The sequence below is a fragment of the Lissotriton helveticus genome, chromosome 6 (genome assembly GCF_964261635.1).
Source record: "Lissotriton helveticus chromosome 6, aLisHel1.1, whole genome shotgun sequence".
In the NCBI taxonomy this organism is placed as follows: Eukaryota; Metazoa; Chordata; class Amphibia; order Caudata; family Salamandridae; genus Lissotriton; species Lissotriton helveticus.
Genome location: NC_136067.1, coordinates 104952151 through 105240508, shown reverse-complemented (window position 1 = coordinate 105240508; position 288358 = coordinate 104952151). Strand labels below are relative to the sequence as shown.

The 288358-nt window shown below is 48.7% G+C and overlaps 1 protein-coding gene and 1 pseudogene across 3 annotated transcripts; one reads left to right on the top strand and one right to left on the bottom strand.

The window, feature by feature from the left end:
• The first annotated feature begins 63215 nt into the window (after positions 1 to 63215).
• Positions 63216 to 280600, top strand: DLK2 (delta like non-canonical Notch ligand 2). 3 transcript variants are annotated; one of them, XM_078647437.1, is made up of 6 exons: positions 63216 to 65325; positions 245960 to 246061; positions 258407 to 258470; positions 259631 to 259761; positions 262585 to 262729; positions 275071 to 280600. In XM_078647437.1, the coding sequence occupies exons 2-6, from the start codon at positions 245989 to 245991 to the stop codon at positions 275858 to 275860; spliced, it is 1203 nt and encodes a 400-aa protein (XP_078503563.1). In that variant the 5' UTR covers positions 63216 to 65325; positions 245960 to 245988; the 3' UTR covers positions 275861 to 280600. The 3 variants fall into 3 exon arrangements, with proteins under 3 accessions (XP_078503563.1, XP_078503561.1, XP_078503562.1); XM_078647435.1 differs by lacking the exon at positions 63216 to 65325 and adding an exon at positions 72215 to 72340; XM_078647436.1 differs by lacking the exon at positions 63216 to 65325 and adding an exon at positions 170078 to 170379.
• Positions 145234 to 145953, bottom strand: LOC144761240 (uncharacterized; annotated as a pseudogene).
• Positions 280601 to 288358: the final 7758 nt, after the last annotated feature.

Below are 288358 nucleotides of genomic sequence, written 5' to 3'. Positions count from 1 at the left end.
TCTAAAATGAAGTAAGTGTAGGAGGTCATCTACAAAATGGTGGCCTGCCAACTGTCAAGTTTTACCTCATAGCTTAGTGCCAAAGGGTGACATGAGGGGTTCCAGAACCTTCTGGTCCTCTCTGGGCCCAGGCTATATAAGGCGGAATGTTGGGTGGCCATTTTGTGGGGTAGTGTGTCCAGTCAGGAGTATAGGCTGTGGAGTGAGGAGGTCGGTGCACAGAAGGGGTTTGATTGCCTCCAGGGGATGCCCCCGCCCTTCCTGTTGATGCCACCCCCCGTCCGTTGACCTGACCCTGTGGGAGCTCCTCGTCTGTGACCAGTGTGAGGAGGGATAACTGAACTCTTCCGCCCTGGCTGTCCATCGTGATCGCCAGGCTATTGAAGGTCCCCATTTCACCTGGAGGAAAAGGTGGCGAGTGGAACCCCAAGGGCACTTGAACAGCTGCGTGCTCGTCCCTAGAGTTAGAGGATCCTGGGGGTTGGCGCAGACAAAGTACCCTCCCTTTCTTTCATTTTGGAGGAATTTCGTGACTTGAAACCGTGACCGGATCGTCACCATTGTGAAGGGGAAGTGCTGACTGATAAAGGAGTCTTTCATCGTAGGCTTAGGACCCCCCCCCAACCCCCCTCCCCTGGGCGCTGTGAGGGCTTGATCCCAACTGTCTAATTTCCAATAAAGGAAAGGAGGAAAGACTTACTCCAGTGCCCCTCAGAATCGCTACAGCGTTGCCTCAGCCCTGGTGACATTCCGTTGGTGCTTCTGCCCAGAGTCGCTTCCGCTGTGGGCCGGCAGAGAGTGTGTGCCGGTCCGCTTCCCTGAGATCTTGCACTGGAGATGGGGGCAGGCCCTGAGGCCGCGGGGTGCCGCCCGGTGGATTTCTGGGAGCACTGGTGCCTGAGGGGGCCGGCTCGCCTGACAGGAGTGACGCGGATGGGCGTTGCCGGCTGCCCCAGTCGACGATTGTGAAGAGGCGCAGTCTTGGCCTGGGAGGGAGCGGGGAGAGCCTGGTGCTGTTGCCGCTGTCCGCTCTTTCTCTCTTCCTGATGATAGCTCATGACAGCAGGCCGGGGAGAGCACGGTGAAGGCCTGAGAGATCGGGAGAGGGAGAAGGGTATCAGCGAGGTCCTGAAGCGTTCCTGTTGTCTGCTCACCTTGCTTCCAGCTCAGAATCAGGAGGCTGGGGGCATGGATTAGAAAGCTCTGCTGGCCTTTGGAAGTGCACGTGGGCCGGCAAGAGCACCGGAGAGAGTTGGTAAGGCCCCCGAGTGGCAAAAGTGTATTATTTATGTTAAAAATTTCCCTGCCTGGATTTCTACATCGAATAGTTGGTGGGGCCAACGTGGAGCAGCGTAAATAGAAGGGAGGCAGGAGAGAGCTGGGAATTATATAGGAGTGGTGGGCATGCATTCTGGCAGGAAAGGAAGGCCACTGACTAGGCTAAGCGTCAGATATAATTTACGTTTGCCTACCTGACTTCAAGTTAGAAGACAACCATAGGAAGGAGTGTAATTACCTGCCTGCTTTATTTACGAAGAGTCACATGGTTCCCCCACCGGTTATTGAACTGCTGCAATTGCCAATTGATTTAACTTTTAAAGAACCTGCTGCTTGACCTAATTCTGAACTGCAAGTTACCTGAGAGGTTAGGTGGTGTGAAATTGTTAATCTCTTGGTCTGCTGTGAACTGTTCTATAATCAAATGAAATGTCATGTTTTTATTGAAACGATTAATTATATGTGGAAGTGCTAAAGATGTAAAGTTATTTACTGCTAGAAACTAAAAAGGTTCTAAAGCATAAGATAAAGCATTTTCTATTTTTCTAAAAGATGGTGTGGTGTCATTTTTGAGTGGAAGTGCGCTGGGTTGCTGTGGTGAGTGTGACACAAGTACAACACAAATGCCTTGGAGTTTGGCCTTCCCACTTTGTGTCAAGCCACCCTAGTCGGACCGGTGACCCTGGGTCCAACACCCAGGGCCTATGTTCTTTCCCTAAAACGGTACTATTGCATACCCAAAAGGCAACTCTCTGGCCACATGCAAGTCTCTTGTAAAAAGTACTATGGGTCCAAGGGCAGTGTGATCATGGAAGTCCTCTAAGGGCTGCAGCACATATTGTGCCACTGCCATTGCATGCTGAGTGTTTTGGTGCAGAGAAAAGTGAAGAGTAGACATGGCACACATCCCTGTGTGCCATGCCTGCAATCCACTGCCATGGCATAGGTAATACGTGTAGGAGTAACAGGAGGGGACCCATAGACCAGGTTGGGATGGGTATATAATGTAAAAAGAAACAATTCCCAACAGGTATTATTTAAGAGACAGTTCTCAAAATGTATGCAATAAGCATTACTAGTAATAACCAACAAGGAGTCACTTGAGTTCTTTGAAAACGGTATTATTCACCAATAATAAACAAGTAAGAAACACGGAAATATTTTCCGGGGTCATACAGTTCAACAGCACTGTACAGAAAGAATCATGTGACAACCCAGTGGCACTTGGTACGTGGTGATATATACAATAGGTAACTGTGAAGGTGCAAGTGCTAAAGTGAGCAGCGTGATCGGCGCATAGTGACAAATAATAAAACAGTGGTGGCTCCAAAGTAGAATCAAGTTGTAATCACTTAAAACATGATTTGAAACAATTTAACAGGAGCACCAAGCTTGATATGCGTCTTAAGATTATGCTGTAAGGTCGACGGCGTTTCGATCCCTCTGAATTGGGATCATCATCAGGACGGGGTTGTCGATGTGGGCAGTGAGCGTCAGCCGGTGGGGAACTCGTGGGCTTGGCGGCTGTTTGGCGGAGGCTCAGTAATGGTTTTCTGGAAGTCCAAATAGTCGGATCAGGGCAGCGGGGGTAGGGTGGGGCGCCTGTATGAGTCAAGGTGGCACCTGGCGATGAGGGCTCTGTTCTGTCACTTCGGTCGGGCAATGAATGCCGGGCAATGATAGCTCCGGCATTCATTGCCCGACCGAAGTGACAGAACAGAGCCCTCATCGCCAGGTGCCACCTTGACTCATACAGGCGCCCCACCCTACCCCCGCTGCCCTGATCCGACTATTTGGACTTCCAGAAAACCATTACTGAGCCTCCGCCAAACAGCCGCCAAGCCCACGAGTTCCCCACCGGGCTGACGCTCACTGCCCACATCGACAACCCCGTCCTGATGATGATCCCAATTCAGAGGGATCGAAACGCCGTCGACCTTACAGCATAATCTTAAGACGCATATCAAGCTTGGTGCTCCTGTTAAATTGTTTCAAATCATGTTTTAAGTGATTACAACTTGATTCTACTTTGGAGCCACCACTGTTTTATTATTTGTCACTATGCGCCGATCACGCTGCTCACTTTAGCACTTGCACCTTCACAGTTACCTATTGTATATATCACCACGTACCAAGTGCCACTGGGTTGTCACATGATTCTTTCTGTACAGTGCTGTTGAACTGTATGACCCCGGAAAATATTTCAGTGTTTCTTACTTGTTTATTATTGGTGAATAATACCGTTTTCAAAGAACTCAAGTGACTCCTTGTTGGTTATTACTAGTAATGCTTATTGCATTCATTTTGAGAACTGTCTCTTAAATAATACATGTTGGGAATTGTTTCTTTTTACATGGCATAGGTAAGCCACCCCTCTAGCTGGGTGCACTATACAACTGGTGAGGTTACAGGTGCATGAGCCCTGTACCGCTACAGTGCCTAGGTCCATTCGTAGACATTCCAAGTGCAATAAAGCCATAAAAGCGTATATGGTCTTGGAGTTTGTCATTATGAACTTCACATCACCATAATGGCTCTACTGACATCTGGGAAGTTTGATATAAACTTCTCAGCACATTAAACACACACTGATGCCAGTGTGGGATTTAATTCCAAATGCACTCAAAGAGCATATTAGAGATGCCCCCTGAAAAACGACCAAATGCTAGTTCCTGGCTGACTGGCTGCTCGGCAGCTGCCACCCTCAGACATGTTTTGGACCCCTGGGTCGAGAGCCTCCCGCTCTCTGAGTCCTGAAACAAAGCACATCCTGGAAAGAGGTGCCAAGCCTCCTCCCCCAGGATGGGCAGGGTCCATGAAGGGGAAGCTTCAAATGCTTCCTACCGTTGTGAGCTGACCCGGCCATTTGCTGCTCCCAGCAACTGGCCCCCACCGGTTCTGACCCCCACTTTGGGCAGGAGAATACCTCAAAACTTGCCTCCTGAGACAAGCAAGAAGAAAAGGACAGAAGAGCCATGCTGAAAGAAGAAGAGGAGGAGGACACCAACTGACTTGGCCCCAGCCCTACCGGCCTGTCCCGGCCTTGACCTGCTTCAACAAAACCCCTGGCGAGTCCAGCAGTCCCCCAGAACCTTCCCTATCAAGCCTCTGTCTCCCATGAGCAACGAATTAGCTCACCATCAGACTTTGGCCAAATCCGCAAGTCTGCACCATTCTGCACCCGACACCCAGTGCAGTGCCCGAGTGGCCCAACAACCAGAGGAGTTCTCCCCGACCTGGTATTTCAAAAGTCAAAAAGTTTTTATTGATTTGGTACTCAACTGAGGACCACAATTTATAAAACAAAAATTTTCAATACAATTCAATATAATGATAAGAAGGGTTTTAAAAATGTATAAAAATTGTAACAGACAAATTCATTAGGAGGGTGTTTGCATGCGGTTACAAAATCTTTTGCAGTAACTATTTTACAATTACGATATATGGGGTCAAGATATCTTGACCTTGCAGTTACTACATTTGCAGAGGGGCATATGAATAAAAGATGCTCTATGGTCTGGTTTCCCCCGTGGCATAGGGGACATACCGGGGATCTACCCGGAAGCCATCTGCAGGTGAAACTTAACACTGGCAAGATACCCAGGCGCATCATTGCAATTGTTCTCCTGGCGCCATGTGTGAGGGAATACCCTAAATATGGATGTTCTTGCTTGTATTCCAATAATTCAGTGAAAGGTTTGTACAGTGGTAATTTACTGCAGTGGGAAAAATCCAGGTCAAAACTCAGTTTGGGGGTAAAACATTTTAAGAAAAGCTTAAGTTGTGATGGTGTCCAAGACAACAGAAGATCAGAGGTAATATTGGCTAAATGGAATGCCGCTGTCATGTTACTTCGGAATATAGAATACGAAGCATTTTCATCAAAAGACTCAATCTTTAGTAAGAATCGTAGTGTACCTTCTTTGGCATGGAGGATGTTATAGGCCCACCTAATTATATTAGCTACCGCTGTTGCATATGCGCTAGTGATCGAAAATTCAAGTCTTAGCGCTTGCACCGGTGTTGCTGTTGAGACTTTCAAAATTTTCTTTAATATTTTTCCTTCTTTTAGATCCATATAGGACCACTGTTTGATGGCAATATGTTCAGTGGCGTACGATAAAACCGGAGGTATCTTTACTCTGTACACCTTTAGTAATGTGGAAAAATGTCTATTCCCTGTAGTGGAATACAGTCTCGATAGAGCCCCGGCGTGTAGGTCAGATTTGATTTTTAGATGATTGATTTGTTTGAGGTTTTTCAGCTTCTTTGAAAAGATCCTACCTAAGTATGTATATTCTTCGACCTCTTCTATGTATTCTTCACCCAATTTCCAACGGTACTTTACTTTCTTTTTCTTAGCGGTAAATGCAACTACTTTTGTTTTATTTAGATTGGGAATTAAAAAGTTGTCTTTCGAGTATTTGTGTAAGCTGTCAAGAAGGCTTTGTAATCCAAAGGGTGTTAAATCCAACATGACTATGTCATCGGCGTATAGTAAAGCATGTATGCTTTGTGTAGCGATCTTTGGGGGCAAGCTGGAGCCTTGTTGCAAATAAGATGGAAGGTCACTAAGATACAGGGAAAATAAAATCGGTGCTAAAAGGCATCCTTGTTTAAGGCCATTGAACGTACTGATTGTGTTGGTCAAACCTTTTTCTCTCCCCATCTGGACTTGGCACCATGTTTTGTTGTGGAGATTAACAACAACCCTTAGCAGTTGTTCGGGGATACCCAGCCGCCTCAATTTGTTCCACAGAGTTGGTCTGTCCACCCGGTCAAAAGCTGTTGAGTAATCGATGAAGGCTGCGTATATTGGTTGTGATCTACCTACTGTATATTTGTCTAATATAGACTGAAGAGTTGCTATGTTGTCAATACCAGAGTGGTTGGGTCTAAATCCTGCTTGGAACATTGGTATGAGACCCTGCGAGAATGCCCAAGATTTTAGACGATCTAGTACTTCTGCGGCAAAAATTTTCCCAGACGCATCCATCAGAGCTATTTGCCGATAATTACTGGCTGTATTTTTGTTCCCTTTTTTATGTATTGGGATAATTATACTACCCAGCCAGGATTTCGGTATTTCTCCGGTTTCGAAAAATATAATTAAAAAGGGGAGAAAACAGCAGGCTCCATTCCTTGGGGTCAATTTGGATGGCTTTGATTGGAATTTGGTCGGGTCCAGAAGCAGCCGTGCTTCTCGCTTTTCTGATGTGAGTTGCTATTGAGTTTGACGTGGTCTTAATGATTTTAGTATTGTTCCATTCAGAAATACAATCAGAATCCTGCCCTGAAAGGTTAGGTGGGTTGGATTTATATAAATCGTGTAGATATATTTCCCAGTCCTTTGATGAGACTGGAATAGCATCGAGTTTCTTTTTGGATCCAGTCATATTAGCTATTAAAGACCAGTATTTTCGTTGGTTATGATCTCTAGCGGCAATTTGAATATCTACCCAATTACGATCATGCAGTATTTTTTTCTGTTTGTTTTTTCCTCTTTGTATTTGGTTTTTAAGTCTATTGATTTCTGCCTGTGTTATTAGTGAAGGATTCAGGTGTTGTACTCGAATAAGTCTATTGAGTTTTTTTGCGGCCGGAAAGTTCCGATTTTTATTTTTATTAGTCGTTATGCTTTTCCCGTGTTTGGTTTGTTGAGTTTTGTTCAGAAGTGTGTTTTTAAGGTTGTTGATTATATATTCAAAATTTGTGATAGGATCATCTGAGTGTACAGTAGATAATAGTTGAGTATGAGTAACCAGAGTTGTAATATTGTCCAGAGTAGAGGAGTTCCAAAAAATCCGCCTCTGACTAATGTTAATTTCAGTTGTGCTTTTCTGGAATGGTGCCTGTTTAGTGAAGGAGGTATGTGCCATCCATAGAGTGGTTAGATGTAACAGTGCATGGTCACTTTCCTCGGTAAAGTAGATATTCAGATGCGTGACTGAATCCTTTAGATCTAGTCCGCAAATTAGGTAATCGAGAATAGAAGGTGTTCCGTTTCCCCGTCTGGTCTGTGATGCTGGTATATCGCCTTCAGTGTTATCATTAAGTATTATCCCGTTTATACTTGGTAATAAAGATAAGAGCGACCTACCTCTTTTATCAGATTTATTACCTTTAGGGAATTTTGGAAATGGCATTGACAATGATTCTTCTTTAGCTGAACTGGCCCATTTTTTGATTTCGCTATTTGAAATTTTTCCATTCAAGTCGCCCATTATTAGAAATGGCGTTTGGGTACGATCATCAAGGATATAGCCGATTGTGTCCATTATCTCGTCAAAAAGGACATCGTAATTATTCCCTGGTGGAGCATAAATATTAAAAAGCAATATTGCTTTTCGAGGACCTGTGGATAGTGAGCTCAATTACACCTTGATACACTGCAGGTTTTCACACTTTGTGTCAATGTTTTGTTGGTACCATAGGTATTTTTCACTTAGGAGGATTGCCAATCCGCCCCTTGCGTGGCCACGATTCGATTTCTTAGCGGGAATGTCGTAAACATAATAACCTTTCTGACCGAAGGTTGTGGTTGCCCAAGTTTCCTGAAGGGCCAGGATATCAGGATGGTTTTTTGTGGCATCGGTCATTTTGTTGGTAGTTTTCCCCGCCATATTCCATGATGTGATGCTCAAGCCATTACTAAACAGAATATTGCTGTTGGTTAATTATTTTATTACTGTTAAGTGTCTCTGATAACCAATCCCAGGATTTTGGTGATTTTTCGACAGTACTTCCTTCTGAATCTTTACTCCATACTATCCTTTGTCCTTCGTTTACTTGAATTCTTAAAGTGTTATTGCCCAGAGCGTGTGCCGAATCTTCCCAGTTATTAAAGGATTTATACTGTCGTTTACTTAGTGTAGGAGGATTAAAAAGACCATTAAATCCTTTGTTCTGTTTAATATTCCTGGGTTCAGATCTTGCAATTACGTCATAACCGTTTTTGTGTAGTGTTTCTTTCTCACTTAGAATTATCCCTGGGAGTACTGGTGACCAGAATAGTACCAACGCTAATTTGTTATTTTCTTTTTTCGGAAAAGTTACTAAATCAATCTCATGACTTGTGAGCGTATGTAGGGAAGGTATTTGTTGAAGAAGGTTGACTATTCTCCCACGATTCAGTGGCACGTTGTCTGTGGGAAATAGTTCTTCAATTATGAGATATTTAGATGTTATTCCTTCCCCAAGTATAGATTTACTGGCGTCTTTTTCTTTTATTCCTTTAGTTATCACCCCAGTTTTACAGAGTGGTGTGACCGGAAAATATACATCTGCTTTTGGGTTTAAAAATTTCGCATTCAGTGTAGTTTGGATAGAAGAGGTTACCTCGGTTTTTGTAGCATTAGAGTTTATGATACCTTTTTTTTCCTCGGCAGTTATTATCGGAGTTGTTTGTTTTTGAAATCTAAGTTTACGCACCTTTTTTTTGTGAATTCTTCTTAATAACTTTCTTTTCCTTTTATTCCCTTTTGTGCTTATGACTTCATCTATGACTGGTAATTGATCCTTGAGATCATTTTCTAGAACTTTTTGAGTGATTATTGCGTGGGTTTCACCAACCTGCTCGGGTTCGTGCGAGACAGATTTATGCGTGGATTTCAAGAAGATAGGATACTGCATAGTGTTGTTTTTTGGTTCCTCTTTGAAAAGTTTCTTAAGTGAGTAAGTTGTAGATAATGTGTTGTTTCTTTTTGATTCTTTTGTTCTTGTATCCAGTTTTTCTACTTTAAATGTTTGTGTGCTTTTATCAAGTTTGTCAGGGGACTGTATTTTTATAGTACAATCAGCCAATTGACCATCAAGGTTTAACGTTTTGTCGTGCTCTTGTTGTTTTTTTATTGCATTTGATGAGTCGTTTTTCCTTTTTTGCTCAACCAGAAATTTGAGTATTCCAATTTGAACACCAAGGGTGTCGTCTGAGTTTACTAGAATATGACCTAGATGGGTCAGGACTGATTCCAGTATTTCCTGCAAGATGAAAAGGGCTTTTGACGTAGGTGTTACAGGTATTTCTAAATTTTGGTTTGGGGAAAAAAGGATCTAGAAAAGATTCATGTGTTGAGTGTTGATGAATTGATTTTCCTACTGAACTGATATTTAAGATATCTTGAGTTAATGGAATTTCGGAGTTATTATTTAGTGACTTTATGTTATTACACAAAGAAACTTCAAGGCAGGTTTGACTCCCTGAAGATTTTATCAGCTTTAAGGGTGTAGAGTGAGATATCTCATGATCCATTTTATATTTGTCCTCAGTTAGCAACTTTTCTATTTTGTTACCCTCAGAGTCTAAGGCACTTGAATTGTGTGCGCATTGTTGGATCGGAGACGAAGGAAGTTTTTCCTCCTTGTTTTCCATGAGGTCAGTGTTGTTTCCTGCTTCAGAGTTGGTATAGAGTATTTGCTTGCTCGGAGATAGAGCAGAAAAGTATTTTGTGATTGCAGAAGTACTAGATATTTTGTCGTGCTTCAATGCTTTCGCAGAGGATTTCCTGTCAGCTTCTTCCGTTCCCAGCCGTTTCATATATATTGTGCGCGATCGTAGTTTCTTCAAGGCCATTGAAGTTGCATGGATGTTCACTGATAAAAGGGAGGACTACTATAGCTCCGCTAGGACAGGTTCAGAAGAATTCCTAGGAGACTTGCCACAACCCTCACTAGAAGATTGATGATAATCACTTGGCGTTCCCTGGGGTCTGACGCGGATATGGGGTGGCCCGTCCCGTCCTCTGTTGTCCACAGACGGCCCGCCCTTTGCCCGGGCTTCGCCCCGAGCTTCGACCCGCGCGCGTCCCGCGATGCGCGTAACCAGACTTGTTTAAGTAGTGTTGGTGTATCTAATTGTTGGGGTGTGGCACTGGGAGGGGGCGCGGCTCACGCGGGAAGAGGACCAGCTGGGAGGTGTTGTATGCTGGTCCTCGCAGTCCCGGGGCCGGCGCCTCTCTCTCCTCTGCGGCCACAAGGTGTCTTTAGTAAAGTCCAGCGACGAGTTAGCAGGTAAACTGCTTCACAGGCTCCAAGGGAAGAAACGAACAAAGTACAGCAGTTGAAATCAGGCAGACGACAGCGTCAGACTCACGAGCGGCTCCCGCGAAGCGGGGGCCGCGAGAAGTTATCAGGCTGGCTGGGGGTGTGGCACTGGGAGGGGGCGCGGCTCACACGGGAAGAGGACCAGCTGGGAGGTGTTGTATGCTGGTCCTCGCAGTCCCGGGGCCGGCGCCTCTCTCTCCTCTGCGGCCACAAGGTGTCTTTAGTAAAGTCCAGCGACGAGTTAGCAGGTAAACTGCTTCACAGGCTCCAAGGGAAGAAACGAACAAAGTACAGCAGTTCAAATCAGGCAGACGACAGCGTCAGACTCACGAGCGGCTCCCGCGAAGCGGGGGCCGCGAGAAGTTATCAGGCTGGCTGGGGGTGTGGCACTGGGCGCGGCTCACGCGGGAAGAGGACCAGCTGGGAGGTGTTGTATGCTGGTCCTCGCAGTCCCGGGGCCGGCGCCTCTCTCTCCTCTGCGGCCACAAGGTGTCTTTAGTAAAGTCCAGCGACGAGTTAGCAGGTAAACTGCTTCACAGACTCCAAGGGAAGAAACGAACAAAGTACAGCAGTTCAAATCAGGCAGACGACAACGTCAGACTCACGAGCGGCACCCGCAAAGCGGGGCCGCGAGAAGTTATCAGGCTGGCTGGGGGTGTGGCACTGGGAGGGGGCGCGGCTCACGCGGGAAGAGGACCAGCTGGGAGGTGTTGTATGCTGGTCCTCGCAGTCCCGGGGCCGGCGCCTCTCTCTCCTCTGCGGCCACAAGGTGTCTTTAGTAAAGTCCAGCGACGAGTTAGCAGGTAAACTGCTTCACAGGCTCCAAGGGAAGAAACGAACAAAGTACAGCAGTTCAAATCAGGCAGACGACAACGTCAGACTCACGAGCGGCACCCGCAAAGCGGGGGCCGCGAGAAGTTATCAGGCTGGCTGGGGGTGTGGCACTGGGAGGGGGCGCGGCTCACGCGGGAAGAGGACCAGCTGGGAGGTGTTGTATGCTGGTCCTCGCAGTCCCGGGGCCGGCGCCTCTCTCTCCTCTGCGGCCACAAGGTGTCTTTAGTAAAGTCCAGCGACGAGTTAGCAGGTAAACTGCTTCACAGGCTCCAAGGGAAGAAACGAACAAAGTACAGCAGTTCAAATCAGGCAGACGACAGCGTCAGACTCACGAGCGGCCTGGTATTTGGTGATACCTGACGTACCTGAAGCCTCCCGACAACACATGCAGCCTTTACCTGGAGGGTCCCCTGACCACGACCGGAGCCGGTAAGGGAAACATGACACCAAAAGACAGCCCAGTACCCGACGGCCCACGCCTGGGGTGGCCCAACCGACGGTGTCCCCACATCCCTCAACATCCCGACTTACCTCTCCAACCGGTGGTCACCTCCAGAAGATCTTCGTGCCCGAGCCGGAAATGTTTGTTCCGAACAAAGAGCCCAACAGGGCTCCTGACGTCGATCCCGCACACTGCCGCCCCTGTAGGTGCACCTTGTGAGGTAACTTGGATCCCCCTTTGCTCTGAGCTAACCCCTAGGAGCTTTGCTCCCTCAACCTTGTGGCCTACTCGTGAGCAGCCACCAACCGACTGCCCCCTAGTCCCTCATAGGCTAATTTTGTGTCTCAGAACTCTGCACCCGGCCCTCCTAGTGCCGCGTAGCATGCTTTTTTGAGTGCATCCTTGACTCTGGGGCAACCCTTTATCTGACCCCAGAAACTCAACCCTCAAGACCGTTTACTTACCTGCAAAACATTAACCCTATTTTTCCTCCCCATAGGACTGCATTGACTGTTTTCCTCTGAAAAAGTGTTGAGGGTGTTTTGTATGGAAACCTAAGAGACTGTGTTTTGAGAAAAACGGTTTTACTTACATTTTAATCAGAAAATATCCCAGTGTGATATATAGGCATATCACGCTGAGTAGAAAAAGTAATTCTAAAAAGTAATCCAACTATATTTGCACATTTTTAAAAACCTGTAGGAAAAGTTATGATTTATCCATCTTGTTTTCTAACAATCTGTCTTGAAAAGTACAATCATATTTACCTGTACCAAGTCCTGCTTGGTTCTATAAATAAAATACAACAAAGAAATATTTTTGATACACACAATTGGTCTGAGTTCAGTATTTGAGTGTGTGACATCATTTCTTGCCCGAGTGTGCACACTAAATGCTTAACACTACCCTCTGATAAAGCCTTACTGCTCGCCCCCACTACCGCAAATAGAGAGTAAGGTATTATCTACTGTTACCTCTGTAAAACTTTGGGGATCTACTGGACTCTAAGCACACTATGGGAAACAAACATTACAAGGCAGTCACTACAACACACTACCTTTAAAATACAGCTGTTACAATGCAACTGCCTTTACATTGCATGCCATTACAACACATGCCACTACAACGCATTATAAGGTGAGTAATGGGGATTTTTTAGTTTTAGGGTTGGTATGGATGTTAGGGTAGATGGGGATAGTATTCTTACCCCTACACTATCCAACTCTTACCCTACTGTTGCACTCACTGGAGTGGGAATAGTAATTTTTACACCTACACTATCCAACACTTACCTTACTGTTGCACTCACTGAAGTGGGAATAGTAATTTTTACCCCTACACTATCCAACACTTACCCCACTGTTGCCCCAAAAGTATTATGCGTTGTAATGGTAGTTTCTAAGAATGGTGGTAATGGCATGCATTGTAAAATCATGCGTTGTAATGGTAGTGGTGATGTAAAAAACGCTTTGTAAAGGCATGAGTTTTAATTGCTTGCGTTTTAACGTCATATATTCGCACACTACACCTTACTTTGGTATAGTATGTACAGAGCAGGCTTCCTACATTGGTGGATCAGCAGTGGGGTCTACAACTTTGCATTTTTTGGACTGACTTGGTCAACACCGGATCACACAACAGAACTCCTAAACTGTCTTTAGAATTCGGACATTTTTTACATTGACAATTTTTTTCAAATTCCTAAAAGTTTTGTTAGATCCCTGGGTAAGTCCCTGTAGAATTTTGTTTGAAAAATAAAAACTTAGCATAGTTAGGGGTAAGAGGGATTAGATTCTTTTTGAAATGTCTCTTAACTAGAACTCAACTATTAGTGAAAACATGCTAAATGACGACGAATATGCTTATGGAGCTCGGCCTCACCCCATACGTCCATCTAAAATTTAGGGAGTTAAGATCTCAATGCAAACTTAAAAACATTTACATGGGTCCCATCCCTCCAAGCAAAAGCTCCAGGAGCTGTTGGCTGGGTATGCCAAGCCCCTCCCCCCCTCTGAGCAAGGTGAGGACTTCTCAGATGGGGAAGGAGGAAGAGGGTATGAGGATAACTTCCAACACGCCTCACTTCCTAGGGAGAAGAGGGTCCCGGTGCATCGGACTCCAAGAATATTACTCACAATACCTGAATCCCACACAGGTGGGTCAGGTACTTCTGAGACCATTGAGGGCAAATGAGGGAACCAACCTTTTAGTAAGGTTGGTCAAAAAGATTAGACTTAGAGACTAGACTCCTGGCTCTAGAAAAAGAAAGAGCAGAGATGGGCCTAGCTCCAACCAATGGTGGCAGCAACTTACTACATAGGGACAAAGAGCAATCTTATGATCCCAAAATGACCAAACAGATTGGCCCCAAATTTAAGGAAGGTGATGACATCACAAAATGGTTCACAGCTTTTGAGAGGGCTTGTGAAATGAGAAAAGTGAAGAAGTCACACTGGGGGGCTCTCCTTTGGGAACTGTTCACTGGTAACTGCAGGGACAGACGCCCGACCCTTACTGTGGCAGATCCAGGGTCTTATAGCCTCATAAAGAACACTCTGAATGAGGGCTTTGGGCTCAGAAAGCTCAGAGCCAGTCCTGAGTTTATTTCATAGACTACTCAGTTACGACACTAGATGAATGGTTAACTGGAAATAATGTGCATGATTTCAATGGACTTTACAATCTTTTTATGAAAGAACATATTTTAAGTAATTGCACTAATGAAAAGTTTCATCAATATCTGGTGGACCCAGTTCTAATTTCTTCCCAAGAATTTGGAAAGAGGGCAGACCACTGGGTCAAAACTATGGTAACAAAAACAGCCACTGGGGGTGACCAAAAGAAAGGGGTACCATACCTCCCCAGGGGAAAGGGTGTGAGAACACCAAAGACAAAAACCAAGAGTCTTCTAAAGGGCCCCACAAACCTGCTCAGGGGGGTGGGTCCCAAAACTCTTCCCAGTTCAATGGTAGGTACAAAGGGAAAAACTTTGATCCCCAAAAGTCCTAGTGTTTTAACTGTAAGAAGTTGGGACACTTAACTGGAGATGCTACTTGTCCTAACAAGTAGCCCCCCATTCTCCTCTAGTTAGTACTGGTGTAGCCAATGTCCAGATGAGTTCAACAGTGTGCCCAGAGCAAATCAGGGTTCACACTGAAGCACTTTGTTAGTCCCAGAAGATGAAGTTGAGTTTTCCACTTTAGCTGTATGGCCACCCAATTTGAAAAAGTATATACAGTACTACTGGACCAATGGGACTAGAATAGAAGCCCTGAGTGATACAAGTGCCAGTGTCACCGTGGTGAGAGACACTCTGGTTTCCCTAGAGCAATACCTGATTGGAAAGTCATATCCAGTCACCAACGCTGACAGTGTTAATACCAACCATGCCATGACTATGGTAACATTAGACTGGGTGTGGGGGGGTTACTGGCCTGAAACAGGTGGTGGTCTCTCCAAACCTTCCAGCTGCCTGTCTGCTTGGAAATGACCTGGGGAACTCAGCATGGGCTGAGGTAGAATATAAAAACCCATGCAGCTAAGGTGGACATCCCTGAGATTGTGTGTCAAGACTAGAGCACAGAGGCGAGCACATGGTAAAAAAGAAGTGTTGGAGCCTGGAGAAATGGCCCAACCTTGCTAAGAGAAGAGGCAAGAAGACTGGGTAACCAGATTCTGCCCAGCAAAAGATTCAGGACCCCTCTCTTCAGGGAGAGGGCTTGTAAGCCCCAGAGAGAACTGAGCCCGTGGAACTTCACCCATACCAGGTTGAGCTCTTAGGCACAGAGGGACCAACTAGGGAACAACTGCGCCTTGGACAGCAGACCTGTCCAACCCTTGAAAGCCGGAGGCAGCAAGCTGCTGCACAGGAAAAGGGAGATGTTAATGGAACCCACCGAGACTCCTGTATACTGTGGCCAGATACCCCAACCCTGGTGCCACTAGAAGATTGGTAGTGCCTCAGATGTACAGAGTTTTCACTCACATTGGCTTATGACAGCCTGCTAGCTGGGGATCTTGGCCAGGATAAAACTTGGGACCAGCTTGTCAACCATTTCTACTGGCCCCTGATGTACAGAAAGTAAAAGAGTTTGTCAGCTCCTGTGTCACCTGCCAAGCCAGTGGCAAGACAGGTGGATACCCTAACCCCCCCTTAACTCCACTACCAGTGGGTCCACTTGGACCTCCCACAGCCTCAGGAAACAAATGTATACTGGTGGTAGCGGATCATGCCACTAGGTATCTTGAAGCAATTCTCATTGGTGTCTTCACCAGAATAGGGTTTCCTAAGGAGGTGGTGTCAGACAGAGGGTCAATCTCATGTCTGCATACCTCAAGCACATGTGGAATGAGTGTGGAGTGCAGTACACGTTTACTACACCCTACCATCCACAAACCAATGGTCTTGTTGAAAGGTATAACAAGACATTGAAATGTATGATCATGGGACTCCCTGAAAAACTCAAAAGGAGATAGGTTGTCCTTTTGCCATGCTTGCTTTTCGTCTACCGACAGGTGTCTCAACAGTGAGTAGGGTTTTCCCCCGTTTAAACCGCTGTTTGGCCATCCTGTTAGGGGACCACTCTGTCTGTTAATGAGGGTTGGGAGAAGCCTTTCCAATAATCCAAAGAGGATACTGTGGACTACGTACTAGGCTTAAGGTCCAGAATGACAGAGTACATGGAAAAAGCTTTCAAGAATCTTGAGGCCACAGATGAGCTCCAGAAACTGCACTGGTGGAACTCCAACCAGGGCAAAATGTGTGAGTTTTAGAGCCTGTGGCACCAAGGACCCTCCAGGACAAATGGAACGGGCCTTATGGCATCTTAGAAAAGGAAAGTGGTCACCTACTTGGTGGACCTGGGCATGTGGAAAAGTCAGCCCATATCGCACCCGATGCCCAGGCTGCTGGTGCAGGGCGACTCTTAGTTCCCATCTTGAATAATTACCAAATGAAGAGACGGGCGCTGAAGGCAGGAAAACAAGAACAGAGTTTATTTCTCATGAGGAGAGCATGTCATTTCGGACACTCTCATAGTGTCTTCAGGAGGTGCTCTAACACGTTTCTCTGAGGCTTCGTCTTTTATACACAGGTTTGTGGCACACATGCATCCTTTATTACAATCAAGACATTGTGAAGTACGAAGATATTCCAACACGTGGCTACAGTAGGGGCCCTTATCCTCCATACAATAGGAGGGGGCTGTCACGCAGCTGAGTGTTCTGCTGATTCTTTTGGAATGTGTGCTCCTGATCGAATCTCAGGGGGTGGGGAAGTCATGATCAATAGTAGCTCTTTTCAAGAGAGGCGAGTGCATACAGTAGTGGGCAATAAACTGTATCCTCAGGCTAAGGGATGACCAGCGGTCCATGTAGACAATTAGGTTCAGAGGAAGAGGTCATCAAAGGAGGGGTATTCATGGAGGGAAAGGAGGTGTTGGTCAGGCGCGGGGTGCGATTCTCAGAGACAGAGTCATGCGGGAGGGGAGGGCTCATGACTTGTGCATGTGAGAGCGGGGGCGATCAGGGTGCATGGGGGAAGCTTGCAGGGTCAGGGAAGGGAGCTGGTGATCGAAAACAGAGTGACCACGGTACCTAAAATGGCTGTTGTATATATGCGTGTATGGGTCTATGCTGGCGGGATAACACAGTCTGTGATCTGCAATGTCCATTCTGCTTACGACAAGTGGTACAGTGAACACAAATGAACGCCGCTTATGTACATACACATTGCTATTTTCAACAGTCGCCGCTTTTTAACGTAAGCTAGTTCTTTTGTGTTTATACTAACTGACGGGGTGTACGTATAGTCATGCGTGGCAAAATGAAATAACGTTCGTCAAATGCTAGTAAATTGCGTGTAACCATATGCAGTCGATAAAATTGGCGGAATGCGGTACATATGAGTTTACAGTCGTTGCGTTATTCATACAAATCTAGAGATCGGCATAACACTTTGTCGGGGTCAATCAAGGAATCAGGTTCTGACTTTTTCTCCGATGACATCAACATACAGTAAAAAGTGCTATATGAGACTTTTGGACCTGAGTGATCGATGAAACATTTTTAAAAGCAATAAAAATAGTTGAGGGAGGAATTCAGTTTGATGTAAGCAACTAGTCAAGGGGTGGGTAGAAAGTTCAGGAAGGGGGGGTTTAGCGAAAATGTCTTTTCAACGACGAGCCACCACTGGTAGACTCGGGTAGTCCGTTTTCTTTTCGTTGGCGCTTTTGAGCACCGGCGGTGGAGCTATAAGTCCAGCTCTGAATCATCCTTACGCGTTGCAGGGTGCGATCAGTCCTCTGCTGTTAGATCACAGTCCTGTTTCCTAACTGATCTTCTTAGGGGTGCCTTATGCTGGGCACCTGCGTGTCTTTCTTCTTCAGTGGCAAAACCTAATTCTATAGTCAAAGTTTGTGCAAGAAAAGGGTGAGTTTGTTGGATAATCAAGGGAAGAGAGGGCGGAGTGGGGCCAGATCTTTGAACACACCAAGGGACCAAGGGAGCAAAGGATAACGAGCAGGCAGGCCCATCAGTCGGACTCAAAAAGGGGACGGGGACTTCAGGCACGAGTGGGGCAGCAAATCGAGGGCTTCAAGGTAGCCCTTTATTCCTTAATCTGCCGAGTTTGGGAGTGGTGCCTCGTCCCGCTTCTCGTTGCTCGGTGGCTCCACCCTTGGTCGCGGTCACACGTGCTCCATGATCTGTGGCCAGGCTGTGCGTCACGTCCAGCTCCTCTCCTCCGGCGATTGTATCTTTAAATGAGTACAAAAAGCAAGTTTTAGAAAACTGGTAGAAGATATTTATACATTTCAATTCCGTCCCCAATCCTATGTAGGTGGAGAAAAGTTCATCGGTCACAGTCAGAAGTCGTCACTTAAGGAGTCTGTAGGAGGGCATTACCATTGAATTCATAAAACCTGTTTGGCGTTCATTCGTGAGTATGTGGAGACAAATTTGATCTTTATACACAGTGCATTACATCAAAACTCAAAATCGAGTCCTTATGTAGAGACTCGTCCTTCCCTTTAACCCAAGTATCGACAATCTTACATTTCCCTTCGGGGTCGGCTAACTCTTGTAAGCAGGGGCGTTATCGTCATGAAGAAGGGGGAGGGGGCAGATGTAAAACATGCTTTTCTTGGGGAGTGGCCGTTAACCAAGGTAATCAATTTCGCTTTTGAGGGCTGCTGACATGAAGCTGGGGTTAATCGGGGGAAGCGTGGGCGCTTTGGACAGGGAGCTGGGGTCGATCGGGAGAAGTGGGGTATTCTGGGCATCCGCACTTAAGTGCAGAGGGGTGAAGTGGTCGGTGCATTGGGAATTGCATTTCTAGCGAACCAAGAAACAGAAGGCCATTGACGTTATAGTCCCCCCATAAAAGGTCAGATTAGGGGACGTTAGTCGTCTGACCCGTCCTTTCTTTCATGACCAACTCGGGTCCTATTGTTTTGCAGAAAGGAGAGGTAGTAATATGGCAAGTCACAGTCGTTTTAGTTCCTGTCAATTTTTCCAAACACCTTTGTGTTCGAGGAGTCCCAATTAGGTGTTGTGCCGGGGGGGCACAACGTTATCATACGAGGAAAGAGGGAACAGGGGGGGCTTTAGAGAGTGAGAGAGAGAGAGAGAGAGAGAGAGAGATTGCACTCTAAATGGTCCATTCTGTACACGCATGACATGGAGCGAGAGAGAGAGGGAGAGAGAGGGAGAGAGAGAGAGAGAGAGACGTGTACAATAATGGGCCATTCAGCGCACACACAACACAAAACAACAGGGATTAAGTACTACGGAAACACAGGCAGAGGGATGACGTAGATCCATGCATCACGTATACACAAACTTAGACGGGAAAGACAGTACATGTATTATGTACAAAAAATCCAAGACAAAACATAGAACAGTTATTGGCCAAAATTATCTTTTCCTGTATGCTGCGCATTCTCAGTATCCTAAGCTCTCTTTACTTTTTCTTTTCCTTTTATTGTCGGCTGCCTTTACTGGAGGTTGTGGTTGCACACACTTACGTCTCTGCCACTTGGTCATGAACTAACCTGGTCGGGTTAATGCTCACGGTGGTATTTTCGAGTCATTTTAGCGAATGTGTTTCCAGGCTGAGACAACAGTTGGTGTCAGTTGGAGAACAATGGGGCAGCTTGGAGTTACATGTCTATTAGGATGCGAAAAAGGAGGTAGTAGGTGTTTAAATATTGGCAATATTCCTAGTCCTCTCGGCGGAGGATACTTGTGTAAACCTTACCTCGGAATATTCCTTAAACTTTCCCTATTTAGTTAAACGTAGGAATGTATTCATTATTGTACGTCATTTTTGGTTGCATTATTCGGGGTTTGTCGCGGTTAGGTACCATAATCAAACGCCTTTTTCCCGTCTCTTCGTCCGTTAGATCACCATTTCCATACATTAATCGACATTCCGATGTGACCTGCAGAGAGAGGGAAAAAGAAGGGGGCAGGGGCTACATTGGTAGACACATTAACGTGCATAAACCCAGAAAGGTTTTTACTTACTGCATACTCGGCCTATCTCCACGGGATGCAGTCCCTGCCAACTGGGCGTTCAAGCCCAGGTGGACCGTTAGTGTGACTCCTCTTATACAGGTAGCATATAAGTATAGGCTAAATACCAGGATCTTTAGCGGTTGCTTTTGGCTGTACAAAAAGGAAAAATACACAACTAAAACTTGGACTCTCCATATCTGCAATATCTCTATATATTATACCTTTTAACCCTTATCTAATCGAGCTGAGTCATTTCATCTGTATTTTAGTTATATCGGAAATAGTGGTCATTTATTTGAAACTTATTTATGTACGCGTGACAACTACATTAGCTTTTTCCCAAAAAAAATCTTTAATAAGAATGTCGGTGCACAAATACGGGCCTACAACCCCGTGGGCCGGCCACGGAGCAGGCTGGAACTGTAGATGCGGGGATACTTTATTAGTGGAAAACCTAATGGAGTCGGTGGTCGTTAATTTCATAGAAAGTGCGCCAAGTGCAATAAAAATCATATTGAATCTTTTAGTGCGAGCGAGTATCATAAGCATTGAAATTTCGAACTTTCAATAATCATGATGCGCTAAAACTTAACAATTCATTGTCCGAAATGCTCAATCGGTACCCATCTCATGTCAATTCATTGTCTTTCATTTTCCGAACACATAATCAGTACCCATCTCATATCAATTCATTGTCCGAACTGACAGTATACATCCTATATCAATCCATTGTCCGAACATATAATCAGTACACATCCTATATCAATCTATATGTTTTTTTTTTTTTAAACTTCATACATATCCCATGACACCAAGGCTGAGCAATCGGGGTACAATAAGGAGTTGAGAGTTTTATTTGCGTCTGCGCCATTTTGGGTGCAGTCAGGCAGATCCAGGCATAGTCTAAATCTCCACTAACTCGTGGTTGGCCTAGAGCTTCCTTTTGGCAGTCCAAAAAAGTTCCGTTAAAGGACAAAAGAAAGGATCGGTGGTCTGAACCATCAGTCAAAAAGGGGGAGGGAGGCAACACTTTTCCTACCGGGTCATACTGGGGTTTTCGCCTGAACTGTTCCGAACTGCAGTCTGCAGGATCTTAGTCATTCAAACTGAGGCTGGCGACAGCATGGGAGCGCCGACGTCCTGCGGCTACATCTCCATCGTTCCGTGGGCAATCATGGCAGTCATTCCCCATCGGGGGTATCTGCGGGAGTCGGGGACTCCCGCGGCTCCTCTAGAATCCTCAAGGTCGAGGAGAACTTTTATGATGGTGGAATCAGCAAGCAACCGGGCCATTCCTTCATGCTGGGCCCGCTCTTGCAAGTTTGACCGCCATTTTGAGAATTCAGCAGCTACCGGCAATCGCGGGGTCAAATGAGCGGACGGGCTCCAACCTGCCGGGTGAGGCGTTGCAGCATTGCCACAGTGGACGAACCCTTTTGCTGGGTGCGAGGAGCGTTGGGGGTGCAGCTGGGGAACCTCCACCTGGGGAGGTGGGAGAGGCTCGTTCGCGCCGCCTCTCCCTTCCGGTGCACCCCACGGCGTCTCGCTTGACATTTGTTATGGCCGGACCAGGCGATGAGGACGAGGGGGGGGTCGGAGGCATGTGCAAGACATCCCCCCCCCAGTGTTGTCGCAGCCATTATAGAAGAAGTGGCGCCTAGCACGTTTCGGGCCGGGCCTCCGGTTGATGGCGGTCGGACGCTCTTCGCTCTGGCCCCAGGAACGGGTCCCTTGGTTCATCCGGTGGGGCAGACCTTGGCGCGTGGTGCCGCCTTCGGGCTATTTGCCCAGTGGCCTCTCCACCCCCAGGCCTCTTAGGGAAGCTGGTCCAGACTGTCTGAGAGAGGGGGGGTCGGGGGCATGGACATTCCCCCCCCTGCAACTCTCCAGGGTTGTCATAGCCATTATCGCGGCCGGATCCCGTCGGCCCCAGCCTCTCCTCAGGCCCACCTCATGCGATGACCTCCGGCCGACGGCTGGCAGCAGGACCCGCCCTACATGTGTTGCTTCCGCCTGGGCGGAGCCGCAAACCTGTTGCACTTTGGGAGTTTCCAGAATGGGGCGGATGTCTGCTGACTTATATCTTTTCCAGGTTGCCGTTATTTGGGGCGTGGCAGGCGGTGGGACAGATATGTTTGGAGCAGTGAGGGGCGATGAAGCTTCGTTGCCTCGTGGCCGTCGCAATGTCAAGCTTGGCTTCTCTTATCATTTTCAGGTTTCTTATTACGGGCTTATTTCTAACGTTTCTTGTTTCTAGGACAATCATATGTTTCATTGTTAAGTATTGTTATCGTTTCCTTATTCGTTATTTAATAAAAATTCCATCAGTGGCCTACTGATTTCGTTTTCCTATTTCTTTCTTTTCTAGCTTGTTTTGTGTTAAAGTTTCTGTTAACAGGATATAGTGATCACTTCATTATTATTGCATATGTCCTTTTCACTAGGGTGCTCTCTGGTCGGGCCAGATGACCTACCTCTAGTAAATGGTCCGGGTGGAACTGGTTTATCAATCAATGGGGAGTAGATAGGCATGACAGATTACAACGGGGGACAAAGGTCCGCATTACCTACCCTTCACTACTTGCAAAGACTAGACAGAGCATTTTCTCTATGTGATTTGCAAACAGAGAATACCTCCAAAAAGAACCGATTCCGAACAATCAATGTTCGGACAAACAATCAATCAATGAGGAATGAAATAGGCACGACGGATTACAATGGGGGCAAAAACCTGCGTTACCTACCCTTCACTATCTGCAAAGGGAGAGAGAATATTCCTATTCTTCCCCGTTTGTAGGCAGAGAAGATCCTTGAGAGAACCAACTTCGAGCAATTCAATGCTCGATCAAACAATCAATCAATGGGGAGAAAAAAATAGGTATGACGGATTACAATGGGGACAAAAGTCTGCATTACCTATCTTTCACTATCTGCAAAGGGAGACAGAATATTCCTATTTGTCCCCGTTTGTAGACAGGGAATATCTCAAAAAGCAATAATCGATAAAAACCGATTAACAAACAATCAATGGGGAGAAAAGATAGGCATGACGGATTACAATGGGGACAAAAGTCTGCATTACCTATCCTTCACTATCTGCAAAGGGAGACAGACGTTCCTATCTGTCGCTGTTTGCAGACAGAGAATGTCTCCAAGAGAACCAATACTTCAAGTAGCACCCAAAGCTAAATGAACCAATCAATGAACAATACCAGTATCTAAATACCGTTTCCAATATCAACAATCAATCAATCAATCAGACGGATAAAGCCATCCTACCAATCAGACGTAAAGACGTCCTACTTAACCTTACCCGGACCGGACCGTGTGGACAGTTCTTCGCCTTCCTTTTTCCAGCGCCCGATCGTTCTCTTTTCTCCATGTTTTTACCGCAGCAGTCCTGTGGGATTCCAGTCAGGACAATAGGTCACTTGAGAGAGGTCCGTTCAGAATCGGTGAAGTTCATTCAATCGGCAGCCGGACGAGGGCCCTCTCAAGGCAGGTATACTCCAATTATTTAGATGTTCACCCCATCGTCTGGACCTCTCTTACCGGACCTTATGTCGCTGATGGACCCCGCTTTGGGACGCCAATTGTGGAAAAGTCAGCCCATATCGCACCCGATGCCCAGGCTGCTGGTGCAGGGCGACTCTTAGTTCCCATCTTGAATAATTACCAAATGAAGAGACGGGCGCTGAAGGCAGGAAAACAAGAACAGAGTTTATTTCTCATGAGGAGAGCATGTCATTTCGGACACTCTCATAGTGTCTTCAGGAGGTGCTCTAACAAGTTTCTCTGAGGCTTCGTCTTTTATACACAGGTTTGTGGCACACATGCATCCTTTATTACAATCAAGACATTGTGAAATACGAAGATATTCCAACACGTGGCTACAGTAGGGGCCCTTATCCTCCATACAATAGGAGGGGGCTGTCACGCAGATGAGTGTTCTGCTGATTCTTTTGGAATGTGTGCTCCTGATCGAATCTCAGGGGGTGGGGAAGTCATGATCAATAGTAGCTCTTTTCAAGAGAGGCGAGTGCATACAGTAGTGGGCAATAAACTGTATCCTCAGGCTAAGGGATGACCAGCGGTCCATGTAGACAATTAGGTTCAGAGGAAGAGGTCATCAAAGGAGGGGTATTCATGGAGGAAAAGGAGGTGTTGGTCAGGCGCGGGGTGCGATTCTCAGAGACAGAGTCATGCGGGAGGGGAGGGCTCATGACTTGTGCATGTGAGAGCGGGGGCGATCAGGGTGCATGGGGGAAGCTTGCAGGGTCAGGGAAGGGAGCTGGTGATCGAAAACAGAGTGACCACGGTACCTAAAATGGCTGTTGTATATATGCGTGTATGGGTCTATGCTGGCGGGATAACACAGTCTGTGATCTGCAATGTCCACTCTGCTTACGACAAGTGGTACAGTGAACACAAATGAACGCCGCTTATGTACATACACATTGCTATTTTCAACAGTCACAAGCAGGACACCCAAAAGGGTAATCTATGTGAACCGACTAAAGCTTTTTCGAGGAAGGACTGACATAATCATGCTGATTTTTACTGATGAGTATCAGGAGACAAGAGAGTGAATCCCTCCCTGACCTCCTCTCTTGCAGCCCCAAAGAAGGGTCAGTGGATGGAGTGGTCTATTCAGACATCCTCACTGCCGAAAAGCAGGCTGACTGTCGGCAGGTCTTACATTAGTATGCTCTGCTCTTCTCCTTAACTCCTTGGTCAGAAACACTGGTGTACCCATGATGTGGACACTGGGGACAGTGTACCAGTCAAAAACAAAATCTATCAGCAGTCTGATCAAGTTAAGGAGAGCATCAAAGCTGAAGTCAGCAAGATGCTGAATTAGGGGCTATTGAACCCTCTAAGAGCCCCTGTGCCAGCCCAGTGGTCTTAGTCCCCAAACCTCACCCACAGGGTGGAAAGAGAGAAATGAGGTTTGGTGTGGACTACAGGGTACTCAAGTCTGTCACCAAAACAGATGCTCACCCCATACCCAGGGCTGATGAGCTGATAAATTGGGTGCAGCCACATTCCTTACTACATTTGACTTAACTGCAAAATGGCATGGCCCCAGGAACAAAGAGAAACCCGAATTCTCAACACCTGATGGGCATTATCAGTTCACTGTTATGCCCTTTGGTGTAAAGAATGCCCCTGCAAGCTTCCAAAGGTTGGTGAATCAAGTCCTTGCTGAGTTGGAGGTCTTTAGTGAAGCATATCTTGATGATATTGCTGCTTTTAGCTCCACATGGCAGGATCACCTGGTCCACCTACGTAAGGATGGTTTTACAGGCCCTGAAACTGCAGGCCTAAAAATCAAGGCATCCAAATGCCAGATAGGGCAGGTCATAGTTGTATACTTGGGTCACCTGGTTGGTGGAGGCCATGTGCAACCCCTACAATCGAGTGATCCTCCCCCATCCAAACTTTGCAACTAGAAAGTACGAGTATGAGTTTGTGGAGGGCAAGCAAATCTCACCCAAGCCCTCGGGCCCTCACCCATCCAGTGTTCAATGTGTCTATAATACGTGCCAGCCTCAGGAACCCAGCTGCCATAGTCACTTCTTGGCTCATGCGCTCCTGCTTCCCCACTCTCCAACACTTGCTTGTCTAAGCAATGTTCAGATGATGTCACCTGCTGTTCTGGGGGTCACTACCGGGAGCTCTTGGCTGGGGCTCCCCATTGTACTGGAGCTATGGCCCGAGTCCTTGGAGCCTCCCCAGTCAGCGAGGACGTCTCACCAACTGCAGAGGCGCTGAGCAATGCGACCGCCGCCATCGCTTTGTCCCTTTCCTGCTGCGTCTCAACCTGAGAAGGGGCTACCAGGGATGTGCCACTCCTCTCACGTTGACGACCCTTCTTCTTGCGTCGCCCTTGTGGGGTCCGGTCCTGTTTCCAGAGTTCCTGCTGATTGATCCACTCCCACACCTCCTGAGGTGTATTGAAGAATTGTGCCCCTGTTGGGGTCACCACTCTAAGCCTCACGGAGATCAGCATTGCGTACTGTATACCCATTTGACGTAGCTTTCTCTTCGCCATCAGGTAACATGAACGATGCCTCTGGACCTCCCTGGAGGAGCCTGGAAAGATTCTAACCGTGCGGTCGTCAACCGCTAACTGGCCCTTCAGCCGGGCCCGACAAAGCACATGATCCCGATCCTTGTAAAACAACAGCCTTGCCACCACAGGTCGTGGAGGTCCCCTCGGGGAGGGGGTCTTAACGGTCCTCTGTAGGCATGCTCTAGTATGAAGTATGAAGAGAAACCCTCCTTTGCCACCTCCTCCTGGATCTACTTCTTCAGATATTCGACCATGTTGTCACCTTCCACTTTTTCGGGTCGGCCCACAATTCTGATTGTTGCAGCGCTGAGCTCGAGGGTGCGGCCTTGTGCCCAGCCTGTTCACTGGGGAAGTCAGTGGCGGTCCCATATCCGCTAACGCGCTCTCATTAGTGATAACTCACGCTGCCAGGAAGTGGTGGTCTGCCCTTCCTCTCTGAGGGTATCGATTTTAGTTTCTACAGGTGTTTTTGCTGCCCCTATTGCTTGAAGGGTATCCTGCAGCGTCAAGGATCCTGTTGTGCTATGCGGCCGAGCCCCACCGGGACAAGCCCACCAGCGTTCTCCGACATAATCTGTGGGTTCAGCGCAGAGCAGCCTCCTAGAGGGTTCTAGTTGTCCTTGTGATGCACTCTTAGGCCGTTGGTAGGTGCGGGGCACTGCCCTTCTCATATTCGCTGGCCTCCTCGTCCAGGGAGCCGCCGCAGCTGTGCCTTGAGTATTCCCTCTTGCCTCACAGTCCAGGTCTCCCTCGACAGAGGGCCCTCAGCCTGGTCTCTCTCACAGCCTATACAGGCTCCTTCTGTCTCAGCTTTCTAAGAAGTGGAGGGGGGCACCTCTCCGCCCGCATCGAGGATCCAACCCCCCTTCCTGACCCACCAAACTCGTCCTGTCTTCGTTCGCGGCTGTGTTTTCTATGGTCTACGTCTGCCTGGCCAGTCGTGGTACAAGGTCTCGGGGTCTGCCGATCGTGGCCCCTGTTGTGGGGCTCTGCTCTGCCTCTTTGATGCCTGCAGCCTGTGGTGCTCAAGCCGGGCTGGGGGCGAGTGGAGAGACCTGGTGGCGGCTCTCACAGCCAGAGTAGGCCCGTGTTGAGCGCCGTCTGCCTCCAACTCCAAGGGCCTGTCCAGGGAGGCCCACCTCCGTCTTCCGTTGCAGGCCCGCCATCTCTCTGCGACGGGCACCAATTCCTCTCTCGCGGTCCAACGGTCTCTAAGGAGAGCCCTCCAGTGGTCCACGGCCCATCCCTCAGATCATCTAGCTGAAGGCATCACGCAGGCTCAGACTCCCCACCGACACCTTCACCAGTCCCTGGGCGGACAAAGCTGTTGAGAGAGCTCTCGATCCAGTGAGGCCCCCAGGGGACCTTTATTCACCGACCTCCTCAGGACGCGCAGATTGCGGCCTACACGGGCACCATCTTGCCCCAAGCACGGCTCCGCTCCTCACCGCCGCATATCAGGCCCTCCCAGCAGCTTCTCATCCTGCAGAGCAGGGTCACATTCCGTGCCCAGGATCTAATGTGGCGGATTAGGGCCTCCGGCCACTGCAGACATATTCAGGATGGCACTGGATAGAGGCTTGCCGCCCGGAGTGTAGGTCAGAGCTCCCTACTCCATTGGCATCAAGCCACGCCTCCTTGTTTGATGCACTGATAACCACATCAAGGGAAATTCACTCCTATATCTCTCCTTTACCATAGATCACTTTACATTTTTGGCATTTGTGATCTTCTGTACATCCGTGCTCCCATAATCGAGCAGTGGTATCCTACAACTCTGAAGGTTTGAAACCCGAAGGGATCTATGATATTGACCCACTGGAGTATAAATTTGGATTTTTATATGGACAACACTGCATGGAACTGGAGTACACCACAGAGGTTCCCTTGATGCTGGTCATAGTGGACCATATGGGGTTTAGGGCAGAGTCATTTTAAACTGATTAAAAGTTACTGATAATCGTAGTGCCAGTAGACATTATGGGAAACTGTGCCATTTACTTTGGGGAAGAGAAATGTATGCATTAGTCCTCGAGAAGGTGGTATTTATTAGTCTATCCCACCGAAACAAGTCGACAACATTCAAAGATACCATCCAGGGACACTGGATGTTCTTACACATTATTGATTAAAATTCATGGGTACCCAGTGATACAAAAAATAGAGGTGTATCTATTGAAAGACTATTTGTTTTGCCCTATTTTATTTTCTTTGTTTTATGTATTTGTGTTTCAGTTTTTTTATGTGATCTTAAGTATTTTTTAACCATATTGTAGGATTAAAACCATATATATTTTTCTTGTAATATTCTTTTTTGTAGTATTTGGGAGTGTGCAGTTAAGATTAGAATAGAGGAATGATTCAGGTGAATTGATGGAGTAGTGTTCAAAAAGTCAGGGAAACAGTTCTGCAAGATATTACCTATTTAAAGGTAAATGTGTGCTTATTTTGGAAACCACAATACAAGTGCAATATGATAATGGTTTGTATTTATTTTTCTACTTTCAATAAAGGTGATGCGTCTCCACCAAAACTAAAGCTTGTGTCCTCTTTTACAGAAAGTGAAAGTATTATTGTAGTTGTGTCTCTAGTAAGAGGAGCGGAGTTCAAGTACTAGGTACATGAGATACTGCAGAGTGTAACATGACTTCTCCCTTGTGCGCCCATGTCAGCCCTTATCAGCAGTTTCGCCTTAAGTCAGTAATTCAATCCTGCAAATGTAGGCGTGTGCACACATAAGCTGCTGCGGTGCGCAGTCTGTAACATTTTGAAAGTGTTCAGTTTATGGTGCCTACAGACACCTTGTGCCACTAATAATGTGAGCATGCACCTATGTTATTAAGTTAGATGTACACTATTTGTGAGTGAACAGACAGCAGTCTGTAGATTGTGCTCCACCCTGGCGTATGTGATGAGACATTGACTGTAAAAGGCATGTTAATATTGGATTAGTTATATGCATGCTGTCAGTTGTGTGAATGGAGATGTCATAGCTGATGGTAGTAGTAGTGGTGGTCAACGTATCCCCATGGTACACGGGCCCTGGCCAGATCAGCATTTTGCAGTCCTTGGTGGAGGTCACAACCCACTACCGCACACAACCATAGCCCATACTGCACATCAATCTTCTCACGGCACCCCCTGCACGCATACGGGGCCGACGCTCCCCACCATGCATGGGTTCCGGCTCGATTGGCTCTGCTCACTGGAAATGGCCCAACTAGTGCAGCAGCAGTCTCCTCGCACCTAGCACAAGGAGTCCGCTTGACAGGGGTCCCCACTCGACCTTGCTTCCTCCAATGCTTTTTTCTTCCTCACAGGGCACACTGGTCTTGGCAAGCAAGCAGGTGCTCCACGGAAGGTGGTCTTGGATTCCCTGGGTGATGTCCCTGCACCCACTAAGGCGTCTAGCAGGCCTAGGCCCCCACTCCTGGTCATAGGCAGAATTCTCCTCCGAGCTTCCCCTCCTCATACAGCCTATCTGGCTGCTTGGCAGATGAACATTTGTGGGGTCCGAAACTCCCCTTCTTATAATCCATTTCCAGACACCAAATGTGATTTAGTGTCTCAGTCTTTAAAGTTTATGTTGGGGGTCTGCTACTGTTGAAAAATACACTCCTCTGCTTTCTTCTTCCTCTTGAAAGCAGTCAGTCACAGCAGGAGTGAATCCAAAGCGTATAGCGCCACAATACATGTCATGGGAGTGGCTAGAGTGCACAACTAGATGTCAGCAACAGTGATATGTGCATCAAAAGGTACACCAAGGTCCCCAGTCCTGCTCTTATAACTCTCTTATCAGCTCCATCTCCTTCCTGAGATGTGCCCAGGGCCCTTGCTTGTGACCTCTCACTGAATCAAAGAGCCCCCTTTGAAGTGTATTGGGGAGGCCTGGTACTTCCCTTCCCAGAGGGCGCCCCACCCAGCTTGCAGGAATGCATCAATACACAAATCTATCTGGGGGACCTGTCTACCTCATCTCCATGCATCACCATTTCCATCTCAACAAGGGGATTTAAGCATGATTTGTAGACATTAAAGTGAAAATTTTATTTAATATTGTATTGTGATATACATTGTTGCCTTTCATTAAAGGGCTAAATCAACGAATTAAAAAAATGATTTTAATATATCTATCTTTCTCTATGCAATTCCACCCTGGAGCCTATTTGAAAAATTACTTGGAGGCACTAAACAGTTAAAGATACTCTGCAAACTATATTAACCCAACTCACAACAGACCTGGTGGAAAGTATTGCAGAAAGGTAGGTATCAAAGTAGGCAGTGGCAGCTGGTGAATTTGAGATTAGTAGGCTGAGTTTTGCCTTTGGGGGCTTAATTAAACATTTTATTTTTTTACACCAAAACTCTTTTACTTCATTATTCCCTATGAAAGCATTTGCAAACATGTGCATTCAACAAGCTAGCTGCGCCTATTCTCCAACATTAACCTGGGCACTTCCCCCAATGTGCACATCATACTTACTAACTACCACCCATCTTCTGGTGCATCATTTAGAGCTTGTTCTGTACACATTACAACAGGAGATTGGTTCCGGATGTATTAACTAACCATTTGTTGATGAGTAAAAATCTCCCATGTACATATGCAAATAAACTACGGTATTTATATTTTGTTTACAGATATGTCCCTGAGGAAGGGACCCCTGGAGTCCCGAAATGCATAGGGCTTACTTATAAATGTTTGTCATCAATGGGAACAGATTTACATGTTTAACAAAATGATTATGATTTCATGGTTTTGAAAATAGTTTTTTCGAAAATTGTTTGTGACATCAGTTATCCTGGGCTATGCAAGATTCCATCATGAAATAACGAGTTTATATTGTTTGTTCAATAACAAATTAATATTTGCATTTTTGAATGTTGTGTAAGAAATACAGACATTAATGAACATCATTTGTAGCGTTGTGTTTAATTTTGAGGTAAAATTGTTAAAAAACAAGTGTTGCTTTTAGGAACAGTGCTACCCACAAACAGGTATTCCTTCCTGTTTCAACTGCCCCCTGGCTCCTTAACAGCACTGGCTCAGGAGGACTAAAGTGTGCATGTCTTGTTGACTATTCTAAGAAACTTGTCCAACCAGATATGCACACTAAACATAATAGTTGTGATACCGGATTGTAGGGAAGTGCCCCTTTTTGCATGGTAGCCCCCACATTTTCCCTAATGCTGATGTACTTTGACTGAGTGTGCCCTGGGTTCCTGCCAACCAGGTAACCAGGGCCTATGTTCTTTCCCTAAACTGTACTGTTGCAAACACAATTGGCAACTTTCTGGCCACATGTAAATCCCATTTAATAGGTTAGGTTATTGTTAGATTTGGGGGTCTCTAGTTGGCACAGTTAGGTACGTGTGACAAATAGGGACCCTATCCTCTACTCAGGAAAGGGGGATTGCACTCCTAAAATAACCCCTGCTTACCCTCTAGGTAGCGTGGCTGGAGCAGTCAAGGCTTATTTCAGAGGCATTGTAAGTTAAGCAGTTGTGACCACATACAGTAACTCAGTGACAACACTACAAATGGACACCATACAGGTTTTATATAAAAAATAAGTAGACTTATATAGAGTTACCACAAGACCATAAACGACAAGAATACACACTATGATTACTTTAAGATGGTAGATTTAAGCTTAGTTCAGTTCAGTTCTTAGATACGACACTCTGTGTCAATGTACCTTAAGTTGCGTTGCGCTTCAACGACAAGCAACGTTGCAGCGATGGGAAATGCGGCAAAGTTCAGATACAAAGAAATAAAGATGTGAAGATCTTCCAGATGCGGTGCGCTTCTCGGGGATGCGAGAAATCCTCGGTTCGATGCGTGGACTGCAGCCGCGATAACCTTACGATGCGACGGAAACAGCTCCAGCGGCGACGCTCTTCTCCACAATGCGTGAAGCTTCCACTCAATGCGACAACTACAGCAGCGGCATCCAAGATGCGACGGCAGAAGCTCCGACGGCGGCGCGCTTCTCGGGGATGTGAGGTGCTCTTGGTCGATGCGGTGCAATGCGACAGTTACAGAGGCGACACCCTCCTTCGGAGTTGCGACGGCAGGCACAGCGATGGCGACGCGCTCCGACCTCGTTGCGAGGTTCTTTCTCATGATGCGGTGCAGTGCAACAACTACAGCGGCAACACCCTCCTTCGGAGTTGCGACGGCAGCAGCAGCGACGGCGATACGCTTCTCTCCGATGCGGTGCAGTGCGACAATTACAGCGGCGACAGCTTCCTTCGGAGTTGCGACGGCAGGCACAGCGACACGCTTCTTACCGTTGAGTCAGGCTTCCAGCTCCTTGCAAAACGCAGTTCCTCAGAAGGCCCAAAACAGCAGCAGGCACTTCCTCAAGAACTCTGGGGAGCTGGGGGTGAATTCTGTTGTCCCTGAGACTTCAGCAGGAGTGTGATGCGGGTCGGCCCCGGACCCCTCCCGGACCGCCCGTTTTCGGACACACCCCCTTCCCGGACAACGAGCCTGAGGCGTCCGTGGACATCCCCATGACAACCCGCACCCCTCCCCTCTTTTCCTTGCAGGTACCAATCAGGAACAGACGCGGACCGGAACCACACCCCCATGACCCCGGAAGTCCCGCCTACACGACCGAGCCGGAACACGGAAAAGACAGAAGCCGGGACAGAGACGCCGTCGGAGCAGCGAACTCGTGGCAGGAGGCTCGGACCGGAGAAGGCGCAGACCAGACGAAGTCAGAGGAAGGAGATTGGACCGAGGACTGGTGGAATCCAGAGGAGGAGGCTGAAGAGCGGCCGCAACTCACCAGGGAGTTGCGGCGGAGCGTGTGAGTACCAACAATCCACCTCTGTAAGCACACTAGGTGCCTTGTAAATATCGATCTCTCTTTAGTCACACCTGGCCTGGCCATCACTGTTGCATACTTGTATAGCACGTCACCACTTGTACAGCACGTAGAGTCTAGGACACCCCTCACATCCCCACACCGAGCACTCTTTTCTCTATTCCTTTCCTCCCGATTCCAACCCGCCCCCTTCTCTCACCGTCGTTTTCCGTCAAATCCCTCCACAAACCTCCTGGTGCTGGTTAAGGATCAAACCATAGTAAGAGCAGCTGGACTAACCGCTCCTTTGCTTTGTCCCTTTACCTCCGAGGATCTCCCCAGCATCGGACCTCCCCGAGGGATCATCCGACTCCGAAGACACCGGAGAAGACGATCGAGGCGTCCTCTAGAAGACCTTCGCCTTTGTTCTGAGACTTTCCAGCGTTGTACTAACTCTGCTCTGCTGCACAATAAAAGACACGTAATTGCTCACTACATCCGCCCTCCGTGCCTGATATTTCGGCCCGCCATCGTCCCACGATCACAAGGAGGCTAGCTCTTTTCCAAGCCCTTGGAGATCCTTCACAAGTTGAAAGCAAAGTACACAGAGTTCCTTTCTCCTTCCTTTGGCAGTAAGGCAACCACTGCAGGCCAATCCCCCAAGCAGCACTTCAACTTGGGAATAGTCTCTCCTCAGTTTCTTCAGGTTCCTCTCCTCAGTAAAGGTTTCTTCTTGTAGTCCAAAGTGATCTAATTTCATGGGATCAGGGTCCAATATTTAAACCCCAAAATCCTTTGTTCTCTGAGGGGAGAGGGGCCTTTGCCCAGTCCAAACCAGTTCTGAAGCACTCTGTTTACCAGACTTCTCCTTTCCTTTTACAGTGCAGGGCAGGCACATCAGACGCCCCACAGGTGGTGGAGCCAGCATTGTGGAAGGCAAGTACAGTCCTGGAGCACTTTGTTTACAGGACTCCTTCACTTCTTTCAGTGTGCAGGGCAGAGACATCAGCCGCTCCACAGCGGGTGGAGCCAGCATTGTGGAAGGCAGGCACAGCCCTATTCATGGTTCAGGTGCAAATCCTCCCTCCCATCTATATGCAGATCTCTCTATTCACCACTGGGTGACTCAGCCTGTCTCCTGGAATTCCCCAGCCCTGTCACTCTCAAAACCAGACATAGGAATACACAACCTAGCAGAGGCAGGTGCTAAAAGTGGTATTTGCAAACACAGAATATTAAAATAAACTTTACTAAAAGATGTATTTTATTATTCTGAGTTCAGGCATACTAAACTCGAATTTCTACCATGTTCTCTGAGACAGTTAGGATTATAAAATGTAATAACCCTAACAGCCCATTCTGGCCTATGGAGAACAGGTAGCCTTGCAATAGTGCAAAACGAAAATGGCTGTAATTCAATATTAGGACATGCCACACATATCAGGGCTTGTCCTACCTTATACTTACAATGCACCCCGCCCTTGGGCCTACCATAGGGGTGACTGATATAGAGAAAAGGAAAGGTTAAGGGACTGGGAAGTGGGTGCACTTGCCCAGTCAGCATGACAGTACCAGACTGCACGCAGGCTCTGCAATGGCAGACCTTAGACACATTTTACAAGGCTGCTTCTGTGGGTGGCACAACCAGTGCTGCAAGCCCACCAGCAGCATTTGGATTTACACGCCCTGGGCACACTCAGTGCACTAGACTGGGGTCTGACAAGTAAACCAAATAGCCAAACATGGAACCACTGATTAATACATCAATTTACAATAGGGAGCACTTGCACTGTGGCACTGAATAGCAGTGGCACAGTGCCCAAAGCATCTAACACCAGCAGAAATACATGAGGCAACAGCAAAAATGGAAGGGAGACCCACGCCAATGGTGCCAGGTCTAACAGTTATGCACTGAGGAAAACACACTCTTTGCATCTTAAGTGTCCATGCAATATTCTTTTATTATTGTCAGTCCTTGTTCAGACACGAAACAAGTTGTCTTCAACTTTGGTAGAAGTAACATTTGAAGTACATCATGTGCTTGATCACAAAATTCTCCTCCCATAGTAGTGGTACAGAACAGCCAAGCCAAACCGTGTTTCGCAAACTTAATTCTCTTCTTCAGGGCTTCAGAATTTCAGTTCCATCATACTAATAGTCTTCTCAACTCTTGATAAAGGGATCCCAGATTCATCCTGGCAATATGCAGTATTATACAGACTTACAATTTCACGAAAAACGGCTATAGCCTCACATCGATACGAACACTAGTTAGTTACTTTTAATAGGTACCAAGGGCACTGTGATCGGGAAAGGCCTCTAAGGGTTACAGCACTTATTGTGCCACCTTTAGAGGTCCTGTACCAGTACACACACACTACCATTGCAGGCTGTGTGTTTTGGTGCAGAACGAGGTGACATGGCACACGTTCCTGTGTGCCATGCCTACAAACTACTGCACGGGCATAAAGCCACCCCTCTAGCTGGGTGTACTATATCAATGTTGAGGGTACCGGTACATAAGCCCTGTTCCCTACAGTGTCTAAGTCCCTTCTTAGACATTGTAAGTGTAGTAATGCCATAAAGAGTATATGGTATGGGAGTTAGGCATTATGAACTCCACAGCTCCATAATGGCTTTACTGAAAACTGGATAGTTTGGTATCAAACTTCTCATCACATTAAACACACACTGATGCCAGTGTGGGATTTAATTTTTTAAAAAAGTGCACTCAGAGGGCATTTTAGAGTGGCCCCTGAAAAACGACCTAACTCTAGTATCTTGGCTGAGTGGCTGCTCGCCAGCTGCCACCACCAGTCATGTTTCTGGATCCCTGGGTCCTGAAACAAAGCTCATCCTGGGACGAGTTGCCAAACCCCCTCCCCCAGGATAGGTAGGGTCCAGCTTCAAAGCTTGCTGCCTTTTAAGCTACCACAGCCATTAGCTGCTCCCAGCAACTGGCACCCACTGGTTCTGACCCCAACTTTGGGCAGAATAGGCAGGAAAAGCAAGATAGGAGAGGTGTGCCCACCTGTGCCAACCCCACCCCTCAGGTGGGGAAGGCGAGGTAAAGCACAACTCTCAGTCCCCGCCATTTTGCAGATGGGGGTACCCAGCCAACCAAAGTGAGGCTTATGCCCCCCTCTCACTTGGGGGCGGCATAATAGGGGGTGAATCCACCCCAAGGAAGGGACCCATTGGTTTGGACCCACCGGTAACACCCCTGCATTTAGTATTTAGGGGCAACCCTGAACCGTACCTCATCAGACAAGAAGAAACAAGAAGGACCGAAGAGCCGTGCTGAAGAAGGAGGACATCAACTGACTTGGCCCCAGCCCTCCCAGCCTGTCCCGACCTGCTACAGCAAAATCTCTGTGTCCTGCAGCCAGCAGACCCCAAGAACCCAGAGGACGTGCCCTGCCTTCCCAAACCCGACTTGAGTCTCCCATAAACCCTGGATTTGCTCACCATAGATTCTGGCTCCAGCCGAATCCCAACACCCACGGCCCGAGTTTGAGTGGCCCAACACCACAAGGAGGTCTCGCTCACGATCCTGACCTGGGATCTGGTGATCCCTGACCTGCCTCAAGTCTCCAACCGTTGCCTGCAGCCCCTTTCTGGAGGATCCCCCTGACTGCGACCGGAGCTGGTAAGAAAAACCAGATGCTAAAAGACACGCCTGTACCCGCCGCCCCACAGTCTTGGGAGGCCAATCAACGGTGTCCCGGCATCCCAACTTACCTCTCCTACTGGTGGTCGTCTACATACCCGAGCCTGAAGTGTTTGTTGCAACTGGAGAATCCTCATTGATATCAACAGAGCACCCGACGCCAAAACAGCACCCTGCACCCGGCTGACTCTGTGCCGCTGTGAGTGCACCTTGTGTGCTAAACCGAAACCCTTTTGGCCCTGAGCCTAACACCAGGGGCCCGATGTAGGTAGCCAAATACAGGTCGGTAACGGCCGAAATTCGGTAATTTCGGCCCTTACCGACCGGAATAAGAGTTTCGAGATGTATGTGGAAAAAAAGGTTCAGAATCGGTAAAAACCAGTCGGTATTTCACAAATCGGAATATACCGAATTCTTATTTACTGAATCGGAATATACCGAATTCTTATTTACAGAATCGGTAAATCAGAAATGATAAAAATGGCATATCGAGATGTAGGAAACCCAAAAAATACCGAATACCATGAAAATCGGTATTTAAGAGTCGGTATTTACCATGGATTGAAAGCAGGTGGAAACCAGGTGCAGGATATAAAAGAAGGCCCCAAAATGCAACAGTGCAACCACAATGGCGGCTTTCTACATAATGACAAGGCGGCTACGGATACAGGCAGCAGGAGAGAGGGTCTGGCTAAGGGAGGAGCAGGTGTATAGGCAGAGGATCACCCTCTTCCAAATGACTGAAGCTGAGATCCTGCAAAGGTACAGACAACACCCCAGAACCATCCTGGACTTGATCAGGGACCTCCACCCATATCTGGAACACCCAACCCCCAGAGCACCCGCCATCCCACCCCATGTGCAGGTGCTGTGCTGCCTACACCTTCTTGCTTCTGGGAGCTACTAGAATGTGATAGCTGTGGTGGGTGGGGTGTCCCAGAGCTGCCTTTCACGTTTTTTCAGAAAATTCCTGGACGCCATGATGCATAGGATGGGACACTACATTGAGTTCCCTGACACACCTGCTGAACTAGCAAAGACCAAGAACGATTTCTACCCACTCGCACACTTCCCGCACATCATAGGCTGTATCGATGGTACGCACATCCCAGTATGCCCACCAGCAGCAACAGAACACATTTATAGAAACCGGAAGTCTACGCATTCAATCAATGTGCAGGTGATCTGCAACGCTGCCAACATAATTACGGACATTGTAGCCAAATTTCCAGGGAGTACCCACGACTCCTACATCTTCCAGAATAGTGGGATATACAGACGCCTTGTTGCTGGTGATTTTGGGGATGGATACCTGCTAGGTAAATAACTGTGAGACACCCCGATAGTCAATGCAGAAGGAGCAATCATGAGTATGTGACTAATCATTATTTCATTTTCCACCCAGGTGACAGTGCATATGCCCTGCGTTCATTTGTCCTCACCCCCTACCCGAATCCATCCACCAAGAGTGAAAGGCGTTACGTGGCACACAGAAGAACACGTTGCGTGGTGGAACGCAATTTTGGATGGCTTAAAAGCAGATTTAGGTGCCTCCGTAAGAGTGGAGGTGCACAGCAGTACACGCCAATGATCTGTTGCAAGATTATTGCGACCTGCGCCATGCTGCACAATCTTGCTACCAAGGAGGGCACAGAGGTAGAAATCACATATCATGAGGACATAGATGATGGGACAGAACATGCCAATCACAATGCAGCAGGAGCAGCGCCAGCAACAGATGGGAGACTGAGACGCGCATAAATCACCACCAGATATTTTTAATAGAGTGAGGAGACACAGGCATGTTTAGTTCCTGAAGCACTCAGTTTAATATGCACTAATGGACTTCACATATACCAGAAAACATGAACTAAATAAAATCCACTTTTCACACTGGGTGGCCAAAGTTCACATCACTGTGACCTATCCGGTGTTCGGGATTGTTTGTTAATGTTTGCGCTTACGCAATATGTTGTGGGAACTACGGGGCAGGGGGTCAACTTGCGCAGTGGTGCCAGGGTCATCTGCATGGAGCCTGCTGCTCCGACGAACGTCCTGTACAGGCGTGCTGGATCCACTCCTGCTTGTGGACTCCTCTGTGTCCCCGACACACGTGTTACCAGCAGTGGCTGTCTGCTGTGTCAGCAGTACCTCCATAGCAGAGGTCACTCTCCCCATGCCCCTGGACAAGTCACTGCAACAGTGCACAATTTCAGTCTGCATGTTAACTGACCGGCGGCATAGCAGGGTGGTTCCAGTTGCCAAACAGTTGATGAACTTATTCAGCTGCTTGAGTTCGTGCCTATTCCTGCGCCTTTCTGTTTGGTCACGCTCCAGCATGTCACATAGGGAACCCATGCACACACCCATTTCCCTCACCCCCTCTGCCATGGACTTCATTCCTAGGGCCATGGAGCATATCCCCCGATCAATGTTTGACATCCTGCTGTTCAGGATGCGCGCCTGTCTGTGCACAGCCATGATCCCTTTGGCCTGCATGCGCTGGATCTTCACCATAGTGGTTTCCAAACCAGCAAAGACCCCCTGCATATTCTGCCCCTCGTCTCGCTCACGTGCCCTACGACCACGGGCACTTGCACGCACAGATCCTGATGACCCCTGTTGCCCTGCGTTGCCAGCCAGTGGTGGAGTGCTAGGTGTGTCAACCTCCACCTCTCCTTCATCAGAGCTTTCTAGGATCCTGAGTGGTGGAACATCCAGCCTCCTTGGCCTCACATGCACAGGGGACACTGAGGTTGGTGTTTCCGGAGGCTGTGTCCCAAACAGCAGGGGTGACAGTGGCTGTGCTGTCTTCCTCCAATGCTGTGGGTGCCTGCGCTGTGGGAGTGTCCTCAGGGACAGTGCTGGGTCCTGATGTGTCAGAAGGCTTCTCCCTCACAGCCGTTGCTGGTGCACTCGCCACCCCTCCCTGCGCTGCACTGCGCGATGACTCTCCTGTGGGCAGACATGGACAATGGTCACCTGTGTGTCTTCATTACACTCATTCCTATCACACAATTTCCTAAGCCTCAACTGCTTGTGTATGGGGAGTGTGGCATGGCATGCTGAATTCTGTGTTGGCTGCTTTGATGTATGTTCCTATGACTACGACTACCATGATGCATTGCAGGTGAGTACTGACATGTGTTCTGGATTGTGATACAGTCACCCACATTGGGGAAGGGGCCAGGGAATGGGTGGGGATTCATGTCCATGCATCTTACCTTTCTTTCTTGCAGCCCTGGCTGAGCTGTCAGCATCCCAAATCCCGTGTATGTATTTCGGCTCCATGGTGGATTCCACCAGCTGCTCCAGTTCAGTGAGGCTTGGTGCACGGCTCTTCCCTCCACCTGTGACTGAGGATTCTTTCCTCTGGGTTGCAATCTTCTTTTTGATGGTGATCCTCAGATCATACCACCTTTTTTGATGTCTTCAATTTCACGATGTGTGACCCCTAGGGCATTTACTTTGCTCTGGATCGCCAGCCAGGTGTTTCTTTTGACAGACTCTGCTCATTGCAGGGACTGTCGCCCAAAAAGCTGGCTGTAATGCTGCACTACCTCCTCCACCAGCACCTGGAGCTCAGTTGTGCTGAATTTTAGCTTCCTTTTTCTGTCACCTCCATCCTTCTGGGCTTCCTGGGACTCCATGGTGATGCTCTGCTGGGCTCAGTGCAGCCTGATCTTCTGTCTCCCCTCCAGCTCTCTCAACACTTCTGTAGCTCTGCACCTGCATGGGTGTGGTCACCTCCAGGTACTAGGGTGTGGTACTTGCATCTGATTGGTTGATTTCTCAGTTGCTTTGTTGTGGGGTGTGGTGGGTGTCCCCGATTGGTTCACTGGCTCACATGTCTTCTATTCGAATTTTCGAGATCGGATTTTACCAATACCGATTCGGTAAATACAGATTCGGTATCTCCCATTCATTCCTATGGGCCTGGAGGCCCATGGGGTTGAATGGGTGATACCGATTCGGAGATTGCCGATTCGGAGATTACCGATTCGGTATTTACCGAGTGTGGATTCCGATTGTTACCGAATCCGATTTTTTTCCTACATACGGTTTTCCGATTCCGATTCATAAATACCGATTCGGTATGAATCTGCATTTAAGAACCGGTAAAATTAAATTACCTACATCGGGCCCCAGGAGTTTTGCTCCCACAATCTTGCGGTCTGCTCATGAACAGCCACAAACCAGAGGCCCCCTATCCCCCCCATTGGATAACATTGGGCCTTAGCACTCTGCCACCCCTGCGTCGCTCAAGGTGAGAGTGCATCCTCGACCCTGGGGGAACCCTGGTTCTAACCCCAGAATACCAACTCCAAAACCTAAGTACTTACTGATAAACCAATAACACTGTTTTTTCCCCATAGGATTGCATTGACTGCTTTTCTGTGAAAAATCTTCTAAGTGTGGAGTTGGTTTGTATGAAACCTTAAGAAACTGCAAATGTACAAAAACTGAATTACTTACCTTTTCTCTAGGGAATGTCCCAGTGTGATATCTAGGCATATCACACTGAGTAGAAAAGGTATCTTAAAAAGTAATCTGAAAAGTAAAGTACAAAGAAATCTCAAAAGTAACTGTAAAGTAATTTTGACTGTTGACTTACCTGTAAACAAACCAATTTCATCCAACTGCATTTCAATTGTATTGAACTGCATTATACCTGCAAAATATTATTCCACTGACCTGCACTAGGTCTGGCTTGGGTCTAGAAAATAAAATACAACTAAATAATATTTTTATACAAACAAATCGGGCTGAGTTCAGTCTTTGAGTGTTTGACATCATTTCTTGCCTGAGTGTGTATAATAAATGCGTAACACTACCCTCTGATAAAGCCTTACTGCTTGCCCACAATACCACAAATAGAGTGTAAGGTATCATCTAATTTTGCCTCTACCTACTTTTGGGGTTCCAGTGGACTCTGTGCACACTATACCTTACTTTGGAATAGTATATACGGAGCAAACTTCCTACACTGATGCAGGCCAATCAGCAGGTTTGGCCACGCCCTGCGGCCCATCCCAGAAGTTGAACACAAAACATGTTCAACACAAAGGCAGCCACGCTAGGTCACTCGTATGAATTAATTTTTTTTTAATCAATTTTTTTTTAAATTAATGGTAATGCACGAGACGGTGCTGGGGTGACGCTCCCACACCCTAGTGAAGAAACCGCCACTTAATGTAGACTGAATCTGTAAAGTGTGTACCACAAAAATATTATTCTGTAACAAGTAACAATAATATAGACAAATGAATCTAAAACAAATATCTACATTTCAATTGCCAAGGTGAGGCTTGCGTTGCCCGTGGATCGGCACACTCTAGGGGTAGACTTATCAGGAGCAAGAAAGCATGGCAGTTATGGGTCACAACAGTCAAGTATTTAAGTGTTTTTACAGTTTACAATGTGTTGTGGTTCAGTTGGCTGTGATCCTACGTAAAACCTTCCTAGTGTGTAGTTCTTAACAGTAACGCACCATGGATACGATAACTTCAGACAAAAGGTTTAGGGCCCTTATTAGCTTGTATGTGGTTCAACAGAGTAGTGTACTGTCATGGCCTGCTTGAGCTTAACCCAGAAAGAAATCAAGTGGTAGTAACAAAGAGAGTAATAACTGTGGCAATGTTATCATTTCTGGGTTCTTTCTACTTTCTCTTGGAGTTATGCTTTTCGCCTGAATGCATACTAGTTTTAAGAATTAGGTGAAAGCCTACCAACTTTACCTCCAAGACAAAACACATTCTTCCAAGACCTGGGTAGGATAGCTAGTGCATAGTAAACACTCAACAGACTGCATCCAAACATGCTTTCCTCATCAACGATTAATATGTATGAATATAAGAACAATTGTTACTTACCTGTAAACGGTGGTTCTTCAGTATTGGTGTCTTTCATAGATTCACATGCTTGGAATATTCCCCGTCGTCGAAGTGGGAGCCCCACGATAAATAAAATAGCAATAAAACAAATATCATACATGTATATAAAATATAATTACATACATTCTAAAAAGCCTAAATACTCATTAAGTACCATAGGTTAACATTAACACATAGAACTACATTAAAAGAAAAAAAACACTTCAGTAGCATATCCATGTCGTTATGATAGTCCAAACTACAGCCAATCAGGCGCAAGCACCCTCTAGAACCTTCTCCCCAGAGGCTCAGGCCCTCAGATTTTCGTAGCACAAGAGTGACAAAAGAGTCTAGGAGGAGAAGAGAGAGCCTCTGAGGGGAGGTGGGTGGGTCGCATGTAAATCTATGAAAGACACCAATACTGGAGAACCACCGTTTACAGATAAGTAACAATTGTTCTTCTCCAGTATTGGGGTGTCTTTCATAGATTCACATGCTTGAATAGAACAGTGAGCAGTAACAGGTAGCCGCAAGAAAAAAACAGCAGTGCAGTGGCATAAAATGCAATGATATAACATAAGACCGCTAGACAGATAACAACCCATACAGGAGGAGGGAAGGAAAGAGGCTCACCTTATTTAAAAAGATTACGAAGCACCGCATGGCCCACTGCTGTATCAGCTTCGTTGATCTTCTCCAAGCAGTAGTGCTTCGTGAAGGTGTGCCTGCTGGACCACATAGCTGCACAGCATATTTGGTGAATCGGCACACCAGCAAACAGGGCCGTAGAGGGTGAAATCGCTCTGGTGGAATGAGCTCTTACTGTAGATTGATGAGGCTTGCCGGCCTTCTGATGACAAAACGAGATTGCTGAAGAAATCCAACGTGCAATAGTTGGCTTGGTAACAGAACGCCCCTTGTGCATGCGTCCATAAGCAACGAACAGTTGATCAGATCTACGAAAGGGTGCTGTTCTGTCGATGTAGAATTTAAGGCATCTTTTGACATCCAATGAATGTGAGCTTCGCTCTGCCGGAGATTAGCAAAGAAAGTTTTTAAGAACACTGGTTCATTGAGATGAAAATCAGTTGGCACCTTAAGCATGAATGCCGGGTTGGTGCGAAGTACAACACAGTCCGAATTGAATTGAAGGAAAGAAGGCTGAATGGTGAAGGCATGGATATCACTCACGCGGCGTGAGGAGGTCAGGGCGAGAAGGAGGGAAACCTTCCAGGTCAAAAATTTCAAATCCGCTTTGTGGATGGGCTCAAAATGCGCCTTCATCAGTTGCGCCAAAACAATATTGAGATGCCAGGTAGGAGGAGGATGCCGAATGGGCGGAAACATCCTGAACAGCCCCTTGAAAACTTGCCGAATGACTCTGGAATAGTAGAGAAGAAGACCCGTCTAGCCAAAAACGAGATATTGCGTTAGGAAGACCTTCAAAGTGGAGTGGGAAAGTCCAGATTGTGCCAACTGCAGAAAAAACGGCAGAAGCTGATCAGAAGAGCTCACTATCACAGATGCACACCAGTGACAGAACCTTTTCCACTTTAGCTTGTAAATCATTACTGTGGACGGAGCTCTTGCATTGGCAAAAACATCTCTTCATGCCGGCGAAATATTCAAGTGGGCAAATTCAAAGTGCTCAGGTTCCAGGCCGATAATTCGAGAAGAGGGGTCCGGATGGCAGATCTGACCCTTGTCCATTGTGAGGAGATCCGCCCAAGGACGAAGGAGGATGGGCTCGCACTGTGATAGGAGAAGCAGTTCCGAGAACCACGCTTGTCGAGGCCATCTGGGAGGGATCAGGAGAATGTGGCACGGTTGCCTCTGCATTTTCCACAACACTCGAGGAACCAGCGGGATCGGCGGAAAAGCGTAGGCAAATAGATTGCACCAGTACATCAAAAGGGCATTCCCGCACGACCCTGCGGTGGGGAAGCCAGCTTGCATAAGACGGGCATTTCCGGTTCACAGGGCTTGCGAAAAGATCCAGGTTCGGGCGACCCCACAGCCGAAATATGAAGTCTAGAGTCGGCTGATGCAACTCCCACTCATGAGTCGAGGACCTGGTGAGGGAATCCACCAGGATGTTGGAGATGCCTGGTAGGTGAACCGCTGTAAGGGTAATGTGGTGACGGAGTGCCCAATCCCAGATGCTCTGTGCCAGCTGAGAGAGGAGCGGTGACTTGGTGCCGCCCTGTTTGTTTAGATAGTGCATACTGGTGGTATTGTCGGTTTGAATGAGCTCTGATTCTCCCTGAAGGAGAAGGTGGAAGGACTTTAGCGCAAGAAAAATGGACATTAGTTCCAGTCTGTTGATGTGCCAGGAACGTTAAGACTGGGTCCACTTGCCCTTGACGGATAGCCCCTGAAGATGTGCGCCCCAACCTTCCAGAGAGGCATCCGTGGTAAGGACGTGCTCTGGAGCGATGGTCAGGAAAGAAGTACCGGCAGCGATGTTGGAAGGTTGAGCCCACCAGCGGAGAGCTGACTTCATTCGAGCGGTCACCAGGACCAGATCGTTGGAAGAGCCGGCGACCTGACGCCACTGTTTGTCCAGTTCCTCCTGAATTGGACGACTCTTGAGCCTGCAATTTGGGATCAGGGATATGCAGGACGCCATCCCGAGAAAATATTTCAACACACAAACTGAAACAGACTTTTTTGAACGGATGAGAGCCACTAGGCGTAGAATTCGCAGCTGACGTTCGTGAGACACGAATGCCTTTGCTAGTGAGGTATTTAGAGTGGCGCCTAGAAAGGTTCTGCAAGGAGCTGCATCGACCTGAGACTTCTCGGTGTTGATGGACAGACCTAGGGAGTGAAATAGAGTCTGACAGAATTGAGTGTCCAGAGACGCCTGACGACGAGATTGCGACTTGATTAGACAGTCGTCCAGGTAGGGAAAGATTTGAACACCCCGCAAACGTACATATGCCACTACTGGGGCCAGGACTTTCGTGAAAACGCGAGGGGCAGAACGAAGGCCAAAAGGTAGAACCTTGAATTGAAAATCTCTGAGCCCTACACGGAAGAGCAGGTACTTCCGGTGCCTTGGAAGTATCGGCACGTGGAAATAGGCGTCCTGGAGATCGATGGTGGTCAGGAAGTCGCCCTTCGAGAGAAGGCGGAGGATTTCCGTGAGTGTGAGCATGCGGAAGGATTGACATTTCAGGTACTTGTTTAAGGCCCGTAAGTCGAGGATCGGGTCCACTCGCCGGACTTCTTGAGGACCAGGAAAAAACGGGAATAGAATCCTAGCCCCTTCTGAGATTTGGGAACCACTTTGATGGCACCTTTTTGAATCATGAGTCTAATTTGTTGAAATAGCTCTTTGAGGTGAGCTGGAGGCGGACCAGTTGGAGGAGTGTTTGGAGGGAACTTGACAAATTCCAAAGCATGGCCTTTTGACACAATGTCCAGCACCCAACGGTCCGAAGTGATTAAAGACCAATTGGAAAAGAAAAGAGAGATTCGACCTCCAACTTAGAGAGGGGAAGGCAAGTCATTGCTTCTTAGAAGCAGAGCCTCTGTAGGAAGACTTTCCTCTGTAAGACTTTGCGGATTGTTGTTGAAAAGATTGTTGAGGTTGAGATGAATACCTTTGGTTTCCTTGATGATAGGAGCGGTACCGGCTGGAACTGCCGCGAAAAGAGGAGGTGCCGCGTCCGCGAGCACCACGAAAAGGCTGATTGCGAAACTGCAAAGTGCCTTGGGCACGAGCCGTCTCAGTGTCCTTCTTAATTGTTTGAAGTGCGTCGTCCACATGCTGGCCAAAGAGCGATTCGCCGTCAAAGGGCATGTCGAGAATTTTCGCCTGAACCTCCTGGCGAAACGAGGTGGAACGAAGCCAGCCCTGACGATGCAAAACAGCTGCCTCAGCTAGCTGACGAAAACCAGTGCATGCAATGTCCACAGAGCAGTCGATGATCTCCGATGACGCTCTTTCCCCCTCCTGAAGAATCTTAAGAGCATACGCTCTGGAAGGCTCAGGAATGAGATCAATAAAGGAGGACATGTCCGACCACATCTGGCGATCGTAACGACCCAGAATGGCCAGTGAATTTGCAGCTCTCACGGTGGTAGAAGCCATGGTGGAAAATGTAAGCCCAATGGCATCAAGACGACGTCCCTCACGGTCAGGTGGTGCGGAAATAGGGGAAGACGGACTTCTGGAACGGCGCTGCGCAGCCTGTGCAATCACAGAATCTGGTTTAGGTTGCGATACAAGGCAAGCTGGAGAATTTTCGGGCGCCCTGTATTTTTTCTCCAGACGTGGAAGTAGTGCCGGAATGGAATTTGGAGTCTGCATCAGTTTGACGCCTTCCTTCCAGATGAAGTCAATTATGGGCACCGCACGGACTTGTTTAAGAGGCTGACAAGTCATAAAGAAAACAATCTTCATCCCTTAGGAGCATAGGGAGTTTGAAACGTCGTGCCGCCCTCTCCATAAGTTGGTGAAAACTGGCAATATCCACCGGAGGGGAATCCAAAAGAACCGAAGTAGGTGGTGACGGTGTCTGTATTTGGTAACTGTCCCAATCTGCCGCAGTCCCATCATCATCATCCACTTCGCCGTCTTCCCGATCCGGGAGAACGTCATCTTCAGCCTCCTCAGCTGCCTGTAACTGAACTGAAGGTGCAGAAGGCCCCGGCGCTGCAGGAGGCGGAAGAGCAGCTGTAGTGGCAGGCACCATAGGCTGAGGAGAGCCGTGGTGAGATGGAGGAAAACGTCTGTTATAATCCTCCAACATGTACTGGAGATTAGAAATGAGGGCAAGCGGTATTTTTGCCGTGAGAACCTGAGTAGAATGTTCTTCTTCGTGAAAGTGATGATCCTCCTGATCGTCATCATAATCCTGACACTTGATGAAAAGTTCCGAGGGACTTCGAGCTGCCCGGAACCTATCATCTTCCTCCTCATCAGAACCAGAGGTATGGTCCGAACCCGAGGCAAACAGCTGTGATGGAGGCTGAGATTCTTGTGGAAGCGGAAGCTGATCCGAAGAAACAAAGCAACGCTGGAACAGAGGGTCAACGGCAGTTGACAGGGAGCTGGATGTTGAAACTGGCACCAGAGGTAGTGATGCGAAAGAAGTCGTCGACGATTGATCCGCCGTCGACGGGACAACCAACGAAGCCACTGTCGACGTAGCCGCCGCCGAATAGACTACCGCCGTCGACGGAGCTGCTGACGACGAGACCACCGCCGGCGGGGCCGCTGTCGACGAGACCACCGCCGGAGCCGGCGAAGCCGTCGATGGAGCCCCCCCACTTCCAGACGAAGAGGCTCTCTTCATAGAAGACGTCGACGAAGACCTGAAACGTCGACGAGATCCCTTTTTAGGTCGAGCTGATGTTGCACTCATGCGAAGCATGAATGCATCAGCTCGACAACTTATGCTGCCCGTATTTAGGAGAGTGGACAGCTACCAGACGCGCGCTTTGACGAGGTCGGATTTCACCTCGGGAGCGAGCGTCTGATAGCTGCGCATGCGTAGTGCAAGCCCTGGCTCTCACACAGACACAGACAGCCCCCACTTCTCTGCATGCATGCACGCACGCACACACACACACACACACACACACACAGGCGCGCGCATGCACACGCAGGCATACGGCACACATACAGGCACACTATCCCCTACCTCGCATTCTCTCTCAATCACACACAGTCACGCATGCGCATACACTTTCCTTCGCGCACACACTCCCACCTCCCCACCCCCCCAGGCATACACACAGGCACGCACGCACTTCACATCAGCCCTGGGCCCCACTCACCGACTGCGCTCTTCCGGCGGGGCTCCTCACGGCGCGGCGCGTCTCATCCTCTAAATCGGGGCTCCCTCAGGTCAGAGGAGCCCCGCAACAGGCGCCACACTCCTCCTTTTACCCGGCCCCCTCCTGGGGACCCGGGCTACCCCGGACGTCAGGGCGCTCCATGCGCCGGTAGCTCGCGGACCTCGGGAGGCGGGACTTCCGGTCGGCCGCGAGCGGATTGGCCGGCCGGGCAAGAGCTTCCGGGTCGCCGCAAGATCAGCTTTCAGCGGCACCGGCACACGGAGCTCGCTTCTCCAGGCTCGGACTGCCCCTGTGACTTGGATTTTGCCCACCAGGACCGTCCGAGGGAAGGCGGTGAGGACTCGTTTTTAAAGGTAGTTGTATTTGTGATGAAATGCAGGCTGTGAAGACAAAAGTTCCACAATCGGGTGCCTGAATCTGAATGTCTCACTCCACATGTGCAAGTATTAAAGCAACCGGATAGCAAACACAATCACAGTCATATGAAAACGAAGGAAGTACTTCAGAACATGGGTAACAAAAATATTTTTTTTTGGATCCATTTCACGGCGAAGCCTGCAACACATCTTCCTGCCAGCAGGTCTCCCAGCCTGTTCCCAACCCGTAGTTATCTGTCAGCCCTTCTCCCAGCGCACAGCTCTCCGAGCCCATACCGTTTACTGGCCGCACAGTTCCCTTTCCCTGTTTCTGCCCACATGTCTCGGTCTGCACCCCTCCATGCCTGTACCTCTCCCCGGCTGCTCCGCTCCATCAACCTTCGCAGCCCATTGCTCTTCCTGCCCACACATCGCCATATATTTTCCCAGCCGGTTCTGCCCTTTCTTCCCTCCTCCTCCTCCTTTCCCCCCTTCACCTCTACCCTGTGCTGTCCTGACCTACTCCCTTTTGTACCTCAGCCCCAATGCCTGCTACTCCCAGCTCCATTCACCGCGCCTTTTCGCCTCCTTCCTCAGGTAATAATAACTCCTGCGTCACATAGCGCTTCATAAAGCGCCGCTGCCATATCTAAGCCCATGAAATAAGAGAAGGTAAGAGATGGTACTATCAGTGAGTGCTACTCTCCGGTTTACTTTGAAAACATGGTCACACAACTCGGGGGTTTCCTGCAGCTTGTGTTGGGGTCCTCCAGCCTCAGTGACGTGTGGGCGCCCTTCACTGGAGCAGGCTCCCAGGGTCACACACTGACGCAGCGCTTGCACTGCTGCGGGCACCGAGGGTGCTGCACTGACTGTGGTGGTGGGCCTGGGCCAGGCCAAAAAATAGCCAAGCTTGAGTTGTGTACTTCCCTCAGATTCATCCAGTGTTTTTTTAATGACCTTTGAATCCTCCTGGCATGCGGCTTCCTGTGTTTCAGGGGGAGGAAGAGGGAACAATGGTGGCTGCGGTGCTCTTACCTCACTTTTTCTCAGAGATAGAGGCTCAGCTTTATCTCGTGGGCTAGGTGGAAAGTCTTCCCCAGAGAAGGCTCCGGGGACCGGCCTCTCAGACACACACTGGCTGGTGGTGGTGGAGTTACTCTACGCCCAGAGTCTAGCCTCTCAGACAGAGTCAAACACGGCCTCTGTGGTGGGGTTACCCGGCCTCTCGGACACAGCCTTAGTAGTGGGGTTAGCCGTCCTCACGCACAGTGACTGTGGGTTCTCTAGTGAGAGACAGTGCTGCGGCACTGCGAGTCCTCTAGTGAGAGTGCTGCAGCAGTGACTGAGTGCACCAGTGAGAGAGAGGGATGCAGCACTGTGAGTGCTCTAGTGAGTGCTGCAGCAGTGACTGCGTGCTACAGTGAGAGAGAGTGCTGCAGCAGCGACTGCGTGCTACAGTGAGAGAGAGGGATGCAGCAGTGAATGATTGCTCCAGTGAGAGAGAGTGCTGCGGCACTGCGAGTGCTCTTGTGAGAGTGCTGCAGCAGTGACTGTGTGCTCCAGTGAGAGAAGGATGCAGCACTGTGAGTGCTCTAGTGAGTGCTGCAGCAGTAACTGCGTGCTACAGTGAGAGGGAGTGCTACAGCAGTGAATGAGTGCTACAGTGAGAGAGAGTGCTACAGCAGTGAATGAGTGCTAACGTGAGAGAGAGTGCTACAGCAGTGAATGAGTGCTCCAGTGAGAGGGAGTGCTGCGGCACTGCGAGTGCTCTTGTGAGAGTGCTGCAGCAGTGACTGAGTGCTCCAGTGAGAGAGAGTGATGCAGCACTGTGAGTGCTATAGTGAGAGAGAGTGCTACAGCAGTGAATGAGTGCTGCAGTGAATGAGTGCTACAGTGAGAGAGAGTGCTACAGCAGTGAATGATTGCTCCAGTGAGAGGGAGTGCTGCGGCACTGCGAGTGCTCTAGTGAGAGGGAGTGCTGCGGCACTGCGAGTGCTCTAGTGAGAGTGCTGCAGCAATTACTGAGTGCTAGTTTTAGTTAGTCATACACCATATGAATGTTACAGTCTCTTAAAGTGAAACTCCCCCAAAAGGAGTGTTATCTTCACAATATTGAGATTACAGGGGTATCCTAATAAACATAATATTGGCTGGTGATCAGGAGCGATCTGCTTCTACTCTTGCCCTTCCGGAGCAGCTATGCCAGGCTGTCTAGGGTATCTCTTTTCCAGTTTCCTAAAGTGTGTATATCTAAGATGTCTTTTATATTTGAGTTTTATTTATACCATTATTTGCCGCATTATTGACAAATATATATGATTTAGTATCCTGAATTGTTAATAGGGGGGTTTTACCCAGTAGAAGGTACGGGGACCTGGGTAGTTAAATCAGTAAAGAGAAGGGGTCCCAGTAGCCATGGAACATAAAACCACACAAATGAAAAATAATCAAGAACACATAAATTGAAACCACATTGTTTACTTCACAATGGGAATGCTTATCGAATATGCAAGGATAAATACACACAATAATAGAACACTCGTTTCGGTGGTGCCCCAAGGAGGGAGAAGGGATGGGACGGTGTAGTGAAGGTGAGGAATTGGTGAGGAAAGAAGTGGCGATTCAATAGTGACAGTAAAATCAGCAATTGTCAATCATTTGACAGAGTTACACACTATGTACAGAAAAAAATAAGACAAAATGTTCATAAGAAAGTTCGAGAAAGTCATCCTCCAGGTTATCCAATAAATGTAGACAGTGGGGAATGGAGATGACACACGGAAATGAATATCGACGTTTCGACCCTCAGGAATGCAGATATCAATAGTTATCTTGCTGGGGGGTCTTCATCAGGACTGGGGGACACATAACCTAGTAAATGTATAGAAATATATATACATTATGAATACGGGATAGAACTCCCTGTCTATAGTTCAAACAAAGTAGCACATCACACTGGGGTTTGGATGCAGTAAATGAATTAAAAACCCATACATTAGGTTGGGACACAATAATTACTAACAATGATTAGTGTAAATTGAAACTGACACCCCAAAATGACGCGATTGTTAGTAATTATTGTGTCCCAACCTAATGTATGGGTTTTTAATTCATTTACTGCATCCAAACCCCAGTGTGATGTGCTACTTTGTTTGAACTATAGACAGGGAGTTCTATCCCGTATTCATAATGTATATATATTTCTATACATTTACTAGGTTATGTGTCCCCCAGTCCTGATGAAGACCCCCCAGCAAGATAACTATTGATATCTGCATTCCTGAGGGTCGAAACGTCGATATTCATTTCCGTGTGTCATCTCCATTCCCCACTGTCTACATTTATTGGATAACCTGGAGGATGACTTTCTCGAACTTTCTTATGAACATTTTGTGTCTTATTTTTTTCTGTACATAGTGTGTAACTCTGTCAAATGATTGGGAATTGCTGATTTTACTGTCACTATTGAATCGCCACTTCTTTCCTCACCAATTCCTCACCTTCACTACACCGTCCCATCCCTTCTCCCTCCTTGGGGCACCACCGAAACGAGTGTTCTATTATTGTGTGTATTTATCCTTGCATATTCGATAAGCATTCCCATTGTGAAGTAAACAATGTGGTTTCAATTTATGTGTTCTTGATTATTTTTCATTTGTGTGGTTTTATGTTCCATGGCTACTGGGACCCCTTCTCTTTACTTAGTATCCTGAAGGCATGCCTTACTTCTCTTCCCATTTAATAGGCTGTTCAAATACACTGAACATAATCTTCACAAAAGTTATTTACAAAAGTTTAATCTATTGCCATTATAAATTACAATAACTTTTATTTAAGTATTAATAAAAAAAAATTAAAAGCCATTGTTATTTTTAATATCAATACATCTAAGTCACGTAAATACAACACATTGCATTACAAATGCTATAGGTATCACATTTGCGAAAGTTAAAACTATTAGCATTGTTAATGACAAAGCTATTAATTTCGCTATTTTCAAAACCAACACATAAGTAAAACATTTGTCATTTACAAGACCAATAGCTCAAACTTTCCTAATGCGAGACCTATTGCATTGCAAATGCTTGTTTAGATGTTGACGAGGAGATAGGAATCGTAGACGAGACTGATGTGAGCCTCACACATACCATCGTCGACGTTGAAGACGTCAACGCATCCGACGACTTGCTGGAAGAAGTCGTCATCACTGTCGTCGTTGAAGAGCCAGAAACAGCAGATCTCGTCGTCGGACAGATTTTGGTGGAAACATGCAGTGAAGGAGCCTTGGACGCCTGAGAGTCTGATCTCGGGGACGTAGGCGTAGCAGGAAGAGGTGGAGACATTGCAGGAGTCTCCTGGAGCTTCCTCTTTTTAAGGAAAGGAGAGGGCAAATCCTGCACACTGCTACGCTTAGAAGAGGCTCTAGCAAACCCAGACGCAAGGCTATCTGCGTCAGAAAGAGGGCACTACTTATCCTTCAACCTCTGTAACCAGAGAAGGAGACGCCCTTCTCTGTCCTTAAGAGTCTTGGTTGAGAAAGTACTGCATATTTTACAGTTGCCTACCTCATGCTCAGGATAGAGGCAGTAAATACACTTCTTGTGAGGGTCCTCTGAAAAGAGCCGCAACTTCCCACAAGAAGCACATGGTCGAAAAAGAAATTTCTCACTTGAAGACATCCTAAAAAGCTGAGAAAGCCAACAGGAAGAAGAAAAACTGAGCAGAGCTCAGGGGACTCCCTGCACACGACATGCGGTAGAAAATCTGAGGGCCTGAGCCTCTGGGGAGAAGGTTCTAGAGGGTGCTTGCGCCTGATTGGCTGTAGTTTGGACTATCATAATGACATGGATATGCTACTGAAGTGTTTTTTCTTTTAATCTAGTTCTATGTGTTAATGTTTACCTATGGTACTTATGAGTATTGAGGGTTTTTAGAATGTATGTATATTTTATATACATGTTTGATATTTGTTTTATTGGTCTTATTTTTACTGTGGGGCTCCCACTTCGACGACGGGGAATATTACAAGCATGTGAAACTATGAAAGACACCCCAATACTGGAGAAACACTTCTACAGGCAGGTCCCAGTCTGCCGTGAAAAGTTAGGGGTACCCATCAGGTTGTATTGTACAGGTTACACTACAACCATACACTCTACCAACCATGTAAGCGAGCCCAGGCTTGCAACAAAACGAACAGAGCATTGAGAACACCCTAATGACTAACATATTATCCAAAACCCAATATAATACATTGACCGAAAGCAAAACCTAAGCTGAGAAGGGATGGAAAGACAACTAAACTAGTCATGTACTATTACCACTGTACTTTGGGACCTCAAAGGTACTTAATTGCACTGCCCTCTTCTCCTATTTGAATGTTCCAGGGGTGTTTCTGCTTTGCTCAGCTATTTGGCTGAACGGTAGAAGGTGCATAGTCGGGCGTCACTAAGAAGCTGCTGTTTTAATACAGAGATAAAAACTACTGACATGCTCAACAATAGTAAGACAGATGTGAGAACCTGGGAGGGGGAGCGCAGCAAGGGAGGGGCCAATAGGATGACCCCCCTGAGATCGAAACTGAATGTTAGAGACAAAAAAAAGGATATGGAAAAGTGGTGTGTACATAACTGTAAAGCATGTATCATATATCGAAAATGGAAGTGTGTAAATTGTGATGTACCCTGACAATTTTCAAGAAACCGAATAATAATAATAAAAAATAAATAGTAAGACAGCTTCACAAACAAACAAGCACTGAAAAGCCAATACGCCTCACCTTATAATTCGAGAACCAAGTTAGTGGCTTTGCTCATGCTTCTGCGTGAAGCACTTTTACAAAAAAGAAAAGAAATTTCAAAATACTGGTCGAAAAGCAAACACATTTTAAGGTATAGCCAAACTGCCAACTGAATAAAAGATGTTCAGTCTTATTAAACAGTATCGTTTTTGTTTCAAATACTTCACACACACCCCTCTGAATCAAATGTCAGAAGTTTTTTTTTACTCAATTTTATTGGTTTTATGACAACAAAATGAACGGTACAGCATTCCGATGCAACAAGAGAGAGCAGGATACATTATCATAATTTTAGCACACAAGAGAAACAGTATTGCCCTTCAGAGCTTACCCACCACAACCTACGGAATTTCAGCCTAACAAGCCCAGCCACTTACCCAATATGCGTTCGTGTTTGGCCAGGCAGCCTCTGGCCCCATATGCAGTTCTTTCCTGAGTGGCGCACCAATCCACTCCCTTTTGCCACTTCGCAAGAGAAGGAGATGTCGAGCCTTTCTAGGCTGCCGAAATGTCTCTTTTGGCCACTAAACAGGCTGTCCCTAGGAACAATCGGTCAGCACGGGAGCTATCCAACCCCTCCATCACCCCGAGGAGAAGGGCAAGAGGACTAAGTGGGACCCGCCAGCCCAGGGAGTCACTTAGCTCTGCCACAATCGACGCCCAGTAGTCAGAAATAATGACGCAGCACCGAACCATGCGAAAGAAGTCGGCTATCTCCGCATCACATCGCTGACACCTGGGGGTGGGGAGAAAATCCGCTTTGTGCAATTGTACAGTGGTGAGGGATGCAAAGTGGAGGTAGTAAATTTGAATGAAGCGGAGTCTGGCCGATATATTGAGTACTCTAGGGGCCATAAATGCATCTATCCAGTCCTCCTTATCTAGAGGGCCCACCCATTGCTCCCACCGGGCCTTACGGGAGACTACTGTGGATGGAGTACTATTTATTAGAGCTCTGTAGATTTGTGATATTCCCCATTTCCCCTGGCTACCCATAAGGAGTTTAGCCTCCAGCAGGCTGAATTCTGGGATTGCTGTGCGGTCGAGGACGTGGAAGGTAAGGGCATGTCGAAATTGGAGTTACTTGTAGAATTGGTTAGAGTGTAGGGAAATGGGTGCTGTAGTTCTTGGAAAGAAGGCAGGTGCTCACCCCTCCATACATCTCCCATTTTAGTGATTCCTTTTAAGTCCCAGCGCTGAAAACCCACCAGTGTCCCAACCTCCCGCAACCAGGTGCTGTGCCAAAGGGGTGTCTGAAGTGTAATTTTGGCACCTAGTGGGTGTGTCGCAGTGCAGAACGCCACGCGAGGAGTGCTGTGCGAGTGACTGCCGGCAGGGCCTGAGGAACTGGAGCTCCATAAAGCATGGCCTGGATCCGGGAGAACTTGAGGTGCTCCAGCCGGCAGGCCGGATTTGACCAGCCCCAATTATACCAGCCATGGATCACCAGGAGATGGGTGACGAGATAGTACAGGTAGGGATTCGTCATCTCCATGCCCCCATCGTATGGGGCCCGCTAACAACACTGGAGGGCCAGTCGTGGTCTCGAACGAACCCAGAAGAAGGTTGTGATCACACCATCTAGTCCCCGGAACCAACTGCAGGCGAGGTGGAGCGGAAGTTTTTGAAGGACATAAAGGAGACACAGCAGGATAATCATTTTGAAGAGGGCGATCCTGCAGAAGTGGTTGAGGGGGAAGGATTGCCAACAACGGAGGTTGTCTTTTGTGCGTTTGAGCAACAGGGTGGTGTTGAGGGACCAAGTGAGCTCTAAAAGGAGGGCCACCCAGATACCAAAATATTTGAATGAGAGTCGTCTCAGGTGGATTGTTGTTTGGCAATCCACACAGGTGTGGAGGGGGACCAGGGTAGATTTCGCCGGGTTAAGGCGTAGGTCCGCCACTCTCTCGAAGGATTTGAGAATCTGGTGACAGCATGGTCCGGAGTGGGCAGGGTTGGCCAGGAAAAGCAGGACATCCTCCTTATTTTGGACAATCCGATCCCTGTGGGAACCCCACCAGCGCCACCCCTGTATCCGCTCGTCGGTCTGAATAAGACAAGCCAAAGGCTCTATTGCTAGAGCAAATCAGAGAGGGGAGAGCAGGCATCCCTGTCAGGTTCCCCTATTTACAGAGAAGGCCTCCGATAGCGTCCCGTTTATTAGGACCCTAGCAGATGAATGAGAGTAGAGAATTCCCACCAGTTTTCGATACTGGGGGCCGAAGCTTGCCCTTTCCAACACACACCCTAAGTAGTGCCAGTCGACTGTATCAAAAGCCTTCTCGAAGTCGAGGACCAGCGCCAAGTATGGGGGGAGAAGGTGCTGGTGGGCAAAGGCCACATGCAGACACCTCAGACAGTGCCTCGTGGCACGTTGTGGCATGAAGCCAGATTGGTCTGGGTGTATAAAGGTGTGAATCACTCGTCGCAGTCGGGTAGTAAGAATTGTTGCAAAATGTAGCTCTCAGTATTAATCAGAGAGATGGGCGGTAATTGGAACAGGAGGCGGGGGGATCTGTTTTGGTTATGACTACGATTGTAGCGGTATCTGTGTCGGAGGGGAAAATGCCACATTCTAGAACTTCCTCAAACAAGGAGTGGAGTTGTGGGATTAAGATGTCCCGAAACGACGCATAATATTGCGCAAAGAGATCATCTGTGCAGGGGGTCTTACGAGTCGCAAGTGAAGAGATTGCTTCACTAATTTCCTCGACCGTTATGGGTTCGTCCAGGGCCTCGACGTCTCCCGCGGAGAGTTGCAGGAGGGGGACACCCTGTAGGAAGAGGGAGCTGATGGGAGGCGTGTGTGAGGAATCAGCTGAGTAAAGCACAGCATGATTTCAGCAGGGGAGTGGAAGATTTGCCCGTGCAGGTCCGATATTTCTGGAACTATCCCGTTGGCCAGGGGATGGGCAGCGAGCCTAAGAAGCAGCTTGCCATTCTTGTCCCCCTACCCACAGATCCGGGCCACCGAGGATCGCCATATCAATTTAGCAGATTCAAGGGATATGGCCTTGATCTCTTCATGAATTAGTTGGAGCTGCCGGCGCTCTGCCTCTCCACCTGTTACGGCTGTTCCCATCTCGAGGCGAAGAGCCTTTGCCTCAAGCCGGGAGAGATGGCGATACTGGTCTTGCTGCCTGTTTGAGGAACCCCTTGGCATATCCCTGGATCGTGGCTTTCCCGGTCTCCCATAGTGTGCCACTCAGTTGGACAGTGCCCTCGTTAGTTTGGAAGTAGTGTTTCAGTTCTCCCTCAGTCCCCCGCTTGTATTCTTGGTCTTGGAGGAACCAGGCGTTTAGCCTCCATGTATGGCGTAGGGCTCCTGTGGAGCCCCCGAGTAGTAGGAAGAGCAGGGAGTGGTCTAAGACGTCACGTGTGAGGATCTGGACCTCGGCTACGGTCCTACAGTCCGGGGTCGGCAAATAAACGAGGTTGATTCAGGGAGTGGGTATGGTGCGCGGCGGATGTATGTGTATATTGTAGTGTTCTAGGGTGCCAGGTGCGCCAGACATCGCAAAGGCCCAACCTAGAGGCCCAACCCCAAGTTGCTTAGCACCCATTGTTCTATGGGACGATGGTGTGCCTGTGGCGTCTCTGGGACACCATTGAAGTCTCTCCAAATCACCGTCACGCCCTGGGGAAACGTGGATATGGTCCCCACTGAAACCCGGAAAGTGGACCCCAAAATCGCCGGTGGAGAGTATAACACATTAGATTGATAGTGGCGCCTCCAAAAGTACCTGAGGGAGTAGTGACAAAGTGTCCCTGGGGGTCACTGAATGTCTGGGTCGGTGTAAAGGGAAGGGAACACTGCAGAGTAATTGCAGAACCTGGAGTGCCACACCCGGTCAAAGCCCTGCCGTGCTAAGAAGGGGCATCTAGTTCCCAGTAAGTGCGTCTCTTGCAATAGAAGGATATTCGGTGTGACCCTTTATGCATGCTTTAAAATTGCAGTTTGTTTAATTTTATCTAAGAGTCCGTTAACGTTCTATGAGAGGACTCGAAGGGGCTCACTCTCGCTATAGGGCTGTGACATTATGGTTGAGTGGGAGTGTGTGGGACAGGAAGTCTGACAGTTCTAAAGGGCAGGGTTCCAAGAGCAACAGATTGCGGTTGTGCATATTACTTGGGGCATCCCTGGGCGGCATCACAGGTGTTGTACACAATGCTACAAGAAAACAAAGAAACACAAACAAGAGCATAGTCATAATAGTCCCCACTCAACATCCCAACCAACACCCCACCCTATATTTCCCCAAATGAAGCATATGTCGCCCAATGAACAATGGTTTAGAGAGAATAGAAGCTATCTATTGGGATGTGGCTACATACAATAGGAACTGGTTGGTCCCCTTACATTTAAAGGATTGATGTTCATCCAGTTCAGGTTATGGTTAATAGTAGTATTTGAAGTGAGATTTGGGGGCTGCCCGAAAGGTCAGTATCGTCCGAGTTAGGCTTGGGAGAGGCACTGGAACTCCCTTCGGGCGTCGGAACCAGACTGTCTGTGTTCTCCTGGAGTCTTTGCGGCTCCTAGGATGCAGACGACCTGCACCGCCCCTCGGCGAGGCGGATGCTGCTCCGCGATCTTTGCGCCTTTGTCGGACCCAGTGCATCGCCCTAGGGGGGCCCCGAATTCGGGGTTCTTACTGAGGGTTGGACGAGGGCGCCTTTCAGTGGACGGATGGGGCATTCTTCAGTCGCCCAGGTCCATGCCGCCTATGGTGTGTCAAAGAAGTAGGATTTGTGTTTAACAGATCACTCTGAGGCGGGCCAGAAAAAGGAGTCTATAGGTTAGATTGAGGACCCGCAGCTTCTGTTTTACTTGGATATATGATCTTCTTTGGGCTTGCACTTCTTTTGTGTAGTCTGGGAAGATCATCATTTTGGCGCCTTTGTGGAACAACTTTGGTCGGGAATGGGCTTCTTGCAGGATGGTGTCATTGTCTCTGAAGTTTAGGATCCTTGCTATTATTGGTCAGTGTGGGGCTCCTGGGGCGGCCGGGGCACGAGGGTGCGGTGGGCCCGCTCCACAACAAACCACTTCGACTGGGCATTCGGGGGCATCCAGGTCTTGATCCAGTCTTCCAGAAAGATGGTCATTTGTGCCGGTTCAGTCCCCTCAGGCAGGCCCACCAGGCGAAGAGTGTTCTGATGCGAAAAGTTTTTGGCATTCTCGGCCCGTTTGTGGAGGTCAGTCGTGTGGGATAGAAGCTGCTTGACCTGCGTCTTGAGGGTCGAAACGTCGTCTTCCACCTCCTTATGGTGGAAGCATTCCGAAGATGGAGATGAGGGCCACATCCACTCGCACCTCTCCAATCCTGGATTCCATGGATTCTTGACAGGTCTTGATGGCCTGCTGGATAGTGGCTAGGTCACCCACTGGGCTGCCCATCCCGGGAGGTGCCAGCACGCCATGGCTGAAGCCACCAATTGCATACTGTTCCATGCGGGTTAGGGTAGACAATGGTTTCGCCCCTCTGTCTTTTCCATGACTGCTCAGAGTCCCCGAAGGTTCGGTCCAGCCTCGCCGTGAGCATCGCCGTCAAGCCCCCGGGTCGCTGGGCGGTGTGGGGGAGTCGGGTCCCGTGGACTGGTATGGTTGCCCCTGGCAAAGCATTACCGGAGATTTCGGTTAAAAGCGCGCCAACCGGGGGTCTCTCAGAACTCTCCCGGATCCCAGGACCGCTGGACTGACTTTATCAAGCTGGAGGGTCAGCATCCGCCGTGTGGTAGTGTCCTTGAAGGAGTTTCAATTCAGCTGGTCCTAGTTCTGGGCCCACCACCAGAGTCCGGGGCTCTCACAGCTTGGGCCACTCCCGGCCCCAATGTGTCTGCCCCGGGTACAGGGGCCCTCCTCACCGAGGAAGCCAACACTCCCAGGCAGCGGGCCGAACAGTGTTCATCAAACAGGAGCAATGGACTACCGCGCCTTCCAAAGTCCTGCTTGGCTCACTTAGGCAGGCACAGAGCAGCAGTCCGCCAGGGGACAATCCAATACTGGTCACCAGCCCCGTCGGGTACCCCACACACTCCACAGGGCCCACCTCCTCCACCATCAGCCCCACGGAGCGACTACGAAAAATCACAGGGCAGGCAGCATCCAGGCAGTGAGGGGGGAGGCCAGCCGCTGGAAGCAGTATGGCGGATCTCCTGTGCCTCACAGGCCCCCCCCTCCGCCAGGGCGGTACACCAAGGCCTCACCTTTTAACCGGACCACGGCTGCAATAAGGCCATAATTACAGCAGGTCCAAAGTCCCGCCTATCGCAGGCCGCGTAGCAGGGTGGACAGAGGGAGTTGGAAAGTTGTCCCGCCGATATCCGGCCAAACCGCAAGTCCCCAGAGCAGGGCTGCAGGCCTTCCGGGTAGTTCCCTCCCTCAGCACCTTAGTCTCAACTCTATCGGCTGTATTGCAGAGGCCGCCTGCCCATCAGAGGCTGGATGTTCTCACCGGGGCCCAGGGGGAAACGCGCAGGCAGCAAGGGGGGTCAACACCAGCAACGGGGGCACACCATGCAGATCCGCCACAGACCACCGCCAGTAGTGTCAGCCACAGCCCCGACCGCCAGAGGGGCCAGCCGGGTATCGGGATTCCCGAAGCGGCACTTCGTCAGCACCGGTCACGCAGGGTCCACAACCGCCGTCCGTGTCTGCAGGCACCCTCTCCTCACCTCAGGCATTGGCACAGAGACTCCTCCAGTACCTGTGGGGCCGACGCGGATCACTGCAGGAATCTGGCAGAATTTGCAACCGGAGCTCTTGGAGCAGTCCGCAGCAGTCTTACGAGGCCTGCACGTGCGCCCAGTGGCCCAGAAGGTTATGCGGCCACCATCTTGTCGCAGCCGGGGTCTCCGTCCCCGCCAGGCACCCTCACGATCCCAATCGGAGCCTGTTTGGGGAGTCAGGACCGCAGTAAGCACAGGAGCCCCAAAGGGTGAGTGGGCCCCCACTGGCCAGGACACACTGGAAGAGAAGGATGACTTCGGATGGCAGAGGGTTCGGAGCACTCCTAAAGTGCGACCGCCATCTTGGCGCGTCAAGCCACGTCCCTAAATGTCAGAATTTAAAGGAACATGTAGGCCTAAAGTTCTTTCCACAAGCTTCGGAAGCCAAGGGAGCAGATTTATGTGCTCCCAGGAGAAGAGACAGCTCCTTTTTGTACACCTTCAGTCTCAAATGCCACCTAAGTGGGTGCAGCACCCTATCTCTTCCCACAGCACCATAACTGCTACCTTTGTGTGTCAAGGCCTAGGCTTTAATACAAGATGTGGAATGAAGTAGATAAAACAAACCAGCTCAAACTCTGCTCTATGGTCATACCTTTGCAAAAATATACCTATTACTGTGATTTTATGGAAGATTTGGGAGGCATGGGGAGCAACACCAAGAGCGCAAGGGGTGGGAATGTGATGAGAGGAGCAGCACATCGAGGAGAGACAACTCCCATGGAGTACGCATAGAAAAAGAATGGAAGGATACAAGTAATCCACTCAAATGGATGGCTAAAGAAAGCTATGATGCAAGGGAGGGAGAAGAGGACGGTAAGTCATCAAATAAGCAACAAACAAAAGAGAGGGACAAAAAAGACCACCAATGATAAGCAAAGTTCAGGCACCAGGTCCTTAAGAGGTCTTTCAACAAAAGACAGCATAAATCGGTCTGTAGACGAGACCTAAAAGTAGTCCCCTAATGTGAGCAGTGGAAGGATACAAGTCAAGGGTCAGGAGGGATGAGGCACAAAAAAAGGAAGGCCGACCATTGAATAAGAAGCAAGCAAATGAGAGTGTCAATAAAGTCAAGCAATGGTAAGCAAGGGGCGGACTCTAAGCCTAGGTATGTTTAGGGTATTGTCCTTGTGGCAACATACAGAAATATATGCCTATAGTCAAAACCTAAAAACTTTACACCAACATTCACTGATATTAACACAGATGTACACACACTTAAGACAGCAGAGGCACACATTATAGGATACAAGGCGTTCCTACTGTCCAATACACACCACAGACATTTAAAAACACTAAGGCAGAACCACACATGTGCAATGAAACACATCACAATTATCGCACCTCCCCTTCGATGCCAGCTACCTTCTTATTTTGTTAAGAAATTGGTTTTTTTAAATTGGGTAAAAGAAATACTTGTTCACGGTGCTTACAAGCGAGAGAAGGATGGTTTGGGCCGCTACGTATATATATAGATGATTATCATTCAAGTCTTCACATGCCTTTCATTTGTATTCGCAAACCCACTTTTCCTTTTTTTCTCTCGTTAACATTCAATATCTTAGGTCGGTCATTAATTTGCCCCCACTGGTCACGTAACTATTTTGCTATGTATATAAACAAGTACAATACTTTCTTCAAAAGATACCAAGAGGCTTTCGGTGGGAGCCGCGAAAGGTGAATGTCAGGTATTTACTGTCCGTCCTCGGGGGTGGAGGCTTTGGGAGCCAAGGTGCAGGACTACCCTGGCCTCTGTGCCAGCAATGCAGGGCACGTGCGGAATGGCGCTGGGGCACACACACTCACCCACCCACCATGAGTCAAATATAGCCAGCCCTTGGCCGCGGCGAACAATGGCCGGGCTTGGGTTACACGGCAGCAGGCTGCCGCTGTTTGTTGTGAGCGGAGGGGGCGAGGGTGGGGCAGAAACACTTGGCTCTGTGCATTAACACCGGCCCTGCTGGCGCGCGTGTGTACCCAGCGCCATCACCCAGCGCACGCCCAGCCGAGGCGGCCGCCGATGCCAGCTGGAGAAGCGCATCCTTGGGCGGCAGGACTGCACGCGGGAAGGAAGGTGTGCGTGGGGCAGCAAGGTGTAAGGACAGGACGCGGCAAGAAGCAAGGTGTTAGGACAGGACGCGGTAAGGAGCAAGGTTTAAGGACGGGAAGCCCGCAAGAAGCAAGGTGTGAGGACAGGACGCCCGCAAGAAGCAAGGTGTAAGGAAGGGTAGACACTGCAAGAATCAAGGTGTGAGGACAGGACGCCCGCAAGAAGCAAGGTCTAAAGAGAGGAAGCCCTCAAGAAGCAAGGCGTAAGGACAGGTAGAAGCAAGGTGTGAGGAAGGATAGGAATCTCCGCCTGACGAAAGGTGCGTGAATGTAAGAATCTCATCCAGCGGAAGGGTGCGTTTCTTGCGTGGACAGTAGCAATCTCAGGGAGAGGAAAGGTGTGGGCAGGAGGAATCTCCGGAGAGGAAAGGTGTGCGGAGCGAGACTCCACAAGAGTGGTCAGATGGGGCTAGAGAAGAATTTCACGCACGTGGAAAGCGTGCAGACAGCATAATTTGAAGCAAGCAGGGAGGTGTGCAGACATTAACCTTTCTTGCAAGAGAGACGCCAAGACATCAACATTTGCTGCGAGCAGAAAGTTGTGTTGGCGGTAAGACTTTCCAGAAGTGAAAGGTGCCCAGACATCAGCGTTCTCCACAAGTGCAGAAGTGTGCGGAGGGAACGCCTCGATGCCAGCAGGCAGGATGCGGGGGCACTCTGCTCGAAGGGAAAGGTGCACGCGAGTGTGACAGAACACAATTGTACACAGCCAGCTGAGAGATACGCGGACTGCAGGGTTTATGGCATGAAAAACATCTGTGGGATTGAAGCGAAGCTGTAACATCTAAGGACTGTTGGATTTACCACAAATGGTAGGATTTGCTGAAAGTGAGGAGAGTCACGGAGAAGATATATTTCAAGAGTGGGTTTGTGGAGAAAGTAGGACTCACCTCGAGCATAAAGGTGTGCAACAAGTAGGATTCGTCACAAGCGAAAACGTTTGGAACTGTGGAATGCGGAAAGATTAGCAGAAGGTAGGATTAATTGCAAACAAAAATGTGTGTAGGGTTGAAGTTATTGAGGGTGTGTGGGTACTAGGATTCATTGCAAGTGAAATGGTGTCAAATGAGGTCTGTCACAAGCAAAGTAACTGTGGAATTGCAATAAGCCGAAATGTGTGCAGTGGGCAGGACTGACTGGAAGCATGATGTGTTGCTGAACTGGACCAAGCAAAAATATTGGTGACCAGAACGACTGGCCACAAATGAAAAGGTGTGCCGATGCCAGGATTCACCATAGTTGCAAACATTTTTGGACTATAGATTTTGCAAAAATCATTAAGGTGTCTTGGCACCAGAATTAGCAGTCCTCAGAAAGGTGCGTGTATGACAGGATTTGCCTCATTTCAGAAGATCACTGGACAACAGAATTGATCATATCCATAGTGGCTTTTGAACGACTCATTTCACCATAACTGAGCAGGTGCATGGATATCAAATTCACAAGAAAAGGTGAGAGTAAGATCATTTGTCTCCATTGAAAAGGTGATAAAAATACACAATTCAATTTAATCAAATAGTTGGGTGTATAACACAGTTTGTTCACCTCAAAAGAAAAGAGGAGTCAAAGATACATGTTACCATAATTCGAAGAAATTACAGATCTACAGGATCCATCACAACAAAAAGGTCTTAGGAGAGCACAGCAGATCTTTACTTGAAACGTGTACCGACAACAGAAAAGGTGTGTGGACAAACCAAGATGGAAAAGTTGTGCCATCTGTATTAAAATATTGATCGGAACACCAAGTTCGAAACAATAAAGGCATGCGCACCCCTAAAGGTATTTGGGACAATTCCATGGAAAGATTGTTTTGGCGATGACCTGCCCACTGGATATGGTCTTGGTTCGACTTGTGCTACGTACGAGCCACCAGAGGCCGTGAGTAATGAACCTGGGCCTTACACACAGCAAGAACTGGAAGCAGGTGTGGCAGACGGCAATCTGGTGAACCGACCGCAGGAGACGAGGTAGGTACAGGAGCTCTCTTTTTGGGAGAAAGAGTACGGAAGGGAGTGTACATGTTGTCTTTAAGTGATGTTTCACTTTTCACTGCGATCTTATTATGTTAGGTTGGTTATGTGTACTGCACAGTATGGGCACACAAAGATAGGAAGCGTAAACTGGAATGAGAGCAAGGAGTGCTGCGGATGGAGTGGTCTTTTCTGAAATGGTAGTATTTCACCAACAGTCTGTGTGCTACTGGGGTATGACAAAAGAGGTTGAAGTAGGTGTGTGGAAGTGAGGGGTGATAGTGCGAAGAATCATGCTTGGCAGAGAGTTTAGTCACAGAGAGGTACCAGGGTGGATCACAATTATGTATTTTTTGCAATTTATATTAATGTTTACAATTTATTATACATACACTGATGACAGGTGCTGTCAAGCTCTCGTGTGCTGTGCAGGATGAGCTGCTAATCTTCTCACAGGGTTGCAATACTATAAATGACCACGTGTCGAGACCCCACGTACCACACCCAACTCTTCCAACACAAGACCTTCTATAACAAGAAATACAGATCCAGAGTTCTGCCTGCACCCACTGGGGACACTTTGAATGCTACAATGCCACAAGAGGGGTACTGAGAGCTACACAAATGCTATATTGCATAATATCACGTGAACAGCCAGTAGTGGCAATTTGCTACAGCACTGCTCTCCCTTTATTGTCATTTCAGACCAGCACTTCTTAACACCTTCGGTGCGGGGCTGTTCCCCCCCGCTGTGCTGGGGGTCGGGCGCGTACAGCGCCCCGGTGCTCATGACGAGGCCAGCTCGTCATGAGCCACAGCGCTCATGACGAGCTGAGCTCGTCATGGCCACACCCGTTCCCATGGAATGCTCAGCACAGCAGGGGAATCAGCCCAGCGTGCGAGCGTTCCACGGAACGGGCACGGTCACGACGAGCTCAGCTCGTCATGAGTACCGGAGCGCCGTGGCTCATGACGAGCTGACCTCGTTATGAGCACCCAAGAGGTTAATAGGGGTACCATACCTAAAGAGACAGTGTGGGAGATATAAACAGTGTGGTTGTATTGTTGATAAGCCAGAAGAACACCCCTTGTTGGGGTGAAATGTCTCAGGAGACAGTGCAGCACACATTAGCAGTGGTGCTATACCTATAAGGAAAGAAGGCAGCACGTTCTTAGAGGCAATATATGTATTTGCAGTGCTTTTAACCAGGCTGTCTCAATCAGTAAAGCAGGTCTTCACACTCTTCAGTCTCCTCATACGTGGGTGTGATCAATCCACTAGTTCATTCTGTCACTCACTTGCCCTCTGTTCGGCTTCAATAATGGCTAGATGCCCTTCCCTAATCAAAACTCTCTCCACAGTTCATCTCTTCTCTCCACTACATTTTGCCATTCACTCCTCTCCTTCTTATACTTCTGTCTACATTCTCCTTACTTCAGCCCCTTTCTCTAAGTCTCCTTGAAATTTCATCATCTTCTTCGTTCCCCGTCACATTCTCTGTGTGTCTAAGCTTCACCTCTCTTCTCTCCCTAGGCTAGTGACCATGCGTCTTGGATTTGCCGGGACTGTCTTGGTTTTTCACCACCTGTCTCAACATACTTCAGTAAATTTAGCACATGTCCCTGTTTTGAGGGAATGTCTCTGAACACAGATAAGTTTTTAGGTCAAGCCTAGCTGCAGCGCGCTTGCACTGCTCGCTCTGCGAGGCATGCTTAATTGGAGTATGCACTTGAAGCCCCGCCCACTCCCCACCCATATTTGGCACTGGCTTGTGTCATTGTCCTTCCTAATTTCTGGATAGTGATTCGTAAATAGGCTTGTTAGTCCCTCCTTGTCTGCATTTGTTACCTTCCATGAGGACTGAACCTTTTACTTGTGTTGGCACTTGGCAGCTTTTATTACTAGTTGGTGAGGACTATTTACTTAATTAATGGGTTCTTTGCTTAGCTGACGTGCTGTCCGTTTTAAACATTGTTTTTTTCTCCTTAAAACGCGGCACATCGGCAATGGTGCCAGCACGTCTTCTTTTTAAAATACGGGTTATTATAACAATATATATATATATATATATATATTTAGATCGCACCACGTGCTTTTTGTGTTAACATTGTATGTTTTTTTTCTCCCAGCGCAACACATCGGTAATGGTGCCAGCGTGTCTTTTTAAAATACAGGTTAATATAACAAAAAAATATATATATTCAGATTGCACAGCGTGCTTTTTGTGTTAACATTGTATGTTTTATTCTCTCCCAGCGCAGCACATCGTGATTGACGCCAGTGTGTCTTCTTTTTAAAATGCGAGTTAATTCAACAACAACAGAAAAGATATATTTGTTTGCAACGCGGGACGCTTTAAGAATAGTGTTCCGCTCTTTGCTTTTATTTCATGCATACACTACGATCCCTGTCTTTTAAGGGCAGCCAACGCTACCTCACAACCCCCCTCCATGCCGCTGCCACAATAGGGAGTGAGGCACAGGGTGGAGCGCACATGCGTGTGGCTCAGATCAAGCCCTCCTCCGCAAATGCAGACATGTTGTGCAGTGTAACTGGGATTCGTGGCACGCCTAGCTGTCCCCCTATTTATTAACTATGGTTCACGCGGTTACGGGGTGATACTACACAAACTACAAGGTATGGGGTAGCAACAGGAAGATCCCTTTACGGGCCCCAAAAGGGGTGGGAGCAGTGTCAAGATTCTGCAAGGAGTGCTACTAGCTGGAAAATATGTCAATATTCCTACAGGAAAGTATCAGAAATTGTAGTGATGACGCATGATAAACCAGCAGGATGCCTTGGAGATTAGATTGCCCGCCTCTGAAACATACAGTGATCTGCATTTTACACGTTAAGATCCCTGCAAAGTTATTGCAGCCTTCCTTCCTACTGGTGATAGGGGAAATTATACCACTATATTCTGTCATATTGACACTTATTATTTGCAGTGCTTAGTAGCTCTATGTAAGAAACAAGTTGTGGTAACTGGGGAAATTTACAAATGCTCTAGTTAAAGTTAGCAAAGGCATCCACATGCAGTAAAAGTGCAAAACAGTGCTTGTTTACTTTCCATGATGTTTCAAGCTGTATTCTTTTTTTAGCATTTCTTTACGCCCTGTTTTTTTAAATTAAATATTGCAGTTATGCATGTAAAATGGGGAAAAACAAAAATGCTGAAACTAAATAAACAAACTGGTCTATTCTAACGAAGTTCCATTCCTGTGCTAATGGTAACGCATTCCCTGGAGCAAGCAGGCATGCATGAAATCACTTTTTTATACACACAACTCCTTTGACAGCAAAATTTGTGCACCAGCCCACAATCCCGTCACAGGGATGCCAAATGTCAGCAGTTCCACTACCACGCAATCTACGCCCATCACTGTCCGGCACTGTCATTTACAATGCCAATAGCTTAAACTAGCGTAAATGCGAGACCTATTGCATTGCAAATGCTTGTTATGCTTGCCAGTGCAGAAATACAAAGAAGCCTCTAGCAAAAGCAATTTATTTATATATAGGTTATACTACATCTAATAGTTAGTCACTGGCTGCATTTTTTTATGCTGGTGAATGCTATCAACTGGTGAGCGCTGTCAATTAATTAATTCCAAGCCCAATCACCCAAGCAAATTTGTAGTCCTACTCCAATGTGTGCGCAATGTCCTGTTTTTTTATTTTAATAGCTGGTCATCTACCCTAATGATTTTCCCTCACTCCATCCCCTTCCTTGTCTACAACTGTGCTTTATTAGGTAGAGTACCGCCCATTTCCCTCAATGGCGCGAGACTGAAGCCCTTTCCACATAGTCAATAGAGCAGATTTTAGACAGCATAGGCATACGTTGCAACTCATGTGATTTTGGCAGGCAACTCGTGCCTCCGGTGGGCTCTTGCAGTCTAATAATGTATTGTTTTCAATCAGATTTCACAGAAAGTCACCTATGTGATTAGTGATGTGCAAAACGTGCATAATTTACTGTAGCGTAATCATTTAAAATTACTGCAGAATTGCACATAATTACATGAAATGCATCTCACAAAAAAATCCAAACTGTCTGTTCGAGGAAACATTTAACTTCAAAATGTAATTCTGAGTTGATTTCTGGCCGGTCCCACTGAAAAATTACCGTAACGGTCCGCTTTGTAAAAAAAATGTACCTGAAATGCTAATCCAATGATTAGATAGCTGTGGTCTAGCAATCGCACATCCAGAACGTACAATTTTGGGGTCAAGTATCAATGTCGACCTGTAGTAAACATTGGTGTTCACATGGTATCTACATCCTCCTGCCTATGGGAGTATAAAGACCAAAGAACGAAAAAGTTTATATTTCTTAAATTAGAAAGCAATGATACCAAAGCACACAAACACAAAGTCTAGTATATAAGAGTCCTAAAGACATTTAGTGCAGAAGCTCCAGCCAATTACTTGTACACGGACACTCGCTACGAACAAAGTTGGGGGTTATCAAGGCTGTCTTCCTACTTACCAAACTATTTACGTTTTGAGTCTTCTGGTATCGAACTTGGCACACACTACTTCAGATGTTCCCGCTATGACTAAATACTTACGGTGTGGAGATTCTATACTTAACATTACTGATGAGAGTTTGACTTTCTTCCGGTATATTTCACCCATCTTGAATCTATATGATTTGTGTTTTTTGAGAATTGATATAGAGACTTGAAAAAGACTGTGGCAAAACGTGTCGGCTCCCTTTTGATGTGTAATAAAGTTCACAATGAAGTTATATGTCAAATTTTCGACTGAAGTTGGAATAAATACGCCTGGCCTAAAAGGCCTATGGACTCTTATGTACTGAACTACCTAAAAAGCTGCTTGCGTTCAAAAATTACCCGAACTGAACATCTTTTGCTAAAATTGCTCCCAGAAATCACACAATATGGCATAACGTACTCTTGGTAATTACATTTAAATTTTGTAATGCATAATTACCAAAATTATACCAATGATACGGGCGTAGTTAACATTTCGCTCAGGCTTATTGGAGATCAGGGTTTACAAGGGTGGGGAATGGGGTAGAGAAAAAGGTCCCCCTGTAGAGAAAGGAAAGAGCTTCACTGGAGGGGGCACCCCCCTCCACTATAGTGTACAGGTCCCCATTTTAAAGAGAGAGTAGAGTCCCACTGTACAGAGAGTGGTGGCAGAGGTCACACTGTAGAGAGGTTTGTGGTCTATGAATACACATACCTGTGTAGAGGGCAGACCCCTAGTGGTGCTGCAGCACTCCTACACTTGAAGGTGATAAAGAAGGACAATGAGAGATTTAGAATGTCATTTTTCAACGTAGCATACACTGTTTGTTGGTGCATTAGCGCAGAGGAAATATGGCTTTACAAACCACTGCATATTGATTCATTCTGCAAACTATCTTTACCTTTGTCTGTCTACAAGGTGATGTAAATTTAAGTCTTAAATTAGACTTTTGATGAATTCTTAGGAAGCTCAAAAGAGGTGCTGACTAAGGGTGAATTATCACTCACAAATATTATAAAAATTGTGCTCGTTCCCTTTCAGAATGTCATATTTTGACGAGGCCCACTAAGTATTCTTAATGTCGCAACATGATGTGAACAAAGTAAGTAAAAAAATAACGGACCAATCAATATGTATTCATTTTACCTTTGTGTGTGTTAGTCTCATGACTAAAACTGACTTACTGTTAATCCTTTTTTAAATATTATTAAAGTTGGTACATTGCAGCCCCCTACACCAACATGTTGTAGGTCAGTGATCACTTTTAGGTGCTGCAGTTCATGTAACGTTTTGATCTGAGGACTTCAATATACTCTGTAGGTTGGGTTATATTTATTGCACTGCACTACTGTGTGCTGCTTATGTTATGCTACTTAACTGCAGAAGCAGACTTCCATCTGGGCTGCTAGTTGTGTCCCAGGTTTGGGGGGTAGCTTTGAACCTGTGGAGTAGGTACATGAACCCATTGAACTGGCATGCAATTAAATGGAGCAATAAATGCAAATGAGACCTTACCTTTGGCCCTGTCCTGACTGAGACCAACTGCACGCGCGCAACACACTATATCCACTCCACATATAAAGAACAAAAACACCCTCGCATGTACGCTTCTGCTCACTCAATAATACTTAAATTTTTATAAACTCCTAAGAATTTAGTGACCTGTTACTACTGACCTGCACCCTGAAAATTGTTCCAGTACCGCAGCAGACTACCATTGCAAAGAGAGCACAATAATAGAATACCAATTTTACACCTTAACCTTATGTAACACCCATTCCCTCGGACCTTCACCAAAGGAACCTCCCGCCCCCCTTTCTACACCCTATCACCCCCTCAAACCTTGTCCCTGCCGAGGTAAAGATGGACACAAGCTCAAGGCAGAAGACCCCCCCCCCCCCCCGTAAGTATGACAGAGAGGATGCAGAGGGTCCTCTCGTCTCCTCAGTGAGAACACTGAGGGCCCACCCCACTCTCCGGTGTAATCCACCCCTTGAGCCAGATCAGAGGCCCTTGTAACGGATCATGTGTCGACAGGGCGCGTGGCGCGCACAGGCCTAGCCACAGGTGCCCGACCCCTTGGCCTCCTCCCGGCCCCCTCCTGGAGCTTGAGGCCTGCGCCCCGTCTCCTCTGCCACCTGTTCGAGACGAGGGAGGCGGTTCTTCTTCGTGTGTCCGGGGCCTCCTCCTCGCTCGGTCCCCGCATCCCATAGGTGCCGCCTCGAGCTCCCCCTCAGGGCTCCTTCTTCCGCGCGCGCTTCCTCTCCTGCTACGTCATAACACGCTCGAGCTCCCCCTCAGGGCTCCTGCTTCCGCGCGCGCTTCCTCTCCTGCCACGTCATAGCACGAAGCGTCCAGATTTTCAAATCCCCCAAAAACGGGTAATATCACAAACATAGAAGTAGGACTGCACCTGGTAGCGACCATGGCGGGGAAGAGGTGGGTTCACAAAAGGGGTGGACATGGCAACATCCTCATACAAGGAACATGGACTGTAATTGAGCGTTCGAGGTAAGAGAGAAGCATTTTAATAGTAAATAGACACGAATAAAATATATATACGAATAAAATAAGGTTGCCGGGTGATTTAAGTCATCCTGGGCACGGGCACCATGTTTCAGTGCTGGCATTTCTGTTTTTACAAACTGTTGTTTTCATGATTTTTAGGACTTTTGATATACTGCGCAGTATCCATAATACATTAGGTTATTATAGAAACACGAAGGACTGGAAGGCATGGATTCACGTGGTGACATTACCATTCATGCCAATAGACCCGAGTCACACGGGAGACTCGATTTTTGAAGGCACGAATGGCATTATTTTACCTGTCTCCCGCCTGAAATTGCCTCTGTTTCAATAGAAGTTAATGGAGGAAAAACATTCGCCCGATTTTTTTTCTAAATCTCCCTCTTTTAAAATGTTGATATGTATGCATGCCACTACATACAGAAACGTTTTCACGTGTGCAATCTAAATCGCTTAACAACGAGTGCTGTGCTAAGTATTACTGAACAAGTACAGCAGAAACTCATGTTCACTGGTAGCTGTTGCGGGGGGCCACTCCTAAAACCTGTGATGCACCAGTAGAAGTTAGGATGCAGTTCCGCCAAGTATCACGCAGCTGACGTGACACTAATGCATTTCAGTGCGGTGTTCCGCATCACCGCACTGAAATGCATTGTCACGCATTTCCACTGACTGCACTCTGCTTACAGCGCCAGCATGCAAAGGTTCTAGTGAGCGCCCTGCTGCCTCTGACACCTGTGTGCCTGCTGCTCAGCTCCCCGCAGACTTGCCATTAGACTGGAGTTAACTTGGAAGACTGCACTGTCCTGAGTGCGCAGTATTACCCGGCCGGCGTTGTCGGACCACCAAGGTGGGACTGGGCACTCAGTGCAGCATCGTCCTGCAGCACTGTCTGTCTCATCATCATGGCTGTGTGGCAGCATCAGAGGCATCGGGCGCTGAGAGGAGACTGCTGCATTTAGTGCTGTGCGGCCGGTGGTAAGCTGCAAGGCAGAGGACTGAATGTGTGCGCGAGCAGAGTCCTCTTTAATATTCATATTCCTGATTTATATGTCATACAACAGAAACGGGGCTCTGAATGAATTATGAATGAATAATGTATTGTCTCAATTAAAATCAATACGATTAATCGCAGTAAATCAGAGAAGAGAAAAGAACAGAATTAAAACGTGTAACCTGCGAGGCCCCAAAATATTAAGTCTATATGAAACGACCCAAGATAAAATAAAAATATGTATTAAATAGCTGTCCAGCCTCGATAAGAATAATCAGAACGTTCATGTCCTTCTCTGCCTAATGGCTGTAAAAATTATTTTGAAGAGTTTCCCAAAGCGTGCAAAGTACAGTGGCCGCCGCCGACCACGTGCGGCTTGGTCCACCGCGGGGGCCCCGGTGCTCAGAGAGACAGTAGTACCTGCCAGTGCCACAGTCACTGCACTGTCCTATACTCACACGTGCAGGGCATGCTGCCGACTCCTCCCCGGGCTTCACAGTGTCGGAGTGAAGAGTAGCGCACATGGGACAATCCCCTTGGCTGAACTCAGACTATGCTACCATGCAAAAGGTAAAACACACCAAATAATTAAAGACAGGTTGGAACAGTAATTAACTTGTTTTCCATGCTGCTGCCGAAGCCTGTGACCTGTTAAGCAGCAGGTGACCCGAACTTGCATTTCCTGATGTTAACTACTTTCAAAATCCAAGACAGTTCATATAATGCCACAACATGAAATGTTCACTATACATTATTACACTTATTTTTTCAATTACGCTGATTAGGCATTAATTAATATGACTCTATTGGCTGAGATTTAAATACATACAATTTAGGCCTGGAACTTCAGTCACAGTCGTGTAAACATAAAGTGTCTGGGAAGAATAAAATAAAAGTTTGTCCCTCTTCCACAGCTCTAGCTTTAGCAAATAGGTGTGTCACAGTTGGCCGTGTCATGTAAACTTTCAATTGATGGGCGCATTAGGCTGTGTATTTTTATCTCATTGCTTTAAACTGACGTACTCTGCAATGTGGAAAATAACCCACTCTTTAGAACTTATTTTTTATAGAGTGATTTGTAACGCTCACCTTCCATTTGTAAGCACTGCAGATTACTTCTCAAACTGTCACCCCACACCTCAATTATTCCATCATAAAGTAAATATGTTGCACTGCTTATGAAGTAATTCAAACAACAATGTTCAGTATGATAAACACTTTGGGTGTGTTGCAGCTGTTTTAAGACTGCTCACAGACCACGACAGTGCAAACAAAAAGTCATTTGTGAATTGAACTAGTTACATGGACATGACTGCTTTCTCCACTCATGAAAAAGTGTCACTCTGAGTCTCCGGTTACTGTCATGCCATTTCTGGTGCTTTGCAGCAGGTTTAAGATCTTCTTAGAGTTTCTAGTTGTTCTAATGAGTGTAATTTCTGATATTTATATGTTTCCCTTATCTTCATTGCTTGATTTTTGCTCGAGAGAAAGTGTCACTCATAGTTCTTGAAATGTCACTCATAATTACACTGAAATTATGAAAATGTCACACAAAGTAATCTGAAACCTTGGCAACTATGAGGATGCTTGTCACAGAGGTGCTCTAGGGGTGGCACATGAAAGCGCTATTCAGGGAGGACCTCAAAACCTGGCTCTTCGACCGAATCACAGACCATCCCCCCACTCAGTGCCTTGAGACCCTCATGAGTGAGTAGTTGCGCTTTACAAATGAAGGATTGATTGTTCCTTTATTATGTCTCCCAAATTTCTGACACTGGCTGTTGAAGCCTCTTGAACATTCGTTGCATCTTATCCTTGTGTCCAAGATTCACTAATGCCTTGGCAACAAACTTAGTCCGGGTGAGTGAAATCATAAAACATCAAGGGAGGAGCTACTTGAAGAGCGTCCACTCAAAACACTATGTTTTCTTCTGCTTCAAGTGCCAGATGTTTAAAGAACTTCCACCAAAACCACTAGGGTTTCTTCTCCATGAATTGCAAGTTGCTCGATGTGTGTCCACTCCAAACACCATGCTTTCTTCTGCTTGATTTGTCAACTTCTCAAAGAATGTTGACTCGATACACCTCGCCTGCTTTTGCTTGCACTGCACCTGCTCAAACCGCAGTCGCTTTAAATGTGTTCTCCTGACTGAGGTGCCAGCTGTTTGAAGAGCTTATTTCTCAAATGCCATACCTTCTGCTGGCGGAGCCAGCTGTTCAAAGAGCCTCCACTTGAAACATCCTGTTTTATTCTGCCCGAGGTGCCACCTGCTTAATATGAAACCAGGTGAAATGCCATATCTTTTTCCGCTTCACATGCCAATTGAAAGGCAATATCTTATTCTGCTTCAAATACCAGCTGCTCAGAATATCTATTTGAAATGCCATGTCTTCTTCTGCTTGAGGTGCCAGCTGCTCGAAGAAATGCCATATCTTTCCAGATTGACGCGCTAGCCCCTCCTAAAATGCCTTGTCTTCTTTTGCTCTTGATGCCAGCTTCTTGAAAAGCATCCACTTGTAATGCCATCCCTTCTTCTGCTCGTGGTGCCACCTGCTTGAAGAGTCAGAACTTGAAATACCATGTCTTCTTATGCTTGAGGTGCCAGCTGCTCAAAGAGTATATACTTGAAAGGCAATGTATTTTTCTGCTTGGGGTGCCAGCTGCTCAGAGAGTATCTACTTGAAATACCATGTCTTCTTATGCTTGAGGTGCCAGCTGCTCAAAGAGTATATACTTGAAAGGCAATGTCTTCTTCTCTTTGAGGTGCCAGCTGCTCAGAGTATCTATTTGAAATGCAATGTCTTCTTCTGCTTGTGGTGCCAGCTGCTCAGAGTACCTACTTGAAATGCCATGTCTTTTTCTGCTTGGGGAGCCAGCTGCTCAAAGAGTATCTATATGAAATGCCATGTCTTTTTCTGCTTGGGGTGCCAGCTGCTCAAAGAGTATCTACTTGAAATGCCATGTCTTCTTCTCCTTGAGGTGCCAGCTGCTCAGAGAATCTATTTGAAATGCAATGCCTTCTTCTGCTTGAGGTGCTAGTTGCTCAAAGAGTATATTTTTGAAATGCCTTTTCTTCGTCTGCTTGGGATGCCAACTGCTCAGAGTGTCGACTTGAAATGCCATGCCTTCTTTTGCATGCCATGTCTTCTGCTTCAAATATTTGTTGCTCGAAGAGTGTCACTTGAAGTGCCAGGTCTTCCTCCACCCGAGTGGAGACTTGCCCAAAGAATACCGGCTGGTAAGGCCATCTGAGATTCTCGGTGAGTGTCCACTGCAAACTCCCTTTTCTTAAGCTGCTGAAAGAGCCAGCTGCTCAAAGAGTATCTATATGAAATGCCATGTCTTTTTCTGCTTGGGGTGCCAGCTGCTCAAAGAGTATCTACTTGAAATGCCATGTCTTCTTCTCCTTGAGGTGCCAGCTGCTCAGAGAATCTATTTGAAATGCAATGTCTTCTTCTGCTTGAGGTGCTAGTTGCTCAAAGAGTATATACTTGAAATGCCTTTTCTTCTTCTGCTTGGGATGCCAACTGCTCAGAGTGTCGACTTGAAATGCCATGCCTTCTTCTGCATGCCATGTCTTCTGCTTCAAATATCTGTTGCTCGATGAGTGTCACTTGAAGTGCCAGGTCTTCCTCCACCCGAGTGGAGACTTGTCCAAAGAATGCCGGCTGGTAAGGCCATCTGAGATTCTCGGTGAGTGTCCACTGCAAACTCCCTTTTCTTATGCTGTTGAAAGAGCGTCACTTTAACTGCCATCTCCTTCTCTGCTCAAGGTGGTAGCTGTTTGACGAGTGTCTACTTGAAATGGCAGCATGCCTTCTTCTGCTTGGCATGCCAACTTCTAACAGAGTGACCACTTTAAATGGCATGTCTTGACCTGCTAGGAGAGTGTCCACTTGAAATGCCAAACCTTTGTACCTTTGAGGTGTCAACTCGGAGAGTGTCCTCTTGAGATGCCATACCTTCTTCTACTCAAGGTACTAGCTGCTCGAAGAGCACTCATTACAAGTGCCATGCCTTCTTCTGCCTGGATGCCAGCTGCTCATGGAGCACTCATTTGAAGTGACATTCCTTCTTCGGCCTGGATGACGTCTCTTCACGGGCCACTCATTTGAAGAGCCCTACCTTCTTCTATCTGTGGTGCCAGCTGCTCACGGAACACTCACTTGAAGTTCCATGCCTTCTTCTACCTGGGTGCCAGCTGCTCATGGAGCGCTCATTTGAAGTGCCATGCCTTCTTCTGCTTTGGGTGTCAGCTTCTCACGGGGCACTCATTTGAAGTGCCATGCCTTCATCTGCCTGGGTGCCAGCTACTCACAGAGCACTCATTTGAAGTGCCATGCCTTCTTCTGCCTGGTTGCCAGCTGCTCATGGAGCGCTCATTTGAAGTGCCATGCCTTCTTCTGCTTTGAGTGGCAGCTTCTTACGGGGCACTCATTTGAAATACCATGCCTTCTTCTGCCTGAGGTGCTAGCTGCTCACGAAGCACTCATTTGAAGTGCCATGCCTTCATCTGCCTGGGTGCCAGCTGCTCACAGAGCACTCATTTGAAGTGCCATGCCTTCTTCGGCCTGGGTGCTATCTCCTCACTGGACTTTCATTTGAAGTGCCACGCCCTCTTCTGTCTGGGGTGCCAGCTGCTCACGGAACACTATTTTGAAGTGCCATGCCTTCTTCTACTTGGTGTGCCAGCTGCCCACGGAGCCCTCATTTGAAATGCAATTACTTCTCCCCGGGGTGCCAGCTGCACACAGAGCACTCATTTGAAGTGCCATGCCTTCTTCTGCCTGGTGTGCCAGCTGCTCACGGAGCACTCATTTGAAGTGCCATGTGTTCATCTGCCTGGGTGCCAGCTGCTCACAGAGCACTCATTTGAAGTTCCATGCCTTCTTCGACCTGGGTACCGTCTCCTCACAGGGCACTCATTTAAAGTGCCATGCCTTCTTCTGCCTGGTGGTCCAGCTACTCACGGAGCACTCATGTGAAGTGCCATGTCTTTATTTCCCTGGGTGCCAGCTGCTCACGGAGCACACATTTGAAGTTCCATGCCTTCTTCGGCCTGGGGTGCCAGCTGCCTGGAGGGCGTCCCCTTGGAGCGGTATATTACGTCAGCGGCATTGTTTCAGGGCCCGGGGGATGCCAACGAGCTGTAAAAGATATGTTTAAACAGAGACTCAATAAAACCAGCCACGCACGGGCGTGAGTAGCCAATGGCAGCGGACGTGGGAAACTTGCCCTGGTGTCAGGGGGCGTATCCGCAAATGACCACTTGCCAAATAACTGGGGGCCGGGGAGTTCCAGTGTGGCAAAATAGTTAAAGAAAAAGTGTATCTTATTGTATTTGTGATTGTACGTTTATTTAAAAAGAGCATGCGCTAACTGAATTAATTACCTCTCGGCGCTCAGATCACTAAGGAAATATGGTAACTCACCAAAGGCCAGATGTACGACCATTTTTTGCGGTCGCATAGGGGCATTTGTGGCCCGTTCGCCACCCCAAAAATCGGATGTACTAACCCTATTTTGCGAGTCGCTAATCTATTAGCAACTGGCAAAATAGGGTTAGCGACTCGCTATTAGGAAGGGGCGTGCCAAGGGCGTCCCTTCATAATAGCGAGTCCATGCCCAATGTATGATTGTTTTGCAACCGCAATTGCGGTCGCAAAACACTCACAGTTTACCACCTACTTCAAGTAGGTGGTAAGCCGCTTGTAAACGGGAAGGGGTCCCCAGGGGACCCTTTCCCCTTTGTGAGTGTGTGCGAAAATATTTTTTACGAGCAGGCAGTGGTCCCAGGGACCACTGCCTACTCTTAAAAAATGAAACATAAATGTTTCCTAAAAAAAAAAAATGCATCCTGTTTTCCTGTTCGGAAAATAGGCAACATTTTTTAAAAGAAACTGCTTTATTAAAAAAACTGTCACAGAAATGGTGGTCTGCTGATCCCAGCAGGCCACCATCCTTGTACGTGCTGGCTATGGGGAACATCCTTTTCAACGCGGATGTTACCCCGCAGTGCTTTTACGACGCATCCTTTACAACGCAAGTCGTAACCACGACTTGCGCTGGAGGGTGCTAAAGGATAAAGAATAGTATATTTACTATTCCAACACCTTCCCTACTATCCACGGGTACTGGTGTTAGAATAGTAAATTATACTATTCACTATCCGCGCCCAAAAACGCAAGTCGTTGTAACGACTTGCGTTGTTAAAGACGCGTTGTAAAGGCACTCGTTGAAACGGTACGCGTTGTACCGTCATACATCCGCTGGCTATTCCTAATGGGGTCACAAATAGCACCTGCCTCAAGAATATTAATGAGAAAGGCAATTTGCGACCCCATGAGTCGTAAATTGTAATGGTCGTACATCTGGCACTTCTTTGCTTACAAAATACGAACCTCTAGGTTTTTCTATAATTTAACAATTTGCTTTTTCCCCTTACGTCTGAAGACAATGAATGCCAGATCCTTGAGCCTGTATTAATATTATATTTCAGTATTATAAAGCGCCTCGTGCACCCTGGTGGCTGCTTCAGTGGGCTCTTTCCAACTGACCTCCCCTCTTCCCCCCCACCTGAATACTAACTTGAGAAGGCAGGGTTTGCAGGACAATTATGGTAGGAAGAAAGCCATGAACAAAATGTGTTTAAATACAGCATGCTATTAATTTATTGGACAGTGTTCACATGCTTTTTTTTAAAAACGAAACACCGTGTTTACCTAAACATATTTTTTTGCATAATAAAAAGATATATTTTTTAAATGATGGTTGTGGTTAATACTAGGTGGAAGGTTTGAGGGGCGGGGGATGGACTTGAGGGAAGGTGTATGGTTCGTGTTTTGGGTTAAGATTAGAGTCTAGGGCAGAGGTCTTCAAACTTTTGTCGGTTGAGCCCCCCACCTAAAACTTTTTACACGTCGAGCCCCCCCACCCCACCATCACCACCACCTGACAAAAATGTTCTGGAAGCTGGTACTCTGCATCATTGATGGCCTTTCCCTCCTGCAGAGCCCAGGTCGCATAGGGCAAATAATATTAAATAAATGAAGAGTGTTTAGTAAACTGAAGTCTGCTTGCTGGAGGATGTCTGGAGGACCCATAGGACATCTTGAGTTCCCTACAGAGGGCTGCCTTTAGGGGGTGCACTGACAGTGCTGCGCCACCTTTTGTAGCCTCCTGGTGGCTTCTTCGCCTTTTTAGCCAAGTCCATTTTATGGCACAGGAGGAGAGGCAAAGAGATTCGCCCCCTGCAAATGTGGAACTGCGGACTTGAGCTAGCGCTGGTGTTACATGTTCACCAGTATTACAGAAGGGGCTGCACAAGTGTCTTCTGTAAAATATGGGTATTCTCATTGCAGAGATCCCACCCAAGTGAGGAGACTGCCCCACGACTTCAGGGCCTCTGCCACGAGGGTGGAGGCCCTTGGTGAATCAGTCCCATTGTGTATGTGTTAGGTAGAGATCTCCAAGCTGCATCATGATTTGAAGTCAGACTTCATTGAGACATTTATGACTTGATCCATTCTCCTGCAAGAAATGTTACATTATGGGAAATGGTGTAGATCTGCACATTTTACGAAACACAAATTTCATTAATTTTACAAGAATGCACTTAGATATAACAAGTTTCACACAGTCCCACCCAGGACGCAGAGAATTAGATTCACAGATAACAAATTCATTGTCGACACAGAATCAACCCTACTTGTATTCAGACCTCATAAAGATGCCAAATAAATGGTGGACAGGACCTTGAAGTCAGCATGAGCAACATTTCACTTTTTACTTTGTAACATGCTAAAAGATCCTTAAATATACATTACACAACTTTCTTAAATTCCATTGCAATCAACATTCAGAAGAAAGGTAAACCTCAGGCAGCCAGACATTCAATTACAAGACTGGTCTCTGCTGAAGCTTGAATGAACCCCATTTCTTCTTGGCTGTAGTTTGTTTCCTTCCAAAGCTATTGCTCACGCACTCATCTAAGAGCTTCTTTAGATCCTCACTCTCATGTACATTCCATTATCAACAAGTTGTGCTCTAGCTTTCACTGTAGCTCATTTAGAGCTGAAATAAATTTGTCTTTGCTTGTGTCTAATCCAAAACATATGTGGCCACACAGTGTTAAGATAATTTGCACCGAGAAATGTATTCTTCTGATTTTCTCATATAGGGTTAAATAATTGCTCAAAAGATTTAAGACGGGACTCCAAACCATGCTGTACTCTTGAATTGAGCACTAGCACAAGTGAAGGATTGAAAATCTTCACTAACCACTAGGAAACTAATACTGGATTTGCTAATCAAATTACAACAGCCAGCTAAGATAACCTGACCGCACCCCACTTCTCACTTATAATTCCTCCATCATACGGCTAAGCTTTCAAGCCCACGAGGCAATAAGACCGAGCTCTGGTCATTCTCACAAATGACACAAACCAACTGCTTGAAACGTAGGCTCACAGCACCTACAGCACTTTTCCACACAGCACACCCCCATAGCATGCCACCCCTCTGGTAAAGCGCTACAGCACTCTGGAGTGGGGCATATAGCGCTAATAAATGTATTATCATACATAATAAAAAGGGCATTTGCATGCACAATCTGTGAGATTAGTCTTTTGTCTAGGAAGAAAATTAATTGGGTTGTTTTAGTTTTCTTGCAACTAAAATACCCTAGGAGGAGCAGTAGCATAGATTTTCATTCTGAGTGTTATGGACTTTAAACAAAAAGGCCAGTATAGGATATTTGAAATGTTAGGGAGCTCAAACTATAGATGGCAATTGAATACCTTCTCTAGGCCACTGTATTTGTCTTTTAAAGCCATTTGTGTTTATTTAGGATGGTTCGGTTAAGAGAACAATAACACCGCTAGACTCTTTTTGAGCAGCCAGCCGCACCGAGTACTTCAAAGGTCTTTAAAAGACCATTCCCGTGTTAACAAGGTATTGTTGTTTTTTTCGGATCACTGACATAATATCGACTAGCAAAAATATCGGCGACAAAATATCGACAGACAGAATATCGAGTTTGTATCTACAAACAGGTAAGTACAAAAATATCGAGTAAAAAATACCGTTTACAAAAACATAGTTAAAAAAAATATCAACTTTATTAACAACAATGTTAAATTAAAATTAAAAATTAATTACAAAAATATACTTAAAAATACTTAAATTACCTTATATTAAATAATTAATGAAAGTTATTAAAAAATTGTTTACGATCATATTTGTTAAAACATATATATATATAGTAACATAATATAATTAAATAATATCCAATATTATTACCGTACGATAGCGGAAGTGTAAAAATTACTATTCCCACTCCAGAGAGTGCAACAGTAGGGAAAGCGTTGGATAGCGTAGGGATAAAAATTACTATTCCCACTCCAGAAAGTGCAACAGTAGGTAAGGCGTTGGACAGCGTAGAAATACAAATTTCTATTCCCACTCCAGAGAATGCAACAGTAGGGAAAGCGTTGGATAGCGTAGGGGTACAAATTACTATTCTCACTCCAGAGAGTGCAACAGTAGGGAAAGCGTTGGATAGCGTTGGGGTACAAATTACTATTCCCACTCCAGAGAGTGCAACAGTAGGGAAAGCGTTGGATAGCGTAGGGGTAAAAATTACTATTCCCACTCCAGAGAGTGCAACAGTAGGGAAAGCATTGGAAAGCGTAGGGGTACAAATTACTATTCCCACTCCAGAAAGTGCAACAGTAGGTAAGGCTTTGGATAGCGTAAAGATAAAAATTACTATTCCCAATCCAGAGAGTACAACAATAGGGAAAGCATTGGATAGCGTAGGGGAACAAATTACTATTCCCACTCCAGAGAGTGCAACAGTAGGAAAAGCGTTGGATAGCGTAGGGGTCAAAATTACTATTCCCACTCCAGAGAGTGCAACAGTAGGGAAAGCATTGGATAGCGTAGGGGTACAAATTACTATTCCCACTCCAGAGAGTGCAACAGTAGGAAAAGCGTTGGATAGCGTAGGGGTAAAAATGACTATTCCCACTCCAGAGAGTGCGGCAGTAGGGAAAGCGTTGGATAGCGTAGGGGTACAAATTACTATTCCCCTCCAGAGAGTGCAACAGTAGGGAAAGTGTTGGATAGCATAGGGGTACAAATTACTATTCCCACTCCAGAGAGTGCAACAGTAGGGAAAGCATTGGATAGCGTAGGGGTACAAATTACTATTCCCACTCCAGAGAGTGCAACAGTAGGGAAAGCGTTGGATTGCGTAGGGTTAAAAATTACTATTCCCACTCCAGAAAGTGCTACAGTAGGTAAGGCGTTGGATAGCGTAGAGGTAAAAATTACTATTCCCACTCCAGAGAGTGCAACAGTAGGGAAAGGGTTGGACAGCGTAGGGGTAAAAATTACTATTCCCACTCCAGAGAGTGCAACAGTAGGGAAAGCGTTGGATAGCGTAGGGGTACAAAATACTATTCCCACTCCAGAGAGTTCAACAGTAGGGAAAGGGTTGGAAAGCGTAGGGGTAAAAATGACTATTCCCACTCCAGAGAGTGCAACAGTAAGGAAAGCGTTGGATAGCGTAGGGGTACAAATTACTATTCCCACTCCAGAGAGTGCAACAGTAGGGAAAGCGTTGGATAGCGTAGGGGTAAAAATTACTATTCCCACTCCAGAGAGTGCAACAGTAGGGAAAGGGTTGGAAAGCGTAGGGTAAAAATTGCTATTCCCACTCCAGAGAGTGCAACAGTAAGGAAAGTGTTGGATAGCGTAGGGGTACAAATTACTATTCCCACTCCAGAGAGTGCAACAGTAGAGAAAGGGTTGGATAGCGTAGGGGTAAAAAATTACTATGCCCACTCCAGAGAGTGCAACAGTAGGGAAAGCGTTGGATAGCGTAGAGGTAAAAATTACTATTCCCTCTCCAGAGAGTGCAACAGTAGGGAAAGGGTTGGATAGCGTAGGGCTAAAAATTACTATTCCCACTCCAGAGAGTGCAACAGTAGGGAAAGGGTTGGATAGCGTAGGGGTAAAAATTACTATTCCCACTCCAGTGAGTGCAACAGTAGGGAAAGTAGATACTTCATATATTATTAAAAATAATTATATATTAATATCTATAAAAATAAATTACAAGTAATTACCAATTTTATATAATCTAATAATTAATTATTTACTAATACTAATTTAAATTATCAATTAGTCAATTTAATAAAATTAATTGTCAATTAAAAGTTAATTAATTACCAATTAACAATTATTTAACTATTAATTATAAATAAATAACATTACATAAATTAACATATTTAATTAATTATAATTAAATTACTTCCCACCCTATTCCCCTAGAAACCCACAACCCGCTACAGAAAATAAATTAGTTAAATTAACATAATTATCAATTAATCAATTAAATAAAATTAATTGGCAATTAAAATTTAATTAATTAAATTACTTCCCACCCTATTCCCCTAGAAGCCCACAACCCGCTACAGAAAATAAATTAGTTAAATTAACATAATTATCAATTAATCAATTAAATAAAATTAATTGGCAATTAAAATGTAATTTATTAAATTACTTCCCACCCTATTCCCCTAAAAACTCACAACCCGCTACAGAAATTAAATTAGTTACATTAACATAATTATCAATTAATCAATTAAATAAAATTAATTGGCAATTCAAATTTAATTAATTACAAAATAAAAATTTATTAACAATTATAAACAAATAGCAATAAATTATTTTACATATTTAATTAATTATAATTAAATTACTTCCCACCCTATTCCCCTATAAACCCACAACCCGCTACAGAATTAAATTACGCAAAATTTAAATAACTTTAAATTCATTAATTTAACTACATTATAACATAAATAAACACTTTAAACACATAAAATACACTATAAAAAATTCGATATTATTAAATGTTGGATATTTTTATTAACCTATATTCACTTCGATATTTTCACTATCTATGTTTTAAAATTCGATATTACATTACTTACCTCCAAAACGATATTTTTGATGTCTATATTCTGTCCATTCGATATTTTGTCTAGCCTATATTTTGTACTCGATATTATGTCCATTCGATATTTTGTAGTCGATATTAAATCTGTTTACTGTTTTTTTCACCACTTAGCGCCCCTGCATCTCCACTCTGACTATGGCTGAGACATACAACTGCGCCTGGAGGCAACAATGGAAGATGAAGTGGTGGGGTGGAGTGCGAGCCCCCCCCTGAGGGGATGGTGCGCGCACCCAGGGTGGCGCGCCCCACAGTTTGAAGACCTATGGTCTAGGGTCTTAGTGGACCAATGCATCTGCTCCAAGGGCCTGCCTCTAACTGTGGTTATAGTTTTGAATCACTGCAGCTTTTCATCCTTCTAAGGTCGATACAATGAGCACCATTGAGTTACAAAACAAAATAACATCTCTTACAGGCGCCAAGAGGCTTCTTGGGTGATGAACAGCTGTAGGAAGGTAGATCCCTGACTATGGTTGCCCCCAACTTTTTGCATGGTGTTTTGCTGGTTTTCTGACTTAGTTGACCTGGGGCCCTGCTATTCAGGACCCAGGCCTACTGCTCTCTCTGTAAAATGGATTCCATGTACCTTAGGTACATATCTAATTGGATACTGAGTCACCTTATCAGTCCCTGTACAGAGTACCTTAGGTGCCCAGGGCATAGGTGTACCCAGGGCCTACCAGGGGCTGAAGCATGTATTATGCCACCCCTGGCTGGCCATCCAAAACTGACACAACTGGCTGCACGAAAGCTGGGGCAAGGTGGTGTAATCACCCTTTGCTTTAGATATAGTATACCTATATCTAACCCTAAAAATGGACACACAGATCTCCTATCAGTCACTCCTATGGCATGCCTTAACAATCCTGAAGGCAGAGTGCTTGGAATCGTGTGAGATAGTGCTCTGGCATGAGCTGAGCCTGTCTGCGGCTTTCGGGATCCATCCCTTAGCCGTTTCCATGATATCGCATACCATATACTCTTAAGTGCATTATAATCCTCGCGGTTATATGCCAACTCTGGTATCGCTTTATCAAAACATGTCGAGTAAGGTGTCATACGAATTGGAATACTAACCCCTCGCCAATTCTGGCGACGGGGTTAGCATTCCACCCTTCTAGAGGGACACGACATGTATGTAACCTGTAACCCCGGTTAAAGTCAGACATAGCCTCAGCTCCACAAAATGGATGCTGCCACCGAGACACAAGTCTGCCCTCCTGCTGCTGGGAGTCCTCCCAGAGCAGGAGGCAAGGACAAAGGGTTTCCTGCCAGGGGCGGTGCCAGCACCGTCCCAGACAGGGTTTTGTGTATTCCAGGTAGGCAGGGCTACAGAGGAAGGTGACTGCAAGTGGCACCCCGGTGCTCACTGTGCATAGGCCGGCTGAAACCAGTTCCAGGGGCACTCCAGCCCCTGGCCTGGGGAAAGCCCGCCAAAGGAGAGGGGTGTAACCACCCCCCTCCTGGTCCCACCCATAGGGCAGGACTTAGTCGCGTGCCAGCCCCCTTTTCCCAGATAAAGGTAGGAGCAGGCCCCCTTCCAAATTAGATCATCTTTGGAATCAAGACACGACTTTCTACGAAAGGACATCAAGATTTCTTCTTCAAGATTCTCCCTTGTGGCTAAGGAGTAGTCACCCTGCATCCGCAGGCACCATCTGAAGAACACTGCGGTCTGCTGCAAGTCCTTCCTCCGGAATCCGACTGCCCAGCTCGACGAGAACCGGCTTCCCTGGCACCTCTGACCTCTACCCACCCCTACAGCCAAGCTGAGAACCGTGGGTGCGACGAGACCTCGAGGGACCGGCCATCTTCAAGACTGCACGACTTCTTTCCAGCACGACCGCCGAGGGATCCTCTGGTGAGTGCTTTGGGGACCGAGAAGCCCCGACCCTGAGCAGCTCCAGCACCGAAGTCCAGCCTCCCAGCATCTCCACGATCTGCGTGGGGCCCTTCTGCTTTTTACTGCTCACCGCGTTGTTTGGCTACTAGCCCGCTGGCTTGTGGCCTTCCTGACGACGCCCGACGACATCACTGCTGCTGGTCTGGTTGCTCCAGACTGGCCCTTGCTCCCTTCCAAAAGAGGAGCACCCCGGACCCTCCTGGTCCACTCCAGACGCCATTTTAGGTCCACCTCGTGGGCTTGAATTTGCCAAGACTTGTTGCCCCAATCCTGGGTCCAGCGACGTCGAGAGCATCATCCATCGTGGGACAGCTCGTACCTCCATCCTGGTCGCCGACAACGCCTCCTGGTCCGTGAGACTACAGAGCCCAGCAGCGCCCACTCACCTGACTGCGGTGACTTCGCCCGGTGCCATCCTGGTGCCCACTTAATCACTGGCTAGTGATTCAAGAACTTGGTCCCCTCTGCTTTCAGGTTTCTTCTTCCCTGATCCAGGCTTGGATCTCTTCGAACTTTTCTTCACTGGCCGCCTGCCAGCAACTTCTTCTTCAGGCTCCAGGTTCGTCAACGAGGAATCCCGACGTCTTTTCAGACCTATGCAGCTGCAGCCCCTGGGCTCGGTAACTTCGGCATTTCGGTGCCCCAGCATAGCCTCACTATCCAAGGGTCCAGATCCACTGTCGTTTTCGACCCACCTAGTCGGGTTCGCCCGAGAACAGTAACTTTGTGAGTTCTAGCTTCCACAGGCTTTTTCCCGCCTTACGCGTGAGAGTTCCCACTCTGCACGTGGTGTCCCTAGGCCTCCTGCTCCTAACCTGAGTGTTTAGTATTGTAGGCCTAGCGTTTCTAAAGCCTCTGAGAATTGTTACTTACCTGCTAGTAATTCGCATTCCACTTTTAGAGTATATGGTTTTTCGTGCCCCTCGGGCATTTGTGTAAATTGTGCGACTTAAAGTATTTTTATAAGAGTTTTGTTGTGTGCTTAGCTCCCTGTCTCATAAAGAGCCAGGGTAGTCTTGTTATAAATAAATACACTGTTTATTTTCATAACAACTTGTGTGGTGTCCTTTCACTGGGTGTTCAAGGGGTAATGTGATGGTAAAACAGCTGGTTTAACACGCCCTCTAGAGTCTTAGCCTTAGACTGCTCGTATCCATGCTACTAGGATAGCTGGTCTATAAGGTTGACTTACAACCAATCATCAATAAGGGTTGTTTGTACTGATATATAGTGATCACTAGAATAGTGAGCACTGCACATCAGGCCAACTTCTCACATTGGTGAGCAGCGGTTGGGATTTGAGCTTGCTGTTGTTTTACCACACATCCTAAGAATATCTTGTGAAAGATCACATAAGTATTAAAGGTACATATATCTTAGCTTAGAATACTCTGAGTTCTACTGAACCAGCTGTTGTAGCTCCTAGGGCCTAGCACACCCTAAACTACAACTCTAGCAAGGGATCAGTAGGTAAACATATAGTGTAGGTAAGTGCACCACTTACACCTCAATAGAAAAGCATGTCTACCCAAGGAGAATCTACTGAGACTCCCCTTGTGGATGTTGACCCTCCACAGGTCAAATCAAGATATGCAGCTCTCAGTTTTCAGGAGATGAGACAAGTGTGTACCTCCAGGAAACTGAAACAGGGGTCTAACCCCACCATTCCCTTTTTAATAGGTCTCTTAGAGACTTATGATGCGAGAAAGCTTTCTCAGCTAGATGGGAATATGCCAGCCTTAGAGGGTACCTCTGGGGATCCAGACCTCCCCAACATTGCCAATGCAGTTGAGGAGGAGGATCAAGAGGAACTTTCTGGGGACGAGGTAGACAAAGGTCTTGAGGTAGTCAGAAGGCTAACTAGGGCCAACTTAGACTTGCTTGGGCTAGGATCTGGGGGACCCCCAGTACTGACCCTAAGTAGGCCTAACCTTGGAGTTAGGAGAAATAGATCTCCTTCTAGGGACTCCATTAGATCTCTGCACTCTAATGCCTCTTCTCAGGGGAGAAGGAACTCTCCCCAGAGGAGATTGACTTCCCCTCAGAGAAGAGAGCATGAAGCAAGGATGAGACAAGCTAAACTGAGGATTGAAAGGGAAGAACTTGCCCTGGCCAAAGAGAAGCTTGCCTTTGCTAGAGAGCAGCAGATGAGTGGGTTAGCTCCCACTGGTGGCAGCAATCTCCCAAAAGATAGAGAGAAGGGTTTAGATACTAAACACCTGACTAAGATAGTGCCCCCCTTTAAACAAGGGGATGACATCCAGAAATGGATGGCTGCTTTGGAGAGGGCCTGCACTGTACAGTGCATCCCCCAAAGTCAGTGGGCAGCTATACTGTGGCTCTCCTTTGATGGTAAAGGTAGAGACAAGCTCCTCACTACAAGAGTGGAGGATGCTAATGATTACCAGGTCCTGAAAAATGCACTGGTTGATGGGTTTGGCTTAACCACTGAGCAGTACAGGTTGCTGTTCAGAGACACCCAGAAAACTCAGTCTCAGGACTGGTCTGACTTTGTTGATTGTGCCACTAAGGCTTTGGAAGGCTGGCTACTGGGTAGCAAGGTTACTGACTTCACAGGATTGTATAATCTTATTATGAGAGAGCAAGTCTTAAATAATTGTCAGAACCAGTTATTACACCAGCACCTGGTAGACTCTGATCTGACCTCTCCACAAGAATTGGGTAAGAGGGCAGACAAATGGGTCAGAACCAGGATTAGGCCCAAGAACCAAGGTGGTGACCAGAAAAAGGAATCAACCAAGCCTCAAGAGAAGGGTGGGAATAAATCTCCAGATCAAACCACATCAGGGCCCCAAAAATCCTCTGAGGGGGGTGGGTCCCAGAATCCTTCTAATAACCAGAAGAAACCTTATTGTTATCCCTGTAAACAGGTGGGTCATTTGAAAACTGACAGCAGTTGCCCAAAGAATAACAATAAGGAGAACATACCCCCAAGTAACATTCCCAAACCTCCTGTTACTACTAGTAGTAATCCCCCAGGTGGTGGGAGTGCCCCCAAGAATTTGGGTGCATTTACTTTGGGAGTTCCTGGGGACTCTGGCCTAACCAGGTCCCCAAACTTAGATACTCTTGTATGTGAGACTGGCATGGGGTTTGCCAACTTCACAACTTGTCCCAACACTTTGGGCAAGTACAGACAGGAGCCCCTCATCAATGGTATAAAAGTTGAGGCCTATAGAGATACAGGGGCTAGCATCACTATGGTGACTGAGAGTCTAGTCCCCTCAAGGCAACTTTTACCTGGTGCCACATACCAGGTGACCAATATTGATGGAGTACAGAGAGATCATCCCATGGCAGTGGTCAATCTCAGCTGGGGAGGTGTCACTGGCCACAAGAGAGTGGCAGTGTCACCAAACTTGCCTGTAGATTGCCTACTGGGGAATGATTTAGAGCTCTCAGCCTGGGCTGAAGTAGAGCAAGAAACCCATTCTAAAATGGTAAACATCCATGGTAAGGTTAGTGGGGCAGTGATAGCCACAGCCCCAGTCCAAGATATCCTCCCTGAACAGGTCAGGAGGGCTGTGCCAGTCACAGCCCAATCTCAGACACCTTCCTTCCCAGAACAGGTTGTCAAGGCTGTGATGGTCACAGCCCACACCCAAACTGAGCCCCCTCCTGAAAAGGTTGGGAGAGTTGTGATGGCCACAGCTCAAACTCAGACAGATGATAGTGTTGTGAAGCCTGAAACTATGGATCACTCCACTCAGACAGAGAGCATTGAGGAGGAAGAGAAATCTCCCTCCCACCAGACTTTAGGAAAGGGTCAGCCTCCTCAGGGAACTGATCTGACCCCTTGTGAAGAAACTGCCACAGAGGTAGTCAGGCCTAGCCTGGCAGAACCCCTGATGTCAGTGGACCCTTCCAAGGTGGGACCCAGTCTGGAGCAGGTAACCTGCCCCTCTCTACCCTGCCTCAGTCAGCCCAGGGCTGTAGAGGTCAGGGAGGCCAGTGTTGGACCCCAAAGGGCCCCCTGTCCAAAAGAATCCCCCAATCAGCAGATTAAGGGCACTGAAGCTAGCAGTCCTAGCCAAGTGAAAATAAAACAAACTCCTGAGGGATCCCCCTTAAATTTAGTTAGGGACCTCCCACAGATGGACACTGTTGGGCACAGCCAGACCTGGGACCTAAGGGCCCCAAACCTGACCTGTCCCTCCAGTAAGCCAAACAGGGGGACCCAACCTCCAGCTGTAGGTAGCCAGAGGTTGACCCTGAGAGCCCAAAACAACTCAGTCTTAGAAAGAAAGGCCTCTATGGTGGAAAATGATTGGAGGAAGCTGAGCCCAAAATTAGTGGACCCTCACTTCAGTACTCCATTTCAGCACCAACCTTTTCCTTTGCCAAAACACACCACAGGTAGAGATTCCCTGTGGTGGGGACCCTCAGATACCCTTAGGGTGAGGGATTGCTTAGTGGACCATGAGATAGGGGGTAACCATGCCAGTGCTGGTACTTCCTTATATGGCCACTCAGGCAATATAGGCTTACCTGGCAAGGATAGCCTTATCTCCTTTCGTTTGGGGGGGGGTTATGTAGGAAGGTAGATCCCTGACTATGGTTGCCCCCAACTTTTTGCCTGGTGTTTTGCTGGTTTTCTGACTTAGTTGACCTGGGGCCCTGCTATTCAGGACCCCAGGCCTACTGCTCTCTCTGTAAAATGGATTCCATGTACCTTAGGTACATATCTAATTGGATACTGAGTCACCTTATCAGTCCCTGTACAGAGTACCTTAGGTGCCCAGGGCATAGGTGTACCCAGGGCCTACCAGGGGCTGAAGCATGTATTATGCTACCCCTGGCTGGCCATCCAAAACTGACACAACTGGCTGCACGACAGCTGGGGCAAGGTGGTGTAATCACCCTTTGCTTTAGATATAGTATACCTATATCTAACCCTAAAAATGGACACACAGATCTCCTATTAGTCACTCCTATGGCAGGCCTTAACAATCCTGAAGGCAGAGTGCTTGGAATCGTGTGAGATAGTGCTCTGGCATGAGCTGAGCCTGTCTGCGGCTTTCGGGATCCATCCCTTAGCCGTTTCCATGATATCGCATACCATATACTCTTAAGTGCATTATAATCCTCGCGGTTATATGCCAACTCTGGTATCGCTTTATCAAAACATGTCGAGTAAGGTGTCATACGAATTGGAATACTAACCCCTCGCCAATTCTGGCGACGGGGTTAGCATTCCACCCTTCTAGAGGGACACGACATGTATGTAACCTGTAACCCCGGTTAAAGTCAGACATAGCCTCAGCTCCACAAAATGGATGCTGCCACCGAGACACAAGTCTGCCCTCCTGCTGCTGGGAGTCCTCCCAGAGCAGGAGGCAAGGACAAAGGGTTTCCTGCCAGGGGCGGTGCCAGCACCGTCCCAGACAGGGTTTTGTGTATTCCAGGTAGGCAGGGCTACAGAGGAAGGTGACTGCAAGTGGCACCCCGGTGCTCACTGTGCATAGGCCGGCTGAAACCAGTTCCAGGGGCACTCCAGCCCCTGGCCTGGGGAAAGCCCGCCAAAGGAGAGGGGTGTAACCACCCCCCTCCTGGTCCCACCCATAGGGCAGGACTTAGTCGCGTGCCAGCCCCCTTTTCCCAGATAAAGGTAGGAGCAGGCCCCCTTCCAAATTAGATCATCTTTGGAATCAAGACACGACTTTCTACGAAAGGACATCAAGATTTCTTCTTCAAGATTCTCCCTTGTGGCTAAGGAGTAGTCACCCTGCATCCGCAGGCACCATCTGAAGAACACTGCGGTCTGCTGCAAGTCCTTCCTCCGGAATCCGACTGCCCAGCTCGACGAGAACCGGCTTCCCTGGCACCTCTGACCTCTACCCACCCCTACAGCCAAGCTGAGAACCGTGGGTGCGACGAGACCTCGAGGGACCGGCCATCTTCAAGACTGCACGACTTCTTTCCAGCACGACCGCCGAGGGATCCTCTGGTGAGTGCTTTGGGGACCGAGAAGTCCCGACCCTGAGCAGCTCCAGCACCGAAGTCCAGCCTCCCAGCATCTCCACGATCTGCGTGGGGCCCTTCTGCTTTTTGCTGCTCACCGCGTTGTTTGGCTACTAGCCCGCTGGCTTGTGGCCTTCCTGACGACGCCCGACGACATCACTGCTGCTGGTCTGGTTGCTCCAGACTGGCCCTTGCTCCCTTCCAAAAGAGGAGCACCCCGGACCCTCCTGGTCCAATCCAGACGCCATTTTAGGTCCACCGCGTGGGCTTGAATTTGCCAAGACTTGTTGCCCCAATCCTGGGTCCAGCGACGTCGAGAGCATCATCCATCGTGGGACAGCTCGTACCTCCATCCTGGTCGCCGACAACGCCTCCTGGTCCGTGAGACTACAGAGCCCAGCAGCGCCCACTCACCTGACTGCGGTGACTTCGCCCGGTGCCATCCTGGTGCCCACTTAATCACTGGCTAGTGATTCAAGAACTTGGTCCCCTCTGCTTTCAGGTTTCTTCTTCCCTGATCCAGGCTTGGATCTCTTCGAACTTTTCTTCACTGGCCGCCTGCCAGCAACTTCTTCTTCAGGCTCCTGGTTCGTCAACGAGGAATCCCGACGTCTTTTCAGACCTATGCAGCCGCAGCCCCTGGGCTAGGTAACTTCGGCATTTCGGTGCCCCAGCATAGCCTCACTATCCAGGGGTCCAGATCCACTGTCGTTTTCGACCTACCTAGTCGGGTTCGCCCGAGAACAGTAACTTTGTGAGTTCTAGCTTCCATAGGCTTTTTCCCGCCTTACGCGTGAGAGTTCCCACTCTGCACGTGGTGTCCCTAGGCCTCCTGCTCCTAACCTGAGTGTTTAGTATTGTAGGCCTAGCGTTTCTAAAGCCTCTGAGAATTGTTACTTACCTGCTAGTAATTCGCATTCCACTTTTAGAGTATATGGTTTTTCGTGCCCCTCGGGCATTTGTGTAAATTGTGCGACTTAAAGTATTTTTATAAGAGTTTTGTTGTGTGCTTAGCTCCCTGTCTCATAAAGAGCCAGGGTAGTCTTGTTATAAATAAATACACTGTTTATTTTCATAACAACTTGTGTGGTGTCCTTTCACTGGGTGTTCAAGGGGTAATGTGATGGTAAAACAGCTGGCTTAACACGCCCTCTAGAGTCTTAGCCTTAGACTGCTCGTATCCATGCTACTAGGATAGCTGGTCTATAAGGTTGACTTACAACCAATCATCAATAAGGGTTGTTTGGACTGATATATAGTGATCACTAGAATAGTGAGCACTGCACATCAGGCCAACTTCTCACAACAGCGCTTAACAAATAGACTGTTGTGTTGTGCTTAGGGTTCGGGCTGCAGTGGGTTGAGGTAAAGTTAAGCCTCAGAGTTAGGAAAAGGAACGGGGTTTGGGTCGGACTTAAGGGTTGGATAAAAGTGGTAAATACCCTCATCGGGTACCGTAAGGGCCACATTGTCACGAGGTATACATAACAGGTAAATCTCAATTTTTTACCACTTCGATTTTGTGTTTCAAAATTAAATAAACGTAAGTCTCATTCTATTTTACACGATTTTTAGGTCACCATTTTGAGCATGAATTTAGTGCATGCGATTTTTACATGCACTGCCCTTTCTATTGTGGGTTCTGGGAGACAGTTTTTTTTTTCTAAAGCCTGGTCCCCATCACTCCTATAGTTGCCATGGCTGGGCCTTACTACTGATGACAGCATCATCTGTTTGCAGGGGGTTTCAGGTGATTGGGGACCAGATCTCCTGCATCGTACACCGCGCCTTGGGTTTACTCTTTGTTCTACTGGGAGCCAGTGGAGTGCTTTCAAGGCCTGCGTGTGTGCTCGGGGATTTTATGTCACGCAACCCTCTTCTCTAGGTTTGAAGTTTGTAGAAAATAAATATATGACATGGTCTCCGGATATATACCTTGATAATAATCCCACCACATCCCCCAGACCTGCTGATGTTCCCCATGACAACCTTTGGCTTTATATGCAAACTCCTCTGTCTTGGCACATAGTCCATGGCAGGGTATACTCCTGGTGGACAGCTCGGATCTCCAGTGACGGGCAGTGTCTCTTGTTTCTAACAGCATACCCATGGCAACCAGAAGCCTCGTGGCCCATGGACTTCCCAATTCTTCCATAAAATCCAGAATTGCCAATTTAGGGTCTAATGTAATGGCTCGCCCCACTATTTGTGTCAGTGCGCCTCATAGTGGCTTTTTTGCCTCTGCATCCTTCCATAATACAGCCCTGATGCAGAGGCAAGGGTTTTCCTACTTTGCAAAGGGCCACTCCCTCATGCAAATGAAGTAATGCTCCTTTAGGATAGCACCAGTGCTTCACGTGTACCACCTCTCCCTGTATCACAGAAGAGGCAGTAAAGCATCTGCGTTCCCTTCTGTAATACCAAAGGGCCCCAGGGGCACGTCTATTGCGCCGCTGGGCATTTTATGCACTACAGCTGCAGGTATTCCGGCCTTCGAGTGTACATGACTTTGTAAATGATGCGCAGTTATTTGAGTTTGATCCAGTCTGGCAGAGGGAGCCGGTGTAGATTCCTGAGGTTGGGGGCGATGTGATTCAATTTACGTTCCCCAGTGATGAGGCGAGCAGCTGCATGGAAAACTACTTTGCCTGAAATGCCGTGACCACTCTAGATGCTTTGTGCTGTGGGCACTGCCCTGAATGGGCACAGAGTTTATGCCAACCGGTTGTCTGTGAGAAGGAACACTGCGACAATCCAAGGTGTGGTGGCTCATTGATGGCCGCCCTTGGAGTGAACTGCTCTGTCCTGCTGTGCCCTAGTATGCCCTACTGTGCGATTGTCCAGTCTGCCTTGGAGTGTATTTGTGAGGATGTGTGTTGGTGACAGATCTAGCCTCGGGTGAAATTCTCATCCAGTGTGGCTTTGATACTCAGTGGAGCCTTAGAGATTCCCAGTAATTTGAGCTGGTGGTTTCTGGTGATCGGCACAGAACTTAATTGTCAACACCGGCACCTGTGAAAGTCTGCCACAAAGTTGCGCTGTCTGGCTAATTTAGAGATGACCACAACAGTTAATTATTAATTCAATTTACAATAAAAATTACTAATACCTGCTGCCCTAGCCATTCTTTTAGCATTGTGGGCCTGAAATAGTCCAAATTGTCACGTTTGTTGGTTAGTTTTGTTGTTACTATCATTGGGAGCATGGCAGGGGCAATGTGTCTTGCAAGCTGCAGTGGGGAGAGCACTGAAACTTATATTTTTTACAAATTAAGCTCTGGTCAGTGCTTCATTTGAGCCAGTGGATTCCGGTGCTCGGCACTGGAACATAATTGTCAACACTGGTGCCTGTGATAATCTGTCACATGGTGGCGCTGTCTGACTCATGTAATTATTAATTCAATATACATTAAAAATTACTATTAACCGCCGCCCACACCATTCTTATAGCTTTGAAGGCCTGAAAAGGTCTGAATTGTCACACTTGTAGAAGTGTAATGGTTAGTAGTTACTATCATTGGCAGCGCTGGTAGGGGCAATGCGTGGTGCAAGCTGCCTTTGCCTCCCGATGAGAGCCCTGGCACTAATTTTTTCACAAATTAAGAACTGGCAGGTGTTACACTGATTAATGTTTCTAATCTAAACCCCTTCTCATAGCTCGCATGGTACACCGCATGCTTTCTCTGACCCTATTGTCTATTCCCTATTAAATTATTATGATGTGCCTTTCTATGGTTTTGCTGCATGCTAGGACACCGCCTCGATGTGGGTATCCATCTACGATGCACTAGAATAGAAGAAGGAATCTGTTAGGTCCAAAGTCACCTGTCAGTAAGTTATACGTTTGGCCAGACTCAGAATGCACCAGGCCAGGACTCCCACCAAGGTCTGCTCAGCTGCCCCAACACAATCAGTGGACAATTGCCCCAGGATAATAGCCTAGCTCTCTCTGTCGAAGGAAGCCCTAACAAGGCTCTTCGTCTAGTTCTGGAGACAAAATAAAGTAAGCAGCAAAAGGGAACACAGAAATCGATCTATAAGTGATGACTTGGAATGCAATACAAACGTGTGTATTAATAAAGTGCACGTTCGGTATCTTGGCGCTGAATAACAGATGTTTATTGTTACGCAACTCAATGGTACTCATTTTATCGACCTCAGAAAGATAAACAGCTGAATGTACCTGCTGGGATTTGAATCTGTGACCAGGAGGTCGGACACAGGCCCCTACAATATCTCCTCCAGTGCTAACGGTTATTTGCCAAAATATTACTTCCCCATTCAAAACGTAGGTAATCTATCAGGGCAAAATGTCTCCCCAGTATCTTACAAGGTCTCCAGTCTGGGTGCTCCATTCCTGGGTGAAATGATTAGAAAGTTACAGTGAAGACAATAAATGTAATGTTTTACTCATATAACCTTCCTGTCACGAGAGGGGTACTTTAATATTTGGGGCAAGAGTCGGAATCTAATGCTGGTTCCGCCCCCGGGGGTCTGACCCTGGGAAGACAACACTGAAGGAAGGATGACTTCTTGCAGAAGAGGAAGCAATCCTGTCTCCTGTCGGGAGTATCCCTGGCCTATAATCATTATCAATAGACAAGTCATCAGTTTAGTGGCAGTCATCAGAGGAGGTCTATCTTTGTTTCTGGGCGCCACATACACATCTAACCCGCTCCTTCTCTTTCTTAGCAGCTAAGGACTGGAACTCTAGTCCCTTCCTAATCACAATATTACATAATATCTATGTTTTTGTAAAAAGTGAAAATTTGGCTGTTCCACTTGGCTTGATCTTCCACCCTCCCAGCCTGATTCCTCTAGAGGCAGTGTCCCGTCGGGATACCAGTTGTGCTCTATAAATCTATTTCAATCATGTATTCAAGTCTTAATCTGAAGGCAGGGTGCTAAAGGTACATTGGAAGTGGAAGTGGGGGTTGCCTCGCAAGGTGTGGGAAAGGTAGTTGAGGATTAAGGAGTTGAGTGTAATCAGTCAAAGAAGGATCATTTGCTTTAGGGGGGAAACATCCTTTACAACGCAACTTTTACCCCGCAGTGCCTTTACGACGCAACTTTTACAACACAAACCATTACAACGCATTGCGCTGGGGGGTGCTCTAGGATAGGGAATAGGTTTAATTTACTATCCAACACCTTCCCTACTATCCACGGGGACTGGAGTTGTAATAGTAAATTAAACAATTCACTATCCAGCGCCCCAAAGCACTATGCGTTGTAAAGGCATGTGTTGTAAAAAACGCGTTGTAAAGGCATGCGTGGTAAAAGCATGCGTTGTAATGTCATACATCCGCTTTAGAGTCATGATAAGGGTAGTACAAAACCTGTAAGTGAGGAGAACAGTGGAAGAATGATTGGATCTGCTGGTTCTAAAGAAAAGAGTGCTGTGCAATTACAAAATCGGCGTGGATGAGAAAGAACTAAGATGTTTGATTGAGGTCAGAAGTTGTTCTCTGATGTTTAATATCAGAGCAATGATATATATGGGATAAAGTACCCCCTACCATGCATTATAAGGATATTGCAAGTCACTGAGGATTTCCATGACAATATGATGGAAAAAGGCTGAAGACCAAGTTCTTTTTAAGGTTATGGAACTCCTAGGTGACTTGCAATATTCTTATCATGAACTGCAGGGGGTACTTAATTTCTTATAATACATGGTTTCACCATCACCTATCCCACAAACTACTTAAAGATAGCTCTTTCATATGAAAGAGAAAGCACATCTGCAAACACGAAGAATAGAAATAGAGTTGCTAGTGCAAAATGAAATACATCACAAAAGTTGTTAGATGTTTGTTGCAAAAAGATATTAGAATCAGCTTGACACAAGTCCGTTTAAAACATTTTAAAAAGCGGAGTAGCTCGGAATGAGTAGAAACATGCAGAAAGATTCTAAATTTTCTATCACTACCTAAGGCGTTCAAGAAATAAACATATTGCCATAAATATCTCATTTCTGCTTGACTCCGTACAGCTAGCAAAACAGAGATGAAGATAGAAAAGCAATGTTTTGCTTTTGTTCTTTAAACAGCTTCATTAATAATGCTCCGTGACAAGGCTTGCTATTCCCCTCGACTGCTGGCTCTGGCAGCAAGCAATGTGATGTCAGAACGCAACTGTCATAAGAACTCAACTGTAATAAGTTATTACAGCTGAGTTCTGATGTCATTTTATATAATTATTTACTGGGTACATCAGAAGTCTCCTATTATATTAGGGATAAAGTACCCCCTGCTGTACATTATAAGAATATTGCAAGTCACCGAGTTCTATAACCATATGAAGGAACAAAGCCACCATCCCATTTAATACATGGTCACTCCATCATCTTTCCCACAAATCACTTAAAACCTTTATGCATAGCTCTTTCATATTTTATAAGAATACAAATATAACTTGTAGTGCAAAATTAAACGCATCAGAAACCTGTTAGATATTTGCTGCAAACTGATATTAGAAACAGTTGAATAAAACTCAGTAAAAAACAAGCTGCTGTAGCTCAGAATGTGTAGAAACATGTAAGAGTGCAAACAATAAACATATTCTCTCTGCTTGTCAATGTAAGCTATTTAAAAAAGCAGAAGAAAGACAAGCAGAGTCTTTATTTGTTGCTTTAAACAGCTGCTTTAATTATGCTCCATGACCTGACCTTCCTTTCCCCTCAGCTACTTGCTCTGGCAGCAGGCATTGTGATGACAGAACTTAATTGTAATAATTTGTAATAGTCGAGTTTTGAGTTCTTTTCCCTTATAATCGGCGAATGGGTGCGTCACAAGTCGCCGATTATAAAGAAATTAGTGACCGCTGTTTACACAGGGATTACAGAATCCCATGTATTACAAAGAAATTAGAGACAGATTTGTACACAGAGATTGAAGAACCCTATGAATTATTATATGGTTATGAACAAAACATTTTGAGGCACTAAACTATTGTTAAACAGATAAAAGAAGGTGGATGCTGATGCTGAAAATTGAGATATGTGTGTGTCTTACACTGAAGGCTCAGTTGTAGGAAAAGCAGAAGGTTTGATATGCAGAACTCTGCAGTGGTGTACTGTAGGGGTCCAAAGCGTCTTTGATCTAAACTGTTCTGTCCTGCACTTCTTCATATGAGAGGACCAGTCGGCCAGGGATTAACTCAGAACAAGGACCACACAAAAAGATGACATGAGACTGAACTCTGTGGCATGCAAATATTTCTTAGTATATACTTATTACCTCTTTTTTCACAATTTTCAATTACAAGTCACAAAAAGACAATTTGAGAACAAAATATATATAATGTAATCTGGGCATTTCCGCTCGTACATCATTTGAGTTAATTGGGTTGACTTATGGTTGACCCCTCAAGAAGTGTTCCCCACACTGCATAGTCCATCTCTGCAGTGGACCTAATAACCATGCCAGAGGCATCCTTGTTGGGATCCCCTGACAACCTTCCGAGAAATGTGCCTAGCATTCCAGGCCGTAACTTCGTCCCTTGCACCAAGTCCATCTCCCCTCTCCCCATGAGCAATAGATGGAGTACCGAAAAAAGAACTAGAAACAGTCTTCGCCTAGGAACCGGAGGCTGATAGATCCCCAAAACCTACTGGTATATACAACCAGTTTTAGGATGGGATTTGATGCATGATTGTAGGAAAGTAGGATCTACTTCTATGGTTACCCCCACTTTTGGCTGGGTACTAAGCTGTATTTTGACTAATCTGACTGGGAACCTGCTAATCAGGACCCCAGTCTATCTGCTTTCTCCCTAAATTGCTGTGTTGAGTACTTAGGGACACTCCAGTTAGGATACTGGGGTACCCTTATCAGTCCTTGGTATATGGTACTAAGGTACCCGGGGCATAGGTAACCCAGAGGTCCCCCATGGGCTGAAGGATGCATTATGCTACCCATGGGAGGCCATGAAAATTGGAACTACAGGCCTGCCATTACAGCCTGTGCAAGTTGGTGCATGCACCATTTACTAAAGATATAGGTTTACTATAACTAATGGTCACCGGACTTAAAACCTATAAGTCACCCCTATAGCAGGCCTTTGCAATCCTGAAGGCAGGGTGCCAGGTACTAAGTGAGAGGGTGCCCCTGCATGATGAGCAGGACACCCCTGCAACCTATGGAGTCCATTCTACTGGGTTGTCAGTGAAGCGCCATATACTATTTAGAGGGGCACAGCATAATTGCGCGTTGACCATCTCAAATACGGCTGCAACGAATCCTATCATGTTTGGTATCCAAATGTTGGAATCACACCGTAAACTATGTGGGGGTATGATTCCAAGCACTGGAAGAGCCCTCTGTTAGGCTCTCAGTGTTCCTGGTACCAGTGTTCCAGACCCAGACAGCACAGAATGGTTGCTGCCGACCAGAGACACATTTCTCCCCTCCTGCTACTGAGCAAAGCTCAAGCAGAGGAAAGTGGAACAATACGCATCCTGTCACAGGGAGGTGTGACCACCTCCCAGGCAGGATTTAGTGTTTTTGGGACCGGGTGGGTGTGCTTGCCGGCACCAGTAAGTCTGGTGAGGGGCACACTTGGTGTCCCTGTGCATAGTCCAGTTCAAACCAGTTCTGGGAGCCGTTGGCTCCCGCTCTGGTGCGAAATGGGACAAAGGACATGGGAGTAACCTCCTCCCTATCCAGACCCTCCCCTGGGAAGGTCCCCTGAATCTTCCCAATCCTTTCCCTAGGGTACTTAAGGGCTTACCTGGGTGTAGGTCCCTGGATTCGTTGTGGGATAAGATTTGAATGAATGAATATTAGATTTATAAAGTGCTAAACTTAGCCCAAGGGCATCAAGGCGCTATAGAGTACTAATGCACAGCCGAATAAAAGATGCTCATATCAAAGTTTGTGTAAGGAGCCAGGTTTTCAAGGCACTGCGAAGAAGAGAATAAGACACAAGACCTGATAACCTATCAGGAAGAGAGTTCCACAACCTAGCAGCGGCAGTGGAAAGGCCCTGCCTGCTCATCTAACCTTTTTGTACCTGGGAACTACTAGCAAATTCTTGCTGGCAGACCTAAGCTGCTTGGTAGCGCTGAAACATTGCTTTAATAGCATCAGGGCCTAAACCATACTAAGTATTATGGGTCAGGCAAAAAGTCTTTAAAAGAATTCTACGGTCCAAAGGTAACCAGTGCAACAAAATGAGAGAGGCCGAGACTGAATGGTACTTAGGTAAGTCCATCACCAGCCTTGCTGATTCAGATCAGACACCACTGCACTTCTACCGTCTGGGCACTCTGGACTTCGTTTGGTCCTGACTTTGTCTCTCTTCCATGCTGCTGCATCATCTGTGCCTGTGCATCATATAGGCACCTTCCAAGGCCTGTGAAGCATCAAAGACACCTGAAGTAATCTCCCTTGGAATGAAGGAGTCACTCCCCTGCATGTGCAGGCACCGCAGCTAAGTTGACCGGTCTGCAGATCCTAAGCTCCTCCAGACTACGTGGGCTCTGCAACACAGGTGGTGGTTTTCCACAGCTCCCGAGGCCTGCCCTGCCCTCTCACCAAGTTTGAGGCCAGTATCCCTCATGGGGGTTGCAATACCCAAACCCCTGGTAACAGCGACCAACTTGCTGTTGCAAAGGCTTTTTGGCTTCTTTGCAAGAAGATCATAGGGCTCCAAGTAGCCCAAACCTCGAGCATCTCCTGTGACCAGAGTCTTCAGCCACACCACATCGTGTGCATCGTGGCCTGCTTCTTTTGGTGAGCTGCTTGAGGCCCATCGCAACTCTAGTGCCTCCAGCCTGTGGGTCCACTTGAGGTTCACACTTATTACTTTTGGGCTCCCCTGATTGCTCTGGCCTGCCCTGACTCCCCTGACTTTGGTGCAACCCCTGGACCTTGTTGGTCCCAACTTTGCACCTACTCAACTTCCTGCGTGAGTTGCATTTGCCAAGGCTTGTTGGTGCTCCCCTCAGACACAGACCCCTCAGCACTCAACATCCTTTGTGGGACAGCTCGTACCTGTGTCCTGATCTTCTTCAGCTTCGCCTGGTCCTCATAGCTGCAGAGTCAAGGTCATCGTCATCTTCCCTGAAGCACCCGACATCAGAGGGCATTCAACTTCCATGTCTCCTGGTCACTCCAGAGTGGCATAGACTCTGTCCCCTCTTCTTTCAGGTACTCCTCTTCAAGGATCCGCTTTTGGATTCTCCTGTACACTTTCTCCTCTTCCAGCAACTGCACTTTCCTGAAGTCCTCCATTGGGTTCGATGCCGATTTCCGACACCACTTCACATGTATGCACCCGGCTTCCCTGGTGTAGGTAATGTGGATACTAGGGTATCCACAGGTGGGGTGGCTCTCCAACCTTCTCTCTTCCACAGGGTTTCTTCAGGGTCCACTGGGAAGGGTCCTTAATCTTTAAAAATTCCAACCATGACTTGCACATAGAGTCGTACACAGCACGCAGTTGTGTGCCCACACTGCACACGCTCTCCGTGGGCTCCCTAGCTACTCACCTCGGGTGGCTCTTTGGGGTCCCAGCAATTCTACGTCCTCTAGACACGGTGTTAACTCAAGTTGTGGTTCTTATACCTCTTTTTTAGTATATGGTATGGTCCCCCTCTGGGGCCACTGTGTATTTCGTGCTATTTACTGTGTTTCTTTGCTAAACTACCAAGGATTGTATATTTTGATTATGAGGGAGGAGATCCTTAATAATTGTCAGAACTAGCTTTTGAATCTGTACCTGATGGACTTGGATCTGACTTCTCCCCCAAAATTGGGAAAGAATGCAGATAAGTGGGTCAGAACCAGGGTGAAGCATAAAAGCTAGAACAATAGCGGTGACCAGAAGAAGCAGGATTCTTCAAATACTCAAGATATGGGTCGGGACAAGGGGAAATACAAGAAATAGTTTTCTCAGGGGCCCCAACAACCTGCATCTGGGGGGGAGTCGCAATCAAACAAGAAAGGCAAAAGGAAACCTTGGTGTTTACTTTTGTAAGGTGAAAAACCCTTGGACAAAAGATCCTGATTGTCCAAAATCCAAGGAAAATACTCATACTACCACTGTCCCTAAGGCAACTGAGTCCCCTAGCTCAGGTATAAGTGGTAGTACAGGGAACAATGGAATAGTAGTGTTAACCTTGGGATCTGAGTTGGGTTCTGGCCTAGTCGGAACTCCAGCTCAGACTTTTCTAATTTATGATGGTGGCATAGATCTTGCCACCTTACTTGTCAGTCCCAGTAACCTAGGCAAGTACAGAACACAGCCTTTGATCAATGGAACAGAGGCCATTGCCTACAGGGGCCAGTGTCACATTGGTGGCCGCGAAACTTGTGTCTCCTGCCCAAATCATACTTGGAGAAAAATATCAAGTGACCAATGCTAACAATGTCAGGACTAACCATTCCTTGGCAGTTGTTAATTTCAGCTGGGGACGGGTAACTGGACCTCAAAGGACTGTGGTATCTTCAGACCTACCAGTAGATTGTTGGGCAATGATTTGGAGACTTCAGCCTGGGCTGATGTTGAATTTAGGACTCACGCAGCAATGTTGGGCATCTCTGCAGATGTGTTTGATGTGACTAGGTCACAAGCCAAACTGACATCCACTGAACTGGCCCTGGATCCTGGAACAATTGACCAGGTGCCTTTCAAGAGAAGGAGCAGGAGGAGTAAGGCTTTGTCTTCCCCCCGGATTCAGAGTGAGGATCAGCCTCTAGAGGGAGATGATCTTAGTCCCTATGAAAGAACAGCCCCAGATGGACCTGAGCCTAATCAGGTTGAGTTCTTGTAGGCAGGAGGGCCTTCCAGGGCAGGCCTGAGTTTGGAGCAGCAAACCTGCCCCTCTCTTGAACCTCTCAGACAGCATGCGGCTGCTGGGGCTGCTGGAAATGTCAGTCGGGCCCATAGGATCTACTTGGATGAGGGACTTCTATACTCAGATGGTAGAGACCCCAAACTTTGTGCCATCAGGAGGTTGGTTATATACCCTTAAAGTTCAGTGGCTTCCTCTTCACCCTGGCACATGACATTCCCTTGGCAGGACACTTAGGGCAGAGTAAGACTTGGGACACTTTCACTGGCCCCATATGTCTTTGGGATTTTGACGCTCCTGTGCCACCCGCCAAGCCAGTGCCAAGTCAGGTGGCATCACAAATGCCCACTTGATCCCACTTTCAGTGGGTGGGCTTCCCTTTCAGAGGCTTGGGATTGATATCATTATTCCCATGAACCCTCCTACAGCATCTGGACCATGACACTAGGTACCCAGATGCCATACCCCTTAGGACTACTATCACTCATGTGGTGGCAATGGCCCTCTTAGGACTTTTCTCCAGAGTGGGCTTCCCTAAGGAGGTCTTAACAGACAGGGGTAGAAACTTCATGTCAAGTTACATTCCTTCAATGTGGAAAGAGTGTAGAGTGAATTAAAAAATTCAACACACCCTACCATCCTCAATGCAGTGTGTTAGTTAAAAGATTCAACAAAACCCTAAAGGGTATGATCATGGGCCTCCTAGAAAAGCTTAGTCGAAAATGGGATGTCCTTCTGCCCTGCCTTCTCTTTGCCTACAGAGAGGTCCCTCGGAAGGGGATTGGCTACAGCCCTTTTGAACTTCTGTTTGGGCATCCACTTAGGGGTCACTTATGTTTGGGTAACGAAGCATGGGAGTTACCTCTAAAATTTCCCAAACAGGGTGGACTATGTACTTGGTCTCCTCTCCAGGATGGCTGAGTACATGAAGAAGGCAAGTTAAAACTTGGAGGCCAAGAAGTGCAAAAAACTTTGCATGACCAAAAGGCTATCCTGACTGTTTACCAGCCAGGCCAGAACGTGTGGGTGTTGGAACCTGTGGCTCCAGCAGCTCTCCAGGACAAGTGGAGTGGACCACACACTATCATTGAGCAAAAGGGTGAGGTCCCCTACCTGGTGGACCTTGCCACTCCCAGAAGCCCCCATAGGGTGCACATGCTCTCTGTGGGGTCCTTATATGCTCACCTCAGGTGGTTCCTTGGGGTCCAGCACTTCTAAGTTCTCTCAACACTGTCTTGACTCAAGTTGTGGTTCTTATACCACTTTCTTAGTATATGGGTTGGTCGCCCTCTGGGGCCACTGTGTATTTTGTGTTATTTACTGTGTTTCTTTGCTAAAGTATTGTGTGCACTGTGTTTATATCCATGTTGGAGATATTGGAACGTACTGGAGAGTAATATGTAATCGATACATATTTTTATAAATACTTGGTGTGGTTCTTTTTCACTTAATCTATACTATAATATTGCATTCTGGTAAGACAAGCTGCTTTACACTCCTTCTGGACTTAGCCTGAAGGCTGCTCTCCACAGCTACCACTTAGAGAGCTTTCTAGGGTTGACTAAGACCTCATAAATCACCATAAGGGTTGTCTGGACTGGTGCAAGGTGCCCATTTACATTAGTGGACATCATATACTTGGCCAGCTTCTGACAATGATGCTGAGTTGTCTACCTACGTCCATGTCAATTTTGAGCCTACCGGTCATAACCAGAACACAAAATATGATGCAATAAGTCAAAAACACCCAACAAAACAACCAAAAGTCCATCCCTTCCAAACAGGTGGTTGGGTGGGTGGGAAAGTAAATCCCCTGCTAGTCAGCATGGGTAGGAGGCAGCTGTGGGTCACAGAAGACAAAGAGGTCAAGGGAGATTTAGCCCTCAAACTTGAATCGCTTGCGGAGTCTGCTCACAGCCAGTTTTCAGGTAACAAAAATGACAAGATAACTCTGGTGATTAATTTTCCTGCTGGCGAGAGATGAGTTTTGTCTAATTTCTGTTTTGACTCATCATAAAGTAGCACAGAGGGTGAATATACCTGCTGCAAAGAACGTATACCATGCCGATCACAGAACTGTATTTTATGTGGATAGCTCAGTGGGTAACTTCTTTTGTCAAAGAGGCCCTTTTGCAATCCTAATATAGTACAGTGACCTATGAACTGTCATCAAAGAGCTGCACGCAAACTGCATGGTATAGGTTAGATCGTTATGTTTTCCCCCCAGTGTTTCATTAGCCTAATGTTACCACCAGTGCTGAAGCTGACCCTGAGAGCACCCCTTAGATGGGGTGATCTTTCCACCTCCCCTTTTCTCTGCCTTTCTCTCTGACCACACTTCAGGTGTGGCAGGAGCAGTATTTTCCCATTGTTTACTTGCCTTTAATGCGTTCTGTGCATATATGGACACCCGATCCTTCCATGGGGAAACAGCCTTTCCACGCACTAATGCAAGGCGTTGTAATGACTTCTGTGCTAAAGGAATGCGTGGTAACGACGTAGTCGTGACTGCGCTGCTAAGCCGCACGTGGTTTAGGCGTGTGTGGTGCCGTCATACAACCCCTTCCATGACCCCAGTTCACCACCTCTTGAGAGTAGAGACAAAGTCGCCCGTGGACTGGATGGGGTCGGTAAAAGGCCAGAGCAGACTTCTATGGCCCCACATTCCCGCAGACACTGTTGCAGAATCTGCATAATACTTTTGGAGTCCCTTACTAGGTCACATATTCAAGCCACACAATCCTACAGCCACATCACTATCCTGTGCACCGTAAAACACTCCACTCATGTGATAAATCACCTGCTCTTAACCACCTACCCAGCTGCAGGTGTCCATTCAGCAGACTTTCTACACACCTTCGCTAAACACAAGCAGAACAACACTATTTTAATCACAGAGACATGACTGCCTTCCACCCCAGCTCCGATCCTCTTCATTTGACACCTCAATGACACTCACAAACAAGCATTGACAAAGGCAATTGGTTTAGCTTTTGTATAGTACGCAACAACATCTACAGGCACTTAGAGCAACACAACTACACGCTTTCATGTACCCACAAACCAACGCATACAGGAACCCATAAATGCAGGCACCACATTTGTGCATCTGCGCACAAAAACTACTCATCTATAGACACAACTCACACACATGCACTCTGTATAGCTGCTCAGTGGCCCCAAGCCCTTTGTGACACATTCAACAATTTCTGGGCTTTTGGCCAACAGGATTTTGGCATGATGTGATTTTTAAACCCCTAAGTAGAAAGATTAAAAAAACTAGAAATCCAAGAATGTAAAACTGTTAGCTACAATGCTAGAACTTGCTGAAAGTGTCACACGACATGGCCACTTGGTAGATATGTGCATGCACACATGGATGGAAAATAAAAATTGTTAATCTGTTTTTATGCTATTGATTATTTGACTTGTTTCTGTTATGTTTTTTCAAGGTATTTAATATTTCATAGGTGCCCTTTGTTGTTATTTTGCTTCAGTTCAGCACAGAGAGTGGCCTGCATTTTCAGTAATGCATTCTGAAAAAAAAGAAAACACTTTTAGACTTCCAGTGAAAATGTCTATTGTTGAAAGCATGATGTAAAGAATCTTAATGTGACTCTGTACAGGTATCATCCATTGTAAATGAATAAATATGCGACACAAAAATGCATTTATGGAGAAACATTCCATTCACTTTAGAAAAAGAAAGCAACACAGAAGCACAGACTCTCACGCACGTGCACACACAAACACAAACATACTTGCTTTCAAACTGCAATCATACTCCGTTCGTAAAGATTACTTCCTGGATAGAAGGAAGGTGCAGTCTGCTTCTTTATCTTCTCCACCTGGTGTTATGGGTTCCTGTTTGCCAGGTTTTAGGGGATGTTGACCTTGGTCAACCAGGACTGTGATAGAGATGGTTTACCCATTGTGCTCTCTGGCGTGTGCATGGGTAGAGATCTGTCGGATTCAAAATGGCCACCACCTTTTTAGGACCCCTGTTTACTTAATGGCTGATTTTCCAATCCAAGATTGCCCTCTGGGTTGATGATCTCTCACTTCTGGGTTACAATGGGTTCTGCAGTATACAAGCGGCAACTGCCTTTTCGTTTATTCCTAGCGGCATCCGTAGTGGGTAGTTTGCCTGCTACTGGCAAGTCTCTTACCCCAACCCTCTTTCTTTATGTGCTCTGGATCTTTTGCGTCTAGAATATGCGTTTGCTATTTCCTTTGTTTCCTCAACTTCTCCTATCCTCCCACCCCCCTTCCAATTTATAGCTCTCTTTTTGTTCTCTCCCGCTTCTCTTTGCCCTCCTCCCTTCCTGCTTCCCCCAGCTCAAAGAAGACCTTGAGCCCATGGTGGGTCTCCCCACAAATGTAGCTGAAGATGTGCTCGACTCCTTTGCGGTGTGCCAGGCAGTGGGTGGTGGGCTTGGTGACACCTTAGATGTTCCTATCACTTTTCAGTGCTTCATGGCCGAATGCTTTTCAAATGTGCTGGATTGGCAAAGTCCATATCGCCGAGCGGCCAACATGATAGTCTATTTCTTCAACTTTCAAGATATTAGCCACATTGCATGGTCCATTATGACACGGTGGAACGCGGCAGGCATCTTGAAACTAGAACAACATTATTTTCTATACTTTCAAGATGGCTGCCACGTTGCATCACATTGCATTTACAACGAAGCCACGATCTTGCAAGCATTATTTTCTATACTTTCAAGGTGACTGTCATGTTGCGTCACATGCATCAAACAATATGTTGGCAATCTTAAAAGGACAAAAGACTTTCCAGATTTCCAGTTTTCCTCACTAGCTTTGGAAATGCTTGCAACTTTTAAAAACATCCGACATTGGCAGCGACGACCACGTAGCACTGATAAAGGGAGACTAATCGGCTTTGCCAATGCTTGTTCTTATTCTAAGCACAGTGAACAACAGTTATTTCTATTACTTTCTGCTGAAAACAAAGAACAAAATAGGAAGCATCATCCTGTTGTGAGAGGGCATGCTCTTAAAATAGAAACAAGCAGGTTAAGCTTACATATTGGTTTAAGATTCCATTTCAGCTCTATTATGTAATGCGGACAATATTTGTAAGTTTGCCCAATAGCCTTGCAGACATCCATGTAATCAGGGCCACTGAAATTATGCAACTCTGTGGCTGCAGCTTTTTCCGCATAATTATGGATTTCCATGATTGCCACATGTTCCTTTGCTTGCTGCATAATCTAGACTTTAAACAAAAAACATTTTGTTTCTAGCAGAGTCGGATCAAAGGTTGTAAAAAAACTTGCCAAAATGTGTTTGTGCGCAGTGGAAAGCTGTTCACTAAGGTTAACTGTCATCCTTTTTTCCCCTTATTTATGTATTTGATTGTTAAACTGGTACTAATGAGGTGAAATCTTGCCCAAACAGTATTACCACGTGTAAACTTTACGAAAGTCAAGTAATACTTTTTTTTTTTAATGTGCTGCATGATGCCGCATAATATGCTTTTTCTTGCTGCATAATTTAATCAACCCCTATCACATGATTTGGTGCTCCTCTGCCGCATAATTTCAGTTGCCTAATTTAAAATTATAATTGCCATTTTACATTGCACAGAAACAAGAGCAAAATCTGCAGTACGCTGCGTTGCCAATAGATGGCATGCTACGAGGAAAGACTGTATATATATTTGCAACAGAAAACTGCGGGTATTTATTTCTCTGAGGCAATCGAAAGTAGAAGTTCTGTTAGGAGTGCAGAGCACTTCTTAGGTTCTGTACCCACGAAGAATAGAAATGAAAGCATACATGATCCCACACGTCCACTGCGCACGTGGGAGGCATTTTTCACCCACCTAGCTGATACAGGAGTTCTTGTACGGCTGCCTATGGTCAGGTATTGTGAGCGTGCATGTAAACGCTGCGTGTTCGTTTACTGATACATAATGTATGTCAAGAGAAGATCTGCTGATGGGGCAGCTGGCTTGAGTTTACATTGCTTTATAGGGATTACTCTTTTTTTTGTTTTATATAGCGCCAACTTGCCCGAAGAGCATTAGAGCGCCAGATAGCATTACACAAGGTCAAATCCATTGTTATTAGCCACGGACAATGAATTGTCCAGAATCACAGGGTGTTCAATAAATCAATCAGTGATTTTATAGAGCGCGATACTCACCCGTGAGGGTCTCAAGGCGCTGGGGGGGGCGGGGCTGGGGGGGAGGAGCAGCTCCGGGTCATTCGAAGAGCCAGGTCTTGAGGTCCTTCCTGAGCGTGTGGAGGTTTGGGTAGCGTCTGATGTTGACTGGGAGCTCATTCCAGGATTTGGCTGCTATGTGGGAGAAAGATCTCCCGCCGGTTCTGTTTCTGCAAGTCTGGGGGGCCTCTGCCAGCGCGAGGTTGGCAGAGTGGAGGTTCCTCTTGGGTGCGTGGAACCAAACTCAGTCGTTGAGGTATTTGGGTCCAATGTTGTTGAGGCATTTGTTGGCGTGTGTGAGAAGTTTCAAAGTGATTCTCCTCTTGACGTGGAGCCAGTGGAGGCTTCGGAGGTGTTGGGTCATATGTTAGTGGCGTGGTGGAGTCCCTAGGATTAGCCTGGCCGCTGCGTTCTGGATGGTTTAGAGTTTGTGTAAAAGAGTTTTGTTGATTCCAGCGTAGAGGGCGTTGCCGTAGTCTAGTCTTTGTTTGTTATGAGAGCTTGGGTGACGGTCTTTCTGCAGTCGGGTGGGATCTATTTGAAGGTCTTGTGGAGGACGCGGAGGCAGTTGAAGCTGGTGGACACGACGGTGTTGATCTGGCGGTTCATGGAGAGGGAGGAGTCAAGGATTATGCTGAGGTTCCGGGCGTGGTCTGTAGGGGTGGGTGGGCTCCTGAGGGCGGAGGGCCACCAGGTGTTGTCCCAGGCGGAGGTGCAGGGTCCGAGGATGAGGACCTCGGTCTTCTCAGGGTTGAGCTTTAAGCAGTTGCCCTTCATCCAGGTGGCTACGTTTCTCATTCCTTCCTGGAAGCTGAGTCTGGTGATATCTGGGTTCTTAGTGAGGGGGAGGATGAGCTGTGTGTCGTCACCGTAGGAAACGATGTTCAGCCCGTGTTGTCTGACGATGGCGGTGATGGGGGCAAAGTAGATGTTGAAGAGCGTCGGGCTTAGGGAAGATCCATGAGGTACTCTGCAGATGATGTCAGTAGGGTCGGAGAGGAAAGGGGGGGGGGAGTCTGATCCTCTGGGTTCTGCCGTAGAGGAAGGATTGGATCCAGTCGAGGGCGGACCCATGTATTCCTGCGTTGTGGAGTCTGGCGGCTAGCGTGCAATGTGAGACTGTGTCGAAGGCTGCGGAGAGGTCTAGGAGGATGAGGGCTGCGGTGTGTCCCTGGTCCAGCAGCATGCGGATGACGTCAGTGGCGGCGAGGAGGGCGGTCTCGGTGCTGTGGTTGCTGCGGAAGCCAGACTGGGATGTGTCTAGGATGGAGTTTTCTTCGATGAAGGCGGTCAGCTGGGCGTTTACGAGTCTTTCAGTCACTTTGGCTGCGAAAGGGAGGAGAGAGATGGGCCGGTAGTTCTTCAGGTCAGTTGGGTCGGCCGTTGGTGCCGGATAAGAGGGAGGAATTGATTATTCGTCCCAGTTTGGGTGCGATGACTGTGGCAGCCCTGTGGAAGATGTGAGGGGGGCAGGGGTCATTTGGGGCTCCTGAGTGCGTCTTCTTCATGGAAGATGAGATGAGTTCGATGGACGCGGTGCCCAGGAGGAGAGGATCGGTTTCTCGGCGGTGGTGGGTGATGTGGTGATGATTTCTGCTGGCTCGCTGAAGTTGTCATAAAGGGCCTTGATCTTCAGGTGGAAGGAGGCGCTGAGTTTGTCGCAGAGTTCCTAGGAGGGTGTGATGTCAGTGGCTTCACCGGTGGGTTTAGCGAACTGCTGAATGACGTTGAACAGTTCCGTGACGTTTGAGGAGTTGGTCATGACTTTGTCTCTGATGAAGGTCCTTTTAGTGTCCCTTATACGCTGTTGATAGTCTTTCAAGGCGCTCTTGTGTCAGTTCTGTGCTTCCGTGGTCTTCTTGGTCCTCCAGATTTTCTCCAGGCGTCTGCAGGTGGGTCTGGCTTCTTGGAGTTCAGTGGTGAACCAGGCGGCTTTCAGAGGGCGATGTGTGGTGGTGCAGCGAAGAGGTGCCAGCTTGTCGGCGCATCCGACGACCCAGCGGTGGAAACCCCTGGCTGCGGAGTTGTTGTCGGTTGCGGCCTTGGGGGGTCTGGGAGGAGGGCGGGGTTCAGGTGCTCCTCGGTGACTTTACTCCAGTTCCGTCGCGGCGGACGTGGGGCCAGTTTGGGTACGGTGATGGGGTTGAAAGTTAAGTGGATGCAGTGGTGGTCCATCCAGAGGGGCTGTGTGGTGTGGCTGAAGCGTATGTTTGATCCTCCCGCAAAGATCTGGTCAAGGGTGTGGCCTGCTCTGTGGATGGGAGAACTGACGAGCTGTTTCAGTCCTAGGATGGCGAGGTTCTCGAGGAGTGTGGTGGAGTCGGGGTCCTGGCTGTTTTCAAGGTGGAAGTTCAGGTCCCCGAGCAGGATGTAGTTCGTGGAGGGGATCCCGTGGGTTGCGGCGAAGGTGTTGAACTGACAACGGGATTTCAATCTGCTTCTCTGGGTCCAAAATCAACATCTCTGGCCATTAGGCTCCATTGAAAGTGGTGGCTTTGTCAATAATGATTATATAGCGCTTGGTGTTTGGAATGTATTCCTGCTGTGTTTTTATCTCCAGTTCAGAGGCGCATGAGTGGCCCCCGAAGGTGGTCTGCCTGCTTCCACGGACATGTGACAAGGAGCATGTTAACTCATACGATGCACTCTTTGTAATTGTTCTGAACTTCTTATCACCACAGATGGCGGCACGTGCAGTAGCCCACTACCCTTGCTTCAGTCCTGCGGCGGTCATTCTGCTCCTAGTGTCAGATCATGGATCACCTGCTGGGTCCTACTTCTGACTCAGGTGCAAACTCCCACGCTGGGCAGGGTTTCCCCGCAGGCTAGGTGCATGTGCACTCCTTGCCACGTGCTACCCCACGGTATTCGCCCACACATTTTAGGCATTTAAATCGGTGAAAATCTTGTTGACAATAGTCTGAAATAACAGTTTGCAACAAAAATTGCACGCAGGAAGGCCACGGCGCAAACTGGATCACCTGTGCGTGTCCAGCCTGAGACAAAGGGGACTGTGCGCTGTCTGCCAGCACGACTGATTGATACAGAGGACCAGGAGGACCAGACTGAGACTCAGGCGGGGGATTGATACTAAGGACCAGGAGTACCAGACTGAGGCTCAGGCGGGGATTGATACTAAGGACCAGGAGTACCAGACTGAGGCTCAGGCGGGGATTGATACTAATGCCCAGGATAGGAGTACCAGACTGCGACTCAGCCGGGGGATTGATACTAAGGACCAGGAGTACCAGACTGAGACTCAGGCGGGGATTGACACTAACACCCAGGATAGGAGTACCAGACTGAGACTCAGGTGGGGGATTGATACTAAGGACCAGACTAAGCCTCAGGCGGGGGATTGATACTAACGCGCAGGCTAAGAGTACCAAACTGAGACTCAGGCAGGGATTGATACTAAGGACCAGACTGAGACTCAGGCGGGGAATTGATTCTAACACCCAGGCTAGGGGTACCAGACTGAGACTCAGGTGGGGGATGGATACTAAGGACCAGACTGAGACTCAGCCGGGGGGTTGATACGAACGCCCAGGGTAGGAGTACCAGACTGAGACTCAGGCAGGGGATTTATACTAAGGACCAGAAGTACCAGACTGAGAATCAGGCGGTGGATTGATACTAAGGACCAGGAGTACCAGACTGAGACTCAGATGGGGGAATGATTTTAAGGACCAGACTGAGACTCAGGCGGGGGATTGATACTAAGGAGCAGTCTGAGACTAAGGCGGGGGATTGATACCAAGGACCAGACTGAGACTCTGGCGGGGGATTGATACTAAGGACCAGGCCTGGAGTACCAGACTGAGACTCATGCCGGGGATTGATCCTAAGGGCCAGACTGAGAATCAGGCAGGGTATTGATACCAAGGACCAGGAGTACCAGACTGAGACTCAGGCGGGGGATTGAAACTAATGACCAGGAGTACCAGACTGAGACTCAGACAGTGGATTGATAATAAGGACCGGGCTAGGAGTACCAGACTGAGGCTCAGGCGGGGGACTGATACTAAGGACCAGGATTACCAGACTGAGACTCAGGTGGGGGATTGATACTAAGGACCAGAAGTACTGGACTGAGACTCAGGCGGTGGATTGATACTAAGGACCAGGCCAGGAGTACCAACTTGAGACTCAGTTGGGAGATTGATACTAAGAACCAGGAGTACCAGACTAAGACTCAGGTGGTGGATTGATACTAAGGACCAGGAGTACGAGACTCAGGCGGTGGATTGATACTAAGGGCCAGGCCAGGAGTATCAGTTTGAGACTCAGTTGGGGAATTGATACTAAGGACCAGGAGTACCAGACTGAGACGCAGGTGGTGGATTGATACTAAGGACCAGGCCAGGAGTACTAGACTGAGCCTCAGGCGGGGGATTGATACTAAGGACCAGGAGTACCAGACTCAGACTCAGGTGGTGGATTGATACTAAGGACCAGGCCAGAAGTACCAGACTCAGACTCAGGCGGGGGATTGATACTATGGACCAGACTGAGACCCAGGCAGGGGATTGATACTAAGGACCAGTCTGAGACTCAGGTGGGGGATTGATACTAACAACCAGACTGAGACTCTGGCGGGGGATTGATACTAAGGACCAGGGCAGGAGGACCAGACTGAGACTCAGGCTGGGGATTGATACTAAGGACCAGACAGAGACACGGGCAGGCGATTGAAACTAAGGACCAGGAGTACTAGATTCAGACTCAGGCAGTGGATTGATAATAGGGACCAGACCAGGAGGACCAGACTGACACTTAGGCGGGGATTGATAGTAAGGACCAGGATTACCAGACTGAGAGTCAGGCGGGGGATTGATACTAAAGACCAGGAGTACCAGACTGAGGCTCAGGTTGTGGATTGATAATAAGGACTAGGAATACCAGAATGAGACTCAGGCGGTGGATTGATACGAAGGACCAGGCCAGGAGTACCAGACTGAGACTCAGACAGGGGATTGATACTAAGGACCAGGAGTACCAGACTAAGACTGAGGCGGTAGATTGATGCTATGGACCAGAAGAACAAGACTGATTCTCAGGCGGTGGATTGACACTAAGGACCAGGCCAGGAGTACCAGACTGAGACTCAGGCGGGGGATTGATACTAAGGACTAGGAGTACCCAAATGAGGCTCAGGCGGTGTATTGATACTAAGGACCAGGCCAGGAGTAGCAGACTGAGACTCAGGCGGGGGATTGATATTAAGAACCAGGAGTATCAGACTGAGAAAAAAATCAAAAGAAGGGAGAGAAGAGGTGGTGCTGAGTTGCACCGAGGTGGGCACGTCCTCCTCTTGCGAAAGTACTAGTAATCATGAGGGTCCACCTCAACAAGGGTATGTGTACATCCTGTTGTTGTTGGAGTATACACAATGTTTTAAGATACCCCTCACACACCAAAAGGGCCCTTGGTGTCATGCTTCATCATTGGGGTCTTCCCGCCCGGCTGCCGGACGGGGCAGTGCTGCAACAAGCGACTACGCCGGAGCACCTTTCAAATGAGGGTGCTATGTGAGTGAATGGGAGTGAGTGTCAGTAGGGTCAGGGGTGATATAGAAAAAGTGATGTTAAAAAATACCTGGCCTGGTGATAGAAAAAACTTTTTAATAAGCACTGGCTGGTATTGTTAAAAAAAATGTGGTGTCGGAAAAATTAAGCGGGTTAATGGGCTTATTTTCCTGTGTAGGTCAACATGTTTCGGGGCGACATGCCCCTTCGTCAGGACCGGGGTCAGATCCCCCTGTCACTCACTAATGTTTTACTACAAAAGGTGTATGTACAAATATGTGTAATAGTATAATCAATGTGTATAGATATAATTTATATTTATACAGATCCCTAGCTAATGCTTGGATACTTATGTAGTATGCCTGAAAGACAAGAGCACGGAATTATTAATGCGCGGATCCCATGGCGCTAATCTCTAGAAAACTTGGGAAGGTAGGTACAATGCCCCATGAGCCAACGCTGGACAGAAGGGTATTAGAGGGTCCAGTCAACCCCAGCCTCGATGTGCTTCCTCCTTCGTCAGTGGCTTCCGTGTTGTGAATACTAAGGACCATGATTACCAGACTGAGACGCAGGCGGGGGATTTATACTAAGGATCAGGAGTACCAGGCTGAGACTCAGGCGGTGGAGTGATACTAAAGACCAGGCCAGGAATACCAGACTGAGACTCAGGCAGTGGAGTGATACTAAGGACCAGGCCAGGAGTACCAGACTGAGACTCAGGCGGTGGAGTGATACTAAGGACCAGGCCAGGAGTACCAGACTGAGACTCAGGCGGTGGAGTGATACTAAGGACTAGGCCACGAGTACCAGACTAATACTCAGGTGGGGGATTGATACTAAGCACCAGGCCAGGAGTACCAGACTGAGACTCAGACAGGGGATTGATACTAAGGACCAGGAGTACCAGACTAAGACTGAGGCGGTAGATTGATGCTATGGAGCAGAAGAACAAGACTGATTCTCAGACTGTGGTTTGACACTAAGGACCAGGCCAGGAGTACCAGACTGAGACTCAGGCGGGGGATTGATACTAAGGACCAGGAGTACCCAAATGAGGCTCAGGCGGTGTATTGATACTAAGGACCAGGCCAGGAGTAGCAGACTGAGACTCAGGCGGTGGATTGATATTAAGGACCAGGCCAGGAGTACCAGACTGAGACTCAGGTGGGGATTGCTACTAAGGACCATGATTACCAGACTGAGACTCAGGCGGGGGATTTATACTAAGGACCAGGAGTACCAGGCTGAGACTCAGGCGGTGGAGTGATACTAAAGACCAGGCCAGGAATACCAGGCTGAGACTCAGGCAGTGGAGTGATACTAAGGACCAGGCCAGGCGTACCAGACTAAGACTCAGGCGGTGGAGTGATACTAAGGACCAGGCCAGGAGTACCAGACTGAGACTCAGGCGGTGGAGTGATACTAAGGACTAGGCCACGAGTACCAGACTAATACTCAGGTGGGGGATTGATACTAAGCACCAGGCCATGAGTACCAGACTGAGACTCAGGCTGGGGATTGATACTAAATACCAGATCAAGAGTACTAGACGCGCCAGACTGAGACTCGGGTGGTGGACTGATACTAAGGACCAGGCTAGGAGTGTCAGACTGAGACTCAGGCGGTGGATTGATACTATGGGCCAGATAAGGAGTACCAGACTGGGACTCAGGCGGTGGATTGATACTAAGGGCCAGGCCAGAAGTGCCAGACTGAGACTCAGGTGCTGGATTTATAATAAGGACCAGGCTGGGAGTACCAGACTGAGACGCAGGTGGTGGATTGGTACTAAGGACCAGGCTAGGAGTACCAAACTGAGATTCAGGCAGTGGATTTATGCTAAGGACGAGGCCAAGAGTACTAGACTGAGACTCAGGCTGGGGATTGATATTAAGGACCAGATGAAGAGTACCAGACTGAGACTCAGGTGGTGGATTGATACTAAGGCCCAGATGAAGAGTACCAGACTAAGACTCAGTCTGGAGATTGATACTGAGCACCAGGACAGGAGTACCAGACTGAGATCAGGGCTGGTGATTGATACTAAGGATCAGGCCAGGAGTACCATATTTTGAACAAGGCCTGGAGTAGAGGAGTGAGGTCCATTAGGAGTGACAGACTGAGGCCTAGGAGGAAATACACTCACATCCAGTGAGAGAGATGAGGAGGTCTTGACCATGGATCTCTACCAGGCCAAGGTCAGATAAGGACTTGTGACCTGAGTCACAGACCAGGGTTTCATCGATTGATAAAACATTAAAAACCTAATATCTTTTGATGACACACAATACATTAACAAGCATTTGCAGTGCAATAGGTCTTGCAATAGGGAGATTTTGAGCTCTTGGAATTGTAAATGACAATGCCTATTATAATATTAATAAAAGACATTGCCATTTACAATACCAATAGGTCAAAGTTTGGAAAATTCTTGACCTATTGCATTACAGAGAGTGTGTTGCCCCTGAAGCGGGCGCCGCACTCACCATTTAAGTTAATTTAAAAAAATTAAACAGAGTGCCATTGTCCCCATTATTAACAAAATAGTGCTCACCGACTAATAACATAGACCGTGTAACTAGACAAGTAAAAGATCCAGTCGTTATGGGAGGTAACATATGCAGACAAGGCGGTACCAAGCAGGCACTAAAAAGCTTCATAACAAATTGGAAGCCAGTGTTTACGAAGGACAATGACTCAAGCCAATCAAAAATATAGGCGGAGAGTGGGTGGAGCTTCAAGTCCATACTCCAATACTGCATGCCTCGCAGAAGCGCATGCGCTGCCCATGCTTGACTTAAAAAAGACAAAGGTATTCACTGTCCTTTTAGGAAGTACCATGATCACAATTCTAATAACACAGGTGCATTATGGGCTCCCTGTATATACCTGTCAGATTTAGCAGGCTTTTAAGCAGAGCCACTGGAATTATGTGGCAGAGGAGGATCAAATTATATGGCAGGGCTGACTAAATTATGTGTCAAGAAAAGGCAAATTATGTGGCATAATTTGCCACTTTATGTGTTAGTTTTACTTTATTATCTTGTCATTTTTACACATTCTAACACTTGTGCGCAAATATTCCATCTCAGTACCAGTCAAACATCCAACTAAACAACAGAACTGTGACCAGTAAGCCTTTGTGAAGGGTCGTCCACCTCAGTGCAACAAGAGTAACTGTGTTTGTAGAACTTGTGATCCATTTAAGCTAGAACATTTCTTTTAATTTAAAATCTGCAGATTATGCAGCAGATGATGGATCATGTAGCAAATGTGGCAAATCCATACTTATGCAGAAAACAGTGTGTTGCAAATTTGCATAACTTCAGTGACCCTGTGCATAAGGTGCATAGAAGTGTAACATGGAGCTCAATGGAGATAGATGGCTGTGGTGAAATCTGGAGAAGAGTATCTCGAAACCTACCCTCATGAGGTTTCCGATTGGTGGTGCCCAGTCGACCTGTGTGACCTCGCAGCTCATAAAGCCCATTCACAAATAAACCTTGGCACAGGCGATAGGAACCCTTTACGGCTGTGTTTGTCCTCTCCGTTGGGTCTTTTGTCATGCATAGGTGGACAGTCGGCTGTGGCAACATGTACCACTGAGTTCTTTGTGGCAGTCAGTGCATACGGGCTGGCAGATTAATAATTCATGTATTGATGGGTGATCAACGAGATATGGTGTAAGTAAGCTGGGGGGATAGTCTTTCACCTGGTCCCATCTGCCACCTGTGTTGTCCCTGGAAAATTGTTGGTTGGACAAATATGCTCAGTGCTCGCACACGTCTCAGGGCCAGTGATTCCGGTTCTCCGGCTGCAGGCTGCCTGCAGCCCCTAACATAACATAACATGTGTATTTGTAAAGCACACGTTCACCCAAGGGTATATTGCTGATGAATAACAGATGTTTATTGTTATTCAACTCAACGGTACTCATTTATCGACCTCAGAAGGATGAACGGCTGAGTGGGCCCGCCTGGATTTGTGTGTGTGTCCATGAGGTCGAACACAGGCCCCTACAGTGGACGCATTAGTACACTAAGCCACCAGACCCCACGATTGGCCATAATGATGACTGCAATGAGACCAAATTGTGACCTCGCAGGAGATTTCCACACTTGTGACTGATCCGATGCCCACACTTTTGAAAGTACTGGCGACCTTGCCAGTAACCATATTGGTGACTGTGTTGGTTACCACACTGGTGATTGTGCTGTAGACCGTGCTGGTGACCAAGCTGGTGCCCAGGCTCTGACCAAGCTGGTGACGTAGGTGACTGTACTGCGCTGACCACCATGGTGATGTGGAAGGTGACAGCACTGGTGACCATGCTGGTGACTGTGATAGTGACTGCATTGCATTGCTGGGGACCAAGTTGGCGATCACGTTGTTGTCTGTACTGGTACTGCGCTGGTGACCGTGCCAGTGACACTCTGGTGACCACGCTGGTGATTGCACTAGTGACTGCAATGGTGGCCCTTTTGGTGACCACATTGTGGCTGAGCTGATGACCGTGTTGGTGACAGTACTGCTTACTTGGTTGACAGATGCACTGTGGACCTTCCTCATGACTACTTGTATAACACGCCTATACACAATATCCTTTCATTTCTAATTTAAGTACACATTCAGTAGACTCAGTACACGTTCAATAGACAAAATATATATCAAATGAGAGTAATTCATGTAGTTAATGTTCTCCTGTTCCTTTAATCCAAAAATGCCCAGCAAACACGTGTTTCGTCGTAGAGAAGTACCCTTCGGCTTCTTCAGGGCTGTCAGGCTAGCAGATTCACTGCCAGACTCCTCTCCGCCGGTTCTACTTCCAACCCGGGTCACGTTTGAAGCTACAGAGCAGGAATCACTCGGACAGCGCACTCGCTCAGGTACCCGAATAAGGGGTGCAACTCTGGAGAAAATTGCAGATACTTTGACCTTCTATATCTTGGAATTTAGTTACGGAATCTTCAGATTTTTCAAAGAACACTAAGGAACCACTATATACAAAAGAACAGGGATTTTGTTTGATGTTGGTTGACGCCATAATTTTAATCCAGCCGGGACGGAAGTAGAACCGGCGGCGATGAGTCTGGCATTAACCCTGAAGAAGTCAAAGGGTACTTCCCTACGACGTAACACGTGTTGGCTGGGCATTTTTGGTTTAAAGGAACAGGAGAACATTAACTATATGGATTACTCTCATTTGTTATATATTTTGTCTATTGAATGTGTACTGAGTCTACTGAATGTTTACTTAAATTAGAAATGAAAGGAGCGTGTGCTTAGGCTTGCTATACAATTTGTCGACCCTAGGGTCTACTTGGAGGGCTCAGGGTGTTTTCCCTCACCTTTTTGCACCGCCTTATTTGCTTTAGTTGAATTTACGCATACTTAATAGGCGCCATTTTCTCCCACATAAGAACACCCCCCTTTTGTATCACTTCCTCATGACTACGCTGGTGACCACATTGGCGATCACACTGGTTACTGCATGAGTGAATGCACTGTTGGTCACACTAATGAGTGTTGTGCTGCCCGTGCTTGTGATCAGGCGAAGCTCCCTACTGACATTTGGCCAGGGTACTGAAGCAGCTATATTTATTTGTGTCATCACCATATCCTGAATCTAGCAGTGGATATTATTTTCATAGTTAGGTAGCACATGTAAAGCGCACCCCCGAATTCTGGACTTCATTCAGAGATGGAGTCTAGTTAGGTGCATTTTTTTTATAATGCTGCAAAACATTGCTGTTAACAACTGCGCTATAAATGGGTCAATGATTATATTACACACCGATCTGGAAATCTTACTGCATCTGCCCCATATCAGGAATCCACTGCGGCACCATCCTTAGCTGCCATCTTGCTTTCTCTTGGAACAGATCTGCACTGGGGTTACGACCCCTTCAGCGTATCAACCAACAGTGTAGTCTATGGGGCAATACCCTAAACGGATAGTCTGGGAATTGCCCAACAAAATATTCTATTTGTGACTGTGTCTGGTTTCAATGAGAGACCTTGTAACACTGGGTGCCCCATGCACCCCTCTTCTGCTGGGACGGCACCCATCTGTGGTTGTTGACGTCCACGCCTGAACAGGTACCAGAAGTTTGGGAAAAGACGTTGCTTTAAAGTTTAAATAATGGAAATCCAGGTGTTGCAGTGACAGACCCAGAGCAAGCCCATCTCTAGTTCTGAGTATCTGTTGTTTCACCATTACTGAGACCCTCCGTCCTGCCATAAAAGCCAGCCATTTTATGCTTGCAAGCCCTGTTTACAAGCCAACACACTTGCAGAAACAGCCATTTGGGCTGGCCAGGCTTGCCACCAGGCAGGCAGAGGCCTTATCGTTGTCAGTAAATACGATGCAGGCAGGGTGTGACACGCCACACACTCCAGGCATGGCGAGGGGAGCTGGCCGTGTTTACACGCTGGGCTGGAGTGAGTTCAGGGAGGCTGGCAGCAAGGAGTGTTGTGCTGGAACAGTACCAGTGCCCGTGCCAAGTAGCATGGTGCAGTGCGGTGTGCCCAGCGCGTGCCATGATGCTATGCCGGGTATTCGGTGACTGTGTAGCGTCAATGGAATCGCAGCGCGCCACGTGCTGACAGGGCCTCCACGCCGGGGAAGGATTCCCGCGCTACGGGGTCTCCCGGTCCTTGCGAGCGCAGGCTCCAGGAAGGCCGTCCATGGGGCAAGACTTTCAGCAGTGCTGTCCCTGAGGTTGAAATGCGTCCGTCTCGGAGGCACTGTGGTGCGGAAGAGGGGGATACAGCCCCCTCTTCTGCATCCAATGCCCCCATTTTTATCCCTGTTCCAAACCACCTCTTTAAATAATTAAATTTCACTTCGGCGCCAGTTTCCACTGTTCTGAGGTTACCAGAGAACCAGTGTACCAATGCAGTGCACCAATGCAGTGCTTTCCATTAACCCCCGGAGGCATTCTGGGAATTGTAGTCTTGTTCCATTTCAACTGAGCAAATGGGATAGATAGAACGTTAAACAATGACAAGTAAACGGAAAGCCTAGTCCTGGAACATGGACTCCCTGTAGGTAAAGTCCGCAAGGGTCCTCGCGGAGGACTCAGTTGTTTCTTTGTTTATCAGTAACAGACAGCAAAATGAGACAACACATCGGATGATTTCCCAATAAACAGCATAGCAAACGCTTTGGCAAAAAGCAAATAGAGAGAGGGCGGCGCCCACCACGAAGCAGACATGCTGGAAGGCATTATGCTGAGAAAATTACCTGCTCGCTGACTGGCAGTGCCAGACTCCCCTGAAGAGGTCGAATTAGAGCAAAATAAGTATCAGGGCTTGCATTATAGCAAAGCATGAGGACATGTTACTACATGAATAGTCACAATGACAATAAGTCCTTGCATTAAAAAAGTGTGAGAATGTTTTATCACTTGAACAACTACACTGAACACAATGTAAAGGGAATTGAGTATATTAGATAGTAAGGACTGGATAAAAATGTGATATAGTACTTGAACTTCAAAAATACATAACAACAAGTTCTTCAATGCAATGGGAGAGAAGAAAGAGAGGTAGGAATATAAAACCGAAAAGGTGCACCTGAAAGCTATTAAGGTTGGTTTGATGGAACATGCGTACTTGGACGAGACTTTGTTATCTTTTGGTGACCAAGGGAGGACCTTCCAAGTCAGGGCGACGTGCTCCGGCTTCCTGATAACAGTGGCCACATGGGTGTTTTCGGTGTGAGTTGATGTATGTTGTGCAAAGCACGATGTGTAGTTGGTCTCTTACAATGTTCGCGCATGTGACAACTAATTACCATACAAAGATGGCTCCTTCTCCACACCTGCATCATCTCCAAGACCTGTTGCCTTTACGGTGCTTTTCTCTGTCCAAAACTCTAGCCATCTCACAAATGCCACAGTCACATTTCTATGCGTTTTGAGACTTGTAGCCCCAGGTTTACTGTCCTTAATGTAACAGAGCACTGTGTGAAAAATTGTAGCTCTGAAAATAGCACCAGATTTACCAAGAGTTTCCCGACAATTATGTCATTCGCAGTGCGTGTGCTACATCTGGCTATTGTTCCGTTTTTTGCATCGAAAGTTACAGTGAGTACAGCACCAAATACTGCGTGATGTTGTATAAGTGATAATTTATACAAAAGGAGAGCAACATAGTGGCAATAGCACAAACACCCCTAGGATTCTAGCACAGCCAGATCAACTGACATCAAGCACATTAGCACAACCTGGCTTGGAATCCTCGCACCAAATGAAAACAGTGACATTACACATATTAACCATTTTGCACTTGTGCGATTGATTGTGCATGGCGAGCACACATTCCACACAACACTCTGCTCATTTGAATTACAGGGCCACGTGAAATCATGTTTAGTGTGAATGTGGCTGGTGACATCATGTCATGCTATGCATAGTTAATACAATGCTGCTCTACTTTCTGCCCATCACGTGACGCAGCACTACAGATTTACATTAGTGCAGCGTGCAAATCTTAGCAAACCTGGCCTTAGTTTTAACTGGGCTCCTCAGCGCTTACGTTTTTAGGTCTCGTGGCGTTAACCGCACGAAAGCGCGGTCTCGCCAGAGACCTATAGTCAGCGACGCAGCTTTCCAGGAGACAGGACCTGGCCGCGCGCATTGGCGATCTGAGCGGGCCACGCGCGCTCCATTGAGCAGGCCACAATTCCCGGAAGTCCCGCCCCACGATAGGTTTCGTTTTCTCTCAGACCTGCTCTCCATGTTTAAAATGCCGATCCGTGCCTTGTGCACCATCTGCTCGGATTACTTCGATTACGTGAGGGATGTGGCGGCGATTCACTGCGGACACACCTTCCACCTTTGCTGGTAAGTGAAGGTGGGTATTTTCTAGCATAGGCCCTTCTGTGCCCCAGTGCTTGTTATATACGGTGGAGAACCATAACCATATTGGTAGAATGATACTTCCAGCTCGTAATATTTTTTATATTGTTTCAAAACAAATATTAAAACTATATAGGGCAACTGCCAGGCTTGGAGCAATGACACACTCTGAAAGGCGTTAGTGTGTAAGTGTGACTTCTGAGACAGAATTGCCTATTTTAACATATTCAAGTTTGTTTGGGGTACGATAGAAGACGTCATCATCAAGGGCCATCTTTCTCACAATAGTATAGGGAAAAATGTCATTTGAATCACGCGTGAAAGATTAAAATGCTGTGTTTGTTTGGCAGTTTTATATAGCGCGAACTCGACCCCAGGGCATTGGAACGCTTTACAGGAGCACTAGTTACATTAAACAAGGACACATTAAACTTTTTTGTAGACTCAGGGAGATAGCCCAGAATCACAGGATGTTGAGCCGACGCCAAACCTGGAACCCAGTTTCCCAGCTCGAAAGCGGACAGCTCTGGCCGTTACGCCACATCAGGGATCTCTAAAAGGGGACCTGCAAGTTGCGCACAGCGCTGCAATGTTTCGCGCCGTGCCCATCAGCTGTCTCAAGAGTAAACAGCACAGTCATCGGCCAGCATTATCACCATGTGAAAGTCCAGCTAATAGCGATATGCTGACGAGCGGGCAGGCCGAGGTAAAACTGAATTCTGTAACTTCACGTTGATTAAATTGCAAAGTGCGGTGTGACTCTCGCGGGCACCAGTTGCCACGTGTCTCCAGAAATACAACTGGCATTTGGGAACGCTGGCAGGCCCTTGGCATGGAGACATGCTCCAAGGCGTGGCAGTCAGTGAGTGACCGCGGACACACCCTTGCCGGTGGCATGGAAGATGAAGGGGGAGCCGTGGCCCCTAGGAGGTCCGAGGAAGGCTCGCCCCCAACGGCGAAAGATATTGAGCCGCTGCTGGCCACGGGGAGGCGGGCGTGCAACCACGTCGACGAAGTTTGGCCACGTCTATTCCTTGGTGACTTGTAAGTAAAGATGACCTTTGAACCTATTTCACATACATTTTATGTGTCAGAGGCGGACTTGGTTAGCGAGCTCTGTAGTTTACTAGGCCCGTGAACGAGTTGCACCTTCTGTCCAATTCTCTTTTCTGGGACTTGCGGTCCTGCTCGTGTCATTTTAAATTAAGGAATTCAAGTCATACATTGACTAGCTGCCCGCTTATGGAGCTGGGAAACTTCAGATCTCTGACACTACTGAAGTCGTTGGAGAAATCATAACTGGCAGATGGGGGGCCCTTGAAAGGCTCATCGGATTGGTGCAGCTACTCACATGTCAGGAATTGCCTAGCACATTAGTGTCTCTTTGAACCAAAAGCACAGGTGCACCACACAACAACAATAGATCAATAGGAACAATTATAAAGTCCATATCCAATAGACAAGGAGAGAAGGATTCCTCAGTTTTTTCTCTTTATTCCAGTTCCACTGTGTTTTTTTCTACCTAACATGGAAATGGAATAAAGAGAAAAAAACTGAGGAATCCTTCTCTCGTTGTTTATTGGATATGGACTTTATAATTGTTCCTATTGATCTATTGTTGTGTGGTGCACCTGTGCTTTTGGTTCAAATTGTTGAGTTCCTGAGGGAACAAGCACTGTGACGGTGGGTGCTATTCGGTGTGCACACGGACCCTTGCAAGTACATAAGGGATAATACTTTTGGAGCAATAGTGGGTTAGGTGCTGGCAGTGAGAAGGTTCGACGGTTAGTTCGAAATTTTTCCACATTAGTGTGTATGTCGGGCCCTGGCAGCTTTCCTCATTAGATTTGGGCAAGGGGCGTGGCCGATGTAATTAAAGGCGTGGCTTAAAAACACTTGAGCTAAAAGTCTGTGCTTAGCATAGTGTGGCGCCGACTGGTATTTTGTGATTAGCGTCCCATTACAAAGCGCGCCATTGTCCACACATTTATTTTTTGTGTTTTAAGGACTGTGAATTGTTAGATCTGTTTCTTCTCGGTGCATGTATGACGACTACAGTGCTAGTAAAATGTTTGCATTGAACACAATCTGAAGTGCGATTTGCTTTACATTACATTGAGACTGACGATTCCGTGAAAGGTGGGGTTGAAACATTTCTTTGTAAGCTTGTATTCGGTCATACCCACGAAAATACTTCAGTTTTATCAATCAACATTGTTTCTTTGAAATAACGTGAAAAACCTAACCCTCCTCTTAACCCCACGCTTTGAGCATGGCCCTTATATTTAATCTTGCATAATTGCAAAAAAATAAAAATAAATAATGCAAAGCATTGTCATTTACAATGCCAGTAACTCAAACTTTAATGCTGCGAGACCTATTGCATTGTAAATGCTTGTTTTTATAGTGCTTGACTGCAATAGGCTTCTAAGTGGACTGGGACAGCGGGTATGTGAAGTGAAGAGAAACGAGAAAGTGGAGTGACTCCAGTCCATACGTGTGGCGACCTCTCACATCCTACTTGTTTTCAAGGACATCTGGTGCTTGCTTGCTTCTGGAATATTATCCATAGATTGAAATCACCCCCAGTCAGCATTTTCTTGGCCCCAGATAGCAGGCTAAGAGTGGATTTAAAGACACTATTCGTGTTAGTTGGGTAGCAAGCTACCTCTCACTCGAACTGTCTGTTTGGGAAGTTGTGCACTTCGAAGTAGTTCAGCAATCCAACCAGGAGAGCCCCCTGGCACCCCACTCTGACTCAAGAGCTGGCATGTTTCCCAGGTGCATGCGCGAATAGCTCACCCAACAAGGTTTTGTTTGTGCATCCTGGCACTGTATTCATATTTGTCTATTATAAATTCAGGGCGACAGGAAAAACTGTTTCTTTTTTTTATTTCGTTTCCATCCATCTCTCTGTGCTTAAGTGCCATGTGGCAATGTCACATTGGGCAACTTCAACCATTTAGAACCAATATTACTTTGAATTCTGGGGCTTGTAGTTTTGATTGTGCATTAATATGTATAAATGCATAAAGCTTGGCGGACAAAATGCCGCTGTTCAAGAATCAAGGAGTATCTGAAGGGGTAACACATAACACAGAGCACATCACCACAGACACACCAAAGCACATCACCCAATGCCTCCCAAAGGTCCATCACTGCGGGACCAAGGACTAAGGTGGAGGAGCGCCGCCCCACTGCAACACAGCAGTGAAAAAAAGGAAACATAAAATGACAATAACTCCATGTTATTATCTTTTTATGTTTTCCTGCTGCAGCAGCTTTGCGGGCAGGCGGGGTGGGCCAGGCTGCTGACACAGGAGCAGGTTGCCTACTCCAAGTGCGCATGAATGTTTGGCCGGCCGTCTTGGGCAGGCCAAACATTCATCCGCTCTTAGCATGTTCTCCACCCAGGCTGCATTACAGCCTGGGTGGAGAACATGCCCAGGCTCCCACTGCCTGTCTGAGCGCCGAACGGCGCTCAGACCAATCACAATGCTGCATTGCAGTGTTGTGATTGGATTTGGGGAGCCTGGTACTTCCTCCTTCCTGTACTGGCTGGGAGACGATGAGGGATGCGGAGGAGAGATACGGGGCATTACGGCATGCAGGTACGTTTTTTCTTTTTTTTTTTTTGCATCCTCCTCACCTGTTCCCGTACCGGCTCGTACAGACCAAACAAATGATAGAAGTGCACGACGCAAATGTGGGGAACGTAGCATAACTAGTGATCTCTGGTGCACATCAATTTATTCTCCCCTGGTGCAAATCATTCAGTTGTTTCCTACTGCACCCCATAGTGTGCTCCTAGCTGCACGTCAACCATTGTGCATTCCCTTAATAACCTAATGCATTGTGGGTTTTGTAGTTGTGTTTCAGCTGTGCGAAGCCAATGGAACTAAGGGGAAAGCCCATTATTGGAACTTAATGTCCCTGGAGATATGGAGTCGTCTAGTAAACCTACATTTGACAGAGGGCCATGAGAATTTGGTGCACAAGCAGAAATGCAGGGCCTGGCTTCACTGCTTGGGGCTTAACTCTAGCACCGTCTTCTGGTGTGCCACCTGCACCACAACTCCAGGAGTCGCTCAGATTGTGTGCCAGCGCAGGCAGAGAGCAGGAATGTAACATATCATGATAGATATGGCTCATTCTTGCTCTCTTCCTTTCACACAGCGCAGCAAGTTGTCTTGCTGCATTACATGAAAGATTTATAGATCTGCCCCTTCGTCTCCCAGCCCTTTTCACTCCATCACTGAATGCCTGGACCCTCCTGCCTACTCCCCTCTGTGTATGAATGCATGGTCTCTCCTGCCCACTCCCCTCTGTGGTTGAATGCATGGTCTCTTCTACCCACTCCCCTCTGTGGTTGAATGCAAGGTCTCTCCTGACCACCCCCTCTGTGGTTGAATGCAAGGTCTCTCCTGCCCACTCCACTCTGTGGTTGAATACATGGTCTCTTCTACCCACTCCCCTCTGTGGTTAAATGCATGGTTTCTCCTGCCCACTCCCCTCTGTGGTTGAATGCAAGGTCTCTCCTGCCCACTCCACTCTGTGGTTAAGTGTGTGGTCTCTCCTGCCCACTCCCCTCTGTGGTTGAACGCATGGTCTCTCCTGCCCACTCCCCTCTGTGGTTGAATGCATGGTCTCTTCTACCCACTCCCCTCTATGGTTAAATGCATGGTCTCTCCTGCCCACTCCACTCTGTGGTTGAATTCAATTGGTCTCTTCGGCCCACTCCCCTCTGTGGTTGATTGCGTGGACCCTCCTGCCTACTCCCCTCTGTGGTTGAATGCACGGTCTCTCCTGCCCACTCCCCTCTGTGGTTGATTGCGTGGACCCTCCTGCCACCTCCCCTCTGTGGTTGAATGCACGGTCTCTCCTGCCCACTCCCCTCTGTGGTTGAATGCATGGTCTCTCCTGCCTACTCCCCTCAGTGTATGAATGCACGGTCTCTCCTGCCTACTCCCCTCTGTGGTTGAATGCAAGGTCTCTCCTGCCCACTCCACTCTGTGGTTGAATGCATGGTCTCTCCTGCCTACTCCCCTCAGTGTATGAATGCACGGTCTCTCCTGCCTACTCCCCTCTGTGGTTGAATGCAAGGTCTCTCCTGCCCACTCCACTCTGTGGTTAAGTGCATGGTTTCTCCTGCCCACTCCCCTCTGTGGTTGAATGCAAGGTCTCTCCTGCCCACTCCACTCTGTGGTTGAATGCATGGTCTCTTCTACCCACTCCCCTCTATGGTTAAATGCATGGTTTCTCCTGCCCACTCCCCTCTGTGGTTGAATGCAAGGTCTCTCCTGCCCACTCCCCTCTGTGGTTAAATGCACGGTCTCTCCTGCCCACTCCCCTCTGTGGTTGAATGCATAGTCTCTCCTGCCCACTCCCCTCTGTGGTTGAATGCATGAATGCATGGTCTCTCCTGCCCACTCCACTCTGTGGTTGAATACAAGGTCTCTCCTGCCCACTCCACTCTGTGGTTGAATGCAAGGTCTCTCCTGCCCACTCCCCTCTGTGGTTGAATGCAAGGTCTCTCCTGCCCACTCCCCTCTGTGGTTGAATGCATGGTTTCTCCTGCCTACTCCCCTCTGTGGTTGAATGCAAGGAGGTCTCTCCTGCCCACTCCCCTCTGTGGTTGAATGCACGGTCTCTCCTGCCCACTCCCCTCTGTGGTTGAATGCGTGGACCCTCCTGCCTACTCCCCTCAGTGTATGAATGCATGGTCTCTCCTGACCACCCCCTCTGTGTATGAATGCAAGGTCTCTCCTGACCACCCCCTCTGTGGTTGAATGCATGGTCTCTCCTGCCCACTCCACTCTGTGGTTGAATTCATGGTCTCTCCTGCCCACTCCACTCTGTGGTTAAATGCAAGGTCTCTCCTGCCCTCTCCCCTCTGTGGTAGAATGCAAGGTCTCTCCTGCCCACTCCCCTCTGTGGTTAAATGCATGGTCTCTTCTGCCCACTCCCCTCTATGGTTAAATACATGGTCTCTCCTGCCCACTCCCCTCTGTGGTTAAGTGCATGGTCTCATCTGCCCACTCCCCTCTATGGTTAAATGCATGGTCTCTCCTGCCCACTCCCCTCTGTGGTTAAATGCATGGTCTCTCCTGCCCTCTCCCCTCTGTGGTTGAATGCATGGTCTCTCCTGCCCACTCCCCTCTGTGGTTAAATGCATGGTTTCTCCCGCCCACTCCACTCTGTGGTTAAGTGCATGGTCTCTCCTGCCCACTCCCCTCTGTGGTTGAATGCATGGTCTCTCCTGCCCACTCCACTCTGTGGTTAAGTGCATGGTCTCTTCTGCCCACTCCCCTCTATGGTTAAATACATGGTCTCTCCTGCCCACTCCCCTCTGTGGTTGAATGCATGGTCTCTCCTGCCCACTCCCCTCTGTGGTTAAATGCATGGTTTCTCCTGCCCACTCCCCTCTGTGGTTGATTGCGTGGACCCTCCTGCCCACTCCACTCTGTGGTTGATTGCGTGGACCCTCCTGCCTTCTCCCCTCTGTGGTTGAATGCAAGGTCTCTCCTGCCCACTCCCCTCTGTGGTTAAATGCACGGTCTCTCCTGCCCACTCCCCTCTGTGGTTGAATGCATAGTCTCTCCTGCCCACTCCCCTCTGTGGTTGAATGCATGAATGCATGGTCTCTCCTGCCCACTCCCCTCTGTGGTTGAATGCATGGTCTCTCCTGCCCACTCCACTCTGTGGTTAAGTGCATGGTCTCTTCTGCCCACTCCCCTCTGTGGTTGAATGCATGGTTTCTCCTGCCCATTCCCCTCTGTGGTTGAATGCATGGTCTCTCCTGCCCACTCCACTCTGTGGGTAAGTGCATGGTTTCTCCTGCCCACTCCCCTCTGTGGTTGAATGCATGGTCTCTGCCGCCCACTCCCCTCTGTGGTTGAATGCATGGTCTCTCCTGCCCACTCCACTCTGTGGTTAAGTGCATGGTCTCTCCTGCCCACTCCACTCTGTGGTTAAATGCATGGTCTCTCCTGCCCACTCCACTCTGTGGTTAAGTGCATGGTCTCTCCTGCCCACTCCACTCTGTGGTTAAGTGCATGGTTTCTCCTGCCCACTCCCCTCTGTGGTTGAATGCATGGGCTCTCCTGCCCACTCAACTCTGTGGTTGAATTCATGGTCTCTCCTGCCCACTCCACTCTGTGGTTGAATACAAGGTCTCTCCTGCCCACTCCACTCTGTGGTTGAATGCAAGGTCTCTCCTGCCCACTCCCCTCTGTGGTTGAATGCAAGGTCTCTCCTGCCCACTCCCCTCTGTGGTTGAATGCATGGTTTCTCCTGCCTACTCCCCTCTGTGGTTGAATGCAAGGTCTCTCCTGCCCACTCCCCTCTGTGGTTGAGTGCATGGTTTCTCCTGCCTACTCCCCTCTGTGGTTGAATGCACGGTCTCTCCTGCCCACTCCCCTCTGTGGTTGAATGCGTGGACCCTCCTGCCTACTCCCCTCAGTGTATGAATGCATGGTCTCTCCTGACCACCCCCTCTGTGTATGAATGCAAGGTCTCTCCTGACCACCCCCTCTGTGGTTGAATGCATGGTCTCTCCTGCCCACTCCACTCTGTGGTTGAATTCATGGTCTCTCCTGCCCACTCCACTCTGTGGTTAAATGCAAGGTCTCTCCTGCCCTCTCCCCTCTGTGGTAGAATGCAAGGTCTCTCCTGCCCACTCCCCTCTGTGGTTAAATGCATGGTCTCTTCTGCCCACTCCCCTCTATGGTTAAATACATGGTCTCTCCTGCCCACTCCCCTCTGTGGTTAAGTGCATGGTCTCATCTGCCCACTCCCCTCTATGGTTAAATGCATGGTCTCTCCTGCCCACTCCCCTCTGTGGTTAAATGCATGGTCTCTCCTGCCCTCTCCCCTCTGTGGTTGAATGCATGGTCTCTCCTGCCCACTCCCCTCTGTGGTTAAATGCATGGTTTCTCCCGCCCACTCCACTCTGTGGTTAAGTGCATGGTCTCTCCTGCCCACTCCCCTCTGTGGTTGAATGCATGGTCTCTCCTGCCCACTCCACTCTGTGGTTAAGTGCATGGTCTCTTCTGCCCACTCCCCTCTATGGTTAAATACATGGTCTCTCCTGCCCACTCCCCTCTGTGGTTGAATGCATGGTCTTTCCTGCCCACTCCCCTCTGTGGTTGAATGCATGGTCTTTCCTGCCCACTCCCCTCTGTGGTTGAATGCATGGTCTCTCCTGCCCACTCCACTCTATGGTTAAGTGCATGGTCTCTCCTGCCCACTCCACTCTATGGTTAAATGCATGGTCTCTCCTGCCCTCTCCCCTCTGTGGTTAAATACATGGTCTCTCCTGCCCACTCCACTCTGTGGTTAAATGCATGGTTTCTCCCGCCCACTCCACTCTGTGGTTAAGTGCATGGTCTCTCCTGCCCACTCCCCTCTGTGGTTGAATGCATGGTCTCTCCTGCCCACTCCACTCTGTGGTTAAGTGCATGGTCTCTTCTGCCCACTCCCCTCTATGGTTAAATACATGGTCTCTCCTGCCCACTCCCCTCTGTGGTTGAATGCATGGTCTTTCCTGCCCACTCCCCTCTGTGGTTGAATGCATGGTCTTTCCTGCCCACTCCCCTCTGTGGTTGAATGCATGGTCTCTCCTGCCCACTCCACTCTATGGTTAAGTGCATGGTCTCTCCTGCCCACTCCACTCTATGGTTAAATGCATGGTCTATCCTGCCCTCTCCCCTCTGTGGTTAAATACATGGTCTCTCCTGCCCACTCCACTCTATGGTTAAGTGCATGGTCTCTCCTGCCCACTCCACTCTATGGTTAAATGCATGGTCTCTCCTGCCCTCTCCCCTCTGTGGTTAAATACATGGTCTCTCCTGCCCACTCCACTCTGTGGTTGAATGCATGGTCTCTCCTGCCCACTCCACTCTGTGGTTAAGTGCATGGTCTCTCCTGCCCACTCCACTCTGTGGTTAAGTGCATGGTCTCTCCTGCCCACTCCACTCTGTGGTTAAATGCATGGTCTCTCCTGCCCACTCCACTCTGTGGTTAAGTGCATGGTCTCTCCTGCCCACTCCACTCTGTGGTTAAGTGCATGGTTTCTCCTGCCCACTCCCCTCTGTGGTTGAATGCATGGTCTCTCCTGCCCACTCCACTCTGTGGTTGAATTCATGGTCTCTCCTGCCCACTCCACTCTGTGGTTGAATACAAGGTCTCTCCTGCCCACTCCCCTCTGTGGTTGATTGCGTGGACCCTCCTGCCCACTCCATTCTGTGGTTGAATGCATGGTCTCTCCTGCCCACTCCCCTCTGTGGTTAAATGCATGGTTTCTCCTGCCCACTCCCCTCTGTGGTTGATTGCGTGGACCCTCCTGCCCACTCCACTCTGTGGTTGATTGCGTGGACCCTCCTGCCTACTCCCCTCTGTGGTTGAATGCAAGGTCTCTCCTGCCCACTCCCCTCTGTGGTTAAATGCACGGTCTCTCCTGCCCACTCCCCTCTGTGGTTGAATGCATAGTCTCTCCTGCCCACTCCCCTCTGTGGTTGAATGCATGGTCTCTCCTGCCCACTCCCCTCTGTGGTTGAATGCATGGTCTCTCCTGCCCACTCCACTCTGTGGTTAAGTGCATGGTCTCTTCTGCCCACTCCCCTCTGTGGTTGAATGCATGGTTTCTCCTGCCCATTCCCCTCTGTGGTTGAATGCATGGTCTCTCCTGCCCACTCCACTCTGTGGGTAAGTGCATGGTTTCTCCTGCCCACTCCCCTCTGTGGTTGAATGCATGGTCTCTGCCGCCCACTCCCCTCTGTGGTTGAATGCATGGTCTCTCCTGCCCACTCCACTCTGTGGTTAAGTGCATGGTCTCTCCTGCCCACTCCACTCTGTGGTTAAGTGCATGGTCTCTCCTGCCCACTCCACTCTGTGGTTAAATGCATGGTCTCTCCTGCCCACTCCACTCTGTGGTTAAGTGCATGGTCTCTCCTGCCCACTCCACTCTGTGGTTAAGTGCATGGTTTCTCCTGCCCACTCCCCTCTGTGGTTGAATGCATGGTCTCTCCTGCCCACTCAACTCTGTGGTTGAATTCATGGTCTCTCCTGCCCACTCCACTCTGTGGTTGAATACAAGGTCTCTCCTGCCCACTCCACTCTGTGGTTGAATGCAAGGTCTCTCCTGCCCACTCCCCTCTGTGGTTGAATGCAAGGTCTCTCCTGCCCACTCCCCTCTGTGGTTGAATGCATGGTTTCTCCTGCCTACTCCCCTCTGTGGTTGAATGCAAGGAGGTCTCTCCTGCCCACTCCCCTCTGTGGTTGAATGCACGGTCTCTCCTGCCCACTCCCCTCTGTGGTTGAATGCGTGGACCCTCCTGCCTACTCCCCTCAGTGTATGAATGCATGGTCTCTCCTGACCACCCCCTCTGTGTATGAATGCAAGGTCTCTCCTGACCACCCCCTCTGTGGTTGAATGCATGGTCTCTCCTGCCCACTCCACTCTGTGGTTGAATTCATGGTCTCTCCTGCCCACTCCACTCTGTGGTTAAATGCAAGGTCTCTCCTGCCCTCTCCCCTCTGTGGTAGAATGCAAGGTCTCTCCTGCCCACTCCCCTCTGTGGTTAAATGCATGGTCTCTTCTGCCCACTCCCCTCTATGGTTAAATACATGGTCTCTCCTGCCCACTCCCCTCTGTGGTTAAGTGCATGGTCTCATCTGCCCACTCCCCTCTATGGTTAAATGCATGGTCTCTCCTGCCCACTCCCCTCTGTGGTTAAATGCATGGTCTCTCCTGCCCTCTCCCCTCTGTGGTTGAATGCATGGTCTCTCCTGCCCACTCCCCTCTGTGGTTAAATGCATGGTTTCTCCCGCCCACTCCACTCTGTGGTTAAGTGCATGGTCTCTCCTGCCCACTCCCCTCTGTGGTTGAATGCATGGTCTCTCCTGCCCACTCCACTCTGTGGTTAAGTGCATGGTCTCTTCTGCCCACTCCCCTCTATGGTTAAATACATGGTCTCTCCTGCCCACTCCCCTCTGTGGTTGAATGCATGGTCTCTCCTGCCCACTCCCCTCTGTGGTTAAATGCATGGTTTCTCCTGCCCACTCCCCTCTGTGGTTGATTGCGTGGACCCTCCTGCCCACTCCACTCTGTGGTTGATTGCGTGGACCCTCCTGCCTTCTCCCCTCTGTGGTTGAATGCAAGGTCTCTCCTGCCCACTCCCCTCTGTGGTTAAATGCACGGTCTCTCCTGCCCACTCCCCTCTGTGGTTGAATGCATAGTCTCTCCTGCCCACTCCCCTCTGTGGTTGAATGCATGAATGCATGGTCTCTCCTGCCCACTCCCCTCTGTGGTTGAATGCATGGTCTCTCCTGCCCACTCCACTCTGTGGTTAAGTGCATGGTCTCTTCTGCCCACTCCCCTCTGTGGTTGAATGCATGGTTTCTCCTGCCCATTCCCCTCTGTGGTTGAATGCATGGTCTCTCCTGCCCACTCCACTCTGTGGGTAAGTGCATGGTTTCTCCTGCCCACTCCCCTCTGTGGTTGAATGCATGGTCTCTGCCGCCCACTCCCCTCTGTGGTTGAATGCATGGTCTCTCCTGCCCACTCCACTCTGTGGTTAAGTGCATGGTCTCTCCTGCCCACTCCACTCTGTGGTTAAATGCATGGTCTCTCCTGCCCACTCCACTCTGTGGTTAAGTGCATGGTCTCTCCTGCCCACTCCACTCTGTGGTTAAGTGCATGGTTTCTCCTGCCCACTCCCCTCTGTGGTTGAATGCATGGGCTCTCCTGCCCACTCAACTCTGTGGTTGAATTCATGGTCTCTCCTGCCCACTCCACTCTGTGGTTGAATACAAGGTCTCTCCTGCCCACTCCACTCTGTGGTTGAATGCAAGGTCTCTCCTGCCCACTCCCCTCTGTGGTTGAATGCAAGGTCTCTCCTGCCCACTCCCCTCTGTGGTTGAATGCATGGTTTCTCCTGCCTACTCCCCTCTGTGGTTGAATGCAAGGTCTCTCCTGCCCACTCCCCTCTGTGGTTGAGTGCATGGTTTCTCCTGCCTACTCCCCTCTGTGGTTGAATGCACGGTCTCTCCTGCCCACTCCCCTCTGTGGTTGAATGCGTGGACCCTCCTGCCTACTCCCCTCAGTGTATGAATGCATGGTCTCTCCTGACCACCCCCTCTGTGTATGAATGCAAGGTCTCTCCTGACCACCCCCTCTGTGGTTGAATGCATGGTCTCTCCTGCCCACTCCACTCTGTGGTTGAATTCATGGTCTCTCCTGCCCACTCCACTCTGTGGTTAAATGCAAGGTCTCTCCTGCCCTCTCCCCTCTGTGGTAGAATGCAAGGTCTCTCCTGCCCACTCCCCTCTGTGGTTAAATGCATGGTCTCTTCTGCCCACTCCCCTCTATGGTTAAATACATGGTCTCTCCTGCCCACTCCCCTCTGTGGTTAAGTGCATGGTCTCATCTGCCCACTCCCCTCTATGGTTAAATGCATGGTCTCTCCTGCCCACTCCCCTCTGTGGTTAAATGCATGGTCTCTCCTGCCCTCTCCCCTCTGTGGTTGAATGCATGGTCTCTCCTGCCCACTCCCCTCTGTGGTTAAATGCATGGTTTCTCCCGCCCACTCCACTCTGTGGTTAAGTGCATGGTCTCTCCTGCCCACTCCCCTCTGTGGTTGAATGCATGGTCTCTCCTGCCCACTCCACTCTGTGGTTAAGTGCATGGTCTCTTCTGCCCACTCCCCTCTATGGTTAAATACATGGTCTCTCCTGCCCACTCCCCTCTGTGGTTGAATGCATGGTCTTTCCTGCCCACTCCCCTCTGTGGTTGAATGCATGGTCTTTCCTGCCCACTCCCCTCTGTGGTTGAATGCATGGTCTCTCCTGCCCACTCCACTCTATGGTTAAGTGCATGGTCTCTCCTGCCCACTCCACTCTATGGTTAAATGCATGGTCTCTCCTGCCCTCTCCCCTCTGTGGTTAAATACATGGTCTCTCCTGCCCACTCCACTCTGTGGTTAAATGCATGGTTTCTCCCGCCCACTCCACTCTGTGGTTAAGTGCATGGTCTCTCCTGCCCACTCCCCTCTGTGGTTGAATGCATGGTCTCTCCTGCCCACTCCACTCTGTGGTTAAGTGCATGGTCTCTTCTGCCCACTCCCCTCTATGGTTAAATACATGGTCTCTCCTGCCCACTCCCCTCTGTGGTTGAATGCATGGTCTTTCCTGCCCACTCCCCTCTGTGGTTGAATGCATGGTCTTTCCTGCCCACTCCCCTCTGTGGTTGAATGCATGGTCTCTCCTGCCCACTCCACTCTATGGTTAAGTGCATGGTCTCTCCTGCCCACTCCACTCTATGGTTAAATGCATGGTCTATCCTGCCCTCTCCCCTCTGTGGTTAAATACATGGTCTCTCCTGCCCACTCCACTCTATGGTTAAGTGCATGGTCTCTCCTGCCCACTCCACTCTATGGTTAAATGCATGGTCTCTCCTGCCCTCTCCCCTCTGTGGTTAAATACATGGTCTCTCCTGCCCACTCCACTCTATGGTTAAGTGCATGGTCTCTCCTGCCCACTCCACTCTATGGTTAAATACATGGTCTCTCCTGCCCACTCCCCTCTGTGGTTGAATGCATGGTCTCTCCTGCCCTCTCCCCTCTGTGGTTAAATACATGGTCTCTCCTGCCCACTCCCCTCTGTGGTTGAATGCATGGTCTCTCCTGCCCTCTCCCCTCTGTGGTTAAATACATGGTCTCTCCTGCCCACTCCCCTCTGTGGTTAAATGCATGGTTTCTCCTGCCCACTCCACTCTATGGTTAAGTGCGTGGTCTCTCCTGCCCACTCCCCTCTGTGGTTGAATGCAAGGTCTCTCCTGCCCACTCCCCTCTGTGGTTAAATGCATGGTTTCTCCTGCCCACTCCCCTCTATGGTTAAGTGCATGGTCTCTTCTGCCCACTCCCCTCTATGGTTAAATACATGGTCTCGCCCTCTCCGATTATAAAACCCTTGCGGACAGATTTATCAATATTTGACTCAGCGCAACGCAGCAAGATAACTTGCTACACTGTGCTGCGCTGAGTCAAATGGAGAAGGCAGAAATTTTCAAATTTACTAATGTGTGGTGCATTCCTGCTCTGTCACTGCTCTGGCGAACTAGGTACTGCCTGGTGCCAACACAGGAAACTTGCAGCATGGTGCGAGGGTACCTGCCAGTGGAGAAACACTAGCCCCTGCAGCCGCCACAGTGCGGGTGGGGGCCCCGAGCTCCAGGGGCCATTCTCTGGCACTGTACATGGGTAGCCGGCCCGTGCCCTACGAGCTTGTGACTGGGTTCGGAGCATGGGGGACCCCCCTCTATGTACTTTGCATGGGGGCCTCAAGTTGTGTTAGACACAACTAAGGACAGGGGAACCCTACTCACAAGGAACCAGGGTACTAGTTATATATAGGAAAACAGAGGTTCCAGTGGATAATAGGAAAAATGATTTAAGCAATATATATGCACAATCGCAATAGGCTTGTGAAGGACCTAATAATATCAGAGAACAAAATAAACTTTCTACACAGTTTGCTCTATAATGTTTATATAAACACACAGTAAATAGTATAAACACTTTCTTAGATTCAAAAAGCGCAATACTTTGTGCATTGTGTCCCCAAGTGAAAATGGAACCAAAAAGTGACTATATACAGTGAACAGTTTACAAAAGGTTTCCATAAATTGCAAGAAATGGCCATTCAAATATACATTTTTCCACAGCCTAGATATACAGTGACACTAGCTGTATGATGGTCCGTTCTATGAACTTGTTGACGGCGTTTCGACCCTCCTGTGAATGTGGGGTCTCTTCAGGACTCCTAATGTAGGGACATCTGGATAGTGAAAGGGCGCAGCCTTTGTGAACGTGATGTGCCTAGACCAAACTGTGTAGAAAGTTAATTTTGTTCTCTGATATTATTAGGTCCTTCACAGGCCTATTGCGATTGTGCATATATATTGCTTAAATCAAGTTGTGTTAGGCCACTGGTGCCTGTGTTGCAGGCAGGATTGTTCTTGAGAAGGAAGGGACACCTTTATGCACCAAAACAATCTTTAGAGGAGTTTTTCTCTTTCTAAGTGTGCTGCATAGTGCAACACACTTGGAAAGTAAAAAACCGAGGCTAAATAAAGATCTTTCTCCTCGTTGGGCCTCATTCGGGAAGGCGTACAATTTTGCCACATTCCCAGGTTTACCAGTCTTGGTAAATCTGGGAATGTGACAAAATTCATGGGTGGATGCATGGGAACCCTCACTCTACACCCTTGAAATGCCTTCACGGGCAGAGTAACACAAGACATAGACTTACTCTGCCTTGTGTTACTCCAAATTTACCAGGCAACACAGGGCAACGCAAGGTGGTTTTGCGTGGCTTGGTAAATCTGACATAAGGATTGCGTTGCCTTGTGTTACGCTGCGTGACGCAAGAGCAACAGAATCCTTTGAAAATGTAATCCTTAGTCTCCAAGCCCCATTCACTCCACCATTGAAATGCTGGTCTGTTTTGTCCAATCCTCGCCTAGAGAAGTGTGGCTCAATGGTTAGAGCGGCAGACCCTGATGCAGAGGTCTAGCCCGGGACCAGGGTTCAATTCCCCGCCTCGGTGGGTCTTGGGCTCAAAAATTCCCCGGACCTGATAATTCTCGCCTCGGTGCCTATTCCAATCATGGAGTCCCACTCTGCAACTCTGGGCAATAGCTTGCTTAATCTCCACAACGGCCCCCACAACGCTAAGGATGCCTGGCCTCCACCTTGGGGGTGCCCAGGAGTGGACACCTCACAGGGAAAGCCAGGATGGGTTCCACAGCGGTATTCGTACAAGCGCCTTGAGACCCTTGCGGGTGAGTAGTGCGCTATACAAGTATCAATTTACATTTACTCTCCAGCCCACTCCCCTCCTGTCATAAAAGGGATGGTGTCTCCTGCTCACCCACCTCCCGTCATGCAATGCCTGGTCTCTCCCCTCCTGTCATAAAAGGGATGGTGTCTCCTGCTCACCCACCTCCCATCATGCAATGCCTGGTCTCTCTTGCTTACTTCCCTCCAATCGTAAAGTACTCCAACCCTCGTCTTTAGTGCAGTGTCTGGTTTGCTCTCCCTAGCTCAAGGACACAGAGTTTACACCCAGGCGCTGCCAGCTCGCCAGGCGCCTAGAGGCCCTTCTCTCTGTAGTAGGCACTGCATGCCCGCGTCACGTGGCTCACCATGACCGTGTGTAATGTAAGGCCTGCTGATGAAGCCGCGCATGCGTGCACTGCGCGTGGCTGGTGGTGTATGAAGAACGCAGCATGTGCAATATTTACACTTCCTCACATTAAAGGCTTGGGTTACATTTGTAGGTGCCTCGTTCGAGTACACTACAGGCGAGGACACGCTCTGCAGCTGTTCGCAGCACAGGCCCGCCCTCCTCCCCCATCGGGTGTTAGGAAGCGTTTCTGAGCGGAGTCAGACAGGGGGTGGGGTGGGGGGCTGGCCCTGCCCTGGCCCCACAAAGCTGGGCACAGAGGCCTCGCCACCTGCACCCAACCAGGGCTGTCGGTGCTTCCTGCTTCTCCAAGCCACTGTGTGCTGCGGCCTGTGCCCGAGACTGCAACTCCCAGGATGCCCCGTGGCGTTGAATGACAGTCCTGTCTGTTGTGAGAGGGGGAGGTTGTCATCGCTGTCTGAAGGGGACCGGCCTTTGGCCTGCAGCTGGTTAATGCTGGTGTCTGCCCTCTGATATTAGACAGGGCTGTCATTATTACACATATATAATATGTGATGCACTTCACATGAGTGTGGTAATGAGCTACCGTGAGCAGTCTAGAGAGGGGCAGCTCTGCCCTGCAGGTGCGGACTCGCCTCTAGCACAGATGTGTATACGTCTTTCCTTTTACAGATGTTCCGGCTTCTTTAGAAGTCTACAGATGTGCAGACGTTTTCGTGCTACAGATATGCAAACTTCTTTCTTTCGTCAGATGTGCAGACATCTTTCTCTCTCTTACATAAGCGCCGACCGCTCTCCCCTACAGACATGCAGACAGACGTCCTTCCACAGAAGTGCACTTTTTTCATCCTACCTTCGTGCAGAGCCGTTTTCCGATGTACAGATGTGCAGCTCGACCTCTCTCATGTAGATGCCACATATGCCTTTTCTTAGTGAGCTGAGGCGTCTTTCCTCCTAGGAGGTAGGATGGCTCACCGGTTTAACGCTCACCGCTGACGTCTGCTGTGGCCTGCAGTTAGCAACTCGGCCTTCCATCCTTGCGAGGGCGTTGAGCCGAGCTCAGTCGCCTTGTCTAATAGTATTAACAGTTGTGTGCAGCACAGACGTGCGACATGAACGGCCATATTTCAAATAAATCGCGTTATTCCAGGTGTGCATAGTTCTCTGCTCCCTCCCCTGCAGATACACACATCTGCCCGCAGATGCGCACCCTCTTCCCTGATAGACGTGTGCACTCCCCTCCGTATACCACGGATTGTGCATCTCTCCCTGCAGAAGTGCATACCGCTGTCTCCCCTACAGCTCGGTGCACGACTCTCACCTACAGATGTGCAAACATCTGCCCCAGTTACCTTCTTACCGACCTCTCACACCTACAAACGCCCACACTTCTCCCCCTAAACACAGGGCACACATCTCCACTATATATATGTAGACTTCTGATTGGCTGGATAGGTGTCATCCTTCAGCATGCTACAGAATGTTCTCTCCTCCACAGATGTGCAGACGCCCACCTCCCTCCTGACAGACTCTTATCTGGTCAGACATCTCCCTTCTCTGCAGATGTGAAGACCCCCTGTTGGGGCAAACCTTTCCACAGCTGGGGATTTAGGGTGATTCGCTGGAGGTCCTTGTATTCTTCATGCCACGTGACTCCCAATCTAAGTCTCGCGTGCACCAATCCTTAAGGTCCCCTACAGAACCCTTGCCCACTGCTTTGAAAATAAGGTGCCTGGCAGCCCTCTCTGCGCTGGAACCAAGCCTGGCGCTGGCAGTGCCCGCTCCTATGGCCTGTCACCTGCTGCCGGGATGTGCTGCCCAGGAGGGGATCCTTAGGTCCCCAAAGCTGCCTGTACCGTCTGGCCGTGGGGATGTGAGGCCCTGCTAGACTGGCACAGCCTGCCCTTCAGGTATGAGACTGGCACATCCTGTCCTTGAGCAAGGAGTACCCCGAGCAAAATAATATTGTAGCATTTGGGCTATGTTTTAGGACCTTTCGTGTTTTCTGGCACCCTCTTGTGGCCATGTGAGACAGTGTGTCAACAATAACTTAAAGGCGGGACTGACGCTACCCTGGGGATGTAAATGACTGACAACGGAGCCAGCCTGCCTCGAGAGATGCATTCGTTGTTGTATTCTGTGCTGCATCGTGTCAAGGAGATGTTAGTGTGATTCTGCACAAGTGGCTCCTCCTGCTGCGCATTAACCATTTATTTAGTTTATAGATTGCAGCTAAGTTCAGGGCCTAGCTTGGGGTGGGGGAGTTTGGGGAGTAAATAAATGCATTCTCTAGAAAATAGCTGTGTACAGATGCTTTCAGTCTAGTATGGTGAGGATCAGTGCTTAATTTGGACAAAAATAAGTGCCAGGGTTCTCATCAGGAGGCCACTTGCAGCTTGCACCACACATTGCACCCGCCATGCTGCCAATGATGGCAGCAACACAACTATGTTGCCAGACAAAAAAAAGCAGACACAACTTCTGTTGGCAATATAGTATAGAGTTTATAAAAAGCACGCAGAAGGTCAGTCAGCTCCCGTGGAACTGGCATCTGAACTTCAACTTCAAGGTGGCGGACAGTTTCTCTTTTACCTTTGTAACTGCAAATATATCATTCATTTGCATATTAAATTGGAGTTTGCTCTAGCACAACAGTATTTTTTATATCAAAAGGTAATTTTTTTTGCAAAAACATCTAACCACACGTTTATGGAATGCGACTCGTGCATGTGTTATTGTTACATTCATACCACTGCGGTGCTACTCGTTTCTTGGCTTGTCTTGTGCTTTGAAGCCTAGAAATACTCTACTCCATACACGTCTACTGCTCTGCAAAGCCTACCCTCCCACTTATCCTGTGCCTCTGTGATGCTCAGGGCCAGCTTTAGCGCTGGTGACTCCCTGTGCAACAACCATTTTTGCGCCCACGACCACCTCCTCGGATTCTCTTACACCACTGGGCTATCGTGCACCTCATCTTTCCAATAATAAGTTATTGCTAAACACAGTGCACCCTCATCCCCCATGTCAGCGCCCCATCCACAGGTCAGGTCAGCACCCAGTGCGGCCGCACCAGTCGCATTGCCCTAAAGCCGGCCCTGGTGATGCTATAGCTCCATAGTTTCTCAGAGATGTGTTTTTGCAATGCGGGCCAGTGACTTTGCATTTTCTGTGTCTGCTATGTCTAATTATTTTTTCCTGTTCTACAAAAGCTCGTGTCTACTTCCCCCCCAGGTCCTGGCTCCATTTGTGCTGCTTTTTTATTCTGCTATTGAAGACAGCTTAGTCTGTATTTTTCCTTTAACGCGTACATCTGTACACGTCTTTCTGCTGATGCTTGCATTGACATGAGCAGGCCTTCTTCACTTTCTACATTCATTACACATTCTCCCCTTTAGTTGAAATTTTAACTATTTCCTCACCTTTCTTTTTGCTTGGAGTCACTAATGTGTATTCATTCTCCTCAACATCCTTCACCTTTCTAATAATGAACATCCCTCCCAAATTCTGCCCAACTCTTTTGCAACATTATATAACTATCTGGAAGACACAAAACATCAATAGCAATAGTACAAGAGCAGGTAACAAGGCCTTAAATAGTCCTGACATCCAGGATGGTATCCAAGTGAACCACCTTGAAAACCTTTTGTCAGGGGCACCCCCCTTGACCACCATCTTCTTTTGCAAGGTATGCAAAGTTTGTATGGACTCTATTGGAGTTCCATTATCTGCATTACTGGCTGTAATATACGTGCAGTAAGCAGTTTGAATCTTGGAACATACCACCCTCATGAAAGCCATTAAGACTAACACATATCAATGCTGCTTAATCATTACTCTCATAGCTCGCAACTCTTCTTTAACCATGTTGAAGCCACCCCCAGTGGCGTTGATGGCTTTCATCAATTCCCAGCGAGTAATCTGAAGCCAACGTGCAGTCGCTTTTGCTTGAACGAATGGAAGGATGCTGCCAAAGAAGATTTGTGCATCATTCAACAGCCTGTGATCTTGTGTGACATCGTCCCAGGCTGTAGTACCGAAATACTTTACAGCTCTCTTCCTTCAATAATGGTGCAGCAAGGTCATTGGACGGCTCATGGAATGGTCATATAGATGAGAGATGTCCACTCCAGGAATCAGCATGGAGGGGGTGTGCACAGTGACCAAAGAACAGAGACCAAAGAACAGAGACCTCTCCAACCTGAAGGAAGTCACGTATACAACCACTCACCACAGTTCAAATAATAACCCATTAGGCTGGAGGTGCCCCACTATGTCAGCATTACATCTTGTAACATTGCAATTGATGTTGTATACCACCGGGACCGTTCCATTTGCCATGAAATACGAAGAGAAAAGAAAGGGTTTTCTACTTGCTTGAAGAGCTGTAGGTGTCTCTACCCAACTTAGTCTAGATATGTTCTCATCCCACACTACCTGACACTTCTCTCATGTGCTATTGTCAGTTTGGTTCCCCTCCCATAGAAATAGGGACCTGCACCCAAATGTAGCGCCATGGTGCCAATGACCACAAACGTACACTGATCGATTTACTCAGAAATATGGCCTTTCTTGGCAATCGTGAGGCTCGGGTGTGGCAGAGTGATTCTTGCAGAAAAGCATAGGTCGGGATATCCCTAAAAATCCCTGCTGCAATATTTTAGCTCTTCAAGTTTCATCCGTGTACCTCATAATCCTTATCTTGGCCATTGTATCTAACTTCACTACTAGCTCTTTGAGGTCTGTTAGGACGTTCATTACATCTGCTAACTTTTCTCATTTTGTGTAGTGTTTACTAGGAATGCTCCCTGTTTGACCCACAGTGGTTGCATCTGCGCTCACATTCTGAAAAGGAAAAGATGTAACAGAAACATGGTAATATTTGGAGGTATCTCCTTGGACGAGTGTAACCTATCTGAGTCCGTGTCATGTGGAATTAAAGAAGAAATAAAGCAAGGGGTCTCTTAGTAGCCTGCATGCCTATCTCCGTCATATTCTGATACCACATATTATCTAACAAACCAGCATGAATACTACTGAATATATTTTTCTTCTCGAGTACCTCTCTCTGCAAGCGTGTGATGTTTTTACATAGTCCGGGGGGACCTGTTTATAGCAGTACTGAGTTTGCCTGTATGTAAACCCGGTTAAATACTGACTATCTGGGCGCAGTGGAATACTGAAAAATGCATTTTTCAAATCAATTACTGAACAGTAGGTGGCGTTCTTAGGCATGTTTGTCAGTATGACTGATGGGTCTGTTACCACTGGAAATTCTGGGATTACTATATCACTCAGAGGGCTGAAATCTTGAATCATCCTCTGAGTTCCACCTTTAGCCTTTTTTATCAGATAAACCTGTGAATTGCAATGGTGATGTTCATTCATATATTACTCCCTGCTCTAGTAACGCCTATATTTTGTGGGAAAGATGCCTTCTTTTGCCTCTATGGATAAGGTACACTGAGGTATCCCGTGCAGTATTGCTTAGTTGTTTCAGTGTTATTTTCACATGCTGTGCCCTTTAATCAGTTCCACAGCATGTTGTTCCTTTTCTCACAGACTCTCTGGTGTCTTTTCCAAACCATTTCTCTCATTGTACTGTCTTGTACGTATTTTGGCACTATGCTGTATTGCAGATGTACTCTAATGGGAACATCCATTTGAAATTCCACTGTCTCGATTGATGGGCTATCATCAAAATGTCTTTATCTGATATGTCTATCAATTTGACCTCTGGATCTGTAAATACTACTGATGACCACATTGTTTGTCTCCTGTCAAATAGTTTCAATAATGCATAACGTGGCTTTATTTCAAGGGCCTTTATCTCCAACGCCATGTCAGGTTCTTCTGTAGGATCCACAGGTCTCTCGGGTCTGAACAATAGTTTATTTGGTATCAGCACTGCCTTCCCCAGTAGCACTGATGTTCGTGCTATCAAAACATATATGCCACACAAAAAGGCCTCTGTATCCACAGGATTTGCTCTGACCGTTGTGTGGACAAAATATCAAAAACACAAATATTGTGGGACAGAATATTGTGTCTAAAATAACTAGGACAAGAATATTGTGGAGGTAATTTCTTATGGGTAAGTAAAGTTTTACTATTTATAACTCCACATATTCATACTTTGACGATATATATATCTTCAAGGTATGTAGATCCGGAGTTAAGAATAGTAAATTTATACCTATCTATTTGCACTTATCTACTCGATATTCTTGTCCTCGATATTTTTGACACAATATTCTGTCCACATGATATTTGTGTGTTCGATATTCTATCAGTGAACCCTCTGACCCGCTGTCTCAAGTCCTCAAGAGGTATGAGTGGCAAGATCCTACCTGCTGTATTACCAGGTGTGTAACATACCATCGACCCATCTTCCAAAAAAGATATGGTCATATTCAGCTTACTCACGAGATCTCTTCCGAGAAGATTGACCGGTGCCTCTAGGGAATATAATAATGGTCCTTCAATCTGCATGACTTCTATTGTCATGGTCACTAATTCAGTAAAGGGAACCTTCCTGACAGCCCCAGAAAACCCTTGTGTATCCTTTGACTTGTGGGAAAGGGGTAGTTTTCGTTCCTTTATGCAAGATTTAGTGGCCCCAGTTTCAAATAAAAAAGTATTGATTAAAAAACTATAGGGACGACCTTCTATGTCTACTGTCACAGTGTGTTCCTCATCTGATCTGTGGGTTACTGATGGTACTGGACACATAATGGTTGTCTGTGGGCTCCCTCATTGTGTATAGCTATTGGTTGGAGCCCCTCTGGACATTTGGGATTGTGCAGAAAAGGGATTACCTCCTTGTACTGTTACTCCTCCCATCTGGACCTGTGTGGGTCTTCCTGTAGTATTTCTGACAACCCAGGGCATATTCTGTGGCGTTTGATCCTTTGTGCTGTCCACTGAACCTGAGTGACTTGTGGGGGTCCCTGTGTTACTTGCTGTTGGGGAGTCCATTGCATCTGTTGCAGTCTCATCTGCCTCTGCGGAACGATCCATCCCTATTTTTGCTCATCGTTCTTTTTCGCTCTCCATTCCCATGCAAATTGATCCATATTGCAACAATAATAACACTGTTGTCCTGCCCTATATCCTCCTTCTGTTCTTCCCTGTGCTGGCCCATGCTCCCTGGAAAACCTCTTTGTCTCTTTCCCATGTTACTTACTGGCTGCCCTCCTGCTGCCTGCACTTGCAATGGTGTTGTGATAACAATTTGTGGTCCTGCTACAAGTGCCCCTTCTGTACTTGGTTTTTTAAGTTTCTGTTGCACCAATTTAGCTGTGGCCCTCTCTGCCTGCTCTGTCCTTTCCTTGTCCTTTTCTTGTTTTCGCTTGAAATAATGTATTCTACGAGCTTGTATTTCTGCTCAGGGTTTAGCCTCTATTCCCACTACTCCATCTAGGTTTGCTTGTATATCCGTGGGCAGGCCCTGTTCCAATACATTTTAAAATAGTATTGCATTCACTCCAGTATTTTCCCAGATACATTCTACTTTCTGTACCCATTGTTCTTTCATTCTGACAATGAATTCTGTAATGTTCTCAGTCAGTATTATGCTTTCTACCATAAGTCTGGTATGTCCTCTGCAGCGCATCTCAGACATACTGATAGATATTGCTGAAGGATGACCCGTCAAACTATGTATTTATCAATGTTGTTTCAGGGAATCTTGCCCTGATAAAAAGGGTATTTACTTCGTCTCCCACCAGAGAACTTAACAAGCTTTTAACATCGCCCAAGGCGAGGTTCAATCCAGCAGTGTCTTTCTCAAAGCATTCTATCCATTTTCTCTCACCCTCAGACGGCGAGGGTTGTGCCCTCTTTAAATTCTCTTTTTCCATTTGTGGCCATGGTACGTATGTGGGCAGTTGTTCACCCTTGAAAATGATGAGTAACTGAGTTATTGGTCGAGGATTTACTTGTTTTTTTTGCCTAACCTTGGATCTGGTCAATTACTTCGGATCACTTCAGATGATTTTTCTCTGTCATACTCCTCCCAAACTGCGAGGCACTCTTGCATATAGGGGTTGCAGTCTTAGTTGCCCTGTTCCTGCCGTATACAATCTTTGGCAATTGCTAAATCGACACGATTGATAGACGAACGGGGAGCACTAGTCTCCCGTGCATGCGCATTCCTTCACTGCGCTTTCACTTCCGAAACTGGTACATTTGTTAATCCAGTGATGTGGAGTGCTTGGTATGAATGCATGTATGTAAGTTGAATTACTGTGATATGCCTGACTGAGTGTTGATGTGTTTATATCTTATCTCTATTGAGCTGTGTCCAAGTAGTTTTTGTATATGAATATTGTGATTAAAATGATCTATTTGTCATATTTCCCAATTTATCTTGAATAAATAGCTATTAATTAGCCTAACCTCTGAGAGATCTTGTATCTCAGGATAACTCCATGTGCATCCTCTGGCTAAAATACTTGAAAAACTGTTTTGCAAAGCTGGGGCGTTCAGATCTGTTTACTCGCCCCGGTGGGATTGTAAAGGGGGATGTAACAGCAATTAAAACTGCTTTTTGTAAGTATCAGTTGGCCGATAGAGAGAGTGTGGAACTGTTAAAGCCAAGTGTTAGGAAATATGCTATGTTAAAGACACGTGTTAGCATAGAGCCCTACCTGGCAGGATCATTCAGTTCGCATGAAAAATTTCTGTTGTCGAGGTTTAGATTTAACATCTTTCATCACCTTTTAATTAGACTCAAGTCGGATACTTTTAGCAAATGTGCAGCTCCCTGTGGCTGCGACGGGAAGTCTCCACAGGATATGCTGCATTTTATGTTTTTATGTAGGTTTTATGAATATCCCCGCCGACGTTATCTTGTTGCCCTACTAAGAAAACTTGGTTTTAATCATATGTTGTAGAGAGCATCCGTGGGTTTTTGAAACTTGAATCTGACAAAAACTGGACATTATACTGAATTTGCTGACTTAAGATTTTTACATTTTTAGGCCCCCTGAGGAAGAGTCCATCTAGGACTCGAAATGCATCGGGCTACATCAACTTTAAAGTTGCAAAGAAAAGATTGTATTTTGCTGATACAGTGAAATTATGAACTGTTGTTTTGTGAATATATGTTAGAATTTTTTGTAAAAGAATTGATGATTAAATATCACACTTTCAAAGGAGAAAGGTGAATGTGGTTATGTTGAAAAAAATTTTTGTGAAAGAATTAAAATGAAATTGAAAATGATGATTTAACTAGTGTGACTCACTAGTAGCAACAGTGCGCAGAGGTTGAGTGGTTGATCCACTCAAGTTAGGTTGGTAGATAATTAGGCACGGGAGTAGGACAAACGTGCCACCGCTGCAGCACGCATGTGAAAAATAAGAGGAACAAATTATATATTGTAAAAGAAAGGAGTGCCTTCCTTCCATTATATTCATTTAATCAAATCAGACCAGCTCTTATTTACCTACAGCTTCTGCATCAGGACAGTGTTCTGCAAATAATATCGTTTTTAAAATTAACCGTTAGAATGAGAACCTGTTTGGATTAATGACCCTATATACTTTTTCTGTCTAACTGCCAAATTCATTGGACTTCTTTTTAAATTACGCTTTTTGCACTTCATTAAGCACTGTCTGCACTTTATAACTATCCTGTATGTATACTGATATTGGGACAAAGGAAATTTGTATTGCATAATGACTTTATATATGGCAATAATGTGTGTAATGCTTTTTAACTGTTGTATATATGTACACTTTTATGGTTTGAAATATATCTTTTGATTTGAGCTATTAATTAGCCTAACCCAGTTTGGAATAGTTTTTCTTCTCTGGTTGTCAATTGTTGCTTGAGATTTAATTATCAGTTTTTGCATATCTTTTGTTACATAGTGTGTGAGGGCTCAGCAGGTTGGCAAAGCCTGTCCTTGGGTTGGCTATTACTTGCATGTTGGCAGTGGCACACCTTGTCCAAGACATGGGCACAATAAGATAACCTCTTAAATGAAAAGATGTGATGCGGGGCTCCAAGCTCGCACCTTCTACCCTTACAGATGCCATTAGGGGCACCAATTAGGAACAATTTGCCCGAGTAAGCCTTAAAGGTTCCCCTGCAAACAGAGAATCCTCCCCTTGACCCGGGATGAAGGACTTAGGAAGTTTGCCATGGTGCCATAAGGTAAGGGCTAATGCAGGCTCATGTGTACGGCACCTGAGCCATGTGGGGTGGCATCTGGGCCTCCCATGGGCCATGTGGGGCGGCATCTGGGACTCCCAAGGGCCATGTGGGGCAGCCTCCCCTTAAGATGTGGGGCCATGCCATTGTCGCTGGGATGCACAGGGCCCCATGGAAGATAATTCACTGGTACATGTGAAGGACGACCACCGCTGAGCGCATCAGCCCTCGAGGAGATCTCCCTTGAAGATGTGACGCTCCACTGTCCCACTTAGAGATGTCAGTCTGCACCATTTCCCATCCTGGGGGAGTGCAGAAGGCCTGCAGGTGTGAGGGTCAGTCCTGCCCTCTGGATGCAGCAGTATTGGGGGAGGGGCTTCCCCTGACCTTGTCGAAAGGCTGGTGTAAGCTTCTGGGAGGTCTTACCACAAGGAAGGTCCATCCTCATTGCCCCGGTGCAGAAGGCCCCAGGAAGACAGATTCTTCTTGTAAATATGAGGGCCTAGCCCCCTTGGTGCATGACAGCCCCCCTCCCCCAAGGAACACAAAGGCCTATCTTCCACCCTAGTTGCATTAGGCCTCGTGCATGGAGATGTCAGGGCCCCCGCCAAGCTTTAGATGCAGAAGTCTCAGGGGTGTTCTTCCCAGAGATGTTTGGACCCTTTTCAATCCCCCCCCCTAGAATCGGCCTCTGGGAGGTGTCCTTAGAGTTGTGAGTTCATATCTCTGCCCCAGAGGTAAAGTATTATCCATTTTCTCTAGGTACACCCCTCACACTCTAAGGAACAGACGCTTGAGGTTTGTCCTGAGAAGTCAGGCATCTCACCTCCCCCTGGTACAGAAGTCCCTGGGGTCTCTGAAGATCTAGAGGCTACCTCCTCTTTGGGGTGCAGTAGGCCTCACTGGGGCTTTCGCCAGTGATGAAGGAGCTCTCTCCCTTCTCCTTCCGAAAGTGCGGAAGCTTCTGAGAAGTTACTCTGAAGATGTGAGAGTTAGTTCTCCCGTCCTTGGTGTACAGCACCCTCTTTGGGGTTTCTCTGGAATCTGAGAGTGCTCTTCCTTGGGGTTCAGTAGGCCTCAGGCGTGTTTCCTGTAGGTGAAAGAGTTCCCCTCCTCTCCCCTGTTAGTACATGACCTTCGGTGGCGTTTCTAACGAGATATGAGGTTGCTCACCTCGTTGGGGTTCAGTAGGCCTTAGATTGGCGTTTCTTAGAGGTTAAAGATCTCCCTACTCGCCTCTCGAGGTGCGGAAGCCTCTGTGAAGTTTCTCTGGGAGCCAGGGTTCAGTAGGTCTTAGAAAGCGGGGTTCCTGAAGGTAAACGTGGGTGGGGAGTTGTCTGGAGGTAAAATGGCGACCTCCTCACATCTGGAGGTGCAGAATCCTGTGTGACGTGTTTCTGGCGACGGTTCCAGTCCTCGGGGTTCAGTAGGTGTTGGAGAGGGATTCCTGGAGGTGAGAGTCACCTCCTCTCATCTGGAAGTGTGTGTAGGCCTCAGAGAGGGATTCCTGGAGGTGAGAGTCCCCTCCTCTTATCTGGAAGTGTGTGAAGGGTCTCTGGAGATGTGATGGTTCTAGTCCTCGGGGTTCAGTAGGCCTCAGAGAGGGATTCCTGGAGGTGAGAGTCCCCTCCTCTCATCTGGAAGTGTGTGAAGGGTCTCTGGAGATGTGATGGTTCCAGTCCTCGGGGTTCAACCTCAGAGAGGGGTTCCTGTAGGTGAAAGAGTCCCCTCCTCTCATCTGGACGTGTGTGATGGGTCTCTGGAGATGTGATGGTTCCAGTCCTCGGGGTTCAGTAGGCCTCAGAGAGGGGTTCCTATAGGTGAGAGTCCCCTCCTCTCATCTGGAAGTGTGTGAGGGTCGCTGGAGATGTGATGGTTCCAGTCCTTGGGGTTCAGTAGGCCTCAGAGAGGGATTCCTGGAGGTGAGAGTCCCCTCCTCTCATCTGGAAGTGTGTGAGGGTCGCTGGAGATGTGATGGTTCCAGTCCTCGGGGTTCAGTAGGCCTCAGAGAGGGATTCCTGGAGGTGAGAGTCCCCTCCTCTCATCTGGAAGTGTGTGAAGGGTCTCTGGAGATGTGATGGTTCCAGGCCTCGGGGTTCAACCTCAGAGAGGGGTTCCTGTAGGTGAGAGAGTCCCCTCCTCTCATCTGGAAGTGTGTGATGGGTCCAGTGGGCCTAAGAGAGGGATTCCTGGAGGTGAGAGTCACCTCCTCTCATCTGGAAGTGTGTGAAGGATCTCTGGAGATGTGATGGTTCCAGTCCTCGGGGTTCAGTAGGCCTCAGAGAGGGATTCCTGGAGGTGAGAGTCCCCTCCTCTCATCTGGAAGTGTGTGAAGGGTCTCTGGAGATGTGATGGTTCCAGTCCTCGAGGTTCAGTAGGCCTCAGAGAGGGGTTCCTGGAGGTGAAAGCGTCCCCTCCTATCAACTGGAAGTGTGTGAAGGGTCTCTGGAGATGTGATGGTTCCAGTCCTCGGGGTTCAGTAGGCCTCAGAGAGGGATTCCTGGAGGTGAGAGTCCCCTCCTCTCATCTGGAAGTGTGTGTGAGGGTCGCTGGTGATGTGATGGTTCCAGTCCGTCGGGTTCAGTAGGCATCAGAGAGGGATTCCTGGAGGTGAGAGTCCCCTCCTATCATCTGGAAGTGTGTGAAGGGTCTCTGGAGATGTGATGGTTCCAGTCCTCGGGGTTCACTAGGCCTCAGAGAGGGATTCCTGGAGGTGAGAGTCCCCTCCCGTTATCTGGAAGTGTTTGAAGGGTCTCTGGAAATGTGATGATTCCAGTCCTCGGGGTTCAGTAGGCCTCAGAGAGGGATTCCTGGAGGTGAGAGTCCCCTCCTCTCATCTGGAAGTGTGTGAGGGTAGCTGGAGATGTGATGGTTCCAGTCCTCGGGGTTCAACCTCAGAGAGGGGTTCCTGTAGGTGAAAGAGTCCCCTCCTCTCATCTGGACGTGTGTGATGGGTCTCTGGAGATGTGATGGTTCCAGTCCTCGGGGTTCAGTAGGCCTCAGAGAGGGGTTCCTATAGGTGAGAGTCCCCTCCTCTCATCTGGAAGTGTGTGAGGGTCGCTGGAGATGTGATGGTTCCAGTCCTTGGGGTTCAGTAGGCCTCAGAGAGGGATTCCTGGAGGTGAGAGTCCCCTCCTCTCATCTGGAAGTGTGTGAGGGTCGCTGGAGATGTGATGGTTCCAGTCCTCGGGGTTCAGTAGGCCTCAGAGAGGGATTCCTGGAGGTGAGAGTCCCCTCCTCTCATCTGGAAGTGTGTGAAGGGTCTCTGGAGATGTGATGGTTCCAGGCCTCGGGGTTCAACCTCAGAGAGGGGTTCCTGTAGGTGAGAGAGTCCCCTCCTCTCATCTGGAAGTGTGTGATGGGTCCAGTGGGCCTAAGAGAGGGATTCCTGGAGGTGAGAGTCACCTCCTCTCATCTGGAAGTGTGTGAAGGATCTCTGGAGATGTGATGGTTCCAGTCCTCGGGGTTCAGTAGGCCTCAGAGAGGGATTCCTGGAGGTGAGAGTCCCCTCCTCTCATCTGGAAGTGTGTGAAGGGTCTCTGGAGATGTGATGGTTCCAGTCCTCGAGGTTCAGTAGGCCTCAGAGAGGGGTTCCTGGAGGTGAAAGCGTCCCCTCCTATCAACTGGAAGTGTGTGAAGGGTCTCTGGAGATGTGATGGTTCCAGTCCTCGGGGTTCAGTAGGCCTCAGAGAGGGATTCCTGGAGGTGAGAGTCCCCTCCTCTCATCTGGAAGTGTGTGTGAGGGTCGCTGGTGATGTGATGGTTCCAGTCCGTCGGGTTCAGTAGGCATCAGAGAGGGATTCCTGGAGGTGAGAGTCCCCTCCTATCATCTGGAAGTGTGTGAAGGGTCTCTGGAGATGTGATGGTTCCAGTCCTCGGGGTTCACTAGGCCTCAGAGAGGGATTCCTGGAGGTGAGAGTCCCCTCCCGTTATCTGGAAGTGTTTGAAGGGTCTCTGGAAATGTGATGATTCCAGTCCTCGGGGTTCAGTAGGCCTCAGAGAGGGATTCCTGGAGGTGAGAGTCCCCTCCTCTCATCTGGAAGTGTGTGAGGGTAGCTGGAGATGTGATGGTTCCAGTCCTTGGGGTTCAGTAGGCATCAGAGAGGGATTCCTGGAGTTGAGAGTCCCCTCCTCTCATCTGAAAGTGTGTGAGGGTCTCGGGAGATGTGATGGTTCCAGTCCTCGGGGTTCAGTAGGCCTCAGAGAGGGATTCCTGGAGGTGAGAGTCCCCTCCTGTCATCTGGAAGTGTGTGAGGGTCTCTGGAGATGTGATGGTTCCAGTCCTCGGGGTTCAGTAGGCCTCAGAGAGGGATTCCTGGAGGTGAGAGTCCCCTCCTCTCATCTGAAAGTGTGTGAGGGTCTCGGGAGATGTGATGGTTCCAGTCCTCTGGGTTCAGTAGGCCTCAGAGAGGGATTCCTGGAGGTGAGAGTCCCCTCCCCTTATCTGGAAGTGTGTGAAGGGTCTCTGGAGATGTGATGGTTCCAGTCCTCGGGGTTCAGTAGGCCTCAGAGAGGGGTTCCTGGAGGTGAAAGAGTCCCCTCCTATCATCTGGAAGTGTGTGAAGGGTCTCTGGAGATGTGATGGTTCCAGTCCTCGGGGTTCAGTAGGCCTCAGAGAGGGATTCCTGGAGGTGAGAGTCCCCTTCCCTTATCTGGAAGTGTGTGAAGGGTCTCTGAAGATGTGATGTTCCAGTCCTCGGGGTTCAGTAGGCCTCAGAGAGGGATTCCTGGAGGTGAGATTCCCCTCCCCTTATCTGGAAGTGTGTGAGGGTAGCTGGAGATGTGATGGTTCCAGTCCTTGGGGTTCAGTAGGCCTCAGAGAGGGATTCCTGGAGGTGAGAGTCCCCTCCCCTTATCTGGAAGTGTGTGAAGGGTCTCTGGAGATGTGATGGTTCCAGTCCTCGGGGTTCAGTAGGCCTCAGAGAGGGGTTCCTGGAGGTCAAAGAGTCCCCTCCTATCATCTGGAAGTGTGTGAAGGGTCTCTGGAGATGTGATGGTTGCAGTCCTCGGGGTTCAGTAGGCCTCAGAGAGGGGTTCCTGGAGGTGAAAGAGTCCCCTCCTATCATCTGGAAGTGTGTGAAGGGTCTCTGGAGATGAGATGGTTCCAGTCCTCGGGGTTCAGTAGGCCTCAGAGAGGGGTTCCTGGAGGTGAAAGAGTCCCCTCCTATCGTCTGGAAGTGTGTGAAGGGTCTCTGGAGATGTGATGGTTCCAGTCCTCGGGGTTCAGTAGGCCTCAGAGAGGGATTCCTGGAGGTGAAAGAGTCCCCTCCTATCATCTGGAAGTGTGTGAAGGGTCTCTGGAGATGTGATGGTTCCAGTCTTCGGGGTTCAGTAGGCCACAGAGAGGGGTTCCTGAAGGTGAGAGTCCCCTCCCCTTATCCGGAAGTGTGTGAAGGGTCTCTGGAGATGTGATGGTTCCAGTCCTCGGGGTTCAGTAGGCCTCAGAGAGGGGTTCCTGGAGGTGAAAGAGTCCCCTCCTATCATCTGGAAGTGTGTGAAGGGTCTCTGGAGATGTGATGGTTCCAGTCCTCGGGGTTCAGTAGGCCTCGAAGATGGGTTCCTGGAGGTGAACGAGTCCCCTCCTATCATCTGGAAGTGTGTGAAGGGTCTCTGGATATGTGATGGTTCCAGTCCTCAGGGTTTAGTAGGCCTCAGAGAGGGATTCCTGGAGGGGAAAGAGTCCCCTCCTCTCATCTGGAAGTGTGTGAAGGGTCTCTGGAGATGTGATGGTTCCAGTCCTCGGGGTTCAGTAGGCCTCAGAGAGGGGTTCCTGGAGGTGAGAGTCCCCTCCTATCATCTGGAAGTGTGTGAAGGGTCTCTGGAGATGTGATGATTCCAGTCCTCGGGGCTAAGTAGGCCTCAGAGAGGGGTTGCTGGAGATGAGAGTCCCCTCCTCTCATCTGGAAGTGTGTGAAGGGTCTGTGGAGATGTGATGGTTCCAGTCTTCGGGGTTCAGTAGCCCACAGAGAGGGGTTCCTGAAGGTGAGAGTCCCCTCCCCTTATCTGGAAGTGTGTGAAGGGTCTCTGGAGATGTGATGGTTCCAGTCCTCGGGGTTCAGTAGGCCTCAGAGAGGGATTCCTGGAGGTGAGAGTCCCCTCCTCTCATCTGGAAGTGTGTGAAGGGTCTCTGGAGATGTGATGGTTCCAGTCCTCGGGGTTCAGTACGCCTCAGAGAGGGGTTCCTGGAGGTGAAAGCGTCCCCTCCTATCAACTGGAAGTGTGTGAAGGGTCCCTGGAGATGTGATGTTCCAGTCCTCGGGGTTCAGTAGGCCTCAGAGAGGGATTCCTGGAGGTGAGAGTCCCCTCCTCTCATCTGGAAGTGTGTGAAGGGTCTCTGGAGATGTGATGGTTCCAGTCCTCGGGGTTCAGTAGGCATCAGAGAGGGGTTCCTGAAGGTGAGAGTCCCCTCCTCTCATCTGGAAGTGTGTGAAGGGTCTCTGGAGATGTGATGGTTCCAGTCCTCGGGGTTCAGTAGGCCTCAGAGAGGGATTCCTGGAGGTGAGAGTCCCCTCCTCTCATCTGGAAGTGTGTGAAGGGTCTCTGGAGATGTGATGGTTCCAGTCCTCGGGGTTCAGTAGGCCTCAGAGAGGGATTCCTGGAGGTGAGAGTCCCCTCCTCTCATCTGGAAGTGTGTGAAGGGTCCCTGGAGATGTGATGGTTCCAGTCCTCGGGGTTCAGTAGGCCTCAGAGAGGGATTCCTGGAGGTGAGAGTCCCCTCCTCTCATCTGGAAGTGTGTGAAGGGTCTCTGGAGATGTGATGGTTCCAGTCCTCGGGGTTCAGTACGCCTCAGAGAGGGGTTCCTGGAGGTGAAAGCGTCCCCTCCTATCAACTGGAAGTGTGTGAAGGGTCCCTGGAGATGTGATGGTTCCAGTCCTCGGGGTTCAGTAGGCCTCAGAGAGGGATTCCTGGAGGTGAGAGTCCCCTCCTCTCATCTGGAAGTGTGTGAAGGGTCTCTGGAGATGTGATGGTTCCAGTCCTCGGGGTTCAGTAGGCATCAGAGAGGGGTTCCTGAAGGTGAGAGTCCCCTCCTCTCATCTGGAAGTGTGTGAAGGGTCTCTGGAGATGTGATGGTTCCAGTCCTCGGGGTTCAGTAGGCCTCAGAGAGGGATTCCTGGAGGTGAGAGTCCCCTCCTCTCATCTGGAAGTGTGTGAAGGGTCCCTGGAGATGTGATGGTTCCAGTCCTCGGGGTTCAGTAGGCCTCAGAGAGGGATTCCTGGAGGTGAGAGTCCCCTCCTCTCATCGGGAAGTGTGTGAAGGGTCCCTGGAGATGTGATGGTTCCAGTCCTCGGGGTTCAGTAGGCCTCAGAGAGGGATTCCTGGAGGTGAGAGTCCCCTCCTCTCATCTGGAAGTGTGTGAAGGGTCTCTGGAGATGTGATGGTTCCAGTCCTCGGGGTTCACTAGGCCTCAGAGAGGGATTCCTGGAGGTGAGAGTCCCCTCCTCTCATTTGGAAGTGTGTGAAGGGTCTCTGGAGATGTGATGGTTCCAGTCCTCGGGGTTCAGTAGGCCTCAGAGAGGGATTCCTGGAGGTGAGAGTCCCCTCCTCTCATCTGGAAGTGTGTGAAGGGTCTCTGGAGATGTGATGGTTCCAGTCTTCGGGGTTCAGTAGGCCACAGAGAGGGGTTCCTGAAGGTGGGAGTCCCCTCCCCTTATCTGGAAGTGTGTGAAGGGTCTCTGGAGATGTGATGGTTCCAGTCCTCGGGGTTCAGTAGACCTCAGAGAGGGGTTCCTGGAGGTCAAAGAGTCCCCTCCTATCATCTGGAAGTGTGTGAAGGGTTTCTGGAGATGTGATGGTTGCAGTCCTCGGGGTTCAGTAGGCCTCAGAGAGGGGTTCCTGGAGGTGAAAGAGTCCCCTCCTATCATCTGGAAGTGTGTGAAGGGTCTCTGGAGATGTGATGGTTCCAGTCCTCGGGGTTCAGTAGACCTCAGAGAGGGGTTCCTGGAGGTGAAAGAGTCCCCTCCTATCGTCTGGAAGTGTGTGAAGGGTCTCTGGAGATGTGATGGTTCCAGTCCTCGGGGTTCAGTAGGCCTCAGAGAGGGGTTCCTAGTGGTCAAATAGTCCCCTCATCTGATCTGGAAGTGTGTGAAGGGTCTCTGGAGATGTGATGGTTCCAGTCCTCGGGGTTCAGTAGGCCTCAGAGAGGGGTTCCTGGAGGTGAGAGTCCCCTCCTATCATCTGGAAGTGTGTGAAGGGTCTCTGGAGATGTGATGGTTCCAGTCCTCGGGGTTCAGTAGGCCTCAGAGAGGGATTCCTGGAGGTGAGAGTCCCCTTCTCTCATCTGGAAGTGTGTGAAGGGTCTCTGGAGATGTGATAGTTCCAGTCCTCGGGGTTCACTAGGCCTCAGAGAGGGATTCCTGGAGGTGAGAGTCCCCTCCTCTCATCTGGAAGTGTGTGAAGGGTCTTCCAGTCCTCGGGGTTCAGTAGGCCTCAGAGAGGGATTCCTGGAGGTGAGAGTCCCCTCCTCTCATCTGGAAGTGTGTGAAGGGTCTCTGGAGATGTGATGGTTCCAGTCCTCGGGGTTCAGTAGGCATCAGAGAGGGGTTCCTGAAGGTGAGAGTCCCCTCCTCTCATCTGGAAGTGTGTGAAGGGTCTCTGGAGATGTGATGGTTCCAGTCCTTGGGGTTCAGTAGGCATCAGAGAGGGGTTCCTGAAGGTGAGAGTCCCCTCCTATCATCTGGAAGTGTGTGAAGGGTCTCTGGAGATGTGATGGTTCCAGTCCTCGGGGTTCAGTAGGCCTCAGAGAGGGATTCCTGGAGGTGAGAGTCCCCTCCTCTCATCTGGAAGTGTGTGAAGGGTCTCTGGAGATGTGATGGTTCCAGTCCTCGGGATTCAGTAGGCCTCAGAGAGGGATTCCTGGAGGTGAGAGTCCCCTCCTCTCATCTGAAAGTGTGTGAAGGGTCCCTGGAGATGTGATGGTTCCAGTCCTCGGGGTTCAGTAGGCCTCAGAGAGGGATTCCTGGAGGTGAGAGTCCCCTCCTCTCATCTGGAAGTGTGTGAAGGGTCTCTGGAGATGTGATGGTTCCAGTCCTCGGGGTTCAGTAGGCATCAGAGAGGGGTTCCTGAAGGTGAGAGTCCCCTCCTCTCATCTGGAAGTGTGTGAAGGGTCTCTGGAGATGTGATGGTTCCAGTCCTCGGGGTTCAGTAGGCCTCAGAGAGGGATTCCTGGAGGTGAGAGTCCCCTCCTCTCATCTGGAAGTGTGTGAAGGGTCTCTGGAGATGTGATGGTTCCAGTCCTCGGGGTTCAGTAGGCCTCAGAGAGGGATTCCTGGAGGTGAGAGTCCCCTCCTCTCATCTGGAAGTGTGTGAAGGGTCCCTGGAGATGTGATGGTTCCAGTCCTCGGGGTTCAGTAGGCCTCAGAGAGGGATTCCTGGAGGTGAGAGTCCCCTCCTCTCATCTGGAAGTGTGTGAAGGGTCTCTGGAGATGTGATGGTTCCAGTCCTCGGGGTTCAGTACGCCTCAGAGAGGGGTTCCTGGAGGTGAAAGCGTCCCCTCCTATCAACTGGAAGTGTGTGAAGGGTCCCTGGAGATGTGATGGTTCCAGTCCTCGGGGTTCAGTAGGCCTCAGAGAGGGATTCCTGGAGGTGAGAGTCCCCTCCTCTCATCTGGAAGTGTGTGAAGGGTCTCTGGAGATGTGATGGTTCCAGTCCTCGGGGTTCAGTAGGCATCAGAGAGGGGTTCCTGAAGGTGAGAGTCCCCTCCTCTCATCTGGAAGTGTGTGAAGGGTCTCTGGAGATGTGATGGTTCCAGTCCTCGGGGTTCAGTAGGCCTCAGAGAGGGATTCCTGGAGGTGAGAGTCCCCTCCTCTCATCTGGAAGTGTGTGAAGGGTCCCTGGAGATGTGATGGTTCCAGTCCTCGGGGTTCAGTAGGCCTCAGAGAGGGATTCCTGGAGGTGAGAGTCCCCTCCTCTCATCGGGAAGTGTGTGAAGGGTCCCTGGAGATGTGATGGTTCCAGTCCTCGGGGTTCAGTAGGCCTCAGAGAGGGATTCCTGGAGGTGAGAGTCCCCTCCTCTCATCTGGAAGTGTGTGAAGGGTCTCTGGAGATGTGATGGTTCCAGTCCTCGGGGTTCACTAGGCCTCAGAGAGGGATTCCTGGAGGTGAGAGTCCCCTCCTCTCATTTGGAAGTGTGTGAAGGGTCTCTGGAGTTGTGATGGTTCCAGTCCTCGGGGTTCAGTAGGCCTCAGAGAGGGATTCCTGGAGGTGAGAGTCCCCTCCTCTCATCTGGAAGTGTGTGAAGGGTCCCTGGAGATGTGATGGTTCCAGTCCTCGGGGTTCAGTAGGCCTCAGAGAGGGATTCCTGGAGGTGAGAGTCCCCTCCTCTCATCTGGAAGTGTGTGAAGGGTCTCTGGAGATGTGATGGTTCCAGTCTTCGGGGTTCAGTAGGCCACAGAGAGGGGTTCCTGAAGGTGGGAGTCCCCTCCCCTTATCTGGAAGTGTGTGAAGGGTCTCTGGAGATGTGATGGTTCCAGTCCTCGGGGTTCAGTAGACCTCAGAGAGGGGTTCCTGGAGGTCAAAGAGTCCCCTCCTATCATCTGGAAGTGTGTGAAGGGTTTCTGGAGATGTGATGGTTGCAGTCCTCGGGGTTCAGTAGGCCTCAGAGAGGGGTTCCTGGAGGTGAAAGAGTCCCCTCCTATCATCTGGAAGTGTGTGAAGGGTCTCTGGAGATGTGATGGTTCCAGTCCTCGGGGTTCAGTAGACCTCAGAGAGGGGTTCCTGGAGGTGAAAGAGTCCCCTCCTATCGTCTGGAAGTGTGTGAAGGGTCTCTGGAGATGTGATGGTTCCAGTCCTCGGGGTTCAGTAGGCCTCAGAGAGGGGTTCCTAGTGGTCAAATAGTCCCCTCATCTGATCTGGAAGTGTGTGAAGGGTCTCTGGAGATGTGATGGTTCCAGTCCTCGGGGTTCAGTAGGCCTCAGAGAGGGGTTCCTGGAGGTGAGAGTCCCCTCCTATCATCTGGAAGTGTGTGAAGGGTCTCTGGAGATGTGATGGTTCCAGTCCTCGGGGTTCAGTAGGCCTCAGAGAGGGATTCCTGGAGGTGAGAGTCCCCTTCTCTCATCTGGAAGTGTGTGATGGGTCTCTGGAGATGTGATGGTTCCAGTCCTCGGGGTTCAGTAGGCATCAGAGAGGGGTTCCTGAAGGTGAGAGTCCCCTCCTCTCATCTGAAAGTGTGTGAAGGGTCTCTGGAGATGTGATGGTTCCAGTCCTTGGGGTTCAGTAGGCATCAGAGAGGGGTTCCTGAAGGTGAGAGTCCCCTCCTATCATCTGGAAGTGTGTGAAGGGTCTCTGGAGATGTGATGGTTCCAGTCCTCGGGGTTCAGTAGGCCTCAGAGAGGGATTCCTGGAGGTGAGAGTCCCCTCCTCTCATCTGGAAGTGTGTGAAGGGTCTCTGGAGATGTGATGGTTCCAGTCCTCGGGTTCATTAGGCCTCAGAGAGGGATTCCTGGAGGTGAGAGTCCCCTCCTCTCATCTGGAAGTGTGTGAAGGGTCTCTGGAGATGTGATGGTTCCAGTCCTCGGGGTTCAGTAGGCCTCAGAGAGGGGTTCCTGGAGGTGAGAGTCCCCTCCTCTCATCTGGAAGTGTGTAAAGGGTCTCTGGAGATGTGATGGTTCCAGTCCTCGGGGTTCAGTAGGCCTCAGAGAGGGATTCCTGGAGGTGAGAGTCCCCTCCTCTCATCTGGAAGTGTGTGAAGGGTCTCTGGAGATGTGATGGTTCCAGTCCTCGGGGTTCACTAGGCCTCAGAGATGGATTCCTGGAGGTGAGAGTCCCCTCCTCTCATCTGGAAGTGTGTGAAGGGTCTCTGGAGATGTGATGGTTCCACTCCCCGGGGTTCAGTAGGCCTCAGAGAGGGATTCCTGGAGGTGAGAGTCCCCTCCTCTCATCTGGAAGTGTGTGAAGGGATTCTGGAGATGTGATGGTTCCAGTCCTCGGGGTTCAGTAGGCCTCAGAGAGGGATTCCTGGAGGTGAGAGTCCCCTCCTCTCTTCTGGAAGTGTGTGAAGGGTCTCTGGAGATGTGATGGTTCCAGTCCTCGGGGTTCAGTAGGCCTCAGAGAGGGGTTCCTGGAGGTGAGAGTCCCCTCCTATCATCTGGAAGTGTGTGAAGGGTCTCTGGAGATGTGATGGTTCCAGTCCTCGGGGTTCAGTAGACCTCAGAGAGGGGTTCCTGGAGGTGAAAGAGTCCCCTCCTATCGTCTGGAAGTGTGTGAAGGGTCTCTGGAGATGTGATGGTTCCAGTCCTCGGGGTTCAGTAGACCTCAGAGAGGGGTTCCTGCAGGTCAAAGAGTCCCCTCCTATCATCTGGAAGTGTGTGAAGGGTCTCTGGAGATGTGATGGTTGCAGTCCTCGGGGTTCAGTAGGCCTCAGAGAGGGGTTCCTGGAGGTGAAAGAGTCCCCTCCTATCATCTGGAAGTGTGTGAAGGGTCTCTGGAGATGTGATGGTTCCAGTCCTCGGGGTTCAGTAGACCTCAGAGAGGGGTTCCTGGAGGTGAAAGAGTCCCCTCCTATCGTCTGGAAGTGTGTGAAGGGTCTCTGGAGATGTGATGGTTCCAGTCCTCGGGGTTCAGTAGGCCTCAGAGAGAGGTTCCTAGAGGTCAAAGAGTCCCCTCCTATCGTCTGGAAGTGTGTGAAGGGTCTCTGGAGATGTGATGGTTCCAGTCCTCGGGGTTCAGTAGGCCTCAGAGAGGGGTTCCTGGAGGTGAGAGTCCCCTCCTATCATCTGGAAGTGTGTGAAGGGTCTCTGGAGATGTGATGGTTCCAGTCCTCGGGGTTCAGTAGTCCTCAGAGAGGGGTTCCTGGAGATGAGAGTCCCCTACTCTCATCTGGAAGTGTGTGAAGGGTCTCTGGAGATGTGATGGTTCCAGTCTTCGGGGTTCAGTAGGCCACAGAGAGGGGTTCCTGAAGGTGAGAGTCCCCTCTCCTTATCTGGAAGTGTGTGAAGGGTCTCTGGAGATGTGATGGTTCCAGTCCTCGGGGTTCAGTAGGCCTCAGAGAGGGGTTCCTGGAGGTGAAAGAGTCCCCTCCTATCATCTGGAAGTGTGTGAAGGGTCTCTGGAGATGTGATGGTTCCAGTCCTCGGGGTTCAGTAGGCCTCAAAGATGGGTTCCTGGAGGTGAACGAGTCCCCTCCTATCATCTGGAAGTGTGTTAAGGGTCTCTGGATATGTGATGGTTCCAGTCCTCGGGGTTCAGTAGGCCTCAGAGAGGGGTTCCTGGAGGTGAGAGTCCCCTCCTCTCATCTGGAAGTGTGTGAAGGGTCTCTGGAGATGTGATGGTTCCAGTCCTCGGGGTTCAGTAGGCATCAGAGAGGGATTCCTGGAGGTGAGAGTCCCCTCCTCTCATCTGGAAGTGTGTGATGGGTCTCTGGAGATGTGATGGTTCCAGTCCTTGGGGTTCAGTAGGCATCAGAGAGGGGTTCCTGAAGGTGAGAGTCCCCTCCTATCATCTGGAAGTGTGTGAAGGGTCTCTGGAGATGTGATGATTCCAGTCCTCGGGGTTCAGTAGGCCTCAGAGAGGGATTCCTGGAGGTGAGAGTCCCCTCCTCTCATCTGGAAGTGTGTGAAGGGTCTCTGGAGATGTGATGGTTCCAGTCCTCGGGGTTCAGTGGGCCTCAGAGAGGGAGTCCTGGAGGTGAGAGTCCCCTCCTCTCATCTGGAAGTGTGTGAAGGGTCCCTGGAGATGTGATGGTTCCAGTCCTCGGGGTTCAGTAGGCCTCAGAGAGGGGTTCCTAGAGGTCAAAGAGTCCCCTCCTCTCATCTGGAAGTGTGTGAAGGGTCTCTGGAGATGTGATGGTTCCAGTCCTCGGGGTTCAGTAGGCCTCAGAGAGGGGTTCCTGAAGGTGAGAGTCCCCTCCTCTCATCTGGAAGTGTGTGAAGGGTCCCTGGAGATGTGATGGTTCCAGTCTTCGGGGTTCACTAGGCCTCAGAGAGGGATTCCTGGAGGTGAGAGTCCCCTCCTCTCATCTGGAAGTGTGTGAAGGGTCTCTGGAGATGTGATGGTTCCAGTCCTCGGGGTTCAGTAGGCCTCAGAGAGGGATTCCTGGAGGTGAGAGAGTCCCCTCCTCTCATCTGGAAGTGTGCGTAGGCATCAGAGAGGGGTTCCTGAAGGTGAGAGTCCCCTCCTATCATCTGGAACTGTGTGAAGGGTCTCTGGAGATGTGATGGTTCCAGTCTTCGGGGTTCAGTAGGCCACAGAGAGGGGTTCCTGAAGGTGAGAGTCCCCTCCCCTTATCTGGAAGTGTGTGAAGGGTCTCTGGAGATGTGATGGTTCCAGTCCTCGGGGTTCAGTAGGCATCAGAGAGGGGTTCCTGAAGGTGAGAGTCCCCTCCTCTCATCTGGAAGTGTGTGAAGGGTCTCTGGAGATGTGATGGTTCCAGTCCTTGGGGTTCAGTAGGCATCAGAGAGGGGTTCCTGAAGGTGAGAGTCCCCTCCTCTCATCTGGAAGTGTGTGAAGGGTCTCTGGAGATGTGATGGTTCCAGTCCTCGGGGTTCAGTAGGCCTCAGAGAGGGATTCCTGGAGGTGAGAGTCCCCTCCTCTCATCTGGAAGTGTGTGAAGGGTCCCTGGAGATGTGATGGTTCCAGTCCTCGGGGTTCAGTAGGCCTCAGAGAGGGATTCCTGGAGGTGAGAGTCCCCTCCTCTCATCTGGAAGTGTGTGAAGGGTCCCTGGAGATGTGATGGTTCCAGTCCTCGGGGTTCAGTAGGCCTCAGAGAGGGATTCCTGGAGGTGAGAGTCCCCTCCTCTCATCTGGAAGTGTGTGAAGGGTCTCTGGAGATGTGATGGTTCCAGTCCTCGGGGTCAAGTAGGCATCAGAGAGGGGTTCCTGAAGGTGAGAGTCCCCTCCTCTCATCTGGAAGTGTGTGAAGGGTCTCTGGAGATGTGATGGTTCCAGTCCTCGGGGTTCAGTAGGCCTCAGAGAGGGATTCCTGGAGGTGAGAGTCCCCTCCTCTCATCTGGAAGTGTGTGAAGGGTCCCTGGAGATGTGATGGTTCCAGTCCTCGGGGTTCAGTAGGCCTCAGAGAGGGATTCCTGGAGGTGAGAGTCCCCTCCTCTCATCTGGAAGTGTGTGAAGGGTCCCTGGAGATGTGATGGTTCCAGTCCTCGGGGTTCAGTAGGCCTCAGAGAGGGATTCCTGGAGGTGAGAGTCCCTTCCTCTCATCTGGAAGTGTGTGAAGGGTCTCTGGAGATGTGATGGTTCCAGTCCTCGGGGTTCACTAGGCCTCAGAGAGGGATTCCTGGAGGTGAGAGTCTCCTCCTCTCATCTGGAAGTGTGTGAAGGGTCTCTGGAGATGTGATGGTTCCAGTCCTCGGGGTTCAGTAGGCCTCAGAGAGGGATTCCTGGAGGTGACAGTCCCCTCCTCTCATCTGGAAGTGTGTGAAGGGTCCCTGGAGATGTGATGGTTCCAGTCCTCGGGGTCCAGTAGGCCTCAGAGAGGGATTCCTGGAGGTGAGAGTCCCCTCCTCTCATCTGGAAGTGTGTGAAGGGTTTCTGAAGATGTGATGGTTGCAGTCCTCGGGGTTCAGTAGGCCTCAGAGAGGGGTTCCTGGAGGTGAAAGAGTCCCCTCCTCTCATCTGGAAGTGTGTGAAGGGTCTCTGGAGATGTGATGGTTCCAGTCCTCGGGGTTCAGTAGGCCTCAGAGAGGGGTTCCTGAAGGTGAGAGTCCCCTCCTCTCATCTGGAAGTGTGTGAAGGGTCCCTGGAGATGTGATGGTTCCAGTCTTCGGGGTTCACTAGGCCTCAGAGAGGGATTCCTGGAGGTGAGAGTCCCCTCCTCTCATCTGGAAGTGTGTGAAGGGTCTCTGGAGATGTGATGGTTCCAGTCCTCGGGGTTCAGTAGGCCTCAGAGAGGGATTCCTGGAGGTGAGAGAGTCCCCTCCTCTCATCTGGAAGTGTGCGTAGGCATCAGAGAGGGGTTCCTGAAGGTGAGAGTCCCCTCCTATCATCTGGAACTGTGTGAAGGGTCTCTGGAGATGTGATGGTTCCAGTCTTCGGGGTTCAGTAGGCCACAGAGAGGGGTTCCTGAAGGTGAGAGTCCCCTCCCCTTATCTGGAAGTGTGTGAAGGGTCTCTGGAGATGTGATGGTTCCAGTCCTCGGGGTTCAGTAGGCATCAGAGAGGGGTTCCTGAAGGTGAGAGTCCCCTCCTCTCATCTGGAAGTGTGTGAAGGGTCTCTGGAGATGTGATGGTTCCAGTCCTTGGGGTTCAGTAGGCATCAGAGAGGGGTTCCTGAAGGTGAGAGTCCCCTCCTCTCATCTGGAAGTGTGTGAAGGGTCTCTGGAGATGTGATGGTTCCAGTCCTCGGGGTTCAGTAGGCCTCAGAGAGGGATTCCTGGAGGTGAGAGTCCCCTCCTCTCATCTGGAAGTGTGTGAAGGGTCCCTGGAGATGTGATGGTTCCAGTCCTCGGGGTTCTGTAGGCCTCAGAGAGGGATTCCTGGAGGTGAGAGTCCCCTCCTCTCATCTGGAAGTGTGTGAAGGGTCCCTGGAGATGTGATGGTTCCAGTCCTCGGGGTTCAGTAGGCCTCAGAGAGGGATTCCTGGAGGTGAGAGTCCCCTCCTCTCATCTGGAAGTGTGTGAAGGGTCTCTGGAGATGTGATGGTTCCAGTCCTCGGGGTCAAGTAGGCATCAGAGAGGGGTTCCTGAAGGTGAGAGTCCCCTCCTCTCATCTGGAAGTGTGTGAAGGGTCTCTGGAGATGTGATGGTTCCAGTCCTCGGGGTTCAGTAGGCCTCAGAGAGGGATTCCTGGAGGTGAGAGTCCCCTCCTCTCATCTGGAAGTGTGTGAAGGGTCCCTGGAGATGTGATGGTTCCAGTCCTCGGGGTTCAGTAGGCCTCAGAGAGGGATTCCTGGAGGTGAGAGTCCCCTCCTCTCATCTGGAAGTGTGTGAAGGGTCCCTGGAGATGTGATGGTTCCAGTCCTCGGGGTTCAGTAGGCCTCAGAGAGGGATTCCTGGAGGTGAGAGTCCCTTCCTCTCATCTGGAAGTGTGTGAAGGGTCTCTGGAGATGTGATGGTTCCAGTCCTCGGGGTTCACTAGGCCTCAGAGAGGGATTCCTGGAGGTGAGAGTCCCCTCCTCTCATCTGGAAGTGTGTGAAGGGTCTCTGGAGATGTGATGGTTCCAGTCCTCGGGGTTCAGTAGGCCTCAGAGAGGGATTCCTGGAGGTGACAGTCCCCTCCTCTCATCTGGAAGTGTGTGAAGGGTCCCTGGAGATGTGATGGTTCCAGTCCTCGGGGTCCAGTAGGCCTCAGAGAGGGATTCCTGGAGGTGAGAGTCCCCTCCTCTCATCTGGAAGTGTGTGAAGGGTTTCTGAAGATGTGATGGTTGCAGTCCTCGGGGTTCAGTAGGCCTCAGAGAGGGGTTCCTGGAGGTGAAAGAGTCCCCTCCTCTCATCTGGAAGTGTGTGAAGGGTCTCTGGAGATGTGATGGTTCCAGTCCTCGGGGTTCAGTAGGCCTCAGAGAGGGATTCCTGGAGGTGAGAGTCCCCTCCTCTCATCTGGAAGTGTGTGAAGGGTCTCTGGAGATGTGATGGTTCCAGTCCTCGGGGTTCAGTAGGCCTCAGAGAGGGATTCCTGGAGGTGAGAGTCCCCTCCTCTCATCTGGAAGTGTGTGAAGGGTCTCTGGAGATGTGATGGTTCCAGTCCTCGGGGTTGAGTAGGCCTCAGACAGTGCCCCCTACCGTCCCCTCGAGGTGCAAGCCTCGGGTACAGAAGCTCCTGTGTGGTTTTCTTGACACGTGCATGACCCTTCTCCCTCGAGGTCATTGATACTCCCCGCGCCGCGGCACAGCAGGCCTCCGTCATGGCCGCCCGTGGGGACAGGCAGAGGCAGGGCCCGTACGATGCTCTGCGAGCGTGCCTGGCCTGCTGCCTGCCTCGTGTCCCTCCTTCCTCCCTCCCCGTGCGTGCACTTTGGTTTCAGGCTATGTTTTTTCTTCCCTGGCTCCCTTTCCTGGGCTGCGAGTGCCGTGGGAGGAAGGCGGAATACTTTCGACATGTGTGTCCATGCCGCGGCGAGGCCTCGGATGTGTAGCCACACGCCAGGTGCTTGGCAGGGCTCCTGAGCGCCGAGCCCAGCCCGCACCACAGCGGCAGCGCTCTCCCCTCCGACACCCTCCACGGGCGCCCTCCACCCGGGCTCAGCACCGCAGCCTCGCCGCACGGCTTCCAGGCGCCGAGCCGCACCGCTTCAAGGCGCCTCGTGGGCTCTGGCTCCCCCGCTTCCCTCCTTTTGACTTCTCCTGCCCCAGAGGACCAGGTGGATGAGACGGGATGGCGTCTACCTGCTTCCCTGCCTTCCTCGACTCCTTGTGTGGGTAGCCGGGAAGCGGAGGAGCCCCCGGGGGCAGAAGAAGCCGTGTCGCCCCTGCAGCCGCAAGTGGTGAGTAGATCTGGGTGGAGGGTACTCTGGAGGTTTGGGGGCACTGCGGAGCGGTAATAGGTAGACGAAGAAAGATTTGCCCATCACTTGCTTGACAAGAGACCCAGGTAGAAGTGCTTTCAAAGAGCTGGCAAAAAAAATGTCCTCGGAATGTATTCTGCGGAGCACTGGTATTTCCTGCCTCTACACTCGCACCCTTCATTATGCACTCCAAAATGCCCCATCCTCGATCAGCTGCACGGTGCCCCCCTGGTGATGCCCACTGGTTCTCTTGTAATGGGTGGTAGGCATGTACGTGGGGGCCCCGTGGGACGGCCCTATCCGAGGCGGACCCCATTTCTTGCCCTATTTGGATGTGGCGCAGCGGGAATGGACTTGCCAACTCCCGCTGCCAAGCGCAGCGCTCTGATCTCAAGAAAGGTGCCCTCAGGGCATGCCTTTTCCTTTCCTCTATGCTGTGCTTGGCACATGGCCGCTCGGAGTGTTTGCGTTGTGGTTGCATGTGGTGAGGGTGGGGTGCAGAAAGGGCCTCTGACAGGAAACCGGGAAGCCCTGGCAGTGCCTGGCATTGAGTGACAGCTGCCCTGGCCTGAGGCTGACCGTTGGGTTGAATGGTGCTAGAGGTTCCCCCTGGGGTCTTGCAGGATTCGGTGTGCGTAAAATGGACGATTTCAAGTCCCCGTGGGAGCTGAGTCTCGGGAACACAGGACTCACCTGTCAAGTTCAAGTTTAAAAAAAAAATGTTTTTTATAGCGCGAACTCGACCTGAATGTATTGGAGCGCTTTACATGAGCACCAGTTACAACGCAAAATGGCGCATTCATTTTTTAGAGACAAGGACATTAAGTGATGTGCCCAGAATCACATGATGTTTAGCCGACGCCGAGACTCCAACATGGTTCCTCAGTTTCAAAGTCAGCAGCTCTGGTCGTAACGCACCTCTGCCAAAGATGTTGGTGATGGCTGGTTGTTGGGTCCTGTTAGGATGTTGGATGAGGTGTAAATGCACAGGGTTTTTGATGAGGTGTAAATGACCAGGGTGGTGGGTGAAGTGCAAATATGCTGGATGTTGGATGAGGTGTAAATGATCAGGGTGGTGTGTGAAGTGCAGATGTGCAGGGTGTTGGATGGATGCATGAATGATGTATGGATGGATGCAAGGTGGTTCGGGTTCGCTCGCTCGCTGCGCTCGCTGCGGTGCAATATACAAATTAGTTTACGGCGCACCACTTTCAAATGTCACCAGCCGCCCCTGTGTTGGATGAGGTGTAAATGCACAGGGTTTTGGATGAGGTGTAAACGATCAGGGTGGTGTGTGAAGTGCAGATGTGCAGGGTGTTGGATGAGGTGTAAATGCACAGGGTTTTGGATGAGGTGTAAATGATCAGGGTGGTGGGTGAAGTGCAAATATGCTGAATGTTGGATGAAGTGCATATGCACAGGGTGTTGGATGAGGTTAAATGCTCAGGGTGTTGGATGTAGTTCTGACAGTCAGGGTGTTGGATGAGGTGTAAATGCTCACGGTTTGACGTGCAGATGATCAGACTGTTGTATGAACTGCTGATGCTCAGGGTGTTGGATGAGGTAATAATGCTCATGATGTTGGGAGAAGTACAGATTCTTGGAATGTTGTATGAAGTGCAGATGCTCAGGGAGTTGGGTGAGATGTAAATGCACAGGGAGTTGGATGGGGTATAAATGCACAGGGTGTTGGATGAGGTGTAAATGATCAGGGTGTTGGTTAATGTGCAGATGATTAGGGTGTTGGATGAAGTACAGATGTCAGGGTGAGGTCCAAATGCACACAGTGTTGAATGAATTGTAAAACGTACATAGTATAGGATGAACTGTAAATGTTCAAATGGAGCTTAACATACAACGTTCAAATTACGTATAAATGTAGAGGGTGTTGGCTGAAGTGGCGATGCTCAGGGAGTTGTACAATATCTAAATGTCCGGGCTGTTGGATGAGGTGTAAATGCACAGGGTGTTGGGAGAAGTGCAGATACCCAGGGTGTTGGATGAAGTGCAGATGCCCAGGGTCTTGGATGGAATGTAAATGCACAGGTTTTTTGGCTGAGGTGTAAATACACAGGCTGTTGGATGATGTGTAAATGATCAGGGAAGTGGGCGAAGTGCAGATGTAAATGTAAATTGATACTTGTATAGCGCACTACTCACCCGCAAGGGTCTCAAGGCGCTTGTACGAATACCGCTGTGGAACCCATCCTGGCTTTTCCTGTGAGATGTCCACTCCTGGGCACCCCCAAGGTGGAGGCCAGGCATCCTTAGCGTTGTGGGGGCCGTTGTGGAGATTAAGCAAGCTATTGCCCAGAGTTGCAGAGTGGGACTCCATGATTGGAATAGGCACCGAGGCGAGAATTATCAGGTCCGTGGAATTTTTGAGCCCAAGACCCGCCGAGGCGGGGAATTGAACCCTGGTCCCGGGCTAGACCTCTGCATCAGGGTCTGCCGCTCTAACCATTGAGCCACACTTCTCCACTCTGCCGCTCTAACCATTGAGCCACACTTCTCCACAGTCGGGCAGGGTGTTGGATGGAATGTAAATGCACAGGGTGTTAGACGAGGTGTAAATACATAGGGTGTTGGATGAGCTGTAAACGCGCAGATATTTAGATGAAATAAAGGTGCTCAAGGTTTTGATGAAGTGCAGATGCTCATAGTGCTGGTTATAGTGCAGATACTCAAGGTGTTGGATCAAGTGCAGACGCTCCGGGTGTTGGATGAGGTGCAGATGCTCAAGGTGTTGGATGAAGCACAGATACTCAGGGTGTTTGATGAGGTGTAAATGCTCTGGGTGTTTGGAGAAGTACAGGTTCTTGGAATGTTGGATGAAGTGCAGATGCTCAGGGAGTTGGATGAGATGTAAATGCACAGGGAGTTGGATGGGGCATAAATACACAGGGTGTTGGGTGACGTGGAAATGATCAGGGTGTTGATGGAAGAGCAGATGTTAGGGTGTTGGATGAGGTGTAAATGCTCTGGGATTTGGATGAGGTGTAAATGATCAGGGTGATGGATGAAGTGCAAATGCTAAGGTTGTTGGATGAGGAGTAAACGCTCAGTGATTTGGATGAAGTGCAGATGATCAGGGTTTTGGATGGAGTGCAGATGCTCAGGGTGTTGGATGAGCTGCAGATGTAAATGATCAGCAGGGTAGATGAAGTGCAGATGCGCAGGGTGTTGGATAAGGTGTAGTTGCACAGGGTTTTGGACGAAGTGTAAGTGATCAGGGTGGTGGATGAAGTGTAGACGCACAGGGTGGAGGATGAAGTGCAGATGCACAGGGTGTTGGAGGAGGTGTACATTTACTGGGTGTCAATGAAGTTCAAATGCTCATTGTTGGATGAGGTAAAAACACTCACTGATTTGGATGAGGAGCAGATGCTCACGGTATTGGGTGAAGTGCAGATGCTCAGGGTGTTGAGTGAAGTACAGATGCTCAGGTGTTGGATGAGTTGTAAATGCTCAGGGTCTTGAATAAAGGAAGATGCTCAGTATGTTGGATGAGGTGTACATTCACAGGAAGTTGGATGAAGTGAAGATGCTCAGGGTATTGGTTGAAGTACAGATGCTCAGGGTGTTTGACGAGATGCAAATGCACAAGGTGTTGATGCAGTACAAATGCTCAGGTTGTTGGATGAGGTTGAAATGCTAAGTGATTTGGATGAAGTACAGATGCTCAGGATTTTAAATGAAGTACAGATTCTCAGAATGTTGGATAAAGTGCTGATGCTCAGGGAGTTGGATTAGGTGTAAATGCACGTGTTTTTGGACGGGGTGTAAATGCACACGGTGTTGGATGAGGTGTAAAGTATCAGGGTGTTGGGTGAAGTTCAGATGCTCAGGATTTGGATGAGGTATAATGGCAAAGGGTGCTGGATGAAGTACCTATGCTCAGAGTGTTGGATGAGGTGCATATGCAAAGGGTGTTGGATGGGGTGCGAATGGACTAGGTGCTGGATGAAGCACACATGATCAGGGTGTTGGATGAGGTGCAAATGCACAGGGTAGTGGACAAGGTGTGAATAATCAGGGTGTTAGGCGAAGTGCAGATGCTCAGTGTTGGATGAGGTGTAAATGCACAGGGTGTTGGAAGAGGTGTAAATGATCAGGGTGGTGGGTGTAGTGCACATGCAGGGCTCGCTCCCTCCCCGCAGGACAGGGCCCGGGCCACCGTCAGCACCATTGCCCGGCCCAGCCGCCATCTTGGACACGGCACCACGCGGCCGTGCGGCCTCAGCCCGACCCCAACCCTGGGCCTGGCCAGGCCCCGACATCCCGGCACCACCCTCCACCCAGGAGGTGAACGGCCCACTTGGCGGGTCAATGGGAGTACGAAGTGTCGATGGCTCTCCCCCGCCAGGTGCCGAGCACCCCCAGCCTCCTCGGGCGCTGGCTCCACCCCCCTGCTGGGTGTCTGGACTCCCTCATCCCAGACCTCCCGACCTCCAAGAGCGAGGGTCCGGACATCAAAGGGCGCCAGACCTATAACTGAGGCGGCCCCAGGACAAGAAGGCAGTTGTATCCTGGAGTCGAGAGACACCGCGACGAACTCATCCTTGACGGACTGTTGGCGCTGCCACAGCCCTGCCTTGTGAACTATTGTCCTGCCTGCTGGCGCTGCCGCGGCCCTCTGCAACCTGCGTTCTCGTGGGACCTGCTGGCGCTGCCGCGGCCCGTTGTAACCTTCATCCTCGTGGGACCTGCTGGCGCTGCCGCGGCCCGTTGTAACCTGCCTTCTCGTGGGACCTGCTGGCGCTGCCGCGGCCCGTTGAAACCTTCATCCTCGTTGGGACCTGCTGGCGCTGCCGCGGCCCGTGCCACCTACTACCTCTTCGGGACCTGCTGGCGCTGCCACAGTCTGACCCATCCGAACACCGAGCTCGAGGATTGTGAGCTATCACGGTTACACACCCGTACCCGTGGGTACCAAGACTGTCCCGCTACCCCCTTCCCTTACTAGAGACTAGAATTGAGAGGATCATCGTGTCCTGATCGCCCTGTATCGTACCACTCTACTACCCGAAGTGCCTATAAAAGGTGTTACCATAAGCTTTGTGTGGTGTCCATCTGTGGGGGGGGAAGTTACCTGTCTGTGCGATCACTCTGCTCGGCCGACCCTCCAGGTCCCCGTCTAACATTGGTGGCTAGCGGCGCGATCCGAACCAACGCGTACCGTACAGACAGTAACTCGCCCTACGACTAAAACCACAATGACGACCAAAGAGAGCGGATCGGCGGAGAAGTTCCAGATGGAAAAGCTGGAAGAATACAACCACCGAGAGCTCAAACAATTTTGCATGGACTTAGGCATTGCTACCACCGGGCTAAGCACAAAAGAAGACTTCAAAAACGCCCTAGAGGCCTGGACAGAGACAAATACCGCAACCCCCCGGGACCCCGCAGCCCCGGAAGTCAACACCACCCGGACGGAGGGACGGAGACCAGGCCCCTCCCATGAAGAGATCCAGGAGCGGGAAAAAAATAGATTACACGAGTTAGACTTGGCACGACTCAGATTAGACGGAGAGTTGAAACTGGCGGAACAAAAAATAAACTTAGAACACTTACGGCTCAGAGAAGAGCGAGAGGAAAAACAGAGACAGAGAGACCTCGAAGAAAAAAGACTGGCATACGAGCACGAGTGCAAACTAGCGGAGATAGAAATACGCAAACTGAACAAAAACCTAGGGGTGCCCGAGCAACCGCACTCCCCGGGTCCTACCGAGCAGAAGGTCCACATCCCCAAGGATGTGGTCCGAGAATATCACCGGAACGACGACATACAGCAGTGGTTCAAAGCCTATGAGATTGCCATGACCGCCCACCGGGTCGCTCGAAGTGACTGGGGGGCCGGTCTATGGGGGAGATTCATCAACGAGGGTCGTGATGCCCTGCTGCAGCTTCCGGACCATCAAATGACGTCCTATGACCATATGAAGGCCGCCCTCCTCAGTCGATATGGACTTACACCCGAAATGTACCGCCAGAGGTTCCGCAACTGCACCCGGATCCCAGGTACGACGTGGTTGGAATACGTGAACTATTTCAGCCGAGCCTTCGAAGGGTGGATCAAGGGTAACAACGTAACCACCTACGAACAACTCTTCAATCTCATTGTGTGGGAGCACCTCTCCAACAACTGTTTCGTCGAGCTCAGGCAGCACCTCCTCGACAGTAAATTGACTGAACCCCGGCAGCTCGCCACCGAGGCTGACCGGTGGGAGAGCACCCGAGTGGCCCGGAGTGGGCCGAATGAGCAGAACAGAACCAACCAAGGTCACCATCGTCCCCGAGGAGGAGGAGGAGGCCCGGGCCGGGGCAGAGACGCCGCCCCGGCCGCACCCACTAACGCCACCCCGGCCCCAGCAGGCCGGGGAAACCCCCCGATGCGCCCGGGGTTCCGAGCTAACGTGACGTGTCATCGATGCCAGCGAGTCGGCCACTATGCCAGTGACCCGACCTGCCCGAAGAACCAGGTCCCCGGGCCCCGCCAGATGGCGGCCGCCGCCCTGGGAGAAGAACAAATCTCCGAAGACAAGGAGACCTATGAGTCGGAGCAGTTCGAGTGGGAACCCGCCGCCATGACCCTGGCATGCCTGGGAGGAAGAGACATGGTCCCGCGGACTCCCCTGCCCGCCAACACTCGGAAGTACAGCCAATGGGTGAGCATCAATGGGCGCAAGGCCGAGGCCCTGCGTGACACCGGGGCCAGTGTGACGGCCGTCCGCTGTCACCTGGTGACCCCAGAACAAATCCTACCAAACGTACTTTGCCCCGTCCGATCGGCAGACAACTCGGAGAGCCTGTGTCGGATGGCCTGCGTCCCCTTCGAATGGGGAGGAGTGTCCGGCATGCTGAAAGTAACTGTCCGTGACGATGCCCCCGTAGACTGCCTCCTGGGGAACGATCTCGAGAGCTCCCCGTGGGCCGCCGTGGAAAGAAGAGAGCATCTGGGGATGTTGGGTCTCCCGGACTGGGCCTGCGTAACCACCCGGTCCATGGCCACCCGCACCATCCCTAGACCAGAAGAACCAGAATGGGCAGCGCCTCCGCCCTCGATCACTCCAGAAGAAGACTTCCCCCAGACCGACCACCCGGACCCCACCCCAGAGGGGTCCACACAGCCCCCCGAGCTTCCCGACCTGGCTCAGTGGCGTCAAGAAGGGGGGCCCACCCAGGAACAATTCCGGCAGGAGCAAAAGACCTGCCCCTCCCTCGAGGGATTGCGACAGCAAGCGCTCGCCCAGAGCCAAGGAGACACCACCGGGGCCCACTGGGTTTATTGGGACAATGATCTCTTGTACAGCGAACAGAAAATCGCAGAACTGGGGGCCGGGCGAGTGCTGGTGGTGCCCCTCCACTTCAGAGACTTCCTGTTGACCCTAGCCCACGATGTCCCCCTGGCCGGGCACCTGGGCCAAGACAAGACCTACCACCGCCTGGTGACTCACTTCTTTTGGCCCAAAATGAGGAACGATGTATCCAACCATTGCCGGTCCTGCCCGACCTGCCAGGCCAGTGGGAAGAGCAGCCGCAAACTCAAGGCACCCCTACAACCATTCCCCGTGGTGACCACCCCGTTCGAAAGGGTGGGAATAGACATTGTGGGGCCCCTGGACCCCCGAACAGCACAGGGACATCGCTTCATCCTGGTCCTGGTGGATCACGCTACCCGCTATCCTGAGGCGGTCCCCCTTCGTACGATAACAGCCCCAGTAGTGGGTCGAGCCTTGATGGGGATCTTCTCTCGAGTGGGCTTCCCCCGAGAAGTCGTCAGCGACAGGGGTACGAACTTTATCTCAAAATACATGAAGTCCCTCTGGCAACAGTGTGGGGTCACCTACCGATTCACGACCCCCTATCACCCTCAAGGGAACGGACTGGTTGAGCGGTTCAACCGCACGCTCAAAGGGATGATTGGGGGGTTGGAAGAGCCCCTCCGTCGCCAGTGGGATGTGCTACTACCGTGCCTTCTCTTTGCCTACCGAGAAGTCCCCCAGAAGTCCCTCGGCTTCAGCCCTTTCGAACTCTTGTATGGACACCCGGTGCGAGGCCCGCTCAGCCTAGTCAAAGAAGGCTGGGAAATGCCCCCTCTAAAGAACCCTCCAGATGTTTTCAAGTACCTCCTAACCCTCCGCAACCAGACCAGACGGTTCAGAGAGATGGCAAAAGCAAACCTGGAGGCCAGTCAGGAGGACATGAAAAGGTGGTACGATAGAAATGCATCCTCCATCGAATTTGAACCTGGTCAACAAGTGTGGGTAATGTCTCCCACCGAACCATGCGCCCTGCAAGACAAATGGACGGGGCCCTTCAAAGTAATCGAGCGCAAGAGCCCTGTCACCTATCTCATCGATATGGAATCTTCCCGAAACCCTCTCCGGGTCCTCCACGCTAATAGACTGAAACCCCACTTTGTACGCTCCGAACTCAGCCTCCTGATGGCAACCGACAATGGAACCGAGGAGGACTCCGAACCCCTCCCTGACCTCCTACGGTCACGGGAGAAGGACGGCTCCGTGGACGGGGTCCGACTCTCGGAGGCCCTCACCCTGGAACAGCGCCAAGGCTGCCGAGTCCTCCTGCTACAGTTCTCCACCCTGTTCTCCCTCACCCCGGGGGTCACCCCCTGGTGCTTACACGACGTGGACACGGGAGACAGTCCCCCTATCCGCCATCGGGCCTACCGCGTACCAGATCGGGTACGGGCCTGCATCCAAGAGGAGGTGGCCAAGATGCTCACCCTCGGGATCATCGAGCCCTCAGACAGCCCCTGGGCCAGCCCAGTGGTACTGGTCCCCAAAGCGGCCGCCCCCGGCACCACGCCGGAGCTCCGGTTCTGCGTCGACTACCGGGGCTTGAATGCGGTCACCAGAACAGACGCACACCCCATCCCCCGAGCAGATGAACTAATCGACCGCATGGGAGCTGCCCGCTACCTCAGCATCTTCGACCTGACAGCGGGCTACTGGCAGATCGGTCTCACACCCCGGGCCCAAGAACGATCGGCATTCTCTACCCCGGATGGCCACTATCACTTCAAGGTCATGCCATTCGGCATGAAGAATGCCCCAGCAACCTTTCAGCGGCTAGTAAACCAGGTCCTGGCAGGACTCGAAGGATTCAGCGCCGCCTACCTGGACGATATCGCTGTGTACAGCCACCACTGGTCCGACCACCTCCACCACCTCCGAGAGGTGCTACAGGCCCTCCAACGAGCTGGCCTCACGATCAAGGCCAGCAAATGCCAAATTGGCCAGGGGTCCGGGACCTACCTCGGGCACCAGGTGGGAAGCGGTCTGGTGGCCCCCCTGCAACTCAAGATCGCTGCCATCCAGTCGTGGCAGTCCCCCATCACCCAGACCGAGGTCCGCGCCTTCTTGGGACTCACCGGCTACTACCGACGGTTCGTGAGGGACTATGGCAGCATCGTAGGGCCCCTCACGGAACTCACCTCTAAAAACCAACCCAAGGAGGTCAACTGGACCCCAGACTGTCAAGCGGCCTTCGAGAAGCTGAAGGCCGCCATGTGCTCCGCCCCGGTGCTCCAGGCCCCCGACTACAGCCGGGAATTTATCGTCCAAACAGATGCCTCCGACCACGGCGTTGGGGCAGTCCTTTCCCAGCTGAACCCCGAAGGACTTGACCAGCCAGTGGCTTTCATCAGCAGACGGCTCCTGGCCCGAGAACGACGCTGGAGCACCATCGAGAGGGAGGCCTTCGCCGTGGTGTGGGCCCTCAAAAAGCTCCGGCCTTATCTCTTCGGCACCCACTTCCGGGTCCAGACCGATCATCGACCCCTGCAATGGCTCATGCAGATGCGGGGGGAAAACCCGAAACTACTACGTTGGTCCATCTCCCTGCAGGGGATGGACTTCACTGTGGAACATCGACCCGGCCAAGACCACGCCAACGCGGATGGCCTGTCCCGCTTTTTCCGCCTCGACGAGGAAAGTCCCCAAGAAGATGGGTGACTCTCCCCGCCTTCAGCTGGGGGGGACGCATGTTGGACAGGCCACATGCAGGGCTCGCTCCCTCCCCGCAGGACAGGGCCCGGGCCACCGTCAGCACCATTGCCCGGCCCAGCCGCCATCTTGGACACGGCACCACGCGGCCGTGCGGCCTCAGCCCGACCCCAACCCTGGGCCTGGCCAGGCCCCGACATCCCGGCACCACCCTCCACCCAGGAGGTGAACGGCCCACTTGGCGGGTCAATGGGAGTACGAAGTGTCGATGGCTCTCCCCCGCCAGGTGCCGAGCACCCCCAGCCTCCTCGGGCGCTGGCTCCACCCCCCTGCTGGGTGTCTGGACTCCCTCATCCCAGACCTCCCGACCTCCAAGAGCGAGGGTCCGGACATCAAAGGGCGCCAGACCTATAACTGAGGCGGCCCCAGGACAAGAAGGCAGTTGTATCCTGGAGTCGAGAGACACCGCGACGAACTCATCCTTGACGGACTGTTGGCGCTGCCACAGCCCTGCCTTGTGAACTATTGTCCTGCCTGCTGGCGCTGCCGCGGCCCTCTGCAACCTTCATCCTCGTGGGACCTGCTGGCGCTGCCGCGGCCCTCTGCAACCGTCATCCTCGTGGGACCTGCTGGCGCTGCCGCGGCCCTCTGCAACCTGCGTTCTCGTGGGACCTGCTGGCGCTGCCGCGGCCCGTTGTAACCTTCATCCTCGTGGGACCTGCTGGCGCTGCCGCGGCCCGTTGTAACCTGCCTTCTCGTGGGACCTGCTGGCGCTGCCGCGGCCCGTTGAAACCTTCATCCTCGTTGGGACCTGCTGGCGCTGCCGCGGCCCGTGCCACCTACTACCTCTTCGGGACCTGCTGGCGCTGCCACAGTCTGACCCATCCGAACACCGAGCTCGAGGATTGTGAGCTATCACGGTTACACACCCGTACCCGTGGGTACCAAGACTGTCCCGCTACCCCCTTCCCTTACTAGAGACTAGAATTGAGAGGATCATCGTGTCCTGATCGCCCTGTATCGTACCACTCTACTACCCGAAGTGCCTATAAAAGGTGTTACCATAAGCTTTGTGTGGTGTCCATCTGTGGGGGGGGAAGTTACCTGTCTGTGCGATCACTCTGCTCGGCCGACCCTCCAGGGTGAAGGTTTCAACGGGCCGCGGCAGCGCCAGCAGGTCCCACGAGACTGTACTGCGCTGCCGCGGCCCTCTGCAACCTTCATCCTCGTGGGACCTGCTGGCGCTGCCGCGGCCCTCTGCAACCGTCATCCTCGTGGGACCTGCTGGCGCTGCCGCGGCCCTCTGCAACCTGCGTTCTCGTGGGACCTGCTGGCGCTGCCGCGGCCCGTTGTAACCTTCATCCTCGTGGGACCTGCTGGCGCTGCCGCGGCCCGTTGTAACCTGCCTTCTCGTGGGACCTGCTGGCGCTGCCGCGGCCCGTTGAAACCTTCATCCTCGTTGGGACCTGCTGGCGCTGCCGCGGCCCGTGCCACCTACTACCTCTACCTTTTATAGGCACTTCGGGTAGTAGAGTGGTACGATACAGGGCGATCAGGACACGATGATCCTCTCAATTCTAGTCTCTAGTAAGGGAAGGGGGTAGCGGGACAGTCTTGGTACCCACGGGTACGGGTGTGTAACCGTGATAGCTCACAATCCTCGAGCTCGGTGTTCGGATGGGTCAGACTGTGGCAGCGCCAGCAGGTCCCGAAGAGGTAGTAGGTGGCACGGGCCGCGGCAGCGCCAGCAGGTCCCAACGAGGATGAAGGTTTCAACGGGCCGCGGCAGCGCCAGCAGGTCCCACGAGAAGGCAGGTTACAACGGGCCGCGGCAGCGCCAGCAGGTCCCACGAGGATGAAGGTTACAACGGGCCGCGGCAGCGCCAGCAGGTCCCACGAGAACGCAGGTTGCAGAGGGCCGCGGCAGCGCCAGCAGGTCCCACGAGGATGACGGTTGCAGAGGGCCGCGGCAGCGCCAGCAGGTCCCACGAGGATGAAGGTTGCAGAGGGCCGCGGCAGCGCCAGCAGGCAGGACAATAGTTCACAAGGCAGGGCTGTGGCAGCGCCAACAGTCCGTCAAGGATGAGTTCGTCGCGGTGTCTCTCGACTCCAGGATACAACTGCCTTCTTGTCCTGGGGCCGCCTCAGTTATAGGTCTGGCGCCCTTTGATGTCCGGACCCTCGCTCTTGGAGGTCGGGAGGTCTGGGATGAGGGAGTCCAGACACCCAGCAGGGGGGTGGAGCCAGCGCCCGAGGAGGCTGGGGGTGCTCGGCACCTGGCGGGGGAGAGCCATCGACACTTCGTACTCCCATTGACCCGCCAAGTGGGCCGTTCACCTCCTGGGTGGAGGGTGGTGCCGGGATGTCGGGGCCTGGCCAGGCCCAGGGTTGGGGTCGGGCTGAGGCCGCACGGCCGCGTGGTGCCGTGTCCAAGATGGCGGCTGGGCCGGGCAATGGTGCTGACGGTGGCCCGGGCCCTGTCCTGCGGGGAGGGAGCGAGCCCTGCATGTGGCCTGTCCAACATGCGTCCCCCCCAGCTGAAGGCGGGGAGAGTCACCCATCTTCTTGGGGACTTTCCTCGTCGAGGCGGAAAAAGCGGGACAGGCCATCCGCGTTGGCGTGGTCTTGGCCGGGTCGATGTTCCACAGTGAAGTCCATCCCCTGCAGGGAGATGGACCAACGTAGTAGTTTCGGGTTTTCCCCCCGCATCTGCATGAGCCATTGCAGGGGTCGATGATCGGTCTGGACCCGGAAGTGGGTGCCGAAGAGATAAGGCCGGAGCTTTTTGAGGGCCCACACCACGGCGAAGGCCTCCCTCTCGATGGTGCTCCAGCGTCGTTCTCGGGCCAGGAGCCGTCTGCTGATGAAAGCCACTGGCTGGTCAAGTCCTTCGGGGTTCAGCTGGGAAAGGACTGCCCCAACGCCGTGGTCGGAGGCATCTGTTTGGACGATAAATTCCCGGCTGTAGTCGGGGGCCTGGAGCACCGGGGCGGAGCACATGGCGGCCTTCAGCTTCTCGAAGGCCGCTTGACAGTCTGGGGTCCAGTTGACCTCCTTGGGTTGGTTTTTAGAGGTGAGTTCCGTGAGGGGCCCTACGATGCTGCCATAGTCCCTCACGAACCGTCGGTAGTAGCCGGTGAGTCCCAAGAAGGCGCGGACCTCGGTCTGGGTGATGGGGGACTGCCACGACTGGATGGCAGCGATCTTGAGTTGCAGGGGGGCCACCAGACCGCTTCCCACCTGGTGCCCGAGGTAGGTCCCGGACCCCTGGCCAATTTGGCATTTGCTGGCCTTGATCGTGAGGCCAGCTCGTTGGAGGGCCTGTAGCACCTCTCGGAGGTGGTGGAGGTGGTCGGACCAGTGGTGGCTGTACACAGCGATATCGTCCAGGTAGGCGGCGCTGAATCCTTCGAGTCCTGCCAGGACCTGGTTTACTAGCCGCTGAAAGGTTGCTGGGGCATTCTTCATGCCGAATGGCATGACCTTGAAGTGATAGTGGCCATCCGGGGTAGAGAATGCCGATCGTTCTTGGGCCCGGGGTGTGAGACCGATCTGCCAGTAGCCCGCTGTCAGGTCGAAGATGCTGAGGTAGCGGGCAGCTCCCATGCGGTCGATTAGTTCATCTGCTCGGGGGATGGGGTGTGCGTCTGTTCTGGTGACCGCATTCAAGCCCCGGTAGTCGACGCAGAACCGGAGCTCCGGCGTGGTGCCGGGGGCGGCCGCTTTGGGGACCAGTACCACTGGGCTGGCCCAGGGGCTGTCTGAGGGCTCGATGATCCCGAGGGTGAGCATCTTGGCCACCTCCTCTTGGATGCAGGCCCGTACCCGATCTGGTACGCGGTAGGCCCGATGGCGGATAGGGGGACTGTCTCCCGTGTCCACGTCGTGTAAGCACCAGGGGGTGACCCCCGGGGTGAGGGAGAACAGGGTGGAGAACTGTAGCAGGAGGACTCGGCAGCCTTGGCGCTGTTCCAGGGTGAGGGCCTCCGAGAGTCGGACCCCGTCCACGGAGCCGTCCTTCTCCCGTGACCGTAGGAGGTCAGGGAGGGGTTCGGAGTCCTCCTCGGTTCCATTGTCGGTTGCCATCAGGAGGCTGAGTTCGGAGCGTACAAAGTGGGGTTTCAGTCTATTAGCGTGGAGGACCCGGAGAGGGTTTCGGGAAGATTCCATATCGATGAGATAGGTGACAGGGCTCTTGCGCTCGATTACTTTGAAGGGCCCCGTCCATTTGTCTTGCAGGGCGCATGGTTCGGTGGGAGACATTACCCACACTTGTTGACCAGGTTCAAATTCGATGGAGGATGCATTTCTATCGTACCACCTTTTCATGTCCTCCTGACTGGCCTCCAGGTTTGCTTTTGCCATCTCTCTGAACCGTCTGGTCTGGTTGCGGAGGGTTAGGAGGTACTTGAAAACATCTGGAGGGTTCTTTAGAGGGGGCATTTCCCAGCCTTCTTTGACTAGGCTGAGCGGGCCTCGCACCGGGTGTCCATACAAGAGTTCGAAAGGGCTGAAGCCGAGGGACTTCTGGGGGACTTCTCGGTAGGCAAAGAGAAGGCACGGTAGTAGCACATCCCACTGGCGACGGAGGGGCTCTTCCAACCCCCCAATCATCCCTTTGAGCGTGCGGTTGAACCGCTCAACCAGTCCGTTCCCTTGAGGGTGATAGGGGGTCGTGAATCGGTAGGTGACCCCACACTGTTGCCAGAGGGACTTCATGTATTTTGAGATAAAGTTCGTACCCCTGTCGCTGACGACTTCTCGGGGGAAGCCCACTCGAGAGAAGATCCCCATCAAGGCTCGACCCACTACTGGGGCTGTTATCGTACGAAGGGGGACCGCCTCAGGATAGCGGGTAGCGTGATCCACCAGGACCAGGATGAAGCGATGTCCCTGTGCTGTTCGGGGGTCCAGGGGCCCCACAATGTCTATTCCCACCCTTTCGAACGGGGTGGTCACCACGGGGAATGGTTGTAGGGGTGCCTTGAGTTTGCGGCTGCTCTTCCCACTGGCCTGGCAGGTCGGGCAGGACCGGCAATGGTTGGATACATCGTTCCTCATTTTGGGCCAAAAGAAGTGAGTCACCAGGCGGTGGTAGGTCTTGTCTTGGCCCAGGTGCCCGGCCAGGGGGACATCGTGGGCTAGGGTCAACAGGAAGTCTCTGAAGTGGAGGGGCACCACCAGCACTCGCCCGGCCCCCAGTTCTGCGATTTTCTGTTCGCTGTACAAGAGATCATTGTCCCAATAAACCCAGTGGGCCCCGGTGGTGTCTCCTTGGCTCTGGGCGAGCGCTTGCTGTCGCAATCCCTCGAGGGAGGGGCAGGTCTTTTGCTCCTGCCGGAATTGTTCCTGGGTGGGCCCCCCTTCTTGACGCCACTGAGCCAGGTCGGGAAGCTCGGGGGGCTGTGTGGACCCCTCTGGGGTGGGGTCCGGGTGGTCGGTCTGGGGGAAGTCTTCTTCTGGAGTGATCGAGGGCGGAGGCGCTGCCCATTCTGGTTCTTCTGGTCTAGGGATGGTGCGGGTGGCCATGGACCGGGTGGTTACGCAGGCCCAGTCCGGGAGACCCAACATCCCCAGATGCTCTCTTCTTTCCACGGCGGCCCACGGGGAGCTCTCGAGATCGTTCCCCAGGAGGCAGTCTACGGGGGCATCGTCACGGACAGTTACTTTCAGCATGCCGGACACTCCTCCCCATTCGAAGGGGACGCAGGCCATCCGACACAGGCTCTCCGAGTTGTCTGCCGATCGGACGGGGCAAAGTACGTTTGGTAGGATTTGTTCTGGGGTCACCAGGTGACAGCGGACGGCCGTCACACTGGCCCCGGTGTCACGCAGGGCCTCGGCCTTGCGCCCATTGATGCTCACCCATTGGCTGTACTTCCGAGTGTTGGCGGGCAGGGGAGTCCGCGGGACCATGTCTCTTCCTCCCAGGCATGCCAGGGTCATGGCGGCGGGTTCCCACTCGAACTGCTCCGACTCATAGGTCTCCGTGTCTTCGGAGATTTGTTCTTCTCCCAGGGCGGCGGCCGCCATCTGGCGGGGCCCGGGGACCTGGTTCTTCGGGCAGGTCGGGTCACTGGCATAGTGGCCGACTCGCTGGCATCGATGACACGTCACGTTAGCTCGGAACCCCGGGCGCAACCGGGGGTTTCCCCGGCCTGCTGGGGCCGGGGTGGCGTTAGTGGGTGCGGCCGGGGCGGCGTCTCTGCCCCGGCCCGGGCCTCCTCCTCCTCCTCGGGGACGATGGTGACCTTGGTTGGTTCTGTTCTGCTCATTCGGCCCACTCCGGGCCACTCGGGTGCTCTCCCACCGGTCAGCCTCGGTGGCGAGCTGCCGGGGTTCAGTCAATTTACTGTCGAGGAGGTGCTGCCTGAGCTCGACGAAACAGTTGTTGGAGAGGTGCTCCCACACAATGAGATTGAAGAGTTGTTCGTAGGTGGTTACGTTGTTACCCTTGATCCACCCCTCGAAGGCTCGGCTGAAATAGTTCACGTATTCCAACCACGTCGTACCTGGGATCCGGGTGCAGTTGCGGAACCTCTGGCGGTACATTTCGGGTGTAAGTCCATATCGACTGAGGAGGGCGGCCTTCATATGGTCATAGGACGTCATTTGATGGTCCGGAAGCTGCAGCAGGGCATCACGACCCTCGTTGATGAATCTCCCCCATAGACCGGCCCCCCAGTCACTTCGAGCGACCCGGTGGGCGGTCATGGCAATCTCATAGGCTTTGAACCACTGCTGTATGTCGTCGTTCCGGTGATATTCTCGGACCACATCCTTGGGGATGTGGACCTTCTGCTCGGTAGGACCCGGGGAGTGCGGTTGCTCGGGCACCCCTAGGTTTTTGTTCAGTTTGCGTATTTCTATCTCCGCTAGTTTGCACTCGTGCTCGTATGCCAGTCTTTTTTCTTCGAGGTCTCTCTGTCTCTGTTTTTCCTCTCGCTCTTCTCTGAGCCGTAAGTGTTCTAAGTTTATTTTTTGTTCCGCCAGTTTCAACTCTCCGTCTAATCTGAGTCGTGCCAAGTCTAACTCGTGTAATCTATTTTTTTCCCGCTCCTGGATCTCTTCATGGGAGGGGCCTGGTCTCCGTCCCTCCGTCCGGGTGGTGTTGACTTCCGGGGCTGCGGGGTCCCGGGGGGTTGCGGTATTTGTCTCTGTCCAGGCCTCTAGGGCGTTTTTGAAGTCTTCTTTTGTGCTTAGCCCGGTGGTAGCAATGCCTAAGTCCATGCAAAATTGTTTGAGCTCTCGGTGGTTGTATTCTTCCAGCTTTTCCATCTGGAACTTCTCCGCCGATCCGCTCTCTTTGGTCGTCATTGTGGTTTTAGTCGTAGGGTGAGTTACTGTCTGTACGGTACGCGTTGGTTCGGATCGCGCCGCTAGCCACCAATGTTAGACGGGGACCTGGAGGGTCGGCCGAGCAGAGTGATCGCACAGACAGGTAACTTCCCCCCCCACAGATGGACACCACACAAAGCTTATGGTAACACCTTTTATAGGCACTTCGGGTAGTAGAGTGGTACGATACAGGGCGATCAGGACACGATGATCCTCTCAATTCTAGTCTCTAGTAAGGGAAGGGGGTAGCGGGACAGTCTTGGTACCCACGGGTACGGGTGTGTAACCGTGATAGCTCACAATCCTCGAGCTCGGTGTTCGGATGGGTCAGACTGTGGCAGCGCCAGCAGGTCCCGAAGAGGTAGTAGGTGGCACGGGCCGCGGCAGCGCCAGCAGGTCCCAACGAGGATGAAGGTTTCAACGGGCCGCGGCAGCGCCAGCAGGTCCCACGAGAAGGCAGGTTACAACGGGCCGCGGCAGCGCCAGCAGGTCCCACGAGGATGAAGGTTACAACGGGCCGCGGCAGCGCCAGCAGGTCCCACGAGAACGCAGGTTGCAGAGGGCCGCGGCAGCGCCAGCAGGTCCCACGAGGATGACGGTTGCAGAGGGCCGCGGCAGCGCCAGCAGGTCCCACGAGGATGAAGGTTGCAGAGGGCCGCGGCAGCGCCAGCAGGCAGGACAATAGTTCACAAGGCAGGGCTGTGGCAGCGCCAACAGTCTGTCAAGGATGAGTTCGTCGCGGTGTCTCTCGACTCCAGGATACAACTGCCTTCTTGTCCTGGGGCCGCCTCAGTTATAGGTCTGGCGCCCTTTGATGTCCGGACCCTCGCTCTTGGAGGTCGGGAGGTCTGGGATGAGGGAGTCCAGACACCCAGCAGGGGGGTGGAGCCAGCGCCCGAGGAGGCTGGGGGTGCTCGGCACCTGGCGGGGGAGAGCCATCGACACTTCGTACTCCCATTGACCCGCCAAGTGGGCCGTTCACCTCCTGGGTGGAGGGTGGTGCCGGGATGTCGGGGCCTGGCCAGGCCCAGGGTTGGGGTCTGGCTGAGGCCGCACGGCCGCGTGGTGCCGTGTCCAAGATGGCGGCTGGGCCGGGCAATGGTGCTGACGGTGGCCCGGGCCCTGTCCTGCGGGGAGGGAGCGAGCCCTGCATGTGGCCTGTCCAACACTCAGGGTGTTTGATGAGGTGTAAATGCTCTGGGTGTTTGGAGAAGTACAGGTTCTTGGAATGTTGGATGAAGTGCAGATGCTCAGGGAGTTGGATGAGATGTAAATGCACAGGGAGTTGGATGGGGCATAAATACACAGGGTGTTGGGTGACGTGGAAATGATCAGGGTGTTGATGGAAGAGCAGATGTTAGGGTGTTGGATGAGGTGTAAATGCTCTGGGATTTGGATGAGGTGTAAATGATCAGGGTGATGGATGAAGTGCAAATGCTAAGGTTGTTGGATGAGGAGTAAACGCTCAGTGATTTGGATGAAGTGCAGATGATCGGGGTTTTGGATGGAGTGCAGATGCTCAGGGTGTTGGATGAGCTGCAGATGTAAATGATCAGCAGGGTAGATGAAGTGCAGATGCGCAGGGTGTTGGATAAGGTGTAGTTGCACAGGGTTTTGGACGAAGTGTAAGTGATCAGGGTGGTGGATGAAGTGTAGACGCACAGGGTGGAGGATGAAGTGCAGATGCACAGGGTGTTGGAGGAGGTGTACATTTACTGGGTGTCAATGAAGTTCAAATGCTCATTGTTGGATGAGGTAAAAACACTCACTGATTTGGATGAGGAGCAGATGCTCACGGTATTGGGTGAAGTGCAGATGCTCAGGGTGTTGAGTGAAGTACAGATGCTCAGGTGTTGGATGAGTTGTAAATGCACAGGGTCTTGAATAAAGGAAGATGCTCAGTATGTTGGATGAGGTGTACATTCACAGGAAGTTGGATGAAGTGAAGATGCTCAGGGTATTGGTTGAAGTACAGATGCTCAGGGTGTTTGACGAGATGCAAATGCACAAGGTGTTGATGCAGTACAAATGCTCAGGTTGTTGGATGAGGTTGAAATGCTAAGTGATTTGGATGAAGTACAGATGCTCAGGATTTTAAATGAAGTACAGATTCTCAGAATGTTGGATAAAGTGCTGATGCTCAGGGAGTTGGATTAGGTGTAAATGCACGTGTTTTTGGACGGGGTGTAAATGCACACGGTGTTGGATGAGGTGTAAAGTATCAGGGTGTTGGGTGAAGTTCAGATGCTCAGGATTTGGATGAGGTATAATGGCAAAGGGTGCTGGATGAAGTACCTATGCTCAGAGTGTTGGATGAGGTGCATATGCAAAGGGTGTTGGATGGGGTGCGAATGGACTAGGTGCTGGATGAAGCACACATGATCAGGGTGTTGGATGAGGTGCAAATGCACAGGGTAGTGGACAAGGTGTGAATAATCAGGGTGTTAGGCGAAGTGCAGATGCTCAGTGTTGGATGAGGTGTAAATGCACAGGGTGTTGGAAGAGGTGTAAATGATCAGGGTGGTGGGTGTAGTGCAGATGTGCAGGGTGTTGGCTGCGGTGTAAATGCATAGCGTGTTGGATGAACTATAGATGCCCAGGGTGTTGGATGATGTGTAAATGCACAGGTTGTTGGATGAGGGTTAAATGCTCAGGGATTTGGTTGAAGTTCAGATGCCTAGGGTTTTGGATGAAGTACAGATGTTCAGAGTGGTGGATGAAGTGCGGATTCACAGTGTGCTGGATGAGGTGCAGATGCTGAGGGTGTTGGATGAAGTGCAGGTACTCAGAGTGTTGTATAAAGTGCTGATGAACATGGTATTGGATGAAGCACATATGCTCAAGGTGCTGGATGAGGTGCAGATGCTGAGGGTGTTGGATGAAGTGCAGGTACTCAGAGTATTGTATGAAGTGCATATGCTCAGAGTACTGGATGAAGTACAGATGGTCAGGGTGTTGGATGTGGTGCAACTGGTCAGTGTTTTGGATGAAGTGTAAATGCTCAGGGTGTTGGATGAAGTGTAAATGCACAGGGTGCTGGATGAAGTGCAGATGCTCAAGGTGTTTAATGAAGTGCAGGTACTCAGGGTGTTGGATGAGGCGCAGATGCTCAGAGTGTTGGATTGGGTACAGATGCTCATATTGGTGGGCGAAGTGCAAGTGCTCAGGATGTTGGATGAGGTGGATGTGCTCATGGTGTTGGATGAAGTGCAGATACTCTTGATGTTGGATGAAAAGCAGGTACTAAGGTTGTTGGATACAGTGCAGGTTCTCAGTGTGCTGGACGAGGTGCAGATGCACAAGGTTTTTGGTGAGGTACAGATGCTTAGGGTGTTGCAAGAGATGGTGATGTTCAGAGTGCCGTAGGAGGCAGTGATGCTCCGGGTGTTGGTGCAGGTGGTGATGCTCAGGTTGTTGGATAAGGCGGTGATGCTCAATGTGTTTGGTGAAGTGCAGATGTTCATGGTGTTGGAAGAGGCGGTGATGCTCAGGGTGTTGGAGGAGGTGGTGATGCTCAAGGTGTGTGAGGATGCGGTGGTGCTCAGGGTGTTGGAGGAGGCAGCAATGCTTAGGGTGGTGGAGGAGGCGGTGATGCTCAGGGTGTTGGAGGAGGTGGTGATGCTCAGGGTGCTGGAGGAGGCGGTGATACTCAGGGTGTTGGGTGAAGTGCAGATGCACAGAGTGCTGGAGAAGGTGGTGATGCTGAGGATGTTGGTGGAGGCGGGAATGGTCATGTGTTAGAGGAGGCGGTGATGATCAATGAGTTGGAGGCGGTGGTAATGCTCAGGGTATTGGGTGAAGTGCAGACACTGAGGGTGCTGGTGGAGGCGGTGATGCTGAGAGTGTTGCAGGAGGCGATGATACTCACAGGGTGTTAGAGGAGGTGCTGATGCTCAGAGTGTGTGAGGAGGCGGTGATGCTCAGGGTGTTGGAGGAGTTGGTGATGCTCAGGGTGTTGAGGGAAGCAGTAATGGTCAGGATGTTGGAGGAGACTGATGCTCAGGGTGTTGGCGGAGGCAGTGATGCTCAGGGTGCTAAAGGAGATAGTAATGCTCAGGGTGTTGGTTGAAGTGTAGCTGCTCTGCGTGTTGGAGGAGGCGGTGATGCTCAAGGTGTTGCAGGAGGCGATGATGCTCAGGGTGTTGGAGGAGGCAGTGATGCTCAGGGTGTGGGAGGATGCAGTGATGGTCAGGGTGCTAAAGGAGACAGTGATGCTCAGGGTGTTGCAGGAGGCAGTGATGGTCAGGGTGTTGCAGAGGGATGTAATGTTCAGGGTGTTGGAGGTGGCGATGATGCTCAGGGTGCTGTAGGAGGCGATGATGCTCAGGGTGCTGCAAGAGGCAGTGATACTCAGGGTGTTGGAGGTGGCGATGATGCTCAGGGTGCAAAAGGAGGCTGTAATGCTCAGGGTGCTAAAGGAGGCAGTTATGCTCACGGTGGAGGAGTCGATGGTGCTCAAGGTGTTGCAGGAGGTGATGATGCTCAGGGTGTTGGCGGAGGCGGTTATGCTCAGGGTGTTGGAGGAGGCGGTTATGCTCAGGGTGCTGCAGGAGGCGAGGATGCTCAGGGTGTTGGAGGAGGTGGTGATGCTCAAGGTGTGTGAGGATGCGGTGGTGCTCAGGGTGTTGGAGGAGGCAGCGATGCTTAGGGTGGTGGAGGAGGCGGTGATGCTCAGGGTGTTGGAGGAGGTGGTGATGCTCAGGGTGCTGGAGGAGGCGGTGATACTCAGGGTGTTGGGTGAAGTGCAGATGCACAGAGTGCTGGAGAAGGTGGTGATGCTGAGGATGTTGGTGGAGGCGGGAATGGTCATGTGTTAGAGGAGGCGGTGATGATCAATGAGTTGGAGGCGGTGGTAATGCTCAGGGTATTGGGTGAAGTGCAGACACTGAGGGTGCTGGTGGAGGCGGTGATGCTGAGAGTGTTGCAGGAGGCGATGATACTCACAGGGTGTTAGAGGAGGTGCTGATGCTCAGAGTGTGTGAGGAGGCGGTGATGCTCAGGGTGTTGGAGGAGTTGGTGATGCTCAGGGTGTTGAGGGAAGCAGGAATGGTCAGGATGTTGGAGGAGACTGATGCTCAGGGTGTTGGCGGAGGCAGTGATGCTCAGGGTGCTAAAGGAGATAGTAATGCTCAGGGTGTTGGTTGAAGTGTAGATGCTCTGCGTGTTGGAGGAGGCGGTGATGCTCAAGGTGTTGCAGGAGGCAATGATGCTCAGGGTGTTGGAGGAGGCAGTGATGCTCAGGGTGCTAAAGGAGACAGTGATGCTCAGGGTGTTGCAGGAGGCAGTGATGGTCAGGGTGTTGCAGAGGGATGTAATGTTCAGGGTGTTGGAGGTGGCGATGATGCTCAGGGTGCTGTAGGAGGCGATGATGCTCAGGGTGCTGCAGGAGGCAGTGATACTCAGGGTGTTGGAGGTGGCGATGATGCTCAGGGTGCAAAAGGAGGCTGTAATGCTCAGGGTGCTAAAGGAGGCAGTTATGCTCACAGTGGAGGAGCCGATGGTGCTCAAGGTGTTGCAGGAGGTGATGATGCTCAGGGTGTTGGCGGAGGCGGTTATGCTCAGGGTGTTGGAGGAGGCGGTTATGCTCAGGGTGCTGCAGGAGGCGAGGATGCTCAGGGTGTTGCAGGAGGCGGTGATGCTCAGGGTGTTGGAGGTGGAGATGATAAGCAGGGTGTTGCAGGAGGCAGTGATGCTCAGGGTGCTGTGCGGGAGTCAGTGATTCTCAGGGTGTTGTGCGGGAGTCAGTGATGCTCAGGTTTTTGGAGGAGGCGGTGATGCTCAGGGTGTTGGAGGAGGTGGTGATGCTCAGGGTGCTGCAGGAGGCAGTGATGCTCAGGATGTTGGAGGAGGCAGTGATGCTCAGGGTGCTGCAGGAGGCGGTTATGCTCAGGGTGTTGGTGGAGGCGGTTATGCTCAGTGTGCTGCAGGAGGCGGTGATGCTCAGGGTGCTAAAGGAGGCAGTGATGCTCAGGGTGCTGCAGGAGGCAGTGATGCTCAGGATGCTGTGCGGGAGTCAGTGATGCCCAGAGTATTGTGCGGGAGTCAGTGAAGCTCAGGTTTTTGGAGGAGCCAGCGATGCTCAGGGTGCTGGAGGAGGCAGTGATGCTTAGGGTGCTGCAGAAGGCGATGATGCTCAGGGTGCTGCAGGAGGTGATGATGCTCAGTGTGTTGGAGGAGCGAATGATGCTCAGTGTGTTGTGTGAAGTGCAGATTCTCAGGGTGTTGGAGGAGAAGGTGATGCATAGGGTGTTGCAGGAGTCAGTGATGCTCAGGTTTTTGGAGGAGGCAGTGATGCTCTGGGTGCTGCAGGAGGCAGTGATGCTCAGGGTGTTGCAGGAGGCAGTGATGCTCAGGGTGTTGGCGGAGGCGGTGATGCTCAGGGTGCTGAAGGAGGCAGTGATGCTCAGGGTGCTGCAGGAGGCAGTGATGCTCAGGGTGTTGTACGGGAGTCAATGATGCTCAGGGTTTTGTGCGGGAGTCAGTGATGCTCAGGTTTTTGGAGGAGGCGGTGATGCTCAGGGTGATGCAGGAGGCGGTGATGCTCAGGGTGTGGCAGAAGGATGTGATGCTCAGGGTGTTGGCGGAGGCGGTGATGCTCAGGGTGTTGCAGGAGGCAGTGATGCTCAGGGTGTTGCAGAGGGATGTGATGCTCAGGGTGTTGCAGGAGGCGGTGATGCTCAGGGTGCTGCAGGAGACAGTGATGCTCAGGGTGTTGGCTGAGGCGGTGATGCTCAAGGTGTGTGAGGATGCGGTGGTGCTCAGGGTGTTGGAGGAGGCAGCGATGCTTAGGGTGGTGGAGGAGGCGGTGATGCTCAGGGTGTTGGAGGAGGTGGTGATGCTCAGGGTGCTGGAGGAGGCGGTGATACGCAGGGTGTTGGGTGAAGTGCAGATGCACAGAGTGCTGGAGAAGGTGGTGATGCTGAGGATGTTGGTGGAGGCGGGAATGGTCATGTGTTAGAGGAGGCGGTGATGATCAATGAGTTGGAGGCGGTGGTAATGCTCAGGGTATTGGGTGAAGTGCAGACACTGAGGGTGCTGGTGGAGGCGGTGATGCTGAGAGTGTTGCAGGAGGCGATGATACTCACAGGGTGTTAGAGGAGGTGCTGATGCTCAGAGTGTGTGAGGAGGCGGTGATGCTCAGGGTGTTGGAGGAGTTGGTGATGCTCAGGGTGTTGAGGGAAGCAGTAATGGTCAGGATGTTGGAGGAGACTGATGCTCAGGGTGTTGGCGGAGGCAGTGATGCTCAGGGTGCTAAAGGAGATAGTAATGCTCAGGGTGTTGGTTGAAGTGTAGATGCTCTGCGTGTTGGAGGAGGCGGTGATGCTCAAGGTGTTGCAGGAGGCGATGATGCTCAGGGTGTTGGAGGAGGCAGTGATGCTCAGGGTGTGGGAGGATGCAGTGATGGTCAGGGTGCTAAAGGAGACAGTGATGCTCAGGGTGTTGCAGGAGACAGTGATGGTCAGGGTGTTGCAGAGGGATGTAATGTTCAGGGTGTTGGAGGTGGCGATGATGCTCAGGGTGCTGTAGGAGGCGATGATGCTCAGGGTGCTGCAGGAGGCAGTGATACTCAGGGTGTTGGAGGTGGCGATGATGCTCAGGGTGCAAAAGGAGGCTGTAATGCTCAGGGTGCTAAAGGAGGCAGTTATGCTCACGGTGGAGGAGCCGATGGTGCTCAAGGTGTTGCAGGAGGTGATGATGCTCAGGGTGTTGGCGGAGGCGGTTATGCTCAGGGTGTTGGAGGAGGCGGTTATGCTCAGGGTGCTGCAGGAGGCGAGGATGCTCAGGGTGTTGCAGGAGGCAGTGATGCTCAGGGTGTTGGAGGTGGAGATGATAAGCAGGGTGTTGCAGGAGGCAGTGATGCTCAGGGTGCTGTGCGGGAGTCAGTGATTCTCAGGGTGTTGTGCGGGAGTCAGTGATGCTCAGGTTTTTGGAGGAGGCGGTGATGCTCAGGGTGTTGGAGGAGGTGGTGATGCTCAGGGTGCTGCAGGAGGCGGTTATGCTCAGGGTGTTGGTGGAGGCGGTTATGCTCAGTGTGCTGCAGGAGGCGAGCAGTGATTCTCAGGGTGCTGTGCGGGAGTCAGTGATGCTCAGGGTTTTGGCGGAGGCTGTGATGCTCAGGATGCTGCAGGAGGCAGTGATGCTCAGGGTATTGGAGGAGGCAGTGATGCTGCAGGAGGCAGTGATGGTCAGGGTGCTGCAGGAGGCAGTGATGCTCAGGGTGCTGCTGGAGGCAGTGATGCTCAGGGTGTTGGCGGAGGCGGTGATGCTCAGGATGCTGCAGGAGGCAGTGATGCTCAGGGTGTTGGCGGAGGCGGTGATGCTCAGGGTGCTGCAGGAGGCAGTGATGCTCAGGGTGCTGTGCGAGAGTCAGTGATGCTCAGGGTGTTGTGCGGGAGTCAGTGATGCTCAGGTTTTTGGAGGAGACGGTGATGCTCAGGGTGTTGCAGGAGGCAGTGATGCTCAGGGTGTTGGCGGAGGCGGTGATGCTCAGGGTGCTGAAGGAGGTAGTGATGCTCAGGGTGCTGCAGGAGGAAGTGATGCTCAGGGTGTTGCAGGAGGCGGTGATGCTCAAGGTGTTGCAGGAGGCGATGATGCTCAGGGTGTTGCCAGAGGCGGTGATGCTCAAGGTGTTACAGAGGGTTGTGATGCTCAGGGTGTTGTAGAAGGCGGTGATGCTCAGGGTGTTGCAGAGGGATGTGATGCTCAGGGTGTTGGCGGAGGTGGTGATGCTCAGGGTGCTGCAGGGGGTGTTGATGTTCAGGGTGCTGGAGAAAGCAGTGATGCTCAGGGTGTTGCAGAGGGTTGTGATGCTTAGGGTGTTGCAGGAAGCAGTGATGCTCAGGGTGTTGCAGAGGGTTGTGATGCTCAGGGTGTTGCAGGAGGCGGTGATGCTCAGGGTGTTGCAGGAGGCTGTGATGCTCAGGGTGTTGGCGGAGGCGGTGATGCTCAGGGTGCTGCAGGAGGTGGTGATGCTCAGGGTGCTGGAGAAAGCAGTGATGCTCAGGGTGCTGCAGGAGGCGGTGATGATCAGAGTGCAGCAGGAGGCGGTGATGCTCAGGGTGTTGGTGGAGGCGATGATGCTCAGGGTGTTGGAGGAGGCGGTGATGCTCAGAGTGTTGCAGGAGGCGGTGATGCTCAGGGTGTTGCTGAGGGATGTGATGCTCAGGGTGTTGGAGGAGGCAGTGATGCTCAGGGTGCTGCAGGAGGCGATGATGCTCAAGGTGCTGGAGAAAGCAGTGATGCTTAGGGTGCTGCAGGAGGCAGTGATGCTCAGGGTGCAGCAGGAGGCAGTGATACTCAGGGTGCTGTGCAGGAGTCAGTGTTGCTCAGGGTGTTGTGGGGGAGTCAGTGATGCTCTGGTTTTTGGAGGAGGCGGTGATGCTCAGGGTGATGCAGGAGGCGGTGATGCTCAGGGTGTTGCAGGAGGCAGTGAATCTCAGGGTGCTGCAGGAGGCAGTGATGCTCAGCGTCTCATCAGCGAAGAGGCCCAATGGATACAAATCACACATTCTCCAACCTTGAGGTCAAGACTGCCTTCATATTGAGATTGGCAGTAGCGATACCCTGTCCATGGGCAGGTTCAATGCAAGTTTTGAGGCCGGGTGTCAAGACCCACAGGTTTAACGGTTGAATTGGCATCATGAGTGTAAGGCAGAGGCATTTGTGACAATGATGAGCATTAGTCACCTCTCAACTTGCTTCAGGGTAAGCTTCTTCATTGGAGATCCCTCTCTTGTTGTTTGATTTCTTTAGTATGAAGTCTTTTTTATACAGTCTTTCATTGGAGGGAGCTGAGCTTTCCTCTGCCATGTTGCCTCTTTTATTTCTACCAGTTTCTATAGCTTGTTAGTCCTGAATAAGGCTCAATAATGCCATTGTGGCAGCCAAAACGACTGCCAGCCATTATCAGCCAAGAGCGTCTTTTTGTGAGACTCAGGGCGTCTGTATATTGAGAGTGCACATTTGCACTTATCTCAATCTCAAACATGTTTTTTACCTAGGGTTCGTTTTCAGTCTGGCTTAACAGTGCAGCTGTCTCCAGGGCCTACTGTTACCAATGCTTTAAAGTATAACTAGAGTGGTTTCGATCCTGTCCAAAGGAATATTTTTCTTATTACTCTATGCTACAGGGTGTTTGTTGTGTCCTCCTCCTCCCAATGGAGTTGTTATACTACACTACACTGCACTATACTGCTTCGCTCGCTGTTTGGAAGCCAGCGGGGGCCGGCGCATTAAGGACTCCACGCCCCAGGACGCAGAGGGGCAACCAGCGGACTTGCAGCCCCTCCCACTTGTCACCGGGGGTTTCAAAAACTTCTCGCGCCTCCCGCTTCGCGGGAGACGCTTTGCTCGCTGTTTGGAAGCCAGCGGGGGCCGGCGCATTAAGGACTCCACGCCCCAGGACGCAGCGGGGCTACCAGCGGACTTGCAGCCCCTCCCACTTGTCACCGGGGGTTTAAAAAACTTCTCGCGCGTCCCGCTTCGCGGGAGACGCTTCGCTCGCTGTTTGGAAGCCAGCGGGGGCCGGCACATTAAGGACTCCAGGACGCAGGGGGCTACCAGCGGACTTGCAGCCCCTCCCCCTTGTCACCGGGGTTTTCAAAAACTTCTCGCGCCTCCCGCTTCGCGGGAGACACTTCGCTTGCTGTTTGGAAGCCAGCGGGGGCCGGCGCATTAAGGACTCCACGCCCCAGGACGCAGCGGGGCTACCAGCGGACTTGCAGCCCCTCCCACTTGTCACCGGGGGTTTAAAAAACTTCTCGCGCGTCCCGCTTCGCAGGAGACGCTTCGCTCGCTGTTTGGAAGCCAGCGGGGGCCGGCACATTAAGGACTCCAGGACGCAGGGGGCTACCAGCGGACTTGCAGCCCCTCCCCCTTGTCACCGGGGGTTTCAAAAACTTCTCACGCCTCCCGCTTCGCGGGAGACACTTCGCTTGCTGTTTGGAAGCCAGCGGAGGCCGGCGCATTAAGGACTCTATGCCCCAGGACGCAGCGGGGCTACCAGCGGACTTGCAGCCCCTCCCACTTGTCACCGGGGGTTTAAAAAAACTTCTCGCGCGTCCCGCTTCGCGGGAGACACTTTGCTCGCTGTTTGGAAGCCAGCGGGGGCCGGCACATTAAGGACTCCAGGACGCAGGGGGCTACCAGCGGACTTGCAGCCCCTCCCCCTTGTCACCGGGGGTTTCAAAAACTTCTCGCGCCTCCCGCTTCGCGGGAGACACTTCGCTTGCTGTTTGGAAGCCAGCGGGGGCCGGCGCATTAAGGACTCTACGCCCCAGGACGCAGTGGGGCTACCAGCGGACTTGCAGCTCCTCCCCCTTGTCACCGGGGGTTTCAAAAACTTCTCGCACCTCCCGCTTTGCGGGAGACACTTTGCTCGCTGTTTGGAAGCCAGCGGGGGCCGGCGCATTAAGGACTCCACGCCCCAGGACGCAGCGGGGCTATCAGCGGACTTGCAGCCCCTCCCCCTTGTCACCGGGGGGGATTTAACCAACAAGCCTTTCCCGCTGCGAGGGCGGGCGCCGGGCAAAGGGCGGGCTGTCTATGGCCGTCAAGGGCCGAAGGAGGCCGGGCTGGGCCACGGAATTAACACCTGACTCTCCGGTTTATGTAAGAAATTACCCCAAAACTTATAGTAGACTGGATAATTTACTTTGTTTGTATTCTGTTGGGTGCCGGTTATTATCTGTTGAGTGACATTCTCGTATACTATATCATTTGTAGGGCTATATATTCTGCCTCCGCCTGTTATCTCTTGATAATTAGTGCTTCGTAAGACAATATTAGCAATGGCTAAATCAAAGGAAGGGAAAGGGAAAGGGGTTGTAGGTACTCTGGATGCTTTTTTAGTAAGAGCTGACTCTGCAATTATACATGAAATTAAATTAACTGAACGCAGGTTGTCCTTAGACTCTCAAATGATTCAGAGTCGTCATGCTACCACTAGTACAAATACTAACGAGGGTCAGGTGGATGGAGGATCACAAACTAATGGGGGCTCTTCATTGTTGTCAGAACCCCCCAGTACCCAGGAAATACCAGATTCCCCCATCATTATAAGGGACAAACCCACAGTAGTAACGAGGGCACAGAAATCTAAACAAATAAGTGGAAGCAGTTCGGCACCACTGGGTAAAAAACGAAGGGGACAGGTAACTAGTAGACCACGTAAACAACATACATCAAAGCCCCCAGTAAGGTAGGACACGCATGAGCCCATAAAAACAACAACTGAACAAGTGCTTGAGTTAAGTTATGATTCTTACCTGACAGAGATAACACCTACATTGATTACATCGAATATACAACAGGGCACGGATGAAAACTTTTGGATTAAGCTGGAAGCAGTAATGAATGTCCATTTAAAACCTGTTTTACAAAATTGGCTGATATTGAAAACCGGTTATCACGTATAGAAAGCCAACACTTAAGTATTTGTATGCCACATGCTGAAATAAAATCCAGCTTAAATAAACAAATGGGAAAAACTAGAAGCGGGGAAGTTGCTACAACAGATTGCCTGGGACAAATCTTAATACAGGATGGGAATTCAAAGGGATCTATAAGTAATGTTATTCCTCCCGTAAATGCCACATTAGTGGATGTAGATGGTTTAACCCAGGAAGTTAATAAGGCAATAAATCCCACAGACATGAATAAAGCTTCAGGGGCCTGGGGCCCGAAACCCTCAAAATGAAGGTAGAGCTCAAAAGACCACTGTTGTGGATTGCCATTTACGCCATTCAAACTGTAGTAGTCCAGATTAAATTTTAAATTTGCCACCTCAAACGACACCTTATTTCTCCAGTATTAGGGGTGTCTTTCATAGATTCACATGCTTGAATATTCCCCGTCGTCGAAGTGGGAGTCCCACGGTAAATAAAATAGCAATAATGCTAATAAATATATATATATATATATATACATATAGTATCATATAAGTAATAAAACAGATAAAATATGTACTGAAAAAAAAACCTTTACAAAGGTTACTACATAGGAATGCATTAGAGAGAAAAAACTCATTTGCAACATATCAGTGTCATTATGTTAGTCCAAACTGCAGCCAATCAGGCTCAAGCACCCTCTAGAACCTTCTCCTCAGAAGCTCAAACCCTCAGATTTTCTACCGCACGTCGTGTGAAGGGAGTCTCCCTGAGCTCTGCTCAGTTTTTTTCCACATTTCTACTCTTCTCAGTTTTTCACAAGATGTCAAGTAAGAAGTCTTTATTTAGACCTTGTTCCTCCTGTGGGAAATTGCGTTTATTTGAGAAGGACCCTCATGACAAATGTATTTACTGCCTGTATCCTGCTCACAAAGCGGTTGATTGTAGGTTCTGTAGAACTTTCAATCCTAAAACCCTTAAGGACAGGGAGGGTCGCCTTCTACTTTGGCTTAAGCGCCTTCAAGATAAGGAAGACGTTGTTTCTGATGCAGAAAGCCTTCAGTCAGCTCCTTCTTCTGTGGCTTCTAAGCGTGGCAGTGTTCAGGAGTTACCATCTCCTTTCCTAAAGAAAAGAAAGCTGGCTTTAACTGTGGCTGCAGCGCCACCTACTACTTCTGTGCCTGTTATAACTACGCCCACGAGACCTGGCTCTCAGGCGCCTTTTCCAGCATCTATTAAAGTGGTTACACTTTTAACAGCGCGGTCGTCGACGGGCTCGTCGACGACCACTCCGACGACGAGATTGGCTGCTGTGGCTTCGTCTACGACTACAGTCACGACGACGTCGGCGTCATCATCGTCGACGAGAGTCTCGACGACGGCTTGCACGTCGACGAAAGCCTCTGTCTCTTCAATCCCGTCGACGATCCCTATCTTATCGTCGACGAAGAAGCCATCGTCGACGAAGAAACCATCGTCGTCATTACCTTCGTCGACGAAGCTCCCGTCGACGACGCAGCTACCGTCGACGGCGACGACGAAGATTCCGTCGACGAAGATTCCGTCGACGAAGGTTCCGTCTACGCAGGCGCCGTCGACGAAGGTTCCGTCTACGCAGGCGCCGTCGACGAAGATTCCGTCTACGCAGGCGCCGTCGACGAAGATTCCGTCGACGCAGGCGCCGTCGACGAAGGCGCCGTCGACGAAGACGCCGTCGACATCTAAGATGCTGTCAACTACATCGTCGACGAAAACATCGTTGACGAGCTCGTCGACGAGCACATCAGCTACAGTAGTGCCTAAGCCTTCTAGGTCTACGGAGACGCCTACAGACTCACCGTCTACGACGACTGCTTCCAAATCGTCATCGTCTACGCAGGGATCTGCGTTGACAGCAACTTCTGGTTCTTCATCCTACGCCAACATGCCTTTAGTGCCCTTGGACACTTCAGTTTCTGCTGTACAGTCCTCATTCAATAGGGAGGAAGATTCTGCTTTCCATCTACAATCCCCTGCTCCACAACCACCACTTCAGTTGTTTGTATCAGACCATGAGACTGAGTCAGTTCCGGATGACACTGTTTATGGGGACGCCCGGAGTCCATCAGATTTGATATTTAAATGCCAGGACACTACTTCGGAGGAAGAAGAAGTAGATGAGCACGTAGATCAGCACGAAGACCAATGCGTGCAAATTCCGATGACGTCTATTCCAATGACGCTTTTCTCTAACCTCCAACACATGTTGGACGATTACAATAGACGCTTTCCACCTACCCCCCAGGGTACTCCGGTTCATGAATCTGCTGAGGTAGCAGTTTCGCATCAACCTCTACAATCACCACCTAGACCGTCAATACATTTGAGCGCTCCTCTATCTCCTAATCCACATATGGACACTGACTCAGAACCAGAGAGAGAGGAAGGAGAGGTTTATCCAGATACAGATGGTGAGCAAGATCCTTATATGGCGGAATTCGATGATTATCGAGTTCAAACACCCTCGCCACAACAGGGCACTTCAGGTGATTCACCTCCTGTGGACATCGCTAGTTTTCATAAGCTTATGGACAAAGCGGCGGACCGCTTCAAGTTGACAAGGGTCCAGCGAGACGAAGAATGTTTCCTGTATGATTTTAAGAATCAGCCTTATAAGCAGGTGCATACCATACCAATTATAGAATTTATTTGGAAGGAAGGGCAAAAGATTATGAAGGCTCCTAACTCTTTGCCTGCCCAAATACCTAGATTGGAGAAAAAGTACAAGGCTCCAACAGGCTCGCCTGTTTGTCTACTCTCTCATCCAAAGCCGGACTCTGTGGTGACTCAGGCAGCACAACGTCGTGCGCGCAATCCTGCAGCGCCTGTCACTTCCCCTCCCGATAGAGAGGGTCGACGATTGGATGCGATCGGAAAGAAGTTTTCATCCATGGCATCCACCTCAGCCCGTGCTGCGAATGCTCTCGCTATTTTGGGTCGTTTCGACCGACAAATGTGGTCAGACGTGTCCATCTTCCTTGCACAGCTTCCAGAGTCATCCAAAGCGGAAGCGCTCCAGGTCCTTCAGGATGGACAAAGAGCTTCGGAGGAGATTATAGACTGTGCTGTGGATATTGCGAATACTGCATTCCGTATCCTTGCCAGTGCTGCGGCGCTCCGACGCCAGGGATGGTTAAAATCTACATCTTTCAGGCAAGAGGTTCAGTCAAAGATAATTGATATGCCGTATGACGGCCAATCTTTGTTCGGTTCCCAAATCGATGCTTCTTTGGAAACCATTAAGAAGGATACCGACACGGCAAAATCGCTTGGATCCTTACAATTTAAGAAACAGCCCTTTCGTGCAGCACGGGGACGGGGCACCTCGTCCAATTTTTCCCGAGGAGGACAGTCACAGTACCGCCAGTACAATCAGGGAAACCAACGGTACTCAAATCAGCAGTCTTCTCGTCAACAACAATCCAGACCCTATAGAGGAAAGTCCAATTATAGAGGTGCCAACAACGCCAACAAGCGGCAATGACTTGCCAGTTCAGCAGGATGTTGGAGGTCGAATCTCGCAGTTTTACTCTCAGTGGTCTCAAATAACATCGGACCAATGGGTGTTGGACATTGTGCGCAAGGGTCACGCCTTGGAATTCACAGAGTTTCCTCCTCCATCTCCACCTTCGGGTCCGCCACCTCCCCACCTGGAAGAACTGCAACATCAAGTTCTACTTTTATTAACAAAGGGTGCAGTCGAAGTGGTTCCTGTATCTCAGCGGGGGAAAGGCTTCTATTCGAGGTTCTTCCTCATTCTAAAGAAGACGGGGGAGTGGCGTCCCATTATGGATTTGAGGTATCTCAATCTATTCCTAAAACAACAGTCCTTCCGGATGTTAACGTTGTCAGAAGTCTTGCGGCTTCTCTGCAGCGGCGATTTTTTAACGACAATAGACCTGCAAGACGCCTATTTTCATGTACCAATTATTCCTCAGCATCGGAAGTACTTGAGGTTCAAAGTGGGACACAATCACTATCAGTTCAAAGTTCTACCTTTTGGCCTCAGATCAGCTCCTCGTGTGTTCACGAAGGTTCTGGCCCCGGTCATGGCTTATCTGCGTCTTCAAGGAGTCCAAATATTTCCTTACCTGGACGATTGTCTTTTAAAATCCCAATCCGCAAGCCAGCTGCATCACGACACACGTTTGTGCCTCACCCTATTCAATTCTCTAGGGTTGACCATCAATGTAAAGAAGTCACATTTCACACCTCTGCGACACAGGACATTCCTCGGAGCTGTTATAGACACGGACGTGTCAAAAGCGTTCATCTCCGCCGAGCGGAGACAGAGGATAGTTCATCTGGTCTCCACCATCAGATCAAAAAAGTCAGTTTCAGTGCGAATGTTAAAATCATTTCTGGGAATGGCATCATCTTGTATCGCACTGATCCTGAATTGCAGGTTACGTACCCGCCCCATTCAGGAGGAATTGGACCTACAATGGCGACAGGTGTCGGGGTCGTTCAACGACCAGGTGACAGTCACATCTTGCATGAAGACCAGTCTGCTCTGGTGGGAGCAACGAACCAATCTGATCCAAGGGGCCTCCTTCCTTGCCCAGCCTCCAGATCTAACATTGACCACGGATGCGTCCATGGACGGATGGGGAGCCCATCTCCTGGACCTTTCCATCAAAGGAAAATGGACAGCGACTCAGAAGACCTGGCATATCAACAGACTAGAATTGCTGGCAATCTTCCTAGCGCTAAAGGCTTTCTTACCAGTGGTGCACGGAGAATCGGTGCTGGTTCAAACAGACAACACCACCAGCATGCACTACATGAACAAACAGGGAGGCACAAAATCTCAGCCCCTGTCTCGTCTTGCCCAAAAGATTTGGGAATGGGCACTTCGTCATCACATTTGTTTGACAGCAGTCCATCTGCCGGGAGCGTCAAACATACTGGCAGATTCCCTAAGCAGGTCTGCGTCATCCACTCACGAATGGGAGTTACACCAGCCGACTCTGGACCTCGTGTTCCACCAATGGGGTCATCCCAAGATGGACCTCTTTGCAACTCCAGTGAATCGGAAGTGCCAGACTTTCGCCAGTTGGCATCCACATCCAGAATCCAGCGGCAATGCCCTACTCATGGATTGGACCGGCCTATTTGCCTATGCGTTTCCACCACTCCCATTGGTACCAAGAACGTTGTGGAAGATGCGCAGACAACCCTGCCGCTTGATTTTAATCGCCCCACGTTGGCCCAGACAGGCGTGGTTTTCAGAACTCCTTCTAATGTCCCAATGCAAACCCATTCGTCTCCATCCACGTCCGGATCTTCTGACAATGGACAGCGGACAAGTTTGTCATCCAGACCCATCAACGCTTCAATTGTGGGCATGGAACCTGAATTCATTGAATTTGCCTCTTTAAATATACCTCAAGACTGTAGAGACATTCTAGCGTCGGCTAGAGCTCCATCAACCATCAAGACATATAGGTTAAAGTGGAAACGTTTCTGTCATTGGTGCGCAGCATCCAACGTACACCCTATCAGTTCCACTCCAGACCAACTGTTACCGTTCTTTTTAAGTCTTGCTCAGTCTGGTCTTTCACATGCCACATTGAGAGTCTTTTTGGCGGCTATCTCACGCTACCGTCATGATGGATCTACGTCTCTCTGTTCATCCAGAATCATTCGACAGTTCTTTAAAGGACTTTTCAGGAAGTTCCCTCCGTTAAGGCGCCCTCCTCCAGCGTGGCACCTCAACGTGGTGTTATCACAACTTATGAAACCTCCATTTGAGCCAATTCATCGCTCACACCTCAAGTTTCTGACCTGGAAAGTGGCTTTGCTTTTGGCTTTGACTTCGTCTCGTCGCGTAAGTGACTTGCACGCTTTCACAATCAAACCTCCATATTTACAGTTCAAACCAGATGGAGTATCACTTCGTACCAATCCTTCTTTTCTTCCAAAAGTACCTACGGACTTCCATTTGAACGAGCCAGTTTTCTTAAAGACTTTTTTCCCGGATCCTAAATCCCCTGCGGAACAGCGACTACATTCTTTAGACATCAAACGTTGTCTAAAATTCTACATTTCAAGAACAGCCCCTTTCCGTAAATCCAATCAGCTATTTATAGCATATGGACTACTGCGCAAAGGACACTCAGTGACTAAACAAACAATAACACGATGGCTCTCTTCAGCCATATCATTTTGCCATCAGCAGGCTGGCAGGCCTTTACCTACTCCAGTGAGGGCACATTCTACGAGAGCGATGGCGTCGTCCATCGCATTGTTTGCCGGAGTGCCTCTACACCAGATTTGTCGTGCAGCGACATGGTCCAGCAGGCACACCTTTACCAGACATTATTGTTTGGAAGCTGTTAACGAAGCGGATACCGCAGTGGGGCAAGCAGTGCTTCGTCATCTTTTCAAATAAGGTGAGCCTCTTTCCCTCCTCCATTCTTGAGATTGCCTTGCTTTTATGCTATATATTGTTCTTCAATGGTTTGGAAATATTGCAATCTCAGCTCTAGGAGGTTACTGCTATCTATTCTATTCAAGCATGTGAATCTATGAAAGACACCCCTAATACTGGAGAAGAACAATTGTTACTTACCTGTAAACAGGTGGTTCTCCAGTATTGGTGTCTTTCATAGATTCACATGCGACCCACCCATCCTCCCCTCAGAGGCTCTGTTCTCCTCATGCGCTATTATTACTAGTGCTACGAAAATCTGAGGGTTTGAGCTTCTGAGGAGAAGGTTCTAGAGGGTGCTTGAGCCTGATTGGCTGCAGTTTGGACTAACATAATGACACTGATATGTTGCAAATGAGTTTTTTCTCTCTAATGCATTCCTATGTAGTAACCTTTGTAAAGGTTTTTTTTTCAGTACATATTTTTTTGTTTTTTTTTTTTTTTTTTTTTGAAAACCTTTATTGAGCCTTCACAGTTAGCACACAGCTTGTCGCCTACAACCCAACTGGGCCGGCCGCTAGGTAAGCGTTAATCAATAAAATACCTAGTACTACAATACAAGTGCACCCGCGGTCGTGAGGACGTGAAAGTAACGATCCAGAAAGAATTTGTGAAGAAAAATTGCGAATGTTCCAAGCTGAATTAAGAGGTTTTCATTTTCAGTTTTACACCTAAAGAAAGAACATTCAAGACTTCGGGAAATTACATTACAATCGATACAAGAAACTTAATGCCAGGTAGGTGGAAGCGTACTTCGGAGTCAGAGTTAACAGCACTTTGCTCCACATGCTAGGTAAGGTGTGAGCCGTCCCTTTCCGTTATTCCGCCCCCTCCCGGTGCTGCCCCCCCCATCACTCAGCCCCCCCCCCCCGCACATTCATTCTTCTTCGTCTGATTCTAGTGTGTCACCTTCAGGAAGTGGATCACAAATCTCGCCTCGGTACATGTTCCATGGGGACCATACTTTGTTCCACTTGGCCGGGCACCCCCTGTTCAAATACACTGCCCGTTCTGTGACCATGGCCCTGTCCATATTAACACACCATTGTGAGGCCGTCGGTAGATCCGCCACCCCCCAGCGCTGCGCGATATCCCTCTTGGCCATCATCATTCCTAGCGTCACCCAGAGGCGGCCATGCCGAGACAAGTCAGTTGGCTCCCACACATTGAGAATGCAGCGGCGAGGTTCTGGGAGCACTGAGACCTCCAGCACCTGTGATACAGTGCGCATGACCTTACGCCAATATGTTTGTATGAGTGAGCAGTCCCAGAATGTGTGGAAGAGTGTGCCCTCCTCCCCGCAGCCCCGCAAGCAGAAGGGGTCAGGGGCTCGCTGTATGCGGTGAAGCAATGCCCTGGTGTAATATGTTCTGTGCAGAACTTTGAGTTGGATGAGTCTCATTCTGGAGGATATGCCCGCTTCCTTAGGGGATGCCAGTGCCTCATCCCATTCATGTTCATCCATCTCCCCCACGTCCTGCTCCCACTTCCCCTTAAGAGGCACTAGCGGGTCGGGGGAATTATTAAGGAGTTTCCGGTAGGTGAGGGAGGTGGCCTTTTCCACCATGTAGTCGGTTAAGAGGCGATCCTCTAGCGGGGACGACTCGGGGAGCGTCGACCCCACCGGAATAACCGCCAGGAGAGCATGACGGATTTGGACATATCGGTAGGTTTCACGTGGCCCCATGTCATAGAGTTCCTTCAGGCGGTCAAACGCAATGATAGCCCCACGGTCCCACATGTCCCCCACTGTTGAGATGCCAATGTCGTCCCAGCGGGAGAACCCCTTGCTGGTCCGAAGGTTGCCCAGGGCACGCGAGTCCCAGAGTGGGGTGAGCTTGGTGATAGTATCTTTCCATCCTAGCGCAGCAGTGGCTGCATGCCAGGTAGCTACTGTGACCTTAGTGGGCCCCTTCAGCGACCTGAGTTTTCGTTTATCGTAAAGCGGGGCCAGCAGGGTACCAGCCCCCAGCTGGGCCCGATCCGCCTGGAATGCTGGGTCCGATTGCGATGCGTGCAACCATTGATTGATCGGTCGGAGCTGGGCCGCCCAATAGTAAAGGTGGAGGTTAGGAAGTGCAATGCCACCCTCGTACCAGCCCTTACAGAGTTTGGCGTGAGCTATCCGCGCCGGGCGGTTACCCCATAACAGACCAGAGACCACCGCCGCCACCTTCTTGAAGTACCTAGGGGGCACAGCAAAAGGGGTATTGTCCAGAATATATAGAAAGCGGGGCAGGGATTTCATCTTGAACAGGGCTGCTTTCCCCAGCATCGTCAGCGGTAAGCCTGCCCAGAAGCTTGCATCTCGCCTGAGGCGGTCCAGCGGTGGCGTCAGGTTCAATTTTTCGTATTCAGCCGGGTCACCCGTGACGTGAATACCGAGATACTTAAATGGTGAACCGGCCAGTCGCAGAGGGCAGGTGGAACCAACCGCTGGGTGGCTGCCCGTCAGGGTATACAGTTCGGATTTACTCCAATTGATGGTGTAGCCCGACACCTCTCCGTGGGCATTACAAATGCGCAAGAGAGCCGGAATGCCGTGGTCAGGATCCGTCAGATAGACCAGCATATCATCCGCATAGAGCGATATGCGGTCCTCCCAGCCCCCCCTCCATTTAATCCCTTGAAGCAAGGGGGCGGTCCTGATGCGGATCGCCAAGGGCTCTAGCGACAACGCAAACAGCAGGGGGGAAAGGGGGCAACCCTGTCGGGTGCCGCGCCTGAGCTGGAAGGAGCGTGAAATGTGGCCGTTCGCCACCACATGTGCTACCGGCATGGTGTAGAGCAGTTCGATCCAGGAGATGAAGACAGGACCAAAACCCATGTACCGGAGAACCGCAAAGAGATACGCCCACTCCACCATGTCAAAGGCCATCTTTGCATCAAGGGCCAAGATGGCCGCGGATTCGCCTATCTCATCCGCTTTAGCCAACACCCCATGTACCCGTCGTAGATTGAGTGAGGTGTTCCTGTGGGGCATGAACCCCGACTGGTCTGGGTGAATAAGGTCAGATAGGTGGGGCATGAGGCGATTTGCCAGAAGCTTTGCTAGAATTTTGCTTTCCGCGTTAAGTAAGGATATAGGGCGGTACGAGGAGCATTCCTCCGGGGGCTTACCAGGCTTAGGAATAGCCACGATCGTGGCCGTTCGTTGGTCCAGCGGGAGCACCCCCGTAGCACGGCATTCCTCGTACATTCGGAGCAAATATGGGCTAAGAACATCAGTGAGGCCTTGAAACCACTCGATCGGAATGCCATTCGGTCCAAGCGCTTTGCCCGTATGGAGGGCCCCAATGGCGATCCGCAATTCGTCAGCAGTAATGGGCGCCTCAAGCTCAGCTGCCGCCTCCGGCTGCAGTGCCGGGATGGTCAAGTCATACAGTGCGCTTTGGGCCGCAATCGCAGTGACGTCCCGTTCCGGGGTGTAGACTTTCTCAAAGTGGGCAGCCAGTGCCTCCACTATTCGAGCTGGGTCAGTTCGAAGAATTCCCTTTTCGTCCTTAACCTGTTGGATCCCCTTGACGCTACCCCCTCTCTTGTCGAGCCAAGCCAACATTTTCCCTGCCTTGTCCCCCATATCATATATTCGATTTTGTGTGTCTGTGATGTGTCCTTGTGTAATGTGCCGAGCGTGGTCTGTATATAGGCGTTGAGCCAGCACGAGCGCATGCAATGTGTCATCAGTGGGGTCTGCTTCGTGGGCAGCAGTTGTTTCGCGCAGTCGGAGCTCGAGCGCCGAGTGTTCAGCCGCCTGTTCTCGCCTATGTGATGTAATAGAGCTTATGGCTTGCCCCCTCAGGACAGTCTTATAGGCCTCCCAAAGTACCTCAGCCGAGGCTGCGGTAGGCTCATTCTCCATGAAGTAATGTGTCGTGGCTGTTTGCAGGGCCTTCCTGACCTTAGGGACCTTAAGATAAGAGGCGTGCAGCGGAAAGACTCGGTGGCGTGTTCGTGTTCGGGAAGTAATGGTGAGAGTAATTGGGAAGTGATCCGAGATGCCCCTAGGGTGTATGAGCACCTCTTCGACGCGCTGCAACCCATCCCCCAACGCCAGGAAGTGGTCAATGCGGGACAGACTATTATGGACGGTGGAGTGGAACGTGTACTGTCGCAGTGTTGGGTGGACGTGTCGCCATACGTCTAACAGCCCCAGTGCCTCAAGGAAGCGCTGAAACCTGGAAGGACCCCTGGGGAGGGCGGTCGCCGGGAACCTGTCAAGTTGTGGGTCGGCTGGGGCATTGAAATCCCCCCCTAGCAGGGTGTCACCATCAGGGAGGGACAGCAAGAAGTCGCCCAGGGCAGGCAGCATCACCGAATGCAATGAAGGCGGGATGTAAACTGAAACTATAGTCAGGGGGCGCCCTTCCCATTGACCACTCACCGCCGCAAAGCAGCCCTGCGTATCCGTTTTTGTGCTAAGGGTGATAAAAGTGGAGGACTTCTTGAGCAGGATGCCTGTACCCCGGGACCCAGTGGAGAATTCTGAGTGGGTCAACATTGTATACCCCCGTCTATCCAGGGCCTTAGTGGCGGTACCCGTTAGATGGGTCTCCTGGAGGAGTACGAGGTCAGGTTTATGACGCTTAACCTCTGACAAAACAAGGCCGCGCTTCACTCTATCACCCAGACCGCGCACATTCCAGGCCAGAAGTTTGAGGGAGAAGCCGCCCAGTCGCGTCTCCCCTGCCAGCATCACGTTAGGTTGTTCGTCCACCACCATCGAAACTCAGAGACAGAAACCATCGGTACAGACCCCACCTCCCCCGCTTCGTTCCAGTGAATAGCACAGTACATGTTACATTTTGTGATCGATACCATGAATCTCCCGTAAAACCTAACAAATCCCCCCCCCAACTCCCCCCACCCTGCCTCCCTGCCAAACGGACTCAAAACTGCCCGCCACCCCAACTTAGCAGAGCGCTTATCCCATGTCAGAAACAGAGTACTTGCACGTCAGGGGAGAGTGTCCCCCAAAGCAGGCGGTCCCTTTGCAGTCCTCGGGTCACCCGAGCCAGCGTCCATGAACGACTCGGAGAAGAATCAGAGTGGGAGTAGAGTTCAGGTTTAACTTGGTAGCCCCTCTAGGCCGTATCATTCGCCTCCAGCCGCACCCAAGTGGTCCCGTGACGGTGATCCAGTCGCGCTGTTCCCGGTTGGAGAACGCGAGCCCCGCCGGCTCCCGTCTCCCGTCCTATTGCGTCGGCGGTTGGAGGTGCGGTCCACAGTGCGCCAGCCATCCAGCCATTCCCTGGCATTCTCCGCTGAGTCGAAAAACCAGACCTTCTTGTCCGCCACCACTCTCAGCCGGGCCGGGACCAACATGGAGTACGGCAGGTCTTGGTCGCGTAGTGACTTCTTGACTTCTAGGAATGTTTTCCTCTTACGGGTGACTTCCGCCGTGTAGTCAGGAAAGAAAGAAATCCGTGAGTTTTGGATTTGCATGGGCGGCGCCACCCTGGCTGCTTGGAGGACCGCATCGCGGTCCCTAAAGTTGAAGAGTCTCGCCAGGATGGGGCGCGGGGCGGCCCCCGGGGTAGGTGTCCCTCCCGGGACCCGGTGGGCCCGTTCCACTGTAAAAAAGTTGGACAGTCCCTTCGGGGCCAGTTTAGACTTTATAAGATCTTCAACGTATAGGTCCATGGCCCCCTTCGTTTCAGACTCCGGAACCCCCAAGATACGGACGTTGTTGCGTCTAGAACGCCCCTCCTGGTCATCCAGCTTACTTTTTAGAAGTTTGTTGTCCGCCTGTAGCCTCTCCATTGCCACTTGTAGGTCAGAGACGTCTTCTATTAAGGATTTATTCACCACCTCCACCTGCTTCACTCGTTCGCTCATTTTCTGGAGGTCGGCCCTGATAAGGGTAACCTCCGCCGCGGTCGAGCCCACCGTGGCCTGTACCTGCTCCAGCGCTCTTAGTACATCGTCCAGCGTGGCTTTTTTAGCACCGTCGGTATCAGCGCCCTTCCCCAGTGATTTGCGCTGCTCAGGTTGGGCGGAAGTCTGGTTATCATAGGCGTATTTCCCTAGCTTCGCCTGAGCAGCGGCCTGCCGCAATCCCTTCCCCGCCATTGCCGTCCAGTGGGACAAAGTTTATAATGGAGCGGGCCGGACGCCCGTAAATGTCCGCTGGAGGGAAGGGTACGCAGGGGGGGCCCAGATTGGACGCGGGCCAGAGGCCACTGGCGCCGGTAGAGCGCCGCCGGCCGCCGCTGAGCAGTGGCGGCCTCGGCTAAATCAAGCAAAATGGCGACTGGTGCTGCACAGGTCCTCCGGCTTATGTCGAGCGCAGCCAAGGGGCACAGCTGCCCAGCGTCACCGGGTACACAGCGTGAAGGATGGAGAGGTCGGCGGGGAGGATCGCCAGCAAAGAACTTCGAGTGATGGTGTCGTCGGCTGCTTCCGGATGGTTGCGCCGGGGAGGGTGAACTTCCGCCCGGCCCAGGATTCACTCGACACCGATGCTCGCCTCGCGTCACCAGGCCTGTCCTCCGCGAGGGACGTAGATGGAGTTTCGCCCCGATTCCGGGGTCCAATCGCTCCCAAATTTTCTGTGCCAGCGCCGTTCGGTCACCGCACCCAGGACACCCGCTGCGGACTGAGCAATGAGCGGATAGGCATGCGGATTGATGCGGGAAACCGCCTCGCTACGGGAGCCTCTCTAGGTCGCTACCGCCATCATCGGCTGCTAGCCACGCCCCCTTTCAGTACATATTTTATCTGTTTTATTACTTATATGATACTATATGTATATATATATATATATATATTTATTAGCATTATTGCTATTTTATTTACCGTGGGACTCCCACTTCGACGACGGGGAATATTCAAGCATGTGAATCTATGAAAGACACCAATACTGGAGAACCACCTGTTTACAGGTAAGTAACAATTGTTCATCGTCGTCTTAGCAAATGGGCGTCCCTTAACCCCAGGTGAAGGAGAAGACTGGCCGTCTTTAAGGAATAAAGCGTTGCATCTTGTAAATGCTAAGACGGGTATTAACCATAATTTTTTGTTTCCAGAACTTAAGATGGCAAGACGGGTCAGGTGGGTTGGACCAAGTGAGAAATCATTGGTGGGGGACTGTATTGTTTTGACCTTTAGGTCCCCAGGATTGGTGAGAACTATAAATAATAGGATGGCCGACCAAACAATGGATACGTTAAAAGTCCTGATTCTACCGTTGTTTTTTTTTTTACTGCCCTCCTACATGGCAATTTAATTCAACAGGAATAGAGAGTCAAAATAAAATAAAACAGCAATCACAGTCCCACCATGGTACCATGTAAATCGTTTCGACCCATTGAGTACTTTAGCAGAGGTCGATTGACTACAGATAGAGACCCCTATGGGAAATGATCCTAAAGATATGGTTGTACTCACATCACACTGTGGGAATATTGGCGAGCTTATACCATCTGTTGACCCTTTGGAGAAACAAGGTGACTTGCAGCTATCTTGCAATAAAAACACAATGCAGGGTTTGGCTAAAGATAGTAAGGGTAAAAAGAACATTATACAAGCTGGTCATATAGTAGAAGGTTTCAGCTCTAGTAAACATTTAGATCTAGTAAACAGCCAATCAGATAGATGTACTCTTTGCTTAATCTCGTGGAATGTGGCAGGCATCTCACGAAGGTTATTGGACGAGGTATGGATGGAGTATATTAAATCTTTTGACATTATCTGTCTCCAAGCAACCTGGAGCAGAAAGGACCCATCCTTGGACGGATATAATTCACTAGTCGTCCATGCTGAACCTTCACTAGCTGGGAGGGCAAAAAGTGTCTTAATGACCTCGGTTTCGGTAAAATACAAGTCACTGAAGATAGATAAAGTAATGGCTTCCCCATGATACCAATTGATATTGATTACTAAACTGTTTGGTGTTCCCTTGCTTTTAATCAATTGGTACTATAATATTTTTGACACGCAGACCTCATCTATTATTGACTGCTTGCAGGTAGAAATTGCCAAAGTGATTGAAAAAACCTTTCCCCTGTGTATTATGTGGTTGGGGGATTTTAATTGCACCGTATGCCATTATAGTGGGAGCAAGGTCTGTGGTTTGGTTGATACTAACGACCAACCACTCACACACTTTAGGCATACCGTACAGGGTGATGCATTAAACCAAATTATTGTGGTAAATGATCTTTGAATGCTCGATATGTTGACCAACACTCCAATGGTGCAAATTCCAACCTTTCAGACGAATAAGCGTAATTGACTTTGTGCTAGTTTCCAGCAGGTATGCCTACCTTATTGATGACGTTAGAATAGAAGTAAATCCTGCCAGTGATCATAACCCACTTGTTTTATTGCTGAGTACTGTGGCTGTCAGGGAAAAGTCTTCTGAACAACTGATGCAATATAGCCACAATCAACGCATTAGGTTGAAATGGGATAGGATTAATCCTAAAAGAATGGAGGAAATGATGTTTAGAGCCAATATATCACACATAATGACTTGTTTGATGAGCACCTCAGAGCCTGAATTGATAGTACAGAATTTTGAAGTTCTCTGTAAGAGTGTGGCCACACATTTGCTTAAACCTGCCAGGAATGGTAGTATTGGAGACAACAAATGGTTTAATGCTGAATGCTCTGCAGCACAAACATTACTGAAGAAGGCCCTACATGGAGCCCCACGGGATAAGGCAATGGTAAAAGAAGCAAGAAGAAATTATAAGGAGGCCATTGAAAAAAGAAAATTAGATTTGAAAAATCAGGCCTGGGATGACCTTGAGAAAGCCACTGACTTAAGAGACAGTAGGTTCTTCTAGGAGGTTATAAATCGCCCCCTTTTCAGTAATGAAAACAGGACCATGGTTACGCACATAACCGGCGAGGTTTGGGAGGCCCATTATTCCAGGATCTTTGATCTAAAGGGCACCTCATTCATAAATGAAAGTGAGGATGAAACTCATCTTAAATCTGAGACAGCACAACAGCTTAGTCTATCGCCTACGCTGGGTGAAGTAGAGGAGGCCCTGAGAAGAGGTATCCCACTCAAGGCACCAGGCCCTGATGCTGTACCCTTGGATTTGTTAAAAAATAATCCCGAAGTTTGGGTACCCCTGTTACTTAATGTTTTCAAGGCGATTATTGTGGGGCATATCCCATCTTCCTGGAAAGAGGCAGTAGTTGTGCCCATTTTAAAAAAAGGTAATAAAAGCGACCCTTGTTGCTATAGGCAATCTCCTTAATAGATGCTTCTTGCAAACTATTGGGGAGAGTAATATTGGCCCGTTTAGAGACATGGGCGAACTCCTCTGGACTTATTGTGGATACACAATATCGCTTTAGGAAAGGTAGGGGGACAACGGAGCAGTGCCTTAACCTGGCAATGATTATGGGTAAGTACATAAAGGCCATGAGTTCTTCAATTCATCTGGCCTTTATGGACTTATCCAGTGCTTTTGACACTGTGTGTAGGGGGAAACTGTGGCTGCTAATGGAGTCTATGGGGTTCGAGGAACCATTGGTTACTTTGTTGCGCAGATTACATGCTGCTACTTCTGTGGTTATCCGATACGGCCCTAGCGGAGAAAAAACTGGGTCTATCCCATCAACCGAAGGAGTCCGCCAGGGCTGCATTCTGGCCCCGTTTTTGTTTTTAGTTTACACAAATGGTTTAGAATTTTTATTAATGGGAAAAGGTTTGGACTACCCTAAAATAAATGGTAAACATACCCTTATTGTCTTATGCAGACTATACTGTTTTAATGACCCTAACAGCAAATAGTATGCAAAAGTGTCTGAATGCTTTCAATGAATTTATGTTGGGATTAGATTTAAAGGTCAATTTTACAAAATCATTTACAATGGTTTGCGGCCCAAATAGGACTAAAACCTGTAAATTTGTTGTGGACAATATGGTCATCGAAAAAGTCCCAAATTTTAATTACTTGGGAAATCTTTTTAATAAAACACTGAATTGGGACCCACTAATAACAACTCGGGTCCAAAAGACAAGCAAATCGATAGAGGCCCTCTTCCGCTTTGCAAGCAAACTAGGTCAAAAACCAATAGCGGAACTGAAGACACTGTACAAATCTAAATGTTTGCCAGTAGCGACCTATGGGGCAGGGGTTTGGGGATACCACAAAAGTGTACAAATACAAATTATGGAGAACAGATTTCTAAAACGCCTTCTATCTGTTCCAAATAGCTCTCCAAACACTTTTTGTCATTCCGAGGTGGGTTTGGACTTCGTGAGTGATAGTATTCATTTGTACCCCCTGCTCCTATGGGGAAAAATATGGTCCTCAGAAGATCTGCTGTTCTCAAAAGGAATCCTAAAAGATTGCGTAAACCTGGATAATGCAATGCAGATTCCATGGCTGCGTTATGTAAAGAAAACATTTTTTTAAATTGGCCTTGGACACCTTTATGATAATCCTGACTCTATTAAATCAGACACCAAGATGGTCATTAAGAACGCATATTGTACTACATTAGGCCTGTCCAAACAAGAAACACAATTACCAAATCAAGCGGTTATATCATAGCAACAGTTTTATTTATCTTTTACTAGACATACGCAATGGCGTTTTTATCTGACTAGATTTCGGTTAAATACACTGCACTTTCTAGTTGCTTTCCTAAGCAAGGGGGTTGGTGTGAGAGGCTATCCCCTTGCCCATGTGATAATGTAGCTCAACAATGCACAATGCACTTTGTGCTTTTTGTACGCTTTATAAAGCTCCAAGAGATCGTTTTATTAAATCCCTCCTGAAGGAAATGCGACCTTGCACATATAAGGAAGGTTTTGAGCATCTCAGATCATTACAAACTGCTGTTATATGTAGCTCTATGCTTAGTTTTATTAGATGTGCTCTTTTAATCAGAAACTGCTATTGATAGTATGTTTTCTGATTTGATACGTTGTTTTTGCTCACGAAATCTTTGGAAATGAAATATTACTGATGATTTACATGAATGAAATTGGTTTAAATATATTAAGCTTAGGTAGTTGCCTTGCTTAATCTAATGGGGTTGGTGTGAGAGGCCACCCTATTTGTATATGTAATGACATAGTTTAATAATGCATAGTGCAGTTTACTTTACTTTTTTTTTGGCTCGCTTTAATGAAAAGTTAGTAAAATCTTCCTGAGGGATACCTGTCCTTGAATATATAAGGAAGTTTGGAGCATTTGAGACTATCATTAACTGTTTTTAAATGTAGTTTTATGCCCAGTCCTATTGGACTGATTTTATTTAGGAGTCATTTTATGTACTAATATAATGTTTTATCAATTTTATACTTTTGATATACTGCGTATTGTGTTTATGTTCTCGAATTTTTGGATAAGAAATACCATTTATGAATTTGTATGTTAAATTGCAAACTTTTATGATTCTTCTAAATCGAATAAAGTTATTTTGACACTTGACTCCAGAAATATACAGACGCTTCACACATTCAATACTTTATCTCATAAATGCGTTGTATTTTTTGTTTTAATTTATCACTGGATCACATTTTTTTATTCATGTTTTAAACAGGACTCAAAATCCAAGTCAGACCCATTGGTTTTGCCAATGCTTGGTTCAGAGTATAATGTTGTTTCATTTTCCATTTATTGCTGTTTGTGTCTTTTCCATGTTTTTTGTTATTTGGATTTCCATCCTTTAACAACTGTTGTTGATATTACTTTAGAAATGTGTATAGTTTGGATAAATTTGTTTCACTCTTTAAATATGGACAATGGCATGTGGATATTTCTCGTTTCATGTCTATAAAACTTGTGGGTGGCGAGATTACTAATAATTTGTCATTACTATGTTCCCTTTGTTAATTGAATAAATGAGTTATCTTAAACCAATTTTTTTTGTTTCGAAGGTATATAATCTGTCACACTGGGAGTCAGTGTGTGATGTTACTGGCTAGCCCTCACTCTAAAAGAGTACATCCTATTCTGGAGATTGAGGTGAACACTTAAGAATATATAAACGCCAAGCATTGATTTTGCCTTGTGTAAAAATTAGAACTGCAAAGTGAATTAACATACTGAGACAACTGGGCATATTCACAAAGGCATCTAAGAGTATTTAAGAGTACTGCTTGCAGTACTCATAAATGTTTTTTTCTGAAATGACCCCATATCTTTTGTCCAACCTCCATTTTTCAACATTTGGCTCCAGATTCATCTTTTTTTTCCACCTGTATTGGGCCTGTTTAGTTACTTTATGATTTGCCTCCATTATTGTTTCTATAACGTAGGTTGATACCTATATAAGATTAGCCTAGTTTTAGATATGGGACTTCTGTCCACAAAGTTGTTTTATTTAACGGACATTTGAACAGAACAACATTTTTCGCCCATAAAGAACCGTTGGTAAAAAGGTATACACAGTAAATGCGTCTCACCCTTTAAAAGAGGTACAAGCCGTGACGACAAGTGCAGGCAGGCAAATACCGACTAGTTTGGCCAAGGCCCGATATGGAACATAATAGTTTATTTTTTTCATAAATAAACTTTCATACCTGATAAACACCCTTTACACGTTTCCTGGCGCTGTGCTGCGAGCGGAGACGCGTGCGTGAGCCCCAGAGGTCAGTTATCGCGCGCTTGTTGGCAAAGCAGTTTAACCTGGTCACGCTACTGCATTCTTTGAGATGTACCTTTAATGCAAGAGGTCTTTTGTACATTGTTAAATATGTTTGATTGATTACCTACGTGAGATCAATGGTTTGAAATTCAACCTTAAAAGACAATTGTGAATAAAAGGATTAATACAGATTTCATGTTGCCTGCATGTGCTACTGGTCGATAACGTGCTTCGGGTCATTACAGTGGCGACAAGGGTAAACCAAGTGAGTCATCTTCAATGACTATCATGGATGGCATTCTCGTGCTCTGAAGACGACAAACCTGTGGTATTGGCCGATGCGCACATGAAAACTACTGTTGATTAGTAAGCTAACTGCACCGCATGTTTCAACCACCTTTGAGGCGTTTTCTTTGTCGTTCGGGGTACCCCTGCCTTTTAGCCAGCTTAGGGGGCAAAAACAACTTGGGACCCAGGTGGTGTGGATGGATCAGATATTTTGATAGTCTTCACAGGGCCAACAGGCATTGAAAATTAAAAGAAACCAACATGCCTCCTTATGCATTGAGTCAAATCATATATCAGTTTGAGGACTATGAAAATCTTTCATGTGGTGATCTGAAACAATTGCTGATGCCATACTTTCTCTAAACAAAATGTTGATTATGAAAGATACCTTTTCCACTCCAAGCGGCAGAGGCAGGTCAAGATCATTGATGCTTTTGTGAAGAGATTATAAGATCGAGATTAGTGCTGTGAAGATCGAGTTTAGCGCTGTGATTTTGACAGTTAGAACAATGAAGAGGCTCTAAGATCACAAGTCATTGCTGGCTGCAAATCTGACATCTCCCGATAGAAACTAGTGCACATACCAAGAAAACGAGAAGATATTCTTTCCATGGAAATGCCATCTGCACTCTTGTGTGCAGTGAAGACTGGGATCGAGCCTCAGAGATGGAACGAAGCGGAGAGGATCCACAAATCTCTTCCACAGAGTAAAACGAAAGATCTATGTGTATTAAAAATGTAAAGGAGGAATTGGCGTACCATCCGAAAGGACTGCTCTTAACGGGCACATGACTGGTTATTCCCAGGTCACTGCAGAGTTGAGTAATAGATCTTGCTTATGAATCACACCGGGGAGTGGTAGCCACGAAGCGACTCCGAAGGCAGATGGTGTAATTTCCTTATCTAGACCGACACCTTGAAAAGCAAGTGAGTACTTGCCATGTCTGCCAGGAGCTAAACAAGGACGGAGCTCTAGAACCTCTACAGATGTCCAAGATTACAATACAAGTGTGGAGAGAAGTTGGCATTGGCTTCTTTGGATCCCTACCTTCTGGTCCGTATCTGCTGGTAGTCGTTGATAAATGTTCCAGTTTTCCCAAAGTAATGGCCATGCTTCGCACTTCATCGGATGTCACCATCACTGCATTGAACAAAATATTTGTTATTTGGCATCCCAGTTATTGTACAGGCAGTCATTGCCCCCCCTCATCCGCTCATTTCAGGAAAAGAATTCAAAGATTTTGTAAGGAAGTTAGGCTCTAAGTATCAGAAAATCACACCTCTGTAGCCACACGCCAACAATGTATATGAACGTCTTCTGGCCACTTTGAAGAAAGCTGTGCAAGTAGCTAAGCTCACTTATCAGTCGCCGTCTAAAGTTTTATGCGAAATACTGTGTGACTACAGAAACACTCATAGCACCACAGCTGTGTCCTCTGCCAAACTGATTTTGGGCGCAAAATGTGGACAATAATTCCACATCATGTGGGAAACTCAAACTCCAGCATATTGTAAGGGGTGCGAAACCGAGATGCTTTGGCTAAGACTAAGATGAAGGAATATGCAGACAAACAGGGAGCCTAGGTATCCTACTTACAGCAAGGTAACTTAGTACTTGCCAAGTCAAGAAGTCACCAGATAGAAGACACGAAATTTGATCCTCAGCCTTACGTGATTATTGCAATTAATGGCTCCATGATCACTAGGCACAGGGAATAAATGTATTTCGGATTTTACATTGGTTTTTAAATCACTTATTTGCACGGGCCCCCACTTAGATTTTAGAAGTGCCTCCCTATCTCCAGGTGTAGGCCTGCTCACTGCCAAATGCAGTTTGTATAGAGTAAAGACTGCCGATGATTAAGCATGACACCTGGTGGTGTATGAGGACAGTCCTTCACTTTTTGTGAGATGCCTGGTACTCCACTTGGTACCTTGTAATTTTCCCTTCACTACAGCCTTTGCTAACTATGGTCCAAAAAATCTTCATGTCTTTGTTTACCAGAGCAGTTTTTATTGCCTCCCATCTGTCCAGTTCCCAGGTCTTTTTAGCTTGGTGTATGCTATCTCTATACAGTGCCCGTTTTTGCTTAATTTGGCATTCATCCTTTGCTTTGATGGCGTCTAACAGGGCCCGTTTGGCCAATCGACAATTGCCGTTGAACCAAGATTTTTGGGCACTTTTTTCCCCCTGGAGAATACCTTTTGGGTAAAATATTTCCTCCAATTTGGAAGACAGTTCTACATGGAGCTCTGCAGCTCTATCTAAAGTAGTTAAAGTACAGTCTAACGTTATAACCTTCCCCAGTTCCAATAAGGTCGGGATGAATTTTGAGTATAACGAGGCCAGCTTATCGGGTGACTGTTGAATTGCCCCCACCATATTCTTCTTCTATTGTTAGAAAGTGTTAATTTATCCTCTGGGGGTGTGCAGTGAGCCAAAGAGTCCCCAGGTCCGGCATCTCCAGCTTCATGATCAGAGCATTATATAGATATATATAGATATATAGATATACTAGTAGCCCGTCCCGACGTTGTCCAGGTATGAAATAGAATGTGTGTATTTGGCAAGGGCAATTTATTTTAAAATCTCGCGGTAGACAACATTTTTTGTTTCATTAGAATAGGGACGGAAAAGGGCCAGCTGCAGCCCTGGTTGATGTTAGCAGGCGCGTGTAATTGGTGTAGTGATCCGCCGCCTGAGCCCGGCTACAGTCCTGGTTGATGTTAGCAGGCGCGTGTAATGTCGTTGAATGAGAGAGTTATCAGCCGCGGGTAAATCCGTTTAATGAGAGAGTTCAGTGACAGCGAGTAGGAGAGGCTGCAGTAATTGTCCCCGCAGACACGCTCATTCCGTGTTCCCCCGCTTGAGGCCCAGATGCAGGCCTGTTTGATGTTAGCAGGCGCGTGTTCCCCGCTTGAGGCTCAGCTGCAGCCCTGGTTGATGTTATCAGGCGCGTGTAATTAGTGTACTGATCTGCCGCCAGAGCCCAGCTAGAGCCCTCGTTGATGGTAGCAGGCGCGTCTAATTTCGTTGAATGAGAGAGTTCAGTAACAGCGCGCAGCAGAGGCTGCAGTAATGTTACTTACTAGGCCTCCAGCTGAACGCGTTTGTCATGCCCCCAGCACACGGCCACAGCAGACGATCTTCTGATTAATGTACGACCCACATGGCATGAAGGGCGGAACGTAGCACACGCCCCCAGCGTGCCCCTTGATGCTGCGCAATTGCGTTCACATGGCACGAAGGCCGGACACACGCCCCCAGTGTTTCTCACGCCCCCAGCGTGCCCCTTGATGCTGCGCAGCAATGTAATTGGCGCTTGTATGTACAACTCACATGGCATGAAGGGCGGACACACGCCCCCAGTGTTTGTCACGCCCCCAGCGTTTGTCATGCCCCTAGCACACGCCAACAGCCCACGATGTGATGGCCGTACCACACGCCCCCAGCGTTAGTCACGCCCCCAGCCCACGCCCACAGCACAACGCAGACACGCCCACAAGGGACTACTTTGCTGGCACGGTTCTTTTACCTTTTAAATGTATATGGTACAATTGTATGTCTTGCACTGTATGATTGTGATGAACACCACTGTTTCTTGAAAAGTTAATAAAAACAATAAAAAAAAAAATTATATGCTGGCCGTCTGCATAGCCTATGTCCTTCTGCTGCAACTGCCCTTTCCAACGCTGTATTGGGTGTTGTGATTGGTGCTGTGGTTACTGAGATTACCCGCCTCAAAGGCATGGGCTCTCTCTTTATAATATTAGTATGGATAGACATATATATATATATATATAGTCTAATACAATTAGGAAAAATATTTATTTTAGATTGTATCAAGTGTAATAATATTTCAAATGTATTACTACAAATACATATAGATAGAACTTTTCATTTTAATAAATGTAAATGTACAACATTTAATATAATGTAAAATAAGTATTATTTTAATAATGTGTGGGTGTGCGTAAATATACATATACATATATATCATGTAAAGCACTCCTTGCAGACTTGGCCAAGCGGGGTGTGGCAGTGATCAAGGCCCGTGGAGACCAAAATGCTCTGTGTGTTTACTCTGTAATAAAGTGCATACTATTTCTAAAATGAGCTAAGTAAGTGGTATACTTTCTTATTGTGTGTGTGTGTGTGTGTATATATATATATATATATATATGTCTATTAGTGGAATATATTTAATTTACATCATGATAAATGTATATGATAAAATATTTAACCTGTATTACTTTAAGCTCTATTTATATATCAAAATCGACATTTTTGTCTATTTTTTGAAGATATTACTGTCAACTATATTTTTTCCCCGTTATTTTTGACAACCATATTGTGTCAGGGATCTATGAAAAGATGATGTATAGGCGGAAACATGGATCAATTGATGAAAACGTGTTGAGTGGATTAAAAGGTGAATGGATTGATAAATAGAAGAGGGTAGGAAGGGTCAGGGTGGAAGGGTAAAACTCTGAATGAATACATGGATGGATGTAGGATAACAGGGGAATGGATGGATGAACAGAGGAGGGTAGGAAGTGTCAGGGTGGAAGGGTAGAACTGGCAGGGGGTTTGCTCGTTTCCACGCTGGATATGATCAGAGGTATGTTTGAATGGGGGTATTTTCATTTTCTGGCTGCTCCCCTGCCCCCGGTGGGTTCCTGGTGACACCTGGTGGGCTCCTGGTGGCCCCGGGTGGGCTCCTAGTGGCCCCTGGTGGGCTGTTGGTGGCCCCTGGTGGGCTCCTGGTGGCCCCCAGTGGGCTCCTATTGGCCCTTGGAGGCATCTGGTGGCCCCTGATGTGCTCCTGGTGGCCCCTGGCGGGATGCTGATGGCCCCTGGTGGCCCCTGATGTGCTGCTGGTGGCCCCTGGTGGGCTGCTGGTGGCCCCTGGCAGGCTGCGGCTAGCCCTCGGTGGTCTCCTGGCGTGCTCCTGGTGGACCCTGGTGGGCTACTGGTGGCCCCCGGCGGGCTGCTGATGACACCTGGCGGGCTCCTGGTGGTCTCTGGCGTGCTCCTGGTTGCCCGGGCGGGCTGCTGGTGGCCCCTAGCAGGCTCCTGGTGGCCCCCGGCGGGCTGCTGATGGCCCCCCGGCAGGCTGCTGGTTGCTCCTGGAGGGCTCCTGGTGGCCCCGGGCGGGCTGCTGGTTGCCCCGCCCCTAGCGTGCTTCTGGTGGACCCCGGCGGGCTCATGGTGGCCCCTGGCGGGCTGCTGGTAGCCCCTGGCATGCTCCTGGTTGGCTGCTGGTGGGCTCCTGGTTACCCGGGCGGGCTGCTGGTGGCCCCTGGCAGGCGCTGGTGGCCCCGTGCGGGCTGCTGGTGGCCCCTAGCAGGCTCCTGGTGGCCCCCGGCGGGCTGCTGGTTGCTCGTGGAGGGCTCCTGGTGGCCCCGGGCTGGCTGCTGGTGGCCCCGCCCCTAGCGTGCTCCTGGTGGCCCCCGGTGGGCTTCTGGTGGGCTGCTGGTTGCTCCTGGAGGGCTCCTGGTGGCCCCGGGCGGGCTGCTGATGGCTCCGCCCCTAGCGTGCTTCTGGTCGCCACCGGCGGGCTGCTGGTAGCCCCTGGCATGCTCCTGGTGGGCTGCTGGTGGGCCCTGGTGGGCTCCTGGTGGCCCGGGCGGGCTCCTGGTGGCCCCGGGCAGGCTGCTGGTGGCCCCTGGCGAGTGCTGGTGGCCCCGGGCGGGCTGCTGGTGGCCCCTAGCGGGCTCCTGGTGGCCCCCGGAGGGCTGCTGGTGGCACCCTGGCAGGCTGCTGGTTGCTCCTGGAGGGCTCCTGGTGGCACCGCCCCTAGCGTGCGCCCGGTGGGCTCCTGATGGGCTGCTGGTGGCCCCTGGCAGGCTGCTGGTGAGCCCTGGCGTGCTCCTGGTGGCCCCCAGTGGGCTCCTGGTGGGCTGCTGGTTGCCCCTGGTGGGCTGCTGGTGGCCCCTGGCATGCTCCTGGTGGGCTGCTGGTGAGCCCTGGCGGGCTCCTGGTGGCCCCCGGTGGGCTCCTGGTGACCCCTCCCCTAGCGTGCTCCTGGTGGCCCCTCGCGCAGACCATCTGCACGCAATGATGCTGCTCTTTCCAGCCGGTGTGACCACCCTCCTCAGCAGCCAGTGACTTGTATCTATTTATACGCTCCAGGGAAACCAAAGGTGAGACTCGGCCGGGCCTCGCGCAGGCTGGGGGTGTCCGGGGTGGCGCGGGGGCACGGAAAGTCGAGCCCCCAGCAGCTGTTTCGGGGTGAAGTCTTCCGGGGACCCGGGAAGTCGCAGAATGTGGCGGTAGCTGGAATGGTGTCGGTCTGGACGTTGATGTAAGTACGTTTTATGCATGTGTCGGGCTGGGCATGGTGGAGTTTAAGATACAGTAAGATCCTGCTATAAATAGAGTAGAGTTCGCGTGACCCTGAGAGCACGGCACATGCGTTTCACCATCTGGGCGAAGGTGAAGTTATCAGGGTGACTGTCTTAAAAGTCGTCAGTATTACGACCGTCGCAGGCCCTGTCATAATGCACGGGCCTGTGAAGGCGCCTAGAGGCGGGCTTCAGTAGGGAGCACTGTCCAGGATGGCGAGAGTTGGGTCTGGTGGCTTGCGCCTCAGCGATCAGGGTTAGACCTCATGGTCACTGGTTCGAATCCCGGTGGGTCCGCGCAAACTTTCATCCTTCCAAGGTCGACAACAGAGCGCCATGCAGATAGGTAACAATAACCAGCAATGACTTCAGTGTGAGGACGAACAGAACAAATCCACGTCAAGTGTACGGGTTGCGCGAGGTGATTGTGAGTGTGGGAGGTTGTTTATACTGGCTTCATTGGGGAGGTTTGCAGGGTGGGCTGTGGTGAGCACATATTGTGCAAGGTGGGTGTGGTTAGCAACTAGTGTGCATGTGATGTGGGAAGATTTTGTGAATCCGGTTTCATTTGCAAAAACTACAGGCTGGGGTGATTAGGTAAGATTGTGCAGATCAGTCGTTAATTTGAGCCGGTGGAGGGCACCGGCACTTCTTTTCACGCACCGGATATTTAATGAGTGCAAGAGCAAAGATCGGAAAAATGGAGGGAGAGAAAGAAGGCAAATCCGTCACAAAAGGAGAAAGCAGGAACCTGCACGAGTGAGAAAAAGTGGCAGGGAGAGAGGCAGTGGATGAAAGACTACCAGCCTTGGTATACCATGCACTGATATTTAATTGTACCGGATGCCCAGGCTGTTTCTGAGCAGACCTTCTGGCACTGGCACTTTTTCTTTCACAAATTAAGCACTGCCAGTGCTTAATTTGAGCTAGTGGTTTCCGGTGCTCAGCGCTGGCACTTAATCATCACCACCAGTGCTTTTCATGAGCACCAGTTAAGGACACATTCATTTATGGTAGGCACGTGGAGATTAGGTGATTTGCCCAGAACCACAGGATGTTGAGCCGACACCGAGACTCGAACCTAGCTCCCCAGCTCTGAAGTTGGCAGCACTGGTCATTGACTCTAACAGAGGAGGCCCCCTGGGCAGGATAAAGTAGAGAACAACTGAATAGAGATTCTCTACCTGTCAGAATCAAGGTGTGCTACATCACTGATAAGTCAACACCTAAGAAGCTGGCCTAATGACAAAGAAATATACCAAAGTTGCGATATCAAAACATATTAACATTTATTAATGATAAATTCACATTAATTAATTATTATGAACAGGCACAAGGGATTGCCAATTCTATTTTTGGTCAGTCTCTTTCAGGTGTTGAGCTTTCACCCAGAAGTAATTTGATCAAAGGCAAACTGCGAGCCACAATTCAAGGAGCTAGGACATTTGAGAATCAGATGTGTTAGTGGTGTCCTCAACCAAAAGGTCACATCCGCTGCAACATAAAACCAAGAATGAGAAAAAAAGCTAGCAAAAGAATGAGTCCTAGAATGCAGAAGCAATGTGCAGGATACATTATTACAGTGCATAAGGTAGCCAAGTGTACCTTCTCAAGATAAGAGTGAGTGCAGTGCGCGCCGGAGGGGCTGCTTGGCAACCCAGACCTATTAATAGGTCCTTGATCATAAGGACGGATCATAGACCCTTAGTTCGGGAATCACGGAGGCGGCTGGATATTGTCAAGATCTGTTTCTGCAGACTGGTGTGCATGAAAGACCTGGTGGGGAGGATTGATGAAGGCTGGATAAGAAGGTGTCGTTACAGAAGAAGCTCTTACACCTTTGCTTAAAGTGCTTTCGATTAGGTTGTATGTTGTGGCTCCTGACACAGCAGAACTCAACCCCTTTATGTGTCACCCTGATTTTTAAATTATGGGGATTTGTTGCTGTTGTCGTCAGACATTATAGTAGCCTGGCCTTTATTTGCCTACTACATTTTCATTAATAAAACATAATAATGCAAAGTGAAGTTTCGTGCACGAAGGGTTCCTATTATCCAATCGCGTCATTCTATAGATGTGGATTATTGCTGTCACCCTATAGGATATATTCCCAATCCTCTGTGCTCTGGGAGATAGTAACAACTCACTGTGAGCCCAGCAGCAATTTTAGGTCAAGTGTTTGTCATGTATACTGGTTACACACGCTCTCTTGGTTGTGCTTCTTGCACGGCAGCAGAAACCAGCTTGACTTGGGTCACCGCAGCCAACGTCAGTCAACTCTCAAAGTTGATCATGACAATTTGTATTACATTGATCAGACACTTAATAGGCAGGCTGGTGAGGACCAAAAACCTACCCCAGCCCAGGTGTCATCGATGCACACCTGACACAAGATGTTTTGAGTGCTTTGTACATGTTTTAATAACCAGCCTCTACTGGAATGTGACTACCTGAATTTGAAGCTAACCTGCTAATACAACGCTGTAAATCTTCATATTTTTATGTTAAATATAAAGTGTCTTAACCCAAAGCAAGTCTGATGAAAACTTCTGTGTTATAATTATAGCTAGGCCTTTGCATGATTTCGGAGATGTAAGAGATTTAATTCGATATCCACATGTATGAAATTTGATAATGTGAGCACTTAATCTCCCCTTCCTAATAATAGTTCAAATACTTCTTAAGACCATGCTGTTTAATACAGGAAAGTGACTTAAGTTTACAAGGTGTTCTCTAAGGATGTGTCTTAACCCCTTCGGGGCTGATGACGAGCTCAGCTCGTCATGAGCGTAACGTGCCGTGCGCTGATGACGAGCTGAGCTCATCATGGAACGCGGTAATTTGAAAAGCGCAGCGGGAAAACCGCTAGCGCGAATGCGGTTAGGAGTGCACTACTGTACTATATATGCCTTATAATCACAACGTTTTGTATTGGAAATCCCACCAAGATGAAATTGTTTTCTCTTGTTATCTTCCTTAAGAGCATATGGTTTGGCCAGGACATCCATCTTTAAAATGAGTGAAAAGCTGCACAAATCCTGCCCATCAGGAAAAATACCAAATTGCCCCTGATGTTATTACCAACTACCGTCCCGTCTCACTGCTCCCTCTCCAGAGCTTGGAACCAGCCTTGCCGCTATGATACAGATAACAACGCCGAACGATACAGAAGTACTACGACCATACATAAATACGGCCAGGGAAAAGAGGAACTTAGACTTCTTGATCTATTCTGGGGCAATAACTACCAACTTTGGGAACATGGATGTTTAAAAGGGAAAATACGATCTACACAGGCAAAAGATTAATATAGGAATAATTAAGTGGATAGGACCGATTAAGAAACAGCCTGGAAAAGTGAATTACTTGACTCCACGCGGCTAGAAAAGATCACTGTGCCCTGAAGAAACTCTCTGGTAGAGAGTGAAACGCGTTGGCTGACCTTTTTGTATACTATTTGGTGATCTGTATTTTATGATTGGATAAAGATAAATAAAGAATTTTTCTACAAACATAAATAAAACGGCTATTTTGGACTTCTATTTGGTGCGCCCCCTTAAACATTGAACATCCCTCTCCAAAGCTAACTATTTGAGAAGCACATCAACACACACTTGTCCTCATTCATTGAATCCTCCGACAGCCTCAACCATTCACAGTCTGGCTTCCGCCCTAGACATAGCACAAATCGGCTCTGGTAACAGTCACAGACAACATCCAAATGCTTGCGGACGGCGGCCGAGAGTGATTTTCATACTGCTCGACCTGTCCGCAGCATTCGATACCATCTCACACCATATCCTGCTGGAGAGACTAAGAGCCATAGGCATGCAGGACAACGCACTAAAATGGCTGACTGATTTCCTGAAGGATAGAACCCAAACAATCAACCCATGTCCTTTTAAATCTCAGACCACCACAGTTTCCAAGGGAGTACTCCAGGGCTCATGCTTGAGCCCCACCTTATTTAACATTTACGTCACCCCACTCACGTCAGTTCAGAGAAACCTGGGGTTCATACCAATATCCCTACACTGGCGACACACAACTACTCCTCTCCTTCGACAAAAGCTCGACAAACATCGAGGCCACCTTATCAGAGGGCATGAAAACCATCACTGAATGGATGAGCAACAACCTACTTCAGTTGAATGCAGAAAACACTGAAATTATGTTATTCAAAGATGCAGTAACTAGATGATCACCCAACTGGTGGCCGGCTGAACTGGGCCCAGCCCCGTCCCCTAAACAAGTGGTTAAGAACCTAGGGGTCAAATTGACCACAAACCTAGCCTCGAGGAGCATGCTACTGCAATCACTAGGGCCTGCTTCCATGCATTAAGACTGCTTCGCAGAGTCTTCCCCCTTCTTCCATCCTCCACATGGAAAACCGCGGTACAAGCACTGGTCCTGAGCCGCCTGGACTACTGTAATGCCCTGCTGATTTCAGCCAAGGAAACCTCCCTGAACAAACTACAAGTAGTCCAAAACACGGCTGCCCGCTTAGTGACCAGTGCCCCTCCCCCAGAACAGCCTCACTCCCCCTACTCCGCAAACTACACTGGCTGCCCATACGCAAAATAATCGAATTCAAGGTGTGCTGTATGGTGTTTAAGGCCTTAAATAAAATGGGACCCAGATACCTGTCAGACAAGTGGTCAGATACACCCCCCCACCGCCCCTAACCCTCCGGTGAGGGTTCAAAGATCTCCTAGTCGTACCACGCATACAATATACCAGATTAGGAGGCAAATCCTTCATGTACCAAGCCCCCCAACTCTGGAATCAGCTACCCAGGGACATCCGTCTCTGTACCAACTACCTGTCATTCAGAAAAATGCTAAAAACGTCACTGTTCTGATCCACCTTTTCTGACTGTTCCCAAGGGCTGCTACAGCGCGAAGATACCCCGACTGGGGTGATTCATGAGCTCTATAAATGATATAAATAAATAAATAAGATCGCACAAAACTGTTCTGAAATCTGCCTTGAGGGCTCTTTGATTTGTCCTCAGTCCCATCTTAAGATCACATGGTTTAGTACTGGAAACTGTTTTAAGATTACACGGTGTGCCTTGAAATCTGTCTCAAGACACATAATTTGTACTGAACATTTATCCTAAAATTACATAATGTATTACAAAGACCTCTTTATTAAAGACACATGGTTTTCTCTAGTGATACATCTTTGTAGCACATAATTCTGTTCTTGGGATACTTCCTAAAAGCACTTGATTTGGTTTTGGGGTTTATTTTACAATTAAGTGGTTTGGAAGTGCAATGTGCCTTATAAAAATACTTTGACTAAAGTATGTGATCTTTCAACAGGTCTGAGGAACAAAATGTCTGATCTTAAGAGAAACCCCCAAAAATGTCTTAATATCACATAGTTTATTTGGAAGATCTGTCTTAAAACCACATGGTTTGATTCACGGTTGCTTTTTAAGAGCATATAATTTGGCCTTCAGATAAGTCTTATGATCATATGATTTAGTATTGTGATCTGGCTGAAGATTATATGGCTGTCTGCTATTATGAGGTTTGAAGGTGACATGGTTGTTTAGTACTGGGATCTGTCTTAAAGTCACATGGGTTAGTCCTGGAGTAGTCATAAGATGACATTAATTTTTCTTGGGATATGTCTTACGATCACCTGTTTTTGTTCTAAGCAGTCTTTAGTGACTTATTACTGGGATCTGTAGGATTAGACTGGTAGGAGACGGTAAATGTTAATTCTGTGATATGACTTATGATCACATTGTGTGCCGTTGACCTGCTTTAGATGTTATATAGAGAATGTTTTAGGTGTTATGTGGAAATTGCTGTTCTGAACTACAGGGAGATGCCTGTGTTAGCATTTTGATTGGGATTGTAAAACTGCACACAGCATAGATGGTTCCATTAGCACAAGCGTCCAGCATCTTGCCCGATCAGTATAGCTTTTAAATTGTAATTTCCGTGTTCAGAAGAAAATTTCCCTGTTAACGAAGAAGACAGTTATTTACATCTACACTTGATATACCTTCTCATCAGGTGGGGTTTCCAGTAGTGGATTGAGCAATCTGGGGTAGTAGTAGTAGTTGGAGGTCCCACCTGCCAGATTAGGATGCGATCGCCGTGTAGGCAGTCAGAAACATCCCTTTTTGTTTTGCTGCTTGTGTTGCGACCTGGAAAAGGGCTGCAGCACAAGCCGCAATAGAAAAAGGGATGTTTTTAAACATCCATGCACCGTGTGCCAGGCACCATATGGTGCTTGGTACATGGATGTTTGGGGGCGCACCACATGTGCCGCCCTCTGCCACATAGAGTTGGCCTACGGGGGACGGGGCCTGGCTATGGGCCCCCAAAGTCTGTTTCCGACCGCCTATCCATGGCGGTCAGACCAACATGAAAAGTCTGTCTTACACTGACATCCTAATCCCTACCACGGTGCTTTAGCAGGCACTGCCTCCATTGTAGGGGTTAGGGTCCGACCGCTGCTCAGTAGGGCTCCTTGAGTCTGTCAGAGGCAGCGGTCTTCCCCCCTACCCGCTGCGCTCTGACCACCGTTATCATAATCTGGCTGTCAGACCGTTGCTCTACATGTTGGGCGGACCGCTAATCACGGTCTGTCGGTGGAGGGCCACCCGACATCGAAAACGGGCCCTAAGTGTGGGAATTGAGTAGGGTCAAGCTGTTAATCATTTCAATGTTTTCATTTTCACCAATAGGGCATTGACAGGGAATGGCGAAAGGGATGGAAAGCCATTTGACTACTATGTTTACTAACTAACCGCCTAGAATGGTGGAGTATTGCGTGGAAGTCCTGATATATTAAAAATTGTTTGAGAAGAAATTATCATAGCATTCAAATTGAAGACACTGTGTTTATGAACGCTTTGTTCTCAGTATCTGATCTCAGATCAGACACTTTACTCCTGGGCTCTGTTGAAAATACAGTACTTATATTCATTTTGGGTGACATCATTTGTTTTGAAATGTGTCCAAGATCCCTCAGTCTGGTCCATTAATTATCTTGCATTCCACAGCTTATCAACAGCGTTTTTTAAGGTCATATGGCCATGGGGTTTGTCTGAGGTCACATGGTTTGTTACTACAGTCTGTGTGAATGAGCGAGGAGAGTTGAATTAATGTAGCAAAATGTAGAAATTAAGGCTGCCTCAGCTTGGGTGCAGAAAAGCCCAGTTCAATTCTAAAGTATGGCTTTCAGCCTCTTTGTAATCCCTACTTATTGTTGTAGTTAAGGAAACAGTGGAGCAGGTAATCTGTTTCCTTGATCAGAAATCAGACATGTTTGACTGAACTATTATTTTACTTTCAGTGGCATCTAAAGTTACATGGTTTCTGTCTTGTGAAGAATTTCACGCTTTGAGCTCACGTTGCTTCTGATGCCCGAGGTCACACAGTTTGTTTCCGAAATTCAAAGGTTAAGTAATTTGTTACTCTAGTGGGTGATCCTAATTCCACAATGTGTGTTACTGATGTCCAAGAACATTTATTTTGTAATTTTTATTTCGCTCTGTATTGGAAGCACTTAAAAATGTAAATATGTGTAATAACACAATGTTGCACAAATATGTACAGGCAAAAAAGAAGTGCAAACGAATCAGGGTGGAAAAGTCATAGAGAGAAAATACCCTTTCCACTGTTTATAAACCCCACCATTCTCTGTGCCAAAGGGTAAAATGTATCTTTTTTTACGAAGCTGGACACTCTATAATCGTAGAAATTCTCAGTTGTCCTATATGTAAGAAGGTTTGAAAGCATTAAGGAATCCTGAACTCTTTCCGCCATGTGAAGAGTCTATGGACAAAACAGTGGATTCATCTTACTTTGAAGTTTTGCCATTCTTATGCAATTAGACAGTTTTTTTATTTTCACATACACACTATTGCTTGTCCAGAAAACCTACAAGTAGGGCAACCGAAATTATGTGACACAGGAGTACCAAATTACGCTGCAGTTGACTAAATCATGCAGCAAAAAAAGATACATTATGCGGAGTAATGTGGCATTTTTATGCTAGTATTACATTATTATGTCTTTTTTACACATGTGAACACTGTCTGGACAAAAGTGTTCCCTCAATCAGGGCCAAAATACAGTAATAAGCAACTGAAAGGTGACCAGTCAGCCATGCGACACGTGTTGTCGCATTTTTTCCACCTTTTCATCCGTTTGAGTTCAAAACAACTTTTTTGTTAAAATCTGTAAATCATGCATTTGATGATGGATTATGTGACAAATGAGGCAAATTCCGAATTCAGCTGGGCAGCCTGATTGTGCGCCAGCGCTAGGGAAGACATCAGGAGCGCCATATGTTTGTAGAGAAGGTGCTGTCCTTCTCTCTCCCTCTCATGCAACACAGCACAATGCAGCAACTTTGGTTCCTGTGCTGTGTCAAGCGATATATTAGTAAATCTACCCCGCTGTTTGTTACTGGAGTATCGACAGTGACATGGCTTATCCTCGGAGGATCTGTGGTGACATGGATAGTTACTGGGGACAGAATGCATCGTTTTGCCCGAATATGACATGATGCTCTGTTACTGTGAGATAATTGGGGATGGGCAGTTTGCTTGGGTCCCAAAGGGTATGGCTTGGAACTGATGTGTTGGGCAAGCATTAATGCCGTTTGGTGGTCACACGCATGTTCAGGAGTAGTGTTATTGCTTGCACCATAAATCATGCAGTGTAGCACCGTGTGGAGGCATGGCTGGTTTTGCTGTAGTTATGTATGATATATTTTGCCATGAAAAAGAATCCGTTTTTTCTGGGGTTATGAATCATATGCTTTATCATTTTTTGAAAAAAAACTTTGGAATTCAGATTCTGGTTGCGTCTGTAAATGCATTTATTAAAATATGTCAATCACAGTGGAATGGAGCAGGGGTCCCCCAGCATCATCCAAGGAGTAAGCAGAGCTTCTTGAGGAGAGAGAGCTTCTACAATCGGTCCCATGTTCATGGGTTTCACTGTTGTGATGCAGAGACAAGCTCCTGAAAGCGTGAGAAAGCAAAGGCTGACACACCTTTCAACAGTGTCAACATAAACATATGGATTCCATAGGTGCAGCCGTTTTCAGATTTAAGGTGCAGAAAGAAGCTCTTTGCCTCAGCTATGAGATGGAACATTTCAATTAACAGCTTTTAGTATTGTCAGGAAATCTTGGTTGTTACAGGTTCTATTCATTTACCATTTAGCTGAGTAATTCACTTTTATTTTGCCAGCTTAGTTTGTTACCAAATGGTCTCTGATCTTGTTGGCTGTTGTCATCTGAAGTCCCATGATTTTACCATCACTATTTAGTAATTTGTTTTTTATGGGTGCCTTCTGAGTTTGTTCCAGGTAGCCGGAAGTTAGAGGGTGTTTTAAGTTAGAGGGTGTTTTAAGTTAGAGGGTGTTTTGCTGCTGGAACTTGAAGTCAGGGGTTTGCTGCTAATGTCTGCAGCGATATATTGCTAGCGAGATCTCCGAGAATGTGCTCCTGCTTAGAACAGATGTTTGTTTTTGGGAACTTAGGTTAGGAATTTGTGGCTGGAATCTGGTCTATGATCAATTCGCTGGTACCTAATGTCACAGAGTTTGTTTCTGGGGTACAAGTCAGGGTTTGTTGCTTGTATCTGAAGACAAATGTCTTGGGACAGGGATACCTGGTCACAATGCTTGATGCTGGGCGATCAGTCATATGGTTTGTTGGCTCTGCAGTGAAGGGGTTTATGGAATATGAAATCACGAGTTTCATTATTTTGGACAGGGTTTGTTAGTGGGATCTGGGATCATAGGAGTGGTTGCTAGGATCTGATTTATGTGATTTCTTTCTTGACTTCATAGTCACCGGGATTGATGCTGGCATCTAAGTTCAGGGGAGTTTTTTTTTTATTTATTGTCAAAGACTTTGTTGCTGTGATTTGAGTTGTGTGATTTATCTCTTGATTTTTCTGTCCCTGAGTTTGTTTCTGGGATCTGTGTTTTTTTGTGGTACTGAGATCTTGCGGTTTATTTCCAAGGTGATGGGGATGATTTCTTTTCCTAGGGTCAAAGGGTTTGTTATCTGTATCCCAGGTTTCAGGCTTTGTTGCTGGAATCTGGGGAAACAGTTTAACTAAGAGTTGGTTACTTTCAGGGATCTGTGGTTTTTGCTGTGTTTCGGTTAACGATTGTCACAGGAATCTGAGGCAATTGAGTGCTCAGACATCTTGGGGTATTATGGAATTCATCAGCCATTAAGAGGAGGTGCTGCCCCAACTTTCCTCAGACAAGCCACTGCCTCATCTTTGCACAACTACTCCACACTCGATGCCAGTGCTTAATTTGTGACAAAATAAGTGCCAGAGTCCTTTTCACGAGGCCACTGCAGCTTGCTCTACCCAGTGCCCCTGTCAGCGCTGCCAATGACAGTAATAACGCAACAGCTGCCACACAGTTAGAAGTGTGATAATTTAGATTATTCCAGGCCCCCAAAGCTATAAGAATGGAATGGACAATAGGGATCAGTCATTTAAATGTATATTGAATTCATAAACAACTGTTTCTGTGCTCATCTTGTTGCAGGGATTATGCTCAGGACCAGAACTATTCTTGAGATCATAGAACATCAGCGCATAGGGACTGAGTCACCATACCACCCTTAGTATCCATGAGCCCGAGTCCAACTAGCTATAGTGCCACACTTGCCCTCCTAACCCTACCAGAGAAACAACTGAATTGGCACCCCAGAACACAACACTCTCGACCCTCTCAGGAATCGTGGTAACAGGACACACCCTTTCGCTCGCTCACTTGTACCTGTCCACAATAAGATAACAATGAGACACGAAGAAAGTTTTGGATATTTATTTAAACTATTATTCTCTGAAATGCAGTATACGTGCCACAATAAGACAACAAAAACATATCATGAATACCATTAGCATGGTTAATAAGTCATATACCAAGCTAAATGATTATATATTAAAGATCTCTGGAATTAATGGCGTTCCCCGTACCTTAGCATACATAGGTGAGTGGTTTACATTGCAGCTGATGCAGCACTCTTGCTACAAGACCTTTGCTCAGTGTTTGTTTTTTCAGAATCCCTGTCCTCATTTATATGACAAAACAGGTGTGCTCTCAAACAGCAGCTGCATTTTCTTGTTATGTCTAAGTGCTAGTGTCTGACCAGAGAAAATAGCAAGGTGCATTGTTGTTTGACGTTGTTTAGTGTGTTCAGATTAAATCCCAGGAAAATATTAAAACATGTGCAGGTTCTGTGTGAAAATACAATGTGGCACAAACGCAATTACTACATGTATGCCATTTGTCAGGTCTCTAGTCACTGATACCAGGTGTTAATTATTATCCAACTAAATGGTATGCCTTTTATCGACCTGAGAAGAATCAAAGGCTATGTGGACCTGCTGGGATTTGGAACTTCCGACTTTCAGCTTTGACACAGAGCTATGCAGTGGGTGCATGGTTTTGTTAAGCTATCTTACTGGATTGTGTTCCCAGCACCAAAGGGAGGTGGGGAGTGGTTCCAAAAGTCATCTTAGCATTGCTACATTAGAAGGGCGTGGGTGTGAACTGCCATGGTTAACTTGTGCTTTGCATGCTGCTGCTGCCGTGGACCAGTGCTACATTAAAGGCACTGTAGGCGGCTGCTTTATGGCATCACTATACATTTCCTCAAGAGGGTACGAAATTATAACAAATGGGTGAGCTGCTAATGGAGGGGGTTTGCCCAAATTGAAAATGGACATTGTGCCTGAAGCTCCAAATATCCTTACACTGGAGCTGCTATCAGTACCACTAGCATAGAGTGTTACAGCCCTACTTTAGAAACACCAGATATACAATTAGTCACAGCCGCAATGTCTCATTATAACATCTACAGATGTTAAAAGACCTAGCTAAGTGTGGTGTTGCCCCTTAAACGTCAGAATCTTTAATAAACTTAAGCCAGAAAACCACAATTAACTGACAATCAGTGTTCCCAGTAAGGTGCGCGCCCGCACGTTTGTTCCCCTGAGCGTGCAGTGCTGTGTGTGGAACGCGCACCCACAGCACATCCTGGGAGAGCATTCGCGCCGCCGCTTTTAAAATTTGAGCGGCGTGAAAAATTGTAATTTCCTGGTTGCGGTGGCTCCTCCACTTGCTGGACCGCGCTACTTGAGGCGGTGGTGGCAGCAGGTGCAGAGGCTCATCGACCGATAGCAGTGGCGCCCGCTGCGCTGCTGCGGAGGAGTGTTTGCTTTCCACACGTCCTGCCTCTTGGGAACATTTGCTGCCTGCATGGTCTGTCTGACACAATACTTGACCTCATCTCAAGCCCATGGTACTGGACATCTGGCGACAGCCAGGATAATTCCCCCACTCCCTGTCTGACTGTCCTTTGGGACGCGCTTTGACATACAACTCGAGTCTGGCTTTGTGTTGGAAGGTGACGCCCATGGTACACAGAGAGGTACAGATAAGATTGGCCCCTGTGCAATGCTGGCAGACTGGTGAGGAGCTCGAGGAGTGAGCTCCGCTGGCTAGGGATCGCAAATTACCTAAATATCCCTGTTAGCCCCAGCCACATCAAAGCACATCAACTAAGGAGCCCCTTACACATCTACAAAAAGGAGCATAGTTTCGGTTGAGGCAACAACATCGAAAGGACACTTACCCGCGGCTGAGCTGGATAACATACCGGCAGTTTGGTTGGTGGGGGCGTGGCTCACAAGCGAGGTCGATGCCGCTGAAGAGAACTTTGATTTCGTCTCTGCCCAGGCCTTCCGCATCACTGGAGGCGGATCGCAGGTCCCCTGAAGTTCACCGCTGCAGGGTCCTAGACAGAGGAGGTGTTGACCCTTCCTCACTCGTGAGCACCCGTGAGACTGAGTGATCGGCTGGATGCTCCCCTCAACGGCATGGTCTGGGACTACCGGCCACCCCCCTCCTTAACACAGTGACTGCATTACGTAATATCAACCATTCAACACATGGGTCTTTGGAAGTCAGGGGGTACAGGGCCCCCCCTGGCCGTATTTATTAAAATATAAAAACAAAATTAAAATTTTAATAAAATAAACATTTAGACAATTATTAAATGCACATTTCAGAACATTAGATTGACATCCATTGTGACATGGTATGATGGGCTAACCTTAACAAATATCTAGTACAGCGTGTTTCCTAACCGAATCTAACATCCTGAAAATTAAAATTGCATTCTAATAATTAAGTCGTATGGCAAGGTCGCTAACCGGTGTCAGATCCTTTTACAGCTACGCTCTCACGTTCGAGATGCGCATGCGCAACCCAGGGCACGTTTCACCCACGTGCGCTCCCTGAACTCCATTTAACCATAACAGGAGGGCCCTGACACTCGCGCACCTTGATGACGTCATAGTGTCTGTGAGGGGTGGCTACCAGCCTGAGGAAAGCGTAGACTCCCTCCCCCGCACCCTTCTAAGTAATGGATATCATATCCTGCCCCTGAAGTTCTGGGAGAGACCAATGGCCCCTCCCGACGGGCGGCCCCTTTCGTGAATGGGCCCGCCCCCCCCCTAAGGATCTTAAAATGCTGCTCACCGATTATGACCTTACCGCCAGACCCACATAATAAATACGACATTGCTATACTAAGAGGGAAAAAAGGCCTAAGGAGAAAATGAGTTAACACACAGCAAAGCACAAAACATACACATATGTACATTTTCCTGTAAACGGGAAAAAAGGCACAGCCCCACGGTGGGGCGAGGAGCGAGCCTGGGAGCGCGGGCACAAAGAGGCCGCTTCCCGCGCTCTCCAGGCTCTTAACCCCTTCGCCGTCGTGGCCCCGCCCCCTCGCCCCGGAAGTGCACAACTACTTCCGGGGCGAGGGCGGGGGGCAAGCCACAACAAAGGCAACCGGGATATGGGAGGGGCCGGGCCCCGCCATGCCTGCGTGGGGGCCGATTGGCCCCCCTTTTCTGATCTGCCGCTGATGAACTCCTGCGCATCAGCCACTGATAAACTCCTGCCCTTGACCTCGGTGGCGGATTACGCAAGTAGGAGTGAACACGCTTAGTTACAGGTTTCACCACACTCAATCACAAACCCAATTTCCAACAAGCAGTGAGTAGTACACTCTGACTCCAGCCAAGGGTCCAGGACTTTGAGGATAGCACTTGTAGTCCAGGACCACTGTTCCCTGTGTGGTGCACGCACCCATGTCACTCGGAGCGTGCAGTGTCTTCTTTAATGCGCACACACACACAGCACATTCCAGAGAGAAAAGTAATAATGTTAAGTCGCAGTGCCCTATAGAACCATGACGGGCGCTGCAATCAACATGAATACTTAAAAGAAGCAGCCATCTCCCCCCCAGCCGCGCTCTATTAAGAAAGGGCATGAAGCAAGCCTGAAAGCACAACGTGTGCTTACACACCATTTTGAAGCTATTTGCAGGCTATCATCTTGTACCAGTGAGATAATTTTCTGATAGAATACACTAATAGAGATCCTATCAGACGTCCCATATGAACAGGACAATATTTCCGATGTTGCCGGTTTAGCTTGAAGTTTCTGCCTTTACAAGAAATAATCCCTTACTTGTAAATACTTTAAAAAAGAATCCTGGGGAGTCCATATTCCTCTTGTAATGAATGAAATGCACGAAACTCCTGGTTATTGTTCAGATGACATAGGTTATTAATACCCAGATGTTGCCAGATTTCCTCCCCCATTATCGTGAAATATGTCTAAAAGTAGTGGATTACCCCACAGTAGAGTAAAATTATGCAATGGAGGTATGGAGTATTTCTTGCAGATTTCCTGCCATACCCCTGCTATATCCCCAACTATTGTGAACCTAACCTTCCTATAATAGTTTAGGTCTGTGACTAAGGATGTATGTGGATGTATTTGTGGCCATACCTTCTTCACCAACAGGCAAAGCCAGCGACTGGGTTCAACCAACTGGGGGAAGGGGACTCATAAATAAAGCAAATATTAAAATAACGCAGTGGGGCCCACCACCCCTCTGCTCCATTTCAAGATGGCTGCCTCTTTCTTGTTTATTGTACCACTGTTTTTAATGTGTATACACACGTACACAAACACACACACTTGCATGATAAAATAAACGACATTGTTGCTGTCTGCCTACACTCAGGGAGTGAGTGTGTAGCATATATTACATACCAATATTAGCTGGCTCAGGCACGGTCAGCAGATTGAGTGTCTCACCACAGAGCTGGTCATGGACCGTAATCGGGGTGAGTTTCTGGGGAATGGCCTGCATTTACCCTTTCTCTACCTACTTACAAAAGTAGTGAGAAAATTATTCCTATTGCTAAATATTATCTGGAGCAAAGCCCTTACAGTTTTACAAAATATGCTTTGAAAAGAACCCTATTAGGTCTCCATTGGGAAGGGTGTTTGCTCATTTGTGCAGGGCTGGGGCAGCACATTATGTTTGCTCTCTCTGTACCGGGCTGTGGCAGTGCTCTACATTTGTTTGCTCAGTGCAGGGCTGGGGCGGTGCACTACATTTGCTCGCTCCATGAAGGGCTGGGGCAGCGCACTATGTTTGCTCGCTCTGTACCGGGCTGTGGCAGTGCTCTACAATTGTTCAGTCCGTGCTAGACTGGGGCAGTATGCTTTGTTTGCTTGCTCCGTGCAGGGCTGTGGCAGTGCGCTACATTTGCTCGCTCCGTGCAGGGTTGGGGCATCGCGCTACTTGTGCTTGCTCCGTGCAAGTGTGGGGCAGCGCACTATGTTTTCTTGCTCCGTGCAAGGCTGTAACAGCACGCTGCCTTTGCTTGCTGTGTGCAGGGCTGTGGCAGCACGCAATGTTTGCTCAGTCGGTGCAGGTTTGTGGCAGCACACTGCACTTGCTTGCTCTGTGCAGGGCTGTGGCAGCACGCTGCGTTTGCTTTCTCTGCAATGCTGTGGCAGCATACTTTGTTTGCTTGCTCTGTGCAGGGCTGTGGCAGCATGCAATGTTTGCTCAGTGTGCAGGGCTGTGGCAGCACGCAATGTTTGCTCAGTCTGTGCAGGGCTGTGGCAGCACGTTGCATCTGCTTGCTCTGTGCAGGGCTGTGGCAGCACGCAATGTTTGCGCAGTCTTTGCAGGGCGGTAGCAGCATGGTACGTTTGCTCACTCTGTGCAGGATTGTGGCAGTATGCTACATTTGCTTGCTCTGTGCAAGGCTGTGGCAGCACGCTTCGTTTGCTAACTCTGTGCAGGGCTGTGGCAGTACGCTACGTCTGCTCACTCTGCGCAGGGCTGTGGCAGCACGCAATGTTTGCTCGGTCTGTGCAGGGCTGTGGCAGCATGCTGCGTTTGCTTCTCTGTGCAGGGCTATGGCAGCACGCAATGTTTGCTCAGTCTGTGCAGGGCTGTGACAGCACACTATGTTTACTTACTCTGTGCAGGGCTGTGGCAGCACGCTACATTTGCTCACTCTGTGCAGGGCTGTTGCAGCACGCAATGTTTGCTCAGTCTGTGCAGAGCTGTGGCAGCACGCAATGTTTGCTCAGTCTGTGCAGGGATGTGGCAGCACGCTACGGTTGCTTATTCTGTGCAGGGCTATGGCAGCACGCTACGTTTGCTCACTCTGCGCAGGGCTGTGGCAGCACGCTACGTTTGCTTACTCTGCCCAGGGCTGTGGCAGCACAGTACGTTTGCTCACTTTGTGCAGGGCTGTGGCTGCACACAATGTTTGCTCAGTCTGTGCAGGACTGTGGCAGCACGCAATGTTTGCTCAGTCTGTGCAGGGATGTGGCAGCACGCTACATTTGCTCACTCTGCGCAGGGCTGTGGCAGCACGCAATGTATGCTCAGTCTGTGCAGGGCTGTGGCAGCACGCTGCGTTTGCTTACTCTGTGCAGGGCTGTGGCAGCACGCTGCGTTTGCTTACTCTGTGCAGGGCTGTGGCAGCACGCTGCGTTTGCTTACTCTGTGCAAGGCTGTGGCAGCACGCTGCGTTTGCTTGCTCTGTGCAGCAGGGCTGTGGCCGCATGCAATGATTGCTGAGTCTGTGCAGGGCTGTGGCAGCACGCTACGTTTGGTCACTCTGCAGGGCTGTGGCAGCACACTACGTTTTCTTTCTCTGTGCAGGGCTGTGGCAGCACGCTGCGTTTGCTCACTTTGTGCAGGGCTGTGGCAGCGTGCTATGTTTGCTTGCTCCATGTAGGGCTGTTGGTGCGCTATAGTTGCTTGCTCCATGCAGGGTTGTGGCAGTGTGCTACATTTGGGCGCTGGATGCAGGCCAGGTTTGATGATTTCCCAAGTGCTGTATTCAATTTCCCATTTCAGCCCTGATTTTATTATCACAAGTAGGAAGATACTACAGTAAGGTCCCTTTAGTGATATGACAGTGCGAGCAATAAGATACTGGGAGGGAGTAGGGTTGGTTTCATTAGTGACTGAAAAGCTGGTGCGCCAGAAGGAATGAAGACGGGCCTACAGTAGAGAGGTTTGCTTGTGGCTTTACTACAATGCCAACAAAAAACACTGGCGTGAAATGTTTATGATGTAATGCAGTGCTTGCTGCCTACAATACGATCCCACAGTAAAATGCCCAAGGGTTTATTACATTCCTGTTCTAGAAATCTTTGGGCGGTTTAGTGCTGATGAGATGGTCTGAGAGGAGAATAGTTCTGTTTTATGACAGTGCCTTTAGGAAGGAACAGGATGCCTGCAGATTAACTGAGGAGGATGTTTGTGGTTTTATCACAGTGCCAGTAACAACGAGCCAGGAAAAGATGCTTGTGAGTCTTACTAAAGAAGAGGATATTTGTGGGTTTGTCAGAGTACCATTTAAGAACCAGGAAGAGACGCCTGAAAGACTCACACAGAAGAGGATGTCTGTGGTTCCTTCACATTGCCAATAAGAACGAGCCAGGAAAGATGCTTATGAGTTTCACTGCAGAGGTGAATGTGCCAGGGAGAAGCAACCAACACAAAATGCTTGCGGTGTAGGGCAGTGCCTGGTAGACGGTAGCAGAGAAGGACCTGTGGTTCTGTTGCCGTCCCTGAGGGAGACATCTCAGTTTTACTACAGTGCCAGCCAGGTTTCAAAGGAAGATGCCATCAGAAGTCCTTCTTGTCCTCTTGGCTTGAGCCCTCATGTTTGTATCTCTTCCATTAATCGGTTTATGCCACCGCAGCGATGCCTCTTTCCAGGTGGCCAACCAATGCCAAGAGAGCACTGCCCATAGAGTAAGCCTTTGAACCTTCGAATGTACTGCGTTTTACTAGTCTGTTTAGGTAGTTCGTCCTGGCAACCCTTGTATGGAACACCGCGTTGAATTTTAGGCTCTGCAATGATGTGGGTGAGCCAATGCTTGGAGTACTACCGCTTTTCTAATTCATTTCCCAAAATGTGTTTGCTGAATGACATCTTCACCATCCACAATTTGTGTGAAAATATTGCTACTCAGAATAATTGGCAGATATAAATATCATGTTCTAAATATTGTTTACCATTAAAATTATCTTCCGATTGTGTCTAGATGTTCTGTTATTAACTCCAATTGGGTAATATTTTGTAAACGATATTTGGGGTAAGCTATCTATGGATATGTATGTCAGAGTCCAGTGGCAGCTGGCAGGGAACTGGGGAGGCGGGGCTGGGTGTGGCGGGGGGGGGGAATAAAAAAAAAATACTTACCTCCTCACGGCTGCTGTCTCTCCTCTGTCGTTGATTCTCTTCCTGGCGAATCCCAGAAGCAGGAAGTACACATGCTTCCGTAAGCCAATCACACTGCTGCTTTGCAGCGCTGTGATTGGCCTGAGCACCGTGGTGCGGTGCTCAGATGGGGACTGAGAGCCTGTGCATGTTCTCCACCCAGGCTGTGCATTACAGTCTGGTGGAGAACATGCAAAGTGCGCGTGACTGGCCAACCCAAGACAGCCGGCCAAACCACCTTGTGCACTTATTGTGCACAAACTACTCCTCCTTCCAGTACCACCAGCACTCCCCCGCCATACCCAGCCCTGTAGCTACAAAAAATAAAATGATAATGATGTTATTGTAATTTTATTTTTCCCTTTTCCTGCTCTAAGAGCAGTGGGGCGACGCTCCTGCACCTGAGCGGAGGAGCCGCCTCTGTGTCAGACGATATTTTCCCTGCATTTTGTGGTGCCACACCCCTGTGGTTGTCGTACATGTTAGGAGGGGGTGGGATGAAAACTCTGGAGCCTTTGCTTGTGTGTTTGCGCATGCCCTTGCATGTGTGTATATGTGTGTGTGTGTGTGTGTAAGGTGAGATATTGTTTTTGCAGTTCATTGGAGATGCCATGGGGGAGGGTGGTGAAAGTTTGTAAATATGAGTAGTGTTGTGGCTTGTGGGGGATTAGCCTGGATTTGGCAGGCGGTAAACGCTGCCATGCCTGTGACTGTTTACCAGGCAGCTAACATGGAGGGAGTGCATATGTGTGTTTAGCTTGTTTAGCCTCCATTAAGTCCAAGTGCTCTGAACGAGCATTTTAGACCTTGCAGTAGTGTTCAAACGTGCTTTAATGGCATTTGCTCCTATTATTAGACTCGTACCTATTAGAAGATAACCACAAATTGCTCTAAATTTGGTTTTGCACAGGCCCTTTCCAACCAGTGACAATTGCTCAGGAGCCAAAACAATGTGTACGTGGTTTTAACCCATGCAAAAGGGCGCAAAGAAGGTTTGCGCATGTTAATCTCCGCTTGTTAGCACGCATCTCTCAGGGCCTGATTTAGAGTTTGGTCGACGGAGGTAAAACCATCGATAGGGTGGAGTATTCTAAAGCACGACAGTACGTCTGTCAAGCTTTTAACATGTTTTTGTATTTTCAAAATCCTAAAGTGGGATCCAAAGGGAGGGCTCGTGGTGCAGCACGTCTCATCGACACCTGCAGTAACCAGAGAGGTGCATACATTGGGGCCATCGGGCTGGAGGGGCTACAGAATAGTCTGGTGCCTGGAGATGTGCCTTTTCGGAGTCCAAAACTTGACCTAATAAGCAGCCCCACAGCCCGTTTGGCCCAAGGTCGATGATGATGGGGAACCCGCAATACAGGCAGGTGGAAGGGATCACTGGTGCAATGAAGACACTAGGACCCCAGGCGTGGCAAGCAGGCGCAATGAGGGCCGGGTGCAAACGGAACGTGCTTTCCTGTTGGTCACTACCTGGCTCCGTCATTTGTCGTTTTGTGTGATGCTCCGGATGTCCTGCTTCACCACTCTTGTGTCTCTCCTCCAGGTGTTGGCTCTGCTGGCGCCGCGCTGACCATGCCCAGGAGTCCCCGCCTCCAGATCGTGTCCTTGGTTTGCATCCTGTTGGCTCAGCATCTTTCTGCACAAGGTGAGATCCCACGCCATGCCCCGCCTCTTGGCGATGGTCCTAGCTGTGTGTGATGGAAAGAGTAGCGCTGCTGGTTGGGGTTGGAAAGAATGTGAAGGGGGTCATTGCGTAGTACTGGTCTTGGACAAAAAAAAATCGTTCACATTTTGCATACGTTGCACATTGTTCACCACAGCGCTTTCTTTTATTTCCAATGCAAAATGTCTTTAAGGCACAAACATTTTTGAGGCTTATGTTAATAAAAAGAGATTTGGAAACACTTTTGACTGAAACTACTCTCCCCTATTGGTGGGGCGGAAGGCTGCTGTGAATTCCGTCTCCCACCATTGATGTGTCAAAATCCTATCTAATGGGGTAAGGTGCATGGCCTGTCCTTTCACCCCCCCAACCCCCACCCCCCAAGCTAACCTCCAGAGCTAGTAGAGACTCATGCTTATACATAACACTGTACACAACCTTTTCATTGACATAATATTGACCCAGTACTCTGCACTGCCCACCACACTGATGCACAGAGCATGTAGTCCATGATTCCAGTATGCTAAGCCTTCACGCTGGCACGTAGATGTACGGCTACCACCTTAAGATGGTTTGTAGGAGTCTTCCCTTTGCAAAGTCAGGCAGGGTTGCTACTTCGCTCCATGCGGTACCGGACACCTTTGTCCTTCCCTTGACTTCTACCTCATGCATTCCACCAGGTTGGTTTTCGTTGATTGATGCAAATGGACCAAAGCACCAGATAATAGTGGTTAATAAAAGGAACTCCCAGGACTGGAACATTGTGTTCCTGGTGACATGGAGCCATCTGTTGGGGCATTCCCAGCCTGGAGAGAGGCGGAGCTTGGCACGCGCAGGGTGCAGGTGGAAGGTGACCCACAGGAGGCGGTAGAGGAGAACCTGAGAACCCGACGCGTAGGAGGCTGCTGCCGGTCTAACGAGAGAGCGCTTTATGATGGCTTGGGCATGAGTCACCCAAGGAGAAGGAAGCGCTGCATGAAGAGTAACATTGGTCTGGGAGGGAAGGGGTGGCAGAAAGGAAGCAACCTTGCCAATTAAAACTCAATAAGTCAAAAAGCATAGCCCCAGGATACAAGTTCCTGCCTCAGTGGGCGGCGGAGCGGCGCATGAGTGGATGGGCAGAGTCTTGTCTGGGTTTACGCCGCTCGCTTCACGCTGCCTGGAGGCACGGACAAGGTGTGGTTGCTGAGAAGAGTCAAGCCTCTGCCTTACCTGTCAAAATAAAACTTTATCACGCCCACCTGTGCTTAGGCACGTCAACAGATCGCTTACAGACCAGCAGAAGTTTGTGTAGAGAACCTTGCTTTCACTTTATGCGGTCTGCGCACCTCCAGAAAGAAGCAATTTGAAATATTTTAACCAAACGTCACACATTCTAGTTTATTTAAACATTTTTTTTCATATTTCTACAAAACTTAGATATACATAGGGAAAAACGCATATACAAAACTACTGATTTAGCTGTTACAATATATGAATGAAAATCTTCAAATTGTTGAAATAAGTAGCTGTTATTACATGGTAAAAAGGAACCTACTAGAAAGGCGATCATAAAAAGAAGAAAGAAAGTTGCAGTCTTTCAATGAAAGTCATCCTGTTTCCTCTTAACGTTGGTAGTGTTTTTTTTGCCGCATCCTCACTCTGTCCTGTGATGCCCGTTTCTGGGTCAGCAATCAGCATAGCCGGCTTCGATGCCCAATTCTAGAGAAACATAATTGAAGATGCAAATCCTCTGGGTCTTAGGTGATGACGAAGTAAGTCAGGCATCACCTTCTCTACAAACTTTCAAAAATGTGCTTCTTGTTTCCAAGTGGGCACTGAGGAAGGGTGTGCCACTCAAAATGTCCTTTAAAGGTTTTAGCCATCACTTATTGTACTCCCCGCCTTGCGTCCCCAGCCTTCGAATGCATAAGAGTCGGCTCACACCACCTGGGCAACATACACCGTTAAGATCCTTCTGATTGCCCCATAACTCAAGAGCAGACAACAAACCTTGTGATGTATTTACTATGGTAGGGTCAATACATGGCATGGCATAAGTGTCCTATTGAAAGCTAGTCTCATACATTGCTTTCTTGGCCCTCCAGAAGGTTTACAGTTACATTTATATGTAGGATACATAGCAGGTGTGCGATAATGAACCTATGTTGGGCACCTATTATGGAAACCATAAAATGTATGTGTTCTATGAACATCGACAGGGTCAACCACATCCTGGTTGTCGTGGTATAAACCCTGGAAGCTTGGTGTCTGTTGGTTTCACGTGGTAGGGTTCTAGGAGCAGCGCTACCCACCTGTACGGGTGATGTGCAATGGTAGAAGTAAGGACATCCTGTGGAAGAAAAATGTCCACCATCCTGGAGTGGTTCCAAATGACAGAGGCAAAAGAGACAGTTTTAGAAAACCAGAACACACACACGTCTTATCACCGATGTCAGTCACAAGAGAAAAGACCATAGGGCCTCATTGACGAGGTTTTACCGTAGGGCAGCGCTGCAGGCTTTTCTGCTGCGCTGCCCTACGGTAAAAGAAAAGGGCAGGAATGCACCGTATCTATCAGGTACAGCGCATTCCTGTCCTTTCCCCTGCGCCGGCGCACAATGGGCTGCCGTGCACCAACGCAGGCACATTTGCACCGTTGCAAGAATGATTATTTTTGTGAAGGAAGGGATACCTTCATGTACAAACAAGCATTAGAAATGCAATCGGGCTCGGATTTATTTGAGTTTGAGCTAATGGCATTGTAAATGCCAATGTCTTTTTGCCATGTGTTATGGAGTGTGTGCATGTGGTGTGTAGTGGAAGTATGTTAGTTGAATTGTAATTTTACCAATGGTGGCATGCTGTGCTTTATATGAATATGTTTAAAAGTAAAGTGTACCATACTGCGATTGCTTGGTGGAAAAGTGCACTGCTGGCTGGAGGTGTGTGTGCCTGGTGGAAGGGTGCACTGACGGCTGGTGGGTGTGTGCTTGGTAAAAGCGTGCACAGATGGATGATGGCTGTTGGTGTTTGTGCATGGTGAAAGCATTCATTGACGGCTGGGGGTGTGTTGTTGTGTGTGTTGTTTTCTGTGTGCTGGTGAGTGTGTGCTGGTGAGTCTGTGGGGGTGAGCCTGGGGAGTGAGTGTGGTGGTGAGTGTGTTGTGTTGAGTGCTGACAAGTGTGTGGTGTTGAGAGACTGAGGTGTGTGGTTTGTGTGTGCATTATGTGTGTGTGGTGTATGTGTGTGTGGTGTTTTCTGCACACTCACACACTGCCCCGTAACATTCACACACTGCTCACCCGCACACTCCCAATGTCACCCTGCATAGTCACACACTGTCACATAGTCACACACTCAGCAGCACACAGCACTCAACAGCACTCTGCCCTCAACAGCACTCTGCCCTCAACAGCACTCTGCCCTCAACAGCACTCAACAGCACTCTGCCCTCAACAGTACACAGCACTCTGCCCTCAACAGCACACAGCACTCTGCCCTCAAAAGCACACAGCACTCTGCCCTCAACAGCACACAGCACTCTGCCCTCAACAGCACACATCACTCTGCCCTCAACAGCACACAGCACTCAACAACACACAGCACTGCACTCAACAGCACTCTGCCCTCAACAGCACTCTGTCCGCAACAGCACTCTGCCCTCAACAGCATTCTGCACTCTGCACTCAACAGCACTCTGCACTCAACAGCACTCTGCACTCAACAGCATTCTGCACTCAACAGCACTCTGCACTCAACAGCACTCTGCACTCAACAGCACTCTGCACTCAACAGCACTCTGCACTCAACAGCACTCTGCACTCTGCACTCAACAGCACTCTGCCCCCAACTGCACTCTGCCCCCAAAAACACTCTGCTCCCAACAGCACTCTGCACTCAACAGCACTCTGCACTCAACATCATTCTGCACTCTGCACTCAACAGCACTCTGCACTCAACAGCACTCTGCACTCAACAGCACTCTGCACTCAACAGCACTCTGCAATCAACTGCACTCTGCACTCAACAGCACTCTGCACTCAACAGCACTCTGCACTCAACAGCACTCTGCACTCTGCACTCAACAGCACTCTGCCCCCAACTGCACTCTGCACTCAACAGCACTCTGCCCCCAACTGCACTCTGCCCCCAAAAACACTCTGCTCCCAAAAACACTCTGCACTCAACAGCACTCTGCACTCAACAGCATTCTGCACTCTGCACTCAACAGCACTCTGCACTCAACAGCACTCTGCACTCAACAGCACTCTGCACTCAACAGCATTCTGCACTCTGCACTCAACAGCACTCTGCACTCAACAGCACTCTGCACTAAACAGCACTCTGCACTCAACAGCACTCTGCACTCTGCACTCAACAGCACTCTGCACTCAACAGCACTCTGCACTCAACAGCACTCTGCACCCAACAGCACTCTGCCCCCAACAGCACTCTGCCCCCAACAGCACTCTGCCCCCAACAGCACTCTGCCCCCAACAGCACTCTGCCCTCAACTCAACTCAAATAAATCCGAGCCCGATTGCATTTCTAATGCTTGTCTTTAAGAGGAGTTGTCTAATGTAGCAAGTTTAGAGTTTGGGTGGGAATGCGAGACCTATTGCATTTCCAATGCTTGTTCTTGTTTAGTCCTACTTATCCTAATGCAGGGTGTGAGAGCACTTTACATCAGACGCGCATATTACATATACAATAAACTATATACGTATGTAAATTAATGTGCAGGATGTGGTACATAAATCTAGGGGATTGCAAGGTGTAGAAGTCACAAATCATCTTCTATAGCTCACTGTGCAATTATCCTCGCAATGCGCTCAAACGTACACATGCTAGACCTGCTAAACATATATGTAAGGGCTTTAGATCTGATGTCACTTCTTGTGATGCCACTTCCTGTAACGTCAGGGCTTTTGATGCCACTTTCTGTGATGCTACAATTCCTGTGATGCCATATGCCGTGATGTTGTGCACCGTGATGTCGTACACCATGATGATATTCGCCGTGATGTCACTTGCATACTGCCTAACTAGGTTACTCACCCCAATTCTTTCTTTAGGACTTATGCCCTGTGGTCACACCATCACACTTCCCACGAACCGCTTATATTTTAGTGTCTTGCTTTTTCATATTCTTTGCAGAAAAGAATACAAATAGAATCTGGTACTGAGAAATTAAATGCACCAAAAAGAAGTTAGTAACTTTCAAATATTAAAATCTGTTTAATGCCAGTCAGTATAATAGAAAATGCTGTTGCTCAGACTGAAGAAATATGGATTCAGTCTTTCTTTCAATGACCTCCAAGTGATAAAAAAATTAACTAATAATGCCTTATTTCTGCTGAACACTTTTTGTCTTCAGAGAAATATAGCAGCTGAAAGAAAATCTGGTTCCTAAACTGTAGCTGCAATTCTGCGCTGTGACCTGCCGTTCACCTCGGCTGGCGGTAGGCGGTGTGACATCAGAATTCAAACGTAATAAATTGTTACAGTGATGAACTATGCCAGTTAGTTATTACAGCCGACTAGAGATGTCAAACGTTGCATGTAATAAGAAAACTCCAAGTAGGCTTTTCTATCCGGCTTGCAGGCTCCCACGCGTTAACCTACTTTTGGCGGAACGGTAGGTGCCCCTGACAGGAATGCCAATTGCGGGGCTGACGGAACTGCCGGAGGCGATTGGTTTCTGCTCCAAATGTCCTTAAGTAGGCCTCGCATGGCGGAGAGGGTTCTCCTGCGAGGGGTAGAGCGTCCACAATCACGGGACATGCCAGAGATCACAGGGGCGGCGGCTCTCGGTAGACAGACCTGCCGGCGCTCTGGCCTGCGGGAGGCGGTAATGCGTGCTCCCTTCCAAGCGTCCAGAAGGGGGTCCCCTGGGGCCTCTGCCGCTCGCACGCAATGAAAGCAGCGGCACTTCAAAGCGCCTTGACACACCGTTGCAGACTGAGGAGGTGCTGCAAAACGTTCCTGTCGGCTGTGGGACCCGCAGCCGGAGAGACGACTGTGAATCACTTAATCTCACCGTGCCTAACAAAACAAGGAAGCTGCGCGCTGAGCGCTGCAGAATTGTGAACGCGCCCGGCCATCTGCAGTCACTAACGGAGGCACCCTGACAGCTCCTAATTACAATTTATGTACTTCTTTGCGCAAGCACGCACGAAATATGCCTCAAAATGGCGGAACAAAACTACATTTACCCTATCACTTCAAGCCTATTAAAACGAAAACACAAGGAAGACGAATCACTGGCCAGATGACAGAAAACCCTAAGGAATGTCTGGAATTTCTCTCTCCAAGGCCCTCTTCTTCTTTTTTTTCTCCTTTAACATTAGTTCTCTAACTCCTCCCCTTTCAGGGGAAGGAGTCCGAGCCCTAAAAACAATACCAAGAGGCTTTTTCCTCTTTCTATGTGTGCTGTAGAATGCAGCACACATAGAAAAAGGAAAAACGAGGAGAAATAAAGATATTTCTCCTCGTTGTGCCTCCCTTACACCTCCCCTGGGGACGCATACGTTTTTGGCTCTGCCTTAGATTTACGATTTCTTGTCAATCAGGGGCACTGTAAAAACGCCATGGATGTTGCTGCGAACGTCCCTTTAACGCAGTTCTGCGTTAAAGGGAACCATATTTATGAGGCAGCATTAAGCCAGAAAAAGTGGCTTAGTGCTGCCTCGTAAATAAGGAGCAGGTTTCTGCGCCACCGAACGTCACAAAAGGTGACGGTCTGGCAGCGCAAGGGGCCTCATAAATGAGGCCATATTGTTTACAATGAATTTGTGATCGCTTGATGTGATGAGCCTTCTCTAAGACTTTCTGGGTTTCGACTTAGGCTATTTGTCTAGAGTTTACTATAGCTCTGTTGGACTTCACTAACAAAGGTCTCACTTTAATTTTAAATGACAGTTATGCCACTCAGACCTTGCTGCCTGTCAGAGTTCCAATAATCAGACAAATTACAGATCAAGTCAGTTTCTTCAGTTTACAAATTGCTCTTCTGAAAGATTGCACCATTGCCATGATTCCTCCTGGATTATTGTAAGGAACCGCGCAGTATTGAGCTGTGGATACTCCCTTCTCGTCCTGCTGCTTTTGTGTCATCGGCTCTCTTCTGTCGCTCCTGGAGGGATCCTGCAGGGGTGACAAAAGGGACTTAGAATTAAATCTGCTACTACACTGGTGTTCAATTTAGTCAAAAGCAAGATGACTTGGGAGTGAGTCGTTCATATAAACTGCCCCAAACAAATTGGTCGCTACGCTAGACATAAAGGGGATTGGAAGATCATGGGATATGTAATTCCTCCTACATTTGTTCTGCAACACAGTTCACCTTCTGGCCATCCGTGGCTTATCCCCAGGCTGTTTTAGCAAATGAAATGGGGAAGGATTCTGCAACACAATGAGTGTCCACAAAAACCTTGAGTAGCTGACTGCCAAGATGGTTTACACCACTTTGTTTAAAGTTTGTGCGCGGCCAGCTTGCACGCCACTGATCTACACTTTTCATGTTCACTCAACCATCGGTGAAGCTAACATCCATGATATCCTTACAGTTAGTATAAAAATTGGCAATTCACTAATACTTTCAATGAAGGTACGCAACCGACCTCAACTGTGGCGGTGATCCTACGGCTGTTGTGGTGCTGATGTTGGCATAGCGATCAACGTTCTCTAGATGATCACTGATTGACTGGTGCTTACGAGAGGATATCATGATTAGTGTCCACAGCCCCATTTGGGCACAAAACATTTTTGGCTATTTCACCCACCATGGAGAATGCTTTGCAGTTTTCTTGTCATGGAAAGGGCTTTCTACTGCAAAGGCAGAAACAACAAATGAAAAAAAGAGATTCTCCAGCCAGGGAAGAACGGATGGTTACTGATACGAGCACCTCCAAGCACCACAGAGGTCGACTCCCTCGCAGTCCATGCGGTCGCTGCTACTGAAAATCTACCTGGAGCTGAAGAGAGAGTTCAAAGCCTCCATCTCTATCAGTGCCTGAACCGTGGGCTTTCATGAGAAACCCACCTGGCCTTCTGAGCGTGGGTACATGAAGACTTCTGTAACACCCTTATGATGCAGCAGCAAACCACTGAGCTCCTTACAGCATCCTTGTCTCAACCTTTAACACATAACTGTTAAAAAGAATGTAGAAACCCAGGTAGAATTTATATAAAACAGAAATGCTGTCTAGGGCCAGCTACTCACACCCACATTCCTTCCTAGCCGCAGGTGGGGCTGGTACTGAAATACATCATAAGGGTCTTCTGTGTAAGCCACATAGATGTCACAACGGTCATGGTGGGTCTCAACCAGGCTTTGCTTCTTCAGATCAGCAAAGGCAAAAAATAACAAAAAGTGCTTTGCTTTTTTTAGTGCTGCAGTTACAACTGAACTTATTTGTGACTCAACTTTTTGGAAACACTCCTTTCCTCCTTCCAAGTCCGTTGCGTGGGCCAAGGCAAGTGTGAACCAAACTTTCCCGGGATTAGTACTGTACCCAATCGGAATCCGATATGGATAGAAAGCTGTGGTTTGGTCTCCACTAGGTTCTAATAACCCTCACTACTCAATCCTGCTCTCAAAGTTAATGCTGGGATTGAGAGCTGGCCTCCTTGTTTCTGCTCTTGTGTCTCTGCACACAGCCAACAATTCTTCACATGCAACAGCACTGTAATCTTGGCCATCCTTCCTGGAGATTGCATTATTAGGTAGGGTTCACTTCTGCCAACAGGTTGTTGGTGCACATTGTCAGCCCTTCTTTGCATTGAGAGAGCCCAAAAGATGGGCCTAATTAGTTGGAGGCATAGAAGAGGTCAAATGTCGCTCCAAAAAGACAAGTGTAGAAAAAACACATGCATGATTGCAAAAATTCCTACATGCCGTGTTGGACAGAAGGGTTCTTCACAAGCGGGCTCGCAGGAGTCTTAATCTCAATAACATGGCTGTGCAAAGGGTAAATGATTTGGCAGATGGACCAATGAAGAGCTGTGCATGTGATCCAGGTACATTCTGTGACCATCTCGAAGTCTTGTACGTAAGACGGCTGGTATAAGCGAGAACTGCTTCCGAACTGATGGTAACCGAATGACTGTGAAATTCGTGGTAACTTAAAATGGTTTTGCGGAGGATGGGGCGAATACTGTTGATTAAACCAATTCTAACGCTAGTGCGATATTGGTGAGAACTGGATAGGTGATTAGTGTCTACTTGTAGCTGAGGCAAAGATTGTTGACAGTGGTTCCATGCCAGAGGATCTTTAACCCCTATGTATGGCTTCGATAAACCATGCACACACGGCAGAGGAGGTAGGGTGGTGAATGGCATTGATCTGGAAGGTCACGAGCAGGAATTGGATTGTGGGGTTACACCGGCTGTTCACATAGTGGCTGAATAGGGTGACCAGACAGTGGCAAGAGCAATGTTCAGAAGTTTATCGCAATCATCTATAGTGATTTACCTGCTTCTCTATGGATGGAACTGCGGCCATGTGCTGAAAAATAGTGCTAGGGTGTGAGCTTAATCATAGTTGTCCAGGGTCATGAACCATTAGTACCTTCATCAACTTCTTGACTGACTCCTTGAGCAGGAACCTCAAATACTTTGAATAAGAAAACATTCTTGTACCCTATTGTATTGCAGTGAGGTCTTATTCCCAAGCCGTAGCCATCGTCAGATTTACTAAAGACAAAAGGGTGATATTCACAAAGAAGCGGCAGTGAGAGGTGTCAGCCTCCTTGGCTTCAGCCTTCTTGGCTTAACGCCTCTCATCGCCACTTTGGAAACGCCAGGCTGCACCCTATTCACAAACGCAGCCTGGCGTTTACCCCGTCGACGTGGCTAAATCTCACGACTTCACACCAGAACAGGCACCCTTGCACCAGAGCACATGGGTTTCTGCGAGCAGGGAGGTTTGTTAATGCACAGGAAGGTGTCCCTTCCTGTACATTAACAAACCGAAAATGCCATTTTGCTTTTTCCTTGTGTGCTGCTACATGCAGCACACATGGAAAATGAAAAAACAAGGAAAAATTAAGGTTTCTCCTTGTTTAGCCACATTAAGACCTGATTTTTCTAGGTCTTAAGTTTGCCGCTGCCACCTATTATCGCCGCCCTTGATAATAGGCGGTAGCGTCAAACCAATGGGTGTTGCGGTGGTACGCCCACCGCAACACCCACTGCACGCACCCTTTCACGCTAAGTTTAGTGTTAAAGGAGCCCTATCCCCAAGGCAGCGTTAAGCCACTTAATCTCCTGTGTTCTGGAACTCCTTGCCTTTTTCCTTCAGGACGACAGTGTCTTATTTGGAGTTTCTCAGCACGTTGAAAACTTTCTTGTTCTCACAGGCTTTTGTGTCCTAAATTAACATCCTCATTGTTTCCCTTTAAGGTCTTGTCCCCTCAGCGCCAAGAAACCGCTAGGTATACGAGCGCTTAATAAAACACTTTCAATTTCAATTTCTGGCTTTAAGCCACGTTAAGTGCGTTAACGCTGACTTGAGTATAGGGCTCTGGCCCTATCACCATGGGAAATAAAAAAAATTGACGTTCCCGTGGCTATAGGGGCTTGAGAATATGCCCCAAAGGGTAGTAAGACTGATCTAATGGCCTTCAAATTGAGAGTGTTCATGAAGAGAAGGGGGCTTCTTCATTTATTTGTATACGTTAGGGCATTTTGTAAAGTCAGTCAAAATACTTTATTCGGCTGCAAAGACCATAAAAGTACACATGACATGCATAATAACACAATAAGTTAGCAATAGGGTAACATTTTCATTCGAATTCAAAACATTGATCACAAATATCAAATTTCCATAAACCTCTACTGCACATTTTGTAAAGTGTTGTGTAGCCATTATATAAACCTAGAGCACTATTTTTGTTTATAGCGATACACTGAAATAGAGGAAATCTGGGAGAAAAAGAGTTTGATACCTCGTAACGGTAAACTAATTCAATGTTCTTTCACCATTGTATGTATTTTATTATTCATTGACATCACAGACTAGCATACATAGGTTCGTTTTCAACTGTTTCCTGAACCAGTTTTGGTTAAGGACTGGTGTGTGAAAGGAAGGGCTACATCAAAGAATAGCCTCATATTTCTTACTGTTGTGAACGATGATTCGGTGATTACCAGGGCTCGAGTCGGGGTACTACGCGGGTGGACGGCATCCCCCCACTTATTTTACCGGGGGAACGCCGTCCCCCCCTGCCAAACAGCTGGAATTCACTCTTTGGCCTCTGGGACGAGGAGCTCGGCACCTTTCGTGACGTCACTTCCTGTTGTGACGTCTTTTCCGGTGACAGCGTCCCCCCACTTCTTTTTTTACGACTTGTGCCCTGGTGATTACTCTGTGGACCTGTCGAAAGGTAATCAGTTAGTTGCTCCAGTGACTAGTGTCTCAGTTGGGACTCCATTCATGTTGAGAATCTTGTCCTTCACCCAGAATAATACAAACTACAAGCACAAGGTGATGTTGTGTGAGCTGTCTAACTGAAGTGGATTTGTGTATCATCTGCATACATCAATATTCTTAAAGTATGAAACTTTTATTTTTAAATTAGCAATTCCTAGTGGGCCACAAATCTATGTACCTCATGAATATTAATGAGGTAGGTCGCAATTTGGGATGCATTAGAAATGACAGCCATCACAAGGATGGTGGCCTGCTAAATTAGCATATCTCCATGTCTGTGATTGTTTTTTAAAGAAAGCTTTTTTATTAATGCAATTCATTTTTTTTAAAAAAGACAAGTTTAATTTCAATTTTTTATGAGTAATCAGTGGTCCAATATTTCACAAAGGGGAAGAGATCCCTTGAGGAGGTGGTAAAAGATGAATGCTTTGCGAATGGAATTCAGTTGTAAAATATTAATACATAACACTACGATTCGATATTTGGAAGGGACACACTAAACACACTCATTCCAAATACCGAATTGATATTATGTCGCAATTCCAAATTGCGATTTGAGGGTTGTATATCAGAAAATACATTTTCGTGATCACAACCGGCCCGAAGAATCAGGCTATTTTGTGACCTGATAAAATGCTTTGTAAATCTGGCCCTAAGTTAATTTTAGTTCTTCTCTGCTAACGTCTCACCCACCCCTGAGTGAGTCCACCTAGTATGTGTGTTTTACATCACCGACCCCATGAGGTGTGGGATAAATTGGTTCGCCTTTTGGTAGACCTTTGCGCACAACAGAGCCTTCGCCCACCGCAAAGGCACCCATTTTGCAACCAAAATGAATTATACCATTACTTAATAGAGTTCACACCTTCTAAAATCTGTCGTAACATCGTGCCCACTCTGATTTTTGCAGGTGACGGATGCAGTACCCTCTGTGATCTGGCCCACGGACATTGTGACGAGGACGACAAGTGCAGGTATGGCATCGTTTTCTTCATTTAACCTGGCGAATTCCTCTTCAGCCAGCAACGATGAGTGCTTAGAGAGAGCAAGAGTGGAATGTTTGCGCCTGTGGAATAGACAGTTCTAAAATGATGAGATGGCCACTCTCTGCTGCAGAAGGTGTGGTGGGATGTGATGTGACTGCTAAGGGTGAGTGATTATGAACATTGTAAGGCCTGCCGATGGTAATGATGTTCAGAGTTACATTTTTATTGAGTGATCATCTCAGCAAAGAAGGCCTTCACACTCCTCCTATGCCAGGACTTATACAGCCACCAAATAAAATACATTTGATATTGGTGGCCATTGCAAGAGGAAAACCAGACTAAACGTTCCAACTCTTGCATTGGAGTCTTGGATTGCCTGCTGGTTGCCTAAGCTTCATGATATCCTGACCTCTTCTTCCTATAACTTGTAGGAACTCAGGCCCCATAGCTTGACAAACCCCTTCAAACATTAAGGGTGTGTCAGGTGTTGGACCTGGGTGACTTCAGTATTGGGTTATGCCTGGGAATCATGGGTGGAATGCTTGATTTATTCTCAGCCGATATTGATTATTCTGGGTCGCAATCCACTACATCATGTTTTTGCGTACTATACCACTCCTCTTGGGCCAGCCTTATTTCAATCCTCTTTGTTACTGCTCCAATAAGAACAATACATCCCAAACCGCTAGGCCTCATCCCTCTGAACATGAATGTACCCTGACACTGACTGGTTTCCGCCTCGTTAGGGCGTCATCAATGAGTGGCTTATTGTGCAGCAACCATGAGTCAAAAGTCTAGGCATGCTACTTGCACAAATGGCACCTCGCTGGGGAAAGCAGAAAAGTGATGGGTTGAAAGCTTGAATTATTGTCAACCACTGGTGATTACTTTGTACTAGTTGTGCCTAATGCCATTTTTTAGTTGCAGAACAGTCAGTCAGTTATTTAAGTTCTTCTTGGTTGCACTTTTTGCAAACTGTACTTCTGCTTGCTCACATCCAGCACCTCATCCCTCCTGTTTCATTGGCCTGTTTCTTCGTGATGAGAGCTAGACTGCATGGTTTGTTGTGCTCTGGTTTGCTTTAGTTATTGTTGATAAGATGCTGCCCAGGGTTGAAGGGCTTTGCTGATGTCTCTGTTCTTTTCCAGTTGTGACCCAGGCTGGGAAGGCGAGCATTGCGAGAACTGTGTCCGAATGCCGGGTTGCGTGCATGGAGCGTGTCACCAGCCCTGGCAGTGCATGTGTCTGGCTGGCTGGGCTGGAAAGTTCTGTGACCGAGGTAGGTTCCATCTGCAGAAGCTTGGTTTGCCAAATGTTTATCGCTGCTTGTGTTCGAAGGGTGACAAACTTCTTGTGTACATAAGTCACTGATGGTGCCTCACCCTGTTCTTATCCTCATCTACACCTCCTTAGAAACTTCCATGTATATCACAGCTACAACGGCATTGGCTTGTGGTCACTTCCCAACACACTGATGAATTCATACTTGGATCCCTAAAACTCTGCCTGTCTGTCTTTCCCTGGAGTTCCATGATGATTATCCCTAGCTGACCCATGCTTCATTCTTCATTCAGCCATTCAGCAAAAAGCTATAGTTGGGGTTCAGGAAGATGTACGGATAGTATTCAACCGTCCACACCTACAGTAGTTATATCACTAATAGGGCAGACACTTTTATGTCTAGGATTATCATAGAACAGAGAACATACAGTTGCCAATCACAAGATGGCAGCCAAGAAAAATGCATTGTTGACGAGAGCAGCCATTTAAAAAAAGTGGATTGCACGGACTGATGTACGGAAACTCATGATGTTACTAAAGGTTATGTAAATAAACACAGAGTGAATACATTTTAACCCCTTCCATGCTGGTGACGAACCCCAGCCGTCACGCTCCACGGTGCTCGTGTGCGGATGACGGCTGGGGTTCGTCACAGCCCCGTCCTGTTCGTTCCGCGGCCGCACACGGGGGGAATCGCGGCCGCACGGAAGGGGCTAACTGACGTGTTCTGCTTGGCCACTTTTTGGGAACACTTCCAAGAGACAAATATGTTGTGCTTATGATGTACAAACAGTGAAAAGGAAAATGAAATGCACTGTCAAGTAGTTTCAAGGTTAAGAATGCAGGACATTCACACTAGTTTACTATTGTGATTCACACACAACAATTTCTAGAGTAATGAATGTAGCTTATTGAGTCAAAGGAGTTCAAGAGGGCTCAAATATGTTTCAGTGTGAAGCAGTCAGCTTGAGTGAGCCAATTAACAAAGAGATCTGTGATAGGGTTAATTTTGTAAGATGGAGAGGAAGTGAGTGATTATGAGTGATATGGAACTTCTTGTATTGGACTGAACAGCAAATGTTCTAGAGCCAGAGCCTCATAATGACACTGGCAGCAACATCTGGATAATACTTCCCAGGACATTGCAACACGGTGCTGCAGGTCAGGACAGATGTTTGTGAGTGTTATTTGCTTGTGAACAGTGCTGAAACAAGCAGCTTCTTGCAGATGCTGCTGCTGAGTCTGTTCTTTAGCAGTAATCTACTCATTGTAATGACTGCTTCCAGTCTGAATAATGGTACATACAGCCAAGTCAGCATTCATGACACTCTGAGGAAGGTTTACTGAGATTTTGCACCGTGGTTGCATCACAAAAGTGACGTAAAACGGGGCGAAATCTTTTTTTCCTAATTTACTTTCCAGCAATAAACTTGCTAAGCGCTGGAAATAACGTAATAGTAATGCGGAGCAGCACATAGTGCTGCTTTGCATTACTTTGCGGCATGGGGGCGTGCCAAGGGTGGTGCATGGGCGTTCCCATGCAACCACCCAAGGTTTCTCACGCTAAAACCAATTTACTAAATACAGTAGATTGGATTTAGCGTGAGAAAACTGCGCTCTTTTAAACTAGGCTCAAGGAAGGAGAAATGCTTTCCTTTCTCCTTCCTTTTCCGACTTTGCATGTGGGCTGCACTGTGCAGCACACATGCAAAGTGGGAAAAGCTTTCCCTCGTGTCTAGACATAGTATTTTGTACAGGAATGTTTCCCTTCCTGTACAAAACCTATGCTCGAATTCCACGCACACCCTAGCGCTATGGCGCTAAGGTGGTGCGTGGCACACGGCAGCTATCATCAGCACCGGAGCAAGAGAGAGGGGAGGAGAGAGCCATAAGTTTGAAAATATGGCGCTCGCCTGCTCCTTCCCTGTCGCGCAATGCAGCACAGCCTCATGGTAGACTGTGCTGCGTTGCGTTGAGATTTGGTTTGATCTCCCCCTTAGTGGCATGTATACTTGGATTTCACGCTATACAGGGCAGCAAGCTAAGGTGCTGCACTGCATTGCATGAAAGGGTGACAGCAGAAATGTCAACTAAGATATGGTGCATTTCAGCTGTCTCCTATTGCTGGCGCACTGTGTGCAGCCTAGCACCAGTGTGGGCACCCTTGCACCATGATGCAAGGGGGCCTGTGTTACAGGCAGCAATGTTTTTGTGCACCAAAAAAGTGGCACATTGACGACGCAAAATGTTAGTAAATCCTCCCTTCATTGTTTGTCCATATTATACTCCCAGAGTTTAGGAGCTCTTATAGCTTCCCTCCAAATAGCAGCTGCCATTTATGTATTACAGAACTAGACGTATTCAGGTTCTGAATGTTCATATATGGATCTGTGGCTGGGGTGTAGCTGCTTTTATCAAGCTTCAATTTGTTGCTGTGCTGTATAGCCTTAGGTATGAATTTGGGGTGCATCCAACCTTAATTGGTGTTTGCGTTGCGGAGGTTTCGTAGCGCTTTTGAATTTTCCACGATTCTGTTAAAGTTAGAAAGTAAGAGAATGCTATGCCCTATAATGTGCTTCCTCAGTCGAATCTTATGTACACACATTCCTAGAACATATTGTGGATTCTAATGTTGTTGATCTTCCAACATACGTGTTACTGTGCACCCCTTTCAGTGGCCAGAGAAATTGCCACCCAGCCATAGTAAATATTACCCATGTGCTTGTCTCTCCCTTCCTCCTCCATGCCACACCCAATGTAAATTGCAGATGCCATCACCTTCCATGACTTTTGACTAGAGTCTTTGCCTCTTTTTTCGTAGATGTCCAGATCTGCGTTCACCAGAACCCGTGTCAGAATGGGGCCGAGTGCATCGATGATCCGGAGGGAGAGTACTCCTGTGTGTGTCCAGAGGGCTTCCACGGAAAGCACTGCGAACAGAAGACCGGACCATGCGAGCGAGCTGGGTAAGAGGCAGTTCTACCAGACTCTTGGGCAATGCAGTGTGGTTGAGTGAAGGCGTTGGACAATATGGGACTCAGCTTCCTCGGATCTCAGCATGTGATGCATCTAGTCATGCTAAAGAGGTGGAAGTGCTGGAGAGAAGGTGGGTGGTGGTGGCACATGTAGGTGAGGAGAGAAGATCCGGCTCACAATCCCACCATGCACTGCAGGGAAGGTAGGTGGGGTGTACGGAGTCATCGATGGAGGTGGTGGAGTCAACTGACCCACTGAGCACCATAGACTGAAGGAAGTATTCAGTGGTTATGGAATTATTTTCAGAGTGAAGGAGCAGACATCAGTGTTACGTCACAGAGGTGATAGGGATGGTGAAAAGCTCACTCCTCATACAATGAACAAGTGTAGCAAATGAGCCATGCCCGTTCACCAGTAGAATGATAAGGGTTTCGTATGTGACCAGTCGTTTTCTATTGTTGCAGCTACTAAATGGCACCCTCTCCGTCCTGCTCCTAGGGCCCTACCCAAGTTACTAAAGTTTAGATAAGCCTTAAAAAGAGGGCTTTTCCTTCGCTAGATGGGACTAGGACCTTTGTTCTCATCTAAGGTTTCCACATTGGGTGTGTGTAGTGTTTTAGTGCCAAATGTCTTGTGGTGAATGTTGCACTTTATAAAACTCTAAAAATAAAGAAAGAAAAATAAACAAGTCATAACAAATGAGCAGTTATTTGCCTTGTAATGCCTACTTTGGGTCAGGGATCAGGCACTTTTTTATTCCTCAATAGACTAACCACATTAGCGCCTTGACACCTTTGGGCATTTGTTTGCACTTTATAAATTGCCAAATGAATCAATCAAATTGGCACAAGGTGAGCTCTTGGCCTTTAGACTAGCAGGGCATGTGAATGTCTGTCTGCACCTGGTAGAGACCAAGTCTGGGATGAAAATAGTATCCACGTAGGTCTGAGCTGCTGCCTGGAAGCCCTGGCTCCTGGGCCATCTTCCCAGGCACTTCCTCCAGAACACCAACTAGCCCTGAATTTTAGATTGACAGCAAGGGCAGCTTTTGGAACCCTGAGTGCAGTCCTTTCAACTTTTCCCAAGATGAGAGTGTTTATAATAATTTCCCTGACCCTCCCTTGTGCAAGCTGTTGGACCTGGGCTGGACAGTGTATCCAAGGCCCCTTAGTAGACCCAAAGATCCATGTGTCTGAGATGGCTTTACATGATGAGTGGTTTTGGTGCTTCAAACCTGTAGAAACTGACAGCTAACTTTATGACCTCATCAGCTCCGTGTTGCTGCGGTTCTGGTGATGACTTCGTCTTTCCTGCAAACGCTGAACTCTTTCGAAGGAAAGAGGCAAGTCCTAAGGAGTGTTCTCATTCAGTCCCCTCAAGCTGAATCATAGACTTTTAGGTCCCATTTATGTGAGCAACTAGTCATTTCTACCAGACATATAGGTGGTGACTTGTTTGCCCCAAATGTTTGCAAGCAGCACCATGGAGGCACCTTACTTTATTTGCCCTTCTTCCACCATGGTATAGAGTGGGGCAAGTTCTTTCTCATAATTGTATTAGGTCTATCCACGAAGCGTGTGCTGTCCACCATTCGGAGAAGGGCAAGTTGAACAGGAGTCAGAGAAGTGCCATTAGGAAAAAGTAATGTAAAAAGCACCCTACAACCATTTCTGCCAATTACAGCCCACTGGTAGTGAATTCCCTTCTGCTGTCATGAAGGCAGGTCGCATATATTCCCCGGGCTGCTATCATTGTAGGGATGAAGGACCATTTGTAGTCATCTGCAGTTAGTGTGATGCATGCCGTAAAGAAGAGACACACGCTTACCCTTGTCCCAGTATTTAGGTATTACATTTTATATAGCAATACTAATGTGCACCTTACACAAGGACTGCGGAGAACAGTTTAGATGATGATGAACTGTCACAGACATGGTAGCGTAAGTGTCAGAATGGAGCTTGGTACACCTGTTGTCAGGTGATTCAATGGCGTTATACATCTTGGTAAAGAAATAGGGGGTATTTGTAGGGGTGTGAACGGGGAGCATTTGAGTGACAGTAGCTGTGGATGTTGACCACTTGAGGAAATATGTTTTGTGAGTATTTTTCTTGAAGGCAAAAAGACCAGCAGCACCGCAGAGGTGATGTGGTTAGATCCTATAGGCGGGACGACTCTGAACTAGCGGCCTTGTATGTAGCTGAGATTGTGTCCCGAGAGGATCAGGAGGAGGATAGCAGTGGATCAGTGGGTAAGTGAAGGCAAAGAGAGCTGAGCTTGTCTGCCAGGCACAGCAATTCCCTAGCTTGAAGGTCCTTGTAATAAATACATTCAATTGAGCTTGGAATTTGATGGGGAGTGAGCGAAGCTGTTGGAGACAGCAGGAGATGCTTCCATTGTCTGAGGCCCGCTTTGGAATCGGAGGCAGAGGGAGCCTTCAGTAATCCAGGAGAGTGCCAGGGCATGGGTGCCATTCCTGGAGCCAGCTGTGGAATTGAGGATTCACTGTGTTCTCAAAGACTCACTGCATCATAGCGCCGTAGGCCCTGGCCTAGCTTAGGTTAGGTCACGGGGCAACCTCTTGAAAATGGTCAGGCCAAATTTTCACTACTAACCACACACAGCTCTGGAGATTCAGCTCATCAGACTCCCCCCACCCCCCCATGGCCTTCATAGATAGTTCACTCAATCGTGGAAATCGTGTATGTTGTAGCTTTGGCTCTCATTGAGTTGTCTATCTGATAAGTGGTCAATCAACATATCACCGGTCAACCAATAGCCAGTCAAGCTCTACGTTGTTTGTTCCCGCAGTGCATCTTTCACAAAAAGGCAATCCAGGCAAGATAAGCATGACGAGCCAGTTGCCTGAAAGACTGTCAAGTTCCAACAACAGAAGACTTTTGGCTTATTTACAGGTTGGGCAAAGTGGAAGTCCAGTGTGGAATTCTGCTCTGCTGGATCACAGAAGTCCCAGAAACCTGCGAAAACTCTGTCCCCGTTCCCGCCCAGCCTTTCTACGGCAACGGAGCATCATGCAGTGCTCGCCTCTGCCAGGGCACATTTTCTGCTTCCCTCCATGCACCCTAATCCTGCTACCTTCTAGCACTGCCCTGCACAGAAGCCACTGAATCCAAAATCCCCTGCTTAGAGCAGGTAGTAAATGGGAGCGTTAAAACCCTCGGAAATGGGAGTACAGTGCAGACTTCTGCACAGGAATTCTGTTCCTGAACAGTATAGTTATTCCTCATTTCAGGGTTTAACTCATAATGGCTGGAATCCATGCGAGATACCAGCCTCTAACAATAATTCCACCCACCAGGAATCTCTCCATGGAATTCCGCCCTCCTTATAATTGGGCCCTTTTGTCTGCAAAGTCACACCAGAGGAAAAAAGCTTCCATTGCCAGACGTTGCCTGTGGCGTTGGCTCTGCTTCCCAGTTGAATAATTTCTGTTCTTGCCAGCTTATTCTTCAACATCCAAAGAGCCCAGCCCTCTAGCAACTACTCCCTAACAGAGGGTGCGGTGGTGCCCTGCCTTCTCCCTCTGGTGGGTGAATGGCAATTGTAAATGTATGAAGTTCACAGACTATTCTACTCATTTCAAGTCATTCTTGGTGGAAGTATCTGTAATGTGAACAGTATAATACATGCAACCATAGAGTAGTATTTACAGCTTGTAAATGAAAAGAGAAGCGTTAATTCATTTGAAGCCTTGGAGTCAAAAAGTCCTCAAGGAGATGACAGCAGTTTTAAAGCACTCAGTGGCCACAGGCATCCTACGAATGCAACTATCTAAACAAGGTCCTATATAGCCAAAAGAGACTTGTTGGACAGCCACATGGCATACTGTACATGAAGGATGGTAAGCATTGCTCTCTGCACACCAGACTGTAAACACAATCTTCAACCTGACTAAGCAGTTCTTATCCAGTATTATGGGTGTCTTTCATAGATTCACATGCCTGAATCATTCCCCGTCGTCGAGACGGGAGTCTCCGGTACATAGAAAAGCAATGTCCTATAGACATATATAGAGAAAAATAGGCCTAAGGGCCTCGCCTTAGTAGCCTATCTATGTCCTTTTGTAAAAAGGACCAAACTCCAGAAGGTAGCCAATCAGCTACCACCTCCCTCTAGAACCTTCCTGTCAGGAGCCTCAGTCTCTCAGATTTTCTACCGCACGTTGTGCTAGAGAGTCTCCACCTGAGTTCTCCTCAGGTTTCCTTGTTTAAACTCTTTTCTTGACAGAAATTGGATATTTTCTTCATAAATCTACCTTGGCTGATCAACAGAAGAAGGGTCTCTTCAGAGCTTGCTCTTCTTGTGGTAAGAAAAGGCTCCACGTCGATGATAAGCATGAAACCTGCTTATACTGTCTTTATCCGGACCATTCACCAAAGGAATGTAGAATTTGTAGAACATTCTCTACAAAAACTCTAAAAGAGAGAGAAGGACAGCTGTTCCTCTGGTTGAACAGGCTGAAAACCAGAGACAACCTGGAGTCTTCAGAGGACGGTGAGATAGCTTCTGTTTCCTCTAAATTATCCTTGAAGAGGCCAAGGGTTGCTTCCCCTAGCCCTACAGACGTTCCTCCTAAAAAGACTGTCAAGAAGTCTACAGAGGCAAAATCCACAACGTCTGACAAGGAGGCTCCTGCCTTCAGGAAGCCTGCGCCGTCGTCGACGACGACTTCGTCGACTCTTTCCTCAGCGCTGAAGAAGACTGTGTCTCCAGTCTATGTTTCGACGACGGCGTCGTCAGTCTTCTCTTCGACGACGACGACTACTCCATCGTCGACGGCGGTTAAGCCTGTGTCGTCGATTATCCTCATTAAAAAGCCATCAACGACGATAAAGATTTCGTCGATAACGTCAACGACGACATCAGCGTCGACGACAAAGCCAAAACCGTCGACGAAGACATCGACGACGATGAAGACACCGACGACAACGAAGACACCGTCTACGAGCGCACCGTCGACGAAGGTACCGCCGACGAAGGTACCGTCGACGAAAGCGCCAACGACGACGATTGATATTCAGTCGACGACGACACCGTCGACGACGTCATCGTCGACACTATGGAAACAATCGGAGCTGATTTCTCCGTCGTTAGCTGCCATTCAGCCGTCTACGATTCCACCGACGAAGAAGGGCACGAAAAAGTCAATAACACCAGACTTAACGTCTCCCAGTAGGGTGCAAAAGTTGCCCCCATCTTATCTACTGCAGGACGAGGACTCAGACGAAGACTAGTAAGGACAGGCCACCAGTCCTTCAGATCTAATAGTGAAGTGCCAAAGCACTGATGACGATGGGGATGAAGTGGAATTTACAGAAGAGACTGAACATTCGCATGTCCAGACGCAAGTCACGCCAATGGTATGCCTTCCGGTGTCTATAGTTTCAGACTTGCAGTTCTTGATTCAAGACTACAAGCAGCGGTTTCCTGAACCGACCACTGCTCCATCAATGGGGACAAATCCAGCTACATCTGGACCGACACCATCTTCACGGCCTAGACCATCACCTTTAGTGATCCGTCAGGAAAGAGAACCAGCGCAGAATATCCCGTCTTCTGACGAGGAAGTCGAAGAACCAGAGGATGGAGAGGTCCGAGACGACCAGTGCGACTATAGAGACGATGAGGACTACATCGCTCCTTCTCCTGCCACACCTGAGCCCACTACCTCAGACTCACCGCCAGTGGACATTGGCGGATTTCACATCTTAGTGGAGAGAGCGGCCGCAAGATTCCATATGACGATGGATTCCCATGAAACAGACTGTTTCCTGTATGATTTTAAAGACCTGGTTAGGAAAACAACCAGATCAATTCCTATCATTGACCACATATGGGAGCATGGAAAACAGCTGATGCAGACACCAGCCTCAGTCTCCGCAGTGGTACCACGACTGGACAAAAAGTATAAGGCACCAACAACAGCGCCAGCCTGCCTTACTGGGCATCCCAAGCCAGATTCTGTGGTTACCCAGGCGGCACAGAAAAATTCTAGGAATCCGTCATCTCCATTGTCAGCTCCACCGGACAAGGAGGGCAGGAAACTAGACAGTATTGGCAAACGCTTTTCCACCACGTCGGCCATGACTGTGAAAGTGGCTAATTCCATTGCGCTACTAGGCCGCTACAACAGGCAATTGTGGGAGGATATTGCTCCGTATCTGGCGGAGCTACCAGACACCGTGAAAGAGGAAGTTCAATCATTCCTTAAGGAGGGCCAAACATCAGCATCGGAACTTATTGACTGTGCGATGGATGTTGCAATGACCGGCTTCAGACAGCTGGCAGGGGCTGCGGTCTTGCGAAGGCAGGGTTGGCTTAAAGCTACATCCTTTTGCCAAGAAGTCCAAACTAAGGTACTGGACATGCCTTACGATGGCCAACACCTCTTTGGGGAGAAAATCGACGAGGCCCTACAAACGATCAAAAAAGATAGGGACACGGCAAGGGCGCTTGGCACACTACAGTTTAGGAGCCAGTCCTTTCGAGGGAGCAGGGGTAGAGGTCAGTCCTCTTACAGAGGATCTTACTAGAACAAATCCACATACTCCTATAATCAAGGCCGATCGCAATACCAACAGCGACAGCAGCAACAAGGTCGCCAGACCTCGTATGGAAGGTCCAACTACAGAGGGAAAAGCCAAAGGAAACCCACTGGTGGACGCCAATGACCGTTTCCAGCAGCCAGTCCGTCCACAATCTAATTTTTTCAAACTTGGAGGAAAACTGACACACTTCCTCGACAATTGGAGATCAATTACAACAGATCGGTGGGTGCTCCAATTGATCCAATTCGGACATTCTTTGGAATTCAAATCAATTCCCCCGAAAACTCCTCCTCGCAAAATTCCACACAGGAATTTACGATTACTCCTTCAAGAGGTCTCTTCAATGTTGAAGAAAGGAGCAATAGAGCGAGTACCATCAGCGCACAGAGGAAAGGGATTTTATTCCCGCTTCTTTCTGATACAAAAGAAAGGGAAGAAATGGAGGCCCATCTTAGACCTCAGGGCACTCAACGCATTCTTGAAGAGTCAATCGTTTCGTATGGTTACGATCCAGGAGATCCTGGGGTCACTAGAGGAAGGGGACTTTATGACGTCTTTAGATCTGCAAGACGCATACTACCACATCCCTATTCACAAAGACCACAGGAAATTCCTCAGATTCGCAGTGGCGGGTCAACACTATCAATTCTGTGTCCTCCCATTGGGCCTCAAGTCGGCACCTCGGATATTCACCAAGTGCCTCTCCCCAGTGGCGGCTTTCCTACGACAGCATGGACACCAAGTATTCCCATACCTGGACGACTGGCTGGTGAAAGCACCATCTATGCAAGGCGCAGCCAAGTCCTCCAGCGCCTGTCTCAATCTTTTCCAGCAACTGGGCCTGACGCTCAATCACGAGAAGTCTACTCTACAGCCCTCCCGAGTTCTTACCTTTCTCGGGGCGACATTGGATACGGAATGTTCAAAAGCATTCCCATCTCAGGAGAGGAAGCACAAGCTTATCACTCTGGCCACCGCAGTAGCCTCGAAGAAAACCTTACTGGTCCGTACTTTCAAGTCCCTCTTGGGGATGATGTCCTTGTGTATCCTGCTTATTCCCCACTGTCGGCTCAGAATGCGCCCACTGCAGGAGGCATTGACCAGGCAATGGACTCAAAGCACAGGTTCTTTCGGGGATCGCATTGTGATAACTCAACAAATGACCACGGCCTTGCTCTGGTGGAGGTCGCCCAAGAACCTCTCAGAATGGCTACCATTCCTGCTTCCTGCAGCTCCACATGTGATAACTACGGATGCCTCCCTAGAGGGATGGGGAGCGGTCCTCCAAGAGTTGCAGATCAGCGGCAAGTGGACGGACCAGGAAAAGCAGCTCCATATCAACCTCCTAGAGCTGAGGGTAGTTTTTCTATCTCTGCAGGCTTTCCTACCGCGCATCAAGAACTCCCCAGTGCTTGTCAGGACCGACAACACTACTTGAACAAACAGGGAGGAACGCGTTCGCTCACACTATCTCGCGAATCGCAGAAACTCTGGAACTGGCTTGTGCTCCACAGTATCACGTTAAAAGCGGAGTATGTCCCAGGCAAGGACAACGTCATAGCAGATGCTCTAAGCAGACAGAGATCGATGTCCCATGAATGGGAGCTCAAACAAGAGGTGCTGCATCACATCTTTTCGGAATGGGGGACACCGCAGATCGACCTCTTTGCCACCAGGGAGAACGCCAAATGCCGCAACTTCGCAAGTTGGCATCCCCAGTTAAGGTCCCTCGGAAATGCATTTTCCATCGCCTGGCGCAACGTGTTTTCGTACGCCTTTCCGCCATTCCCCCTGATACCAAGAGTCCTCAGAAAAATTAAAACAGAGCACTGCACTCTGATTCTGATTGCCCCGTTCTGGCCGAGGCAGCATTGGTTCACGGACCTCCATCGCCTCTCAGTTCACCCGCCAATCCGTCTGGGTCAACATCCATCCCTGCTCACGATGTCCAACGGCCAAGTACAGCACCCAAATCTGAAATCACTCAGGTTATCGGCTTGGCTCCTGAGTACCGAGAGTTCTGCCAACTAGACATCCCGCAGGAGTGCAAAGATGTCCTCGCGAAGGCAAGAGCAGAGAGCACAAACAAAACCTACTCCTTAAAGTGGAAACGCTTTTGCATTTGGTGTAAGGACAAAGGTCTACATCCCTTTCAGGCTACTCCGGAGCAGCTACTACCATATCTGCTACACCTGGCACAGTCGGGACTTGCGCACGCCTCCATCAGAGTTCATTTGGCGGCGATTTACCGGTATACAAGAACTTCAAAAGGGCCGTCTCTCTGGTCACACAGGTTAATAAAACAATTCCTTAAGGGACTCTACAGATCCTTTCCTCGGCCACGGAGGGTTCCACCAACATGGCATCTCAATGTGGTCCTCAACCAATTGATGAAACACCCTTTCGAGCCCATTCACAGAGCAGATGTCAAATACATCTCCTGGAAAACAGCCCTTCTACTGGCTCTGACCTCTGCAAGAAGGGGCAGCGAACTACAGGCTCTTTCCATACAAAATCCCTTCATGCAGTTTAAGGAAGACAGAGTGGTTTTAAGAACTAATCCTCGGTTTATTCGTAAGGTCCCGTCGGACTTCCATTTAAATGAGTCTGTAGTCCTCCGATCATTCTTCCCAAATCCCAGCACTGCAGCGGAAAGTACCCTGCACTCTTTGGACCTGAAGAGGTGTCTTAAATTTTACCTTGATAAGACAAAACATTTCAGGAAAATGAATCAGCTTTTCATCGCTTTTAGTAGACCAAGGAAAGGCATGCCGCTTTCCAAACAAAGTATTTCAAGATGGATATCTTCAGCAATTGCCTTTTGCCACGATAAAGCCGGGCGGCCATTGCACTCCAAAGTAAGAGCTCATTCTACAAGAGCTGTGTCCACATCGGCAGTACTGTTCGCTGGGGTGCCAATACTGGACATTTGCAGGGCAGCGACTTGGAAGTTGTCGCATACCTTCACCAGGCACTACTGCCTGGATACGGAACTGATGCAGGATGCAGCAGTGGGCCAGGCTGTGCTTCGCCATCTATTCCAGTGAGGTGAGCCTTCCTCCTTCCCGCCATCCTTCGCTGGTATGCACATTTATTTACTTATTTACTTATTTCTTGTTATTTGTTGATGGTTCTTAGTCGCATGATATGTATTATCTACAGACTGGTATATGCTGTTCCATCAGAAATGTGCATAATGTATTGCTTGCTACTCTGATTCAGGCATGTGAATCTATGAAAGATACCCATAATACTGGATAAGAAATGCGTTACTTACCTGTAACTGCAGTTATCCAGTATTGGTGTCTTTCATAGATTCACATGCAACCCTCCCGCCTCCCCTGGAAGTACTCACTTCTTTCTCTAACAGTATTACGCCTACCTAGCTTGGTGCGTACGAAAATCTGAGAGACTGAGGCTCCTGACAGGAAGGTTCTAGAGGGAGGTGGTAGCTGATTGGCTACCTTCTGGAGTTTGGTCCTTTTTACAAAAAGACATAGATAGGCTACTAAGGCGAGGCCCTTAGGCCTATTTTTCTCTATATATGTCTATAGGACATTGCTTTTCTATGTACCGGAGACTCCCGTCTCGACGACGGGGAATGATTCAGGCATGTGAATCTATGAAAGACACCAATACTGGATAACTGCAGTTACAGGTAAGTAACGCATTTCTTTGCATATATATATTGATATATATATATCCAAAACACCAAATTCAGCAAGCGCAAGCTCCTTTCTCGGCGCCGCCTGCTGCAAATCTGGACACGGACCCAAATTGAGTGCTTCATCAATCTTTTATTCTGGTAACGTCAAGACGCGTTTCGCAGCCTCAGCCGCTTGTTCACTCGACAGTTAATACAGACTCGTGAGTGCTATTTAAAGTGACAGTACATGTGTATTGAAACGAGCACGTGACAATATATATATATATATATATATATATGAGCTTCCAGTATTTGGTAGCCAGCTCCCTATTGTTTCCTCATGTCTCAGACTCAACGGGGAGAAGACAGAGATTATGCTACTGGGCAATCTCGCACCGACCACTCTGGTCTCCATCTGGCCGCCTGTCTTGGCTCTCCTCCCTCACCAAAACCCTACATCAAGAGCCTTGGAGTCTGGCTTGATAAAGCATTAGATTTTTCGGTGCAGGCCACCAAAACTGCTTCCATCTGTATTGGACTGTTGAGAATGCTCCGGAAGATCCTCCCTCTGCTTCCTTTCCAGGCGAGGAGAATCATGGTTCAGGCCTTAATACTCTCCCGCCTGGATTATGGAAATGCGTTATATCTGGGAGCCCCGGTAGCAGTGACCAACAGACTCCAAGTCACACAAAATTGTGCTGCTCGACTTTTGTTTGGCATCCCCCGCTGGCAATCAGCAAGGAAGGCCTTAAAAGAACTCCACTGGCTCCCAATAGCTGCCAGAATGCACTTCAAAGCTATGTGCATTGTGCGCAAAGCATTTCACCGAACAGGCCCAGCTATCCTGCGCTCTTTGGTTATACCCTACATTCCATCGAGAACCCTTCGCTCCAGCGTCCTGCATCTTGCCACTACAACTAAAGTCAATAAGGCTCGTTGGGGAGGTCGGGCTTTTTCACACATGGCGGCAAAGATGTGGAACTCGCTCCCGCCGAACATGCGGGAGATCAGTGACCGGATGGTTTTCAGGAAAACATTAAAAACTCACCTGTTTGCTAAAATGTGTTAAATCCTGTTATTTGCTCACCACACTATTCAGTTCAAGCGCTGCGAGGCCTTCGGGTATGTATGCGCTATATAAATATAATTTTTCATTTCATTTCATTGTTTCCAGCTTGAAGTATTGAGAAAAAGTTACTCTTTATCAGCACTCAGTATTTGAGAAATTACGAAATCATTGTTTGAAGAAACAATCAATAAGTGATAATTAACGAGGTATGCTGAAGGGGTGTGTGATTTCAGCTGCTCCATCTGTAAGGGGACCATCTGTAGGGTCCTTGTTGGAGGCGCTGTCTGCTTCATGCTAGGTTCAGGCTTTATTAAACTGTAAATAAAATAAATATCATCTAAAATATTAGAAATCACTCTGAATTCTTGCACCCTCTACCCAATTATATGGTTGGAAGTGGAAATTCTTTTACAGAACGCCCTTTGCACACACATACACAAAGACAAAATAGAGGGCACTCAAAGAAACTCCACCAAGAATCCTTATGAGCATGAGTGTAGACTGATGGCCTGCAGTGCCAGGTAATGGCCACCTAGTTTCACCCTATTCCTACTCATCCACCCAGGCCATTTTAACCTCTTGGAGGCCACTCCGCATATTAACTTGCCTCTTTATTATATTTTCGATTGAATTGGCCAAAGAAGGTTGACTTGATGAGGAGATGACTAGTGTACATGATAGTTTGGGAAATAACAGACTGTTTCGGGTGGGCTGTTAAGGTACATACGCCCTTGGTCTTTTGCCTTCTTTAGCTGCATACACAGTGAGTTTTATGTATTTTTTGTTAGCAGTATATCAAACCAAGTTAGTCATTTGAAGGAGCCGATGTCTTGAGTGTTATGGCATGGATAGTGATTGTCATAATATAAGTCCTTGTTTTTATTTTTTCTGTAAATTTGAATGCTCTGAGGTGGCTCTAGGGTAACATATAGGGAGGTTAAAATAACACCAGATATAAGTAAATAAAATGGTGCGTTACTTTTTGCGGATAGAATTGTCTTTTGAAGATTGTGACAGACCAGTGACCTCCTCTTTGTTATGTTCTTTCAGGACACCGTGTAAGAATGGCGGATCCTGTCAGGACGAGCACGGCTACGCCAACAGCTTCACCTGCAGGTGCCTGGTGGGCTACATTGGGGACCTGTGCGAACTGGATGTGGACGACTGTCTGATGCGCCCCTGTGCCAATGGCGCCACCTGTCATGATGGCATCAACCGCTTCTCCTGCGAGTGCCAGGTGGGATTCGAAGGCCGCTTTTGCACTATCAACATTGACGACTGTGCGAAAGGCTTGTGCCAGAACGGTGGGCGGTGTTATGACCGTGTTAATGATTATGATTGTGCTTGCGTTAATGGATTCACCGGAAAGACATGTGAGATTCCACCAGTTCTACTTCCTGTACCAACTCATGTCACAATAAACAGACCGGCTCCAAAAGATAGCCAAAACTTCACACCAGCACGAAGCACAACCGATGATTATCCCAGAATCACGCAGCTCCAGCCAATCAGGACAGTGGACAAGGAGGGCTGGAGCTCGAACCCAAGCGCAAAACCAAATGGTGGACTGTTGAAAATCTCTGTGAAGGAAGTGGTAACCCACCGAGACACTGGCCTCACAGAGCCACAAATACTGACACTGGTTGTGTTTGGTGGACTGACCGCCTTGCTGGTCATGCTGACGATAGCACTGGTTATTTGGAAGAAGAGGAGAGGGCGCCATAGGCGAGCATGTTGCCAGAGTACTTCAGTCAGTGCTAGCAAGGCTCAGGATGAAGAGAGTCAAGTCCAAATGTTGAATACTGCTATGACAGAGCTCAGGAAGACGACAGAGCTCTGAGGCATGGAACTCATGGATGTTTCTATGAGAAGCAACAGAAAGGATCTGCACTTTGGGTCCAACGTCTCTTCCAGGCTTTGACCAAAGCCAACACTGGTTGAGCTTCTGCAGAGGTGAATCAGTCTCTGAATGGAAAAGGTGGACCTAGGGTCATTGGACAGAGGGCACTGCTCAGCGTTTTCACCATTTTCTTCCAACAAAGAGGTTCTAATGGTCAGCCTGAGTGAATTGGCCTCTGACCTGGAAGAATTTGTCTGAGAACGAACTCGGTTGGATAGACCATGTATGGTGGCCTGACACTGGAGCCCTCTCTTGGATAATGCCAAATGTAAGGTTGTTAGTCAAGTCAAAGGCATTCACATTTGCTTTTGGGAGCTGGCATTGGTTGGTTGTTCCCTTACAATGTTGGTAACATCCGTAGATGCACTACGTAGAGTTGTTGCACTAATGAGAGCACAAAAGGACTTCCATCTTCCTAGACCAAACACTCCGGCAGACGTTGGTGCACTAGGCACGCACTGTGGCAGTCTGAACCGTTGACTGTAAGCACACAGGCATGTGGCCCACTCTGGGGACATGGGATCCTGTTGAACGATGGACCTTCCATACATGAAATGTACCAGACAGGTGTCGTCCAACCTTTTCAGTCACACTGTTTACGAACTCTTGTAGAATTCCAAATGACTTTGTCAAACATTTCTTTTGTATTTTTATTTTGTTGTAAACTCAACTTAATTCATCTCTGGAGGGTGCATCTCCTGGTCCCAGCTATTAAGTCACCAATGCAGAAAGCATAATTGATACTATGCTGCACTATGCGAGATCTGGGTATTTAATTGTGGCACGGCTACCACAGTTTTGCTTGAAGTAGCCCATGTTTCTGTAGCCACTATTTTATCCTCAATTTCCCAAATTCCCCGAACTGCATAGAGTTTCAACTTCCCAAACAAACTCAGTGGCATCATTTGCTCACAGCATACAAGAAGTGCAGAAAAGGGGCAGAAAAGAGGTGGTGCCAGGTCAGCAAGAGGGGCAGATCGCACTAGCCTAGTATTTGAGAAATTGGACCACCATTCACCTCAAGTTTGGCATCAACATCTTCTTTGGAAAAACTTGCATTGTGGCAAGATTCCCCCAAAACCAAAGCATTCTACCAAAACCCAATCAACACGTTTGATTCAGTGGGGTTGCGCAACATCATTAGTTTTCAGAACAGGGGTAGCCTTGTTGATGGAAAGTGCCCAGGGTGGGCGGTGTTTATGGTGTAAAAGGACAGCTATGAAGCTGCTTGGTTATGTACAGAAAAGATAAATCGCCTTGAGCATGTATTCTGGGCCCAAGAATTGTAATACCGCACAGCCCCATTTATCCAGGACATGAGCTTATACGCCATAGAAGTGTATAAATGTGACATTGGTTTTCGTGGTAGGTGATTAACACACCTCCCCCGACAGTTATATCTGGTGTAAATTGACCGGTATTCTCAGCAGTTTATTTTTCATGCATGTAATCACAAATTGAGTATTTTCCCCAGCCTCAAATTACAAGGTTAAAGGTTGTCAAATATGGCATAAGATACCTTCTGTGTGCTGATTGGGTAAGGATACGAATGTTACTTATTTCAATGAAGGAACTGGTGGGTTGCAAAACGGATGTCCCGGCACTTCCACTGAGGGATAGACGGACAAGACCGAGCATCCATTGGTCCAGAGCACTGGAGGCACGCACAGCCATTTATTGCAGTTTTACAAGGGAAGGTTTAGATTACTATTCCGTCCATATTTATAACCCCTTCGTGCTAAGCCCAGAAGTGGCTCAAGTACAGTTAGGTGCCCAGGTTCCAAGCACGTGTAGGAAATTGGGAGGCGGTGGGAGGATTGTATTCTCGGAACCATTCCCCCCCCCCACATTCCCTTGTTCTGAGGATTGACTTTTGAAGTAGCCAGAGCCTATAAGAGTTTCTTTGCAAAAGAGTTTGCCTTGTACTCCAGGCAACACATTAATGCCTATTTTCTAAGCTTGTATACCTTACCAAACATATTAGTTTGGCAAGATTTAATCCACAATATGGAAAGGGAGAATCACTTGTAGCTTAAAAAATTATTTTAATTATTCATACAATAAATTCATTAGCGGAACTGATTTGCTTATACTACAGCATGAAATGTACATCAAAAGATCATGACATTACATATCTATAAAATCATTACACAAACATTATTAAATACATCTAACACACGCGCACTTCACATTCACACTAAAATAATCAATCTTAAAACAGGGAATCAATTTAAGGTAATGCAATTTCTTAATTCAATGCCATTACAATTGTATTCATTGGTTCAAAAAAGCTCCTCTTCTCTTCAGTCAATTCTCAAAAAGTTATTAACTATATACATGTAGGTCCTGCTCTTTATCTGTGGTCTTCATCAGGATATCACACAACCGGCAGGCTATTCGTGTTTGTTAAAATCGCAAAGTCTTCCAACAAGATGTGTCTGTATAACCCGATTTAAACAGGGGTATCTTTCATTTTCTTAGTAAGTCAGAGCATTCATCCACAACTTGTTAATTAGGACAAGGCAGTCCAGGGTTGGACCGGGGAACCAACAGCAGCCCTGGCAAAAACGCTCTAGTCTGCTCAGCTCCTTTCAATGCCTCCCGCAATCTCTCTCTCCGTTCATCCATTCTTTTTCTTTCCTTCTCTCGTTCCTCTCTTCGCCCTCTCGGATCACATGTTCTCTGCCTTTGTTTTGCTCTTTCTTGAAGTCACCTGTGTCTGCTACAATTAACGTTGCAAGCTGGGGAAATGGACAGAAGCACTAGGAGTGGCCCTGAGCTTTCAAAACCTGCCTCAAAGGGCTCCAGCCCACCGGGGAAATTCCTGGTGGAACAAAGTCCTGTCTGTCTCTGGGTCAGCGTCACGGCCATTTCAGCCATCGTCCTGCTGGACAATCTTAAATCATCGTGGTTGAATTTCAAGGGAACTTTTAATGTTTTTCATTCGTGTTCTTCTGTTTTTTTAACATTTTGTACATGTTTTTCAAAATTCATTTGGCGATTTACCTATTGGGAAAACTTTGCTGCCCACATTACCGAGGACTGAGAAACAGATGGGAACAGTCAGAAAAGTCTGGATCCATTATCTCATCTCCACAACCATGGCATTTTTCTCAACAGTGGTAGGTTTTCATTCTTATCCTTGGCTTTGCTCACAAGAACCCTCATGTTTAAATTTACCTTCAAATTTGGGGGTTATCCACTGAGTCACACAAATGTAAATCTGGTCCACTGAACATAAGCCCAACACCATGATATGTCACCTCTCGGTGGCAGGCGATGAGTGAGGTGAATCAGAATGTGGTGGATAACTGAATCCGAACAATGCGGAATTAAGTCTAGTGTCTCAGTTCTGTTCTGGTGGACTCTGCCCAGTCACAATGTGTGTAATGTCGACTGAGGCATTGGTACCCGCTTGTCCTCAAATATTAGGATCAGTCCTTGGATTCAATAAGAAACATTCACATGTTGATAGCTTGTAATTTCATTATTTTGGTAGTATTGGAACATGCCTGAAAATTAAAATAAATGCGGGGTGACAAAGCTCATTAATACTTTTTAGAAATTTGAACAGAATCCTGAGTTCAGCAAAGCCGGTGTTTTCTGCATTGTATATGAGAACCGATGATTTCATCCACTGTGTGCGGTCCTCTTCCAGTCCATGTTTGCTAATGCAAGGCATCTTGTTGGAAGCCACCCTTTCCTCCCCTATTCTTCGCTCTAGCTTCATAGTGTGTCATAGACTGTTCTGTCATTTTGAAATCCACACTTCTTCATCCCCAGTATCCAACAGTGGGCATAGAATGAAGGCGGCCATTTTAGATCTTTGAATGCTGCTCCAATGAATGTGTATGAGGAGGATTTCAAAATGGCGGCACTCTGAACTGAAATGCTCTCTTGTAATATAAAAAATTTTGATGGGTGCTTCAGTACTTTGTCCTAAACCGTGCCTTGAGTGGACGGGCATGCCAATACAGTGCAAGAGCTTCCAAGTTGAGAAAGGTCTGACCGCCTGCTTCAGAGTCAAAAACCTAGGAAAGCAGAGTTTAGCTTAGATTCTGAGCTAAGTTAAAAACAAAATATGCACGTATATGATTTGGAGGCGTGTTCTAATCACCTTCACAGTCAAGACCAAATATTTGCAGCATGTACAAATTCTCTCCCATTCTTTTGATAATCCAGTAACATATGTTCAGTTGAAGCAGCTTCTTTCTATGCTGGTTGCCCTAGTTAACTGAGATGAATTGGGTTCTAGCAGTAAAGATAGATTGTCGATCCACGGAGGCCATAATTTGTGTGCTGGCATCCATACCTGCCCATAATGTGCTTTGTTCCTGTGACTTGGTTCTCTTATCTGCTAGCAATGGGAGTGCTTAGAAACTCTCTAACCTTGGTAAGGGAGTTAAATTATAAAAAATGGAAATTCATATTTACCAATACGTCAAATATGGACCCCCGGAGAAAGCATGGTGACCTCGCAACGCCTGCACCTGAGTCCTTGTGTTTGCCCCTAAGGACAGCGCTGAAGAGAGCCCTCCGCACAGCGCTACCTGTAAATGTACAGGCACAGAGATGCAAATGTTCTTTTTATTATTTGTGCCTTTTCAGATATACTATTTTTTTAATATGCTGAACTATGAAATTGTTGTACATTTTTCTCAAATAAAATATTATTGTGGAGCCCATGGGTGTTTGTTTTGACTTGGCTGGATGTGGAGTTAAACTTAGTGAGTGCTCGACGTGGCGTTGCCAGTGTGTTGCAGTGGGGAGTATGTCCGAGCTGGTATCAACCATTGACACGTCATCCTTTATGATTTCATCACAGACTCAGAAAATAATTTTACACATAAAAGCTAAAATTTTCTCACAATTATTACGATATATGTTAGTAAGCTAAAAGATTTTACTCGGATTAAGGGAAAATTCTTCCAAGAAATGAACAGAAAGAATTGTAGTGTTTTTTTAACTTATAACAAGACATATATGTAATGTAAACCATAGCAAACGAGGCAAAAGCTTCAGAGGGGGATTTAGGAACAGTGAAAGAAATATACCCAATGTTTACTTTCTTTCAGTCAATCATTTACGGAGCTTTGGGAGGCAAGAAATGTTAACAAAAATGAATGTTGATTGCAACCTTTTATTTTCTATCATTGTGTATGGTAGAAGCCCTGGTCTTTCTTCTTGCCAGCGCCGCGTGCACCCTGGGAATCCCTGTGGGCGGGGTGAGCGCCCTCAGCCCGCCTCCTGCTCCACAGTTTGAAGACCACTGCCCTGAATTCACACAGGGTCCTGGAGGCACTAAGTTGCCTTACACGGTACACAAATCCCTCACTCAGTTCTGCTTCAGTCCCTTGGTGTGAGCAGCATGATGTGCTAGGTACCTCTTGCTTCTAACTTCAGTCACATCACTTCCAACTTTCTCCAGGTGCTGCCATTTTGATGCTAGGAGTAGGCGTAACTCAGTCTTAAAAATTACAAAAAACGTTTGACGGGAATATTGGATTCATGCTGTGCCTGAATTATAGAGACAGCAAGGGCAATTCTTCGTTCCCACTCTGTAAAATTTGGTACTTAAGTAGATGTCGATAAGATGGATTACAACGGGGTAGGTGGAATGGGTCTTCAATCCCAAGGACTAGTGCTAGACTTTCTTAGAGAGAGAACTACATTTATGGTTTCATTAAAGCATGCAGGCCAATATTGTGTCCTCAGACTTTTGGGAATGCTTACCAGTGAGCAGTGATATTTTAGGGATTTTGGGTCAAGGGCAAGACAGGTTTTGGGGCCCTCTGATTGAAACCACTTTGAATCCTTATCGTGGTTTCAGCTAAGATAAGCCTCTGTGATGCAGACACAATTGAACTGTAACTTTAATTGTTGTATCTTTGTAATAACAAAAAATCCCCCTTGACAACTGGCATTCTTACAGCAACAGTAAGTAAGTATTATTTTTATTTGATTTCGTTAAAAATCATAAAAGCATGGGAAAAAACACATATTACATAATAGGTATCAAAGATAAAAATCTATAAAATGCGAGCAAATAAAAACATTACCCTATCATAAGCTTTGGTCGCAAACAACAATTAAAAACAATAATATTGTAATCTATACAAATTGTAAGAATTTCATCGCAGTTCAATATGAAAAGAGCGATATTTAATGTCAGTGCAGGAAGGGAGTGACCAGACAGTCATATATCTTTGCCGTGTGGACTATTATGTTTTTTGTCCAGTTCTTTGGCTGCCATTTTCCAAAAGGTGATGTCTCGACATGACAACTGTATTGACAGTCCACCAAGGCATTGTATCACTGCAGCTCTGCACGACCTCAATTGATATTTCCTAAAAATCTCACGGAGGAATTTTTTTCGAGGTTCTAATAGCAAGGGGCAAATGCATTAAAGATGTAATAACGACTCTTCTCCTTGTTTGCACAGGCGACATTCTTTGGTGGGCCATGTAGACTTCCATTTCGGGGTTAGATCCTTCGTGGGGAATGAACCCAGGCGCAACAGCGTCAAATAGTGCTTTTTGTAGTGCGAGAAGTGTTCAGACAAGTACGGTTGGGGTTTCAGAAACTGATATGATTGAATCACTGCCCATGCATGATTTTTCTTAGCAAAGGCAGATTTGTCAATAAGTAGCGAAGTTCGTTTGGTTGCGCTGTTTACAATATTTTTGAACCCGTAATAAGATGTTGTATGCCATGCCTCATCAAGATGTAGATCAACGAGTGATTCTTTTAGGACTGCAACTATAGAGTGTTTGTGCCTCGCTTGCTTTTCAATTTCTTCCCAACAGAAGTGGGCTAAAGTGTTGTCTAAAGTGTTGCCTCATCCGCCAGTAATATTTTACCATTGCCCCTTGTCTGGCAGGTTTCTGGTTTTTCAGCCCATATTCCAGTCTGCCTGAGAGATGTGCCGAGGAATTAAAAACAGACGCTTAAAAAAACTTGATTGGGCTAGATTTAAGGCAACTGCATCTTTTGTATTCATGATTTCCGACCCATATGATATTGTGGGTAAAAATTTTGCTGCAATGATCTTAAGCAAGTGACCTGTTGGACAGCCTTTTAGCTTCTTCTGTAAAATTTTGAAAGCATAAAGGCGTTGTTTTCCTTTAATATTCCCTTGGTCCAAGTGTTGCTTATAATTAAGTGTGTAGTCAAGTTGGAACCCTAGGTGTTTGTATGAGTCCACCTGGGATATTGGTTTTTCCTCCAGTTTCCAGGTGAATTTTCCCTTTGACCCTATTTTGTGATGACTACAAAAGCATAAGACCTTAGTTTTCTTAAGGTTTAATATCAATTGAGCAGAAGTGATATAAGTTCCTAGTTGGGGCATCGATCGCTGGAGGCCTATTGGTGTTTGTGCTAGAAGCACAATATTATCTGCGTATTGAAGGCTGCTGATTGATGTTTGCCTAATTTTGGGGGTTCAATTTGCACTTGTTGGAGATACTTCTCCAGATCGGCTGTATAGATGTTAAATAAACAGGGGGACAACACACACCCCTGTTTTAGCCCATTTAGTGTTGGGATCTTGTTTGTTATGATGCGGCCATCTCCTTTCCTTATCTGAACCCACGTATCTGAGTAAAGATTGATTATTGCCTCTAAAAGTTTGGGTGGTGCCCCCCAGCTTTGCATTTTGGCCCACAGCTTCTTTCTCGGAACCTTGTCGAACGCTGCTTTAAGGTCAATAAAGCAAGCGTACAAGATTCGAGATTTTGCATGAGCTTGATTGGCTAGAAGTGTCACAGCAGAAATGTTGGTAAGGGTGCCCATTCCGGCCCGAAATCCAGTTTGCGTATTTGGTATCAGGTTTATGCGATTGACCCAGTCCTCTAGATCTGCCAAAAGATTCGAAGCATATATCTTGGCCTCCACATCAATCAGTGCAATCATTATATAGTTTGCAGGGTCTGAACGTGAACCCGATTTCTATATGGGATTTAAAATACTTCCTCACCAGGAATCAGGGATCGGGCCGGTTGCTGATGCGTGCATAAACAATGGAGTGAGAATGCCAGACCAAAATGAGGGGTCGTGCCGGAAGACTGCGTTCGGCAAGCCATTAGGCCCTGGTGCTCCCTCAGATCTTAGATTTTTTATAATTTTAAGAACCTGATCTTGTGTAATCTGTAGCAGATATTCTGAAGATTCTAGCTTTTGTGTCTTGTAGGCGATTTTCTAGTGTGAGAACTTCCTGTTTTTTATCACCTAAGAGTTGAATGGCATTGTATGTCTGAGCGATATGGTCTCTCCAGCTGTATTCCATTATTTCTGAGTTGAAATGCCGGTTCTTGCCATTTGATAACTGGTTGATAACTTCCCAGAACAGCTTAGAGTCTCTCTGTTTACTGTCATGGAAAAGTTTCGCCCAGAGTTGTTCACTATAATCATTCTTGGCCACCTTGATATCTCTTTTTAGCTCTTTTCTTGTTTTTGAAATTAGGGCAAGGATGTTATGGGAGGGTTCTGAGCCTCGGACTCTAAGTTGTCTTAAATATTTATTTAGCTGTTTTTTTTGTTTCCTTAGGCTATTCTTGAACCACACAGCCCCTACTGGTCTTCCTTCTTTGCGACCATTACCTTTTCTTGAGAATTTATTATTTAGGTCATGAATGGAAGATGCCCAGGCCTTTGGACACAATAGTTAAATTTTGAAGTTCTCAAGAAGAGTAATGCATGTAGCCATGATGTCGTCTATTTTTCCCTTATTCCAAGTAAGTCGTTTTAGATTATAGAATTGCGTTGGTAGAGACATTGCATTGTCTGTTTTGGGATTTGCTATGCTTATAAGCAAGGTGAAAGTTTGAGGATAGTGATCACTTTCTGCCCTCTCTTTTATTAAGAAGTTGGCAATATATGGAAGAATGTCCTGATCTATAAATGTATAATCAAGGATTGAGCCTGATTTTTGAGTAACCCTGGTGTATGCTGGAGAGCCTTCTAACGGAACTTGTCAGTTGAGCGCACACAATGAAAGGTTTTTCAGCAAGAGTGCGCATCTGTCACCGTGTGTATTGCTTCGTTGTGTGTGGCCTGTTGATTTTCCTTTCCTGACATTTAAACGGTTCATGTTGAAGTCTCCGGACAAGATGTTAACATGTGGATGCGCAAGTGTAAGAGTGGCTATTGTTTCTGTTAGTTTCTCTATACTTGACCTCTTTTGTTTAAATAAAGGATGGATATAAATATTCAATATGATTAAACTAAAGGAGGATGTAGCCACTAGTTTGATACATGACATCCAAGTCAAGTCAAGATCTATTTCAGAATCTTCCCAAGAACGGTTTGTCGAAACAAAAATGGAGAGACCTCCTTTTGCTCTACCATATTTGGAATCCCTCTTAGCCGGATTGAGATATTCTTTATATCCCACAATTGATGTTGGATTTGTCTGCCATGTCTCCTGGAGCAGGAGTAGGTCAAACTGAGTAATGAATTCCATAAAGTCTGGATCTTCCAATTTTGCACTTAGGCCGTTCACATTCCAAGAGCAGATGCTGCAGCAGTTAAATGGATTTAATGCTTTGGGTGGGTTTCTTCATGCCATACCGTGACTGGTACCAGATGGATTCCTCTGCCCGTGGGCCGGGGCCTTATCTGCTGCGGGGTGAGCGATGGTGATGGTGATTTTCCTACCGGTTTGAACTATGCCATTGCCTGGGCTAGATTGATCCGGGCCTTTCGCACCTCTTAGCATACCCTTCTGTAGATTTGGTAGTTGTAACGGTGTTGGATAACGGGGCGGAGCAAGTTTTTTTATCTCTATGCGCCATTTAGCAAATGAATCCTGTTGCTGCCAAATCTGCTCAACAATGGAAATGTCGGAAAAAGTTGCTATGGTGAGTTCTTGGACCGTTAAGTCAGAATTGAGTCTGAATTCTATGCTTTCCAAATTGCAAGTACCAATATGGCTCAGGGAAGGAAGTGCTTTAAATATTTGTAATAATACGCCTCTGTTGAGGATATCTTGAATTCCCCTTGAGACATAGTGGGGGATAAATTCCAGTTTATTGTTGTTGTCAACAATGTCCGGCCTTTGTTTTGTATCTGCGCTCATATCACTTTGTTTTACCCCCACAATTTGCTCCAAGGAGGTCCCAAAGAATTTCTGACAGTAAAAATCAAAAGAATGTGCTAAGGATTTTTGACTTTCCATTTGCTTCAATTCTAATAATTTTCTTCCCTGCCTTTCATGAACGTCAATTCACCAAATGCCCAGGGTAGCAGAGGTGACATCACACGACATTTAACCTATACTTTCATTCATACACGCATGCTTTCACATACACACACATTTACTCAAAGACACACTTGTTCTCACACAAACACACTCTCACCCACAAGCGCGCACACAACATACATTAAAAATAGTTTTTTACTTAGCTCAGCTGCCAGGGAGGGCCATGTTACTGCAAATTGCAATCCATTCTTCATTGCAGTAATTGTGAATAAAAAAATATTATCACTATTAGCCTAATGAATAATTGACAAAAAAAACAAGAAAAGTGTAGCTACCCTTGTGGGCCTGGCACTCATTATGCCACCTCTGAGGCTAGGAGTCTCAAGGGGCAAGCCAGGGGTCGCAACTGCGACCCCTAAATAAAGTCCATGCTAGCTTTTGCCTCCTCTCCTCTTTCTATGCCTACACTTCTCAGACTAAGCAACAGCCCACAGCTTTGTTCAGTAAGAGAAATGGAAACAGGAGGGCAAGAAACATGAGAAGGACAGACGGGTAAAGAAAATTGTATCAAGAGAGGCGAAAAGGGAAAGGGGCCATTGAGCTGAGGTAGGGGAATATGGAATGTAGAAAGAAATGTACGGTAAAGAGAGAAAGGTGAGGTAGCCAGAAAGAAAGAAACAGAGAGGAAGAAATAGGAAGCAGTAGGTAGAGATCGAGAGGACGGCACATAAATAAGTAAGCGGAGTGTAGTACAGAGAGTCAAGATAGGGGCAAGTGTGAGATAGACCAGGAGGTTAGGTAGAACAGAGGTGAGTTACACGTAGACGTACAGAGAGAGGTGAGGTATCATGAGTAGCCTAAATAGGGAAGGCAGAGAGAGAGAGCGGTGACATAGGGAGAGGGGTGAAATTAGGTACAGAAAGAGACGTCAGGTAAACAGAGAAGTGAGGCAAGGAAAAGGTAGAGAGGATTGAAGAGTTGAGAGAGAGATGAGCTGTGGATAGAAAACAAGTGAGTTAGAGAAAGATGTAGGATTGAAACACAGGTAGAAAGACAGGGTAAGGTGGAGAGAGATGGCGAGGTAGAGACAGATGTCTGATAAAAGATGTATAAAGAGAGCCGTAGAGAGAGGGGCTGTAGAGAGACGTGATGAAGGGGGGTGACTTAAACAGAGAAGGAGGTACAGACCAAGGAGAGAGAGAGAAGGGAATGATAAAGAAAAATGTTCAAAGGCAGTGAAAGAGATGTAGTGTTGTGGAAATTGAGAAGCAGAGAGTAGGTATGAGGTACTGAAAGATGTTTTTGTGGGGACTGAGAGACATTGAGTAGGTATGAGGAGATGTAGAGTTGTGGAGACTGAGAGACAGGGAGTAGGCATGAGGCAGTGAGGGAGGTGTAGGGTTGTGGAGACAGACGGAGTAGGTATGAGGCAGTGAAGGAGGTGTAGAGTTGTGGAGACTCAGAGACAGGAGTAGGTATGAGGCAGTGAAGGAGGGGTAGAGTTGTGGAGACTCAGAGACAGGAGTAGGTATGAGGCAGCGAAGGAGGTGTAGAGTTGTGGAGACTCAGAGACATGAGTAGGTATGAGGCAGTGAAGGAGGTGTAGAGTTGTGGTGACTCAGAGTAGGTATGAGGCAGTGAAGGAGGTGTAGAGTTGTGGAGACTGAGAGACAGGAGTAGGTATGAGGCAGTGAAGGAGATGTAGAGTTGTGGTGACTCAGAGTAGGTATGAGGCAGCGAAGGAGGTGTAGAGTTGTGGAGACTCAGAGACAGGAGTAGGTATGAGGCAGTGAAGGAGGTGTAGAGTTGTGGAGACTGAGAGACAGGAGTAGGTATGAGGCAGTGAAGGAGGTGTAGAGTTGTGGAGACTCAGAGTAGGTATGCGGCAGTGAAGGAGGTGTAGAGTTGTGGAGACTCAGAATAGGTATGAGGCAGTAAAGGAGATGTAGAGTTGTGACTCAGAGTAGGTATGAGGCAGTGAAGGAGGCGTAGAGTTGTGGAGACTCAGAGACAGGAGTAGGTATGAGGCAGCGAAGGAGGTGTAGAGTTGTGGAGACTCAGACAGGAGTAGGTATGAGGCAGTGAAGGAGGTGTAGAGTTGTGGTGACTCAGAGTAGGTATGAGGCAGTGAAGGAGGTGTAGAGTTGTGGAGACTCAGAGTAGGTATGAGGCAGTAAAGGAGATGTAGAGTTGTGACTCAGAGTAGGTATGAGGCAGTGAAGGAGGCGTAGAGTTGTGGT

Coding starts and splice junctions, on each gene's coding strand:
- DLK2 (XM_078647437.1), top strand. CDS start 245,989: ATGCCCAGGAGTCCCCGCCTCCAGATCGTGTCCTTGGTTTGCATCCTG. Junction 258,471..259,630: donor GACGAGGACGACAAGTGCAG/GTATGGCATCGT, acceptor GTTCTTTTCCAG/TTGTGACCCAGGCTGGGAAG. Junction 262,730..275,070: donor GGACCATGCGAGCGAGCTGG/GTAAGAGGCAGT, acceptor ATGTTCTTTCAG/GACACCGTGTAAGAATGGCG.